Genomic DNA, 288,358 nt, shown 5'->3' with positions numbered 1-288,358 from the left:
TTCTAATGTAGCCCCGACGTGGTGGCTCATGCCTATAATCCAAGCACTTTGGGAGGCTGAAGTGAGAGGATCGTTTGAGGCCAACAGTTTGAGACCAGCTTGGGCAACATAGAAAAACCCTATCTCTGCAAAAATTTAAAAATTAGCTGGGCATGGTGGTGCATGCCTATAGTCCCAGCTACTAGGGAGGCTGAGGCGGGGGAATCCCTTGAGCCCAGGAGTTCAAGGCTGCAGTGAGCTATGATCATGCCATTGCACTCCAGTCTGGGCAACAGAGTGAGACCCTGTCTCTATTTAAACAAAAAAAAATTTTTTTTTCTAATTTGTGCAGAGAAGTAGCACAACTAAACAGGGGTCAAGGCAGAAAAAAATGACAAAACTTCAAGAAACATTTTCATATCCCAGGACTCAGAGACGTAACTAATTTTCATGCTACTGACAACTTCAAGAGCTGTGACTTCCCTAAGCTCCCTCTCTGCTCTGTGGGCTTCCTGTTCATCTTGTGTCAACTAGAGTCTTTTGCATAATGTTAGCTCTAATTTCCATGAGTTTTCCTATTCACTGTCCCTGTGTAAAACCTTTCTTTGTTTTTGCATAGCTAAAGGTTATAGCAGCAGGGAAAGTTTTAGGATGGGAAAAACATTCTGCCACCCACTTCTTGTCTCTGTGGAGAGCGGTCTCCTCACTTCTCTTCAGAGTTTCACCAGTGTTTTTAAACGGCTAGATGCTAGACTTACAAATCTAGGAGCGTTAGGGCCTCCAAATGCTCGCTCATTGGTTCACATATGAGGCCCAACAGCCCTCTCTGACTAGAAGTTTTTAAAAGGGAGAGTTGTAGATGATCCTTATTGGTACATATATTAATATAATTATAAATATATATTATGTTTGTTATATACAAATATATTTTATTATTTAGTTAATTATGATACGTAATGTATATAATATGCGTATTTCAGTGTCCAGTGGATAAGTAAATATTTAGTCAGTGTTTTGAGAAGCTGAAGAAGTGACATTTACTATTAATGTTCTGTTTCTAGAAGTAGAGATTTTCATCTCTGCTTTGGGGAAAATTTGCCAGATAAAACCTGCAAAATACAAACAACAAGCAGGAATCCATCAATTGTTCTTGGAGACAACTGTGAAGACAACTGCAGGCAGTTGTAAAGCATCCGAAGGTTTCAAATGTTAAGCCTTCGATTCAAGGATATAAATTAGGCGTATCATTAGCAGGACTATGAGCTTTTAGAATAAGAGAGATTATTTAAATTTTTTTGCTTTTCTAATTGTCTGTGTAGGCTGGAGTGTACTCTGAAAGTGATGGCTCTTAGAAGATAAAAGCATATTTTGTTAAAGCATTTGTTCATGGGAGATTGTAAGACTAGACCGCAGGCAGGATTATGTGCAGGTCTGGACTACTCTTCCATGCTAGAAGAAAAGCTGTGAAAAGGACATAAACTGATTTGGCCTCGCGCTGCCTGGAGTACACTGCAGGGTGGGGTGGGGGTGTCTCACACGTGGCATTATTCGAGACTGAGTAATCGGCTTTGGAAATATCATCCTGGCCACATGGAACTAGATCATGTTTTAGAGTATCCTAAATATATAAAGAACCCTCAAATCCCAATAATAAGAAAACACAACCCAAATTTTCTAAAAATGGGCAAAAGATTTGAAAAAACATTTCATAAAAAAGATGTAGAGATGGCAAATAAACACGTGAAAAGATACTTTACATCATTAGCCATTAGGGAAATGTAAATCAAAATTACAAGAAGATTCTACTACATTTATTAGAATGGCTAAAATAAAAAACTGATCATACTAAGTATTGACAAGGATGTGGATCAACTGGTACTTTTATACATTGCTAGTGGGAATGTAAAATGATACAACCACTTTGGAAAACTGGGCAGTTTTGTAAAAATTAAATATACATCTACCATATGACCTAGCCATCCTACTTCAAGGTGTTTACCCAAGAGAAATGAAAGCACACAACCATTTGAATAAAGAGGTATACATGAATGTTCATAGCACTTTTGTTTGTAATAGCTCTAAACTGGAAACAATCCAAATGTCTCTCAACAGTTGAATGGATAAGCAAATCATGGCATATCCATAAAGTGGAATACTATTATATATTGCAATGAAAAAGAATAAATTATTGATAGACACAGCAACATGAATGAATCTCAATACAACTAAGTTGAATGAAAAAAGCTGACAAAAAGGAATACATACTATGAGATTCCATTTACAAAAAATTATGGAAAACACTAATCTATATTGACAGAGAGCAGATCAGTGGTTGCCTGGGGGATGGGGGTGAGGGCAGGAGGGAGGAAGAATTACAAAGACATATCAGGAAACTTTTTTTTTGTTTTTTTTTGAGACAGAGTCTTGCTCTGTCACTCGGCTAGAGTGCAGTGCATCATAGCTCACTGCAACTTCAAACTCCTGGGCTCACGATACCCTCCTGCCCAGGCCTCCCAAGTAACTGTGACTACAGGTGTACTGCACCATGCCCCCCTAATTTTTCTGTTTTTTGTAGAGACAGGGGGGTCTCACTTTTGCTCAGGCAGGTCTTGAACTCCTGACCTCAAGTGATTCTCCTGCTTCAGCCTCCCAGAGTGCTAAGATTACAGGAGTGAACCACCGCACCTGGCCAATGAGGAAACTTCTGAAGGTGATGAATGTGTTTATTATCTTGATTTGGTGATGGTTTCTCAGACTACACATAAGTCAAAACATACCAAATTGTACACTTTAAATATGTTATTATATATCACTCATATGTGAGTAAAACTATTAAAAATAGCATATTTCCAATTTAACTTCCTTGTTAAATTTTTTTTTTTTGAGATCTAACATATATAGTTTTCACTTTCCTCTCAACCAGATGCTATAAAAAGGCTCACAGTCACTCTAATACCAGCCTAGACGGGGAGAGTGAAAACAGTGGAAGTAGTTGAAGTCTTAACTGACTGGGACTAAAATATTTACAAATTTTACCAACACACATGCTCATTTGAATACACAGCTGGGGCTTCTCCCAGGGCCTTGGAGGAGGCCTGTGCACGTGAGGGACTGATGGGGATGACAAGCAACTCCTAAGCATTCCTTGGGTTTGGAGGGCGTGGGGAGGAGGGTGTGGACCCAGCAGCAGAATGGACTTCCTGCCTCTGGGGGCCCAGAGCTGTCGTTTGGACATTAAGCTGTGTGGCCTTGTTCTGAGGTCACAAGCTAGTAAGGCCTGAGGCCGTATCAATTACACAGGGAATGGGGAAAGTTTTGAAAGGTCAGCGTCACCATCCTCTGCAGTTTATGCACGATCACCAACACAGACCTGCCTGATGGCTCAGGAGATGGACTTGTGTGCTTAGGCCAGGGCGTAAGACAAGATGCACGGATTCTATTACTGTGCTGCTGCTACTATTTGCTGATTTGTGACTTGAGGCAGATCATGTAATCTCTGGGTGTTGGTTTCAACACTAGTAAAATGGTAACAAGAATTACCTATTTGTGGGTAACTATTTCCCATGGAAATAATTTTACTTCTTGTTCTGAAATCTGGGTGATCTCTTCCATTATCTAAAGTTCCTTTTGCAATTGAAAGAAGGAGAAATAGTGAAGCGAGAGAGAATTAGATAGTATAGGTAGGTGACCCCAGGTGGGGAAGCAGCTGATGTCTTCTTGTCACGCCTGAGAACTCACTGAGCCTTGGAAGGGGCCTGTGCCCGCGAGGGGTCCTGAAGCTTATGCCTCATTGGCTTCAAGTTAATCTGCCTCTTTCTACTATAATTCCTTCCAGTTTTTTTAAATTACAATTTATTAGGTACTTGCTTTGTGCCAGTCACATATATATTTGTCAGTTTTTCTCAACCTTGTCAATACAATAGAATCACTTGGGAAGCTTTTAAAATACACCAACCTGAGCCCAAGTGAAACCAATCTCTAGGGTTAGGGCTTGAGTATCTGTAGTTTTTAAGAGCCCCCCAGAAGATTCAAATGTGCAACCAGAGTTGAAACTCTTAGCACACTATGCTACTTTACATATGATAACATCTTAAGTCCTTATACAAACCTGAAAAGTAGGCCTTATTATCTATATACAGTATATGGGTAAACTGAGGTTCATAGAGGTTAAATGTTTTACTCAAAATCAAATCACAAAGTAATCATTCAAACCCACGTTGGTCTGACTTCACAGGCCACTTTGTTATACCAGTTCCAGTCTTTATGTGCCTCCATAAAAAAGAACAACCTTTTAATTCAAATTTTTTTGTAACTGGCAAAATGCAGTGATGAGCAAAATATCATGTAGTTATTTTGTAGGAAACTTGACCTCCTTAATTTTAATCCTGTAAGAAACAATACAATAAAGCCGTATTCCAGAGTTTAGTTCTGTGTTGGAAGAGTCCTTTGTAGCCAACAAAACTTCTGATTATCTTTATTGAAGAGAAGCTTGTTGGTGATGAAAATCCTAAGTACCACCTGGGATTGAAAGGGATCCTGTCTGATATGGCCTTGGAGGTCCTGGATGCCAGGTGATTAGAAGTACCCCAGAATACAGGACCACAAGCCTATCTCATTTCCCACATTAGTTCCTAAATCCCATGTCTTCCTTTTTCTTGGATCCATTGTTTGCATTGCTAGAGTTCGTCCTCAAATAATTATTTCAATAAAGATCTGTGGATGGTAAAATTTCTAAATCTTTGAATATACAAAAATAACTGTATTTTGCACTCCCACTTGAAAGCTAGTTTTTCTGAGTTTCATTCTCCCTCTGATTACTCTCCTCCAGCAATGTTGTTGGTGGGAAATCTGATGCCCCACTGATTCTCACTTCTTTGAGCTTAACCTGTTTATCTCTTTGGAAGCTTTTATGATTTTATCTTTATCCCTAGTGTTCTAAAATTTCACTGTGACATGTCTAGTTGTTTGTTCTGTTTGAGTCATCTTGGTTAACATTTACAATTTGCAGACTTGTATCTTTCTTAAACTCAGAGAAATTTACTTCTATCATTGCTCCAATCATTTTCTCCTCACATTTTTTCCTTTCTCTCTTTCCAATGCTTCTATTACATGGAGATGGAAACTTCTGGATGATCTTCTGTTCTTCTTAACTTTTCTTTGTCTTTTGAAATGCATCAGGGGAGAATTATTCAGCCTTTACCTTCCACTCACTAATTTATTCTTTAGCTATCTCTCTTCTACTAACATACCATCTATTGATTTTTTTATTTCAAAAATCAAAATTTTAATTTTCAAAATCTCAAGTTAACTCTTTAAAGTGGTTGCAGTATCCTTTCCCATCACACTGAAAACATCAATTTTGCTTATTCCAGAGTGTCCTTCTTTTTGCTATATTAACTCTCTTGAGTATTTAGTTCTCTTTGTTGAGTTCAGTGCTTTCCTTACATGGGCTGGTTTTTCACAAAACTTTGATGATCCTTTGTATCTGCTAATCCTTAGTTGCCTGCTCAATAAACTCCATATGTGTTACTATAGCATTTCACTAGAGGGAAGTGAAATGGTACTGGGAAGAGTGTGTTAGTGACTTTTTTCTGAAGTAGGATTTCCTATCCCTCCTAGTGTTCAGTAGCTAGCTGGGCTAGCATGCCCTCTCTCTGGCTTCAGTGCCCATATTTCCTTCTTTAGTCTATGCACAAGCATTACTGTGGATTGCTGTTTAGTGGAGAAGTGAGAGGCAGGTCAGTGGTCAACCAGTCTATTCGCTTCTTCTGTAGCCCCTCAATGAAGCACCATGTTGAATGTCCAGTGCTTGTGCCTCTTGCTGGTTTTACCCATTGATTCTGGAGTTGGGATGACTCTGAGCTCCTACCTTTCTTGCCCTCTTCTGCAAGTGTTTTGAACTGTGGTTTCTTTCACTTCTGTTCCTATATATCTCTGATCCTGTTAGATATCTATCTCTCAGGAACTTCTCAACATTTCTGATAATGCTCTTTCTTGTTTTTTAAGCTGTTATAAATTGGGGTGTGTGTGTGTGTAGCATGTAGAAATGTCAAAGTCCTGGGATGTCATAGGTATTCAATAAATACTGTATATTTTGAATTCATAAAGAATGAATGTGTATGTGTGTTGTGTGTGTTCCCATTGTTCTTGTCTGCACATCATTCCTACCTTCTTTGAAGAATGTGTCCTGCTTCCCTGCAACCTGTACTTCTGGTGAGGTTATCAAATAAAACCAAGCCCCAAGACCACATACATGGACAGGTGCCCCAAGCCCAACCAAACAAGACTATCTTATTATCTTGAACACATTTATTGATCCAAAACAGGTAAGCCAGCATGGTCCATTAGGTATCTTTTTCTAGGAATGAATGAATGAGGTCTAACACACAGAGATAAGCCAAGCCAAGAGTTGTAGAGGGTGAGGGACATCGGTTAAACAAAGAAAAATCTGGAGGATGATTTCATTTGAGTCACTAGATATGGGAAGTCAAGTCTACCTTTTAACTTTCCAGGGACATGGGTCAAACATTTCCCTTTCATGCTCAAGCTTATTTGAGTTGGGACTCTAGCACTTACAACCAGAAGAGTCCTGACCCATACAATGTCTAAAGAAAGAGTATTTCAACCTTGAGGAGGATTGGTCAGCATGTCAGCTTAGAAAAGAGAGTCTGAAAAGTAGTGTGCCTTCAGTATTGTCCAGGGAAATGGTTGTCACAGATACAACCCGATAGTGGAAATAGAATCCTTAACATCAGCCAGCTAATTTCCCTTGATCTAATCCCCAGTGCAAAAGAAGCCTCTGATTATAAACTGCCTTCCCAGGTAGAATTGCCTAGAAACAGACTAGCCATCCCCTAGTATCCATAGGCTGAAAAAAACCAGAGTAAACAATGAACAAGAATATCTAGTCATTCAGTAGCTGTATTATTCATTGTTAAGCAATAAGTTGTCAATGCCCTAGAATCAGATTATTTTGGTGGATGCCAACATTGAATTTTCCGAGCCTAGGAAGGCTTAGAAGCAACATAATCTAGTGATTGAAATATAGATTCTAGAGCCAAACTGCTTGGATTGGATTGGAGTCCCAGCTCTGTTACTTACCAGCTGTGTGATTTTGGGCAGGCTATTTAATCTATTGTACCTTATTTTCTCATCTGTAAAATGAGGATATAATAATAACTACTTCATAGGGTTGTTAAATGAGAATTATATGAGCTAATACTTACAAGCAAACTAAAACATAATAAGTATTATATAAGTATTTGAAAAAATAAAATAAACATACTAAACTGAAGAAGAGATATGGAATGTGGTGTCCACCTCAAGCAGCAGCTACTCCAGGGAGACTGACTACCTCTCCAGTACACAAAGAAGTTTAGAACTTACTGCAATTATCTGCTTACATTTGTAACTGATTGGATGGATTTTAAACTTCTAGAGGGCATCCGGGGGTGGGGAACCTGCAACCTTCAGGAAACTCATAGCCTTCCTGGTCCTTAAGTGAGCTTTTTGACTGAATCTAAATTTCACATAACAGATCCTTTCATTAAAAAGGGTGCAGCAGAGAAAGATGAAACTTTTCTTGCCTCCTTTGGTGCTTAAAAAGAATGATCTAGAAATCAGAAGGTCGCAGGTAGGCCCAAAGAGACAGAAAGAAGAACGTTGTTCATGGGATCCAAAGACTTAGGTTTGCATTTTCAATCCACTACCTACTATTTTTCCTGGTGCCATTTACTTATTAATAACTTCCTACAGCAGCAGTAAAATGAGAATAATAATACCTCTCTCAATTACTGTGAGGATTAAAAAAGATAGTGATTTAAGGAAGTGTCTGGAAGGTAGTAAATATGTAGTCAACATAGATTTCCTCCCAATGCTAAAGTTTATAGTTATAGAAATATTTTTCAATATTATTTAAATAAAGGAGGATACATTTATTTAAGTGCTCTATAACAATGTAGTTTTGCAGAGCTTATAAGATCAGCTGTTAGTATATGTGACAGAAATTCTTTAAGAAAATAAAGAGAAGATAAATTTGAGTATTTTAAAGGAAATTATTTGCTAGATCCTTGGCCAGGACTTTTAACCTTAAATGAGACAGAATCAGATAGGATACTGGCTGATACAACAGTCATTATAAATCTCCCATGTGGGACCTATGGAAATAAATTCAAATTTATTAATTTCTTTATACATTCAAAACTATTTTGATGAGCATCTATTATGAGCTAGACACTTTGCTAGAGATTACTCATTTTCTATGTTGAATCTGCAATAAATATATTTAATAATTTACACTTTATTTTCTTTTTTTGAGACAGAGTCTCTCTCTGTCTCCTGGGCTAGAATACCGTGGTGTCAGCCTAGCTCACAACAACCAAATGGAAATGTCAGATAGCCTGTTGAATATATGAACATGTGTAGAGTTTGGGTGAGTTAGGCTAGAGCTATGGTTAGAATATATGTTTCCCTCCAAAATTCATATGTTAGAACTTAAACCCCAAGTTTAAGCATCTAAACAAGCTGAAAACTAAACTCACCTGCCCCATATGGCTCTTCCATCATCTCTCTGGTTCATAAATGTAGTCACTCCATTCGCCCACGTGCTCAGGCTCAAACCTTGGCATCACTCCTGACTCTTACTCCCTCTCTCACATCCTACATGTAATCCATCAGAACATCCAGTTAGCTGTATCTACAAAACTTTCTCATTGGCTCCTCCTCTGCCACCTTAGTCCATACCACCGTCATCACTTGCTGAAATTATTGCAATAGCCTCATAATTGGCCACTCCACTTCTACCCATGCCCCCTCACTTGAATTTTTACCCACTGAAGTGATACTTTTAAAATGTAAGTAAAATCATGTCAGCTGTTCGCTTAAAACTCTCCTATGGTTTCCCCTTTTGCCCAGAATGAAATAAAAAGTGCTTCAGTATGACCGATAAGCCCCTCTACGATGTGTCTGTACCACCACCACCTGTACCAGCACTGATGTCATTTCCTACTGCCCTCCCCATTGCTCAGCCTACTTTATGCACAATGATGGCCTTGCCATTCCTCAGGCACACCAAGCACACCCCATCTCAGGGTCTTGGTGCTTCTAATATTCTCCAGATGTTCACAGGTAATGACCAAACTTTCCTAACTACTCCATATAAAACAAATCCCCTCATCTCTCTCTGTCCCCTTATCCTGATTTATTATTCTTCATAGCAGTATTTAAAAACTTTTTATTTTGAAATAATTGTAGATTCACATGTAGTTATAAGAAATAATACAGAGTGATCCTATGTACTCTTTACTCAGTTTCCCTAATGGTCACATTTACAAAACTATAGTAAACTATCACCAACTAGGATACTGACATTGACACAGTTAAGATACAGAACATTTCCACAGTTCCATCACCACAGGATCTTTCATGTTGCTTTTATAGCCATGCCTACTTCCCTCCAACACTCACCCCATCCTCAACCCCTGGCAACCACTAATCTGTTCTCCATTTCTCTAGTTTTGTTATTTTAAGAGTATTATACAAATGGAATCACATAGAATTAACCTTTTGGTGTTGTCTTTTTTTCCCCCACTCAGCACAATTCCCTTTTGTTGTTATCCAAGTTGTTGCATCATCATTTTTTGCCATCTTGCATATATGTTCATTTTCTTATTAGGCTAAGTTCCATGAGAGCAGGGAATCTATTTTTGTACATTGTACTTATAATGTGAACATGCAATGAATATTTGTTGAATGAATGAAGTCCAAACTCTTTAACATGACCAATAGGACCCTAAATGAAGCATGTTTACCTTTCCAAACTCATATTTCAATTTCATGGCACCCCATTCCATACTCCCATTCCTGTACTCTGCCATTCAGATACAATAAACATCTTATTTTTGGAAAGACTACCTACTCTCCGATTTTTACACATCTGCTGTTCAGAGCCATAGTTCTCAAAGTTTAGTATGCATCAGAATCACCTGGATGGTTGGGCTTATTAAAATACAGATTGCTGGGCTCCACCCCTAGAGTTTTTGATTGAGTAGTTCTGGCGTAGGGTCCAAGAATCTTTATTTCTAATTCCCTGGTGATGTTGATGCTGCTAGTCCTTGGGTCACACTTTGATAATCACTCTGTCTTAGAACAATTTCTAATTTCCTTCCCCCCTTGACCTGCCTGATTTCTTACTTAGCCTTCAGTCCTTCTCTCACCCTAGTACACGTTCCAAGGCTCACTGTACTTACTTATCACATCACCTTCACACTGTATTGTAATGTCTTATCTGTAACTGTTTCTGCTCACCAGACTGTATCCTCAACACCTAGCACAGAGTCTGACACAGAGTAGGCAGTCAATTTATATGATGACTGAATAAGCTCCTTAACTTTGACACTTGAATAGACTCAGCTGAAACACTGTATAGTCATGGGATATTTAGAAGGAAGTACTTTTATGTGCCAGAAATAACGAAAATATCAAGGCAAAGATCTCTTCATTGACAGATTTAAGGAAAAATATAGCCAAGTTTTTTTATGTTAAGATTTACTAGGAAGTTTTAGTGTTTATTGCAATTCTTTTCAACCAAAACATCACACTGAAATAATGGCTGAGGACAAAGGTCAAGAATGAAAATTAATAAGAAACTTTACCAGTTACTTTTTCAATAGTTACTTTAAAGTCTGTATTTTGTTCCTCTAAAAGTGTACTCTTTGCGTTCAGACTAAACACCCCAGACCACAGGACCATCTAACACAGCTAGTACTTCAAAAAACTCTCTAATTGACCCCCAGAGCTGACCAGATGTTGAAATCTGAGCATATTTGCTTGCACAGGTCTACAAACCATTATCTAAAATTCAAAAACCAAGAAAAGTTCTAGAAATCTAAAGTTTTTCGTAAGTTTGTGGCAAACACATTTGGCAGCAAAATCTGACCTAAACAGATGTGTGACTATTTCTAGCCTTTATTTATCCTAGTTAGGTTAAGACTAATGCATTTTTACATGAATATGAATACGTTTGACTACAAGATGCTGCTCCAGACCCACTGAGAATACATGGTATATGCATTATATTCCTGTCTAAAATCCTGACAATTCTGAGTTTTGAAACACATCTGGTGAGAAAGAATTTGGATAAAAGATTATATGCCTATGCTAAGTATGAGCTATCAGTTTCTCTTAATCTGTTTTTTCATCTACTATATTCCAAATATTTATCTAAATTATGCCCTCTATTGTTTTATTATTTTATACCTGAAAATTGATCTTATTAAAAGTCATTTTCTTCATTTTATCTGTATTAATATTAGTTAAATGTGGTGGAAATGTAATGTTACTATTCATATATGAGACTTTCTTTTTAGATCAGTTTATAGGAAATTCCATACTTCTTTGGGATCCTCATGGCTCATTTCCATCAGATGAATCATCGTCATCCTCACATGAATCATCACCAGGACAATTCAAAGTACAGAAGTAAAAAATAAATCTAGTGGATAACATTATTTTGGAATGTGTTTGAAATACTAATGCCACATTTATAAGCCGTTGACATTTGGCAGTCTCAACTGATGAAAGTAGAATTTTGGTAGATTAAGATGGGAAGCGGACAAAGATAAACAGATATTATCATTTTAAAGAGCAAAATAACACCTAAAATATATTTAAGAATGAACTGAACAAGAAATGTATAGGTATAGGATCTATGTGAAGAAAATGATACTGGGAAACTTTAAAAGAAAACGAGTAAATAGAGGGCCACATGGCATATTAGGTTTCAAATCAGAAAGAAAGTCATTCAGGTGAGCTTAAACTGAGAGAGTGGTCTATTTGAAGAAAGAGAGGTACCTTGTGGAGATCCCCAAGAGCAGATAGGGCAGTAGAGCCCTAGTAGGGGCAAGCCAGAACCTGGAAGCCCCAGAACCCCTAGCACCTAACCCAGCATCTCCCTCTGGAGCCACTCTGCTTCTCTCTGTGCATCTGCTTCCTCTGCAGGTTTGCTTTCTCTGTATTACCTGAATGTGCATTAAACATCTCTTCCTGCTTTGCCCTTGTATCATCACTTTCTAGGTCAAGAGACCTGCTAAGATTACATAATTGCAAATATCTCAGAGAGAATCTGATTGGAACAGCCTGAATCCGTTTTCTACCTACCCCTAGTCTAATCAGCTATAGCAGGTGGGCAGAGGGTCAAGTGGGTATCTATCTGCTCACTAACAAAGGATGCCAACTGGGACATGGGGGAGTGGTGTAGGCAAACTGACTGGCATGTCCATTATAGATGAGCAGATTCCATATTGTGTGGAGGCAATACAACAACACTACAGGGTCTGGTGCCAGGGTTTGACTTTTGACTTTGCCACTTACTAGCTTTAGACAAATTATTTAATTTTTTTATGCTTCAGTTTTCTCATCTGTAAAATGAGGGTGATAATAGAGTTGTTGTGTGGATTAAATGAATTAACACAAATAAAGCACTTTGTAAAAACTACGTATTTATTACTTCTATAAAGATGTCTGTTTCCCTAATCTATAAAAGTACTGCAATTCCAATCAAAATTACAACTCTTTTTTAATTTTAAAAGTTTAACGTTACTGTGGAGGAAATAATACATCTCTGGGGAGGACAACAGGGATATAATGGGCAGTGGCTCACGCCTGTAATCCTAGAACTCTGGGAGGCCGAGGCAGGCGGATTGTTTGAGCTCAGGAGTTCGAGACCAGCCTGAGCAAGAGCGAGACCTCATCTCTACTAAAAATAGAAAGAAATTATATGGACAACTAAAAATATATATACACAAAAAATTAGCCGGGCATGGTGGCAAATGCCTGTAGTCCCAGCTACTCGGGAGGCTGAGGCAGGAGGATTGCTTGAGCCCAGGAGTTTGAGGTTGCTATGAGCTAGGCTGATGCCATGGCACTCTAGCCTGGGCAACAGACAGAGTGAGACTCTGTCTCAGGAAAAAAAACAAAACAAAACACTGGGATATAATGGAAAGAGCACATAGATTGATGCAAGTTATTGGTGGGGGTTGGTTTCATATTATGCTTTTAAATTCACATATATTATAGCATTGTCTTTTATATGTATCAAATATATTTTAAAAAGACAATTCTTAAAGACTATTAAACAGGGATTTACCCCACCACAAATTTAAAAACAATTTAAAGGCATATTAAAACTATATTATTGCCCAGTAACAGGTAAGTCAATGGAACAGTAAAGAAAATATCTATGGAAATTCAGTACAGTCATCTCTCAATATCCATGCAATATTGGTTCCAGGACTCCCAGTGGATACTAAAATCTGAGGATGGTTAAATCTCTTATATAAAATGGCATAGCATTTGCATATGGCCTACACACATCCTCCTGCATACTTTAAATCATCTCTAGATTATTTATAATATCTAATACAATGTAAATGCGATGTAATAGTTGTGATACTGTATCATTTAAGCAATAATGACAAAAAAAGGTCTGTATACGTACAATACAGAGGCAATCATCGTTTTTTTTTCCTGAATATTTTCAATCCGAGGTTTATTGAATCCACGGATATGGGCCCCACAGATAGGGAGAACCAACTGCATTTTATAAAGGCACCATTTTAAATCAGTAGGGAAAACTTAGTATTCAATAAATGGTATGGGGCAACCAGCAAGTCATTTAGAAAAAAAAAATTTAAGCTAGATTCTTCCCTTGCTCCTTATAAATAAATTTCAGATGGAGTAAATATTGAAGTTAAAAAAAAAACCTAAAAATACTAGAAACAAATACATACAGGTAAGCATGACATCAAAGCTGGAAAAGACTGATTAGATAGGCCTACATAAAAATTTAAAATTTCCTTCAGTAAATAAAAACCATAGGCCATATTAAAAGATGAACTTAAAAAAACAAGTATTTGTAAATATCAGACAAATGTTAATATTTATGATATATAACAAGCACCTGTAATTTTAAAAATGTGAATATTTCAGTTTTAAAATAGGCAGTAGTCATGAAGCAGCAATTCACAAAAATAGAGCCAATAAATACATGAAAGATGTACAGTTTTACACTTAGGTAATGAAACACAAATTAAAAAAAGAGTCTTTTAAAAAGAGATAATTAAGATCATGAAGAGTGACGATACTCAAGATTAGCAAGGAAATGCAAACATTCTCATACTTTGGTGGAAAAGCAGTAAATAAATACGTTTCTATGGGAGAGTCTGGTAACATCATTAAGAATCTTAGAAACATTGTACTCTCTTTGAGCCAATAATTTTATTTCTATTAATTTACTGTAATGACATAATCAGGAACATGTATACATTTATGTATAAGAATATTCATCTAGTATTGCTTGTAGACGTGAAAAGCTAGAAAAACCTGAAAAGTCCAACAATTTAGGGACTGGTTGAACAAATTATGATACCCATGCAGCCATTAAAAATAATTATGTAAACTGGATTGGAAGAATCAACATTGTTAAAATGTCTATACTACCCAAAGTGATCTACAGATTCAACGCAATCCATATTAAATTATCAACATCATTTTTCACAGATATAGAAAAAAAAAATTTTACGCTTTGTATGGAACCCGAGAAGGCCCTGTTTAGCAAAAGCAATTTTAAGCAATAAAAACAAAATGGGAAGTATTAATTTACCAGACTTGGAACTATACTACAAGGCTGTGGTTATTAAAACAGCTTGGTATTGGCACAAGAACAGGGACACAGACCAGTGGAACAGAATCAAGAATCCAGATATAAAACCATCCTCATGTAGCCATCTAATCTTTGACAAAGCAGACAAAAACAGACTCTGGGGAAAAGATTCCTTATTCAATAAATGGTGCTGGGAAAATTGGATAGCCACATGTAGAAGACTGAAACAGGACCCATACCTTTCACCTCTCACAAAAATCAAGTCACAGTGGATAACAGACTTAAACCTTAGGAGTGAAACTATTAGAATTCTAGAAGAAAATGTGGGAAAGACTCTTACAGACATTGGCCTACGCAAAGAATTTATGAAGAAGACCCCAAAGGCAATCACAGCAGCAACAAAAATAAATAAATGGGACCTGAATAAATTAAAAGGTTTCTGCACAGCCAAAGAAACTGTCACGAGAGTAAACAGACAACCTACAGAATGAGAAAAAATTTTTGCATGCTACACATCCGATAAAGGACTGATAACTAGAATCTATTTAGAACTCAGGAAAATCAGCAAGAAAAAAATCAAACAACCCTATCAAAAAGTGGGCAAAGGACATGAACAGAAAATTTTCAAAAGAAGACAGAAGAATGGCCAACAAACATATGAAAAAATGCTCAACACCTCCAATCATCAGGGAAATGCAAATCAAAACCACAGTGAGATATCACTTAACTCCAGTGAGAATGGCCTTTATCAAAAAGTCCCAAAACAATAAACGTTGGCGTGGATGCGGAGAGACAGGAATACTCATACACTGCTGGTGGGACTGAAAACTAGTGCAACCTCTGTGTAAAGCAACATGGAGATACCTCAAACAGATACAAGTAGACCTACCATTTGATCCAGCAATCCCATTATTGGGCATCTACCCAAAAGAACAAAAGACATTCTATGACAAAGATATCTGCACCCGAATGTTTATAGCAGCACAATTCACAACTGCAAAGATGTGGAAACAACCCAAGTGCCCATCAACACATGACTGGATTAATTAAATGTGGTATATGTATACCACAGCTATAAGAAACAATGGTGATATAGCACCTCTTGTATTTTCCTGGATAGAGCTGGAACCCATTCTAAGTGAAGTATCCCAAGAATGGAAAAATAAGCACCACATGTACTCACCATCAAATTGGTTTCACTGATCATCACCTAAGAGCACATTCAGGAATAACATTGATCGGGTATGGGGCAGATGTGGGTGGGGGAGGGGATAGGTGTATATATACATAATGAGTGCGATGTGCACTGTCTAGGGGATGGACACGTTTGAAACTCTCACTGGGTGGGGGGGGCAAGGGCACTATACGTAACCTAAACTTTTGTACCCCCACAATATGCTGAAATAAGAATAAAAAAAAAGAAAAAAATAATAAGATAAAATATAGCCAAAAAATATATAATAATAATTATGTAACCTATTTCAACTTTCCTGGAAAGATATCAGACGTGGGGAGATCATCACACACTCACAATTTTCCATTAAAAACAAAAGCTTTTAAAAGTATACATAAAAATCCTAAATTTAACAAAATGGGCCAGGCGCCGTGGCTCACGCCTGTAATTCTAGCACTCTGGGAGGCCTAGGCAGGAGGATTGCTCAAGGTCAGGAGTTCAAGACCAGCCTGAGCAAGAGCGAGACTTCACCTCTACTAAAAATAGAAAGAAATGATTTGGACAGCTAAAAATATATATAGAAAAAAATTAGCCAGGCATGGTGGCGCATGCCTATAGTCCCAGCTACTCGCGAGGCTGAGGCAGGAGGATTGCTTGAGCCCAGGAGTTTGAGGTTGCTGTGAGCGAGGATGATGCCACAGCACTCTAGCCAGGGCAAAAGAGCGAGACTCTGTCTCAAAACAAAAAACAAAAAACACAAAAAAACACAAAATGTTAGTAGTGTTATCCCTGGGTGGGAAGATTGTGGGTGAGTTTAAGTTTCTTTTATGTACGTTTACGTACTGTTGAAGTACTGCTCCTATTACAGGGAGCAGACATTTTTTTAAAACAGAATTCTTAGAATCGGAAAACACAAGGGCACTATTAACTCGTGGAGAGAAAATGACCCCGAGTGAAGACTCCATCGGGCGGTGGCAAGGTTAAGGGGTCGTTGACGCCCCCGGAGAGCCACCGGAAGCACCACACGCCCACCCGGGGATTCTGGGCAACGGACAGACGCCTCGTGACCTCACAAGGAGGAAAAGTGTCACCTCTCACAAGAACGAATTTCTCTCCTTTAACAGAGCGCCTCCGATTAATCTGAGCGCGGTCTAGAGGCGTTTCTATCCTAAAGTGGGGGGAAGGGCGGGGAGGTCGGAGATGGGGATGAAGGTTTTCTGTTGAAAACGAAAAACCACCTTTCCCGCTCCTCCTCGCTTCCCGCCCACACAGGCGGGGCTTGGAGGCCGCCTCCGGGAAAACCGTTTCTATGGGTGACGATTCGTGGGAACGCGGCTAAGGCAACGTCGTCTAGAGGACTATTGTGTTCCGAACGCCGCCCTGAATGGAGGCCGGAAACGCGGCGGAGCCGGGAGCGCAAAGGTGAGGCACTCTCTGATTGGCCCCAGCTCCTCAGTCCGCGCGACTGCGGGGCGGGGCTGGCGCGCGTGCGTAGAGGCGTCCCCGCGCGCCGGCGCGTCCCCCACACGCCCTTGCGGGTGCGCGGGTTTCCAAACTGGGCGGAGCAAGGGAAGTGATGTATGGCCTTCGGAAGGGAGCGCGCAGGTCTTTCTCGCACTCATAAGTAACAGGCCGCAGGTGTCAAGCGAGGGTTTGTTTCGAGGCTCAGGTAGAACGTCCAGGTCAGCTGCCGGCCGCTCTCGGCGTAGCGAAGGGCGGGGAGGGATGGACTGTCCCGAATTTAGCGGTAGAGACCTCGCAGAACACCGAAACCGCTAAAAGACTGTTAGGAGGTGGAGAGGACTTGGAGAGGAACAGACCCACACCTTCCCTTTTTTTGAGAGTCACCGTCCTGGTTAATTGGAAACCGGATAGACCTGACAGTTGTGTTTGGAGTGGAGGTTGATAACCAGTTTTTGAATGATTATCATGTAGAATGAATGATTGCTGGGCTTGCAGTATCAATAGAACATTTGCAGAGAATTTCTGTTTGTGTTTGTTTTGAGAGATGGTCTCATTCTTGTTGCCCACGCTGGAGTGCCGTGATGTCTTCGTCGTCATAATAGTTCACTGCAGCCTGGAAATCCCGAACTCAAGCAATCCTCCTGCCTCAGCCTCCCAGAGTGCTAGGATTACAGGCGTGAGCCAGCGCACCTGGTCCATTTGTGTAGAAGTATTGCTGTAAGATCTTTTAAGGCAGTCTTTGTGAATTACCTGTTGAAAATGGATCCTTGATTTGTCACTTTAGGATATTAAAAACAATTGGTAAACATGGTACAATTCTGTACCCTTTTGCTAGTTATCTAACTTTATGGTGATTAATTAGTAACTTTGCTGTAAAAGTCTAACATATTAAGTCCCAGAAAGTGGACAAGAATCACAAAGTTTTGGGAGAGTAACACCTTTACTGAAGGTCTGGAAACCACATAAGATTTCCAGGTCGAAGATTTCCAGACCACCTGGTGAATGATGTTCAAAGGAAAAATTAAGTGTATGTGCATCTGTGGAATTCTTCAGGCTTATGTACCTGTTTAGCTTAATACATAACTAAGTGATGGAAACGTTATGATAGGCTGTATTGACCCATTGGACACTATTTATTATAGTTTAAAAATTTTCTTAATTGTAGATATCAGAGAGCCTTTTACTACTTTATTCTTAGAGGGAATTTTGTTTTAAATGAAATGAAAAATTGCAAAAGAAGCCAACTTTGAATCATTACATACTGTATTTTAAAGAAGAGACACTTAAATTTAAAATGTACAAGATTTTTTAAAACAAAAAATCTTCAAAAAATAATTAGATGTTAATTATTTAGGCACATTAGAAAATACAGATAAACAAAAAGAAGGGGAAAAAAACCTTCACTAATCACATAATCCAGAGAGAATGAACTGCTGTTAACATTTTAGTGTTATCTGTTGTTTTTCTTATCATGTATCTTATAAATATAAAATCACTAAACAGTATATTTGATAGAGGAACACAAACCAACCTGTGGCTTTATCTGGGGGGTAGGACTATGAGAGACTTAACTTCATTAGATACTTCTGTATCATTTGGATTATTATGGAATGAACATACATTATTTTTCTAATCATAGAAACCAAAGGTATTGAAAAGAATATATCATGAATTTTATGTCACTTAAGTATTTTATAACAGCATTATTGACTTTAAAATAATTCATAATTTTGGAAATGAATATTCTACAAAGTAGCTTTTGATTTAACATGAGAAATTAAACTTGTTTATCTTGTTTCCCTGTGAAAGCCCAGAGAAACAAGGAAATGTAAAAACCCACAAGGACTAAGACAGTGAGAAAGACAATAGTAAATGGGAGATATTGGCATGTTCTTATTGGAAGACAAAAGGGGATCTGAGAAAGCTGAATGCAGAGGGGAATGTCACTTAGAAGTAAAGCAATTTATACTTCAGATCCTCAGAAAAGCTCATAAATTGGAGGTACCACATTAGTGGAAGAGTGCGGAAGGGAAGACCAGGGGATTGATTATCTGTATGAAGCAGTGTGACATCCAGGTCCAAGTCACTATCCCTGGGTCAAGTAGGTGGGTGACTAGCTAACCCCCAATTTTGTGAGATAGAAGGTTTAATTGACGGGGAATTTGAGGCAGAGGGGCCCCATATTCAGGGATACCAGGCCAAGCAAAAAATAGATTAAATAAAAGGTCTGTATATTAAATAGTAAAACTAACCCCTGCCCTCTTCCACTGTTTGCTCTCAGAACACTGATAGTCATGTGTTTATACTCCAGGCAGAGATTCTTCTCTAGATAAAATGCCCCAGATTATACACCTCAAGGTGACATTTTGGAGTTCCCCAAACAAAACCCTGTACCCCTGCCCTGTTTTACAGTAAAATCTTTTGTCAGTAAACTCCGTCCACATCATCTATGCTCTGCCACCTCCATAGCACTCTGTGAGAACTCAATCTCTGAAACTCAGGAGGAGGCAACCTTGCCTCTTGGCCTGTGGAGGGACTGATAGCTGAGTAGCCTTTAGGGTCAGTCTTCCCTTTTCTTGAAGGATAAAGCATGTTCACACCAAATAGCTCTATCAGTGCAATCTAAGAAGTCTGACAGCCTTCCTCCATCTCTTAAAGTTTACTCGCCTTAGTTCAAACTGTCAGTGTCTCTGCTCATATAATCCCATCTCTATTCCTGCCTTCTGCTGTTGTGGCTGATTAAATTCCTGGTTCACACCCACAATAATCTCATTATTAAGTGATTGCTAAGACACACTCTTGATCTTCTCTTCAGAACAAGCTTTCTTACTTTTTGCAGTATGGATAGGCTGAGAATTTTCTAAATCTTTAAGTTTTGTTCCTTTTTGCTTAATAACTTTTTCTTCAATTCATCTCTCTCCTCTTGGATTTTACTATAAGCAGTCAGAAGGCCCCAGGCTGCACTTTCAGCATTTTGCTTGGAAATCTTAGCTAAATATCCAATTTCATCATTCACGTGTTCTGTCTTCCACACCATACTAGAGCACAGTTCAGCCAAATTCTTTGCCACTTTGTAACAGTGATCACTTTTTTCTCCATTTTCCAATAACTTATTCCTCATTTCTGTCCAAGTCCTCACCAGAATGGCCTTTAATGTCCATATTTCTACCAACATTCTGTTCATGATTATGTATTCTCTAAGAAAAAGTATACACTCTCTCTAGCTCTCCTTTTTTCTTTTTAAGTTCTCACCAGAGCTGCCTTTGATGTCCATATTTCTACCAATAGCCCCTTCATGGCAGTCTAGGCTTTTTCTAGCATGTACCTCAAAACTCTTTTAGCCTCTACCCAGTTCCAAAGCCACTTCCACATTTTTAGGTATTTGTTACAGCAGCACCCCACTTCTTGGTACCAACATCTTTATTAATCTGTTCAGGCTGTCATAACACAATACTACAGAATGGGTGGCTTTAACAGCAGATGTTTATTTTCTCACGGTTCTGGAGGCTGAAAGTTCAAATCAGAGTGCCAGCATGGTCAATTTTTTGGTGAGGGCTCTTTTCATGCCGGGCAAACCACTGCCTTCTCTTTGTTTTCTCACAGGGCAGAGAGAGAGATTGAGCTTTCTATTGTCTCTTTTAATAAAGGCAGTAATCCTATTGGATCATGACACTACCCTTATGACCTCATTTATCCTTACTTACCTCTATAAGGGCTATATCTTCAAATATAGTCACATTGAGGGTTGAAGATTCAACATATGAATTTTGGTGGGGATGGAGGGGACACAAACATTCAGTTCACAGCAGTTATTTTTGGTGATTCACTTTCATTTTTGTTTTCAGAGAAACAATTCTTTTTCACTTATGTTTAGTTATGTTTCTGATATGAATAAAATTGCATATTTATAATAACAAGTATGAATGACATACACAGATTTAGGAACAAACACAAACTTTCCTGCAAGGTCATATGGAATAGAACTTGGGTACTGAAGGAATAGCCTACCCACTTTCCTTGGCTGGAAGGTGGCCAGAGCAGTTGTGGGTACGGCAGGCATCCCCAGATTTCCTGACTAGTACTTGAAAGAGAAAAATACAGCTTGAGGGTTGAGGAATGACTGTCTTTGTGCCAGTTATACTAATGATTCAGTCATTTAACATAGTGATTTCCAAAATACCTACTGAATCAGAATCTCTAGGAATTTTTACTTTAATTAAACTAACAAAATGATGGACTTACTTTCTGTGTGAGCTTGGAAGAGAATTGAAGTTGGGTTTTTTTGTTGACATTATTTTTCTTCAAGTGAGCAGAGTGTTAAACATTTTTAAATCCTTCATTTCAAATTTTATATTAGTATCATTGTTATAGAGAATGGGATATAATTGCTGGAGTTCTATAAATTTTAATTGTTTTAAATTTATAGATTTATTTTTTAAATTAAATTTATATGAAGTGTCTGCTATTAAGTCAATAATTAAAAGCTAGTTAAGTGTAAGCATTGGTTTAATGCTCAGGTTTCTGGTTTTCTATCTAGGAGGTAGTGTGCTCTAGATTCTTTTAGAGGGTATCTGGCCTTTGTAGGACAGCAAGAAAATCCTTCAAGGCTCCAGCTAGTTAACTGTTTCTCTGCTCTTCATTGACTCAAATTCTCAAGGGCAGGATTGTGATGAAATATAAAGGTGCAGGAAGGGAGAATCTAGGCACAAAAAAAGGGAAGCAGGTGAAGAGGCTAGAAAGGAATGTGTGGAGGAAACAAAACATATGCAGGAAATATCAGGGTGGCTAATTATTTTGTAGTAAGAAATGCCCCCAGAATTGCAGGGACTTAAAACAACAGAGATTTCTTTCTCACTCATGCTACATTGGAACCAACCGGTAATCATGGCGGAGGGAAAAGATAACATAATGACCTTTTAGCTCTCAAAACTTCTGCCAGGAAGTAGACACATGTCCTGTTCACTCACATATCACTGGTCAAAGCAAATCACATGACGGTCTGATTTTAGCAGGATGGGGATATATAATCCTCATGTAGGAGAGGCCTCATAGAAAGGGTACTAAATATGAGTCCATAGTGAACAGTGTACCACCTACATAAAGACCACAGTCTTAGATCGGATTCTTTTCAATTACGTTTAACCATGTTTCAGCACAGCTACTTTGACCAAATTATTTGCTGTCCCCAGCTTCAGCATATGACTAAAGAAAATAAAGTATCAAGTGCTACTACTGCCATTGTTCTGTGAATACAAGAGTATAGTTTTGTGCCAACCTATCCTTGAGATATCCGGTCATATCTCATTTGCTCAAATTGGGGCCTATTCTCCTTTTGCAAGGGAAATACCAGGTGCTGATTTGCTTAGACAAATCAGTGAAAATATCTATTATCTCAACAATCATATCTATTGACATACTTTTCTATAGCTAGAGCACTTTCCCTTAATAGAACATCTATATTTTACTTTTGGGATACAAAGCCATCTGGTTTCATCTGAGTTTTCAGCTTTATAAATGCTGTGTCTCTTGTGTTATGTAAGTTGGATCTTGTTGTGGACATTGTGGGTGTGTCTCCCAGCTGTGTAGCAGCCATGTGATTATGGGTAGGGGATACTGAGTTCTATTTATTTTCAAAGACTAGCTCTGATTTGCTTGCCCAGTCAGGCAATTCTATCCTTTTTGTCACAATAATTGCCAGGTTTAAGCAAATCAGTGTCTAGTATTCTCCTGGCTAAAGGGGACTATGCCCCAGTTTGAGTCAATGACCTATGAGAGATTAGCTGGGAAACTCTGACAAAGGTCCTGAATCCTTCTGAGAGAGCTACCAGGTGGCTGACCACCCATCTTGGTTTGCCTGGGGCTGTGGGATTTCCCTGGACTTAGAAATTCCAGTGCTAAACCCAGGACAGCCCTGGGCAAACTGTGTTAGCTAGTCACCAGAACCACCAGAAGTCAATCCTTTCTTTCCTTCCGAGCAGTGTGATGTGAGGATGTGAAGCTTGTGCCTTCTGAAGACATTTTATTATAAAGAAGGAAGCTAGCCTTACAATGAAGTTGACAGAGCAGCTGGCTACCAGGAAAATGGGAAGAAATTAGGTCCGTCATGACATTAAAAGTGTCCGGAGTCAAACTAAAGCTCCCTCTACCTCTGGTTTTTCCAACTACATAAGCCAGTATATTTCTCTTATCATTTGTGCTAATTTGAATTTAGTTTCTGTTGCTTACAGGATAAAGATTTCTTAAAGATACAGTCTTGTGGAAGAGAATACTAGTTGACCCTCAATAATCATTCTTCTCCTTTCAGTTGTAACAGAATCCTAAATTTTTAGGTGGGTATAACTGCCCAAGCTATAATGACATTTCCCAACCTTTCTTGTGCAAGGTTTGCCCTTATGACTATGTTATGGCCAAAAAGATGTAAGCAGAAGTGCTATGTGCAACTTTCAGGAAGTGGCCTTAAAAGAGAGGAACTGTGTGCCCTCTCCTTCATCCTGTGATGGCTGGAGCTATTGCAACCATTCTGGATCATGAGATAATCATGAGGGAATCAAGGTCATGCATGGCAAAGCATCAAGAAAGAAGGAACCTGGGTTCTTGAGACAATGGAGTACCAAATCAACGTTGGATCTTTTACTTCCTGCTTTATGTGTGAGAAAAATAGATATATATTAGATAAGCTACTGTTGTGTGCAGTTTTTCTTTCTTTCATTTTTTTTTTTTTTGGTCATTCATAGCTGAAGCAAATCCTAACACTAAACTTTATGTATGTTTCACAGTGTACTTCCTTATGAATCAATCTCTACCATATGGCCAGGTACGGTGGCTCATGCCTGTAATCCTAGCACTTTGGAAGGCTGAGGCAGGAGGATAGCTTGAGCTCAGGAGTTTGAGACCAGCCTGAGCAAGAGTGAGACCCTGTCTCTACTAAAAATAGAAAAATTAGCCGGGCATTGTGACATGCACCTATAATTCCAGCTGCTCCGGAGGCTGAGGCAGGAGGATCGCTTGAGCCCAGGAATTTGAAGTTGCTGTGAACTAGACTGATGCCACAGCACTCTACTCAGGGCAATAGAGTGATACTCTGTCTGAAAAAAAAAAAAATCTCTACCATGTAACTCATAAATCATAAATTAATCCCACTCCGAAGTTCTGAATTATTTGAATTTTTATGTGACATTTTGAAGGGGGTAAATGAATGTTAATAGCAAATGCGAAAATAACTAAAAGAATGAAATTGGAATGTTCGTAACACAAAGAAATGATAAATACCTGAAATGATAGATCCCCAATTACCTTGATTTGATTAATTAACATTGTATGCCTGTATCAAAACATGTGTACCCTATAAAGATATACAACTATTATGTGCCCATAATAATTAAAAAAAGCAAATGTGTTACATTATAGCCAAGAAATACAAAAAGTGGAGGGATAAGCATGAATATATTTTTCTTTTAATACATTGAATATTGGAGTCTTAAGCCCTCCAATTATTATAAGAATCAATTATGGAGCCAGTTGTTCAAATGATAATGTTAATATTTGTGCCTGGAAATATCTTTTAAAAATTATTTATATTCAGTCAGCTTTAAAACATTGTAAAACCAAAAAATTATAATTCAAATTATCTTCTCATACATCACTACTTTAGGAAGTTTCCAGTTCCAAATAAGATAGAGGAAGCACATCCCATCCTGTTTCTCCCACTGCACATATAAACCTGGAAAGAATGCATGGCTCAGTTATTTGAGGATTCTGAAAGTAAATAAAAGTAGGAAGGTTGGGGAAGAAGACATGAATTTGAGGTACCACTGAGGCTGCAGAGAGCTTACCATTTTTTTCCCTCTGATATCCTTAGTCTGAAGTCAATGCAGCCCCAAAACCTCTCACTATTGCAGACAGAGAAAGCATTATACCTCCAGGACTGCCTTGGGGGTGGGGAATGGGGGGATTGGGAAGGTTTTAGTTGTAAAATATGCTATGAACAAAGAAATGCCTCCATAATATGAATGTTATTGTATAGCCAAATTGTAATGTAGAATATCATGTTTCTGAGAGTCCTTGTGGAAAATCAATACCATCTGTATCTGTCAGGATCCAAGAAACAGATGGCACCTTCAAACTGGGTGAGGAGAGTTTAATAAAGGGGCTATCTATAAAGGCAAGTTTTAGACAAAATAAAGAGGGATGCTGTAGTACCCCAGAGCTAGTAGCAGCAGGGAGCTATCCCCACCCTTAAGCTTGAAGGGGTAGGGGTAAGGGGTGGTTTCTAAACCCTTGAGAGAGAACTGTGTTGTGAGGGCCACCTGACAGGAGCCGTAACTTTTGGCAGAGGGAAACGGTCGTGTGGCAGGGAGGGAGCCAGGGGAGTAAACTCCGCTTGCTCACTCTCTCGCCAATTTCCTACCCGTACCAGCGCCACGCCACATTTGCTGAACCCAGTTAGAAGCCAGAAGGCAAGGGAGCCCCATGATGCAGTGTACATGGGTCAGCTTCTCAGGGCACAGAGTAGGGTAAAGAAGGCTGGAAAATGGGCCGGGTGTGGTGGCTCACGCCTTTAACCCCAGCACTTTTGGAGGCCAAGGTGGTAGGATTGCTTGAGGCCAGGAGTTCAAGACCAACCTGAGCAAGAGCAAGACCCCATCTCCACAAAAAATGGAAAAATTAGCCTAGCTGGGCGTGATGACGCACACCTGTAGTCCCAGCTACTTGGAAGGCTAAGGCAGGAGGAGCACTTGAGCCCAGGATTTTGAGGTTGCAGTGAGCCATGTTGATGTCACTGCACTCTACCTGGGGCAACAAAGCAAGACCCTATCTCAAAAAAAAAAAAAAAAAGTTCTGGAGAGTGAATCTGAAGGGAGAAATGGAAGAGTATGTATGGTGTGTAGATTCTTATTAACTTCAATCAAAGCGGGTGTCCAGGCCTGAGTGTTTTGGCTTGGCTTTTTCATCTGTTTTTGCCTTTCTCATCACATCTTGGATTTTAGACTTATCTGCCTGTCTTTTGAGCCTATGGCCCTCTGTCCACTAAATTCACACACCCCTTGAGAAGGTCAAAGCTTAATCATCTCTGAGCCTTTGAGTTGCTGTTTATTCCAATCACAGCCAGAAAAGGACAGGAAAAAAAGCTGGAACAAGAAAGAATAACTGTGACAAAGCCCCTAACTGGAGCTCTTATTCCTGTAAGTACAGCTGCCAGTTACTCAGTTGAAAGTGTAGGCGGCCTACCATGTGCTATAAGGAAACAATCGCACCCTCCCCAATGGAGAGAGTGGCCAAGCTCCAGGCAAACCTACCTGAGGGGATTACTATCACTCGGCCTTCCTCTGCCCAACTAAATAAAGGCTTCGTTCCCATTTCCACTGGAGCATAACTACTAGAAAAGTAATTAAAATGGGCCAAATGAAAGGAATACTACATTGGCAGATTTCTGCTGCTTGTCTGACTTTAGCCTTTTTGCTTTTTAACAGTTTTAGCCACTGGCAGAATAAGAGATGTGCTTTTTTGCAAGATAAATTTTGGTGTAGAGAGTTGGTCTATAAAGGAACAAGCTAAGTATGTTACACTTAAATTGCCTTCAACCAATGCATTCTTTCTTTAACATTAAAAACCAACAGGCCAGGTACAGTGGTTCATGCCTGTAATCCCAGTACTTCAGGAGGCTGAGGCAGAAGAATTGCTTAAGCTGAGGAGTTGGACACCAGCCTGGGCAACATAGCAAGATCCCATCTCTAAAAGAAAAAAAAAAAATTGCCAGGCATGATGGTGCACACCTGTAGTCCCAGGTACTCGGGAGGCTGAGGCAGGAGGATAGCCCAGGAGTTTGAGGTTACAGTGAGCTATGATCATGCCACTGCACTCCAGCCTGGGTGACAGAGCTAGACCTTGCTTGTCTCTGAAAAGAAATATATTTAATTAAATTAATTTATTTAATAAATAAAAGCCAACAATTATTTCCACAAGAAGGGTGGGAAGGCAAAAGAAGAAAAATAATTAAAAAAACAGCAACAACAACAAAAAACAAAATAATGATTGTGGAACAAGCAACACAAATGAGATATAACATCTTTATAATAATAGCTTGCATGCACAGTTTTAATGAAAAGTATGTATGACTTTTGTAATTATTTTCCTTTTTTCTATGTTATGTTTATTCTAATTATATTTATTGAAATATAAATATAAAAAATAAAAATATATAAATAAATATAAAAATAAAATGTATAAAAATAGTCAACAGTTGATGCAATACATGAGAATGTAAAGAAAATCCAGTGGTGTTTCTAATGCCTCTTGAACATTTTGAGCTGTTTGAATAGAAGTCTGTGAAGTTTGATTTACAAAGATAGATTCATATTCTAAAGACAGATTAGAGAAAGATAATTTTCAAGATACAGTATTTCTAGTGATTTTAAGTTCCTGGGTAAGTTTTTATAGTGCTTAAGAAAAGAATACATTACTCATATTATAAAGGTTTACAGCACTATTTAGTGAGTAAAAAACATTTTCATCTTATAGCTTCTGTATATGTATTTTAAACAAACTGTCCTTATTTGATTAGTCATATTTGGAACCAAAATTTAGATAGCTCATTGCTAGACAACGAATGTAGACTAAAGGCTTTTTTTGTACAAACAGTTGAATGACATCCAGAACAAATTATTTTATCTATGGAACAAAAACAGCAACACCACCCTTTCCAGGCTGAGTTTTTAATTTCTCTCCCTTTTCTGCACAAGCAATAAGGTAAAAAGGGCATGTTATTTGCTGATATTAGAGTATGAGTCAGGAAATATTCAGACGTCTTTTCATATTGTCTCTACATATTAATAAGAATCTTTAAAATTAATAGCAGATATTTCCACTTTTAAAAGCATTAAATATTATGTCTTAAGTGATTTTAAATTATCGTTTCCCTGAATACTCAAATATTTAGCACAAAAAGCTCCATTGAGATGACAAAATGTGGCTCAAACACAATTCAATTCCTTTATTCTCCAGTGTGTGTGATCTATTTCCATGGAAATTTCATGTTGACCAGGAATTGTAAAAATGCTATATGGAAACATATCTCAGAAGCAAACTTTTTGGAGAATAATCGTGATTTAATTTGAGTCACTCCATTAAAATTGTTTAAATAATAGAAAAGAAAACTGTATTCTTTAGCAGAGACCATTCTGCAATTTCCCTTCGCTCAGTATATTAATCTAATAGAGTCAGAGATTATAGGGACCTTAACTTTCCTTTTGATGAGAGTAAAATTAAATCTTAATGATTTAAATAAATTTATTCATTCAAAAAAGATTAAAGACTTAGTCTGAGCAAGGTAGAAGGTATTGTCTGTGTGCTGGAAGAACACAAAACTGTATACCAATACTATAATGGTGTAAAATGGGGTGACTGCAGTAAAGCTGACAGTCAATGTGCTCTGTGAGTGTGGAGCAGGGAAGGGTGATCAAGGAAATCTAGGAGGACATGGCACTTGAACTGGGTCTTGAAAATGAGAACGTGAAGAGCAGGCTTTTCCTGGTGAAAGACAATGTCTGAGCAAAGGCACAGAGGTGGGAAAGCCAAGGGCATGTTTAAGGAATAGCGAGAAGTCCAATTAATTGGCTCATGTGTAAAGGAAACTGAGAGATAAGATGGAAAGGTAGGCTGTGGCTAGGTTTTGCAGGGTCTTGAATCATACCAATTTGGATATTATACTCAATAGCAGTAGTGTTCAGTTAGAGGCTAATAATCTGGACTGTCAACAGTTGAATGTTGAGTGATGAGAAGGTAAGAAGACAAGGAAATAGATCACTATTTTGACATGAATAGCCCTGAAAGAAGGAAGAAAGCAGAGAAGTAGCTTGCAGTACTAGCAGCTTTGAAAAACGGTTTGAGAGATATGGTGGTCTTAAAATACCTCCACAAATTTTTTGAAATTCCTTTCTTAAGAGATGGAGACAAATTCTGTTCCTTTGAGTGTGGGCTAGATGTAGCCACTCACTTCTAGTAAATAGAATAAGGCTGAAGTGACAGTGTGCCACTTCTGAGATTAGGTCACAAAAGGCACTGGGGCTTCCTTCTTGCTTGCTTGCTTTCTCAGATCACTTGCTGTGGGGGAAGCCAGCTGCCGTTGGTTGTGAGGACACTCAGCCTGGAGTGGATTCTCCAGCCCCATTCAGGCCTTCTGATGACTACAGCCCTGGCTGACATCTTGACTGCTCCCCATCCCCCCACCCATGAGAGACCCAGAGCCGTCTGCTAAGCTGATTATATATTCCTGACCTACAGAAACTGTGCAATGGTGTTTATTGTTAGATCTACTAAATGTTGTGGTAATTTGTTATGCAGTTACAGATAACTAATGCATGAAGTTTGGACTAGGAGAGTCTTAAACATGTTTGTGTGTTGAGAAGGAGCCAATGGAGACAGAGAGTGAAAATCCTATAAGGACAGGGGAAATCACAGTTAAGTCCAATTCTGGAGGAAGTTTCTAGAGGATACGATCATCAGGAAAGGGTGGAGAGGTTATTTTTGGAAAAGAAGAGTGAGGATCAGAAAAGTTTTCAGATTGGCATCAGAGAAATGCAAATCAAAACCACAATGAGATACCACCTTATCCCTGTCAGAATGGCCGTTATTGAAAAATCAAAAAACAATAGATGTTGGCATGGATGTGATGAAAAGGGAACACTCTTATCCACTGTTGGTGGGAATGTAAATAAGTACAACCTCTATGGAAAACAGTACGGAGATTCCTAATGGAAATAAGTAGACCTACCACCCGATCCAGCAATCCCACTACTGAGTATCTACCCAAAGGAAAAGAAGTCATTTTATCAAAAAGACACCTGCACTTGAATGTTCATTGCAGCACAGTTTACAATTGAAAAAATATGGAATCAACCTCAGTGCCCATCAACTGATAAGTGGATAAAGAAAATGTGAGATATATACCATGCAGTACTACTCAGCCATAAAAAGGAATGAAATGATGTCTTTTGCAACAACTTGGATGGAACTGGAGACCAGTATCCTAAGTGAAGTATCTCGGGAATGGAAAAACAGATACCACATGTTCTCACTTATAAGTGGGAGCTAAATGAGAGGTATATACTGTTCTAAAGTGGTGTAATGCACATTGAAAACTAAGAAGGCAGGAGGGCTGGAGGGCAATGAGGGATAAAAATCTACCCATCAGGTACAATGTACGCTATTCTGGTAATGAGTGCACTAAAAGCCCTGACTTCAGCATTATATTAATGCATAATAATTCATCCATGTAACAAAAAACATTGGTACCCCCTAAATCTATTGAAATAAAAAAATTTTCAGTTTGGAAGAATTAAAGGTGAAATCAAGCCAAATGTTCTCAATTCCTTCAGCAAAGGAGATCAAGTCATCTGCTCAGATGAAGGAGCCTCTGGGATCAGGAGCTCTGAGAGAGCAGGAAAAATTGAAGGAGCTACTGTGAGATATCTCATAAAGAATCGGATAAAGCAAAGAAAATAATTCTCTCCAGCTGTGCTTTGCACTATGGGAGAGTAAGCTGAGAAAGCAGACAGTGGAGTTTACTCAGGATTGGGGATTGATAAGGCAGATATGACAGATCAAGTGGGCAGAGGATTCTGAGATGCTGATGTAATTAGAGCGGTTGGGCATGAAGTCTAGGCTGAGTACAAGGGGACATGAAACTATAAGGTGGGTAATGAACTGAGAATATGAAAGAGTGGAACTTCTATAGCTACTATAATCTGTATAATACATCTCACATTTATTCATAAGATGCCTCATAGTATCATGTCATTTTTTGGTGTGTATGCCTAGTTGTTCCAGTTAGATCATAAATTCAGGGTAGTAACCATGGTTTATACATTTTATACCCCCTTAGCAGCTATCACATTGCTTCATAGGGACTCATATATTTGTTGAATCAATGAATAAAACCATTCTAACATTTTGTGTGTGTTCTCCTACTGTGTTTTTCTTCTTCCTTCACAATAAGCATCTGATTAAGGCTAAAGATCTGCTCCTTTTAGACGGCCAAATGTGTTCAACCCTTGTCTCTAAGAGCCAGGGTTTCTGTATGCTTTTAAGAAGCATTAAACAATTATTTAAAAAGGGACAATACCTGATTGGCTAAAAATAATAAGTCTAATTATGCCTATGTGAAGCAACCTTGAAATAAACCTTGGGTGATTTCAATCTGATAAAGACCAGAATAAAAGTGAAAAGGTTTAGACAAAAAAATGGACTAGAATTCTCCTGGAGAATCAAGAAAGTGGAGGCCTTTATTTAGAGGACTCTCACAGAAGCTTAGATCTGGAGTGAGGGTTTCTAAGAGGGCCACCCAGTTTTTGAAGATTACTAGTACAAATGGCTCCCTAGCCTAAGTGGACATTTATGCATTCTTTACCTGGCACACTCTTCTTTCTCTGCTTTCCTGGAACAAACAGACCTATTAAGGTCTGATAAAACTATTAGGAAAAAATTGAAAATAGACTTTTAAACCATTAGAGTCACTGACTGCAATGATACATAGATGGTCCTTCAAATTTTTACCACCTGCTCTTCTATGTAGTATACATTCACACTCCAACCACCTTTCATTCAATTCAGGCTTTTATATATCAGTTAATGAATTGATATTTTGAACTATGGTAGGGTGGGTGATACAGCCAACAGTTTCAGTTCAGTTTTGGCAGTTGTTATGTTTGTTGATGAGCTTGTTTGTACAATTACTTGAATATTCTGTTGCATTTTCCCACTATTTTATTAAAATGACGGGAAGCAAAAATGAAAGTGCTGATACCAGTGATAGCAAGTTTAGGTCTCATACTCTTAGTACAATTAAGATAAAGATGGAGATCATTTGACTACCTAAAAGGAACAGAATTCAGCCACAATTTATGGTGGATCTTTACAGTGGATCAGCCTTTGGGGAGTACTATTTGGCAATATCTGTAAAAATCTAAACATTCATACTGTTTTACTCACCAATTTTACCCCTAGCAATTGATCCCATATAAATAAACATTCAAGGGCACAAAGATATATGTACAGAATATTTATTGCAGCATTGGTCATAGTGGCAACATATTGAAACAATGCAAATATCCATAAATATGGACTTGGTTAGCATAATGATATTCATGTATTGGGATAGTACACTGTATTTAAAAAGAATGGGATGGAAAGATGTCCAAGCTAGATAGTTAAGTGGAAAAGCAGGTTACAAAACAGTATGATTCCATTTCTAAGTCAAATAATAAATTAATAAATAAAAGTAAATATATGCAAGTAGCTAAATGTTACTTCTTAAAATTATTACTAAAATTCATAGGTTTAGTTGTTTTATTTATATATTAGATGACATGATTTTTTAAAATAAAATATTATATTTATCTTTTTTTAAGTATAAGATTATCTTTAGAAATAATATAGGGCTTTCCATAATTGCTCTGTCTGAAAGTCTAATTTCTTATCCTGAAAAAGTGATTAATTAAACTTATATTAATAGTATGATGGGTTTTAGGAAGTGAAAAAAATAACACATAAAGATTTTGTGTAATTTTACATTTTAGGATAAATCAGTGGCAACTTATAAAATTCAGTCATACATGTGTGACTAAGAAATAAGTTGAGCCATCAAGTTTACTCAGAAATACAATATTTTAATCATATTCCAGAGAATAATCATTTTTGCATGTCGGTATAATAAAGTTTCCATAATTTAAAGAGCTGTTCTCTCTTCATTTTTCAGTCATTAGTTGAGTAGCCCAAAGACAAAAGATTTTGCTTATACAAACATATTACCAGGAGTTGTGAAATCACAATGATTTGTTGTTACTGTTGTATGATTGATAAGGTCTTTACTCCTTTATTTTGAAACACAGAAGACTTTAAGTGGATGTCACAATGGAGGACTTTCTTCATGGCCTCCATCAAATCCATAGAAAAGAAGGGTGCTCAGCAAACCTGATGTTTCCATAGACACAGATGGGAGTAGAAATTGTCAGGGTAAATTTTACATGTCAACTAAACTGACAGTGAGAAAATTAAGAAGAGAGAAATGAAAATTATAGATTTCTCATTTCTCATACCAGATCTAAATGATGCTTTTTAAGTGCTTTAAAGCCATTCCACTGGAAAACAGGTCACGGTATTATTTGCCATCTTCCAATTAGAAAGATTGCTGTCTCCTTCTATATATTGCTGATTCCCAGAGACATTACAGTGGTGAGCCCATGGAAGGCAATAAGGAATACTGATCAGCCGGAAAACAACTCAAAGCACACTTGCTGTGCAGCAGGGCTCAGGCAAATCCACAACATCGTAGATAAAGGAGCAGGCTTTACTGGGAAACTTGCAAGCCAAGGAGCTGCAAGAGAAAGCACAGACAGGTGCTGGGACCAGGGTGCTCTGTTGGACATAAGTGAGCATTCCAGTGAAAGCCCATCTACTTCCCTTTTGTTCTTCTTCAAGAGGAAAGCTTGAGTGTCCTTGTCAGTGGGGGCCATGCAGAATACTTGGTATCAGGTTGTCTGAGTTGAGATGCCAACTGTCAGCAGTTATCTGAGAAAGCCAGCCGCCTGGTATCTGAACTCCTTGGATGTCCAAGGGAAATTGCAGCCCCTCCTGCTGGGAGGGGGGAAATCCTGGAAAGCTGAATTTGGGAGAAATAGGAAGGTCCTTGGTTACAGCTGGTTTATTGTCCTGGAAGCCAGAGTTATCTCCTGGGGTCATCTGCAGATTATCCTGTCTGTTTTATCACTGGCACTGGTCAGTGGCATCATCCTTTAACATAAAATATTTTAAAAAGCCATAAAATTTAGGATTCTATTTTTATGAAAATTTTAAGATGTGTGCTTCTGCCATAATTGTTTGCAGTTCCTGGGACCTTTTGTAGGTCTTCCACTTTTTGCCAGTTTAAACAAAATTTAAATATTTTAAGTCGGGCGGTGCAAAGGCAATTTATGTAACCAAAGCGTTTGTATCCCCCTAATACTCCGAAATAAAAATAGATAAATATTTTAAAAGTTGGCATTTAATTAAGAATTTTAAATATTCGTGACCTTCTGGCCTTGGCTATGAATAGTTCTCTTTGAAGTTTTGTCACTTACTCATTGCCACCTGCTGGAGAAGAAAAAAAGCGCAGCTGAACACCCACCGGCCGCTTGCGAAACCGGTTCCGCCTTCTCCGCGGCCATCGAATCCTCCCGGGTCTCCGAGGCGTCGCCGCTTATTGCCCCAGGTGGAGACACAGGAATGAATGGTGTGTGGTGTGGCCTCGGGAAAAGGAGTTTCTCCGACCCTTCCCTTCCTGTGGTGTGTCGTGCGACCGGCATCCATGCCTTTACGCCGGGGGATGGGAGGTGTGGGGCGGCGGGCTGGTGAACTGGAACAACAGCAGGCGAAGTCACCTGCTGGGGAGAGGTGCCAGGGCTGGGAATAGTGGCGGCTTCCATACCTGCTGCTACAGGGTCGGAGCAGCTTGGACGTGTTTCTATACTGTGTGGACAGGTTAGGTTGGCTGATGTAGGCTAATGTCCTATGGCCTTAGGAATAAAAATTAGAGAAAGCCATTTTCAAGCCTATTCTTGTAGGTATAAAATTAGGCTTATAAGCAGGCGATTTGAAAACTTGTTCAACACAGACCACTAATATTTTTCGTGGCTCCAAGAAAGTATTGAACTGTATTGTTTGTTTCAAGAATATTACTGGGAGAAATTATTTTTCAAATCTGTCTACTTCTTTTCTTCCCGGCTGAGATCTAGTTCAGGTAACCACACTCTCACCCCATCCTGGCCAGTTTTTGCCTCCCGTCTTGCCAACCTCTGATCTATTCTCATCCTGCAACTAGAACGATTATAAAATGCAGATCTGAGCATGACATTGCCCAGCTTGAAAATCCTTCAATGGTTTTTGGAGACCAAACTCTTTTTTTTTTTTTTTTTTTTTTTTTTTTTGAGACTGAGTCTCACTCTGTTGCCCGGGCTAGAGTGAGTGCCGTGGCGTCAGCCTAGCTCACAGCAACCTCAAACTCCTGAGCTCAAGCGATCCTCCTGTCTCAGCCTCCCGAGTAGCTGGGACTACAGGCATGCGCCACCATGCCCGGCTAATTTTTTCTATATATATTTTTAGTTGTCCAGATAATTTCTTTCTATTTTTTAGTAGAGACGGGGTCTCGCTCTTGCTCAGGCTGGTCCCGAACTCCTGACCTTGAGCGATCCTCCCTCCTCGGCCTCCCAGAGTGCTAGGATTACAGGCGTGAGCCACCTCGCCCGGCCAAAACTAGTTTTTTTGATAAAGGAGAAATTTACAATTTACTGTCACAATTTGATTTTTAAAAAAATACTAATGTGGGAATTTTTTTAAAAAGTTCCCCCAAATCTGTTATAATTGACATAAGCCTCATGAGAATCTTTCAACTCTTTCTTTTCTTAGACCTGACTTTCTCAATAGACTATGTATGACTTAAGAATGAGATTTTTTACAAGACTAAAGTACTGATCTGAAAAATTACACTGATCACATTTGGTCATATTTAAATAATCCATAATATTCTTTCCCACTAAAGAAGTTGTGAAAATACTTTATTTGAATAAAGTTGTAGAATACTTTTTTCTTTTTAAGAAGGCTAAATAAAAAGCAAGGCAAGTTTAAATTCTGAGGCTCCAAACCAGATTCCAGAAAGGGTTAGTAATGCCAAAATGAGCTTATTGTTAATGAGGCTTATTTGTCCCTTCATTCTAGGGGCTCTCAAACACACAGAAGGCTGCTGGTGCTCCAGCTCTCCCCGTGAAGCTAGACACCACTGTGGGCATGGGCATTTGGCACGGGCCCTGCGGTCACAGCCTGGTTTTGTGATATGGTGATAATGACTCTAAGTAGTGAAGGCTAATGATTTTATATTCTTTCTGCAAATCATGATGGGATCTAATGGAACAAGATGTAAGAGTTCTCAAGTATTACTTTGCCACCTCCACTGCTAATTAACTTAACTTGGTAGGAGTTTCTTGATGGAAGACAATCAAACATTTTTATGAATGAGTCACAAATACTATTACACTGATTCTTTGGAAAATATAATTCTTATTGTCATATAAGAAAATGAAGAGTCATCACCTGCAATAGACCGGATGTTTGTGTCGCCACCCACCCACCCTAATTTATATGTTCAAATCCTAACCCCAGTGTGATGGAATTAGGAGGTGGGACCTTTGGGAGGAAATTAGGTCGTGAGGGTGGAGCTCTCATGCCTGGGATTAGTGTCCTTATAAAAGGGGTCCCAGAGAGCTCTCTGCCCTCTTTCCCCTATGTGAAAACACAGCAAGAAGATGGTTGTGTATGAACCAGGAGGTGGGCCCTCAGACAATGAATTTGTCTTTGTCATTTCTGCCTTGATCTTGGAATTCCCAGCCTCCAGAACTGTGAGAAGTAAATGTGTTGTTTAAGCCACCTAGTCTATGGTATTTTTGTTATATCAGTCTGAGCGAACTAAGACATCACCTTTCTTAGTTTTCCAGAAATAAACATATTTTCCAAGGACAAGAAAGGACAAACTCAGAAAGCAAAAGATACTTCCTGGTGTTCTCCTGGTAGGAACTGTCCTCCAGCTACAAGAACATTAGTGATGGTCCCCAAAGACATCAGGTCCTAATCCCTGGAAGCTGTAACTGTTAGCTTATTTGGGAAAAGGCTCCTTGAAAATGCGATTTTTTTCAGATTTCCTTTTAGATAGGGAGATTATCCTGGATTATCGACGTAAGCCCTAAATGCCATCACATACATCCTTATAAGAGAGAGGCAGAGGGAGACTTGACACAGACATATAAGAGAAGGTGATATGAAAACAGAGGCAAAAACTGGAATGATGTTGCCACAAGCCAAGGAATGCTGGCAGCCATTAGAAGCTGGAAGAGGCAAGGAATGAATTCTCCCCTAGAGCCTCCAGAGGAAGTATAGCCCTGCGAACACCTTAATTTTGCCTAATGATTCTGAATTTGTACTTCTGGCCTCCAGAACTGTGAGGGAATAAACCTCTGTTGTTTTAAGCCACATAGTTTGTGGTTTTGTTACACAGCCACAGGAAACTAATATTTAGGTTGGCACAGAAGTAATTGTGGTTTTAGCATTGTTGAAAGTTGCTGCTTGATATTCGAATACATTCTTAAATAAATGTGTTTATATTACACATCATATTTTAATGCACATTTCTCGCTTTATTTTTTTTTTTTGCTAATGATTTTATTACTTGCTGTTCATTTTATATTTATTTTAGACTATGGAAATGTTGTTAGACAAAAAGCAAATTCAAGTGACTTTCTTGTAAGAGTTCAAAATGGGTCCTAGGAGACAGCTCACAACATCAACACTGCATTGGACCCAGGAACTGCTAACGAATGTACAGTGCAGTGGTGGTTCAAGAAGTTTTGCAAAGGAGATGAGAGCCTTGAAGATGAGGAACGCAGTGGCCGGCCATCGGAAGTTGACAATGACAAATTGAGAGCAATCATCAAAGCTGATCCTCTTACAACTATACGAGAAGTTGCCTAAGAACTCAACATTGGCTGTTCTACAGTCATTCAGCTTTGAAGCAAATTGGAAAGGTGTAAAAGCTTGATAAGTGGGTGCCTCACGAGCTGACCGAAATAAAAAAAATCATCGTTTTAAAGTGTCGTCTTCTCTTCTCGTACACAACAAACCATTGGATTGTGACGTGCGATAAAAAGGGGATTTTATACAACAACCAGTGATGACCAGCTCAGTGGTTGGACCGAGAAGAAGCTCCAAAGCACTTTCCAAAGCCAAACTTGCCCCCCAAAAAGATCACGGTCACTGTTTGGTGGTCTGCTGCTGGTCTGATCCACTATAGCTTTCTGAATCCCAGTGAAACCATTACACCTGAGAAGTCTGCCCAGCAAATCGAAGAGATGCACCGAAAACTGCAATGCCTGCAGCTGACATTGGTCAACAGAAAGTGCCCAGTTCTTCTCTATGACAACGCCCGACTGCACGTCGCACAACCAATGCTTCAAAAGTTGAACAAATTGGGCTATGAAGTTTTGCCTCATCTGCCATGTTCACCTGATCTCTCACCAACCGACTACCAGTTCGTCAAGCATCTAGACAACTTTTTGCAGGGAAAACGTTTTCACAGCCAGCAGGATGCAGAAAATGCTTTCCAAGAGTTTGTTGAATCCTAAAGCACAGATTTTTACACTACAGTAATAAACAAACTTATTTCTCATTGGCAAAAATGTGTTGATTGTGATGGTTCATATTTTGATTAATAAAAATGTGTTTGAGCTTAGTTACAATGATTTAAAGTTCATGGTCTAAAACCACAATTACTTTTGCACCAACCTAAAATAGACCTAGGATTACATTAACGCCCACTATAATATGCTTCTGGGGCAAAATGTTTTAGTGGATTTTAGTTATAATGCTGAGAATTCATTCAAAAAATATTTTTCAAACACCAACTATGTGCCATTAGAATATAAGCCCTGTTGGGCAGAGATTTTTCTGTTCTATTGCCTACTAAATACTCACACCTAGAACAATGCCTGGCATATAGCAGATGCTCAGTATGTATTTTCGAATGTGTGCTAGCCATTGTTCTAGGCCCTAGGACACAGCAGTGAACAAAATAGATGAAGTCTCTGTACTTATGGAGCTTACATTCTAGTCCAGGAGAGACAATAAATAAGTAAATAAATATATTTTATAATATCTAATAATGATAAATACTACTTAGGAAAAGCAGAGTAAGTGGTGGAGAGACTAGGAATGCAGGTTGGTGCCATTTTAGATATGGAAGTTAGGAAAAGCATCTCCATGGAGGTAAAATTTAAATGGAGATTGAAATGAGGTGAGAGAGTGAGTCTGGTGACTATCTGGGAAAGAGTGTTCTCAGAAAAGGAAAAGGCATGTGCAAAGGCCCTGAGGTGGAGAAGTGCTTAGTGTATTGGAGGAACAAGAGGAACAGCAAAAACGCCAGTGTGCTTGGGAGTGGAATATGTGGTGGTGGAACTATGGGAAATTAGATCAGAGAGGTGGGCAGAGCAGGGCTAGATCATAGGGACCTTTCCGGTTAGGGTTTGGCCAAAATAGAAGGGGGAAAATTACATATAGTTTCTCTACAAAGAATTTATAAGTGATCACAAATTTTCCGAACTCTGTCTAGTCAAATGAAAAAGGAAGTTTTCATATATCTACCTTTCTCTTCATACTCTTCTTCTTCCAGACTCTAATTTTTTTAGTGTTATTTGGTTTTATGGATAAACAGTGAATTTAGGTTGTCTTTTTTGTGGGAGTGGAGATTGGATTTATAAAGCTTATTAGTGGTATTGCCTTTAAAGAAGCAGTATTGTTGTTGATGATGACACATTTTTTTTTCTCATTTTTTATGCATTACCAATCCCATTCAGGTTTCACGATCAACTTATTTATTTGATTATGTTATTTATAATTTTAAAATGTTTCCTATACTTTTTTTTTTTTTTTTGTTGAGACAGAGTCTCACTTTGTTGCCCAGGCTAGAGTGAGTGCCGTGGCGTCAGCTTAGCTCACAGCAACCTCAGACTCCTCGGCTTAAGCGATCCTACTGCCTCAGCCTCCCGAGTAGCTGGGACTACAGGCATGCGCCACTATGCCCGGCTAATTTTTTCTATATAGATTTTTTTAGTTGTCCATATAATGTCTTTCTATTTTTAGTAGAGACGGGGTCTCGCTCAGGCTGGTCTCGAACTCCTGACCTTGAGCAATCCACCCGCCTCGGCCTCCCAGAGTGCTAGGATTACAGGCGTGAGCCACCGCGCCCGGCCGATGATGACACATTAAAGGTGCATGACTCTTCTCAGCCCATGGTGTGGTCACTTGCTTAGAGACTGTTATGTAGATAGCAACTAGAAAATACTTGCTCTGTGGGATAATGTTTCCAAAATTCACTGTAAATAAAACATACGGTTACTTGAGAAAGTATAAAAGTGATTTTCTTTATATAAAGAACACTAATATGCACAAGATTTTTCTCTGTGGATAGGCTATTCATGTCATAATATTATTTTCATTAACTTGGTGTGTTTTTTAAAAGTTCCAATTAGATGATTTTTTGATCTGCCTGAGCTATTAATGGCAGTCCTGGCAAGGGTTAATATCTGTTTCTAAGAATCAGGCATTTCTGCTTCGATGGATATATGCATACCATTTTTAAAAAATTGAATTTTGTAAAATCATGCTCTAAAATCAACTGGACTTTGGAGCAAACTGCTCAAATTCTATGCAATGTTGTAACCAGAGCACTAACAAAAACAATAATGATTCTGATAAAAATATTCAATCTGCACTTGCATCTGCACCCACCCTCATAGTCAGACAGTCTCTGCAGCGTCAAATCCCAGGGCTCACACTGCCTCCTCTGAGATGTGTAATAGATACGTGAGGGAATTAGTAATCATCTTTACTGGGAGAAAAAAGTCTTTTGGAGTTAAATGAATCATAGGTACACTCAGCTTCTTCAGCTGCACTGCAGTAGCCTTTGCCAGATAGCTTAACATTGGGGAAAAACTGGTGGTTCTTGAAGACACTAAATTGCCACTACTTGTACTAATGGAAGGCATTTATGCAGGATTCTGTTTTTTTTCCCTTAAGATCTTCATACCTTGATTCAAAATATTAATGTGCTATGAACAATAGCATAGAAACCACTACAGTTTCCATGTTATGCTGTCCTCATTCCCCTGTTTACCAACTGCGTGTGAGATGACTATTGTTACGGAAACACATGTCATAGAAGAAAGAACTGTGTTCAGTAAGTCAGTCAGGGCAGGATTCTGTGTAGCACTAGTTCTGTTACTTGCTCTTCCTATTGGAGCTTTAAGGAATGCACACAAATGGAAATACTGAATGTATCAGTCAGCATTGTGTCTGGATGCATGTAAACTACAACATCTTTACAAAATAAGGCTTTTTTTTCACATGGTAAGAGTTCAAAGGTGGGCAGGCCAGGCTGCTGCAACTGTTCACTGGACCCAGGTTCTTCCCAGCTCCCTCCACCAGCCTTAGGTTGTTGCTTTCATCTTCATGGTGACAAGATGGCTCCTCCATAGTCAAGCATAGTGTCCATGTGTCAGGCAGGAGGAAGAGGGGAAGGACAATGGGCACGTTCCCAGAAGCCCCTCCAAACCACTGTTGCTAGAGTTGAGAGTTGGCCAGAACTGTGTTATATGATACCCTTGACCATGAGAGAGGCTGGGAGTTCAAAAGCAACTCTGTGAGCAAAGACAATGGGGAGAATTGCTATTGGGCAGGTGACCCGCAATGTTTGCCACACTGGCACAATGTGTTTCTACAGCATGCTAATTATAAAGCCAGTATTTATTGACCTTGGGAATTTCTTAGGAGGATGTAGGGCAGAAGCTCATGGGAAACAATTTGCCCCTGTAGGGAAACAATTTGCCTCTGTAGGGAAATCTTAAAGACCACTTCAAAAATCACTGGGATACATCTGCAGAATAATGTTCTATGTTTCTTGAATAATGTTAAAAAGGGACTTTTTTTTTTTTTTTTTTGAGACAGAGTCTCACTCTGTTGCCCAGGCTAGAGTGAGTGCCGTGGCGTCAGCCTAGCTCACAGCAACCTCAAACTCCTGGGCTCAAGCGATCCTCCTGTCTCAGCCTCCCGAGTAGCTGGGACTACAGGCATGCACCACCATGCCCGGCTAATTTTTTCTATATATATTTTTAGCTGTCCATATAATTTCTTTCTATTTTTAGAGGTGGGGTCTCGCTCTTGCTCAGGCTGGTCTCGAACTCCTGAGCTCAAACGATCCGCCCACCTCGGCCTCCCAGAGAGCTAGGATTACAGGCGTGAGCCACCGCGCCCGGCCCCAAAAGGGACTTTTAATACTGCTACCAGAAGGACTCTAGGAATTCAGTATAACTTCAAATTAAAAAACAAAACAAACACAAACTTCTATAATTTGCATTCTTCCACAATTTTTCATTTTTTTCACAATTTTTCATTTGTGAAATGTATTACACTGGATCGAAAAACATAAGACACATAAATTAACTCTCAGCCAGAATAAAACTGCTGATCTATTGTCTTAGTAAAATTTATTAATCTCTAAAAACTTTAAAATAAACTGTTTGTTACAGCATATTCCCTTACAACAGAAGCACTACATTTGATTTCAGGAGAGCTAGGTTTGAGTGCCAGTTCTTCCAGTTATTATTAATACCTGACGACTGTAGGGGACACAATACCTGCCCAGGGCCAGGTGCAGTGGCTCACGCCTGTAATCCTAGCACTTTGGGAGGCCGAGGTGGGAGGATCACTTGAGGCCAGGAGTTTGACACCAGTCTGAGCAACATAATGAGGCCCTGTCTCTACAAAAAAATATAAAAACTAGCTGGCAGTAGTGCACACCTGTAGTCCCAGCAGGTACATGGGAGGCTGAGGCAGGAGGATTGCTTGAGCCCAGGAGTTAGTTTGAGGTTTGAGTGAGCAATGATCATTCCAGAGCCTGGGTGACAGGGCAAGACCCTGTCTCTAAAAATAAAAACAAAAACAAAAACAAACAAACAAAAAAACAGCTACCCAGGATCCACTCCCACCTTCCTCCTTTTCAGTAGCACCCAACCTTGCTCGGGTATCCACCCTGCCCCATACCTTGGGAGAAGCTGACTCCATCCCCATCACCATAGGTGATCCTCCCCTTTCCCAGTGATTTGGAAATGGGAGGAATGGGCATTAGTCAATAATAACACTAATGTTAAAAAAATTACTTAACTGTCCCACACACCAGTGTTCTAATCTATAAAATGAGGGTGATACTGTCTGTACTTTCTATCCAACATAATCACTGTAAAGTCCTTTTTTATTTTGCAAAATGGGATATATTCAGAAGACGGTATTATATCAAAAGAAATACAAGTAAATTGACTAGCTTGGGGCATTTCCTATAAACTATTAGACTATTGTTGTATTTGCAAATTGTGGAAACTATTATCTTTTAAAAAGTATTTCAAATGAATGCGTGTCAGGTACTTTGCATTAGTCATATTGTGAATTTATGCATATATTCCTTCAGTCATCCCACTATACAGCAGGCACTATAGTAGGTGCGGGGTAAGGGGTCCAGTAATTGGCGAGGTGGTCACAGGCCCTGCCCTCGTGGAGCCGCAGCTGCCAGTGGTCTGCTGCAGTGCCCACGTTCTGCACTTACGGACTCATCTGAGAGGCAGTTTCTGAGCAATGCAAGAACCAGTCTCATTCTTTCACTGCTAGGCTTTTTTGCTACACCAATACCACTAGTTTGATTATATATCTTATTCACTAGACTTCTTATCAAATTACTTTTGTCACTTTTTAAAAGTTAACCCGTTCTCAGAAAAAGAGCATTTGGCACTATTGAGATGCTCAAAAGGATACACCCCAGGCTCAGAAATCAATTTCAATCCAGAAGAATGGTTAGAATCATTCTTTTGAAGGAGCCATTGCTACTTAAATAAATGCTTGTTGAATTTCTGTTTAAAAATCTACATTATTTTTTGGTCCCAGGTGAAGAGGCTAGCATTATTTTACAATGAGCAGCCTTCAGATGTGGCAGTGATTGGAGTTGCCCCCTATTATTCTGTCACTGTCATTGGGAGATATTCGTTTCAAACGTCTAGGGAAGGGGAAAATGAACCATGCTTTAAAATCAAATAAAGAATTAATGGTTTTGAAATTTTAATACTAATTCTCAGTTTTTAGTTTCCACATAGATTAACCTTTTTTATTTAGAAGTAAATCTAGGGACAGAAGATGTTATGAGTAATCGATATTAAAATGTTGAAATTGTGCGTATGCTCTCATTTTTTCACGTGAAAGCCATTTTGCTTTCCACGTCTTTTTATTTGAAAGAATTGAAGCTCACATTTGTCAGATGAAATTGCTGCCTAAATTATCTGAGATGATTTTCACATTCTTTTGTGGAAATCCAATTTTTTCAGGTTGTAGAATTAATTTAGAAGTGACAATCCTGTGTTCTTTCTTCCAGGAGAGCTTGCTAATTGAAGTTGAAGCATTAAGGTACTCCTGAAAGCACTCAAGCTAATGAGGTAACAAAAACCCAGCGGACAAAAATTAAGCAAAGCAAGTTAGTTCTTGAAATGAAACTCTTGAAATCCCAACTTGAGAAAAGAAAGAGGCAGGAAAAAAAAAAGAAAACCTTGAGAAAGAAAATAATTACAAAATAAAAGGTATTCATGAAAGGAAGCGTTCTTTTTGTTTGATTATATATTTAGTTTTTTCAATTATGTGCATTGTACAGATTGTGCTATGGTTTTGAAGTTGTAAAATATGTCTGTTCGTTGTGTCTCTTCTCTTACTACATGAAAACATAAAAAAAGAAACGAGAACTCCCTTGCTTATGTCTCAAATTCAGATGCCTACCAGGCCGATCCCAGGGAACGCTGTGCCCAGTGCAGGGACTGGCTGTGACAGGGTCACCTGCCTCCGGACTCCAGCCATTTTTTGCCACGCAAAGTGCAGGCCCAGTGCAGCTAGACATGTAGGTATTCCGAAGAACACTGTCTTGGTTTGGGCTCCCGAAAAGCTGACCCTGAGACCAGGATCTGGGTGCCAGTGTTTATTTGGGAGGTGATCGCAGGGAGCGTGGTGAAGGAGCGGAGCAGTGACATGACATGACCACCTGCCATCTGCCAACCACTGAGTGGCGGAGAGAGGAAATTGTCTTATCTCAAAAAAAAAAAAATATTGTGAGGTTTCAGTTATTAACAGGAAACATATTTAAAGCTTCTTAGTAACTGTTAATAGACAATGGGAAATTTTTTCTAATTATGAGCAGAACCCAGGTTTTTAAGGTTGGCTCTTTTTCTTTCTTTTAGGCATGGAATGTACTATTCGGGAGATTATAGTATTTCTATGTTCTGGAATGCAGGACAAATTCCGGATGTCGTGGAGGGGAAAGTTAAACTGTTACTATAGCAGGAAGGGAGAGGACCAAACCATCCTAGGTAAAATAAAACGAGGCGCAAATAGAACAGCAGAATACGCTTTGGGTTGGGGTGGGCAGTGGGTCATACCTGATCACGAGCTAATTGTAAACAAGCACTATAATGTTGACTTTCCTTGAAATATGAATTTTGAAATGCCTTAATCCTCCTAGTTCATTTGTACGGTCCATGGTAACTCCTGTATTCAGCTCTAAACCGCATGAAACTCATCGAAAGCTTCACAGGGCCACAGAGATGAATTAAAATTGTTGCTGTGCTGGATCTTAGGGCTGTTGCCTTTCCTTGGCTTCCTTGTCAACTCCTTCAATGTTTATAGATCTGCTTAGAGGTAGATGTTTTACTTACCTCTGCCTTCAAGTTATAAAATAATGCTTATAAGTGAATTAATGAGAAAATAATAGAGATGAATATAAAATGCTGACACATATGAAACAATGACTCTAAGTCACTTCACACAGAGAGTATATGGAGCACTCTTCCCTGTCACAGTTCATTGCTCTTCTTTTTTTTTTAACTTAATTTTTTTTTCCCAGAGACAGGGTCTTGCTCTGTTGCCCAGACTGGAGTGCAGTGGCTTGATCATAGCTCACTGCAGCCTCCAACTCCTGAGCTCAAGCAATCTCCTGTGTCAGCCTCCCAAGTAGCTGGGACTACAGATGCACGTCCCTGCACCCAGCTAATTCTTTTGAAGGGATCTTGCAATGTTGCCCAGGCTGGTCTGGAACCCCTGGGCTCAAGTGATCCTCCCGCCTCAGCTTCCCAAATAGCTGGGATTACAGGTGTGAGCTACCATGCCCAGCCACTGCTCTTCTTGAGACACTCATTCCTTGGCCTCCAGGACAGTACTATCACCCAGGACCTTACTGGCTGCTCCTTCTCAGCGTCGTTTGTGGACTCATCTTGCTCTCCACGACCTCTCAAATCTGAAGTGGCCCAGGGCTCAGTCTTCTGACCTCTTCTCTCTATACACATTCCGTATATGCTTTTATCCAGATCATGACTTTAAATACTTATGTGTATTTTACTGACTCCCAATTTGAGTATTTCTAGCCCAGATCTCTGTTCTGTATTCCAGACTTGTGTATCCAACTTTCAATTCAAAACCTCCATTTGGATTTCTCCAATAAGCATCTCACTTAGCATGTCCATATGGGAGCCTCGGTTCCCACCCACTCCAGCTTAGTTTGAATTTCCCCAAAAGCAGACTCTGAGACAAGAGCAGTAGATAATCTGGGGCATGGGGGAGACAGGTAGATTGTTTGCAAAGATGGTCTCAACATTCTTCCCTTCCTGTATGGCTGTTCCTTGCAGTGTGACTTGACATCCCTCCCACCAAGACATAGAATTTATCTCCTCACCCTTTGAATCTGGTTTGGTGCCTGTGACTTGCTTTGACCAAAAGAATGCAATAGAAGTGGTTCTGTGGGACACCTGGTGATGCCAGGCTTCATGAATCTTTGCAGCTTCCACTTTCGTCCCTTTGGAATACTGCCCTGAGACTGCCATGTGAAGAATCCCAGTCTAGCCCGGTGGAGGAGATGGCAGGGGGAGAGTGAGGAGCCATCCCATCTGAGACGTCTTAAATCAACCAGTGCCCAGCTAGCCTCTACCATCTGTCACCAGAGGTCATCTTAAACCATCCAGCCCCAATCAAGCTGCTAGATTATTGTAGCCACTGAATGAACCCAGGCAAGACCAGCAGAAGAGTCACCCAGTTGTGTCCAGCCCAAGTTGCTGACCCACGGAATCATAAGCAAAAATAGTGGGTGTTTTAAGCCACTAAATTTTGGGGTGGTTTCTTATATAGCAAAAGCTAACTTATACAGGAGGTTATCCCAGGAAACACAAGTGAGGAAATAACAGAAGTAAGAAAGAGAAGGGAGAAGTTAATAAAAGGTGTTTTAAGGAGCAGGTTACCACCATGGCAATTGAAGCTAAATCTTGCTGGATGCCCTCTGAGGAATCTTGTAGAAAGCATCTCAGAATTGTTCCACTGAGGCAAGAGAAGCTGGGGTACATAGCCAATAATTTCCTGTTCCATCCCTCCCTTGTAGAGGGTTCCCTGGGGGATTTAGGTCCCCAACACTTCTGATCTGCTCCGCAGCAAGCTAAACAAGTTCCCTTGGCAATGGAGGAATCCCCCAGGAAGGGATTAGAGGGCAAGCCTGAGGTGGTGTCATCAATGTGTATGGGAACTGTCCACTCTAGCTGTAAGTGAACTCAGAGGAGGGCCAAATGGATGTAGGCCAGGGCATTGATAGCATCTGATAACTTCCCAAACACATTTCTTCCAGAATCTTCCCCAATTCAGTAAGTGGCAACTCCATCCTCTGGTTGCTCACAATAGAAACTTCATCCTTGAAGGCTGGGCACAGTAGCTCATGCCTGTAATCCCAGCATTTTGGGAGGCCGAGGTGAGAGGATTGCTTGAGGCCAGGAGTTCCATACCAGCCTGGGCAACGTAGTGAGGCCCTATTTCTACAAAAAATTAAAAAATTATCCAGGCATGGTGGTGCACACCTGTAGTCCCAGCTACTTGGGAAACTGAGGCAGGAGGATCACGAGCCCAGGAAGGAGTTCAAGGTTATAGTGAGCTATGATCAGACCACTGTACTCCAGGCTAGGCAACAGAACGAGACCCTGTTTCTTAAAAAACAAAAAATAAAACAAAACCAAACCCACAGATTATGCCCTTTTTGTATGCTGGGCTCTGGGCCAGCCCTGGGGATAAAAAGTTGAAAGATAATGTTCTGCCATCAAGGATACAACATCACAAGCGACTAAGATAGAACACTGGGAGGTCCGAGCTAGCAGTGTGTGTGACGTGCCTGAGAGTCAGGGCTGCCACTTGTCAGAGTAGGGTTAAAGATGCCAGAAAGATTCCTGGAGGGAAAGACAGGAAGGAAAATGCACAGACCTCTTCTGAGTCAGTCAGGATGAGAAAGGGGAGCTCGACAGAGACAAGAGGAACAAAGTTTGTGGATGGCTGGAGTGTCACCTACCAGAGAGAAAATTATTGCTTCAGAAATGTATTGGGATATGAACTACTAAATTGGAACTGTTGGTTTTAAGTCTAAACAAACAAGTTCCATTATAGGAGACGTAATGAAGTAGCACAACTATCTGGGAAACTTTCTGGTCTGTTTTAGCGATGTAACTGAATTGTGGTCCCCAGTGATTTTTTAAACTGGAAATCACATAGCGTTCATCCAGAATTTATCTACATTTTCTCTGAGTTCCTAGGTTACTGACAGTTGGCACTCTGAACTCTTTTGCCCACTGTAAGTTTTGTTAGATTTTTTTTGACTGCTTTTTGTTTGCTCCTAAACTACCCAACGGCTTGATCAAAGGCACTTTTGTGTGAATGAGATGCTTGCTGTCACATGAGTTGAAATGTAGCAGTTGTAATATTGTAATACTGTTGCACTCAGACGAGTGTTAACACGATTATATTCAATATCTCTGCTTCTCTCCCCTTCCTCTGTGTCCCACTTAGAATCAAAAAGCTTAAGAGAAATCTTGGCCATCATCTCAAGCCCCCATGTTAGTCTGCAGGTCCCTCCCTCTTCTGAACTTGAGAGTTTGTCCCCGGCCACTCTGAAGAGTGAGTGATCATCTTCCTGTTTGTCCAAATCAGTCACCATCTGTGGGTATATGGCTATTCCCTGATGCCCAGGTGTCCACAAAAAGGAAGCTGTGTCCCGTAAGATGACCCAGGGCAGGGAGAGACAACCCTGGGCCAATTCTCCTGTGTAGGCCTGAAGTCCCTACACCTTCCATACAATCAAGATTTTTCCGCCTCTAGGAATATAAATGGGACTAACAAATGACAGCTGTAAATTGTTGTTCTCTGCAAGTCACACTAGGATGGGGAGTTCCTTTTTCAGAGAGATGCCATATAGTAATTACACAGTTAGGTGGAAAAACTTTGTCCAAAAGCCATGCCAGCATGCTGTGCCTGGAGAGCGAAAGGAACCTGCCCATTGAATCAGCCTCAAGGGAGAGGATGAGTTGTGACTAATGTCCTCGTGGCCAGTTGTTCCGCCCCAGGAAAGCACATACAAAATTCCAGAAGCCTTTCCTCCCTAGCAAAGCGTTTGCTGCTGTTTACAGGCAGGATCCTCTATGCCCCCCATGGGGTTGTACTATACATTTAAAGACGAAAAAGACCCTACAGCAGAGGGTAGAAGCCAGGTGGTAATATCTGAGCATTATGTAATATATTTTGTGTAGAGAAAATACAGCAATAACCTTTTGGTTGATCTCCAGGTGTCATGCTGTCCTTTAAATTCCGCCACATTACTTTCTTTCTTTTTCTTTAAGAAAGAGAACTGAATTAGGCTCACTCACTGAGCAATTTTGGTAAATGCCTACAGATTGGTTGCCTGCTTACTGGGAACAAAACATACAGAGAGCCCTGGGGAGGTTTTAAAAGTTATTTTCCCAGCAGAGCAGAGCAGGGAGTGAAAGTCAGGCCCTGGGCCCTGCTGTCTTGGATGCCCAAAGGCAAGATGGGGAGGCTGGCCCTCCTTCAACTTCTCCTCATATTTCCCAAAGTCCCCTCTTCAACCTCTCCCTATTTTCTGTCCCTCCTTCCCCCATACTTCCTTTTACCCAGAGAAAACCAATCCTCCCAACAAAAATAATTGAAAGCTTATCCCCTTCTTTCTTACGTCTTATAAATTTTGCATCCTCGGGCTTCTACTGAAAATCAATGTCTTTTCTTGAGCCCTTAACCCCATTACTGCTGGCTCTGCAGAGAGGCGTGGTAAGCCCAGGGGTCTTGCTTGCTTCCCCACCTGCTGAGGAGGGGAAGCTCTGGATCCATGGAGGGCAGCGAGACTTCCATTCCATGATGGCTTCCTCCCAGAGCATAAAATCCAACACACCTCCACACCTAAAGATGCATGTTCTTCTGAAACCCCACATCTGATCTACACAAAGAAGTCTTATTCCTATTAACATATTTTCTCACCTTATTACCCTACATCCACCCTCCCCGCTGCCTGGACCACATTACAAAGCCCTGTGACCTCAACTGCCCAAATCCACAAGTGTCATCAGGACACTGGGGACGGTGGTGGATGGGGGAGCTCTGGTTTGTTCTGCCTCTACCCTGTCCTACCGTAAACTGAGATTATCAGCAAGTTTGATGATATGTGTGTACTTCTTGACTTGGAACAAGTACCCTTTCATTCCCTGCTCTACTTGCCTGGGCAACCACATGCCTACAGTCGCTGCTCACTCTAGCCATCTGGCTGCCTGGGCCAGAGAGGAACAGGGAGGCCATCAGGAGTCAGCTGCAGGGGCCCACACCTGTCATTTTCAAACTGAGATACACACATCGGGGGTGGGATGGGAGAAAATGCCCCATTTGGTGCAGAAAGAACCACCTGCAATTAGAAATTTTCTGCTAATTTTATCTTAAAGAGAAAGAAAGCTTTACCAAAATGTAATATGTGGATTGTCACCAGCTGCTCACATGGGCCAATCTGCAGACAGCTGTGTGCCACTGGGACAGGGCCCTTCACTTTCATTCACACGCAGCTTGGCCATGTGCCTCAAGTTGTGTGTGTCCTGTTAGGTAGATTCACAGACTGTGTTAGCAGCTTTCCAAAACCAATCTTCACAAAATGGACACACGGCTTTAAAAGAGAAGAAAATCTTGCAAAGAAACCTCAGACTGAGGATAATACTATTAACACAGCACAGGTGAAAAAGAAAATGTGAGAGCACTTCTGTACCCAGTACAAGCTCTTCATCAGCCACGATGGTGATCTAATCAATTCTTACTTAGGACAAAGCCAAAAATTTGAAATTATCAAGACTATTGAAATAAGGATTTACATCCACTGTAATTAATAACAAACCTCAGCATGTATGAATAGTGGATCCTGAGCATTGAGCCTTGTGGGGTATCTTTCTCAGCAGGAGAGACGTTTACAAACCCAACACTGAGATGCGCTCAACTTAGAACTAATCCTTCAAATTGCTTCATCACAAAGTGTTAAACCAACATTTTCAAAAATAAAGAAGCATATTAATTATATTAATATAATTCCCAGACCTAGAAACGACGACAGCTAGTAGCAATGAGCAGACCCAACAGTCAGAGCCTAGTTTCTGAACACCAATTTCCATTGAAAAAAGGCTTCAGGCTCCTCAAAGAAATGGCTGATGCCAGGACTGGGGCAGAGGAAGTACGAGGTGATCCTTGGACTCCTTGTTGTGGCAGAAAGTAAGAAGATGCACAAAGACTGAGAGAGAGATGTAACTAAAACATACAAACCAGCGTGTAGGGGCTCCCACTGGCCCAATTTAGGACAATTTTAACATAATTTTAAATATGCAATGATGATAATACCTTGTAACACATTGAATAAATAAAAACTTTGTGAGTCATAGTGCTACTTCAAATAAAGAGGAGTGGGAAGCTCTTCTTTACAGAGACTATCAGCTATTACAGAATAAATAGAAGAATTAGAAAGTGGCTATTTTGTATTTTAATAACTCCTAGTGTAATAGGTGAGGATCATCAAGGAATACTAAAACTATTGTGTGAAAATTTACTGGGGCACACGATATTCCCCCAGTGTCAAAGGATCACCCTTGGTCCTACCAGATTACTTCAGCATAAGGGGATATAGGTGCCTTTGTAATGGAGATATTTGTTGGATACCCCTTTAACCAGGTGATTAAGTCTAGTATCAACAATACTGCAATGAAATGGCATTCCGTGCCTCCTCATGTAATGCCACACACAATACACAGATTAGCTCTATAGTATTCTTGCCCATGATGTTTAACCTGACTCAAATTAAAGGAAACAATTACAGAAATCTAAATTGTGTGTCAAGCTACAAGATGACTGGCCTGGACTCTTACAAAATAACAGTGGAATGAAAGACGAGGCAGAGGGCTGTTTTGCTAAAAGGAGACTAAAGAGATATCACAAATGCAATACTTGACATATGACTGGACCCAGGATTGGGGGGAAGATTCAACGATAAAAGACATTATTTGGAACAACTGGACAAATCTGAATAAGGACTGTATGTTATATAATATTATTGTATCAACATTAGATTTCTTAGGCGCGATAACGGCACTGTGGTTATGTAGAAAGTCCTAGTTTTTAGGAGGTAACTACTAAAATATTTACAGGTAAAATGTCATGATGTATATGACTCACTTTCAAATGATCCAGGGAACAAAAGTGTGTGTAAAGACGGTGCAAAGCTGGCAAAATGTTAATAATTAGTGAATCTAGATGAATGGCACATAAAGGTGCTCTTTAAAATTTTGAGTAGATTTGAAATTTTTCCAAATCAAGAGTAAAAAAGAAAGTTATTAGCAATTCATGTAATTTATAGAATGATTCAACTGCTATATTGTCATATTGAGATTTATGTATTATTTTCTGGAACATGACACATATTTTTGGACTTCACAGAAACCAGATAAATTGAAGCTGTGCAACACTGTGCGTAGTGCATTTCCAGGTTGTTTGCTAATGCATAGTAAGATAACTAGTAGACAGTGTTTACTGTTTGATTCAAGGGTATAAACCTTTGGAATTCTTTTTGATCCAGAGTACTTCTACTAACGATTATAAATAAACTTTCACATTCTGACAGTGTAGAGAAGGGGCCTCTAGTCCCCTTTCCTTAAAAAGTGTACTTCCCAGGCTGAGCATGGTGGCTCATGCCTGTAATCCTAGCACTTTGGGAGGCCAAGGCAGGAGGATTACTTGAGGTCAGGAGTTCAAGATCAGCCTGGGCAACATAGTGAGACCTCATCTTTACGAAAAATAAAAAAAATTAACCAGGCATGGTGGTACACGCCTGTAGCCTACTCAGGAGGCTGAGGCAAGAGGATTGCTTGAGCCCAGGAGTCCAAGGGTGCAGTGGGCTATGATTGTGCCACTGCATTCCAGCCTGGATGACAGAGTGAGACCCCATATTCAAAAAATAGAAAAGTGTACTTTCCCAGTGGCTCCAGAAGAAGTAATGATAGGGCCCAGAGCACATTTCTGAGCTAGTTCAGCTCACCCAGTTGGTCTGAGATCAGAAACTGGAGAGGCTGGACAGAAGTAGAACTAAGCACACACAGGGATATTGTTTTAGAGTCTCCTTGTGAGAGAAAGAAAAGCTGAGGCAAAATACAATTTCTCTCCACTCCCCTGAGAGTAGAAAAAGTTTACAAAATCTCATTAAACTATGGGAGAAAGAGAAGTCCTGAAAATTTCTTGATGAGTAAGGAATAGCAAAGAAAATTAATTGTGTGGTATTCATTATTATGTACATATGTGTCCATAATGTCGTTAGTATTATCTTTACTCAGTGGACTGTTTTATATCAGTGAAAATTTTTAAAAATGTATTGATTTTGTTGGGTTTCTTCCTGCCCTATTTTGGTCCTTCTGTTTCCCATGAAGTGTTTCAGTTCCTTAGCTACACATTCTCTTGGCACAGTTTTCAGGAACATAACTTTCAGGGTTGGCAAAAGGATACTGTAGTTTTTTCATTCCATCTGAGCATTATTATGGTGTAAGAAGATAGCTGATTTTCATAATAAAATATACCATGTTTCTTTTTATTAATCATCCAAGATAAACAGAAATATTATTTCTTTGAAAAAGGCTCCTTTGTTATTTTTCTCTACAATATTAATGCCCTATTTTGCATTTCTTTCCTTATAAACGCAGAGAATATTTTTCTTCCTGGAAAAAGTGAGTATTCTTCCAAGAGAAGTAAATTATTGACCTCACAGAACACATTTAACATCACAGACACATGTAGCATGTAGAAATTCAGAGATGGTACTTCATACAGTATGTTTAATCGTGGCTGGGTATATCTCTTGAATTAGGAATTGTGTTCTGCTGCATTTAATAGAAAACCTAAATGACTTAAGTTTCAACAAGGTAACAGCCTGGAGGTTGGCAGTTGCCAACATTGATTCTGTGGCTCAAAGGTGTGAGGGCCAAAGTTTCTCGGATTTCCCTTGATCTTTTCCTCATGATTACAAGATTGCCGCTCTGGCTCTCATCATCACATTCAGGTTCCAGGAAGGAGGAAGGAGGAAAAGAGAAAAGGCAAAGGCTAAAGGGTCAACCTGGCCAAGTCCTTCTCTTCTAAAAGGCTTTCCTGAAAACCCCACTTATTTCTCTTTGGCCAGTGTGGTATCACATGGCCACCCAGCTGCACAGAAGGTTGGGAAATAGAGTTTTCTCCAGCTGGGTAGGGTGCCATATCCAGCAAAAGTAGGAGACTAATCAGTAAGGAAGAAAGGAAAAATAATTACTGACCAAACAATGGGAAGTCTCTACCACATTCTTTTTTGGAAAAGTATCACTTTATTTCAAGATCGTGTCTGCAACTCAATGGTTATTTTCTAATGATAAGACCAAAAAAGAAGAATCTTCACAAAATGGCCCCCCTGCATAATGAAATGAGTGTGGAGAAGATTTAATTCAAAGAAAAAAAAATCTTTAGCTGTAAGGGGTGGTTTGAATTTTTCTATGCTAATACTAAAGCAGGTCAAAGTTTTCCCTTTTGCGGGGAGTAGCTTACAATGGAAAAATAAAATAATTTCAAATATTATGTATGCAAAATTGTAGTGGTTTAGAGGTTTTAGAGAATTTTTATTTTTCTTTTAAAAGATGTTCAAGGCTTATATGTAATATAGTAGCTGGGGGGTGGCTGGCAGGGAATAACCATTAATAACCAGTAGACAGATGGTCCCTCTTCTGACTACTTTAATACATGAGATATAGTGGAAGGAGAACTGGCTTTGAAATTGGACACACCTGGATTTGCAGTGTGGGTATGTAAAAAGCCTCTGATGTGACCTTCCTGCTTTTGTCCTTGCCACTTACCGATCATTCTCACCCAGCACCAGAAAGACCCTAAATGTTATCAGATCATGTCACCCTACTCAAAAACCCGCAGTGGCTCCCATCCTACTCCAAGATGAAACCGAACTCCTCACAGTGGCTCCCAAGATCCCCTCCTGCTCCACCCCCGCCCCGTCCCCCGCCCCCCGACTGTTGTGTCTTCCTGACACATCTGCTGTCTCTGCCTCTTCTTCTCTCTGCTCCAGCCACACCGGCCTCCTCGCTGCTCCTCAAACATTGCCAGCCCTGCGCTGGATTTCTGCTTGCAACGCTTTCCCCTTTGATATCCATGGGGCCCGCTCCTCATCCCTTCAGGTCTTTGTTCCAAGTCACCCTCTCTAACAACTTCATTTAAACTTCAACATGAGCTCCCCTTTAATCTCCCTTCTTTGCTTAATTTTTTTCTATAGCACTTGCATTTATCATCATCTTTTACTTTCATTTCATTTCATTTAAGTGGTAGACTGGGACGAAAACTTTTACTCCCAGTCCAATATCTTCTTTTAATGAGTTTTTCTAAGTAATATAGTAAAAACAATATTCAAACAGTCCAAAAAGTACACAGGAAAACTAAGTCTTGAGAATATGCTGGGAAGATGGTAGTGATAGCAGTCTAGTATTTGAATCTTCCTGAATTCTTCCAGATAAAAAGCCAAGAATGGCTGGGCGTGGTGGCTCATGCCTGTAATCCTAGCACTTTGGGAGGCAGAGGCGGGAGGATTGCTTGAGGTCAGGACCAGCCTGAGCAACATAGCAGGACACTGTCTCTACAAAAAAATAGAAAAATTAGCTGGGTGTGGTGTGGCACACACCTGTAGTCCCAGCTACTCAGGAGGCTGAGGCAGGAGGATCACTACAGCCCAGGAGTTTGAGGTTGCAGTGAGCTATGATCATGCCACTGCCCTCATATCTGGGCAAACAAAGCAAGGCCCTGTCTTCAAAATAATAATAATAATAATAACAAAACAAAATAAAAAAAGAATAACAAAACCAAAAACCTTTTACCAACATCTTCAATAAACTTAAGTGATGAAACCTGAGCAAGAGCAAGACCCCATCTCTACCAAAAAAATATTAATAGAAAAATTAGCTGCATGGTGGCACAAGCCTGTAGTCCCAGCTACTTGGGAGGCTGAGGCAGGAGGATCACTTGAGCCCCATAGTTGAAGGTTGTAGTGAGTTATACTGACACTACTGCACTCCAGCCTGGGCAACAGAGCAAGACCTGTCTCAGAAAATAAAAATAAAAAAAAAAAAAAAGAAAAGAAAAAAATTAGGTGATGAGATATAGAGCCCCAGATTCCAAAAGGGAAAAACAAAACGCTTGTAGCGTCACAAAGAATGTGGAAGGCAGTGAAGAAGTCAAAGGCACTTTTGAAGACCTTCTGAGAACCCTATAATTGCCATCAAGTTGTCACCTGACAATTTAGCAGGCTATTCTGAGAACAGTAGCAGAAATCAGGACAGACTCTGCAGGCTCCAATATGCAGTGAGTAGGAAGAGACCACAGGGGAGTGTCATAATGCTCGAGTGGTCTGAGGGCCCCAAACAAACAAAACACCCTCCAAGGAACAGTTCAACATGGAGGAGAAAATTCTATGAGGAGGAACAAAGGAGACAAAGAAAATAAAAGATCCAGATAAAAGGCTTGGGTGAGCAGAGTAGAAAAGCTCAGAAAGTTCAAGCCCATGTATGTATTTTGTATCACATTATAGAAACAATGAAAGAGTTTAAAGCTGTTGAGGGAGCCAATCACTGCCACAGAAAAAAATAACAAAAAAATTATTAGTAGAAAAACTAGCTGGGCGTGGTGGCATGAGCCTGTAGTCCCAGCTATGGGAGACTGAGGCAGGAAGGTCACTTGAGTCTAGAGTTTGAGGTTGCTGTGCGCCATGATGACACCACTGCACTCTAGTCCAGGCAACAGGGTGAGATGCTGTCTCCAGGGGGGGAAGCAAAAAAAAGAATTGGAAAAAAAAATTATAAAAGAAGTCAAGAAGAAATGAAATCTATAGAAGGTAGGCAAAGAAGATTTGACAAAGATTTAACATATATAAACAGGTTGTTAATGTTTTTTTGTGCCAAGGGCCCCTGTGGCAGTCTGTGAAACTGATGCCTAAAATAAAATATGTAGGATTTCAAAGGAAACCAATTACATTAAAATATGGTTACCAAAATTCATATTTTTAGAAATGATGATATAGTAATATATGTGCTTTTCATTAATACATTAATAATAATCTTTCCATGAGCTCTTCCTAAGGAATCTACTAGAGGAGAGCTTCAGACAACCCAAAGGGTGGACACATGGGCATAGGAAGCTACAGCAGTGCTCATCAATGGTGGATAGCATCACAAAAGGCAAGGTCATGAGATGTCAGGTCCTTTCCCATGGAAATACACATCATCAACTGCAAAGGATTCTTGCCAAAAACATCAGATATAAATCTAATCAAGCCTAGCTCTAAACACTAATTTAGGTGAAATGCAAAGGACAGAGGAACACATTAAAGGACAAAATCAGATGGTGATAGTCTACGGGTCAAAGGACCTGGTTTCTTCAACAACAAAATTGCAAGAAAGGAGATACATGCAAAAGAGACTTAAAAGATGTATTAACCATCTGTAATGTTTGGATTCTGATTCAAACAAACTGTATAAAAATGTGTCGGATAATAGTATAAATGTCAACACTGCTAGATAACTGGTATTAAGGAATTCTTCTTTTTTATGGGTGTGATGATGGTGATGGAGTTGGGTAACAAGAGGAAGTTTTTGGGGCTGGGCGCGGTGGCTCACGCCTGTAATCCTAGCACTCTGGGAGGCTGAGGCGGGTGGATCGTTTGAGGTCAGGAGTTCAAGACCAGCCTGAGCAAGAGCGAGACTCTGTCTCTACTAAAAATAGAAAGAAATTATCTGGCCAACTAAAAATATATATAGAAAAAATGAGCCGGGCATGGTGGTACATGCCTGTAGTCCCAGCTACTCGGGAGGCTGAGGCAGGAGGATCGCTTGAGCCCAGGAGTTTGAGGTTGCTGTGAGCAAGGCTGATGCCATGGCACTCACTCTAGCCCGGGCACCAGAGTGAGACTCTGTCTCAAAAAAAAAAAAAAAAAAAAAGAAGAAGTTTTTGTCATTTAAAGATGTATACCAAAATATCCATGAAATATATCTGATTTGCTTCAAAACGGGGTAGCGGGTGGGAATACAGAGGAAATGAGCTCAACTGTCAGTCGATAATTGTTGACATTGCATGATGGGTACGGTTAGAAGAGATGACTGGGAAATAGCTTCCTACAAGGCCAAAGCTTCCTTTATATTTTTCTTTAACATATATGTGTTGAAAAATGAAAAAAATAAAATAAAAAACTAAATCTCTTTTCCACCGCCTACTCCCAGGCTCCCAGGCTCTTTTCCCAGACGCAAATTCTCTTAGCATTTTTTTGTTTATCTTTTCAGAGTTAGACATTCCTTGACTTTTGACAGTTATATACCAAATTTTTTCCATCTCAATTTTTTATCTCCTTCTCCTATTCAGATTTAGAACTTGCCAAAAACCACAAAGTATTAGTTCTTACAAAAAGGAAAAAATAACTACAGTAGATATTCTAAATATATCTGCTTTCATAACTAGGAAATCTTACAAACCATGGTTTTGTTTTTCATGTATTCAATCTTAATTGTTCAATGGATTCCTAATATTGGGATTTTTTTAAAGTAGAATTTTAAAAACCATCTATATACTGTGACCCTCATTATTTTTTCCTCTGTAAAAACAAACCAAAAAATTCCTGTAAAAGTTATTCCTATACATTTTCTTTTCTTTTCCTTTTTTCTTTTGAGACAGAATTGTGCTCTGTTGCCCAGGCTAGAGTGCAGTGCAGGCATCGTCATAGCTCACTGCAACCTCAGACTCCTGGGTTTGAGTGATCCTCCTGCTTCGGCCTCCAGAGTAGCTCGGACTACAGGCGCGTGCCGCGATGTCTGGCTAATTTTTCTGTTTGAAGTAGAGACGGGTGTCACTCTTGCTCACACGGGTCCAGAACTCCTGAGCTCACACAATCCTCCTGCCTCGGCCTCCCAGAGTGCTAGGATTATAGGCATGAGCCACCATGGCTGGCTAATTTTTTTATTTTTTGTAGAGACAGGGTCTCACTATTGCCCAGGCTGGTCTTTTCTAAAGAACAATACAGATAAGTTAGCTAATCACAGGCCGTATCGGGACAACATATAAGTGACAAGAAATGAGAAAGCATAGAGCATTTAGAACAAAGTAATAAGTTTTAGACAGTACTATAGTCTAATTCCTGTCAAATAATTTGACAAAAACTTCATTTCACAAGAATTTGTTTCCCTCTAAAACAACTACTAAACACACATATAGACGTAGCATATGATGGTTGAGAGGGCATAAACTTTTTTGAAGCAGTAAGGCCATTTTTATGAAGTTAATGATTTTTATTGCCTTGGTCCAAATCTTTGCTACTCTCAAATTATTAAAATTAACTTGAGAAATATTGTCCAAGAGAAAAATGTCTGATATCTTTAAAGGCATGTTAATTTTATTGTGTAGACTAAATGGAGGAAAAGAGTAATTTCTAAAATTTTCTATTATATTAATATGTAGATACATATGGGTGTGTGCATAAAATAACTTAATCCTCCAATAAATACCCACACCATTTCTTGTACAGAAATAGGTAATTATGAAGTCACTAGGGAACCAGTAATGTTACGTAAGGAAAAAAGAGCATAACCTTTTTCTTGATGTTAGGTCAATCACATATAATGGAAATCCCATAAGTAAAAAGAATTGTGGAGCAAATTCAGATGATAAAAATGTACAAAATTTTCAGTTGCCTACCACCTGAAAAGCATATTTGATTTAATCTTCTAATTGACTTTCGGCCATCACTATAAGGCCACCTGCTAAAATAATCTTTCAGCTGTCAATTTGATAGCTTTCTTTAAAAATAAAAATAGTAATATTGCATAGAATGATCTGAAACTGCCAGTGTCTTTTTTTTTTTTCTTCTTCTTAAGTTTGGCTCTGTTTTTACCAGATCACTCTGTCTTTAAAAAAGTGGTTCAAAAATTATTTCTAACAAAATAATATTTAAATCACTTTGTATCTCATTTAAAGTATATTAAAGTTCCCTTAGGAATATTCTGTCCTCTGACACAATCATTTGAATATCCTAGTTTGTGAAGAGTTTTTCCACACATGATTTCATCCAATCTTTCCTACAGTCACCCAAGATAGGTACTATGCCCATTTTTTAAAGATAAGAATACTGAAGATTGGTCCTGAAGCCAAGTCTTTCATGACCAAAACCCACACTTTCCCCATGAATTGAGAACGGACAGAATGTGGAGTGAATCCTTCGGGGCAAATACTATTACAGTTTGTGGATTGTGTTTCACAGGTTCTCAGTAAATTGGAAGGGAAATGTTTCTAATCCCATGTGCACTCATTTTGAAGTAATTTTAAGTATAATTAAAAACCATATTCATCTACTCACTCATTCAAACCTTTATTAAGTACCTACCCATATATACAATCCTGTGCTAAATATGAAGGGAATACAAAGATGAATTTTAAAATGGTGCCAACTCTCAAGGAGTTTACAATCAAATGACAGTGACAAGCAGTTTAATACAAATTGTAGGAAAGAAATTACAAGTAAATATCTGACCCTGGTTGAGAAAAATCACCTAATTTCTTAATTTAAAGCATAAATTGCCAGCTAGGAAACACTGCTACTATACACACCTTTATTAGTTCATCTTTTTAAAGAATGCTGATTGTTTCTATGAAAGAAAATGTCTTATCTTTAACATGTTTATGATTTTAATTTTTAAAACAAAAATTTGCTTAAAGAAGAAAAATGATAGATTCAAAAAATCAAATTAACATCATGTACAGGGACAAAGTGTGTTTGCAATAATATGGAAAAAGTTGAGGACGACTGTGCCTAGCATTAGAGTTAAATCTGAATCACTTTGGAGATCTGCCTTAGACAAGTTATTAGGCACAATTTCATCATATATAAAAGGGATGACATTTACTTCTAATTAAGATTATAACTCACAGATGCTATAATTATTTCCATCTGTAATAATACATAGGGTTAAAAAAAACTAGACTAGTCCAGGTGCAGTTGCTCATGCCTGTAATCCCAGCACTTTGGTAGGCTGAAGCAGGAGGATCACTTGAGGCCAGGAGTTGGACACCAGCCTGGGCAACTTAGTGAGACCCAGTCTCTACAAAAAATTAAAATATTAGCCAGGCATGGTGGTGTGCACTCAGCTACTTGGGAGGCTGAGGCAAGAGGATCAACTGAGCCCAGGCGTTCAAGGTTGCAGTGAACTATGATCACACCACTGCACTCCAGCCTGGGTGAAAGAGTGAGACCCTGTTGCTTAAAAAAAAAAAAATTGGACTAAAACTAGGGATAAAAAGAAAAAGTGATAAAAGGTAAATAAATTAACAGTAAACTCTCACTGCAGAAATGAATGTAAATTTGCAAGTTATCTATTTTTCTCTATTACTTTTTAAAATGGCTCAGATAAGAAACTTAAATCACTTAACAAAACAAGTTTGAAGATTCATTTTGTGAAATGTATTGCAGAGAAAAAGAATGGACAAATAACGTATTTAAAAATATTTATTGATTCATGCTTTGCAGAGAATTCTTAAAAAAGAAATCACCAAAGGCCAATACTTCTCTCTGCTCTCAATACTAAGCCATTTTTCCCCCCAAAATAATGATGTATATTTTTATAACCAATCCATTTGTGACAGCTATGATTCTCAAACACTTTTTAAAAATACCAGGAAGATCATAGTTGTAAACAGACCACATGTAGTGATCACCATAACTGAACAGGCAAAGCCTTACTTACTCTGACCAAATGACCAATCAGCTTTCAGGCTACAAATGGCTTTGCTCAATCAACTGCCCTGCATATTGTGGAGGTGTCCCCTAGATGTTCTTAACCTCATAAATGTGGCTGCTGACTCTCCGATACTACAAACAGCAGCAAGGGCATAGAGAGGAGACCTTGCTGATTCAGTTTTATTCTTCAACAGATTTCTCTTCTCCACTTTCTTCATCAGCTTCATCTTTTTCCTTGCAAGAATCCTGGCTGTTGGTATCAACAAGATAATGTTCTTCCTCATTCTCTCTTTCTTCTATTTTGTCTTCTTCATTAAAGCTAGAGGAAAAAATTTATCAATCTTTCAAAGGGAAAATGAGTTGGTTTAAAGGTAAACAAACCCTTTGCGACACATGCCATTGCGTAGCCGTCTTCACGTGCATGAGGTCCAATTTGTTATCAAGAAAACTCTACAAAAGTGCCAATTGGGAAATTCAATATTCCTGAGAACTAATCTACTTCAAAACTTGAGTGATTGACTCTTTAAACTTTATTTGAAAGCAAGCTAATGTTTTCGTTATTTATGTCAGTCAGAAATCTAAGTTATTTTGCTTTAAAAACAAAATACTTCATCCCTGTGTAATATTTTGAATGTGCCAAACATGTTGAAATACCAATATGTTTTATAACAGTTCCCATGTATTCCATTAGATAAAAGACCTTTTTAAAACAACATAGAATAGTATGCTTTCCTACAGGTACGAATTTTTTCAAAGGTAAACCATTCAGCTCTTATATATGTTACCTTTCTTTATCTTCAGTGAAACTTTTCGTCTCTTGATTGCTGAGGTACTCAAATACTTTTCCACTTTGGCCTTTCTTTGAAACAAACTCATCAGATATTCCTAGTGCTTTAAGGGTGTTAGAATAATGCTTTTCTGCTGCCATTCTTGCATTTTTCTATAGGAAAGACAAACCTTTTTAGATGAGAACAAAAGACTTTAAATTTCCTTTAAAAATGCATGGGTTAAAAGTGCCAGTGAAAATGAAGTTCAACAATCACACTTGGTTGAAAATATGCATACCCTATGATCAACCATTATAATCCCAGGAATATACCCAGAGAAACTCCTACATATGTGACCCAGGAGACATGTACAAGAATGTTCAGGATAGTACTGTTTGTAATAACCCCAACCTGGAAACTACCCAAATATCTATCAATAATAGGATGGACAAATAAATTGTGATCTAGTCACACAACAGAGTAAAATAAAGCAAAGAAAATGAATGAACTATAGCTATATACCACAGCATGCATGGCTCTCACAAATATAATACTGAGAAAAAGAAGCAAAGCACGAATAAGTACATATAGTATGATCTATTTATATAAAGTTCAGAAATAGGCAAAACTAAACTACATTGTTTGAGGATAGGTACCTAAGTGGTAAACAAAAAAGTGCTTATCTCAAAAGCTAGAACGGTGGTTACCTCTTAGGGAGAGGTAGAAAGTTGTGATCTGAGGCGCACACTGGAGATTTCTCGGGTGCTGGCAATGCTAGTCTAACAATAGAATGTTAGCTTGGGTGGTAGCCACATGAGTATTGATCTATAATTATTATTTTCACTGTACCTAGGTTTTATATACTTTTAGGACTATAGAAAGGTGTCTATCTAGAAAAATAAGAAAATAAGTTCATGTGAGAGCTAGTTGACAGCAGGTTTTTTATGTGCTTACTGTAATTTTTACTCTTTATAAGCCAAATTCCCAACTTATCAAAGATGATAAAATCATCAGTGTTGCTATCTTTACTCTGTGGAAGAACCAAGGGATATAGCAAAAAGACTATGGATTTAGAACTGGGTTCCAATCTCCAGAATGTTAGTTTCTGGCTTTGGGATGTGTTGGAGTTGTGCTGACCCTCTCATACTTGGAGCAAGTCAGAAGCCATCACAGCTCCTGAGACCACAGGTTTTATGGAGCCACAAGGTGACGGGGTTCACACTCGTGCCTTCATTTCACTTTCTTTTCTTTTCTTTTTTTTGGAAGGGAAGATCAACTTTACTTTTAAGTTCTGTGAATGGATCTGGACCAGTATAGGGCCAAGAATTGCCCTTTAGATCTTCAACTAAAGCAAGGTGATTGATTAGGAATGGCCCAGTTCCAATGCACCAGTAGGCATCCTATACTGGAAAGGGCATAGATGAGCACCCAGTCTAACCTCCACATTTAATAAATTAGGAAACCAAGACCACCACCCCCTCTGGGTTAAATGGTTTGCTTAAAGTCATAAGGCTAGTGAGTGATAGAATCAAGTCTCTTAACCCTTTTCCTAGGTCCTTTCCACTCTATCATGCTGCTCTAAATGTTAGTGGTCATCCTAGAGTTTGAAGGTGGCCTAAAGCCTGACTTCAGCATGCAACTGTCAGATATTTGCCTAACCTGGGGACTCCTGCATAACAAGGGACAACGGAGTCCAGTGTTCCACAGGAGAAACCAAAATAGCAAAGAATGACTACAATGGATAAAACTATCATAGTGCATTTCCTGATACTCTGGAAAACTGAAAAAGGAAGCACTCAAATTGCTGCTAAATTGTACCCACATGAATAACAACAATTTTTAGAAAAGTAAGTAAAAACGCATCCAGAGGCTGTGAATACCAACAGACAAGCCTTGGAAAACTGAAAGGCAGGGCAAAGTGAGAAATGAGAAGTATGATCAAAGATTGCAGAAAAGATTAAAGAAACCCCAAACCTAACTCTGAATGCATTAAGAATAGTATATTCTGATTTAAGGAAATTAAATATAAAGAGATTCAAATGACACTAATAAAGTTAATGCTAGTAAGTCTCCATCTGAATTTGGTTTAAAATTCAATTTAATATCTACTCAGTTAATAAACCCTGTGATTTCCAAAAAAGAAGACCACATGGTTTGTTCTATAATTGATCACAGACATACTCTGCCAGGGGATCGATCACTCGATAGCAGTGAGACTGCAATTAACTGCTATAAATGGGCAATGTATAAAGTTGCAAGTAAATTTATTACATAACAGCTGTTAATTAGCAGGAATAGTCACAGCAAAATAGACTGCAAGAAAAAATGTACTAATTGACGTTAACAAAACCAAAGCAATAGTGATTCACTGCCATAGTCACTCTGTATGTAGAATTAATAATCTTTTAATATTTTACATCAAGGTGAATAATGTATTATTGTTCCTAATTGGAGCCAATATCACCCCCCTGCATGTTACCTAATGCAAAAGACCTGTAAAGACTACAAAATAAAAGGAACAGTTAAAATAACTGTATGGTTATTTTATTTTACTATCAAAGACTCTCCAAAAAAGATTTGCTTTTTTTCTTCCAGAAACTAAAATAACACAAGACGACGAAAATTTGTCTATAATCAGTACCTAGTTTGAAGAGAAAAAACTTTTTTTTTTTTAATAACCAGAAGTTTAGTTTCTAGTTAATTCTTTCATTTATTTAATAATTACTGAACACTTACTTTGTAACAAGCCCTCATGGGAGGTAGGGGGTACATAGGGAAAGAAAAGTTATGGGCAAAGGGAACAGCATATGTGAGGGCCAAAAGTGGGAGAAATATCAACTATAAAACTAACATATGTTTTCAACAGTTAAAATTTCTTTATGGGTTTAATTTCATACACACCATTTATTTTGCCACATTTTCTGTGGTGCTTTGAAATGGTGGGAATTCACGGTATGAGAAAACCACTTATTAATGCAGAGAGTCATAGTAGTGCTCGCAGCCTGGGCTAACCCCAGAAAGAAAATGTAAGGTCATTAACTGGCTAATTTGATCATGATCATTCAGTTTTGTTTAAACAAATATTTATTAACATCTCCACTGTGCTAGACATTGTCTTAGGTGCTAGGTGCTGGAAATTCAAAGACTGGACAACAACCCTTAAAATTAATTAGCTAGAAGGGAAGAGAGTCTATTCCATAGATAATTTCTACATAGTGCGGTAGGAGCAAAGACAGACTGTGCGCACGGGCTACTAAAAGAACACAGAGGAAAAGGGCACCCAACCCAACCTGGAGAAACAATGCAAGAAGTGATTGTACACTAAGGCTTGAAAGAGCAAGAGTTAGGTAAAGATAGGAAGAAGCTCTAAGGATGTTTAAAGAATGGCAAGAATAAAGACTTCAAGTCTGAAACTAGTTGTCTAGTAGTCTGGAAAGTCCTGAAAGTAAAGGGTATACATGGGGGGAGGAGGTGGGGTGGGAAGAGTGCAGTGGTAGGTAGACTAAAGAGGCTAACAGGGATCACAGAGGATTCTCTATACCATGCCAAGAATTGTAGCTTTATATTCTGGGAGGAAGCAGGACAGCTTAGGGTTGAGTGTTTGGAAGCAGATCAATCTGGGATTCAATCCTAGTTCTACCATTTACTAATCATAAACCTTATTAAGTGACTTAAACTTCAGTTTCTTTACCTGTAATATAGGGAGACCTACCTTATGGTGTTGTTTGGGGAAATTAATGACAAGACTCCTTGATACTATTCATTGAAAATCAGAATGAATGAAATCAATGAGAAAGGATGATTGCCTCTGTTATCAAGGGTTATTAACTGCCTACCCAGGGTTAACATTTTGGCAGGGGAATGGGAATGATAAGATGAAGATATAATGAATGTCTTTGCAAAGAGCAAGGTGGAAAGACCAGTCAAACTATCCTAATAATTCAGATAGAAAATGATAGAGGTTTCATCTGGCATTTCACCATCAGGGATGGTAGAAGAGCAGATCCAAAAATTACTCAGGAAGAAAACTTGACAAGTTTCTCAATGACCAGTTGGGGAGGTCATGGGCAGGGAAAGTGGCTCCCAGTCATCTAAATTATGTCCCCAACCAAAGTAGGAAATCAAGAGATGGATCTAGTTGGGGGCAAAACGAATGTAAGATGCCTGTGGGAAATCTAGGTAGAGATCACTAGAGAAGCAGACAAAAAAACTTGCAGTTCAGAGCCGGAGATAACATCTTTGAGCCAAATGTCAATTACTTTATGATGTATAATATAGAACAGCTTAAAATGATTTTTTTCTCTACAGTTGAAACTGAGATGTTAAAAGAAATCCATCCTTTAAAATGAGAGACATTATATAAAATTATATTCAAATCAGTAAGTAAATGAATTACATAACTTTGAGAGACTATAATGTGCATATTCACCCACAACACATGTCCATTGTCCTCAATAGTAACTGACAAGTACAGTCCTGTAACTATGCTCATCTGCCACAGGTAAGTGCTCCTGCTCCAACTGTCTACTGTCCAATTGTAACAGCTAGAAATTGACAACGTAGCATCTGTAACCTCCAGTGATTTTGTCTGTTGTTAAGCCTGTCACCCATACAAACCCCTCCCTTATGAGGACAAAGAATATGGCTTGAAATTGACAAATCTCCAGTTTTACTCAGTTGTAAAATTGAGTGTAAATTTAGTAAAATCAGAGTCCACCGTCCATAAGACCAGTTTGTTTTTCCTATAGAAAATTAGTCCTTTTAACAACTACAGAGAAGATTGAATTATAGACTCACTTTAAAAAAAAAAAAACATAAATCTGATTCAATAGCCATTTTGTTCCATTTTTTTAATTCTTCAAAGACCTCCAAATGATATTATGAAGGCTCACCTTAATATTTCACCACATTGGTACTGAAAAAAGACTAGCCATTAAAAATAGGTTGTGAAACTAATATTTTGAGAATGACTAGATAGGCAGCGTGTTCTTTATCAAGCCTCATCAACAAGATTCAATGCTCAGATTTTAAGCAAAATTACTTACTTGGCTGATTTGATGAAGCTGTCACAGACAACAATAATATATCTCAATAATTATACAACACATAAGAAAAATGGACTGTAAATTTAGGAGCTGAAGATGTGGGGGAAAAAGCTGATAATAGCTCTAAATTCCAACAAACACAACCTGAGCGACTCTTTCAAATAGTAGTGGCCTGTTTTTTAATTTTTCTTCTCTTTCTTCTAGTTCTCGTTGATATTCTCTCATCCTTTCCTTTTCACTCTTTCTAAAATTAAATAAAAGAAATGGAATTTTAAAAGGTCATCTAAGAAATAAGAACTTGCACATATAACATTTAGCTTAGATGACAAATCAGAAATTACGAGCGCAGTTTACAGTTTACTTTAATTCCTTTTCTAGACTGGTAGATACTTATTGAATGCAGAATAAAAATCCTAGGTTTTGACAACACACATTTTATGCTCTGGGAACAGTTTGAATACTTTGACTTCTGAAATTCTCAAGGCATAATGTATTCAGGGGCTTCAAACTGGCCACAAGAGAAGAATGAACGCTCTTTTATCTCATTTATATCTGCATAAAACCAAGAAAATTTTGGTCCAAACTACGCATCTTCTCTTTAAGGAATTTCTTCTGAAAACGAGACAACCTTGTTCTTATTTTTTTCCCCAAAATGACATCTCTTAAAGGTTAGTGGCAAAATTATTAATAATTCAACAGGAACATATCAAGGGAGAAAGGAGGAACAGGAACCAAAAGACGTTAATTTACCATAAGTATACTTACTCTTTGGACAAGATCCTATAATGAATTAAATTATGCTGTTTTTTCCAAACCAGATATACTAAAGCTACTGAGATAGTAAGATCTTATGGATTAGAGAAAATATACTTTAAAATGATAATTACACTTAATTATACACAAGTTGGTGTTATGAAAAATCTAGTTTACTTCCTAAGGGTAAATAGTATATTTCTAAGGAATGTTTTGCTCACCAAATAAAGCTCCATCAATGAATTAATGCTACATTATGTAGGAATATTCATTGCAATGAAAAGCAAATACATATATTTTTCAGTTCTTACAAAGCAGATTAAAAATTAATAAATCATATTACTTACCTGACTTTGGGGAACATATTTGCCTACTTAAACATAAACATTTTTATGTGTAACATCTAGAACACTGGTTTTCAAACTTTGTACTGCAGAATTCTAGTGTTCTGTGAAGGGGTTCTAGGGATTCTACAAATATTTTTATTTTTTATATTGAAACTATAACAAAAATACAACACATACTGCTAAACAGTAACATGTATGTTAATCAACACATCACATAATTGATGTTAATTAACCTCAATGTGTTAATTTGTGCTATCAGATTTCATGCATACCTTAGAACAAAGCTCTTTGACATACCTGTTTATTATTGAAAAATATTCTGAAATTACACAGCAAGCTGTTAAAAAAAGAGCTTTATTTATGTGAATCAAGATTTTTCTCTGCACTGGTCCTGTGCCTAACTAAAAAAATAATAAATAAAAAGATTTTTTCCAATACTGTATTTATTGTGCAATAAAAAATAATGTAAAGAAAAAGATTAGATGCTGATAATCAGATTACAGCTATTAACTATGGCCATAATAGAAAATAGAAAATGTTTCTGTTCAACACGGCTTCATGGTTCTCACCATGAGGTGAGTGTGTGTATATGTGTGCCGAGTATAAGTAACTTATAATAACTGGAATCCAAAAACTAAAATACTAATACCATTCTCTATCTGTTCATATTTTGGTATCTACTGATTTAAAAAAAAAAAAAAGAAAGTAAGTTTGAAAACCAGTGGTCTGGAGATTCAGGGTTCTTTCATGATACCTGAGATATTTTACTCTGGATTTAGACATTTGAGCTAAACTTTGATGTGAGTCATAAGCCTTAGCCCGGGTTGTCAGGAGTTTCTGCAATTCTTTCATTCTTTGCTTCTGCTTAGTTAGGATCCGATTTCTCTCTTCTTCCAACATTTTCTTTTCCTCAAGTGATCTCCTGAGGGCAACAAACTAAGGCTTAATTCACTTTAAGCCAATGAGAACATTGTTTAGCAAAGATTTAACAGGGGATAAATTCAAAGGTTGAAAAAGGCAACCTTTTGAGAAGGATCTGATTTGTGAAATTAGAAATCGTATCAAGGTTGACTGTAACCTTTTCTATACCCAAAGATTTATGAAATGGAAAATACATTAATTTCTTAGAATACTACCATCTGGCAAAATTTTATATATTATAGGAAAATATCTTACAGATACAATAATAATTTCTTAATATTTTCAAATTTACCAACCTAAAATCAACAGAGCTGCAAACACTAGTTTAGCAACCATGAGTCTGTCAGTACTGAATCCTAGTTATTTACCTTATGGCTTGTTCTCGTCCTCTGGAAGATTCTGTGGGCACTGGAGGGTTGCAGTTACAAGGCAAAGGCTTTGCACTTGCACTTCTCGCCGGTGACTTACGCCTTGGAGACAAATAAGGCCAACGTGTTTCTTTTAAATTTTCTTCATCTGCTTCAATGTCTGCCAAAATTTTCTCTCTTTTAGTAGATGCACGTGAAGATGCATGAAGATCAAATGGTTTACAGACTGTTAAGAGTTTTGGGCACTTGTGTTCTGGGAGGCGTTTCTGATACCTCTCAGGAAGGTCTTCAATATCAGAAGCCCGGCACTTAACGTTGTGTTTACACTTCAATTTTACAGCCTGTTCCGGGCACTTGCGGTTCCTGAGTCGGCAAGCTGGCCTAGAAGGCAGAGGGCATGAATTCTGTGAAAGCTCTTGGGCTCTCAGCTGTGCCCTGGCATTTCCACAGAGCTCTTCTTCTTTTAACTTGTCATCGGTAGTTGAACTGTAAATAGATCGAGGTAAGGGTCTGGCTTTAAATCGATTTGTTTTCTTTTTAGACTTAAAAAAGTCTCGCAGCTGCTTTTCCTGGGCTGCTTGCTTCTGTTCCTCCCTTGCAATAAATTTAAATGGCTTTTGTGAGGCTAAAAGAGCTGCTTTGCTTTTCTCTTTCTGAGACCTTCTCCGCTCCTCCTTTTGCTTGACTAAATCATGATAAAGGGGGAGAAAGACAAATGCAGGAACTGGATTGGCTCGGAATTTCTTCTTACACTCTGAATCTTCCTTCTGTTTTTTGAGCAGTTTATGTGCCATTTCAATGTCTGATTTAGATTTCATGGCTTCTTGTTTTTTCTTCTGTTCTCTAATCATCATTTGAAAAGGCTCTGGTACTGTAATTGTGGGCACCCATTCTTTTGGTTTCTTCTTTGTTTTTGCAACTGCTTGGAAGTCAGTATTTTTACTCTGAATGTAATCTTCAACACAAAAGTTGGTCCACATGTTGTTGATGAGCTCCTTAGCAAAGGTAATCACTCTATTTTTCCCAGGATACTCTTTTTCTAGGTTGGGCAATTCCTCTTCAGAGGAAGACATATACAAGGAGGAAGACTGGCCTAAATCAGGCTCAGAAAGTGATGCCGTTAAGGAGACAGGGTGATAGGAGTTCTTTTCTGATACAGATCTGAGTAAGAAAAATAAATAAGTTATACTTTCAATTGTATGTGACAAAATATAAAAATTAAGATAGAGTTAAATATTTTCTAAGGTCAAGGTATAACAAGTTAGAGGGAGAATCTGGATAGGATTTTTAGAAATTACCACTTTTATTTAGAATAGAGCTGGGAGATGTCTATATATTATCTAGTTTGATTCCTTCATTGTATAGGGGAGGAACGTGAGATGGCAGAGCCTCCTTGTGTCTAACCTCTACTCCACTCTTTCCAGAGTCATCATCCTAAAACATATATCTGGGCTGGGCACAGTGGCTCATGCCTAGAATCCTAGTGCTCTGGGAGGCCGAGGCAAGAGATCACTTGAGGTCAGGAGTTCTAGACCAGCCTAGGCAAAAGCGAGACCCCCATCTCTACTAAAAATAGAAAAAATTAGCCAGGTGTGGTGGCGCACGCCTGTAGTCCCAGCTACTTGGGAGCCTGAGGCAGGAGGTCACTTGAACGTAGGAGTGTGAGGTTGCTGTGAGCGAGGCTGACACCAAGGCACTCTAGCCCAGGCAACAGAGTAACTGTCTCAAAAAACAGAAAACAAAAAAACATATATCTAATCATGTCACTCTCCTGCTTGAAACTTTTCAGTGATTCCTCATTGCTACAAAGTCAAGTCTAGATTGTAAAGCCCTTCAAGACTAGCTCCTGCCTACCTTTCCAGTCTTACCTCTGACCTCTCCTTACTTTTAATTACCATTCTTTTTATTTTTTAGAGACAGGGTCTTGCTCTGTCATCTAGGCTGGAGTGCAGTGGTGCAATCAAAGCTCACTGCAGCCTCCAACGCCTGGGCTCAAGCAATCCTCTCACCTCAGCCTCCCTAGTAGCTGGGACAACAGGTGTGACCCACCACGCCTGACCTTTCGTAAGTCATAACCAACTCTGTGAGGTTCCTCACACACACCAGGATTTCTCATGTCACCTTGCCTTTGCATATATGGTTTCTGCTGCCTAGAAGGCCACCCTTTGCTTCCTGCATCTGCAGCACTTCTTACTCCTCCTTCGAGACTGAACTTGGATGTGACACTTTTGTGGAAAAGTCTTGCCTGCATCCCTCCACCAACACCTTGGCATGATCAACTGCTTCTTCCTCTGTTTCTATAACACCTTGGTACATGATACTGTAATGCTATTTTTGGCTCTTGGCTAATCTCTGAGCTCCTTAAGAGCATCGTGTTTTTGATGCTTTTGGGTACTGGGGACAGTGCCCAGGCATGGTGTGGCACACAGGAGACACACAATCAGTGTTGACTGACTGGACAAATTGCCTCAAGTTTTAAAGTAAGTGAGTTCACAGCAGAAATGGGTCTCGAAATTGCAGACTATTCTGAAAACATAAACCAGATTCATGTCTCCTAGTGCTAAACTCTTTGTACTAGGTCTTTAATGAACTCATGTTTATCCATATATTATAAAGAGCTTTTAAAATTAAACTTTAATATCTATCATTTAAAATGGCCCAGACTAAGTATTTTGATACATTTCTATAGTTCTATAACTGGTAGGTCAGAGAGAAAAGACCAAAATGGCCACCAAATGACTCTCAAAACAAGAGGTCACCTAGTAAACTGACAAATCATTAAACATTTTGAATAAAATCCCACCTCTGTGGGATGCACCTAAGAGTACAAAGGAATATTTAAGAGAAAATATTCTGAAATAACTTTGTTCTGTACTTTCAAGTATACATTTTTACAGTCCACAAATGACATTGAGTACAAACTTACCCAGAAGAGTCACTAAGAGCATCTTCCTTGATGATTGCTGGCTGAACTCCCTTTATATTTAATTTATCCTGGTACATTTTCTCTAATTTTGCCATAGTTTCTATGTGGGCAGCCTTCAATTCTTCTAGTTTCCTGAAATACTCTTCATTAGATTGGGAAATATCAGAAAAGTTCACAAAGTCCTTATAGTTTATTGGTGTATGTTCATTCACCCCAGAAAAGTTGGTGTAAAAAGCAGCCTGGTGGGGGGGAAAAATCTGTTATGTGGTGTTTGGAATTGAAAAACAAATTAAGTTGACACTGATCCAAATGCTGCTTCTTAAAGAGTCCACCTAGTTAGGTTGTAAGTTACTTGTGGGCTATGCACATTTTCCCCCGATGATATTTTAAGAACAAGAGAGAGCAAAACAAACTGCCAGAAAATAAATGCCATGCAATTCACTTGATAAAGGATGGCTAGATTCCCAGATTAACCAACAAAAGGTATTTAACCCATTATCATCATACTATAATAGGACAGAACCAAACCACCCTTTACAAATGGTTTCTATAAGGAGCCTCCTTCTGAGTTGTAAGTTTTAACTGCGACGCAGAGGAACACAGTTCCTCCTACAAAACAAGCAACCACAGCCCAAGCCCTCCCTTCAGCTGGGCTCCTGAAGATGGTCCAAGGATGTGCCAGTGGAGAGACAGTGGGGAAGAGGAGGGCACAGCGGTAGGGATAAGGTTCTCAGTGGCTTATCAAGGAGCCCAAGAGAAGCCCTCCCACCATGGGGTGGGACCACAGGAAGGAGTAAGAGGGCATGGGAGACGGTGGGAAGGACTTTCAGAACAGCTGCTCCTGTGGCACAAAAGCAGTAGCTCCCAGGGGTGACAGGGACTTTGGGAGTGACAACAGAACAAAAAGGTAGTAGTTATTCTATATACAGGTCACGCCTGGAAGGATCTGACTGGACTTTTTCTCTCACTCCTTTTACATACATAACTGAAGCAACTAAAGAGATAAAACCCCTTTTTCTCTATGAATGTAAAAATTTTAATATGTTCTCAGTTGAGAAACAGTTGATATTATTTATGATACTATGCATAAAAGGCTGCCAACCATGGTTTTACATTGAGCCTACTGCCTGGAACAGACATAAAATTAAAAAAAAAATTTGCTATAGAAAATTATAGCTCCAATATGATAAGACTCTAGAAAATAAATGTTTAGTTTCTCCCAACAGAAAAACTCAGAAGAGTCGATTATAAATACGGTATTTTTTTAAATGGGCTAAAATCAGTGTACAAGAGGCCAATGTTATACTACTTGGGGTAACTGAGAGAAAACAAATGAAAGAAAATAAGTCTTTAATAGAACTGATGTGCAGATTTGCTACCAACAAATCTATGAATCAGAGAACTGCTTTATGTATGTCAAACAACTCAATTAATAGAATTCTTTGGTATCTTCTGGTGTTTCTGTATGTGTTCCTCACCATTACTTCCTTATCTGGGGGATGAGTACTTTGTTAATTTCCTTATTCATCAAATATTTGGGGGACATCCAGCATTTAGCTTGCTGCTAAAAGATACAAATCAGATTAAAAACTTCACCTTTGAGAAGCTTCCAGCTAGTTTAGGAGAGGACATGTACATAAATAATTGACAGCTGACTTAGAACCAAACAGAACTCCTGATTCCAGCCCATGGGCTGCTTCCAGCTGCGCAGGGAGACAGACCCGTGACCTTATAGGTCACAATATCAGACTATGAGACAAAGAGGCAGAGCCAGACTGGAGACATAAGGATGGACGAGGACAAAGTTTGTCAGATCAGGGGAGCAGTGAAAAAGGAACAAAGAAATCTGAGGCACAGTTCTAGAACATTCATCATGTTATTTCATGACAACTCAAAAGGCAGGTACTTTGTTCTCAATGAGGAAACTGAGGCTCAGAAGAGTTAGGTGACCTGCCTGCAGTCACACAGCTAGTGTGCAGCAGAGCTGGGATTCAATCCCAAGTCTGTTAGGCTCCAAAGACATACTTTGGTCCTTCCAAGGGTAGGGAGGGCTTTTTAGCTACAAGAGGCAGGAACTAGCATGTGTGCTTAGGAGAGCAATAAACAGTTCTGAATGGGAGTGGGGAACAGGGCATATGTACACGGCAGGGTGGGAAACAGATGAAAAAGGCAAGTCAAGAGCCCCAGCCAAGAGCCTGGGTGGCCAGGCTACAAGCAACAGGAGCCTTGAAGGATGTGAGGCAGGGGAGTGACATGTCAGTAATGGTCAGAAGGATTCCTCTGGTAGCAAGTAGGGTAGAGTAAAGGAAGGCGGGGCTGGCAGCAGTGAGGGGGCTACTGTAAAGGTCTGGGTTAGAGGTATTAAGGGCAGAATTAAGGGAGTAGTACCAAGGACCTCTCAAGGAGGCTGCCTCGAAAGATGTGGAAAACAGAATCACCAGCTCAATAATGGCCTGGATTGAGGACAGGGAACTGAAAAGACTCATTTTCTGTTTGGAATGATGTTTAAGCAGACAACGGTACTGCCATTTATTAATATAGGAAACACAGACAGGAGAGGAGAGCATTTTAGGGAAAGGAAACTAAGCTGTCTTAGACATGTTGAGTTTGAGGGGGTAGTGGGGCAGAGGGAGAAGTCTAGGAAACAGGTGGGTGAACATGTCTGGAGACCTGGTATGAAGGCTGCCCACTTCTTGTCTGCTTGTAACAGCCCCGCAACGGTTCTTCTTCTGGGCAGCAGCAGTTTGTTTTTGTAACAGTGTCTGAATCCAGTTTGCAGTTTTTTCCAATACTGGAAGAATCAGCAGAATCAGCCTTTGCACTTGCTGTTCCCTCTCCCTTGGATGCTCTTCCTCCAGGCCTCCACAGGGCCCACTTGCTCACTGGTTCAGGTCTTTAATCAAATGTCATCTTCTCCACAAGGTCTTCACTAACTACCCAATTTGAAATTACAACTCCTCCCTCCACTCACTGTCAGCCCCCCTTTTCTGCTTTATTTTTCCCAGACGTACTCATCACCAACTGACCTTCTACGTATCTTTACTTATTTGTGTATCTTATGTCTGCCCTACCAAAAAGTAAGCAATACAAGAGCAAGGATTTGTCTGTTTTGTTCAATACTGTGTCCTCAGTGTCTAGAAGAGTACCTGGCCAATGACAGATGTTAAATAAACATTTGCTGAACAAACGAATGGTTAAAAAAATGCAAATTTTCACCAAGGGAAGAGAATAGTTATTCCTTCACAAAGGACCAAATTATGCAAAAAAAAAAAAAAAAAAATATATATATATATATATATATATATATAGGCTGCTCTAAAGAGCTGTATTCTACTGAGTATTAAGAAAAAGGCCTATGTTCCAAAAACTATAATTAAAACAGAGAAGGTATTCCAAAGAATTGTTTTTAGGCAAAAGCATCTATGTGCTCCCATTCATTCTTTTAGACTATCTCTTAAAAGGTCTTATAGAAATCATTTACACAAAAAGGATCAAATTTATTTGGAACAGGAAGAATTGTTTGAAAAAGATATAGAAGGATGAGTAGCTTCTGAAGAGATGTGGCAGGTCTGATAAATTACACTCATGCACTGATCTTGCACAGCATCCATTCCATTTGCAGCTTAATACTGATCTCACAGTGTTTGACCTAAAACTGATGAATAGCTAATAAGTGGCTTCCAATTCTAATTTCATCTTTAATTGTATACCTTCAGAAAACATTTCCTATATCAAATAACCTAAGCCATAGACATTATTTTTCCAAGAGCCTGAAACAGTACCCTCTCTCTTCAGTTGTTCAGCTTTTTGTGGAATGTTGTAAATGCAGCTACTAGATAAGAGGATAATCTTCCCTAGCCTGGCTTGACCCATTTAGATGATGAATCCTTCCAGCACCTGTTGCTTCATTAGTACTCAGCACCCATGAAGAATTGTTTGCATTGTAGTCCATATAGTTTCATTTACGATTCTGGAATTTTTATTTAAAAAAAAATGCTTTTCTTTGGAAAGATTTGTAAGGAATGAGGCAGATCTATATATACCAACATGGGTAGACCGCCAATAAATGATAAAAGCAAGTTGCAGAACTATATATCTATATTTATAGTGTACTGCCATATATTTAAATATTATATATGTAGGAGATAGAAAAAAGCCCAGAAGAATAGAATACATATCAATTGCAAAACAGTGGCTACCAATACCAATGGGGAAAGAGTGGGTACTCAGATTTTCTTTTTTTAGGGGAGAGGTGTTAAAAGGGCCTATGCCTCATATATAACATTTGATATTTTAAAAGGAAAATGTGTTCATGTATTGTTGTCATAATTGAAATGTAACTTTTAAAAAAAAGAAAAGAATGTTTTGTGAATATTAATACTAAATGAAACACTGAACAATGTGTAACAGGCACTTGACCTGCCGGGCCCCTCCGTGTTCCTGCTGGGGGAGGGCTCTCCCACTCCCCCGGCTCTGCTGCTACCTTTCCCTCCCTCCGGTAACAGCTCCCACCTGCACCCTCCCAACCACCCACTGGGAACTCTTATTTCTTTGAGAAAACAGAAGCCATCAGAGGGAAGTTCCCTCATCTTCCCATAGATGTAACTATTCCTTTTGCCCCTTTCCTCTCTTCCTCCCGTTTTAGGGATGAAATGTCCCCTCTTTCCTTCATCATTAAAAACAATCAATGTGAGACCTCCACATTCTTGTGATTTTCCTCCTACCACAGTAGTTGCTTGTTCATCTCTTTGTCCCCTTTTTTCCCCGATATAGAACCTGACTGCTGAATGCTGAGGTTCTTAGGAGCTCTGTACTAGGCCCCTTCTCCTTTCTGTGCACTCGCTCCCTAGGAGAGCTCATCCATTCCTGGTGTTTTAGAAATGCTCCAGCCCTGACCCCAGAGGACTCCAGTTTCATAGGCGCAACGTCTTCCTAGACATTTCCACTTGGGAGTTTCACAGGCATCTTAAATTTACCATGTTCAAACTGAAATCTTAATTCCTGCCCACCCCTCAAACCTATTCCTCCCCTAGTTGTCCCCAATTCAGTAAATGGCATTACCTTCCATGTAGCTGTTCCACCTGGAAACCTGGGAACAAGCATCGTTGATTTCTTCCTCTTCTTCCTTGGCCCTCACATCCAATCCAACAGTAAGTCCTTTCCATTCTAGAGAAATGTCTGCTTCTTGCCATCACCCTGGACTCTTAAATCCATTGCCTCTGAACCAGAATTACTGTAACAGCCTCCTAACCAGTCTCCTAACTTCTGCTTTGTTAAACCTTCCAATCATTCTGCACAAACCCATCACAGTGATCTTTTTAAAAATGCATACAGGAACATATCTTATCTCTTAAAAATCTTCAAGGACCTTACACTATACAGGCAATAAAACCTAAATTCCTTACCTTGGTCTGCAAGGCCCTGAATGGTCAGGCCCTGCTCACCTCCCTAATCTCGTCTCCTCCCACTCTCCCTCTCTCCCTCTCTCCTTTCCAGTTCTGCTGGCTTTCCTTCAGATCTTTAATCACAGGAAGCTCTTTCTCTTCGTGCCTTAGGGCCTCTGCATATGTTGTTTCCTCTGCCTGGAATGCTCTTTCCATTCCCACTTTTCAAATGGCTCTTTCTCATCCATCAGGCATGGACCTAAATGTTAACAACTCATTTAAGTAGGTTCCCTCCCATTCTTTTTTTAATCATAGCAGCCTGTTCGTTTCTTTCCCAACATTTCTTATCTTACAGTCATTTGATTGTTTAGTTTTTGTCTGCCTCCCCTCACCAGCCTGGAAGCTCTGTGAGGGTGTGAGCTATGTCTGTTTCATTCACCACTGAATAGTCAGTGACCAGCACTTAATAAATGCTCAGTATTTGTTGAAAAAGAGAAGGTTGCCCCATTAGAATATTCAGTGAAAATTGTAAACTGTGAATTATAGAATATTGTTTTACCCATGTCATCATCTGCCACATAACAAAGGAACATGCATCCGTGCTCAGTATGGGCAGAGAATCCTGCAAGGGGTGTGTGTGTGTGCTAGAGGGCAGGGAAGGTGTGTGGGGGATGGTGCAGACATGGGGTGGGATGGGTGGTCTGGTTTTGCCAAAACTAAGGACTGAAAGAGGCCTATTGTGATAGTTAGGTTCTCTAATCAGTCTTGTGTGTTGGGTACAGTATTGGCGTTTACTACATTGTACAGATGATAAAGCTGAGACAAAATAACCTTTAAAAATCAAGTTGGAGACCCAAGCCAACCTGTGAAGAAAGCAAAGTCTGGCGCCTGCATACTCTTTCCTGCCTTTTCAGTGCTTCTTCCCTAGACCCAGTGCCCTCCTGCTATCAGGCCTATCTATCGTGGCAGCTTACTCAGGTTCCTTTTGGATTCTTCATGTGTGTTGATCTCAGAACAGTCTCAAACTCATAACACTTAGCTTCCTTGGGTTTTTTGTAGAATCTCGTCCTTTTGAAATTAGCTCATTGTATAAACTGATCTTCCTGATGATAATAACAGTTTCTAATACAAATTTGCAATTTAACAGGCACTCTGGAAATATTAATATAACTCCAATTATAGAAATGAATGACTCCTCTACCAAAGCAAGCCAAAGGGGAATTTAATCTTTGGGGAAGTAGCTCAAATGACAGTCCCACTAGCAGCTGGTCTAATTATTGCTAATTTATATAAATTGCTCTTTATGAGACACACATTTTCTCATTTGGTTCTCATAACAGCCAGGTAAGATGGGAAAAAAAGAAAATTATTATAGTTCCTTTACAAGTAAGGAAACTGAGATATAAGGAAGTTACATCCTAACATCACCTAGCAAGTGGCAGAGAATGGATCCAATACAAGACTCCAAAATTTTTTCCTCCATTCAAATCTTTTTGCTCCATCACTTTGCATCTTTTGTTGCCTACTTAAAATTGTGTTGAGCAGTAGCTTTATCATGAACAAAACTGGCCCTAGGACTCCAACTCCGCTTAATGTTCAGGGTCTCCATCTGCCTTACTCTCGATAACCTTAAGTCATTTGTCTGTTGGTGAAATATTGGCCATAAAAGGTGCTGCTACAAATTTTCTCACTAATGATTTTAGTGTAGACTAAAGAGATTAGAATTCCAAAATGTCCAGTGATTTCAATTAGCCCTAAACCATAATGTTTTGTATCTGAAAAGCTTTGGACATATGGTATTAAAAAAGTTTAACTGGAGATAAGGAAGTTTATGTCTGCAGATTGCTAGCTTCAAATCAAAGTTTTCACCTTTTAAGTAAATAGAGCAGATGGCAGACTCTGCCTTCCACCTGGTGGACAGGTGTCCACAACACATTTGACACTGAAAATTGATCAGTGAAAAGGCTGTCTCACTCCATTCTGAAGAGCTGTTTGAAAAGCATTGAAACTTCAGTAATTTGTTTCTCTGTATGCTTATCTATATACTTCTGTGTCTGATCTATCCACTGAACTCTTGATGGTTTTAAACACTCACCTGTAAGGTATTGTGTTGAGATCTGGTTATAACCAAGACCTTAAGGTGATAACAAATCTGACAGCACAGCTGATTCACCTGAGTTTTTATGGGTTATCCACTGTGGAGTAGATCAATTTTTCTCAAGTAAAAAAAAAAAAAAAAGAAATAAATAAAAGGAAATATCCATTCCTAACAGATGCTGGAGAGTAGGAAGCAAAATTCTTTACTTTGCCCTCTCTAGAAATAAAGTAATATAAACGCTGTGCAAGAAATTTTTACAAAAATCTCTTTGATGGAAATTAAAATACTTTTCAACGCCTTGAGTGTTTCCCGTCGGGGCAGAGAGAAGGTGGGAGGCCAGGATCACCCAGTAGGGAGTATCTGCACAGGGCACCACGTTCCCCAGCCTGCTCTCAGCCCGCACCAGGTCCCAGCCCACTTCCCGCCCCGGCATTACCGACGTCCTCGCGGGTTGCACCCTATTCTCCTCCTCATCCTCGTCCAAGATCGCCGCCGCCGTCGCCAGGGCCTGTAAGGGGTCTTTGCGTTCGTCCTGGGCGACCCGCGCTCCAGTGTTGGGATTGACCAGGGTTTGGAAACTGGAGGCCGCGAGCCTCGCCGTTGAGCGCGAAGCGGCCATTACCCCGCCTCCGAGGCCTGAGCGCCCGCGCTGGCCCGGGGCGGGTAAGCTGGCCCGGCCTCTGGCGACCTGGCGGCTCCTTGCTTGGGGTGGGTGGTTACTAGGGGCGCGGTAACTAGGGACGCTACAGTGGCCGCGAGGGACCAAAAGTCACACAAAATCCTCGCACGCTGCCAGAGACCCGAGTCAGGCGTACTAGATAGTGGGAGCCGGTATTCAGTGTTCGCTGGTTTAGAAGGTTGGCAGGCTGAACGGGGCACCTATTCTTTGCGTTTAACGGCCTAAACGCAGACTTCTTACGTTATATTAATGAGACAACTCGTTTTGTGAAGAGCACATTTTTATTAACTTAAGTAATATGTTAGGAGGAGACGGTGAAAAGCAGGGAGTGCAGTGTGGTAGTCTCAGAATTGTGTACGGTTTTCCTCCGGCTACCTAACATGGCTCCCCGGGGAGCCCGGGCATAGGAAGGAGGGTGGTACATTCTACTGATTGACTTCAGAGCTAGCAGGGACCGACCAATCAGGAGGCTGCTAGTTGTCCCTCTCGCGGTTTTCTTGACCTGACCAATTAAAAGCCCAGAGTTGTGTGGCGCCTGGCCCTCCCACTAGTGAGTGACAACTTAGGTAGTGGGAGCCCGGCGTTTGCTTTGGGTTCATCAGCGTGGCAGTACACCAAAGTGACCACAGACACAGCCATCTTCACCTCACCCCCATCATCTCTTCTCTTCCTACCTGGGATTTGGGTGCTTCAAATGGCTCCTGCCTTTTGCACCACGTGGCCCGTAGGTAGGAGGCCGAGCCGCAAAATAGCGGGCGTGGTGCAGTCTCAGGCATCCGCTACCTAAGCCCCTACTTCCTGAGGCCGAGGCTGACGCTCCCTTTTGGCCTCCTCCCGGCCAGGGCCCTACAACCGGCCATCACTGCCGTAAAGTTACAGTATTTTCCTCGTATGTGGAGCGCGTCGTCTAGACTCGACTCTTAGCTTAGAGCTAAGAGCTTAGATTTGAGCCTTTCTTACTAAACCTTCCTTCTTCGCCTGTCTGGAGCGTGAGCACCTGCAAAATCCTCCACTCCCCACCTGCTTCAGGCTGCTCTTTGTTTTGTCTGAGGATTTGCTTCACACGCTGAAACAGCTGCTTGCCTGGGTTCTGAGCCAGAGCTGCCTCACTTGGGATTTGGTATAAACGTGACCCCAAACAGCAAGACAGGTCCACATGCTAAAGCACTGCAAATGAAGATTAAAATAAAATAATAAAATAGAATGCGTGTGGAGGACATGTGTGTTTATGTAGAAGAGCAGAAAAGTTTCAGTTCAGCCATACTCCAAATTTGCAGCCATCTATTAACATAGTCTCAAAGTATATAGAGCAGAAATAGATCTACAAGAAAGTGACATCTTACGTGATAGGAAGAATTGTTTTTGCACTTTTGTATTACAATGTATCATATATACAATGAAATATGTTAAATGTATAGATGAATTCTGACAAATGTTAACACCCATAAAATCATACCCCTATTAGATACAAAACATTTCCATCATCCCACAAAGATCCCTTGTGGCCTTCCCAGTCCATTCTCCGTTCTACCTCCTAGACTGTTCTAGAACTTCATATAAATGGAATACTACAATGTGTGCTCTTTTTGCTCTCTGCTTCTTTTGCTCAGCATACTGGATTTTTTTTTTTTAGATTCATCCATGTTGTTGCATATTAGTGATCTCCTCTTTTTAATTCCTGAATAGTATTCTCTGCAGAAACATACTAGTTTCCTAATATTCTAAGAATTTTCCTCAATTTCGTGTGCTACTTATGATGTAATGGTTACAGACAAGCTGCACTAAATTTAATCTGTAAATCTGCACTATTATCTCCATCACTTCCTTAAATGTATTCATTCATCTGTTGATGGACATTTGGATCTGGGTGGTTTTTTTTTTTTTTTTTTTTTTTTGGCTGTCAGTTTGGGTCCTCCAGGAAGCTAACACCAAGAAGCAGTTAAAAGTGCAAGAGATTTACCATGGGAAATTCTGGTGAAAGACAGAGAGAGCAGGAAAGGCCTCAGGCCAAGATACAGTTGGACACCTTAGAAAAGAGGGAAAGAATTGGGTAGAGGAGGTTCAAACTACAATGCAGCTCTGAAAAAGTCTCAGCCAGCTCAAGAGAACTCCAGCACAAAGATTGTTCTAGATGAGTTCTACAATGAGCAGAAATGACCAGATCCTACTGGCCCTGCCATCTCAGTCCCTGGCTAGTGTTCCTGGGAAGAGCACGTTCTCAGATGGAAAACCGTGGAGGATCCTAAAGGTGCTGTGGCTGGAGGCTGTCAGCCAGTGGTGTGCTGGTAAACAGTCAACCACTGGCTCTCTGGGGTAGAGTGTGTGTGTGAGAGAGATTAAGCCTCTAAGATTTACAGATATAAAGGATTATAGCACATGACTTAAAAATAGTGGAATACACTCTTTCCTGTAAATTCCTCTTACAAGATTGATTCTCCCAGAATAACTTGCATTAGTTTTTGTTGCTGTATTTGTCGCCAACCTATGGTTGCAATTAAATAACAACCGTAGTTCCAACATGATTGTTGGTTGATATTTACGATTAAGATGCGAATGAAACATCCAAGATACATGTCAGAATTTCACTTGTCAATGTTGTGAGCAATTTCTTTGCTTAAATATTAATAGATATTTTTCTAATACTGGAAGAATTTTCCTTTTTTCTGCTATTCACAATGAAAAGGCTACAGACATTTTAAAGCTTACTCTGCATTATTAACATTTTCCCCATTAGTTTCGTAAGTTTAAATGTCCAACTTAACCGGATGCAGGAGTTCACAACTATAATCCCAGCACTTTGGGAGGCCAAGGTAGGAAGATTGCTTGAGCCTAGGAGTTTGAGATAAGTCTGGACAACATGGTGAGACCTGGTCTCTACAAAAAATAATTAGCTGCGCATGGTGGTGTGCACCTGTAGCCCCAGCTACTCGGGAAGCTGAGGCATGATGATCACTTGAGCCCAGGAGTTCCAGGTCTCAATGAGCTATGATCACATCACTGCACTCCAGCCTAGGCAACAGGGACCTTGTTTCAAAAAAAAAAAAAAAAAAAAAAAAATTGGTGGGGGAGGGAGCGTCTGAGGGTGTTTCTGGAAGAGCTTAACATTTGAATTGGTGGACTGAGTAATGCGAAGAGAATAGCACCCCCATCCATGTTGGTGGGCATCCTCCAATCTGTTAAGAGCCTTAAGAGAAGCAAGCAGGAGAAAGCTGAATTCATTCTCTGCTGAACCGGGACACAGACCTACCCTCTGAACTCCTAATTCTCAGGCCTTTAGACCTGACTAGAGTCTACACCATTGGCTCTCTGGCTTTCAGGCCTTTGAACTACACCAACTTTCCTAAGTCTCCAGTTTGCAGATGGCAGATTATGGGCCTTCTTGGTCTCTATAATTGTGTGAGCTGCAACTCAATAAATCTTTCCAGAGATATTTCGCTATATCCTGTTGCTTGTTTCTCTGGAGCACCTTTAAGGCAGGTATACTACAACACATACATCATCTCCTATGAAACATTCTTGCCAAAAGTTTATAACCTCTTTATAGCTAATTTTTGATTTTTATGGGAAACAGAGGAACAAGTTACATAAGATGTAATCCAGATGAGATAGACAAAAGGCTTGGATTCTCTTAAAAAAAAAAAAAAAAAGCTGAAGTTCGTGAGTGTAGATCAGAGACTGGTAAGACACAACAACTAAATGCAATGTGTAAATGCCAAATGGATCTTGGTTTAAAACACATGAAAGACATTCTAGGGACAATTAGAAAAATCTGAATACAGGGCCGGGCAAGGTGGCTCATCACTATAATCTTAACACTCTGGGAAGCCGAGGCGGGATGACCAGGAGGTCAAGACCAGCCTGAACAAGAGAGAGACCCTGTCTCTACAAAAAAAATAGAAAAATTAGCCGGGCATGGTGGTATGCATCTATATTCCCAGCTCCTTGGGAGGCTGAGGCAGCAGGATGGCTTAAGCCCAGGAGTTTGAGGTTGCAGCGAGCTATGATCATGACACTGCACTCCAGCCTGGGCAACAGAGCAAAACTCTTGTCTCCCGGAAAAAAAAAAAAGAAAGAAAGAAAAAGAAAAAAAAAAAAATTGGGTATTAGACATTACAAAACTGTTCTTATGTGAAAATGTCCTCATTTGGATACTTACAAGTTTAAGTCTACAACTTACTTTCAAATGATTCAAAAATGAATTAGTTAAGCTACAATACTTGTTTTGAAAACATGCATTTTTTCCAAAGCAGCTGTTATTAGTGAACTATTTGAGCAAAATGCTAATTTCACATTTGCTTATGTGATTTCCTCAGAATAAACAATGCACTCAGCTGAATCACACCAAGAAAACACAAAACACAACTCAAAACATGTAGATACATGATCCATCGTTATGAGCCACACCCATCCACATATGGTGTTACCTTGTCATGTTTCAGATAACCCTCCTACCACTTCATGGTAACATTAGGTGCAACCCTCTTTAACATTTCCACAAGCAAGCTTTACGGCTATTTTTTTCAAGGTAAGGTGCTGTATTTTACATAGTATTTAATTATTTAATGTGTAAAACTGTTACTGTTTTTATTAGGGTTTTTTTGTTGCTTAAGTTTTTGTGCTGTGCTCCTAACCATGTTCTCCCCCAAGTCCTGTGGTTTCTATTGTGCAATTTTGCAGAATGTGGTGGCTTCTGTGTTCTTATGTGACTTCCTCAGAGTCACACTAAGAACACGCAAAACACTTGTTACAGAACCAACTATATGGCAAAATGTCAATAATTAAATCTAGGTGGAAAGTATACAATGTTCACACTGTTCTTAAAACTTTCCTACATATTTGAAATTTTTCATAATAAAAAGTTGAATGTGAAGCATAAATAGCAACCCAGAAAAAAACCACCATGCAAAACCTCTGCCCCTTAGGGTACAGTCATATCCCTTTTTATTACTAATTAAAAGCATACCCTTTAAATGTTTAACAGGAATCCTTCAGTGCTTTAGAGTTATGTAACTGTATTAAATCTCTCCTTTGAGAGCTTTCTCATTTGCTCTTCCATTCCTTAAAATAGAACTGACTTTGATTATAACGTAAACTGTAAAACCCAAAACAACTACATGGTAAAAGTAATTTTTGGAGATACAGTCTTGCTCTGTCACCCAGGCTAAAGTGCAGTGGTGTCATCATAGCTCACTGCAACCTCAAATTCCTGTGCTCAAGCCATTCTCCTGCCTCAGACGCCTTACTAGCTGGGACTACAGGTGTGCCACCACACCTTGCTAATTTTTCTCTTTTTTTTGTAGGGATGGGGTCTCATTCTTGCTCAGGTTTGTCTCGAACTCCTGGCCTCAACCAATCCTCCTGCCTTGGCCTCCCAGGGTGGTAGGATATAGGTGTGATCCACAGCACCAGGCCAATTTAATTTATATCAAAGCAAACATAACAGAATGATTGAACAGGAAATATTTAGCTTAGAAGAGTTCTCTTTAAGAATTTTGTTACATAAACTATTTGTACATGTAGGTGTAGTATAAGACATAAAAACCTTGTGCTGCCAGCCAGGCTTAGTAGCATGTATCTGAGGTCCCAGATACTTGAGAGGCTGGGGCCAGAGGATCTCTTGAGCCTAGAAGTTTGAGGCTGTAGCACGCTATGATTGCAATGAATAGCCACTACACTTCAACCTGGGCAACAAAAACCCCTTCTCTTAAAAAACCAAAATCCACACACAGAAAAACCTACCTTGTGCTGAATAACTGACAAATGATTCAATATAAATAATATGGATGAGAGAAGTATTTGACTTCAAAGATTTTAGGATATACATGACAATTGTTTTATGACAGCTAGAATTAGCATATTGTACACAAGCTCTCAATAATCCATTAAAATGAGGAACAAACCTACTAAATTACAGACAATACAGAAATCCGTATCTAAAAATATTAGGCTTACATTACCAAATTAGTTAACTACTTGAGTTCTGTGATAGATTGAAAAGGAGATTCAGACTGGTTGGGTGAAATTCTTTCCCTGCAATTCTAAGGGGAGGCCCAATTGCTTTCATCACATTCCTTGTGAAATAATCAAGAGGAGAAATGATAGGTGGAGTACCAGATTGTGTAGACCAAACTTGTGGTCTACCTTAAAGGTCTAGCCTTTATCCAAAGGCATGAAAGCTTTTATAAAGGAAGCATTTAAGTTGTTTAAAAAGATCACTAGCTACAATGTGTGTAGAATAGATGTTTAAACCCACTGAAATGAGATGTATTAGTTAATCCCTTTTGTACAAGTAGGATTTGCTACATATTTATTTGTAGAAGGAATCTAACACAGCAGGGGTTATTAATGGCAAGAGGGATTAGCATAGTAAAATAACGGAGGCCTTCATGTTTCACTTTGTATCTTTGTGTACCACTAACTTTTTAAAACACCATATATCTTACACTTTGATAGTTATTATGACAATGGACTTTTATATTGGGCCACTTTTTCTTCTAAATACTTGTTTAAAAAAAAAAAAACCAGAAATCAAATGGATAAATGCCTATGTAGAGTAAAAAGTCAGGAAAATCCCCAGGATTAATTTATAAGAAAATCAACATGTAAAAATAAACTAATTTCTTCCCTGCTTCTAAGTTTTTCCAAAGTATCAGAAATAAAAGAATGTTGGGGGGGGATAAATTAATCTGCCTTTTTAAACCAGTTATTTAATATTTTCATTAAATTGTTTTAATACAATTTCAAACAAATGCCAACTGGAAGACCAAACTCAGGAATTCACAGAGAAAACAATCTTCCAAATAACAAGGACCACCAAGGCGATCATCTTCCACTCTAGCCGATGTACTGGTGGCCATTATGATGCCAGTCAACCAGTTATCCAGATTATCGAGTGTTTACCTGATAAGAAAAAAACTTAGGTTTCAAAACCTGTGATGACAGAATTTTAAGGTGGGAAGATGTTTTAAGGTAATTAATCAAATTCCTCCCATTTTTACAGACGAGATAAAACCATTAACTATGAACCTGATATCCAAACATTTATCAAAAACAAAAACCTTAAAAAAACAAAACAAAACAAAACAAAACACAAAAACCTTCAAAAATATATGCCTTTTTGATCTTATAGGGAAATTCACAATCTATATATACTTACCACATCATCAATTTTCAGAATGCTCCGAACAGTTTCAGTTGCTAGGGTCAAAGCACTCACTGAAACCAACAGAGGCTGGACAACCAGTTCCTCCAAAATGTTGGAAATGCCACCCTGCAAATCAGTACAAGTTGCTTTCAGTGTTTGTAATTATACATAACAACTACATTGTCACCAGTGTGCCTCTAGACTGTTTCAAACCTAGTTTTCCCTTGGTCTAGGCACATCAGAGTAAGATACTCTAATAAGCTCTCCTCTACATTGTAGTTTGTATTTCAATTAAAATTTGGAAAACCTGAATTAATGCTGGATTCCTGCAACTCTAAATCCAAAACAACTTCTATGTTATTTATTTACAATATACTGGCAAAACTAGGTAGATGATTATAATATAGTATTTAAAAGTTTAATGTTTAAATCATCTCTGAATTTTAATTCTGAATCAGACCAAGTCTGATCCAGTCTTCCTTTACATCTCTTATTTCCCACCTTAAATTCTTCATTGCACTATCCTAGTCCCGTTTATTTCAGGATTACTGCTGATGGCCGTAACAGGCACCCCTGCCTCCAGTCATCCCTCCTTAAAATAGTCATCATGTTAGCTTCTTGCTTAAAAAGACTTTTGTGAATAACTACAACTGGAAGAGAAAAAAAATGTCTGCCTCAGTAATCAAGAGTCGTATTCATTACAGCTTATCTGATCTTTCCAACTTTAAAGTCCACTACATCACCAACATACAACCCCTGTCCTACACACGTGAGTAATTTCCCGATCCTTCTCACCTTTAAACCATTGCTTCCCCATCTCAAATTTCTTCATCCTCTACCCAAAGTTACATCTTCATAAAGCTTTCCCTAACCAGGTAGTGCCTTCCTTTTGAGTTCTGTACCATTCAAAGAATGTTATCTTGGACTGTCAGTTTCCCATCGTGTATTTGTCTTTATAAAAAACATAAGGGAACACTATTTACAAAGTGGATCTAAGAGCTTTCTAATTAGTAATGCATTTAATCCTTGCCAACAGGCCTATAAGGGAACTATCGATTATACCTGTTTTTACAACTGAGGAAACTAAAGAACATACTAAGTAACTTGCTAAAATCCACACTCAACAAGTGCCAGATTTAATGAACAAATACTTACCAATAAGGCATTGTCTTCCTTGTTAACTTGACGGAATACATTAACTTGCAGGTCTCATATTTAAATATAAGATCAAGCTACTAGTAAAGTTTGTCATTCAAAAGATGATTATAATACTTTTAATTTTAAATTAACCAAAATTCTCTGCAACAACTGAAAATTACTACCTTTCGGACATTAATGCCTGTAGTTTTTTCTCCTTGGGCATGCCGGTTTCTTAGTTCTGTTACCGTAGAAATGGGATTCAGGCCAGCATTTTCAGCTAGTGTAGATGGAATGACCTCCATAGCATCTGCAAAAGCACGAACGCAGTAGGATTCCATACCACTCAATGTTCGTGAATATTCAGTTAATCGCAGGGCCAACTCTATTTCTGGAGCACCACCTCCTGCAATAAGAGCTCTGAAATTCACAAACACATTTTTAGCTTATTTTATCCAACAGAAATTTATTTTTGATAACTTACACTTTAAAAATAGTTAAAATATAGAACTTTTAATGTTCAAAATGTTGCTTAATAATGTAGCATTTACATTACCTTTTCTTCACTAAACAGCGAACAACACATAGGGCATCATGAATGGAGCGCTCAGCTTCCTCTATCACCAGTTTGTTAGAGCCACGAACAACAATTGTAACTGTTTTTCCAGGGCTGGCACAGCCTGTAATCTTTAATAAACAAATTCCAAATTAAGTATCTGAAGTAAGGGTTAAAAGAAAAAAATAAATAAAGTAATAGAAGCTTAATTACAATACCTTGAGCAGTTTGCCAGAACCATTTAAACTGACTTCTTCAGCTAACTCAGCAGAACCCAGCATGTCAGCAGTGAATTGATCAATATGAGCAACTGGTTTCGTGCCAATTGTCTGGGAATAGTCAAATACACAAATTAAGGCAACATTTATTTGATTATTGGCCATTTTCCCCAAATACAGATGTAAATATTTTACCTTACAAATGAATTCAATGTCTTCTCTTTCAATATCCTTAATCACCATAATCTTCATTTTGTTCAAAAAATGTAATGCAAGATCACTAAGGGCATCTCTAAAATACAAAATCAGTGATTATGTCAATGCTAGGCTAAAAAAAACCCACTTTGATGTTCAATTGCTTTTAAGGTTTTAATTATTTTACTGTTTTTTAAATGGTCAATTCAGATTTATGAAGGAAAATGCTTTAAATATATTAGTTTACTAAGTTTACAAACTCAAAATTCTTTTTTTTTTTCTTTTTGAGACAGAGACTTGCTCCGTGGCCTGGGCTAGAGTGCCGTGGCGTCAGCCTAGCTCACAGCCAAAATAACCCAGTTTATATCAAAATATAATGAGGTCTCTTGATAGCACAACAAAGTGACTACAGTGAACAATAAGTTACAGTATACTTTAAACACTAACACAAACAAAATGACATACGCATGAAGTGATAGATTACCCAATTACCCTGTTTTGGATTAATACACATCGTATGCTTGTATCAGAACACATGCACCCTATGAATATACACAATTATTACGTATCCAAAATAATAAAAAAACAGAAAACTAAAAAAGAAAATAAATGACGCCTCACAATGCAGACTCAGTCTAGATTTCTGGTGGTTTACCCACCTCAAATGTTTCTTAAAAAATTGCTAGTGGGGATCCAAAATTAATTACCATTAAGGGATGAACAAAATAAATAGCTCCACACCTTAGAATAGACTTCTGTATGAGAAGGACATTACATCCTGTTTTTTTAATTTGCTTCACTAAATTTAAAATATAGGCTCTCTCTTCTCGCAGCACTCGATCCATCTGGGCATAGTCAGAAACCACTATTTGATTATCCATCTGTTTAAAAAAAGAACACAATAGTTTGCATTGTGTGAGATTTTAATTTTAAAAGACTTTAAAGTAAAAATATTATGTACAGTATAAATACAACCAAAATCCTACCAGGCAATAAATTGACATGCATAGAAAAAGGTCTGGAAAAATATATACACCAAACTTGGATATTTTACTTTCAACTAGATCACTGCTGTCTTACTTAAATTTTTGGAAGTATACTTTTGATAATCAAAAAATGAAAGATGATTATCCTATTTCCTGAATGTCAATCTTTTTCATATAACAAATATATGTATTACAGAAATGATTTCAGTTGCGTGCTTTTTACTCTAAGGCTTTTTATACAAGTGGTATGCTGAGAAGACAAGGAAAATCTTGTTATAAAAGACATAAAACATTTTTTTTTTTTTTTGAAACAGGGTCTCACTCTGTCACCCAGGGCTACAGTGCAATAGCAATCATCATAGCTCACTGCAACCTCAAACTCCTGGACTCAAGCAATCCTCCTGCCTCCAGCCTCCCGAGTAGCTGGGACTATCAGCGCACACCACTACGTCTGGCTAATTTTTGTTTCTTGTAAGGATGGAGTCTCACCCTTGCTCAGGCTGGTCTCAAACTTCTGATTTTAAGTGATCCTTCCACCTCAGCCTCCCAAAGTGCTAAGATTATAGGCATGAGCCACTGTGCTCAGTCAACATTAATTTTTAGTGGGCCAAACATCTGAGAAACAAACTACTAAACAGGAAACTGGTACGCTAGCACAATGTAAAATGAGAGCAAATCTGAGTGAGGTAACAACCACCCCTTATAGAGACTGGCATTTAACATATAATAGATATGGGAATATCTTAAATAACAAACAATTTCTTTATAGATTTGTCACTGTGGCACTAATTTCTATTTTTGTTTCAATTTTACTAACACTTTTGAGATCTATGCTTTTAACCACTAGTATCAACATTTTCTATTTTTATTTTAATGAAGAAATATCTGAGCCAGGTGCCGTGTGGTTCACGCCTATAATCCCAGCAATTTGGGAGGCCAAGAGTTTGAGACCGGCCTGGGCAACATAGTGAGTACCCACTCTACAACAAATAGAAAAATTAGCCAGCTGTGGTGGCGTCCACCTGTAGTGCCAACTACTCAGGAGGCTGAGGTTGGAGGATTACTTAGGCCAGGAATATGGGGCTGCAGTGAGCTAAGATAGTGTCACTGTACTCCAGCCTGGGCAAGACTCTTATCTTTTTTTTTTTTTGGAGACAGAGTCTCACTCTGTCAACCCAGCTAGAGTGCAGTGGCGTCATCATAGCTCACTACAACCTAAAACTCCTGGACTCAAGTAATTCTCCTGCCTCAGCCTCCCGAGTATCTGGGACTGTAGGCATGCGCCACCATGCCTGGCTAATTTTTCTATTTTTGGTGGAGATGGGATTTAGTTGCTCAGGCTGGTCTCGAACTCCTGAGCTCAGGCAATGCTCCTGCCTTGGCCGCCCCGAGTGCTAGAATTACAGGGATAAGCCAGCGCGCCTGGCCAAAACCCCATCTTAAAAATAAATAAATAAATCTGAATTATTAGAAAGTTAAACGCACAAACAAGGAACCAATTTCATTTGGATTCTACTTACATCTGTTTTGGGGGCAGACAAGCAAAACTGAATAAGCCCAATCTTAGCCTTTTCAACTCTGGTTATGCCAGAATTTGCCACTTTTTGGGTGAGAACCAGCCCTTCTACCAATTCACAGTCATCAATTGTCCCACTAAGAAAAAAGAAAACAAAGAGCTCATAGTTAAGATGGAACGGAAATCTGTTATAGATCACTAACAGATTAAAATGCATCAGTCCAGTAACATGTGATTCAGCCTAACATTTATTATTGCCCCATTCCTGGACCTCTTTGATCCACTATTACCTTATAAACAAAATCTTGAGATTCCCATACTAATACAAGTTCTCATGAAAACAAAACCAAAAAGAGAGGACTTTCATCTAGGTGTTTTTCATTTAACCTATTTACTTCTGGCAATAGCTTATAACTGCTTTCAAATTTTTATCAAAGTTATAATTAGAAATGCTTACCCAAGCTTCTTAACTATTTTAATATCTCTAAGATCGACACTAGTGGCTGTGGCTGGGTCAATCACTTTCATCACTGCATTTACACTCATTGGAGAAAGTAGACTTGAATATTGAGAGACAACCTAGAATCATTAAAAAAAAAAAAAGGTTACCTTCACAGTAGGAAAAACATCTCAATTCTTACATGACAAAGATATTAAAAAGGGCTCTAATTACTTTATTTGAGCAGGGCAGGGGCAGAAAGACGGAAACACATGAGAAAATATTCTACACAAACTGCCTTTTCCACTCAGGTTGTCAGTCACCAGGGGCACAAAATAAAAATATGTATGCTTGCCTTTTGCTTTTATTAACATAAGTTGTTGAAACTGTCTAGATATGAATGTGTGATCAGGTATCAATATTGTATATGTGCACCCCTAATAATGAGGGGCTGATAAAAATAGCTAATTGCTACATTTATTATATGCCAGGCAATGGTCTTAGCACTTTTACATATATTAACTCTGATTTAATCTTCAGATGGAGAAATTGAAACTGAGAGGTTATCATTTGCCCAAAGTAACACAGCTTAATTAAGTGGTAAAGCCAGCACGGAACAAATACAAACAGTTTAGACTCTATGACTAATGTTTACAAACATTATGCTACACCATCTCTATTCTGAGGACATTCAACAATATAACTTAGTGTCTCTAATACTATCTAACTCTCCATTTACCATTCAAAGATAATTAGTATATGGATTTAATACTGATGAAAAGGAAAAAGGATGGGGGTGTATGACATGACAGAAAAGAGGTGACATATGAGTGCCCAAGAAACACACCTTAAACTAAGTTGACAACTATCTTTAGTGCTTGTCTCACCTTGGAGTTCAATGAAGTGGTTGCACTATTTAACAAAGTTTCTCTGTCACTTAGTTCCACAGGTCGAGACATGTCAGTCAAGATTTCAATACCCTTTTCCAAGGCCTTCTGGAATGACTCGGAAATGATGGTTGGATGAATCCCTGTCATTTGTGAAACTCTAGTTATTTTATTACAACAGATAAACTACATGTTTGACATGACTTAAAGCGTTTCTACTCATTAAAATATCAAAGCAGTCACAAATTTAGTTTATGCTTCAGTTGTACACACAGTAGCTTAAATAACCTTAACTGCTAATTCTGACTAATGATTTACTTCCATTTAATTTAAAATAGATCAATTACATATTCATGTGATGCTCAAGATTAAAACCAAATTTTATCCTCTTCAAAATATCACAAATCTACATAATAAGTAGAATAAGTGATTAGAGAGTCACTACAATTAAATACTGCTTACCAGAGCAAGAACACTAACACTTTCTCTGGGAAAGAGACTCATTAAGAGTCTAAGATTAGTAATACCACCACCATTCATGTTTGAACAGCAAAATTCTACTCAATTCCACTCAAAAAGAAACCTGGCAAAAATCAGAAGCAAAAAGGAATTTTTTTCTAATTTATAGCATAAATATACCCAAATCTAAACATTCCTGATAAAATGATTAGTTTTTCCAAATTAAATCTTAAGTCCCATATTACTTAAGAATAATTTGGCTTTTTCTATATTACTTAAGAATAATTTGGCTTTTCCTTAAGTTTTTTTTGTTACTTTTCTGTCTTTATTCAGCAATAAAGCATGTCCCACCTACCTTTCTGAAGAAGCTTGGTACAAGAATCTAAGAGAGAGCCAGCAATGATGACTACTGATGTGGTGCCATCTCCTGCTTCTATATCTTGAGCCTTAGACAGCTCCACCAGCTAAGTGAATATAACATGCTAATTGTTCAATGAGAAACAGGAGAATCCAGTAACACCTAATTCAAATTATCACAAACACAGATTTGAAGATTCAATATAATTCTTAACTTCTGATTTGTCACCCACCTTGGATTTCATTTAAAAATGAAGACTGATGTATTTGTGGTACAAATTCTACTTATAAACTTTCTTTATAAACAGGATTTCTCATTCAGATTGTGGGTTGTAAATACTCCCGCCACAAGCTACTTGAAAGAAAGCTATCAGAAAGCAAAAGCATTGTTTCATAGACTTGGAAGCTATGAAATGGGGCATTCCAGATCAGAGCAGAATATCAGTTTAAAGTCTTTTGCCAAGTTTATCTCAGTTGACCTCATGTGAGCATAAATCTGATTCATTTAAAAAGCCATCTTTGCATAATTCAAAGGGACTTTTTAATAGATAAAAATTTTTCTAAGACAATGCTTTTGCTGATATGGTGACTTGTCTTTTGACACTAAAATCATCTTTTTGATCCTTATTTGAATTGGTAATTATTTTTAATAAGTATCAGTATAATTTAGACAATTTATTTTGCACACGAAAGTATTTTGTTCTCTTCCTTCTAATACCTATTAAACTAATAATCTGTACTAAAAAAGTACCATTTATGTTTTTAGCTCCTCCTTCCTCAACTGTATGGAACACTTTTGTGGACAAGTACAAGGTATTCATGTTTTAGTATCACCTCGTACCAGAGAGCAAAATGCTAGGCACACAACGTATCCTAAAAATATGCCTATTTAGCATAAAGAGAAAAAAATTCACCATGCTTCTATGATATCATGTGATCAAATAAACAAATTTAACTGTTCACCAAATATCAAACAATACACTTAAACAAACAAACAAACAAACAAAACCCAAAACACCTCAGCTAAAATTGTACTTACCATTCTGGCTGCTGGATGTAATACCTGCATTTGTTTCAGAATGGTGGCACCATCATTGGTAATGGTCACATCACCTTTTCCATCTTGAATCTGGAAAATTTATTTATTTTTTTTAAAGTTACATTTCAATGTGACACCCTAATAGCTCTACTAAATTTTAATACTTCATAGTAAAGAAATTAATTTATGTTTGCTCAGTGCTTACTTTTAAATTTTCTTCCCTTACATTAGTACAGTAGTTTAAGAATATGCAGTAACAGCCCAACTTTACACAAGAAAAAATGGGCTTTGTTCTAGTATACTTTAAAAGTGAAGGAATTTAGACACCAAAAAGAGAAAGAAAGAAAGAAAGAGACCACAGAAGAGATACTATGAAGAATCACTATCATTCCTTGTTTCATATTAATCAGAAACATAATTTCTACCATGGATGTCCGAAAAGACATGCAATGTGGTGAACACAATTCTTACAGTCAATATAGTTTTCATAGTATTCTCTAAAAGAACAACAGCATTGTTAGGAAGGATACCTTTTAGAATATCCAGAGGAAATAATTATCCAGGCAATGCTCCATATTGTTTTATTTCGCACAGAACTATAATAGGATAGTTACATCCATAAGGAACACTGAACTCAAGCCCTAATGCCTGGATTTAATATACAACAAATAACTACTTTCGTGTATGCATTCTCATCGATTAAAAACCATTAAATGAAATATGAATTATAGTTAAGTCTTGTTTACTCGAAAGTAATCTCTCCCTCCTCTAAACATTCAAGGTACCTCTCTAACACTTCCTACTTTTTAAACAGCACTTCTTAAGCCTCCATCAAGATTTTGCAGTGCACAGTAAGAACTGAACGAACTGAATGATTCAGCTTTTACCATTTTATCCATTCCTTTTGGTCCAAGGCTTGTTCTAATAGCATCAGCAACCGCTGCAGACAGGAAAGGAAAAAAAAAGAATAAAGTTAAGACTCTTAAAGAAATGGGGTCTCACTAAGTTGCCGAAGCTGACCTCCAACTCCTGGGCTCAAGCAATCCTCCTGCCTCAGCCTCCTGATTAGCTGGGACTACAGAAAATCAAGACTCTTCAGCCGAGGTGGGCGGATCGTTTGAGCTCAGGAGTTCGAGACCAGCCTGAGCAAGAGCGAGACCCCATCTCTACTAAAAATAGAAAGAAATTATATGGACAGCTAAAAATACATATAGAAAAATTAGCTGGGCATGGTGGCGCATGCCTGTAGTCCCAGCTACTCGGGAGGCTGAGACAGGAGGATCCCTTGAGCTCAGGAGTTTGAGGTTGCTGTGAGCTAGGCTGACGCCACAGCACTCACTGTAGCCTGGGCAACAGAGTGAGACTCTGTCTCAAAAAAAAAAAAAAAAAAAACCTCTTCAAAGAGCAAAGTATTTCTCCTCTCGAATGATCACTGTATCTTTCTGAGGATATGGCGTATATATAACAGTTCACTGTGTCCACTAAAGAAAATTCAGTGTCCAATAATAATGTACTAGGTACGGTAATTATTTTACTTCTTTTAAATGATGCTCCACTTTTTTTGTTAAAGTTGCTTTATTTGTGCTCTGCCTATGGCAGAATATATCTTGAAAACATACCTAATTTTCCTTTAAACATTAAAATGGTACAATCTAGTTATGAGCTCTGATTGAGGACTGTATTGTTTCTTCCACTCCTTAAAACAAGACAAGCAGCAATAGGACAGGCTAGAACTCCTAACATATTGCAGATTGAGTATCCCTTCTCCAAAATGCTTATGAACGGAAGTGTTCTGAATATTTGCATTATACCAGCTGAGGATCCCTCACCCGAAAAAAGCTGAAATGTGAAATACTTCTATGAGCATTTCCCTTGAGCATCATGTCAGCGGTTGAAAAGTCTCAGATTTTGGAGCATTTTGGATTAGGAATGCTCAACTTCTTTGTGATTCACCTATTTGTTTACTCTGTCTAGTATGTTATCTCTGAGATTAAAGATTTTTGTTTTGTTCACTTATGTGAATGTGGTATATAGATGATCTGCAGTAAAAACTAACATTAACACTGCCAAAAGAGCAAAGCACAGTGGAAATGCTGTAGAGCAACACACCCTTCAATAAAACCAACCAAGAAAACAAGACCCTCAAATCATAGCTTTTGGTCATCAGTATGTTATAAAACATTTCTGGATATACAGTCTACCATTCCAAAGCTATGTTCTTATTAATTATTAAAGTTAATATTGTCCTAATATTAACTAAGCTAATTATTAAAGTCACATTTTTATTAATTATCCATGAGAATGTTTCTATTTTATTAATTCACTTATACTTTGTAAGAGAAATTGGAATTGATGAACAGTACTTGATTCCCTTTTCTTTGACAAGCCCAGGACAAAAGATTATCTTCCCCTTTCTCACATATCATGTCACCATATATACATAGGACTGCCCAACTCCACAACTAGCATAATGCTGCCCCCCCCCGTGTGTGAATAATACATAATCTTACAGTACTTAAGAGAAAATACCTTATATAATTTAAAAATTATATTTTATTTGATAAGTTTGGTCTGCTGTGCCTAATTATCCTGTCATTATTACAGTTTCAGGCAATTTTAGTGCACGTGCATAGCCATGACTCTACAAGAGGGACTCACTTAAAAAATGCGCTTATCTTTATTAATGTGAAGACTCTAGAAAGACACTATCCAAATAAACACTTAGACTTCTTACATCTCTTAAAGTGCCTGAAGTTTAACATATCATGTGGCACGAAGTACATACAAAGCAGTACCTGTTAAATGACTCATGCTGAATAGTATTCATACTACTACTGAGAGTATAAACAGCTTATTGGAAATTATAACTTCTACTACTTGTGTGTGTGTGATTTTTTCATCAACAAATGGTACTACTAGTCTCTTTTTGATAACAGCAAAATAAAAAACTGACCAGGCACAGTGACTCATGCCTGTAATCCTAGCACTTTGTGAGGCTGAGGCGCGAGGATCACTTAGAGTTTAACATCAGCAAGGGCAACACAGCGAGACCCTATCTCCAAATAAAAACAAAGTTAAAATTAAAAATCTGGCTCCCAAAATTAAACCAAAGATGCATCTGGCAGCAGCTTTTCTCAATCATTTTGTGGGGAAAAACTAGTTGTTTCCCTTTGCTCTCTGAGCTCTCGTCGCTGAAGTTACAAGAGGTCAGGTCCCTAGATAATTTAGGTGGCCTTTCCTTCCTACATGTATACCTCCTCTGCTGTTTCAGTTCTCTGTGCACTGTTGTTTCAAAGGTTACTAATGTCAATTTCCCATTTTGTATCTTGTTTGTTGAAAAGCCGTATTATTCTCTTGACCATCCAAATGGCCCCAGAATTTACCCTCTCACCTCATGAATTTAAGCTAATCTAATAAATTTAAGTTTCAGCTATGCTCCTAGACAACTGTCTACTCTATCCTAAACCTACCAATCTGGTCATTGTGATCTCTACAACGCATTAGGCCCAAACTAGAAACTATTACCTGTTCTTTGCCCATCCTCCCCCTCCAGCGTACCTATCTTAGCATCATCACATTCCCAGTCACGTGGGCTGATGACTGCAAATACTTGCAGAGAGTGTACTTTATATACATGTATCTTCATATACTTTCTCACTTAATCCTCACAGCAACCCTGTAAATTAGCTATTACCTCATTCTACTGAAAAATGGTCTGTGGCTGGGAGAGATTAAGCCAAATGCTTTCCAGGACACCAGGCCCTTGAAGATCTGGTCCCAACCTGGCCTAACCTCTTCTGCATACATCTTATTCTCCAACCGTAACGAAATATGAATTATACTCAATACACAACTGGGGGCAAGATTTTTTTAAGCCTTTGTTCTCACTTCTCCTTCCAGATTTTTCTATCTCAATTCCACTTAATCTTCACAACTCTAAAAAGCAAACATTTTCCTGAAGGTAAAGAATCCTTGGCTCAGAGGTTAAAAGTCACAAAGCCACCAAGTAACAGAAACAGATAAAATTCAGGTTGTCCTGATTTCCATCATGTGCCATTCTGTTTTACAAAAACCAATAAATTATCTGTTTCTTGGTTTGCTTGTGTTTGTACGTGCAGAGACGACATAAATGCACAATGTAGCTTTCCATAATTACTCCCAAACAAGACGGGTAAATCGGTCCCCCACATCCCAATACAATGGGCCCCACCCCAATTACACGCGGAGAGTTTACTCAATTCGTCTCAATAGTTGAGCCTAAGGGAATTTGTTTAAGGACCACTTCTGTAAAAATAAGACAGCTGAAAAATACTGTGCTAACATTCCACCACGTCCAATAAGCAGATAAGCGACAGCCCTAAAGCGTTAGATCCCAAGGGACCGCTGCTTGCGATCCTCGGCATTTTAAACTGAACTGCTTTCGGTTCCAATGTAATGAATAACACACAACCCAGAATGAAAACTAGAAGAGACTAGCATCCAGAATGACGCAGGTCCAAAGACTTCCATACTCCGGGTTGGCAATCATCGGTAGAAAACCAAAAGAATCCCTCCACAGAGCTGCTTCTGCTGGGAGGACTACAAGGGGTCGCCTGAAGAACAGGAAATGAGCCATACCCACTCAAGACCGGGATGAGAGTGCAGAGCACGACCCCGCAGTGCCGCGGGCCAGGCCCTGGGAGCGATACCTTTGGCCGCAGAAATGTTGCTGAAGCGGATCTGGGCTGGCTTGTCGCGGTCCTGATAGGCGCTTTTTCCGCGGCCGCCGGCAGCTCCGGCTGGCGCCCCGCTCCGGGGTGCCACGTTCTCGGGCATGGCAAACTTGGCTGGGTCTACGCGGGCTCGGGAGGGACGGATGGACCCGGATTCAGGCCGGCCACAAACTAACGGTAAGCGTCCACCACCTCCAAGAACCTTCCAGAAAGAGGCGCCGGCGCCAGGAGAAGGCGGAGTTGGAGAAGGGGGCCTTCCTAGCGGTGCGGCGCTAGCGTGACGTAGAGGCTGCCCGCCGCGCGCCGGGTGAGGTGGTTGAGCGCAGGGAACTCCGAGCTCGCAGAGTTGTCGGCCTGGGCCGCTGGGGATGAGGGGCGCGTTCACGTGACGCAACAATGACAACGCGCGACTTTAAAGGCGGATGCTGGGGACACCCATATCTTCTCGCTCCACCCTCTACGGCTGTAGGGGCCTGTCTTTTAAGGCAGGCTGGACCCTTTCGCGGGGTGGTGCGGGCACCGGAACTACTGGCGAGCGGGAGTGGCTGAGCCAGTATTCACCTGGCCGCGCAGACCTGAACTTTTTTCAGTTTTATTCATTTTGAAAAGGAGTCGGAAAAGAGAGATTTTGGATGAGTGGATGCTTTCCTTTGCTGTAAGTGTTGAGGCTCGTTGTCTCGTATTGATATTGGGTGGTAGAGATTTAAAAATACCCTAGATAAAAGCCAGAGAATCCCCAAATTTTGAAGCTGTGACTGTCCGCCTGGCATTAAACAATACATAAATGCTAAAAATTTGCTTGCGTTAGTGTTGTTGCACATTAATTCTTCATTAGAATGGTATTTCAACAAATACTGAATCATAAAAACTTTTGTAGAGTACTTTATATAAACAAAGCACTCTTGCTAATGAAGTATAGAGATATTTTTAAAATTCTATCAGATCCAAGCAGACATGAGGCATATGTGGTAATGTTGACAATAATAAGAGCCTTATATAATTTCCTGATGATTTGTGAAATAGGTTTTACAAAACAATAATACTCGGCCAAGCATCCCAATGAAGGTTCCCTCTAGAATGGATGGCCCACCATGCCCTAGACCCCCAGTAACAGGATTGAACGATGCACTGGTTAGGGTTAGAAAAGGAGAGAGAGATGTGTATGTTTTATCTCTCTTAGGTTTTACTCCACTTCAAAGACAATTTTTATTGTTATGTTATCTTCTCTGCGTCAGTTTATGTTATTGAGACCTCCATGAAGCCCTGTTTTCCTAAACCATACTGTTTGCATCATTCCTGTTTAAGATTAGCTTGTGTGAGACAAAGTAGCCAACAAGAGAAGCCATGTTTACTTATTCTTTTTGCCAGCAGAATTTCACAAAGCCCCTGACTCAGTGACTGAGTGCAGCCCTCTGGAAGAATGCCCTGAAGATGGTAAGCAGGATAGAGCACAGGTTCCCGTCTCTTGTCTGAATCATTGCATTTTTAGAAAAGAAAAATTAAATCATCGTAGCCCTTCCCTCTTCCTGTACAGAAGATAACGTCCTACAGGATTAATGATTATGCCTCTGTAATCTATAACCAGGTATACTTTTGCACTCAAATTTTGATGATATTTTGCTCTAATGTAACTTCTGAGCACATGCAGAAACGCCACTACTGGTATATAAACTGGGCTGAAACACCACCTTGGAGTGGTTTAATAGAAACTCTCTGAAAGACTCTCCCAAGTTGCAGTCCTCGGTAAGACTTCTGAATAAAACTAACTTTAATTCTTTAAAAGCCTGGTTTTTTTTCTTTAGTTGACACTTGAAATATTAACATGAAACGGAGGCTTGTTTTCATTAAATATATTTGATTTTCCTAATTTTTTTTGAAAGGTGTCTAATTAGATTTATATCTCTTTCTCACTCTTGGTTGAAATATTTCTATCTTAAAATGAGAAGAGGAAAAGCCAGAGGAGGGTGCTGGGAAACTTGGAAGGTTTATGATATATGATTAGTAAAGAATGAGATTTTTTTTTTAACATATTAACGGCCATGTGAATTGTATTTAACTCAACACTAGTTTTGAGCCTGGGGTCTCCTGAAGCACATGTAACTCACATGTCTGTTCACTTTGGGAGCCAAGAGAACTATTTTTCAAGTTGCATGTAACTCCTGCACAGGAAACAATAAAAAGTAACAAATTTTTCATTAAATTAGAACATTTGTTTGTGAAGTTTTTATTCTATTTTTGTAATAAAACACCATGCCCCCAAGGAAAAAAAATTTTTAGTGTGACAATGTGTTAAAATCTAAAAATAATGAACTAATCTTTATTATAGTGTAGCTGAGAGCTAGAAAAATCGCAAATTTGTGGAGAAATAAATGATTGTTGTTTTGGGGTTTCAGGATGTAGTGGAGCCCAACACAAAAGTGTGGCAAGCTGGGTATGGTGGTGCATGCCTGTAGTCCTCAACTACTTGGGAGGCTGAGGCTGGAGGATCACTTGAGCCTAAGAGTTTGAAGCTGCAGTGTGATAGGATCTCACATCTCACCAGTGAATAGCCATTGTACTCCAGCCTGGGCAACATGAGGAGACCTTGTCTTTTAAAAAAAGAAAAAAATTAGGCCGGGCGCGGTGGCTCACACCTGTAATCCTAGCACTCTGGGAGGCCAAGGCGGGTGGATTGCTCAAGGTCAGGAGTTCGAGACCAGCCTGAGCGAGACCCCGTCTCTACTAAAAATAGAAAGACATTATATGGACAACTAAAAATCTATATAGAAAAAATTAGCCGGGCATAGTGGCGCATGCCTGTAGTCCCAGCTACTCGGGAGGCTGAGGCAGTAGGATCGCTTAAGCCGAGGAGTCTGAGGTTGCTGTGAGCTAAGCTGACGCCACGGCACTCACTCTAGCTTGGGCAACAAAGTGAGACTCTGTCTCAACAAAAAAAAAAAAAAAAAAAAAATAATGCAAGCAGAAACCTTATGTATATACATTCTGAAGGAAGAAAAAAAAAAATATTGAACCTTAATCTAATCAAGTTCCTAGATCCAGCTACCAATTTATGGGCTCACAGGAAGTATATGGATAGAAGAATATATTTTTTAAAATGATTCCATGAGGATGCAATCAATATAACACAGAATATGGGAAACTCTTTAGGACAAATGACCTACAAATAAATTGCAAGAAAATTAAAACAACAGTAACAATGAAGATGGAAGAGGAACCTACAGAATAAAAGTGACTTAAGAGACATTAACTAGGAGAGTGACATCAGCATAATGGCAGACTAGGAGCTTGTATCCCTCCACAGGTAGAATAATTTTGCAGCCATGTGCAGACAAAAGTACCTCTTTGGGAGCTTTGGGATCCAGAGAAGAGGTTGCGAAACCCTGATGAGGCCTGAGATCCTGGAAGGCTGTTTTGAGAGGGCAGAACCACATCCAGGTGGCATACTCACCAACTGAGGCCCCAGCTCCAGACCCAGAAATGGCCTCATTACCCCTGTGGACTCAGCTACAGCTCTGGTTTAGGAAATTATTTTCATATAGGTAACAAGCATTAATATTTCTAATGTATAAAGAGCTGTTAGAAATCACTGAGGTGACGGAAACTGTTACAGGAAATGGGAAAAAATACAAGCAGCTGGCCGGGCACAGTGGCTCATGCCTGTAATCCTAACACTTTAGGAGGCCGAGGCAAGATTGCTTGAGGTCAGGAGTTTGAGACCAGCTTGAGCAAGAGCAAGTCCCCATCTCTACTAAACATAGAAAAATTAGCCGAGTGTGGTGGCGCATGCGTGTAGTCCCAGCTATTCGGGAGGTTGAGGCAGGAGGATTGCTTGAGCCAGGAGTTTTAGGTTGCTGTGAGCTAGGCTGATGTAACAGCATTCTAGCCTGGGTGACAGAGCAAGGCTCTGACTCAAAAAAAAAAAAAAAAAAAGAAAGAAAGAAAAAAAGGAATACAAGCAGCCAATAAATATATATTAAAAGAGTATTCACTCTCAAAATTTAAGAAATGCAAACTAAAACAATAAGACAGTTTTTTCATGTATCAAATGGCAAAGATTAGGCCAGGCTCAGTGGCTTACGTTTGTAATCCCAGAACTTTGGGAGGCCAAGGCAGTAGGATCACTTAAGGATAGGAGTTCAAGACCAGCCTGAGCAACATAGCAAGATCCCCTTCTCTGCAAAACAAACAAATAAACAAAAAAATTAGCCAGTCATTATGGCAAGGCCTATAGTCCCTGCTGTTTGGGAAGCTGAGGCAAGAGGATCCCTTGAGGCCAGGAGTTCAAAGATACAGCGGGCTATCATGGCATCAGTACACTCTAACCTGGTGAGCAGAGCAGAGACTCTGTCTCTAAAAACAACAACAACAAAATGGCAAAGATTATAAAAATAAAGAATAAAAGGTTTCATAGAAATAAGTAGGTACAGCCTAATAATGCTGTTTCTACTTATCATCCTTTTATTATTTTTCCCCTTCTGTCAGCCATTCTTTGCAACTTTGTAGGCACACTTAACATAATGTATAGTTTGTCTCTAGGTTTGGTTTTCTTGGAGCCACGAAAGCATCTCTGAATTTACCTTTTAGAAAGTTAATTCTTGGCCGGGCGCGGTGGCTCACGCCTGTAATCCTAGCACTCTGGGAGGCCGAGGCGGGTGGATCGCTCGAGGTCAGGAGTTCAAGACCAGCCTGAGCAAGAGTGAGACCCCGTCTCTACTAAAAATAGAAAGAAATTATATGGACAACTAAAATATATATATACAAAAAATTAGCCGGGCATGGTGGCACATGCCTGTAGTCCCAGCTACTCGGGAGGCTGAGGCAGTAGGATCGCTTAAGCCCAGGAGTTTGAGGTTGCTGTGAGCTAGACTGACGCCACGGCACTCACTCTAGCCAGGGCAACAGAGTGAGACTCTGTCTCAAAAAAAAAAAAAAAGAAAGTTAATTCTTTAAGGAAAAGAAATCTTATACATTTTCTGTTATAAGGAATACCTCTTGTCTTCAGGCAAACACTGGATAAACAATAATTAAAGCAGCCTAGATTAGTGATTCTCAACTGTCTGGCACTGCCTTGAAAGGGGCAGGCATTTCAGTTGTCACATTAAAGGAGGTATAGGAATGGCATAGGTTAGACAGAGGCCAGGGATATAAGATATCCTGCCATGCAGGTACATTCATAGGTGAAAAACCTACCTCTTTGTTATTGTCTGAGCCTCAAATCTAACTCCATTTTACACAATATATTTTCATCTTAGCATTAATATATATAGAACATTCTAGGATTGCCATTACTGTGTAGAGTGAGAGAAGAATGTTTTTTGTTGTAAACTTTACCAACCTTTGTTCACATTTCAGAACATCATACAGCAACTGCTCTCTTTCTGGAGTCACCAATACCACATACGTGTATCAATTTTCATTTGTAGACGTCATGGGTAGTTTTGTATAAAGATGCAGGAATATGGCTACTTCATATGTCTTGTAGTCACCTAGTGTATTGTGCCAAAACACACATGGAAACTCATAAATTACTTTCCTTTTGTTTTTATGCTAAATTACAATTAGTTCATTATGTTGAATTTTAAGTTGAGCTATAACTCACACTGTGAAATTCATCTTTTAAATTGAATAATTCAGTGGGTTTTAGTATGTTCACAAAATTGTGCAATCATCACCACTACTTCCAGAAGATTATTGTTTGTTTTTTTTTTTTTGTTTTTTTTTTTTTGAGACAGGGTCTCATTCTGTGGCCTGAATTAGAGTGCAGTGGTATCATGATAGCTCACTGCAACCTCAAACTCCTGGGCTCAAGCGATCCTCCTGTCTGAGCATCCTAGACAGCTGGGACTACAGGCGGGAGCCACCACGCCCTGCTGATTTTTCTATTTTTTGTAGAGACGGGGCCTTGCTCTTGCTCAGGCTGATCCAGAACTCCTGGCCTCAAGCCATCCTCCCATCTTGGTCTCCCAAAGTGCTAGGATTACAGGTGTGAGCCACCACAACTGGCCAACTTCCAGAACATTTTTATCACCCCAGAAGAAACCCTGTACCCATTAACAATCACTTCCCATTCCCCACTCCTCCAGCCCCTAGCAATTAATTAACTTTCAGTCTATGGATTTGCCTATCCTGGACATTTCATATAAATGGATTTGTGCAATATTTGGCCTTTTGCATTTGGCTTCTTTCACTTAGCATGTTTTAAAGGTTCATCCATGTAGCATGTATCACTACTTGTTTTTTATGGGTGAATAATATATTGATTTCTTGAAATTGTATGGGCAGGAAGTTATATTATCTATGCATTTCATCTCAGGATAGTAAAGAAGGTGTTAACAAAATATTTGTTATAGAAAAGAACATTGGATAAGAGCCCCTGATCTGGCTGGAAAGACGAGTGTATATATTAATAAAAAGGCAATTAACAAACCAAGCAAACACATCATGTTATCAGGAGATAGTTAAATTTTCTTGGATAAAGGGTGACAGGTAAGGATTATGCAGAGATTAGATCTGAGTGATAGATCCTATTCAGTTAGTGAGTTGTCAATGCCTGGAATGAGATACAGCCATCCAAAAGTTAAACTGCCCAACTTAGAGGATGCTACCCTATCTCAAGTGATCACCAAACGATCTTTCTCTTGAGTAGGCTCTGAAGTGATGAAGGAAATCAGCGGAAGCAAAGTGATCCTATTAGAAGCAAAGGGATATTTTCGTGTTGGCATCCTAAGGGGATGGGTTTTGCAAAGCAAACCTGGAAGCTGCCAATTCCGACCTTTGGGGGAACATCTCTTCTACGTTCCCGGGTGTGCCTTTGCCCGGACTACTTAGGCCCATCTCGGCCTCCGTGGCAGGGCAGCGCTCTCCTGTTAAGGGGCGGGGCCTTCGCAGACAATGGCGGGCGAGCTTGAGGGCTGCAAGCCTCTGGGCGGGCTGCTGAGCGGCCTGGCTCAGGAGGCTTTCCACGGGCACCCGGGCATCACAGAGGAGCTGCTGCGGAGCCAACTCTATCCAGAGGTGCCACCCGAGGAGTTCCGCCCCTTTCTAGCGAAGATGAGGGGGATTCTTAAGGTACTTCTCTTCCCTGTAGTCGCCGCCGCGGATCCCAGCCCCTTCCCTGCTGCCTTGGGACTCGTCCTCCATCCTCCCTTGTCCCCCAAAGCTGAAAAGGCTTTCCTCCTCAGACCTCTACTGCGTGGGCTCCACACTGCACTCCTTCCTATCTAGGGAGCTTGCTCCGTCGTCGCCCCTTCTCACTTTCCTAAGGGTGACCTTTTTTTTTGCTTAAGCTCCCAGTTCCCGGGTAGGGCTGACTGATACCTAAAGGTGAGGACTCTGGGTCTTTTCCTCGAGACATCTCTTCTCTGTTGGTAACAATCAGGTTTACTCGGCAGATCTGTGGGTTCCAGAGTTCTTAAAATTAAAAGCGATAAGGCACCATCTTTCCTGGGAAGTTGGGAGCGTTAAAGTTAGCCAGTGATGCCTTTGTTTGACTTAAGGACTCAGGATGACGTCTAGTTCCAATCTTCCTTTACCTTATAAGCAACACTGAGGGTTAAACGTCTCTCTAATTCTTATTGAAACATGACAGTTGAACATGATTTTTAAACAAAAAGGCTTTGAGCAGAGAGAGAATGTCCATCTGCAATAAGAGGGAACATACACAAACATCATGCAAAGATGCTATAGTATTTGTAAATATAATTGTGAGTAAGCAACTGTAGACAGAAAAGAGGTATTAGTTCTTCCTGTCAGGCTTCTTAGAGATGCTGTTTTTGCTGCTCTTGAAGAAAATGTAGAATATTTTAGACTGTGATGAGAGACAGCCATATAGAGCTGCGGTCCCCAACTCCCCCGGTCCACAGAGCTCCGCGCCCCCCCCCCATGGAAGAATTGTCTTCCATGAACGGGGGCAGGGGGTGCACAGCAGGAGGTAAGGGGCAGGCCAGGGAAGCTTAATCTGTATGAAGCTTCATCTGTATTTACAGCTGCTCCCTATCACTGGAATCACTGCCTGAGCTTTCGCCTCCCACCCCCCACCTCCTCCCCTCCATCTGTGGAAGAATTGTCTTAAATGAAATCAGTCCCTGGTGCCAAAAAGTTTGGGACCCGCTGAAGGGGCATTCTAGATTAAGAAAATAGCAGGGGTGGGGTAGGAAAATATAGAGCAGGTTCAGGACATGGTGAATAGTTCAATTTGATAATAATATAGGACTACCCAATATGAAGTATTACAACCTTTTTTCCCATTAATTGTGCTAACCTTTTACTCTTCTTCTTAAGCAGGATATACATTTTTACATATAGATGACAGCAAAGTTAATGCCTTTCAGTCGGCTATAGGAAATCGTGATGTGTGAAGAAAGTGAAAATGAAGAGGGACAACAGGGGTAGGAGGAAAGGAAGGAAGGGATGTGTAACTCCCAGCAGGGAATACTTTGCGCACACATGTTAACAGCCTCCTTATTGCCAGCTGCCTGGCAATATGTTTCATAGACTGTGATTCAGGTTCAGGTGCTCACTCAGCTGCATCCTTTTCCTCTTTTATGTTGTGTGCCTATGTGTTACATACTGATTCCTGGTGTTTGTAGGATCCCTATTTTCTGCTTAGAATGGAGCCCTCTTACTCTACTTGGCTGGGACATTGACCCTCTCTAGCTTTGCCTGTTAATCACAAAAGATCAGACCTTTCATTTGCTTGTAGATAAGTGAAGCTGGCCATTCATTTGCCCTAGTTTTTATTTTTGGATAGCCCCCAAGGAGCAGTGAGATCAATGAATTGGGAATGATGTGTTTATTTGGGGAAATAAATACTGTGCTTGCTAAACACTGCCATTTTTATTTAATTTTTTTTTGCTCACAATACAATTTAACTTCTTGTAGGTATGAGTTTGTATACTCTTTATTATTTGATGTTGTTGTTAACCTTGTGGATATGCTCTTTAATTCTAGTTTGCTAGAATTAAAGATGTTAACTCTGAAGATCTATCACATTTTGTGGTTATGTTCTGTATTCACTACTGCCCTCTGTTGGTGATAATTTTGTATTTCCTCACTGGAATTTCATATTAAAAAATATTAATGAAACTCTTGTTGTTTTATTTTGTCTATTAATTCACATAATCCTGTACTAATATTAATGAAAAGTTAATTTATCTGTCTCACTTTTCCTCTATGATTTGAATTTAGAAATATGTTTAGATTCTATTTTAGAAGTCTAGAAATATGTTCCACTCCTGCCCCCTACAGTCTATTGTCCACACAACTACCAGTGATCCTTTTAATACCGTCTTACTCCCCTGCTCTCAACTATTTCGTATTCCTGACTTCACATCAAACTTAGAATAAAATTCAATCCTTTTACCATAGCTGACAAGTCTTTACATGATCTCACCCTTACCTGTTTTTCTAATCTCTTTTTCTCATTTATAACACACGAGTCTTGTCTTTATTTAAACATGTTAAGTGCTTTCTGTACCTCTTTAGAGAGTTTTTGTAGTTGCTCTTTCATATGCCTGCATTGTTCTTCCTTTAGATATTCATATGGATTGTTCATTTGCTTCATTCTCTACCTAAAAGTCATTTCCTGTGAGTTCTTCTCTGACCTGTATAAAGAGCCTTACCCTTCTTTCCCCATTCTTTTTTTCACCCTGCTTTACTTTCTCTTTATACTTAGTATTACCTGAAATTATATTATGTGCTTATTAGCTTGTTTGTTTATTGACTTCCCCACTGGAATGTAAGCATTAAGAAGGCAGGACTTTATTATTATTATTATTTTCTTTTATCAGTCATGGATTATTGTATTATTTTTCTCTTCTTTATTCCTTATGCCTAATACTGTTTTTGGCATGTGGTAGGCACGTAGTAAAAATTTGTAGAATAAGTGAATGAATAGATACTGCTTAAACATGAAGATTGTCATTAAAAAGACAATTATAGAGAGAAAACCTATACTACTTCTGTGTGGGGAGAGCTGGAAAATGTGATACTCTAAACGAGGGGTCAGCAAAGTATGGCTGGTGGGACTAATCTGGCTTGGTGCCTGTTTTTATAAATAAAATTTTACTGTAACATGGCCACACATTCATTCATGTACATCTTTTCTGTAGCAACTTTAGCCATTATCATAACAGAGTTGAGTGGTTGTGACAGAGATTGTATGGCCTTCAAAGACTAAAATATTTGCCATCCGAATGTTTATAGAAAAAAATTGCTGGCTGGGCATGATGGTGTGCACCTGTAGTCCTGGCTACTTGGGAGGCTGAGGAGAGGAGAGAGGATCACTTAAGCCCGGGAGTTGGAGGCTGCAGTGCGCTATGATTGTACCTGTGAGTAGCACTGCACTCCAGCCTGGACAACACAGGGAAGCCCTATCTCTAAAAGATTTTAAAAAACAAAACAAAAAGAAAAAGTTTGCTGACCCCTGCCCAAAACATCTGTTATTAAACTCATAATATTTAATATTTGGAAACAATATAATATGTAAATTATGTTTAAAGGTTAGTTACTTGATAAATCTCTAAAAACTGGAAATAGGGACTATTTGCTCTTCAGTCTTACTGAGGAATTTCACTAACTTGTTCTTTAGACTCATCTGTGGTAAATAAAAAATGACCTTTAATGTTTCTGTAGTACTAAGTATATATTCTTAGTAAGACATAGATAGAATTTGAATTGGAAAATTTTGTTCATACTCAAAATACGTAAAATTTTTCGTATGTTAATGTAGTATACAATAACATAAAATATGTTGTGAACCTGAAAATCAAGTGGAAACTATCAACATGTGAAAGTTAGTTTGAACTTTACAGAAAATAACTTACTGGTAACATGATAATAAGAATTGTAATAGTAAAAGACTTTAAGAAATATTTGAACACCTGCTTCAGTCTCTCCTATTGTAGCCATGAAATTTTGTAATTTGAGAATTAGATTGACTGTAAAGGAAAGATAAGCATCTTAACTAAATGCCATGCATTGTGCTTGGGATATAGCAGTAAACATCACAGCTATAGTCCTTGCCCTTGTGGATCATATAGTTTCCTGGAAAATATAGACATTAAGAAAACACTGAGGCTGGGCACAGTGGCTTACACCTGTACTCCTAGCACTTTGGGAGCAAAAGGAGGATCCCTTGAGGCCAGAAGTTCAAGACCAGCCTGAGCAAAAAATACAGAATATACAAAAATTAGGGTGGTGCATGCCTGTAGTCCCCGCTGCTCGGGAGGCTGAGGCAGCAGGATCACTTGAGCCCAGGAGTTTGAGGTTGCGGTGAGCTATGATGATGCCACTGCACTCAAGCCTGGGCGACAGAGTGAGACCGTGTTTCAAAAAAAAAAAGTCAATAATTACTTGTAGAGTAGTTCCTAGCCCACTCTACAACATGAACAAAGAAAAAGAAAGGTCTACTTGTTGGACTAAAAGGAGAAGAGGAGATAGAAACTGCACAGAACTAATTTTCTTTGTCCTAGTTGTCTGCCCCTGGTCTCAAAGTAGGGGTTTCTCATGGATATGGCTGACTAGCGTCATGATGATGTCTTTCTTGGATGAGTATTTGGCTGCTCTGGAACCTCATTTTAAGTTTCTTTGGAACCTAATTGGGTCTCAGAACATCACCTGAACAGGCCAAGGTGTTCACTGCAGCAGCTCCATCTTCTCACTGTGGCTTGGCTTACTTACAGTACCTGTTTTCAGATCTTGAAGCATGTTCTTAAGTAGGTCCCTAAGAAAGGGCATATGGGATGTAATTTTTTCTTTTTAAGTATTAAAAAATGTCATCAGTCTCATACTTAATTGGCAGTTTGGCTGAAAATATATTTCTAGGTTGTGAAATAATTGACTCACAATTTTGAAGGCGTTGTTTCATTGACTAATATTTTTCTTTCTTGGAAGCTTTTAGGATTTTCTGTTTATTCTTTGTTTCCTTGAATGTCATTGATACGTGGCTTTTTTTTTTTTTTTGAGATATTCTCACTCTGTCACCTGGGCGAGTGCCGTGGCATCAGCCTAGCTCACAGCAACCTCAAACTCCTGGGCTCAAGCGATCCTCCTGCCTCAGCCTCCCGAATAGCTGGGACTATAGGCATGAGCCTCCATGCCTGGCTAATTTTTTCTATTTTTAGTAGAGACGAGGTCTCGCTCTTGGCTCAGGCTGGTCTCGAACTCCTGAGCTCAAGGGATCTTCCTGCCTCGGCCTCCCAGAGTGGTAGGATTACAGGCGTGAGCTACCTCGCCCCACCAAGACTTCCTTAACTTTGTCTTCTAGCCTTTTAATTGAATTTTTCATTTGGTCATGTTTTAAATTTCCAAGAGTTTTCTTTTCACATGAACAATAACTACTATGTTTAACCAACAATCTCTTTTCTTTTTTCAAACACAAGGGGGAGTATACTTTCTGCATTTTGCTTTTTTCAAATACAAGGGAGAATATAACTTTCTGCATATCGCTTTTTAAAAATTTATCTGTCTTTACTCTGATTTTTAATATACTATTCTTCATATTAAGAATTTAATCTATTTGTACCTTAGCACTACTAAAAGCCCTTTTTAAAGACTTGACGAACATTATGTTAAGATATTTTTGGTTATGATGTAAATAGAAGAGGTTAAATGCCTATGGAGGAAGACCCTACGTAATCTTTTTAATATTCCAGTAATTTAATGTTTTGCATACTGCAGTGTGTTATTTTCAAAGCACACTTTGATCATAGTTTGTAAATATTAATACCTGAAAAATTTTGTGGGAAGTATTTGCAGTGAAAGCAGAAGCTTAAAAGTACATTTGGTGTCAAGTTTACAAAATGGCTTGAGTTGACTGCCCATTAGTGATAATTTTTTTTTTAATCAATGAATGAAGGCTGGGCATGGTTTTTTACACCTATAATCCCAACACTTTGGGAGGCCAGGAGTTTGAGACCAGCCTGGGTAAGAAAGTGAGACCCTGTCTCTACCAAAAAAAAAAATTTAGGCACACTGTGGTCCCCTGTAGTCCCAGCTACTTGGGAGGCTGAGGCAAGAGGATTGCTTGAGCCCAGGTGTTCAAGGCTGCAGTGAGCTATGATTGTGCCAGTGCACTCCATCCTGGGTGATAGGGTGAGACTCTGTTTAAAAAAAAAAAAAAAAAAAAGCATTATCAAAGAGATTTATATTGTGGAATGTATCGAGTACCTCATTCTTGTGAAAAAGCCAGAGCGGTTTTTAATGTTGTGCAATTTTTGTCTTTGCAAGAAGTTTTGCATTTATTGTATAATGTAGAAAGATTTTACTGCATAAGATACTTTTTAATCTATTACTGGAATCTCTTAACAAATGAAAAATGTGTAAATGCAGTATCTTTTTGATACTTTAAAGTCAATTTTGGAATGAATGTCACATGTATTTTGGACATGATATATTTTAAAGAAATTAACGAGTATAAAATAATGGATGCAAAACACACGGTCTTAAAATGTTTATATTAGGAAATGTAAATAGAAGAGACTGATAACTTTGGACTTATTCTTAGGTCACGCTTGCAGGTTTCTTTTGCATTCTGTCTACATGATTGTTTTAACTAAAAGCAGGAATTATATTTTTCTACTGTAGGTGGCAATAAACTATGGACTTGCTAATGTGCTGATAAATTATGCCAGAAGCAACATAATGTTGAAATGTTCTTTCTCTGGAATGTTCTAATTCAGAAAATGCTCAGAAGTTGGCTACTCAACAATAAGAATTTCTTGTCCAAAAAGATGTCTAAATATTTGGCTTGGTATTTTGAATTTAGAAATACCATTTTCTGGAAAATTTAAAGCTCTGTAAACATTGCTTTTGCCTTAGTTGTCTACTTTTTGTGCAACTAAGTTTTGCTAATTTCATTGAGCATTTTTGAGAATTTAGGTAATAATGCATGAGATGTATTTCTGATTCCCCGAAGGATTTGCAGGTGACTGATGTTACTTTTTTAGATCACTGGACATCACATGATAAAGCAGCAATTGCATATTATCCAACTAGGATTTGCAGAGTATTTTAGGAGACTCAAATGACCTGTAATAAGGCATTCTGTAAGGTGTTTTTCCTTTTTTTCTTACTTTAGGGCAAAACCTGTATTAATTAATCTATTTTCGGCTCTCCTTTTCTCACAGGAATATTCTGGGCCTTTAAGTTTGACTTGGGTTGAAGAAGTGGCTAGGTGAGGAGATTTTAAGGATGGTGTCTTTGATTTACCTATCAAATATTTACTAAGTCCCTAATATGCTGTACCTCTCTGTACACAAGGTAAATGTCACAATCTCTTAAAGAATCTTACATGGTAAATGCCATAATAAAGATATAAATAATGCAGTCTGGGGGAGTAGATCCTTATTTTAAACTGCAGAAATATGAAAAAATCAGTTTTTTGGGGGGTCTTAATAAAACACCCATATTTTTTACTTTGTCTTAATTTAGAATGTAGTTTTTATAAATTTGGACTTTCATTATGATTCATCTTGATAAAAATTTTTATTTCAACTAATTATTTTCTAAAAAGTAATTATAGAAATTTTGGTATGGCTTCTGTTATGTGTGCTTTGTATATAAGATTAACTTTTAATGTCTTTATATGCCAATATGGGATTATGGCTAAAAGATACTATTCTGGACATCATTCTCTGTCATGACATATGATAGTGGTACAGCTCTCTTCCCCAATTTTGTGCAGACCTATTTCTAAAAAAAGAAAACTGTCATTTATGAAATCCTTAGATTTCCATTATGTTTGTCCTGATCATATGTTACTTTGTTAAGAAATAATCAAATTATTTATAATTTGTTTAAAGTATATTTATTCAAATGAGCATTTATTATGTACCTACTATGTGCCAGGCTGGAAACATCAATAAACCAAAGAGACAACTTCCCTGCCTCCTGGACATGACATTCAAGGAGGGGGCATGAGGGTGGGAGTGGGTATATTGTGACAACAAACAAGAATATGTACATAAAGGAATGAAGGCAGAAAATGTATTCATTTTTTATATTCCTGTTCCTCTTCACCTCTAATAATCTTTTTTGATCCCTTAAAATCAGTAACAGACATTTACCTGGGATAATGAATCTTATATCATTAGTATCTTCAGCTTTCTTATGAGAAAACCAGTAGATTTTACAATCAAAGTGATAAATAGTAACATGAATTTTATATAAATTTGATGTTTGGTTAAGGATCTCCCAATCTAGTATATTTTGTCATCCAGATTTGCTTAGTAATATATAATAAATCTTATGATACAGAGATATAAAGTGATTTATTTTCTCTAGAGAATTCCATACTGTGTGTCCCACTCTAACACATATATATCTAATTTGCTTTTCCTTAGATTCTCTTTAATTATCTATCCCTAAAGTCAGTAGGTCTTTATGTCCTTTCTGGCTTTTTAGGTAGCTCTCTACCTGAATTTAATTTTTAAGAATACTTATTTGAGATAACATGCAAACTGAAAGGCACACATCTCATATGTGCACCTTTGTGACTCTTCACAAACTGAATGATGTACCCGTGTAACCACCTGGATGGAGAAATCAAACACTACCAGCACTCTAGAGCCCCCCTCATGCTCTCTTCCAGTCACTGCGGCCCCACCTCCCAGGGGAACCACTTTCTAACTTCTGATACCATAGTTGAGTTTTCCTATGTACAAGCTTTATATTAATGGAAACTTACAATACTCTTTTACGTCTGGCTTCTTTCACTCAACATTATGTTTATGAGATTCAGCATTATTGCACATAATTGTAGATCATTCTCATTGCTGTAGAACAGGGGTCAGCAAACATAACCCACAGGCTAAATCTGGCTCCCTGCCTGTTATTGTACAGCCAGTGAAATAAAAATGATTTTTATATTTTTATTTTTTATTTTTGAAAGACAGAGTCTTGTTCTGTTACCCAGGCTGGAGTGCAGTGGTGCCATCATAGCTCACTATAACCTTGAACTCCAGGGCTCAAGTGATCCTCCTGCCTCAGCCTCCTGAGTAGCTAGGGTTACAGGTGTGGGCCACCATGCCCAGCTAATTTTTTTGTAGAGATGGGATCTTAAGGAGTTGCCCAGGCTGTTTTTGAACTCCTAGCCTCAAGCAATCCTCCTGCCTTGGCCTCCCAAAGTGTTGGATTACAGACATGAGCCACCAGGCCTGGTATTTTTACAGTTTTAAATGGTTCAAACAAAAAACAAGAATGTTTGTGACAGATGAAATTTACATGAAATTCAAATTTCATTGTCCATAATATAGTCGCTTTTGCTCTACGAGAGCAGAGTTGAATAGTTGCAACAGAGTCTGTATGGCCAATAAAGTGTAAAATATTTACTGCCTGGCTCTTTACAGAAAAAATTTTGCCAGCCCCTGCTGGGTACACCAATATCTGAATATTTCACAATATGCTTATCCATTCTACTCTTGGTGGGCATTTGGGAAGTTTCCAGATTTTGCATGTTATCAATAGAGGACCCTACTTTTTTATTCTTAAAAAAGGATAGCTATTATTTTCTTGTTATGTCTGTTCTATTGAGCAGAGAACCATTTTTTATCTATTCACAGGTTGATTTTACAAGTTTTTATATAGTTTAATTTGGCTCTGTTTTGTCTTTATAAATAGATTGAAAGGTAGGAATCTGTGCTCTGAGTTCTATTTCTTTTTGAATGCCTTTATAACTGAGAACTATTTTTCTTTGAAGCAACATAGCAGATAATTAAATAAATTTGAGTTTTTTTCACCCCGAATTTTACACCTCTGCTATTCCTTGTCATACATTTTACAGCTTCTCCAATAGTTTTTTAAAGTTCTGATTAACTGGTACAGCTAGTGCAGTGTTTTTTTGGTCTTTTCTCATTTTCTTTATTATTAAGTCTTTTAAATTTCCACAGGCTCACGACTTATTCTCCTATTGTAGAACTGTGAACTTCAGCTGATAGTAGTGGGGCTGTGGTTATAAGAGATGACCTCTAATCAATTCTGATTCTCTTTTTTTTTTTTTCTTCAAGACAAAGGGTTTTGCTCTTTCACCCAGGCTGGAGTACAGTGGCACAATCATAGCTGTCTACAGTTGATGCAATCCTCCCATCTCAGCCTCCCAAGTAGCTAGAACTACAGGCATGAACCACCATGCTTGGCTCATTTTTAAATTTCTTGTAGAGATGAGGTCTTGCAGTGTTGCCCAGGCTGGTCTGGAACTCCAGGGCTCAAACAAACCTATTACCTCATCTTCCCAAAACACTGGGATTACGAGTATGAACCACCACACCCTGGCCTTTCGATTCTGATTCTTGAACAGTAAGTTGTTTTTTTTTTTTTTACCTGAATGTTAAGTTATGCACTTGATTTGGATACTACACTAATCAAGTACTCTCTCCCAAGAGAAGGCTTTATGGGCTGTAAACAGTACTTCAGAGATAGTTCTAAAAATGAAAGGGGAAGGAAAGAGCATGCTTTTTTTTTTATTTTTTCACTTTGTAATTACTTCTGGAGACTTTCCCACACTTATATTTCTGAGCTGGCCAAAAAGTGTTCTTCTAGAAAAGGCTAAATTCTTTCCTCATAAAGTTAAAGGCTAATGTGTTGCTTTGAGTGATTAATAGGCAGAAACATTCCTTGTGCTCCATTGTGGATTATTTTTTCCCTCTTGCTAATAAAGGAGTCCTACTCAAAAGTATAAGAACTTAGATGGCAAGTAAGTTACTGGGTAAAAGTAAACTAGCAGAATGAAAGCCAGTTAGTATCGGTGATCTTCTACTACTACAGAGTGTAATTTAGAATCACTTTGAAAATTTGGTGCTCTCCTTGTATTGTAAACAGTCACTTCACAGCAAATCCAAATCACTTTGGATTTTCCATCTAGTATAGAGGGAATCCTAACCGTAAAAGATTTTTACTAGAGAAAATCCTTTGTTTACTCATATTTTTTTTTTTTTTTTTTTTTTTTTTTTTGAGACAGAGTCTTGCTTTGTTGCCCGGGCTAGAGTGAGTGTCGTGGCGTCAGTCTAGCTCACAGCAACCTCAAACTCCTGGACTTAAGCGATCCTACTGCCTCAGCCTCCCGAGTAGCTGGGACTACAGGCATGCGCCACCATGCCCGGCTAATTTTTCATATATATATATATATATATATATATATATATATTAGTTGTCCATATAATTTCTTTCTATCTTTAGTAGAGACGAGGTCTCACTCTTGCTCAGGCTGGTCTCGAACTCCTGACCTCGAGCGATCCACCCGCCTCGGCCTCCCAGAGTGTTAGGATTACAGGTGTGAGCCACCACGCCCGGCCTACTCATATTTTTTATCTTCAATTATAATACCATGAAACTGAATGTTTATAATCATTTAAAATTTGTTGGTTAGGCATGGTGGCTAACGTCTGTAATCCTAGCACTCTGGGAGGCCGAGGCGGGAGGATTGCTTGAGCTCATGAGTTGGAGATCAGCCTGAGCAAGAGCGAGACCTCGTCTCTACTGAAAAAATAGAAATTAGCCATACAACTAAAAATATATAGAAAAATTAGCCGGGCATGGTGGCACATGCCTGTAGTCCCAGCGACTTGGGAGGCTGAGGAGGGAGCATTGCTGGAGCCGAGGAGTTTGAGGTTGCTGTGAGCTAGGCTGATGCCACGGCACTCTAGCCCAGGCAATAGAGTGAGTCTGTCTTAAAAAAATGAAAATTAAAAAAAATAAAATTTGTTAAATTCTTGAATTTAGTCATTTACAGAAATATTGAAGTATTATCTATGTCCTGTTGATCATTGTTTCTGAGATTTAGACCAACCAGCATTATTTTTTGGGAGGAGAGGTGATTGAAGAGTTTGCTTTTTACCTTTCCTTAGCTGCCTATTTGTTTGCATGATTTTTTTTTTTTATCTTGGTATCTGAGAAACAGTCATTGTGTTTCTTAGAGACCAAGTTTGGCAGTCTTGCTGCTGCTTTATTTCTTTAATTATTGATTTATAATGTTTTCTTAATTATATAGGTACAAACTAGAAAATTGGTTCTTAGAACCCTTATTTAATTTTACAATTATTTTTCTTTTGATGTGTTCTATAGAGTATTTTGGACTTGAATATTATATTTGTAACCAGTAGAGTAGCAGACTACACAAGAAATGTAGAAGATAATAATTAGTTTTATAGCCCTTTTAATATAGAAAATAACCAAGTCTTGGTTTTATAATGTTTTATGATATTAGAAAACTTGGTGATTTTTGATATTTAACTGTGATGTGGAATTATTTTTTGGAGAAACCTGGGCCAACACAGGAAGCATTCTAAAGATTTACCCTAAAGACAGAATCTTAAATTCTGAATCTGTTTCCATCTTATTTTTAGTTTATGACCATTTTATTATAAAAGTTTTCAAGATTTAGTTTTTTCCTCTTGTATAACTTTATGCAACTTGAAATTGCTTAAAATACACAAGGAGTAATTCAAGAGTTGCTATTAATTACAATTACTTTAAAAAACCCTATATAAGCTTCTGGCTAAAGATTGTATGTAGTATTTTACCTAGGTAGGAGAAGGAGAAAGATAAGCATCTGTTTAGAGGAAAATTATTAAATTGATTATTCATAGAGTCACCGTTGACTTTGCTTTGCATGATTTCTGGTTTGGTATGTAAATTTGTTCCAGAGTAACTAAAATTGTAGAACTTTTTATTGAATAACAGGGTAATTTAACATAATCCTAATGTAATGTTCTGTAATTAGACTTGGGTAATGTAGAAGGCAGCAAATTGCTTTCAAGATATCTGGCCTCAAGAGATTTTACTGAAGCAGATACTAAGCTGTTCTTTCAGGCATTCAGAACATTAAGATTTGGGAGCTGGCTTGATTAGTGAACTTGGAAACAGAAACCACCACTTTTTATAGAATACCTGTCAAGATTTTCTTATTATTGGGAGTCTCTCTGAACCTATTCTGGTTTGGGGGGCTACCTGTTTTAAACAGATTTTTAAAAAGATTTTCTGGTTATTAAATTGTAAGCCCTTTTAATACTTCATTAAATTAGTCATAGTCATTAATTTTCTTCTGTCTACGTAGATAAACTGAATGATGGATGATGCAGAATTGGAACATTCCTTTTAATCAAGTAGTAAAACAAGTATGGAGTTTTTCATTCATTCTTATATACATTAAACTATGTGCAAAGTATTGTGCTAAGTATTGGGAAAAATACAAAGATGAGTATGACTATTTTACAAGGGGCCTGTAATTTACTAGGGGAGATGAACATGTGGGTAAATGATGAGCATTGAAAACAAAATAAAATCTTAATGAATGAGTTGTAATTAATGAGTGGAATTAATTACAGGATATAACAACATTACTAGGATATAACAACATTTAACTTGGGTCTGGAAGATAAGATTTCCACAAGCAGAATAAGGGGTTCTCCACAGGGGAACAGAATTAAGGCATGTAAGTATGGAAATGTGTAGAGTTTAAAGATATCAAGGTCACTGTGAAATATGTGAGATGCAAGATGATTAAAGGGGACCTGATTGTCAAGGATGCTGTCCTATACATGTAGACTTTATTTTGGGGGAGTAAGGAGCCAGTGAAAAGTTTTCATTGGGGAAGTGACATAAACTCAGATTTATAGTTAGAAAGAATTTCTTGCATAATGTGAAGCATGAACTATATATTTCAACATAGCTGCCAAACCATGTAGCTCTGCAGAGTTTCAGGTAGGTTTACTCATTGGTGAGGAGACGTCATGAACCCATCCACCCTGATGCATTGTAAGGTTAGATTAAATTCCTGATTTACATAGCCAACTATATAAAATCTCTCTCTGAGGGGAAAACGGCCAGAGAAAATTCAGACATATTTCAGCTTGGATTCTTTTGGCCCCCACTGTTACTCTGCCTGTAAAACTTAATTTTTGCTACACAGCTACCATTTTATACTGACTCATATCATCATTCTAGATTAAGAGTATTTAAAGGCCGGGCGCGGTGGCTCACGCCTGTAATCCTAGCACTCTGGGAGGCCGAGGCGGGTGGATCGATCAAGGTCAGGAGTTCGAGACCAGCCTGAGCAAGAGTGAGACCCTGTCTCTACTAAAAATAGAAAGAAATTATCTGGCCAACTAAAATATATATATAGAAAAAATTAGCCGGGCATGGTGGCACATGCCTATAGTCCCAGCTACTCGGGAGGCTGAGGCAGAAGGATCGCTTAAGCCCAGGAGTTTGAGGTTGCTGTGAGCTAGGCTGACGCCACGGCACTCACTCTAGCCCGGGCAACAAAGCAAGACTCTGTCTCAAACAAACAAACAAACAAACAAACAAACACAGAGTATTTAAAACACTTGACCTGCTAAACATGTGTCAGTAAGGCTTCATTTTTGTCAAGGGGAAGAAAGCAGATTCCACTATCCAGTTATATGCCTCAGCTTTCCAGTATTTTAGGAAACTCATTTTCCTGCACTATTTTTGTTGGTTTTTAAAGTCAGGGGTAATCTTGAAAATCATGATCTTAATTATGATTTCTGCTGATGCTATAATGATATTTTTTATTAAAGTTGCTTAGAAGGTTCAAAATTAATCAGTTTGAATTCACCACTTCCTGTTGCCACTTAGTTCAAAATTTCAGTAAAAAAGTCACACGAGTACGGTGGAAGGAAGCAAAGCAACAGATATAATCCACAAGATGGGAGATTTATCCAGAATTGTAAATTTGATTTTTCACAGTCAAAAATACTGAATTTTGTTATTATAGTATATTTCCTTTTGCTTTTATTTCCTATCCTATTGTGAATTTATATCCATTGATAGCAAATTCACTTGCAAAATTAATAGGTATAAAGCTGGAAGTCATGGGCCTGATGAGTCAGTCATTCTAATGAGTCAGTCATTAAAATTGTTTTCAGTTTCTACTGTGTCTTGCCTGCTTGGGCTGCCATAACAAATTACCATAAATTGGTTGGCTTGAACAATAGAAATTTATTTCTTACAGTTCTAGAGACTGGGAAATCTAAGATCAAGGTGCTGGCAAAATAGGTTTCATTCTGAGGCCTCTTCCTTTGGCTTGCTATGTGCTCACATGACCTCTTTGTGTGTGGGCACAGAGAGGGAGAGAAGATTTTCAGGTGTCTTTTCTTCAAAGGGCACTAACCCCATCATGAGGGCCCACCCTCATAATCTCACCTAACGCTAATTACCTCCCAAAGGCCCCATCTCCAAATATTATCCCATCGAGGGTTAGGCTTTTAACGTATGAATGGGAGACATACACACTTTTAGTTTATAACACAATGTAACCTTTTTGCCTAAATGATAATAAATTGTTTTAATACCACATGTCTCAAGAGAAAATTACCCTTTATGCTTACTATTTAGTTTATATATAAATTTTTTCTTGTGAGAAATTAAGAGCTATCAGAATCTTTTAGCTAATGAATTTGACATTTTTCAGATTCAGATAGAATGCATGGAATGATCTCATTCTAAAGTCTACCAAATCTGAATTGTTCTTTGTACAGAGAGAGCAAGTAGTAAACAGAAGAGGAACTGGACATGTATTTAAGCTTTGGTGCTGGGTTGTTCCTATCTTTTGGCTGTGGTAAAGAGGCAGCTGACAATATCAGATCCTAGGAAACAACTCTATCTCTTGCTGTCTTTGGAAAACATAACAAGACTGAAATTTTTCTTGTGCCCATGTATGTTACTTGATATGAAAACTGATGAATTTAATTTTCTTCATAGTAGCTGAGATCATTGAAACACATTGCTATTACTGTTTTAAAAAATGTAAATAGATTTTATTTTTTAGAGCAGTTTAGGTTCACACTAAAATTGACCAAAAAATGCAGAGTTTCCATATACTCTCTGCATCCCCCCAGCCTCCCCCACTATCAATATCCTGCACCAGAGTGGTACATTTATTACAAGTGAACCTATATTGACATGTCATTATATCCCAAAGTCTATAGTTTACATCAGTGTCCATTCTTTGTGTTGTACATTCCGTGGGTTTTGACAGATATGTGATACATATGTGCACCATTATATTTAACAGTATACAGAGTAGTTTCACTGCTGTAAAAATCCTCAGTGCTTCACCTGTTCATCCTTCCCTTCTTTTCCCCACTGACAACCACTGATCTTTATACTGCCTCCATAGTTGTGCCTTTTCCAGAATGTCATATAGTTGCAATTATACAGTATGTAGCCTTTTTAGATCATCTTCTTTCACTTAGTAATATGCATTTTAAGGTATGTCTGTGGCTTTTCATGGCTTGATAGCTCATTTGTTTTTAGCACTAGATAATCCATTGTCTGGATATATTACAGTTAATTTATCCATTCATCTACTGAAGGACATCTTGGTTGCTTCCAAGTTTTGGCAGTTAACAAATATAGCTGCTGTAAACATCTGAATGTATGGTACAAGTATGTTTACTTTTGTAAGAAACTACCAAACTGTCTTCCAACGTGATTGTACCATCTTTACATTCCCACCAGCAATGAATTTGAGTTACTGTTGCTCCACATCCTTGCCAGCATTTGGTGTAGCATCTAGATTTTGGCAATTCTAATAGGTGTATTGGTGTTATGTTTTGATTTGCTGACTTTTTTTTTTTTCCTTAGAGATAGGGTCTTACTTTTTTACTCAGGCTGGAGTGCAGTGGTGTGATCATAGCTCACTGTGGCCTTGCACTCCTGAGCTCAAGTGATCCTCCCAAGTAGCTGGTACTACATGTGCATGCCATCACACCCAGCTAATTTTTAAACATTTTTTTAGAGATAGGTTCCCCCTATGTTGCCCAGGCTGGTCTTAAACTCCTGGCCTCAAGTGATCCTCCTACCTCAGCCTCCCAAATAGGTAGGCTATAGCGTGAGCCACTGTACCTGACTGGTGACTTCTTAAAGTCCTAGAGACTACTTGATTGTGTGCAAGTATTATTTATTAATACTTTTCATGATATAGGTAACATATTTGCAAGTACCAAATAGTCTTGGGTTATTAAATGTCTGTTTATATAGCTTTAAAATATATCTGACTGGGTATGTGGCTCAGGCCTGTAATCCTAGCACTCTGGGAGGCCGAGGCGGGAGGATCACTTGAGCTCAGGAGTTCAAGACTAGCCTGAGCAAAAGCAAGACCCATCTCTACTAAAAATAGAAAAATTAGCTGGGCGCAGTGGCGTGTACTGGTAGTCCCAGCTACTTGGGAGGCTGAGGCAGGAGGATCACTTGAGCCCGGGAGTTTGAGGTTGCAGTGAGCTGTGATCACACCACTGCACTCTAGCTGGGGTGACAGAGTGAGACTCTGCCTCAAAAAACAAACAAACAAACAAACAAACAAAAACCAAAAAAACCCAATATATACACTATGATTACAACTATGATCACAGATTATTATATGCATACAGACAAGAGCTAGAAGGGAACCAAACTGATTTGTGGGTATACCTTTTGTTTTCATTAGAGTTGTAATATTTGTGATAAAGTAAAAGAAAACTTGCATAGTTTACTTCTGGGGATATGTTTTGTTTTATTTTATTTTGAGACAGAGTCTCACTCTTTTGCCCAGGCTAGAGTGCCGTGGTGTCAGCCAAGCTCACAGCAACCTCAAACTCCTGGGCTCAAGCAATCATCCTGCCTCAGCCTCCCAAGTAGCTGGGACTACAGACATGCGCCACCATGCCCGGCTAATTTTTTCTATATATATTTTTAGTTGTTCATATAATTTCTTTCTATTTTTTTAGTAGAGACTGGGTCTTGCTCTTGCTCAGGCTGGTCTCGAACTCGGCCTCCCAGAGTGCTAGGATTACAGGCGTGAGCCACTGCACCTGACCGGGGATATGTTTTAAATACTTAATATTTGAGTTTATTTTAATTATCCAGACCATTTGTGAAGTCTTTTTTTTTTTTTTTTGAGACAGAGTCTCGCTTTGTTGCCCGGGCTAGAGTGAGTGCCGTGGCGTCAGCCTAGCTCACAGCAACCTCAAACTCCTGGGCTTAAGCAATCCTTCTGCCTCAGCCTCCTGAGTAGCTGGGACTACAGGCATGCGCCACCACGCCCGGCTAATTTTTTCTATATATATTTTAGTTGGCCAGATAATTTCTTTCTATTTTTAGTAGAGACGGGGTCTCGCTCTTGCTCAGGCTGGTCTTGAACTCCTGACCTTGATCGATCCACCCGCCTCGGCCTCCCAGAGTGCTAGGATTACAGGCATGAGCCACCGCGCCCGGCCTTGTGAAGTCTTTTTGATGTTTGTTTTTGTTAGACACACATTTACAAAATCTTTTCTTAAGCCTGGTCATTTTTTACTATATGTTTGATTATATTCCAAATATATGGCAATTGGAGAAGAAATGGAATGTGGGCTACCTAAGGTTTTTAAATTTGTATATTTAAAGCATTAACAATGCCTAAAATACCATATCCATGGGTCTGTAAATCAGGTTGTTGTTAAATGACTTCTCACCTTAAAATTTTCTTTCTCTCTTTTTTTTTCTTTAGAGACATGGTCTGGGTCTTGCTGTATTGCCCAGGCTGGGGTACAGGTGCAATCATGGAATACTACAGCCTCAAACTCCTGGGCCTAAGTGATTCTTTTGCCTCAGTCTCCCAAGTAGTTTAAAGTTCTTAAATTCCAATCTTAGATGTATTCTTTTAGATTCCTTTGACATTTGGCAAAAGTTTTCTTGGGTTGTATTTTTCTTCAAATAAAACAAGAAATAAGACTTGAAAACAAATTTCTCATATTATGTCAGCAGTATACTAGGTCATGTTGCAAGAGAAAAGGACCGCTGATTCAGAATTCAAAAATAAGCTGGGTGTGCTGGTGTGTGTATGTAATCCCAGTGCTGGGGAAAAAACAATATCTTTTCTTTCCTTTTTTAAGTTGTTGGTTGAGACACTGTCCTGAAAACAAGAGTCAGATAAACAAAAGAAAAATTAGCAGTAATTTATTAATGCTTGCTGTTCCCATGATGTGGGAAATGCCTTAGTTCAAAAGTATTTCTCTCTTAAGGCAATGGCTTAGGGGCCTTGCTTAAATAGTATTTTTAAGAGCTATAAATCCTGTATGTTGATAAGACAAAGAAGAGAGTATCTTCATGCTTCCAAGAGGGGGGAAAATGTGGGAAGGTAAATTTATGGGTAAAATCTGCTCCTGGATCGTTTGGCGCCAATGTCTCTGAGCTCTGTTTCTGAGCTGATAAGCTGACTTGGACTCAATGTAATTGCTACTACCTTTTTCCTGAGGCCCCGCAAGCTGAAGCTGATACCTTGCGACATGTTAACTACAGGTGAGAACAACTTGTCAGATTGCTACTGCCTGCCTCCATTTTAACTTCATGTCTAGCATCTAGACACCTCAACAGACTGTCTTCCAGACTCTGAGGAAACTGGTGTGTAGGTTGTTCCAAACATTAACCTTTTTTCTTCTGTTTGAAAGCTCCTCTGCAATGCCATCTCCTGAAATGATACACAGTTGTTAAATGGGACTGGCCTATTCCCAGAAATGAGAGATTGGTTTAATGGGATCCTTTGCCACTCAGCTGTTAACTCGGTTTTTCTCTCCATAGCCATGAACTCGGCTTTTGGTGTGTTAAGCTTCTACGGAAATTTCATACAGGGGAATGAATGTTGGGGCTTTTTTTTTTTTTTTTTTTTCTTTTTTAATAGAAACAGGGTCTTGCTATGTTGCCCAGGCTGGTCTTGAACTCCTGGCCTCGAGCAGTCCTTCTGTGTCAGCTTCCTGAAGTGCTAGAATGAACAGTTGTGAGCTGCCACACTGGCCTTAATCCATAGTCTTAATTACTCAGAACAGATTTAAAGAAGAAACTGTGTAAAGAGGTGGAAACAATTGGTTTCCTCAGCTGAGTTCTAAAGGAGTTGGAGAAAAGGTGGGGGTTGTAGAGGATAGCACAGCCAGAGGAAGCAGCATGAGCCAATGCATTGAGATGTAAAAGATCATAGGATATTTGGGAAGTAATATGTAAAAAGAAATGTCAGAAGCTCCTATCTTCCCACTTACAAGACTACATTCTATTGGTGACTGAACATGGGGTTTGGAGGCCACCTAACCCCATTCTGATGAATTTGTGACTTTTAGGAGGAAGTTTGTTATTGTGGAAATAATAGATCTTAGGAGGCAAGAAGGAACTTAGTTAAAATGACCAGTATTACAGTTTACTAATTGGGTAAAGTTGGGTGAGTTCCTTAATCTTTCTGAGCCTCAGTTTCTTCCCATACAGAATAAGAAAAATAATTTCTAATTCCGCTAGAATTAGTAATATATCTAATTTATATGATAATATATATAAAACTCCTGTAAAGGAAAATGAGTATCTCAGGACCACTCCCCAACTCCTTATGCAAAAGGGAAGATCTATCCTGGAGACTGAGTTGTGCAACTCCCTTCCAAATGAATAGCTGTTTATTAACTATGCATTAGCCAGATCTCCATGGAAAGGTAAAAGGCCTCAGGCATCTATGAAAGGACTGCCCCCACAGATCATTCATAAGGAAATTCTTTGCTGGCATCGCATAAACAAGGACATGCCAATTGTAACTTTGGGTCTGCAGACTGTCTAGCTCCTAAAATTAAAGTTTTATTTTTATTTGAAACTGGGCCAGGTGTGGTGGCTCACGCCTGTAATCCTAGCACTCTGGGAGGCCAAGGCAGGAGGATCACTTGAGGTCAGGAGTTCAAGACCAGCCTGAGCAAGAGTGATACCCCCGTCTCTACAAAAATTAGAAAAATTAGCTGGGCATGGTGGCATGTGCCTAGAGTCCCAGCTACTCAGGAGGCTGAGGCAGGAGGATCGCTTGAGCCTAGGAGTTTGAAGTTGCAGTGAGCTATGATGATGCCACTGCACGCTAGCTGAGTCAACAGAGTGAGACTCTATCTCAAAGTAAACAAATAAAAAACAAAACTAGGCCGGGCGCGGTGGCTCACGCCTGTAATCCTAGCACTCCGGGAGGCCGAGGTGGGCGGATCGTTTGAGTTCAGGAGTTCGAGACCAGCCTGAGCAAGAGCGAGACCCCATCTCTACTAAAAATAGAAAGAAATTATATGGACAGCTAAAAATATATATAGAAAAAAAAATTAGCCGGGCATGGTGGTGCATGCCTGTAGTCCCAGCTACTCGGGAGGCTGAGGCAGTAGGATCACTTAAGCCCAGGAGTTTGAGGTTGCTGTGAGCTAGGCTGACACCACGGCACTCACTCTAGCCTGGGCAACAGAGTGATACTCTGTCTCAAAAAAAAAACAAAAAAACAAAACTAATGTCTGTTTGATTCCACGCTAATAAGGTTGATTCCAAACCTATCTTCTCAGGTGCAGAACAGAGACAAGATCAATCATTCCTCCATCCTCCCAGAGACATCTGCATAATTGATTATTCCTTTACTGATTTTTTTCTCTTCAAACATTCCCCTTATCTTAGGTAAAATGTAGATTTAAGAGGCCTCACAAGAATGTCACCATTTGACTCACTACACACCCCTCTCTTCCTTTTTCTTTCTGTATGCCCTCTCCCCTTTAAATACTGAGTTCTGAAATCCCCACTTCAGAAAAAACAGTCACAAAAAATAGTCACAGATGTGTCTGTGGCTTGTGTTTTTTCTGGGCTTGTCCTTACACTTTGGCTTAATAAACGTACGTTGATTGAGATCTTTGCCTCAGTCACTTATTTTGGGTTGTCACTCCTCAATAGAACTTCGCATATAATTTGTACTTAATAATCTATAGCTATTATTTTAATATCCTGCTATACGGTAAAATATTAGTTCTCACTATTCCCTCAGGAAACTTACTTCAGGAATCTGTAGTTAGATCCACTGTGTACAGAATATGTTACAAGGGTCCTGGACACCTTAAAGAAGAGTCAGTTGCAGAGTAAGTGTTTTTGAAAGTAAACATACACATTTGCACAATGTGTAAGTAAGACTGTCCCTTTTATAAGGTTAAGTTTCAGTTATTTGTCTTTGAGAGCAATGTCCAGCTATGGTGGAATATACTTTTAGACATACTGATTACAATCTGTCAAAAGACAAAATAACAGATGATTAATTAAAAAAAAAATCTCAATTGGCTTTAATTGCAGTTCTAGAATCAGGGAATACTTCATTCCATGAAATAGTATTCCAATGAGTTGACCAGAGGGAGTTGGTTTTATAGATAGGACTGGAGAAAGCAGAAATAAAAAACAAAATGTGTATTGGTATTTCAAAGTTAATTTCCATGTAGGGCAGGGAAGGGGAGACAGAACAATAGAAAAATAACTGATTAGTTAACTTCTAGTTAATTCAGGCTCCCTTTTATGTGTAAGGGTTAAAGCTGAGAGAACGTCATTATCATGCTGATTAAAGATTGAAACTGGCCTCTTTGGGTAATTGGCTGTTAAGGCAGATAACAACTTAGTTGGGGTGATGTAACAGAGTAGTTGTTCCTCCTCCCATAGATACGGAAGTGTAAAATTGAGAGTGGGGAATATGTAACAGAGGGAATGGGGGTGGGGTGAATGGCAAAAAGATGTTTTCTGTCTCTTTAAAACTTCTCCCACTCTTTTTGGGAACTGAAGACTGCAGGTCGGGAGGAGCCTGGGGAATGTCTTTTGTTCTTTGTGTTACAGGATATAGCTCAACCAGTCCAGGGCCCTGCCACTGACCTCCCAGGTGGGCAGATGTCACAGGCCTTGTCTTTGGTAGAGATGGGATGATTAGAATCATTAACAACAGTAGCCTACAACTGAGGGCCCTCCCCTTTAAAAGCTCTGTATTTCTGTTTACATGGAGAAAATTTTGGATTTTTGAGATGAGAAAGTCTACCATTTTCATCCTTTGTTGGCAAAGTGATACACTTTTCTTTCCTTCTCCTCAAACCACTTGTTCTTGTTCTTCTGATGCAGCCTCAAGGATGAGTCCTGGGGAGCTTTCAGTAACAGAAACAGAGTTCATTGATTCCAGAGGTTCAAAGCTAGAGTTGTCAGTTCACTGGTGGAGATTCGGTTACTGGGCAAGTGTTCTCAAAACATCTCATCTGAATTACATGTCTGAGATAAGAACTGTTTCCAGTTCAGTAATTATCTGCATTACTGCAGTCCTAATGAATGTCTAGTGATAAACCTTATCAAAGCAGATTTGTGAAGGAGAGAAGAGTTTTTAGAAAGTACTTGGAAACACTTTTTATCTCAGACATGGAAGCATGAACCTCCTCTCCTTATGGCCTTCCCAACCCTGTTTTGTCTGCGTCTGACAAAAGCATTAGGTCATTAACGTGAAATGTCCAATTTCTAATCAAAAGTGTAGTTTATTGTTTCCCAAAAAAGAAGCAGTACAATTAATCAAGGTATGTGCCTAAACTATTGACACAGTTTTGCCATCTTAATGGTAGCAGCAAAGGAGCCTGCTGAGCAAGTGGCAATGAAATCGCAAAAGGCATTTTACACAGCTTGTTGAGAATTGAATATTTTTCCTTGTAAGAAGTGGTCCAAAGCCTGCAAGAAGTGGTAGTCCATTGGTGTAAGGTCTGGTGAATACGGTGGATGACAGAGAGTTTCCAAGTCCAGGTTCTGTAGTTTGTGCCACATGTGATCCAGTGTTGTCTCGCAAGAGGATTGGCCTGTCTCTATTGACCAATCTTGGCTGCTTAACAGCAAGCATCCTCATCATTTCGTCCAACTGGTTGCAGTTGTAGTTGACGGACCAGGTTTCATGAAGCTGTAGTGGATAATACCAGTGCTGGACTACCAAACAGACACCATTAGCTTTTTTTTGACGAACATTCAGTTTTGGTACTGTGTTTTGATACTTCATCTTAATGCAGCTATTGTGCCAAACACTTGCAATTGTCAAAAAGAATCCATTTTTCGTTACATGTAACAATACAGTGTAGAAATGGTTTGCCTTTATGTCTTGACAGCAAAGAAAGGCAAGCTTCGAGATGATTTCTCTTCTGCCACTCATTTAATTCATGTGGTTCCCATCTATCCAGCTTCTTTACCTTGCTGATTTGTTTTAAATGGTCCAATGTTGTTGGAATAGTAACGTCAAACCTTGCTGCTAATTCACATGTAGGTTCAGATGGATTTGCCTCCACTACAGCTTTCAGCTCATCATTATCTACCTTGGTCTCAGATCACCCACTTGGCTCATTTTGAAGATTAAAATCACCAGAACAGAACTTCTCAAACCATGGATGTACTGTGCATTCATTAGCCACATCCTTCCCAAATACTTCATTGATATTTTGAGCTGCATTGGTTCCATGATGGGACTCATATTCAAATATAACACAAATTTTTGACTTACCCATGGTTTCACAAAAATCGCTCTAAAAAAAATGAAAAATGAAAGATAATTACAAGCCAAAACATGCATTTGCAAGACTGAGGATGTACTTCACAATAAAAATAAAACAGAAAGTGTCAAAGTGAAATGTCAGAGATATCAACTGTCAAAGTTAGTACTTAAGGAAATCAGATATTTCATACTTGATAACCTAATAATTTCATCCCGGTAACTGCAACTTTCACCAAGGGGTGCCCTTACTTATTCCTGGTGGAAAGGAACATCCCTAATTCTGAAGACACGTAGATACCAAGAAGAATCTGAACAAATAGGCCTTGGTAAGTTTCCCTTAGTTTATTACCATTAGATTATACTCTTTTTCTCCTATCATATTCCTTGATGACTCTCCTCTCTTCATCAAACCTAGCATAAAAATATTCAGGTTTAGAAACAGTATTTTTTCCTTTCTACAACCTTTTCTATGTAATCATGACCACATATTAAAAGTCCAGGTGAGTGCTATTGAAATTCAAGAAAAATAGGAGTTCTCTCATAGGGGGAAGCTAGCTGACTTCCAGGACAGTCATCTTTGCATGGCAAAACGCATAGAGTGACCAGGATTGTGTGTTGATGCTTTATAAACATACCTTGCTCTGGCATTCAGAACTAATTAATCTCTCAGAGAATGATCCAAGTAGACTTCTAAGAGCTTCTCTATCCATTCACTACAATATTTATATCCATGATTCAAGATACCTCTTTCTAACATCAAGTTACCTGGAAGGCTAAGATAATAATTGGAAGGTTTGATAGGCGAGCAATTGGAGCAAAGGCAGTTAAGATAGTGTATGTCTTTGGGATTCTTGGGGGAAGAATTAAGTTTCAGATATGATAAGGATCTAGGAGACTTGGTTGACAATGGGTAAAATTCCAGAAGGCTTAGTGAAAAATGTTAGCTTCAGTTAGGAAAGGTAGCCTTGAGGAATTAGAATTTTGCGAAGATATGTCAAAAGAACTTGGCATTTGGGGACATAGCTGAGCATTGAAGGATTTCTATCCCAATTGTGTGTCTCTGAGATCCTTGAAAGACTCCATGGTCTTTATCATCGAGCTGAATGTCTTCAACAATAATGAATACTCAAGTATTTGCTAAATGAATAACTAAACGTTTTAATTTGTGATATAGATAGTGAAATATAGCTTTGGGTTCTTTTTGTCTGAACCCAGCTTCCATTGTTTCTACTCTGTGTCAATATCTGGGGCTCTCCTAGTGTAATTCCGGGGGTAGGTTATGTGTTTCTGGACCTCCAAAATCAGCCTCTCCATTTTCCTGGAATAAAGCCCAGATCTCACGGTGTGCAATCATGTTTCATTGTGTTATTTTCAAGTTAAAGTTTGGTAAATTACAAATAAAATGTCTCTTTAACATAAAGCATTCTCTTTTCTCATTTGTTTTTCCTTATTTTATCTATCATATATGTAGAAATCCCAGGCAACATTGCAGAAACTAAACTGTGTCTTTCTCTTACCGCTTAACTTTGACTAGGACCTTGACATTGATGGGAATGAAAACCACCTTCTCAGCAAACCCTGCCAACTGAAGAGGTCTTGTCTCCTTTTCCAAATTGGCTGTAAATCTTTTCTCCCTTCTCTGTCTACATTCTTAATTCTTCTCTGACAGTAATGGCTAAATATGCAAAGTTCTTTGTATAAAATGTATATGAAAGCTACAAGTGGATTTATATAAAACACTACTCTCATTCAGGGTATTTCCTTGCTGTTATTTCAGTTGTCTGAATTGCCAAGAGATTCAAATACTATTTATATTTTACAGGCCCCTCAATAGTAAAATAGGCAGCTGTATTCTGTGCATGGAACTCAAGTGAGACAGGTGAATAAAAGAACCATTGCCTTTATGATCTGTGCTCCTTTTTTTCAGTTCTTGGTCCACCATAGATAAAGCAGAGGTTGGCACTAAGTCTAAGGAGCAAAGCAGAACAAGTGAACAAATGCTATGTTTGAATGTGTCCCCCAAACTTCATGTGTTGGAAACTTAGTCCCCAAATGTATATATTGATTGGAGGTGGGGCCTTTGGGAGGTAATTAGGATTAGTAAAGGTCAACAGGATGGGGCCCCCGTGATGGAACCAGTGGCTTTATAATAAAAGGAAGAGAGACTTGACCTGCCATGCTTTTGTCCTCTCTCCATGTGATTGATGCCTTCTGCCATGATATGAAGCAGTAAGAAGGCCTCCACTAGATGTGGCCCCTTGACCTTGGACTTCCCAGCCTGCAAAACCGTGAGCCAAATAAACTTCTGTTCTTTATAAATTACTCAGTCTCAGGTATTCAGTTATAGCCAAAAACCAAACCAAAACAAAACAAAACAAAAAAATGAACAAAAATAAGCACTAACTTCTGTTTTTCTTTTTTAGTATCATCCAAAATACCTCAGTCCAGGTTAAGCATCAGCAACTATACATGTTTAAATACAAAATGAATTTGAGGTAGATGTGGGGGGGGGGGAGGGCATGTGGGAGGTAGAAGAGAATGAAAAGTTTTAGTTATTAGTATCTTTTGGGTGGGGCTGTCGGTAGTTGGGACAGCTGCCCTGGAGGGGCCATGGGGGTGGTTCTTTATAAAGAGAGAAGCAGAAGATGTCCACCCCCCACACACTAAATGAGTTTTGCCTCAGGCTTATGCCCTTCGAAGGTATCAAAATGAAGGAAGAAACTTGAAAATAAAACTTATTTTTCTCTTTTAAAAGGCTTAAGAAGTTCAAGTTATGGAGAAGGCCAGAAAAGTGAAATTGAGAAGTGAACAAAAGGAAAAAGGTTTAGGTAGTGCAGCATTCACTGGTTTGTCAGTGTAGGGGAGGGAAAATAATTTTTTCCTCAATTCTCATAAATTCTTAGTTGGAATGGACTCCTGTAACAAAAGACAGATTAACAAGAGAAAAACAAAGTTGTTTCCTGGAGCATAGCATGGGAGATGTGATGAACTTCCTCAGTGGCTCAGACTGTTGTAATAATAAGTCCTTTAAGTTTCTATCAAGTTGTCTAGCTTCAGCTTGGAGAGCTTTGGGACAAGACAAGCTAGAGTCTCAATAAGGATCTGAGAAGTCAAGTTTTAGTTCTCAGTGACTTCAAGTCAGGAGGAAGGGAGAATAATTGGAAATTTTAATTACTGACAAAATGTGCAAGACAGCAGGATCCAGTTTACTAAGTGGTGAAAAATAGCTCAAAGACGACTAACAGAACTAGACTCTGATAACTCACTAGGTAGGCTATAGTTTTCTATTGAAACATAAAATTTCTCTTTATAATCACCCTCAATTTGATCAAGGATAAAGTAAGATTACTCTTGTTTACAAAAGAAATCTAATCTCATTTAATTTGGCCTAATCATTTACATAAGCTCCGAAAGAATGGTAATTGACCATGTAGGCCTTTTAAAGTTTCCTTTCTTCTTGAGGCCCCCCAAATATCCTAAGCTTTCTAGGCCTGTGAGGAACTGACCTTCCTTATTCATCTGTAAGGCTGAGATTTCTGTAAGTCAGATTGGTTTTTCCAAGAGGTCTCTGTAAGCATTGGTTTCATAAAGTCAATCTTAGTTTCTTAAAACTGTCTATTCGTATCCGATTCTATGTACATAATTTTCAAATGTAACATTCCAGTCAAAATCTATACTGTCATGAAAATGAGAAATTCAGTAAAAGTTAGAATTCTAGAGGGTTCAGTTAGGGAGAAACAGATAAATGTTTGATTTTTGTTTGCAAAGATGTAATTTACTAAATTATGAATTGTAGATAGCTTTAGAGAAAAGAGAAAGGGGTTCTTTTTTTTTTTTTTTTTTTTTTTGAGACAGAGTCTCACTCTGTTGCCCAGGCTAGAGTGAGTGCCATGGCGTCAGCCTAGCTCACAGCAACCTCAAACTCCTGAGCTCAAGGGATCCTCCTGTCTCAGCCTCCCGAGTAGCTGGGACTACAGGCATGCACCACCATGCCCGGCTAATTTTTTTTTCTATATATATTTTTAGCTGTCCATATAATTTCTTTCTATTTTTTTTTTAGTAGAGATGGGGTCTCCCTCTTGCTCAGGCTGGTCTCAAACTCCTGAGCTCAAACGATCCGCCCACCTCGGCCTCCCAGAGTGCTAGGATTACAGGCGTGAGCCACCGCGCCTGGCCAGAAAGGGGTTCTTTATGTACATAAAATGGAATATTTAAAGAGCTAGCAATGTTTCAAACAAAGCCATAAAAGTTGTAATTATTCTTTATCAGTTCATTCAGTCCCACTTAATTAGTTGTTCTGCTCAATGTTAGGTTACCAGTTTTATGCACCTATCAGCTTCTCCACTTTAGAAATCATTACTCAGCCCTGTGGTATGATCTCAAAGATATTTAAGCAATGCCGTGAGAACCTGTACCCCAGAGTACCTGTCATAGTTTTTCCATGGGTTTCTGAGACTATCCCTTATGTTGAAGTATTTGAGCTTGTAGCTGATTGCAAGAGCTTTTAGGGAAGCATCAGAATAAAACAGTAACTATATGGGAATGATAAAGACTTAAAATGGCCATGGTTAAAGATTTCATGAGAGTTCATTATAAAAATAATGCATTTTATGAGGAAATGTGGTTGTTTCTCTGACATACAACATTTTAAGAAAATAATCAGAACTATGACTGATAAGATTATATCAGAACATATTATAGACAGGACATTGATAAATTTCTAGGAACTTCATATAATTTATGAAGTACTTATATTAATAACATACATACAGATCTAACCTAGAGGAGGTTAAACATCACTTCTACAATATTTCCCATGCAATTTAACATACCAAATAAATCGAATTATTTTCAACATCTGTCTTTTTAAAAGGTGAAAGAACAAAAACCTTTGAGATTTTCTAGGGGCCCTGGGAAATCTCAAAGTCAATTTGAGATCAAGATTTTATTAGGATTTGATTTTGAGAAGGCAAAATGTCAAAAGGTTTGAACAATTGATTAAATAGGATCCCAGGTTACTTTTTTTTTTTTTTACTGTTTCTTTTGTTTTTGTTTTTTTCCTGCTGAATGTTCCAGGGGGACCTAGGTCACTTTTTAAAGGAAGATTTGGTTTTCTTCAATAATCAAAGATATGATAAAGCACCAAATTATTCTAATAAGATACAGAATCTTTCTTTTCTAGGCAGATTAGTTAAAAAGTGAAGCAAAACTTTTCAAACAATCTCTCATAAAGAGCAAACCAATAGTCCAAGAAAGTTTTTCCTTTAAGAGAGAGAAAACCAAACTCTAGTTTTGCATGAGTGCACCATTGATACGCTTATTTTAAAACCTTATAATAAGCCCATTCAATCTTAGCCAGCTTGATCACATGAATTTCAGTTCTCTTTCCTTTTTTTCCCCCCTCCATATATCCTTTACAACTTTCTGTATCCTTTAAGGTTTTTGTCTTTAACTTTTCCTTCCTCTTTCTCATTCTGGAACAATCTTTAAATAACTACTTTAGGACAAAATTACTCATTTTTCTTTTAACAAAAACATATTTTATATTTTTTGAATACTTTCCATACAAAGTTGTTTCCCTTCATTCTTACTGTTTTTAGTAGTTCTATTTATATGTATTGATTATCATTTTTAACCATTAGTGACCTTTATTTTACAAGGAAAACTAGAAGATAGACAATTGTAAATTGCCTACCGTATTCTGACATTTTGTAGATTAGCAAATTTTATGAATATAGCATCTCACATATTCTAGAGGTATAAGCTTCTTCATTACAATTTCTCAATGTGGCAAAAAGAATATATGTTTATTTATAGACCCAAATATCTTCAATCTCCCTGTAAAAGTAAAAAGCTAAAAGTATATAAATTTAAACTTATATTCAGTAATTGTTTCAGTATTTTATTTTACTTAGAAATAATTTATTCAATGAATATCGCTAGTATAACTTAAGGTTTCAAATTATACAGATTTTAGAAACTACTTTTAAGATGTATTGTAAAACATCTTAATATTGTTGAAATAAAGTTTGTCAGAATAATGACTCAATTTGAAAGTTTTCTAATCTTAAATATCTAATGAATATAATCTTATTTGACTAGTAAATCCAAATAGAATAAAATATATGTCTTTTTGTACTTAATGCTGCAAACTCTGAAGACATTGAAAGACAGGTATTCTTTATTAAATTAATATGACAAATTTTATTTATCAAATGTTTGTCTAAGTCACATGAACTTGAAAAAATTTGGGTTAGTTTTCTATATCTTTCAGAGTTTTAGGAATATTTAATATGTGAGGGTGCTTGTTTTTCTCTAAGCCAACTAGAATAGAGCTTTTATTAACTTGGTAATACCATCTGGGGGTGGGAAAATATCACGTATGGAAGTGGAGATCTTTATGGCTTTCATTCTAAAAATTGAGCCCTGAGTCAGGTATAAATACAGTGATACAGAATTCACTAGTTTATCCATAAGAGTTGGTTCTCATCTTTGCTTCACTTTCTTTTTTTATTCAAATGATGTTTCTGGCAGATGGAACAAGTTGTTTGCTCAATATGAAGGCAAAAGCTTTTTACCAGTATTTGTGGAGCAGAGGTTTAAGATTTTCTTTTGTTCTGACATATTTATGGAGGCTGTGGACTAAATTCTGTTTCCAGTTAGGCTTTTTAGCCCCAGGTGGTTGCTTCCTAGGTCTCTGATTCCCCCTTGAGCTCCCCCAAAGGAGGGAGCAGGTGGCCTAAAGTTCTAGTGATTATAGGGAATTGAGAAGCTGGAGTGGGAAGGGATAAGTCTCAGAGAAGCCAGCTTGGGAGATCTTAAGTTTTCTCAAAGAAGTTCTAAATTATCCTCAGTAAAGTTCTACCAACAAGAAAGGAAGAGAAAGAGAGTTAGTGTTGCAGTGGCAGAGCATATAGTCAGGAGTTTGACAAGGGGGGTTTCAGCTGACTGAGATGTTTCCATGAGAGGAGCAGGATCAACTACAGAGAACAGAGAGGCCTTGACATAAAGAGCCAAGGAGAGGTAGCCCAAGGGGAGAACAGAGAGGCCTTGAAACCAGAACTAGGAAGAACTTCTAGTCCAACAGGTATCTTCCAAACAAAGAAGCCTGGATTCTAACCCAGCTTCAGAAAGGATACTTATTCAAAATGTGATTCAAATCATAAGCCTTTTTATGGCTTAACCATGGATGCAAGAAGTGTCCCCAGAAAGGGTGCAGAAGTTGCAGGCTCTGTGATCCTAAGTTACTCTCAAAGATATTCAAAGAGAGAAAAAGCAAACAAAGAGCCTTGTTGCCACAGCCAATAAGAATAGTGTTTGTGAAAACTCCCGTCTCTCATCTCCCGCAAAAGTGAGATACCTTCCATCCTGGACCCACTAATCTGTGACACTGTGTAGGTGATACTGAAATGGGACTTCTTTGCTCCAGCAAGGCAACAAGGAAAGAGACAACACAGGCCCTTATGGACCAAGATCTTTTATTTAGAGATAAATGCCCCTGGAGCTGTTATGGTTTGTAGGAAAGTATCTCAGGCCTTCAGCCTCTGACTGGTTGGTTGCCTGCAGACAAATCCAATAATCTGTGCCCTCTGGTAGGTGGAAAACTAGTGAGAAAATGCTGTTGCTGGACCCAGGCCAAGGTCTCAGGACACAAAATGAGACAAGCAAGACATGATGGCTATCCCTGGGAGGGAATGGATCTATAATAAGAGTACTCATACCAAGAGTCACAATACTCAAAGAACTAGTTCCTATAAGTGTTTTCTCCTATAAATCTAAATTTTGGAAAATCCCTTTTAGAAAGGACAAGCAGAGGCTCTTACCATCCTTGCTTAGCTCGACCCTGAGACCTAGGTCTGACTGGTAAAACGTTTATTTTTGCTGGCTTTGTCAGAGGTCCTAGGATCTCAGCTGCAGTTTCCAGAGCAAGCAGGGAGTCCCAGCCATCCTATCCTCATTGCCAAAACTGTTGGAAAGAAAACTTTCCCTCTTCCAACTTGTTTCTAATGATTAGAGACCTGCACATTATCTGATAAGGAGAAAAGACAAGGTTTATTTATGCTTATCATGGGAGTGCTCAGTGATGAGTAACTCACTAGCCAGAGATAAAAGGTTTATGCAGTACTTCCTATTATCTGCAGGGGATATGTTCCAAGACCGCCCCAGCCCCAGTGGATGCCAAACCATGAATAGTGCTGTACCCCAGCCAAGGAATGTCAAGGTCACCTTTTAACGGAAGCACTTTATGGCTTTGGCATATCTGAATTGCCAGCCTTACAATTCTTCTACTTTGGGGCTATTATTAAGTAAAATAAAGGTTACTTTAACATAAGTACTTGGAGACTGAGACTCTGAGACAGTCAATCTGATAACCAAGGGGGCTGCTAAGTGACCTTGGGTAATGTATACAGCGTGGATATGCAGACAAAGGGATGATTCACTTTCAGGGCAGGAAGGAGCGGGACAGCATGAGATTTCATCATGCTACTGAGAACTGTGTACAATTTAAAACTTTTTTTCCCCTGAGAGGTGGGGTCTCACTATGTTGCCCAGGCTGGAGCGTAGTGGCTATTCACAGGTGTGATCATGGCATACTTCGGCTTCCAATTCCTGGGCTCAAGCAATCCACTTAACCTCAGCCTTCCAAGTAGCTGGGACTACAATTGCATACTTCAGTGCCCCACTAAAACTTATGAATTGTTTATTTCTGGAGTTTTCCATTTAATACTTTAGAACCTCCATTGACCATGGGAAACTGAAACTACACATAAAGAGGGAACTAATGCTTATCAAACTTAATGTGGGGGAGGTGGTTTAGGGCTTCAATGGAAAGGTATGGAATGTTCTGTTGACCTATTTGAGGCCAATGGAAATGGGCAGTCTGTCTCCATAGCAGCTGAATTCATAGGAAGCTCCCTTGGAGCAGGGTTAATGGCAACTGTATTTTCTGGAGGGAAGCTCAGATAAGATTTCTGTGTACACCTTTAACTCAAATTGCCTTCACTTTAAAATAATCTTTATACCATTTCTGTGGGTCCAAGTGGGTCCCCAATGTTGAAATCTTTCAAAAATATATTAAAATTCTTACCTGGGACCATAATTATTTTAACAGCTTTATTGCAGTACTATAGACATAAAGTTAAGTGTACATATTTATTTATTTATTTTATTTTATTTATTTTTTTTGAGACAGAGTCTCGCTCTGTTGCCCAGGCTAGAGTGAGTGCCATGGCATCAGCCTAGCTCACAGCAACCTCAAACTCCTGGGCTTAAGCAATCCTACTGCCTCAGCCTCCCAGGTAGCTGGGACTACAGGCATGCGCCACCATGCCCGGCTAATTTTTTTCTATATATATTTTAGTTGGCCAGATAATTTCTTTCTATTTTTAGTAGAGACGGGTCTCGCTCTTGCTCAGGCTGGTCTTGAACTCCTGACCTCGAGCGATCCACCCGCCTCGGCCTCCCAGAGTGCTAGGATTACAGGCGTGAGCCACCTTGCCTGGTCTTAAGTGTACATATTTAAAGCATACAATTTGATAAAGTGACATATGAATGTACTCTTTGATAGTGAACATGTCTGACACCCCAAGAAGTTTCTTCAGAGTCCCTTTTTTTTTTTTTTTTTGAGACAGAGTCTCACTCTGTTGCCCAGGCTAGAGTGAGTGCCGTGGCGTCAGCCTAGCTCACAGCAACCTCAAACTCCTGAGCTCAAGCGATCCTCCTGTCTCAGCCTCCCGAGTAGCTGGGACTACAGGCATGCGCCACCATGCCCGGCTAATTTTTTCTATATATATTTTTAGCTGTCCATATAATTTCTTTTCTATTTTTAGTAGAGGTGGGGTCTCGCTCTTGCTCAGGCTGGTCTCGAACTCCTGAGCTCAAACGATCCGCCCACCTCGGCCTCCCAGAGTGCTAGGATTACAGGCGTGAGCCACCGCGCCCGGCCCAGAGTCCCTTTTTAAATTTCTCCTTCCTAGATAGCAGAGTAGCGTAGCAGAAGCGTGTGGGCCCATAAATTTCTCCTTCCTGCCCTTCCCTAGAACTTCTTCCCCAGGAAACCACTGGTCTTTTGTCACTATAGATTAGTTTATGTTTTTTAGAGTTTTATATAAATGGAATCATACAGTATATACTTTTTTGGTCTAGTTACCTTCGCTCAGCATAATTAATCTGAGATTCATTCATGTTGCTTATAGCAGTAGTTCATTCCTTTTTATTGCTGAGCTATAGTCCATTGTATGATACACTGTAATAAGGCTGCTATGACTATTTTTGTAGGACATATGCTTTCATTCCAAATTCCTAGGAGTAACATGGCTGGATCATATGGAAAGTGTATGTTTAACTTTTTAAGAAACTGACAGGCCGGGCGCGGTGGCTCACGCCTGTAATCCTAGCACTCTGGGAGGCCGAGGCGGGTGGATTGCTCAAGGTCAGGAGTTCGAGACCAGCCTGAGCGAGACCCCGTCTCTACTAAAAATAGAAAGACATTATATGGACACCTAAAAATCTATATAGAAAAAATTAGCCGGGCATAGTGGCGCATGCCTGTAGTCCCAGCTACTCGGGAGGCTGAGGCAGTAGGATCGCTTAAGCCCAGGAGTTTGAGGTTGCTGTGAGCTAAGCTGACGCCACGGCACTCACTCTAGCCTGGGCAACAAAGTGAGACTCTGTCTCAACAAAAAAAAAAAAAGAAACTGACAAATCATTTTATAAAATGGTCATACCATTTTACTTTCCTACCAGTGGTTTATGACAGTTTCAGTTCTTTGATATCCTTGCCAATACTTGAAAAATATTTGAGTTTTCTATGTTTTTGAGAGTTTTAGGAATATTTAATTTATCTAAGCCTTATTATTCTCTAAGCCAATTAGAATAGAGCTCTTGTATTAGTTGGGTAGTACCATCTGGAAGGAAAATAACATTTACACATACTATATCGTGGTGTTGTGATGTATATTGATTTTCGTTCATAGTTCCTAGCTCATAACTTCCATAGTCTCAAAGAGTTCTCTGCTGTTTTTTTCTAGAAGTTTTATATTTTTAGGTTTTACATTTTTGTCTTCGATCCATTTTCAGTTTATTTGTGTACATGTATGAGTTAATATTTTTGTGCATTCTCAACAGGGGCAAGAATTGGTTCTTGGGGAATGAAAATATATTACTGTTTTTATACATAAAGCACAGATATATCTAGTATACAAATACACAGTTTATCTGTGGTACTAAAATTTCATGGTGGGAAGGCACAGTTAGGTTAAAAATGTCTAAAAAGCTCCTTAGGGGTGTGACAATGAAAAGTTGAGACACGGTCTAAATTAAACTTTTTGCATGTGGGTATACAATTGTCCCAGCCCCATTTGTTTCCCCCACTGAATTGCCTTATCACCTTTGTTGAAAATCAACTGGTCACAAATATAAGGGTTTACTTTTAGACTCTCAATTCTGTTCCACAGATATATATCAGGTAACTTGGTTATAAGATCACATATAGTAGATAATTTTTAAGATGCTTTAAAAATTAGCACCTCAAAATTATTTCCATATAATTTTTATTTGAAGGACGGTGCTAAGTTTTAGTTGAAGGAAGATGGATGTTTATATTTTTTCAAATATACCAATTTGCATCTGAAATTATTATTTTATGGGGAGTTGAATCTTCATTCTGAGGGTATATACATTAAATAAGTTTGTATCTTTTTCCTCCTATTAATCAATCTGCCTTATGTCAGTCATATTTTAGTAAACCTTTTTGGGGACTGGGGCCTTTATTCCCTACATCTTGGTAAAACTTTGGGGAACCAAGGGCCTTTGATCCCTAGATTTTGGCATAGTTGGCATGTTGACCAAAGCTGCTCTGTTCTTCTGGAAAACTGCAATGAAAAGAAACCAGGACCTGACAGAGCTGACAAAAAGGTTAAGAATTTCTTACCAGCCAGGCTTCTGACCTTTCTCTTTGTCCGTTCTGGTTGAGCAGATGGTAAAGATCACTGTCTGTGTGTTTTGATTAATGGGGGGAAAAAAGATTTGTGTAACTAGTCTTGGTACAGCAACTCTGGTGTACTTTTGGTACTTTGTGATATGAATTCATATTGTTTGATCCTTCCCTCCCAGAAATAGCCATCTCCTTTGTCTTTATCTTTCTGTGTTGTTCATGAAGAGGGATGATACCAGATAAAGTTTCCTCTTATCTTGTTTTATATCTCTGAGAACTTATCAGTTGGTCTCTACCATCCATGGGACACAGTTGTTGGGTTGCATTCAGTGGTCAGAATAAAAATGGTGGGAACCCAAGATTTTTTTTGTTCTGAACATGGCAAGCTCTCAAGAGTGTTTGTCATAACAATCTCATTCATAAGAGGCTTTTGTCCTCTCAACCTTTGCCTATTTCCAGAAGGATGAGGAGATCATTGGGATTGCTTCTTCTCTGAAAAATCTATTGGATTAAGTCACTTTAGAATAAGTATATCATTAAAGTTTAGTGGTCAAAAAATGGATCCTTTAAATTAGAAAGACTCCTAAATTTTTAAAAATAACTTTTAGAGATCCCTTATTCTAAAAAATTGCCTTATTTGTATTAATAGAAGAATTGGATTAAAGGAAGGGGACATAGTAGCCTTAAAAATTTCTCTTGATAAAGAGTAAAGTCTGATTAAAAGATAAAAATCCTTTGTATGCTGTCCCTGTGAAAATAGTTGCCTGTGCAAGAATGACAAAGCCAGTTCACCTTGTGGTCTATTGGTTAAAATTCTGTTTTTTTTTTTGTTTTTTTTTTTGAGACAGAGTCTCACTCGGTTGCCTGGGCTAGAGTGCCGTGGTGTCAGCCTGGCTCACAGCAACCTCAAACTCCTGGGCTCAAGTGATCCTCCTACTTCAGCCTCCCAAGTAGCTGGGACTACAGGCATGCGCCACCATGCCCGGCTAATTTTTTCTATATATATTTTTAGCTGTCCATATCATTTCTTTCTCTTTTTAGTAGAGACGGGGTCTCGCTCTTGCTGAGGCTGGTCTTGAACTCCTGAGCTCAAACGATCCACCTGCCTCGGCCTCTCAGAGTGCTAGGATTACAGGTGTGAGCCACCGTGCCCGGCAAAATTCTGTTCTTTCACCCCAGCAGCCTGGGTTTGATTCCTGGTCAGGGAGCAAGTCTCTCTTGGTTTGAAATTTAATGTAAGTTTTGACTTTTGAGGTATAGTCATTTATTATTTATCCCTTTCCCTTCTTTGGACAACTTTTGATTTCCCGTTTTCTCCTGTTGTGGGGGCACATGAGGCCCTTTGGGCTTTTCTGTATAAACAGCTGAGAAGTTGAGATCTTAGAGAATATGACCAGAAAGAAATGTATGTTGTACGCCATTTGGTCTTAACAAAACTCTTTGAGCTGTCTTTGGGGCAGTTCTAGATCTTGTAAGAACTGTTTTCCACCTCTTTTGATACACCTCTTTCTTCCTTGAGTTATAGCCTTAGTTAAGACTTGTTGGTTTCACTTAGAAGGGTACCTTTAATTAAAAAGTTCAAAAACAAAATATATCAGCTGTTTGTCCTGACTAAAGTCTGCTCCATTTGCTTTTACTCCTCCCTACTCCTTCTCTTTGCCATCTTTGGTACCACATGGAAAAACCTAGAAGTGACCTCTAATGACATAAACTCTAAGGCACTCAGAAAAAAGACACCACTCCCTTTTTTGGGGGTCTTCTGTTTTCTCTATGGAGTCTAAAGAGTCATGAACAGATTCCTCTCAGACATAAAACTCTACTCTCTTTTGTATCATGTTACCTGATAGCTTTGTTTTTTGGCGATACCAAAAATTACTTTGTATTACTAAAAAAACATTGGCATTGATGTGTATAATGGCTAGACAAGAATGACAATGTTAGTGGCAGCTGGATACAAAGGAGGCTTCTCCTTTCTTTGGGCCTTACATAAGAAAAGGTATAGTTTAAACACGTGGAAAAATGTTTTTGTAAAAACATATATTAAAAAAAAACAAAAAAACCCCATGTATTGTAAAAACATTGCGTGGTGTAGTCCCATGGCATCTCTCTCTTGTGGGAGCCTGAGGTTGAATGCTACCTGTCTAAATGAAGTTGGTTTCTTTATAAGGTCCTGTGATAAATTCCTGTGATTTTATGTGGCCTTGGCATCCATTTTGGTCTTCCTCTAGCACACCCAACGTCCATACAGGGGCTTAGATTTTCTCTCTCTGTGCTTTAAGATGTCAGTTAATACCCTGTTTCCTCTGAGACGTAGTGAGGGCTTGGGCCGCGTGTGAGACAAGTGAAATTTTGTTTTGTTCTCAGTGATACGATTTGAATCCACCTATCCTTTTAGACTGGTGAGTTTTACTAGTCTCATAGCTAGAGTTTTGAAATCAAGGCTGTAGGGTCCATGTATAAGTGTGTATGTCTTTATGTATGCATATGTATATGTCTTTGTCTATTGTCTGTGGTCCCAAATTGGCTTATAAGTGAGTACTCATAAATTAAAAAACTAGTCCAAATGTTTTTCAAGTTCATGTAACTTTAGTAATCTTTGGTAAAGATAATTTAAAAAATATTGGTAAAATTAAATAAAAATATCTTCAAAATTTAGTTTAGACATTCTTTTTCTAAACGTGCTGGTCAGACAGGTTTATACTCTCTTAGCTAAACGGTTTAAGGTCATAAAACTGTTGCATGTATAGGCTTATAACTTTGAATCTATAAGCTGTGGTAAAGCCTAAAAAAACCCCATACCAGCCTGTCTTTCCTGGCCCAGCTGTGCTAATAAAGTTTAGATACTCCAGACATTGTCTTTTGTCCTGAGCCTTATATCTGATACATAATTAAAATTGCTTACTTTCTAGGTTTTTCACTAAAAACGAGTTACTAAAAATTAACATTATAATTAACATATGTGATTAAAACCTACTACATATAAAAAAAACCAATTCTATATACAAGGTATATTTAAAAAGGGTGTGATTTTATTTGTTTGTTTGTTTATTTATTTATTTTTTGAGACAGAGTCTTGCTGTGTTGCCCTGTGTAGAGTACAATGGCATCATCATAGCTCACTGTAACCTCAAACTCCTGGGCGTAAGCAATCCTCCTGCCTCAGCCTCCTGAGTAGCTGGGACTACAGGCGTGTGCCACAACTCCCGGATAATTTTTCTATTTTTTGTAGAGATGGGGCCTCACTCTTGCTCAGGCTGGTCTGGAATTCCTGAGCTCAAGCAGTCCTCCCACCTCGGCCTCCCAGAGTGTTAGAATTACAGGTGTGAGCTGTTGTGCCAGGCCAAAAGGATGATATTTTAAATAAAAAATGATAAAAATTATAAAAGATTGTAAAAGGTTTATAAAAATCTTATGGTCAAATTGATCAAAACTAGATTTGTTTAAAAGGTTTTATTTTTATTTATTTATTTATTTATTTATTTGTTTTTTTGAGACAGAGTCTTGTTCTGTTGCTCAGGCTAGAGTGCCATGGTGTCAGCTTAGCTGACAGCAACCTCAAATTCCTAGGCTCAAGTGATACTCCAGCCTCAGCCTCCTGAGTAGCTGGGATTACAGGCGCCACCACGCCTGGCTAATTTTTCTATTTTTAGTAGAGATGGGGTCTTGCTCTTGCTCAGGCTGGTCTTGAACTCCTGAGCTCAAGTGATCCTGCTGCCTTGGCCTCCCAGAGTGTATAAGGTTTTATTAAATAACTTTAGCATTAATAATATGCTAATACAAGGTATAATTTAATTTTCTCTTTTGGATAAATTTTCATATAATATTAATAAAAATAAAAAATTTGTGGTTCACCTTTTAAATAAACTACAAAGCAAAAAAAGAGAGAGGAACAAAAACAGATTCAGTGTCAGGTCCAGCCTCTTGGCAGACTGTTGTCCTGGTTCTCTGGCTCCTTGCTTGGAACATTCACAAGCAGGGCCAGTGTGATGGAGTGACCACAGACAAAAAGCAATTCAACACAAACAGTTTTTATTGCAGAAAAAAGGGAGCTACACAAAGCGAGAGTACATTCCAGAGAGGAATGGGTCAGTCTCTACAAATGGAGAAAGATGTTGAGGACTCCTAGGTGATTTTTATTGGCCTGGTCTGGGGAAGGGATTGTGGGAGGTATGGGATGTTACCAGATGATTGATATACAAGTATTCCTACAACAAAGGTGTGTATGCCTCAAAACCTCAAGTTCCTGCTCTTCGCAGTTGTTAGCTGCATTTTCCTGCAGTTCCCCCTCCCCCGCTTCTCCACTCCTAGGAACCGCCCACCTGGCCTGTATCTGCCACCTGCAGATTTGCTCCCTGCCTAATTCAGTTTACCTCTTTATTAACTTGTCTTTCGTATTTCTTTATTAGGTCTTATGAAAGATTGTTTGGGAAACTGAGCTTCCTCTCTATTAAAGAATAAAGTTTTTGCTTTGTAAAATCTTTAAATTATCACTTTGGCTAAATAAATGACATAATTTATAATAACCTGTGACCCTTTTTTGTGACTACTGTTTTAGTCTTTGAATATTTGACAAACTTTCCAAAATCAAAATTCTATATTCAGTCTTTTTGACCTCAAACAAGCTTTCAAAAAAATATTAGAGCTACTAAAAGTCTAAGAGAGATGTGTTAGGCTTATCTGACATGTTGTAACCATACAAAGAACTTTGTCAAATACAAAATGGTATTTAACTTTCTTTGGGTTATATTTATATAAATGTGTTATTAATATGTGTTCCAAAATTATATGAGATTCCTAAAATTCTAGTGTATCTTGGTGTATTTTATCAGTAATAATTATGGTTACTATGTGAAATTATTATGTGATAAGAAAAAAACCAAATTTCTTTGTCAATTGTCTGTGTAACTATAACTACTTCTAAGATTTTTTGTCATCCACAGACAATTATTATTTTACTTTGATTCTTCTCAAAAAGTGATTTTTAACTGGCTACATTACAAAATATGCTTCTTCAGAAAAAATTATAAAAAAGACCAAGTACTCTTAAATACAGGTTTCTAAAAACTTTAGAGATCATACCATTTAGATAGAAAAACTTACAAAACTTTAATTAAAAAACCAGTGCATTCAGGAAGATTACTAACTCAACCTCAAACAGAACCATCAACTATAGTCAAACAAAAATAACCTAAAGCTGAAACCCTCCCTTTAAAAGCTCTGTATTTCTACTTATAGTTAGAAAAATGGTACTTTAAGATGAGAGTCTGCCTTTTCCTCATTTGCCGACAAATTAATAAACTTCCTTTTCTTCTGCGCAAACCACTTGTCCTTGTTCTTCTGTTATTGGCCTCAGGGACAAGTGCAGAGCTTTTGGAACAGGATTGTTTTTTAATGCTGAGCTAGTTTTTTGTTGGTGTGTGGTTTGCAAATGTTTTCTCCCAATCTGTGTAGCTTATCTTTTCATCCTTTTCACAGGGGTCTTTGCACAGGACAAAAGTTAATTTTGTTGAAGTTGAACTTAAAAGTTTTTTCTTTTATGGATCATGCTTTTTGGTATCAAGTTTAAGAACTCTTTGCCTAGTCCTAGATCCCAGAGGTTTTTTTCTATTGTTTAAAAAAAGATTTACAGTTTTACATTAATCTGTAAGTCTGTGATGTACGTTAATTTTTATCTAAGTTGTGAGACTTAGCTTGAGGTGTTTTTTTTTTTTTTTTTTTTTTTTTTTTTTTTTTGCTTGTTTTTAACCTACAGATATCTATTTGCTCCAGCAGCTTTTGTGGATAGGCTGTCTTTCCTCCATTAAATTGCTTTTGCAATTTTGTCAAAAATAAGTTATGCATATGTTCATGTGGAATTTCAGTTTCAGACTGATAAGTGTTAATACTAAATGCTTAAAAAATTGTTATTGGATCATTATATTTCAATCAAGTATATCTTTAGCATATTGCTGATCTGTATTGACTAGGAGACTAGCTGTTTCTCCAAGCTTCCCACCATCAGCCATACCATGTGGGGTCACCCTATGGTTATATTCTAGCAGCAACAACTTCGTTAATAATATTAATATGATGAATTAAATTTTCATTTTTCATTTAAATTTTTCCTTTCCTCTAATTTCCTAGCCTAAATTTCCTTTGGCTCTCAGTCCCTTGCTAATGTGCAAGGCTAGAATAGCCAAACAGAAATCTGTACCCTGAATTATTATCTACCCTTATCTTAAAGGAGTTTGTGGTTTGTGAATATACATGGGAGGGTTTTGTAAAGCAAGAAGAAGTTGGTAGCTTTAAATACTTCTGGACTTAATGTTGATCTACAACACTTAGTATTTTTGGTTTAAAAAGTTGTTGAAGTGTTTGTGAGTGTTTGTTAGAACACAAATTCTACTTCAAGGGGTTCTGTTAGATGCTGTGTGTTAGATGCTGTGTTTGCAGAGATACATAGACCCTGCCCTCAAAGATTAGAATCTGCTAGGTGAAACAGAAATGTAAATAGATAATTTCATTTCATTGGTAAATGCAGTTATAGAGATCTTAGGGCATTTTGAGAATAGAAAGGGGGCACTTACCTTACTAGGGAAGGAGGAATATTGGAGAAGCCATGCTTAAACTGAGACTTGAATGGTAAATAGAAGTTAATCTGGTGAAAGTGGTGGTAGAAGGACATTCCAGGCAGTTAAAGAAGAAGTAGATTGGGATTGCTAGTAGGGGAATTACAAAGAGGTGAGTGCTGTTTGAGTGTCAAGTATGGGAGGCAGGAAGTTATAAAATAGGCACTAAAAGATAAGTCAGGCCTTGTTTTGTTGAGCTTGGACTTGATCCTCAGTGGTTCTCAAACCTTTTTATAGTAAATATTTTCAAATGCCCCTTTATGAAATCCTTGAATGGAATGCTTATGTAATTATAATTCATATAAATAAAATTATATAATTTCTAATATGACAAATGTAATATAAAGGAAAAGTAAATGGAATCTAAAATATATAAAGATGTATTGGTAGCTCAGAGATTTTAAATGGTATTGCCACTAGTAATGAGATTTTTTTCTAAATACTCAACATTTTATTTGTAAAGTCCTGACCAAACCAAAGTACGAGTCATATTAATAGCATTCCTGAAAATTTTGATGTTTATTAAACCTGTGGAAAAAATATTTTGTATGTTGTAAAAAAGTTAATTTCTAGGCTCAAGTAATTATAAACAGGTTTTTCCACATAATGTGAAATGATGGGATGTTGCAAAGTCATGTAGGACACAGGTCAGTTTATTATGTGGGATGTTCTGGATCAGGATTGACAAACTGCAGCCCGCAGGTTTTTGTATAGCCTATGAGCTAAGAATGGTTTTTACATTTTTAAAGAGTTGTACAAAAAGGGAAGAATATACAACAGAGATAGTAACACTTTAACAGAAAGTTTGCCAACCTATTTTCTCAAGCATTGTAGGATGACTAGCAAGCATCCCTAGCTCCTGCTCACTCAATGTCAACAACACTCCCTTCAATCAGTGAGAAAGCAAACATAGCCTCTAGCATTTCTCAGGTGCCTCTGGTGGGGCAATACTACCTTGTTGAGCCACACTAGCCTAGCTCATCAGGTTTCAATTTTTTATTCTTTGTGACGCACTTAATGGATAGTAATACATGCATGATATAGTTCCATGCTGAGTTCCTGCGCTTGTCATTTTCTTTTTTTCTTCCATTGAAGGAAATAGTTAAAATGAGGGAGGAAATTGTTAATATAAGGATACCTTGAAAACCTAATTTATACTTATAAAAATAAACTTTTGCAAATGTCAGTACTTATACTACTGCTAATAACATGTTACTTGCAACTTATCTCATTCCTCATAGTAGAGTGTTTCACAACATCCTGACGGATAACCACTGAAGCAAGTAATCTCCAGCCATGTTATAGCTATAAACCAGGAAGTGACAGGATCCTATATTGACATTTTAGATAGATAACTTTGATGGTGATATAGAAGATAAACTTGAGGAGGTCCAAGCTTAGTTCAGATCACAGAGCAAAGGGGACATATTATTAGAGAATCATTTCAAATATAAAAATCAGTAGAACTTGATAATTGAAAGATTATAGGCATTAGTTTTTAACCTTTGCTGCCTGTTAGAATCACTTTGGAAGTTTTTAAACAATACCAGTGCCTGGGCCTCAGTCTAGAATTTCTAGAAATCAGAATTTCTGGGATGACATCTGGGCACTGACATTTTAAAATTGTACCTCAGGATTCTAGTGTGCAACCAGCGTTGAGAACTACTAATTCAAGTTGCAGAGGAGAGAAAATAATCAAGGATAAGTACCACGCTGCCAACTTGGGCTACCAGTAGGTGGAGGTGGTGTGCTTTGAACCATGGTAGCTATTCAAATATTTCTTGAATTAAATGAAAATTGACCTTGAACTCAAACCAAAATCAATTCCTCATTTTACTTTTGATTGTTCTAAATTTGGACAAATTGGCCCCAGTTCAAGATATTATTGATGAGAACCAAAATAACTTCTATCACAGGTGAAGTTATATCAGAATGGATATCTCTTGATACGATTTGAGGAAAAGAGTGATAGAAATCACCTGGGTTTGCCGTGACATTGTGAAGCAAGGTGCCAGTGGCAATAATTTGACTTAATTATAGTGTATTATACAAATTAATAGTATTTCTATTGATTGGCATAGCCAGAGGTTTTGGGTCCTAATATCTGGTACATAGATAGGCATTCAGTAAATGTTTATTGAATTATAATGTGAAATATCTTAAATCTACCAGAAAGGTGTAATATTTACCATATAATTTTCTTGTATTAATGGAGAAATGAAAGGTAGTTTGTTTCTCTTTCAGTTTGTCCCCAGTCCTACTGCCTCTACCTATACTCGCACATTTTCTACCCTTTACCATTCCTCTCTTCCCACTGCTGCCACCTATTTTAGTCAGGACTCTTGGTTCCAAACGTTAGGAATACAGCTTAAACTATCTTGAACAGTAGATGGAATTTTTGAATGCCTACAGATGGGAAGGATGCTGACAGCATGCAGAATAGCAGGAAGGCCTGTAAGAACCAGGACCTTGGGAACTATAGAACAGGGGTATAACCCCATTAGAACCCATCTCATCTCTGCTTGGCTTTATTCTTTTTTGTTGCAATAAGGCTTTTGGCAAAGGGTTCAAGAAAATGGCTATCTATAACCCCAGGCTCACGTGCTCTGGTACCATGACCCCAAAAAATACCATTTCTCCTTCTGCTCTAAATTGGGAAATTGATTTGGATGAATCAGTGTGCTCAGGAAAAGGATACTATGATTTGTCTGATTTGGAGCTTATGTCGGCTCCCATGGCCAGGAGAGAATAGGCATATACCAAAGAATAGGCAAGGGAAAGCCTGCCCTAGGACTAAATCATTAACTGTCGCTGTCCTCTAACAGCGGTACCCAACCTTTTTGGCACCAGGGACTGATTTCATGGAAGACAATTTTCCCACAGACAGGGGTGGGGGGCAGGAGGGGTTGGGTGGAGGCGGAGCTCAGACTGTGAGAAGCTGTGTTGTGAGGCACTGCTGCTCACCTCCAGCTGTGTGCGACCCGCCCTTCCTAATCCTAAATTTCATGGAAGACAATTTTTCCACCAGGCGGGGGGAGGGAGAAAGGTGGCAGAGCTCTGTGGCCTGGTCCCTAACAGGCTACAGACTGATACTGATCCTGCAGCTGGCCCAGGGGTTGGGGACCACAGCTCTACAAAGCTCGATTGCTCCAGCTGTCTGATGATTTCCCCACTTCAATCCACCTACTTACTGTTCTCCTATTCAGCTTTCTAAACCACAGCTTGCGTTATGATTACCCAGTTACCTAGCCTGTAGTGGCTCCCCCTTGCCTATACATAATAATATCTAAGCTTCTGGGTTTTGGTATACTCTAATCTGACTCTAAACCACCTTCTCAATCTGATCTCTGTTTTCCTGTTCACTGTTAAACTGAACTAGTTGGCCCTCTAGGTTCTAATAACATTTATATATTCCTCGCTGAATCAGCCAAACCTTAAGTAAAAAGTTTGTGGTGATACTCTTCATATCGTTTGCTGTCTCAGAGTCTCTGAAGGCTAACTACTGAAGCATTGTAGCTGCTCCTTAGGTACTGGCATCTCTGTATCATTCTTGGCAGAAAGTATCACTTTAGATTTTTCTCATTAATATAGTGATACAGAGTCTACTTCTCTATATAGTCACTTATGACAACTAATCAGAGGGAAACATGGCTTAACAGTTAAGAAGCTTTGGCTTTGCACTTATCTCACTGAGCTTTCAGGAAAATCAGTTGGCTTCTCTATGCTTCAGTTTCCTTTTCTATAAATTGAGAGTAAAGAGAACTGTAATACTTCTGACCACCTCATTGCCTTTGAAAATGGATTATGAGGTTCAAGTGAAGTAATACAGGCATATCTTGGAAATAGGGTTTGGTTCCAGACCATCACAATAAAGTGAATAACTCAATAAAGCAATTAACATGAATTTTTTGGTTTCTTTCTTTCTTTCTTTTTTCTTCTGATACAGAGTCTTGCTCTATTGCCTAGGCTAGAGTGCAATGGCATCATCATAGCTCACTGCAACCTCAGCTCCTGGGCTAAAGCGATCCTGCTTCAGTCTCCTGAGTAGCTGGAACTACAATTGCACTAATTTTTTAAAAAGTTTTTTTTTGTAGAGGTGGGGTCGTACTATGTTGCCTAGGATGGACTCAAACACCTGAACTCAAGTGATCCTCCTGTCTTGGCCTCCCAAAGTGATTACAGGTGTGAGCCACCCTGCTTGCCCAAATTTTTTGGTTTCCTTGTGCATATAAAAGTTATGTTTACATTATACTATAGTTTACTAAATGTATGATAGCATTATGTCTAAAAAATATACATACCTTAATTAAAAATACCTTATTACTAAAAACTGCTAACAGCCATTTGAGCCTTCAGTGAGTTATAATCTTTTTTGTTGGTTGTGGGTCTTGCCTTGATGTTGATAAATGTTTTTGGATCAGGGTGGTGATTGTTGAAGGTTGGAGTGACTGTGGCAATTTCTTAAAATAAGATGACAATGAAGTTTGTCACATCAATTGACTCTTCCTTTCATGAACGATTTCTCTGTAGACCAAGATGCTGTTTGATAGCATTTTACCCATAATAGAATGTCTTTCAAAATTGGAGTCAATCCTCTCTAATCCTGCTGCTGCTTTATTAAGTTTATATGATATTCTAAATCCTTTGTTGTCATTTCAATAATGTTCACAGCATCTTCACTAGGAGTAGATTCTATCTCAAGAGACCACTTTCACTGGGAGCTGTGGCTTGCACCTATAATCCCAGCAATTTGGGAGCTGAGGTGGGAGGACTGCTTGAAGCCAGAAGTTTGAGGCTGCAGTGAGCTATGATTGTGCCACTGCACTCCAGCCTGGGTAACAGAACAAGACCCTGTCTCTTAAAAAAAAGAAAGAAAAAAATAAAAAATAAAAGAAACCATTTTCTTTGCTCATCCATAAGGAGCAACTCCTTATCTGTTTAAGTTTGATTATGAGATTACAGCAATACAATCACATCTTCAGGCTCCACTTCTGATTCTAGTTCTCTTGCTGTTTCCACCACATCTACAGTTAACTTCCTTCACTGAAGCCTTGAACCCCTCAAAGTCCTCCATGAGGGTTGCAATCACCTTCTTCCAAACTTCTGTTAATGTTGATATATTGACCTTCTCCCATGAATCACTAGTGTTCTTAGTGGCATCTAGAATCGTGAATCTTTTCCAGAAGATTTTCAATTTAGTTTTCCCAGATCAATCAGAGGAATTGCTATTTCTGGTAGCTATAGCCTTCTGAAATGTATTTCTTAAAAAAAAATATAAGACTTGAAAGTCGAAATTACTCTTTGATCCATGGGGTACAGAAGGGGTATTGTGTTGCAGGAAAAGATTAATCTTCTTGTATTTCTCCATTAGAGCTCTTGGGTGACCAGGTGCATTGTCAATGAGCAGTAATATTTTGAAAGAAATCTTTTTCTGAGCAGTAGATCTCAACAGTAGGCTTAAAATGTTCAGTAAAGCATGCTATAAACAGATGTGCTGTCTTCCAGACTTTGTTGTTACAGTTATGGAGCACTGGAAGAGATTTAGCATAACTTTTTTTTTTTTTTTTTTTGAGACAGAGTCTCAGTCTGTTGACTGGGCTAGAGTGCTGTGGCATCACCTAGTTCACAGCAACCTCAAACTCCTGGGCTCAAGCAATCCTCCTGCCTCAGCCTCCCAAGTAGCTGGGACTACAGGCATGCACCACCGTGCCCGGCTAAGTTTTTCTACATATTTTTAGTTGTCTAATTAATTTCTTTTTATTTTTTAGTAGAGACTGGGTCTTGCTCTTGCTTAGGCTGGTCTCGAACTCCTGACTTGGAGCGATCCTCCCACCTCCGTCTCCCAGAGTGCTAGGGACAGCTTCTTTTTTTAAACTTCATGAACCACCCTCTGTTGGCATCAAAGTTTTCTTCTGCAGCTTCCTCACCTCTCTCACCTTTCATAAAATTGAAGAGAACTAGGGCCTTTGGATTAGGGAATGTTGTGGCTGGTTTAATCTATCTAGGCTGCTAAAACTTTCTTCATAGCAGCAACAAGGCTGTTTTGCTTTCTTATCATTCTTGTGTTCACTGGAGTAGCACTTTCAATTTTCTTCAAGAACTTTTCCTTTGCATTCACAACTTGGCTAACTATTTGGCACAAGAGGCCTAGCTTTTGACCTATCTTGCCTTCCTCATTAAGTGTAATCATTTCTAGCTTTTGATTTAAAGTGAGAGATGTGCAACTCTTCCTTTCTCTTGAATACTTAGAGGCCATTGTAGGGTTATTAATGACCTAATTTCAATTTTGTTATGTCTCAGGCAATAGCGAGGCCTGAGAAGGGGGGGTGAGGTTGATCAATAAATCAACATTTATTGATGAAGTGTTCTGTCTGCTATGGGTGCAGTTCATGATTCCCCCTTACAATAGTAACATCAAAGATCACTGACCATAGAACACCATGACAAGTATGATATAATAATAATGAAAAAGTTTGAAATATTGTGAGAATTCCAAAAATGTTGCAGAAAAACACAAAGTGAGTGCATGCTGTTGGAAAAATGGCACTGATAGGCTTGCTTGATGCGGGATTGCCACAAAACTTAAATTTGTACAAAAATGTAATATCTGCCAAGTGCAATAAAATGAGATGTGTCTGTAGATGTGAAAATGCTTTGAAATGTTAAAAAGTACTGTGTAAATTTAAGGCATTTTATTGTACATGAGCTGATATTTAGCTACTGTGTTTTCTTGGATGCTAGAATGGAGAACCCAGATTCAATGGCAATTAAGTTTTGAAAATTTATGGAAAAGTACAAAGTAGTATATAATTTCAGAGTGATATTGTTGTGAACGGGCTATTTGGCTGAAGATGAGCTTCAAAACTAAAATAATGCATTCATTTAACACAATTTATTTTGTGCTTCTTATGGACACGGCTTTGTACCGTTGTATATTGAACCAAGCCTGGCTATAAGGCACTATGAAATTATGTAAGATTTCATCAGAGAACCAATTAATTTAATTCTTTTGTTTAGTTATTATTATTATTTTAATTTTAGGGATAGGGTCTTACTATGCTAACCAGGCTGTACTCAAACTCCTGAGCTCAAGTGATCCTCTAACCTCAGCCTCCTGAGTAGGTGGGACTGCAGCCGCGTGCCAGTGCACCCAGCTTGTTTTATTATATAAAAAAATTTTTCATTCTTTTTCCCTTCATGGAACTGGATATTTAAAAATTAGATTCTAGTTACTGATATAGTTTTAGAGTGACATGGAATTTTTAATAGTAGGTTTTCTGATATTTGATGTTTGCAAAGGGAGTATTTTTGTACTTTTACTGTTACATGATGGCCTATCCTTATTATCATTATTTTGGAGACAGAGTCTCACTCTGTTGCCTGGGCTAGAGTGGCGTCATCATAGCTTGCTGAAACCTCAAACTCCCAGGCTCAAGTGATCCTCCTGCCTCAGCCTCCCAAGTAGCTGGGACTACAGGTGCACTAATTTTAAAAAAAATTTTTTTGTAGAGTCGAGGTCTCTTATGTTGCCCAGATTGGTCTCAAACTCCTGACCTCCAGTGATCCTCCCACCTTGGCCTCCCAAAGTGCTAGGATCACAGGCTCGAACCACTGCACTCGGCCTGATGACCTTTTTGAAAGCTTATTTCACTGATTTAGGAATTATTCAAAATATGATTTGTAATTAAGATATCTTTTTGTAGTTATCCACTAAATTCAAATTCATTGCTTTCTGTCATCTTTTTAGTCTATTGCATCTGCTGACATGGATTTCAACCAGCTGGAGGCGTTCTTGACTGCTCAAACCAAAAAGCAAGGTGGGATCACATCTGACCAAGCTGCTGTCATTTCCAAATTCTGGAAGAGCCACAAGACAAAAATCCGAGAGAGCCTCATGAACCAGAGCCGCTGGGACACTGGGCTTCGGGGCCTGAGCTGGAGAGTTGATGGCAAGTCTCAGTCAAGGCACTCAGCTCAGATACACACCCCTGTTGCCATAATCGAGCTGGAATTAGGGAAAATTGGACAGGTGAGTTCAACTTTAATCAATTTCCCTTTGTAAACTGTATTTTTCAGTAAATATTAGCCCACACATTCAGATTGATTTTTTTTTTTTTTGAGACAGAGTCTCACTTTGTTGCCTGGGCTAGAGTGCTATGGCGTCAGCCTAGCTCACAGCAACCTCAAACTCCTGGGCTCAAGCAATCCTTCTGCCTCAGCCTCCCGAGTAGCTGGGACTACAGGCATGCGCCACCATCCCCGGCTAATTTTTTCTATATATATTTTAGTTGTCCATATAATTTCTTTCTATTTTTATTAGAGATGGGGTCTCGCTCTTGCTCAGGCTGGTCTCGAACTCCTGAGCTCAAACAATCCTCCCGCCTCGGCCTCCCAGAGTGCTAGGATTACAGGCGTGAGCCACTGCGCCCGACCTCAGATTGATTTTTATATAACAATCTTCTTTGCACTGATAATAGTAATAGGAAAAAGCACTGTTTCCTAGACTCTCTTTTCAGAGTAGAATCATCTGAAAATTTAGATACTCCCAATTGTGGACAGAGTCTGGAAACCAGCCTCAGGGTCCTGGCAGCTGTCTCAGAAGACCAGAATGAGTCAATAAGGTGATTGCACAGAGTTGGTCACTGTAGCATTTTGGTTATATCTCAGAATCTTTGGAATTTGGTTAGAATTTCCAAAGTAATAATAGAGATACTAAACAAAGGCCAAGAATTGAGATTAAACAACACAGAACAAAACTATCTCAGTCATCTTTATAGTCATTCAGGTATAGGAGGCAATGTATCTTAATTACATTAATGTATTAACAATTAATTAAAGACTATTTCCTTGAGCTCACAAATAATGCTCAATTTGATCTTGATTATTTACAGAATAGTGCTGCTTTTCCTTGCAGTTTCCACAGTCATTTTAGCAGATGATTTTGGCATCTGCATGATTTTTCTTGAAATCATTCAGTTTGTGTTCCAGATGACTGCCGGATCAGATTTTTAATGTCCTGGCTATGTCTTTCGGGGGAAAAAAAAAGAAAGAAACTGGTAATTAGGAAGAGAAAACTCAGAACACTGAATTAGCTGGTAAGATTTATTTTCAGACAAATAATGAAATAAGTGCTTTTATTATGTCCTGTAATAGAAATTTATTTCTTTTTAATGATGAGAGTATTTTTTAGCTGGAAAGTTTCCTCACTTATTTCCTTCTTTAGTTTCTTTGGGATTTTCAATGTTCGCAGTTCCATACAGAGTTTAATTTTAATTTAAAAGATAATTCATTAAAAAAACCTTTTTAAAAGTAAATTTGGAATATCTTTTATTCAGTTATTGTAAAATAGTGCTACTTGTACTTATTGACTGATTTGTCTTATTCTAAATTTTATTTTCTTAACCATTATGTTATATGGCACATATATATACCAAAAATCTGACATTAAAAAGCTGCAAAAGGTACACTTGGATATCTAAGCTTCACGATTGTTTGTGTAGGCTATTCATTTTTTATTCTGGCAATAGTGATTATTTCATTTTGTCTTTAAGTATTTAACATTTGAGCAGGAATATTAAAACATACATATCTATTTCAAGACTCCTAGAAAGCTATTACAGTATTTCTTTAACCTGACTTTTACCTATTATTTCTTGAACTGGGGTTTATAATGTGCATTTTGATTTTCCTTGTTGTGTTATAATTAATATGTATAGGTAATAGAGGGTTGTGATTAATATGTTAAGAGATTAATATGTTAAAAGTTTACCAACCTCTCATTGTGTTTGGTAAACTTTTTTTAAAAGGGCAGATATTTCAGGCTTGCTAGCCATATAGTTTCTGTCACAAGTACTCAACTTTCTTGTTGAAGCTCAAAAGTAGCCAGAGACAATATGTAAACAAATAGGCATAACTGTGAGCCTAGAAGATTTACCTATCTCAATTGAATCAATAGGTCTTACTAGAGTGTCCTTAAGCAATCATCTGATTTATGTAGGTGAATTACATAGGTGAGATGGTACATCCTTATTTTCTAGAGATGGTATCAGAGACAGATAAATGACTTGCTTTAGACAGAACTAATAAATGGTGAAGTTAGAACTAAATTGGGGATTGCTAGACTGACTTTTTTCCAAAAATCATTGGCACCAATAATTAAGAACTTTTGATAGCTTCTAACAATATTCTGTGCCAAGAAAACATGGTAGTTATACAATATGATAATCAAAAGCATTGATAGGAATACCACTCAGCAATAAAAAGGAAAGAATTTTTGACAGAAACTGTTTGGATCTCGAAATTATTTGCTGAGTTAAATAAGTCAGACAAAAAGAGTACATAATGTATGATTTTATTCATATAAAATTCTAGAAAATGCAATATAATCTATAGTGACAGAAAACATATCAGTGTTTACCTGAGAATAAGCGTGGGGGGAAGGATGGATTTGATTACAGAGTGATGCATGGAAACTTTTAAGGGTGATAAAAATGTTTATATTAATTATTGCCATGGTTTCACCGGTGTATACATATGCAAAACTTATAAAATTGTACATTTTAATATATACAATTTTTTATAAATCACTTACACTTCAAAGTAGTAAAAAAGTGGTTATTATGAAAATGATTGAAATTGCACTTTAACCCACAAAATCCTTTGTAATACAAATATATTCTTAAGTCCAGAAAAGTTGTAAAGAAAAAAGTAAACATAATAGAACCTAGACTAGCGGTAAAATGTACAGCCCAAATCCTACAGGAAATGTTTTTTTGAGAGCTGGATCCTTGGTTAGTACTTCTAGCTTCTAGGTGAGCATTATTTATGAAATATTACACTAAATTAAGTTTCCAATTTTTAGAACATCTGTAGACATCCAAATCAAAGTTCTTTTCACACTGCTGACATTGGATAAGCTTGTGAGAGAATTAATGATCCTAGGATTATCAGGAGGTTACTTCCAAGAAGGCTAACCAGGTTTTGTTGAACTCTGGTGTGTGTATGTCTATTTACATACCCCAAAGCAACTAAATTACTATCTTCAATTTATATCATTTTATTTTTTTATTTTTATTTTTTTTGCCCCCAATTTATATCATTTTAAAGCTGTGATTCTTAACTATGGTTGTGCAAAGCATCATCTTTGGAGTTTTAAAAATTTTGATGCTTAGGCCATACCCTAGACCAATTAGATAAGAATCTGTGGGGATGGGGCCTAGGCATCACCATTCTTTTTTTATTTATTTATTTTTTTGATACAGGGTCTCACTCTGTTGCCCAGGCTGGAGTGCAGGGGTGCGATCATAGCTCACTACAGCATCTAACTCCTGGGCTCAAGTAATCCTCCTGCCTCAGCCTTCTGAGTAGCTAGGCCCATAGGCACGTGCCACCATGCCCAGCTACTTTTTGTAGAGATGGGTTCTCGCTATGTTGCCCTGGCTGCATCTCAAACTCCTGGCCTCAAGCAATCCTCTGGCCTAGGGCTTCCAAAGTGCTGGGATTATAAGCATGAGATATCACACCTGGCCAGCATCGCTAGTCTTTAAAGCTCCCCAGATGATTTCAATATTCATCCAGGGTTGAGAACCGCCATGTGGTTTTAGTTGTTGTTGTTTTGTTTTTTGAGACAGTGTCTTGCTTTGTTGCCCTGGGTAGAGCGCAATGGCATCATCATAGCTCATTGCAGCCTCCAACTCCTGGCCTCAAGCCATCCTCCTGCTTCAGCCTCTCTAGTAGCCGGGATTACAGGCGCAGACCACCATGCCTGGATAATTTTTCTGTTTTTGGTAGAGATAAGAGTCTTGCTCTTGCTCAGGCTAGAGAACCACCATGTTAAAGGTAGCCAAAGTCATCAGATTTGATGTGTTGTTAATACAGCTTGGTACTGGATTTTTACAGTGAGAATTCAATATATGTTGTCATATTACTTCTACTTACCATAATTTGTGACATGCTTGGGGAACATTTATTTGGGAACTAATGGTGGTAAGTTTCTTTTGTTTTTCCTCCTCCCTATTTAAATTTCTCTCTTCTGCTCAGTTTGTCTATGTTACTTCTTTCTTTGGCCTAAAAAGTGCAATTGAAAATCAGCAGCCAAGTGCATACATTAACTATTTTTCTATAACATAATATATATTCCAATATCCTTTGGGATATGAAGAAGCCAAAATAATAGAGAAGTAACTATACCTTTATGGAAATCTGCATAGCTAGAGAAAATGAGCAGGCACTACTGACCCAAATACTTTGCTTGTAGTGTTTTTCTTCAATAAAGGTAACAATTTTACAAGAGTAAAATATGATTCAATTGTAAAAGTATGCAGAAAGCTTTGACGTGAATATTTCTTGTTCAGAGGGTGAACATCAGGTGCTTTACTTGTGTGATTGAGATCCTCACATTTGGCTATAAATCATTGTGAGACCCAAGCCATGAGGACTGTTGGAATCTGGCATGTGTCTTTAGGGAAATTTTATTTTTTGTTTACTTAACACAATTGTTGTGTTTTCATTTCCTGGAACTTTAGTAGAGATTGTAATAAGAGTGTTTTCCACACACATAAAGAGATGGCCTTTAGAAACCAATAAGTCGGGGGAGGATGGGAGGGGGTTTAGGATAAAAACTTACCTATTGGGTACAATGAACGCTATTCTAGTGACAGGCACACCAAAAGCTCTGACTTAAGCATTATACAAGGTATCTATGTAACAAAAATATTTGTACCCCCTTAATATTTTAAAATAAAAAAAAATTAGAGTATTTTCTTTTTTTAAGCATTACCTTGGGGAGAATAATTTATATCTTTTTTTTTTTTTTTTTTTTTTTTTACAGCCCAGTAAATCTTCACGTAATTTATATCTTTAGTGGAGTCTTATTTATGGTTATTTCTTTTTTAAGGCTGAATTTTGGAATTTTATAAAAATGTGTTGGTTTTTCTTTTACGTCTTTTTATTCTTCAAGACCAAAATGACATTTTGTGAGGAAACATTTAGCCTCAGCCTCAGTGCTGAACCATTTAGTAATGTTGTTCCTCCTTTCTTCCACCAAACTGTTCTTGCAGATACATTTTGAGATACTCTGCATGTAGAGACCTTAAAATATAAAGCTCTTTCCTTTATTGCCTTTTTAAAAAGTTTTATTTATTTTTATTTCAAATATTATGGGGTACAAAAATGGCTAACGTAACGGCCTTTTCTGGACTAAGTTTTAGGTTAAGCACTCCTCTAGTTTTGGATTGGGTTTTCAGCAGACCTAGAAAGAAAGATAGATTTTAACTTTTCTGATGTAATTTTTTTCTGATCAACTTATCACATGCCCACCTCTATCATTTATAAACAATTAAATGAGGGAGATATGCACTGATCATGCTCACTGTGCTTTACAGAATCCTAACAGGTTGGGCTCTGACTTAAAAGTCCAGCATTTTGTCTGAAGCATAGGTAAACATCTAATCTCAGAGGAAGGTAGTCATTTAATTTCCAAAATTCCTTTGAAAGAAACTAAATACAATCATGCGTGGCATAATGACATTTTGGTGAACAATGGATCACATATATGACAGTGGTCCCATTAAGACTAGAAATGCACTTTTACTTTACGTTTCTATGTTTAGATATATTTAAAGTTACTGTTGTGTTATGATTGCCTACCATATTCAGTACAGTAACATGCTGTACAGGTCTGTAGCCTAGGAGCAATAGGCTATGCCATATAGCTTAGGTGTACAGTAGGTTACACGATCTAGGTTTGTGTAAGCACACTCTGTGATGTTTGCACAATAATGAAGTCACCTAACAATGTGTTTCTCAGCATTTCTCAGAACATTACCCCCATTGTTAAGTGATGCATGACTATACACGGATTTCCTTTTGTGATTCTGGCTAGTACGTAAGGAGTAAGAACCTGCTAAAACTTATGATTAACAGTCAGTTTATGCTGAGTTCAGTCATGCACCATTGTAGCTTCACAAGCCTGAGCAATACCACCACAACTCCCTGCTTTGTGTTATAGGAGAAGAAGCAAAGTTAAAAACAAACATGTACACACTTACAAACATACACATTTATACCTGTGTGTGTGTGCAAATATATAGAGGAAGCCTGAGTAACATAGTAAGACCCTGGTCTTACTAAAAACAGAAAAATTAGTGGGGCATAGTGGCATGCACCTGTAGCCCCAGCTACTCCAAAGGCTGAGGCAGGCGTATTGCTTGAGCCCTGGAGTTTGAGGTTGCGTTGAGCTATGATGACACCACTGTTCTCCAGCCTGGGCAACAGAGCAAGACCCTGTCTCAAAATAAATGAATGAATGAATCAATAGAGAAATTTGTAAAGGTAGGATATAGAGAGTAAATAAAATGCCATTTATTTTATCAACACTCAGTCACCATTTTGAGATCATGTTGCCTTACTCCAGATAGCTACTGAGGGAAGCTTAGATATCTTATTTGGTTATAAAAGCTGTAATGCCAGCAATATAAGTTTGTTCCTAATCTTACATTTAAGGTTTTAACTTTTAAAAATGTAATAAAGGAAAACCTCCAAAGAAATTAGTGGAACTAATCTTGTAATAGACATTCAACTACCCTTTGTCAGTAAGGATTGATGAAATTTAACAGCTTGAGGATACTTGAATCAGTTTAGAATACATTTAAAAAAATAGATAAAGGGATTTTCCATTTTGTATTTTATGTCAGGTTTAGAACATGAAATTTATTTAAACTTTAATTCTGCATGGGTCAACCCTTTTTGTAGTTCTAAGAGACGTTCCATAATTGTTTGTATTCTAAAGTTATGATCCTAAACTTACAGTTTAATTTAAAGGTGTAATTTATAGAAGACAATGCCTAAGTCTATGATGATAACACAGAAAAGAGAAAGAATAAGAAATTTTGTTGCCCTAGAAAGCCATTATAATTTTTGCTTTCAAATTTATTTTTAAAAAATGGAAATCCAAAACTTGTTATTTAAATTCTAACTTTGAATTAGCTATTACAAAAATAACTAGTACAGAAGGAAATGACTTACCAAAAAATGCTAAATGAAAAAAACTTTCATTAACATTACTAATTATGAGTAGTTACATGGTATCTAGTTAAAGAAAAATGTAAGTTTAATGCTTTCTAGTTTTAAAAGCATTAAATTCAGAATTATTCAGTTGTTGATAATTTGCCAGTTGAAAAATAGACATTTTTGGCTATGTTTTATGTAAGGATTATGTAATAATAAGTGGTATTTAATATTTTTTATGTTGGAAGATTAGACTGCTTAACACAGTACTTGTTTTTCTCAGCCAAGTCTTTGTTTAAAAATTTTTGAGATTTCAGTTACTTGATCCATGAGTAGCATTTGACATACTTGAATTCTTATCTTTGAAATACTTGTCTTCCAGGACTACTACCTTTGCCTGATTTCCCTCCTAGCTTTCCAGCCCATCCTTTTTTTTTCCTCTTTAAATCTCTTTGGCTGGTTCCTTCTCATCTCCGCAACCTCTAAATGTTGGAGTGCCCCTGGGCTCAGTCCTTGGTCCTCTTTTTTTCCTTCTCTACAACTCAGTTTCTAGGTGATCTCATTTAGTTCTATGGATTTAAATATTAAATACCATCTATATGATAATGACTCCCAAATTTATATCTCCAAAGTGGATTTCTCCCCTAAATTCCAGATATATATTTATGACATACTTGAGATCTCCACTTACATGTGTAAAAGGTATCAAAAATTGAATATGCCTAAAACTAAGTTCCTCATATTACCACCCAGACCTATTTCTCTTGCATTTTTTCTCATCTCAGTTAGTGGCACCTCCATTTTTCAAGTTTATATCCTTTCTTTTTCTTACACCCATATCCAGCATCCAGTCCATCATCAAATCTTGATGGGTCTATTTTATTTTATTTATTTATTTTTTTAGAGACAGGGTCACACTCTGTCGCCCAGGCAAGAGTACAGTGGTACTATCATAGCTCACTACAGCCTTGAACTCCTGGACTCAAGTTATCCTCGTTGCTTAGCCTCCTGAGTAGCTGGGACTACAGGCACATACCACCATGCCTGACTATTTTTTAAATTTTTTGTAGACATGGAGTCTCACTGTGTTGCCCAGGCTGGTCTTGAACTCATGGCCTCAAGAGATCCTCCCTCCTTGGCCTCTCAAAGTGCTGGGATTACAGGTGTAAGCCACAGTGACCACTCCTTTATTTTAAAATATATCTAAAATTTGAACTTCTCACCACCCTCCACTACATTGTTCTGATCACCATTACCTCTCTCCTAGATTATAACATCCTCCTAATTGATAACTGCTTCTGCTCTTTAGCCTATTTTCAGCACATAGCATCCAGACTGACTCTGTTAAAGCATAAGTCAGTTTATATTCATGGCTTCCCATCTCACCTCAGTGGCTTCCTATCTCAGTCAGATTTATAGCTCTCTCTCTTACTCCGTGTACTCTAGCTAGACCCACTGGCCTCCTTGCTGATTTCTGGAACATGACAAACATCTTCAGACCTATATATTTGTTCTCTCTCTCTGGATTTGTCTTCCCTCAGTTATATGAATAGCTAGCCTCTTCACTTCCTTGAGGTCTTTTCTTAATAATCATCTCAGTGAGGCTTTCATTGGCCGCCTCTCTAAAAGTTCAGTTCTCTACTTTCTGCTTTATTTTTGTTAACCTCTATATAATAAACTATTCATTTTGAAGTGTACAATTTGACTACGTTTGGCTGCTGTATATACCTGTGAAAACACTACTAGAGTCAAGAACCCAAACACGTTCTTCAACACCTAAAAGTCTCTTTGTTTCCCTTTACAGTCACCCTCTTTACTCCAATTCCTAGGCAAAACTACTGGTCTGCGTTTTGTTACCATAGATTAGTTTCTCTATTTTTTTCTTCTTGTCACTTATTACTACCTAGCATGCTATGTAATTTATTTTACTTATAATCCTGTCTGTGCTCCACATTAGCATGTAAGAGATAGCCAGTATTTTTGCTATTTTTTTCATTGCTGTGTCCTCAAGGTCTAGGATGCTGTCAAATATTTATGGTGTTCAGTAAATATTTGTTGAATGAATAAGTCAATCACATAATTCACTATTTACTTAGCATCTACTATGTGTTAGGCACTATGTAGGAGTTGAAGATATATCAGTGAATAAAACAGACAAATTTCCTTATGGAGTGAAAGAAAGTTGGTAATAATTAGTGTAAGAAATTACATCAGAGACTGAAGAGTGTTACCAAGACTCAAAAGATGGAAATTAGGCCATGCGCAGTGGCTCATGGCTATAATCCCAGCACTTTGGGAGGCTGAGGCGGGAGGATTACTTAAGGCCAGGAGTTTGAGACCAGCCTGGGCAACATAGTGAGATCTCCATCTCTATAAAAAAACTTAAAAAATCAGCCGGGCATGGTGGCATGTACCTGTATTTCTAGATACTAGGGAGGCTGAGCCAGGAGGATCACTTGGGCCCAGGAGTCCATGGCTGCAATGAGCTATGATCATGCTGCTGCACTCTAGTCCAGGCAACAGAGTGAGATTCTGTCTTTAAAAAAAATAAAAGTAAAAAAAAAAAAAAAAAAGATGAATGACTATCTTTACCCAGGAAGTTGAGGAAGCCAGTTCTGAGGAGGTAACATTTGCACTTGATTTTTCTGACAACTTCAACTTTCTGATCCAGAGTTGGGAGTCATGAAATAAGAACAGCTAAAAAATTGGTACAGTGAACATACCCTTGCCTTTAACACTTAGATGTAACTTTTGGCAGTGATTTAGTATGGGTTCCTGACGATTGCCATTTCTTTCTCACCACTTCCTACATGTTCGTTTTCCATTTTCTCAAATCACAGGCAGTAAGAAGTACCAAGAAGTAAATTGGCAGAAAAACCATTGGAAGCAAAAGCAAGACTCATGTAACGCAGTGGTTCACAGTATCACTATATATCAGACTCACTTGAGGAGCTTAAAAAGCATTACAGATCCCCAGACCCCACCTCAAAATGAGGGGCTTCTGCTTTAGCTTGAGTGAGGGAAGGCTTCTCTGAGTGGGTGAGCTGAGCTTTGAATGACAAGAAGGATATAGCCTCAGGAAGATCTAGGGGCACAAAATACAGGCAGAGGGAACAGCCAAGGCAAGAATTTAGCCTTGGTAAGAAATTTAAATTTTATTCTAAGTGTAATGGGAAAACATTAGAGGGTTTCAAACAATGGAATGATGTGATGTGATATATTTTCTATTAGGATCACTTTGATTTACCTGTGGAGAATGGATTATATATTAAGAATGAAGCCAGGATACCAAGATCCCAGAAAAAAAATCACTATGGTTGGAATTTTTTTGTATATTAAAAATAACTCTCTTTTGTTTCCAAATATGTATGTGATGGTAATTAGGTAAAATGGGGTCTCAAGGTAAACAAGGGGAAAAAATTTTAAAAATAGCTTCATCCTGCATGCTGTTAACAAGATTAGGTATTCAGAAATGAATGGAGCCAATATTAATATTCCACTTCAAAAAATAGTAGAATTGAGTTTATATGAAGTTCTGACAATCTCTATTCCACATTTCCATTTTTGTTCCTCATTTATGACAGTTCCCTTTTCTTTCAAAAAAATTTTATTGTAACATGTTCCCAAATTTGTCTGCCAAACCCAGGAATAACTAATAAAAATCAGTATTGTTGAGGGTAGTGAAATGAAGAGACCACTTCAGGAGCTGGTACTGTGGTCCAGGTGAGATACTATTAGCAAGGAAGATGGAGATAATTTTAACTGTCAAAGTGAAGGGAAGTGAGCAGATAGAAGATATGTTTTGAATATAGATTAGTTGCTTTGAGATGACTTGGAAGGGGTGTAGGGAATGAGAGAAAGTGAGGAATTGGGAATAACTCCTTGTTGTTTCTTGCACAAATATGTTAGTATAAATTGGTAATCCTATAAACTGAGTTGTGCCAAAAAAAAAAAAAATTGATAATCCTAGTGACCTAGTCATTGTTAAACAGTCTTATTGCTAAGTTGACCATATAATATACAACTTGAGTTTTTTGATAGCTATAATTAGCCCTTCTACTTGGGGAAAAAAATAAATGGAAAGAAATTATTTAACATTTGGCAGTTAAGAAAATGCTGTTTGTGCTGAAGTAATTTTATTTTTAAACTCCAAATTTATAAAGAGATGCATTTGAAATTACTGAACTTAACTTTTTCCTTAAAGGCTTAAAAAATCATTGTTTCTTATGATGTACCCTTTCTATGTGTATATTACACTTTAATAAAAAGATTTAAAGAGAGAGAGAGAGAAATAAATGTTGTTGCAAACTCATTGACCCTTTGAGAACAGGGCTTTGGCACTGCTGAAGTCCTCAGCCTCTGACTAGTGCCAACATGCAGCCCCTGGTGTCAGACTTCTTTCAGCCATTCAGGCTGTCTGTTTTATTCTTGTGGACAGATGGGGTGCTTGAGAGGAAGCCAGGAAACCAAGCCTTAAGAGGAATTGGAAGCAATTTTTGGATGTAAGTTCTTTGTCCTAAACTCAGGGTAACAGTGTATCCTGCCCAGCAATGTTGAACTGCTTGTGTTTGTCTGGTATGTGTGTACTAGCTGGTTGGCAATGGGCTTCATTCCATGTAGGCCACTGCTCCACTGCCAAGATAAATGTAGAAGGCCTCTGGCCCAAGCCCATTCTTAGTACTTTAAAAAAAAAATTGTGGTAAAATATACATAATATAAAATTTACCATTTAACCGTTTTTTTTGTGTACACTCCAGTGGTATTAAGTAATACCTCTATCTATTTCTAAAACTTCGGCACCCATTAAACAATAACGCCTCTTTGCCACCTCTCTCCAGCCCCTGGTAACCTCTGTTTTACATTCTGTCTCTATGCATTTGCCTATTCTAGGTACCTCATATAAATAGAAGCATATGACATTTATCCTTTTGTGTCTGGTTTATTATTTAGTGTAGTGTCTTCAAGGTTCATTCTTGTAGCATGTATCAGAATTTCACTCCTTCTTATGGCTGAATAATATTCCATTGTATGTATATACCACATTTTGTTTATTCATCTGTTGATGGATAAGTTGAATTGTTTCCACCTTTGCCTATTGTGAATGATCCTGCTATGAACATGGGTGTACAAATATCTATTTGAGTCTCTACTTTTAATTCTTTTGGGTGTATATCTATGAGTGGACTTGCTAGGTCATATGGTTATTCTATGTTTAACTTTTTAAGGAGCTGCCAAACTGTTTTCCACAGTGTTTGCACCATTTTATGTTCTCTCCAGCAATGCATGAAGCTTCTAATATCTGCACATCCTCCCCTACACTTGTTATTTTCTTTTTTTTTTTTGATAATTGCCATCTTAATGGATATAAAATAGTATCTGATTGTAGTTTTGAGTTGAATCCCTTAATGATTAGTGATGTCGAGCATGTATTTATGTGCTTATTGGCCATTTTTAGATCTTGTTTAGAGAAATGTCTATTCAAATCTTTTGCCTATTCTTTATTCAGGTTTTTGTTGTTGTTGTTGACTTGTAGTTCTTTATATTATATATTCTGGATATCAATCACATATCAGATATGTGATTTGCAGGTATTTTCTCCATTTTGTGAGTTGTCTTTTACTCTTAAGATAGTGTTCTTTGATGCACAAAAGTTTTTAATTTTGATATTGTCCACTTTATTTTTCCTTTTGTTGTCTGTGCTTTTGGTATCATATCCAAGGAATCATTGCCAAATCCAATGTCATGAAAATTTTCCCTTATGTTTTCTCTAAGTGTTTTATAGTTTCAGAGCTTCTGTTTAGGTCTTTGATCCATTTTGTTTTTTTTTTTTGTTTTGTTTTGTTTTTTTTTTGAGACAGAGTCTCACTCTGTTGCCCAGGCTAGAGTGAGTGCCGTGGCGTCAGCCTAGCTCACAGCAACCTCAAACTCCTGGGCTCAAGCGATCCTCCTGCCTCAGCCTCCCGAGTAGCTGGGACTACAGGTATGCGCCACCATGCCCGGCTAATTTTTTCTATATATATTTTTAGCTGTCCATATAATTTCTTTCTATTTTTAGTAGAGGTGGGGTCTCGCTAATTGCTCAGGCTGGTCTCGAACTCCTGCGCTCAAACTATCTGCCCACCTCGGCTTCCCAGAGTGCTAGGATTACAGGCGTGAGCCACCGCGCCCGGCCTTTGATCCATTTTGAGTTAATATTTCTATATGCTGTAAGGCCATTGTTAACATTTTGTATGGATTTTTAAAAAGTGGTTTATGATATTTGGGAAACCGAAAATGGGACTTTTAAACTTGAAAGCTGATAAGTTTCAAGTTTATCAAGTTTTGGAACTTTCTAGGTAACTCTGTGTGTAATTAATTAAACAGAGCTCAGTGGTATCACCCAAGGTACAGGTGGCAATATGAATGGTAGTCACTAGGAACCAGCTCAGATTAACTGCTACATAAGCTAAAATTATTCTTCCCTCCCCCTCCCCTAAAATTCTTCTTTATTGCCAGGGTTGTTAACCTAAGTAGATTAGAAGTCAATAACAGAGGAATTATATCTCATTTTTAATAAGTCATTTAATAGTCTTGTGGATACACTAGAAAAGCCTGACAAGAATTATGATAATAAAGTTAGTGAGTGCATAGTTAGTTGAGTGATGACATCCAAACGGATTGATCACAAAATGAATTTGATCTTTCATCCTGTGACACCTGTCCCCCGCTCCCTCCCCTGTCTTCCTTCGTCTAGGAAAAATAGCCTAGTCTTCTAGGAATTTCATTTAAGACTTCCATGATCTATAATCTGTTTCTATTGTACTGTCCAACCAAGTTCGACTGCATTTTCCATACATGCCATATTCTTTTCCTATTGCTACTTGGATTGTTCTTTATCCATCCCCATTTTCACTTGATGAAATCCTTTCACTTCTTCAAAGCCCATATTACTGAATACCTCTGCCATGAATTCCTGGGATATTTTGAATATCCCAGGTTCTTTCTTTAGGTTTTAATACAATTAGATTTAAAAAACAAAAACAAAACACCCATATTAGTGTCAAACTAATTTAATTAAATGAAAAAGGAGATTAATGGGTTATATATTTAGGAAGCCCAAATGTGATTCCTGGCTTCAGATATCTCTTAACTGTGTCTGGCTCTGTTTATATTATTCTTTAAACAAGCTGACTTCATATGGAGGTATTATGATGTCTGGTAGGTCGAGACTCATCTCTATAGGTGTTTCTGTCTTCCCAACATTTGTATATTGATTAAAGGTGGATTCTTATTTTCCCTGCTTGGGTCACATGGTTACCCATGGAGAAGTAATTGTTTACTAGAATTAGGGTAGTTTAAGTTTACTGGAATTAGGGTAGTATTTGCCCAGCCCTTTGACAAAGGGTAAGGGAAGGTATAGATTGACAGCTAATACCACTGGGAATAAGTGAGGAGCAGTTCCCCAGAGGAATTAGGCATGCTGGATGAACAAAAATCAGTATGGCATAAATTGTACATTTGTCAAAATAAGAAACTAACATTGGTACTCTGTTACTAACTAAACTCCATATTTTATTTGTATTTCACCAGTTTTTCTATTCATATTTCCTTTCTGGTCCAAGATCCAATCTAAATTACCACTAAATTGCTAACTAAACTAACTAAACGGCATTTACTAGTAATGTCTCACCAATCTCCTTGGATCTGTTTCTTTGTTTTTCATGAGCATGAGAGTTGTTTGTTTACTTATTTTTCAGCTTTATTGAAATATAATTGACAAATAAAACTTTTGTAGATTTAAGGTGTAAAATGTGATGTTTTGATATTTGTATACGTTGTGAAACGACCTTGACAGTCTTGAAGAATACTAGCCAGATATCTTGTAGCATATTCCCTAATCTGGCCCAGACTGTTTTTTTCCTCATGGGTAGACTGGTTTATGGGTGTCTTAGTCCTTTTTGTGCTGCTATAACAGCATACCCGAGACTGGATAATTTATAAAGATCAGAAATTTATTTTCTCATAGTTCTGGAGGCTGGAAGTCTAAGATCAAGGCACCGGTAGGTCTGGTGTTTGGTGAAGGCCCAGTCTTTGCTTTCAAGATGGCACCTTGAACACTGCATCCTCTGGAGAAGAGCAGTGCCGTGCTCTCACATGGCAGAAGAGCAGAAGAGAGCAAACCCTTTCCTGCAAGCCCTTTGTATAATTGCACTAATCCATTCATGAGAGTGGAGCCCTCATGACCTAAATCCTCCCAAAGGGCCTCATCTCCCAACACTGCTGCACTGGGGTTCAAGTTTCCAACACATGAATTTCAGGGGACACATTCAGACCATAGTAATGGGTTTTAGGAAAGAATACAACAGAGGTGAAGTACACTTCTTGTCACACCATTTTAAGGTGTAGATGCAATCCACATGTCATCATTGTTGATGTTAACCCTCATCACTTGTTAAAGTAGCATTTACCAGTAAAGTTACTATCTTTCCCTTTCTCTACTCTATTCTTTAAAAGTTGCTTTTTTATTATTGTAGAAATAAGTCACTAAGCCCAGCTCACACTCAAGAGGAGGAGAAATTGGCTCAATCTTTTAAAAGAAGTATCAGAGAATTTGTGAACATATTTTAAAAATAATTTTTTTTTTAAGGGATGAGGTCTTGTTCTGTCACTCAGGTGAGAGTGCAATGGTGCAATCATAGCTCACTGCAACCTCAAACCCCTGGTCTCAGATAATCCTCTTGCCTCAGTCTGCTGAGTAGCTGGGAATACAGGTGTGTACCACCATGCCCAGCTATTTTAAAATTTTTTCGTAGAGATGGGGTCTCACTATGTTGCCCAAGCTGGTCTCAAACTCTGGGCTTCACACGATCCTCCTACCCTCACACGATCCTCCTACCTTGGCTTCCCAAAGTGCTGGAATTACAGGTGTGAGCCACCACACCTGATCTTGAACATGTTTTAAATCTCTACAGTACATTCTGTGGCCACAAATTATTTACATGCATCCCACATACAAAATATACTCACCCCCTCCCAGTATCCTGCAGAAGTCTCTCCTTTACAGCATTAGTTTATAATCCAGGATGTTCTCATTTAAATTAGGTCAGTTTTAGATGAGGCTTCTCAGATGTAGTTCCTTAATTTTAGCTCCTTGAGCTGAAGACCTGTGAAACTAAAGAGGCAAATTGTCTGCCCGCAACACACCCAAGGTGCAATGGTTGGGCATGCATATGATAATCACTGTAGACATTATTGTTTAAAAGGGAAAATGTTGGCACAAAAGTATCATTACTTCATACTAGTTCTAAAATTCAGCTGTGCACAGGTTGGTAATTCCTTGATTAAAATTCAGGTCTGGGAATAATTCTTCAGAGCTCTTAACTTTGCCTTCTGGGCTTTTGGTTCCCCACTCTGAGTTATCCTTCTTTTTCTGTGAAAAGTAGCAAAGTAGGCTGTGTTTACACCTGTATAGATTTCTCTGCCCACTTGTTGCCTGTAGAAGTTTGAGAGTCCAAGGCTCTCTTTTCATTTTGTACTGTTTCTGTCTCTTTCAGTCCAAAGGGGCAGTGTTTCTGCCAATATAATTCTCTTCAAAACATTGTAAGTCTCCTATAAACATTATTGGGCTTACTTCATTAGACAAAAGCCACACCTAAAAATCTCTTTGAGATAATCCTTCTTGAGATTCTGGTGAGGGGCTATGGCTTTTAGTTTCTTAGAAACTCTACTCTTTGATTAAAATAATCTGTAAATCACACCTTTAGAATCTTTAAATGGCCTTTTGTCTAGCTGAATAGTACTCCGAGGCACCATCTTTCTGAGGTTGAAACAAAGAATTTTGTAGCTATATTATCCTCAGCCTTATCTTTTTTTTTTTTTTTAAAGACGTTTATGCTAAGCCAAATGCATGTGACCGGCTCCCACATGTTCTCAAGAGGGCCTAAAAAAACGTGCCTCTCAGCCTCATCTTTTAGATCATGTTTTCTTGGCAGTGCCTAGGATTTGAACTTTGCTTAGAAGCCATTTCTTTTATTTTCTTTTTCTTTTTCTTAATTTTCAAGACAGGATCTCGCTCTGTCACCCAGGCTGGAGAGCAGTGGCACAATTGTAGCTCACTTCAGTCTTGAACTGTGCTTCAAGCAATCCTCCTGCCTCAGCCTCCCAAATAGCTGGGACTACAAGCATGTGCCACTGTGCTTGGCTAATTTTTTAAATTTTTGTAGAGGTGAGGTTTTCGCTATGTTGCCCAAGCTGGTATTGAACTCCTGTCCTCAAACCATTCTCCCTCCTTGGCCTCCCAAAATGTGGTATTACAGGTGCTAGCCACTGTGCCCAGCCCCATTTCTTATTTCGATATTGTTTGCATTTGGAGAGATTGGAAATATTCAAAACTAGCAAGTTCTGACTCTTTTTTGTTGAACTATTCTTGAGATATTTATTAGGAATTTGGAAATTTGGGTTTGTGTTTCAGTGCTATAGGCTTGGCAAAAAGAGAGGTCTGGGAGTCATGAGCATTTATTCAGTGGAAGTTGAAGTGAAGAGATTATCGAGGAGCAGAAGGAAAGCTAAGAGTAGAACTTGGAGAAATGTGTACCTTTAATGAGCAAGCAAAAAAGGCTCTGAGAAAGAGGCAAGGATGGAGGGGGTCAAAGACAGCTTGGAGAAATGGAAAGTACAGGATCAGAGAAGTATTAACAATGGCACTTGCCTCACTTACTTAACGTGGTGGATTTAGTGGAAAGTTTTCCAGTTTCTTTTCATATAAACTCTTTGAGTCAAGCAGAGTAATATCTTTTATGTCATAATATTTATGATATTAGCTTTTGTATTAAGCTGAAGGATAAAAACACCACCATAGAAGCAAAGTAAGGACATGCCTATATAACGTTGCCCTCTATAGCTATAAAGAATGCCACAGAAAAGAGTGCTGTGTGCTTAAAGTCATGCATACTTTTGAAAATTGGGTTGTTGGTCTTTTTGCTGTTAAGTTTTCAGAGTTTTTAAAAATATATATTCTAGATGTTAAAATCTTATCAGATTTTTGGTTTGTGTTGTCTTCTGTAGGATGTCTTTTCATTTCCTTGATAATGCCTTTTGATGAACAGAGGTTTTAAATTTTTATGAAGTCCAGTTTTTTTTTTGGTTGCTTGTGCTTTTAGTGTCAAATCTAAGAATCCATTGCCAAACCTGAGTTACGAAGATTTACCCCTATGTAGTTCTTATATTTAAGTCATTGATCCATTTTTGAATTAATTTTTGTATTAGTATACGGAGTAAGGTAGGAGTTGATTAAATTTTCTTGTCGACATATATTTTAGAGTGAAGGAATCCCAATCTGTGACTATATGGCTGTTATTAGTCACTGAGGACAGGTAGTGTCTAATTCAGCTTGTAGGTTACTTTATTTTTCTATAATGTAGTTTTTAATTCCTTTATCAAATCCCAAGAAAATTGCTTAAACCTGAGTTCCTAGAATTTGTTTTTGCTTTTTTTCTTTTGAATTTTGATTATGAAGGAGAGTAGTTTGAGAAATTAGTTTCTTGTCAACATACATTTAGATATTCTAGGATGAGTCTTCTAATATTATTTCCTAGTGCTTCCTTTCCTTTTACATGAAGTTGGGACCAATGTATGTTGAGGCACTTGGTGAACAAATCATAAGGATATTTTTAACAGTCTGTTTAGATGTGGTCTTTGGAATGTGTTTTAATTCTGGTTTCACTTTTTTTTTTTTTTAAACAATTCATTTGGGGGTACTTCTGAATAAAATGGTTCTTGTAGATTCATACTTTATAACCCCTCTACTCTAGTGGAAATGATATATAAAATAAAAAGTAGGAAAATTAGCAAAGCATGGTGGCACATACCTATAGTCCCAGCTACTCAGGAAGCTCGGGCAGGAGTAGTGCTTGAGCCTAGGAGTTGGAGGGTGCAGTGAGCTGTGATTGCACCACTACACTCCAGCCTGGGCGACAGAGCAAAACCCTGTCTCAAAAAAAAAAAAAATAGAAGTAGAAACTCAAAAATTTTAGCCACATTAAGGAAAGATAAACATGTCTGTGAACCTGATACAGAATCAAAGTGTGCAGTGATGAGTCTTTTTAGACTCCAAAGTAATTGCTGGTAGCTGAGAGTTTGGTTCCTGAGTAGTAAAGGGAAGTAAATGCACTCATTTCACAGACACCATTTAAATGAAGTTTTCAAGAATATCCAGATCATTTTTAAAAATATGCCTAAGAATGTAAACATAAAATTCAGAATAGTAGTTACTTCTGAGGGGTGAAGAGAGGACAATGGAATAAAGGAAGAAGTGGCCTTTAATAGTGCATGTAAACTTTTATTATTAATACTTAGAAAAAATTTAAAACAAGCTGAAAAATTGAGTGTGTATGTTGTGGGGGAGAAGAGGTACTCGTAGGAATTTAGGTTAAGGAAACAATCTGAGATTATGTAAATATCTATTTATGTAAATATTTATTGTAGGATTTGTGGTGGTAGAAAATTAGACACAACTGAATGTCAATAATAGGGGAATTAATGGGGAGGGGAAGAATGGGAAAATACTATATAAATGGTTATATCTACTCTATGGAATATTCTATGGTCATTTAAAAAATCAATGTTTTTATAGACTAATATTGGAAAATGTTCATGAAATAATGTTTAGTGGAAGAAAAAGCAAGATATAGAATTGTATGTGTAGTATAATCTAAACTTAAAAACCTCTTATTGTGGTAAAGTGCACATAACTTAAAATCAATAATGACATTTTAGTACATTTACAATGTTGTTCAACCATCGTAATCCAGATTTTATAAACATATATGTACTTGTGTAGGAAAAATACCAAAAGAAAATACATGAAAGGTGTTCACAGTGATTATTTCTGGGTTATGGAGATATCTGCAGTTTTTATTCTTTATACTTCTTAGTAGTTTCCAAATTTTCTGCAGTGAAAATGCCTTGTTTTTCTTTTCCTGAAAAATCATTCTAAGCTTCAGAGTAGTAATCACTGTTTCTTTGTTTCTTTCAGTTTTAATCATTTTTTAATGTTGATTTTCTTTTTGTGCTTATTTTGAAATATCATACAAAAGGCTAAAGTGCTTAAATAATTTATTTTTGGCATGTGTCCAAGAAAATATTCTACTGCATTAGATTAATAATAGGAACAAGATGAAGAAATTGAATGAAGTTTGAAATTAAACTTGTTGGTAATGTTTTCAGATTCTTTCTTGGTTAGTTGCTGGACCACATTCTATAAAGTAAAGATTACCATTTCATTGAGATATTCAAATTTATGAATAAATATTTGTGTTACTATTTTCTGACCATAAAATGCTCTCCATGTTCGTTTTATCCTATAATGTAATTAACAGTATTTAGGTAATGAAATTGTGGAAGAAATCTTCAAACTGTGTTTGGACTTAAATCTACTGGAGGCACTATTTCACAGTAGTGTCCTCTTATCTGATGGGGGATTCATTGCAAGACCCCCAGTGGATGTCTGAAACCACCAATTGTACTGAACCCTACATGTACTATTGGTTTTTCCTATACATACATACCTATGATAAAGTTTAAGTTACAAATTAGGCACAGTAAGAGATTAACAACAATAACTAATAATAAAATAGAGCAATTAGAACAATATACTGTAATAAAAGTTATGTGACTGTGATCTCTTTGTCTCTCAAAATATCTTATTGTACTGGACTCACCTATTTTCAGACTGTGGTTGACTATGGGTAACTGTTAACTGTGGAAAACAAAACCGAGGATAAGGGGGGACTACTGTATTTTGTTTATACTCTGCAAAAAGTAAAAGTAGGCCTGGGATCTTTTTCAACTAAAGGAAATGCCTGCAAGATTGTTAAAAGTGTTAACTACTGGCCTAGTGAATTCCTTTAGAAGGTATGTGATTGTACTCTATAAATAAGTATACTATGTATGCATACTTTGCTGATGATAGTTACATTCCAGGGAAGTTAAACTGGATTTTTTTTATCCAGTCTGTCAGGAAGAACTTTGAAGTTATTTATGAATATCTCTGAGGCTCTTCCTTTTTCAGGGCCTGTATAAATTAAAAGTTAAACAAGACCTTTCCCTGCCTATCTAGTCTCTTAAGAGTGTTCTTTGTTTATAGACTCCTATAAATATGTAATGTAATGTTACCATATGTAATTAATATAAATTAGCTTATCAGCACAGCATTTTGAAAATTCAGAATATTTGCCATATAAGATTCTTTTCTATCCAAATTTATCTAATACCGTTCAGACCTATAACTTATTTTTCTCTCAACCCAGGTTTAAAAATTCAAAATAATTGGCACATATATGCAGTTAACAAGAAGCAGTCATTTGTATTATTATAAGTTCTGTTAGTTCTGTCCTTCTGTCTGAGCAAACTAGAATTTTCCTGTTGCCTGTGCAATTTTGAGCTTTTTAAAAAACTCAACCCCAAGGGCAGAAAGTATAGAAGGGGTGCTAAGTCAATAATAATTAAAAATATTAATATCATTTGCTTTCTGTCAGGCAAGTAAAAGACTAGTGGGGATATACTATTCTTATGCTTACTTTGCACTTAGGAAAACAGGGGCATGGAGGGATGAAGTAAATTGCCACACAGCTAGTAGATGGTAGAGCCAGAATTGAGACGCAGGTCTGACTCCAATCAGACTTTATATCATAACTCAGCAACCCATCCAGCTACCTGTTGCTGTGTGATCCGTAATCTCTCTTACTTCTAGCCATCCAAAGCTGTCCTCTCTGTCACAAAAGGTATATGGTGCCAGGCACGGTCGCTCATGTCTGTAATCTTAGCACTCTGGGAGGCAGAGGCAGTAGGATCACTTGAGGTCAGGAGTTCAAGACCAACCTGAGCAAGAGTGAGACACTATTTCTACTAAAAATAGACAGATTAGCTGGGTGTGGTAGCACATGTTATAGTACCAGCTACTCAGGAGGCTGAGGCAGGAGGATCCCTTGAGCCCAGGAGTTTGAGGTTGCTGTGAGCTATGATGATGCCACTGCACTGTAGCCAGGGTGACAGAGCAAGACTCCATCTCAAAAAAAAAGTATAGGGCAAAGACAGTAGATTCTGGATCCTGACATTACTAGACTTAAATCCTGCCTCTGATACTAATTGGCCAGGTCACTACACCATCATGATCCTCAGATTTCTTATTCATAAAATGGGTATAATAACATAGACTTTTAAGAATTGTTCTTAAGATCAAAGATAATATATATTATGTATATAAATGTCCATACAATTGCAGTCCCCAAACCCTGGGCCGCGGACCAGTACTGATCTGTCGTCTATTAGGAACCAGGACACACAGTAGGTGAGCAGCATGTGAGCGAGCAAAGCTTCATCTGTATTTACAGCCACTCCCCATCACTTGCATCACTGTGCCAGCATTACATTCTCATAGGAGCACAACCCTACTGTAAATTGTGCATGTGAAGGATCTAGGTTCCACGCTCTTTATGAGAATCTAATGCCTGATGATCTGGGGTGGAGCTGAGGCAGTGATGCTAGCACTGGGGAGTGGCTGCAGATACAGATTATTGTTAGCAGAGAGATTTGACTGCACAATAAATGTAATGCACTTGAATCATCCCAAAAGACTCCTCTACCCCTCATCCATGGAAAAATTGTCTTCCATGAAACTGGTCCCTGGTGCCAAAAAGATTGGGGACCACTACTATAGAAGATATGTATATAAATAGATGGCAACTAAATGATTAAAAAAGATTCATTCTTTCCAAAGCTTATCTAATATCATTGTAACCTATGATTCCTTTTAATTTTAATTAAGATTCTTTTGGGAGGTTTCTAATTTCTTATTTTCTCTTTTACTACTTATTTTAGTACCACCTGATTTTGTGTATACTCTATAATCCTTTTTGTATTTCTTTAATGATAAATCATTATCTTAGGCCTTTTAAGATACCATGTACAATTTTCATTCACTTTTCTCAAAAAGTCACTAGCTTAAAACCATAAATCCCAATCATTGTTATTCATTGGTATAGTATAGTCTGGCATTTCTTTCTTTTTTTAAAAAAAATTATTATGGATACATAATAGTTCTATATCTTTATAGGGTACATGTGATATTTTGATACAGACATACAATATGAATTAATCAAATCAGGGTAATTGGGGTATGCATCACCTCAAGCATTTAACATTTCTTTGTGTTAGGAACGTTCCAATTCCACTCTTTTAGTTATTTTAAAGTATACTTTAAAATATACTTTATTGTTATTTATAGTCACTTTGTTGTGCTTGGCAGTTTCTTAATATTACTCATTATATCATGGCTAAATTCTGAATTATGTAGACTATAGGTGTAGCAGTCTACATTTTGAGCTCATGTTTCTCTTCTAGCTAGCACAAAAATCAAGAGCTATTAGATTTTATAAAACTATAGTTACTAACATTTATCATCTGTATAGTAAGTTGATCTAGTGAGTTGACTGTGTTATTACTAGTGTTTACAAGAGCATATGTACATATTTCACTAAGAATGAGTGTTTTATTTTTAGTAACATACCCTACTTAGGGCTTTTTCACTCATGATTTTTTGTCACACATGTCATGTCAGGTAAAAGTTACTGGCTATACTGGAACACTTCCTTTAGAACCATATTGAATATGGTCTCCCATCCAATTACTAACCAGGCCCGACCCTGCTTATCTTCCGAGATCAGACGAGATCAGGCGTGTTCAGGGTGATTGTGGGCATTGCTCTGCATATTTTGGAGACATTCATATGTTTAGCATAATTTTGTGACAGAAAAAGGCAGAATGTCTTGAAGTCCCTATGCCTTACTTTAAAATTGGGTAGTAATAGCAACTAAGTTTAGTTCCTAATTTTGATACTTCATGTTAACCTGTTTGGAGCATTAAAGAAAACAGTGGAGTAGAAAATCCTCTTCACTTTAGAATTGAGACTCAATGACCCCTCCAGAGAAATTCAGAAAAAACAGAATAGGAACTAACTGCCACCATGGAGAGTTCTGCTGCCCAGATGACTGACTGGAGTCATTGTGGTTTTGTGTAAGAATCTTTGCAGAGGATGTCTTTAAGCTTCTGTGTAGTAAGGTCTTATTTTTCTAGTGTAAAATGAAAGTAAGTCACTTTCTGTGAGAAGAGAGATAACAGCTATCTCTGAATTTTTCCAGGGTTGGGGTAAGGGGAGGGGCTTAGTTTACAGTCTTAATGCACTTTAATATTTGTAATAATTTAGCAAAACATTACTTTTTTAAAAAATTAGTTTTTGTGCTTTACCTAAACTATAACTGTATGTCTTTTGTAATTTAAAAGCAATACTCTTATCCTTTTAACTGAAGATTTTTAATGAAAACTAAATAGCTTTATCAGCCAGTTTGAAAAATCTATCAGAATAATTGTGCTAATAAAACTATTGAATGGATTGTAAGATTTAATATCATAGTTGTCTTTGGTAACTATTCTTTGAATATATTCCATTAATGAGATATAGTCAAATGTTTTATTCTTTAGGCACTGGTAATAGTTCCTGATTCTGTTCTAAGTATGTGAACACTTGCTTGATGAATACTTTGTTTCAGTTATTTAAGTTCATTTTTATTTTGAGGGTACCGGTGTACTAATAAGTGCCAGTTTTTGCCTCTGGGCTGCTTTTATCTAATTGGTCTTTCTTACTAGTAGCATTCCGGTTACCAGAAGATACAGTAAATTGATTTCACTATCCAGTTTACAAGATAGGTAGGAAAATATGATATATTCCCCAAAGGCATGTACTAGAATTCTACTTAGCTACAATATGATCACTCTGTAATGATTATAAATGGTTATAGATGCAAGATTCATATATATGAAGTACTTCTGGACATCCACTATACCTAAGAATAGAAATGCTAATAAGATTATGGAATATACATATTATTTTTTAAATTAGGTACCCAAATATGATGGTTATACACTTTGGGCACAGCTGCCAATTGGTATCAAGGTTATGAGCCAAAGAGAGTACAACAGGATATGTGTATTCATAAAGTTCACAGATTTAGATAAATCTAATTCAACTCTACTAAATCCTTTCTAATTTTGTCTTGATATATGGAAGCTTTTCTTTTACCCTCCTCTCTTTAAATTTTTTTATTATGGAAATTTCAAATATATATTAAAGTAGAAAAAAGAATATAATGTATCCATTATGTGGGTATAAAGAAAAAATGTAATATACTTATTACCCAACTTCAACAGTTATTAACCCATAGCCTTCTTGTTTTTATCTGTATCTCCCTGCTCACTACATTATTTTGAAGCAAATTCCAAAAATCTATAAATCTGTAAAAACATATCTCTTTACATATATAACCAGAATACCATTATCACATCGGAAAAAAAATTAACAATAGTATCTTAATATTGCCAATTATCTGGTCATTGTTAAAATTTTCCCAGTTGTATAACTATCTTTTAAAGTTGTTTTGTTCTAAAGTCCACACATTGCCTTTGTTTGGTATGATTCCCCTGTCATGCTTTTCTCCCTTGCAATTTATTAGTTGAAGAAATTGGATTATTTATTTATCCATAGAGTTTCCTATGATCTGGCTTTGTCTGATTGCACCCCATGAAGTTCTTTAGCATGTTTCTCTGACCCCTTTATTTCATATTAGATCTAGAAAAGGGTCTCCAACTTCTCACTATTCATATTTTGTGCTGGATAATTTTTGTTGTGGAGGACTGCTCTGTGCATTAAAGGATGTTTAACAGCATTGCTGATTTCTAGCCACTAGATATCAACAGTATCTGCCCGCCCTGCCCCACAAACCAGTTGTGTGGAATAAAAATGTCCCGGGGACAAAAAGTGCCACTGTTGAGAGCTACAAATCTGGAGGCTTGATCAGATTCAGGTTTAGTTTTATGGCAAAAATCCTTCATATGTAGTCATGGTGTTTTCTCCCTTTTCTGAGTATCACTTTTTATCTCCTTTGTCATATACAGTCTCTTAACAGACTATATACTTAAAATATTTCCTGAAGCTTTAGAAGTCTTAGTTTTAACATTTGAGTCTATTATATGGTAATATCCAAAAATACATTAGTTATTTTGAGTTTTAGAAAGAACCAATATATTTTGATAAAAATACATAGTTACATTGTACTCGGTAGCTACATAACCTCTTAAAATTTTTAAATTTCCAGCCCCCAGGTTTTGGGTTTAGGTTTATAGATGCAGATGATTCTCCTTGTTTTAGTATTAGCTTGATAAAGTACCAAATATTTTAAAAGAGATGATACTCAGTATCATTAAATAGAATTCCAAATGATTAATAAAAAGGGAGAATGCAGACTAAGTATACTTTGAGGCTTTATGAAACATTCTCTCAATTCTCCATCTTCTGGCTGTATTGATCATTGTCTCACTACTCTTTTACCTCTCTTGGCAATTGACGTTGGTCTCCATACCTCTTAACTGACTATTCCTTTTCATGTTTTATAGCACAAGAACTTCCTGTTCCAGTAAGAAATCATTACATTCCCCTTGCTACTTGTATCTGTCTCCTTTTGCCTTTATTTTCCTTAGGAACTTTGCACAGTCTGATCCCACACCTGCCAACTCTGGCTCATGTTGAGTTGCCTTCGTTTATAGGCTTCTTTCTTTACTGCCTTCTGTAAATCCTCACAATAGTTAGACACAGTCAGTCCTGATTCTAGTGAACCAGGCCTTTATATATGACAGAAGAAAAATATAATTTAATCCTAAATAAATGCTATTATGTTTATTGAGTACTTTTTCTTTTTTAATTAAGTTTATTTGGAGACTCAAATGCGTTCAGTAGATACTGTTTCATGTTTGATCCTTTAAGTACCCAACTCTGTTACTAAAGATCATAGATGGCCAGGGGCGGTGGCTCACGCCTATAATTCTAGCACTCTGGGAGGCCGAGGCGGGCAGATCATTTGAGCTCAGGAGTTCGAGACCAGCCTGAGCAAGAGCAAGACCCCGTCTCTACTGAAAAAATAGAAAGAAATTAGCTGGACAACTAAAAATATATAGAAAAATTAGCTGGGCATGGTGGCGCATGCCTGTAGTCCCAGCTACCCAGGAGGCTGAGGCAGTAGGATTGCTTGAGCCCAGGAGTTTGAGGTTGCCGTGAGCTAGGCTGATGCCACGGCACTGTAGCCCAGGCAACAGAGTGAGACTCTGTCTCAAAAAAAAAAAAAAAAAAAGAAAAAGAAAAGAAATGATCATATGATTTTTGACCTTTGTTCTGTTGATATGATGTATCACATTGATTGGTTTGCATATGTTGATCCTTGCATCCCTGGAATGAATCCCTGTTGATCATGATGAATAATCTTTTTAATGTGTTGTTGAATTTGGCTTGCTAATATATTATTAAGGATTTTTACATCTACGTTCATCAGAGATATTGGCCTATAGTTTTGTTTTGTTTTGTTTTCTTTTCTTTTCTTTTCTTTTCTTTTCTTTTCTTTCTTTCTTTCTTTCTTTCTTTTTTGTTATGTCTTTGTCTGGTTTTGGTATCAGGGCGATACAGGCTTCATAGAATGAGTTTGGGAGTGTTCCTTTCTCCTCCAATTTTTTGGAATAGTTCAAGTGGGATTGGTATTAGTTCTTGTTTGAATGTTAGCTAGAATTTAGCAGTGAAGATGGGTCCTGGGCTTTTCTTTGACTTTTTGTTACTGCTTCTATCTCTTTACTTGTTAATGGTCTATTTAGGTTATGGATTTCTATCTGATTCAATCTTGGTAGGTTGTATGTGTCTAGGAATTTATCCATTTCTTCTAGATTTTCCAATTTATTGGCATATAGTTGCTCGTAGTAGTCTCTAATGATCCTTTGAATTTCCACAGTTTCAGTTATAATGTCTGCTTTCTCATCTTTGATTTTATTTATTTGGGTCTTCTCTCTTTTTTTCTTAGTCTGGCTAAAGGTTTGGCAATTTTATCTTTTCCAAAAACCAGCTTTCCTTTTGTTGACCTTTTGTATTTTTTTTTTGTTTGTTTCAATTTCATTTATTTCTGCTCTGATCTTTATTATTTCTTCTACTCATGTTGGGTTTGGTTTCCTCTTGTTTTTCTAGTTCTTTAAGATTCATCATTAGATTGTTTATTTGAAGTTGTTCTGCTTTTTTGATGTAGGCACTTAATGCTATAAATTTTTTTCTTAGTACTGTTTTTTCTGTGTCCCATAGGTTTTGATATGTTATGTTTTCATTTTCATTTGTTTTGAGAAATATTTTAAATTTCCTCCTTAATCTCTTCGTTGACGCACTAGTCATTCAGGAGCATATTGTTTAATTTCCATGTGTTTGCATAGTTTCTAATGTTCCTCTTGTTGATTTCTAGGTTTAGTCCCTTGTGGTCAGAAAAAATACTTGATATGATTTAAATTAAAAAAAAATTTTTAAGACTTGTTTTGTGGCCTAACGTGGTTTATTCTTGAGAATGATTTATGAGCTAAGGAGAAGAACATGTATTCTGCAGCCGTTACATAAAGCATTCTGTAAATATCTATTAGGTCCATTTGGTCTATGGTACAGATAAAGTTCAATGTTTCTTTGTTGATTTTCTGGTCTGGATGATCTGTCCAATGCTGAAAGTATAATGTTGAGGTCTCCAACTATTATTGTATTGGGGATCTATCTCTCTCTTTATCTCTACTAATATTTGCTTTATATATCTGGGTGCTCCAGTTCTGGGTGCATATATATTTAGAATTGTTATATCTTCTTGCTGAATTGACCCCTCTATCATTATATAATGGTCTTCTTTGTCTCTTTTTACAGTTTGTCTTTAATCTATTTTATATGATAGCAGTATAGCTACTCCTGCTTTTTTTTGGTTTCCATTTACATGGAATATCTGTTTTCCATCCCTTTATTTTCAGTCTATATGTGTCTTCATAGGTAAAGTGGGTTTCTTGTAGACAACATATAGTTGGGTCTTGTTCTTGTTTTTTTAATCCATTCAGCCATTCTATGTCATTTGATTAGAGAGTTTAGTCCCTTTACATTCAATGTTGTTGTTGATAGGTAAGGACTTACTACTGCCATGTTGTTATTTGATTTCTGGTTGTTTTGTGGTCCCTCTTTCTTCCTTCCTTCCTGTCTTCTGTTGTAGGTTTTTTGATTTGTGGTTACCGTAAGGCTTGCAAATAACATTTTATAACCAGTTATTTTAAACAGATGATAACTCTTCTTACAAAAAACAAAGAAGTAAAGAGAAATCTAAAAGAACTATACACTTTAACTCTATCACACACACATCACACCCCCCAAGTTTTTTTTGACTTTTTTTTTTTTTTTTTTTTTGACAGAGTGTTACTCTGTTGCCCGGGCTAGAGGTTTTTGGCTTTTTGTTGTTTCCATTTATATCTTTTATACTATCTATCTCTTAAAAAGTTGCTGTAGTTATTATTTTTGACAAGTTTGTCTTTTAGTCTTCCTATTCAAGATATAAGTGGTTTACACACCACAGTTAAAGCATTCTGTGTTTGTGTACTTACTGTTACCAGTGAGTTTTATACCTTCAGATGAATTCTTATTATTCACTAACTCCTTTTCTTTCAGACTGAAGAACTCCTTATAGCATTTCTTGTAGGACAGGTCTGGTATTGACAAATAGAATCCCTTTTAAGCAAGCTAAAAGGTGGAGAAAAATTAATTGCTTTATAGCTCACATGAGTAATTTGTAGCACAGGCAAGAAGAAAACAAACTTAAATTTCAGTTTGCCATCCTTTTCTGAAAACCAGATAGCCTTTAAATTATTGTTGATTATAACTTCAAGGTATACTTTTAGATACAACAGCTAATTTATTGGATGGAATGTGTTTGGTAGTAAGAAAGAAGTGGAGCTGATAATGGCTTCTTTGAAGCTGATGTAAGGGGTTTTGTTTTTTTTTCTTTTTTGTTGTTGTTTCCTGACCTTATATGATTTAAACTTTGACATTAGTTCTAATTTTCCTGATGCTTTTTATAGATGTAGTCTCTCATTGTTTGGTGTTTTGTTTTTGTTTTTAAGAGACAGAGTCTTGCTTTGTTGCCCAGGCTGGAGTGCAGTGGCACAAGCATTGCTCACTGTAACCTCAAATTCCTGAGCTCAAGCAATCCTCTTGTCTTAGCCTCCTGAGTAGCAAGTGTGTGCCACTGTGCCCCACTAATTTTTTTTTTTTTTTTTTTTTTTTTTTTGAGAGACAGGGTCTAACTATGTTTCCCAGGCTAGTCTGGAACTCCTGGCCTCAAGAAATCCTCCTGCTTCAGCTTCCCAAATCGCTGGGATTACAGGTGTGAGCCACTGTGCCTCACCTATTTGGTGGTTTTGTACATAGACTATCAATCATCTCCACCTTGGTTCTCTTCTGAATTTAAGGTTATTTTCAAAGGTAAATCAAGTTTGAGATTTGCTTTCTATTTAGTGCTTGGGATAAATAAACCTGACTTACTTGTTTTTAACTGTGCAAATTCTTGAAAGTTTGTGGTAGGATTTTTTTTATATTTTTAGAGACAGGGTCTTGCTCTGTTGCCCAGGCTAGAGTGCAGTGGCATCATCACATCTTCCTGCAACCTCAAACTCCTGGCCCCAAGTGATCCTCCTGCCTCAGCCTCCGGAGGAGTTAGGACTACAGGCATGCACCCCCATGCCCGGCTGATTTTTCTATTTTTTGTCAAGACAGGGGTCTTACTGTATTGCTCAGGCTGGTCTCAAACTCCTGGCCTCAAGCGATTCTCCTGCCTTGGCCTCTCAAAGTGCTAAGATTATAGGCATGAGCCACTGTACCTGGCTGGATTTTTTAAAATAATACTTTTTTTTTTATGAGCATTGTGTAGAATAGTGATATATAATGGTTTATTCTGGTAGGTGTAGACAGGGAGTTTATGCTGTACTTTCCATTCAGGTACATTTACTTATGCCTATGAATCAGGTATTGTTGTCTCTCCTTCACAGATGTCAGTCCATCAATAGTATGTGCTGTTCATGATTTGAGTTTTAAGAACTGCTTGGAAACCTGGAAATAATCCTTTGCTTTTGCCAGCTGTGCCTCTATTTGAGTTTTCTAATAGCCTCAGGCTGCTTTGGAGAGGCTGCTAGTTTCCCCTACCCCCTTCTTCATTTAACTAGATTAGTTAATAAGATTTTATTTGAAGAAAAGTGTCTATATTTAACTTTGGAAACAAGTGGCTTAGCTAGAATTGTAAATGAGATGTTAGTATTGCTGAAGAAATGGAATATACCCTGTCCCACCCCTTTTCCATTGTATCACACAGTGCATAGGAGCAATTTGATAATTAGTAAACTCTATGTGGTCATGAACTTTGGAATGGTACATGTGGGATATAACGTTATTTCCATCAATATATATTTATGACTATGAAAGTCTTAGATACGGTAGCTGGAAGAGGTGTCATTTTATTGATTATTAGTCTTATTCATATTTGGGCTGTAACTTTGTAGATTTCCCTTGGGAAATGAGTCAGGGGATAACCTTTGATGGTGGTATTTTACACCTTGTTCCTTGGAGTCATGATGTTTCCCAGAAGAGTCTCAGAGTCCATCATGGGGGAGGAGGAGGAGGAAGGGCCAGTTTGGATATACATGGCTCTGGCCCCAATAGCTACTTTAGTTTGGGAGCAGCTCCAATTGTATCTGTTAAATTAGTGGAGTTCCACAAAAGATTTAGTTTGAAAGAGGATTCAGGGGCTAAAATAAAATTTGAAACCACCAGATTAGTAGAAAGGCCTTGCAGTTAGAAAACCTATGTTCTAGTTTTGGCTATCCCATTAACTAGTTTTGTGGACAAGTCACTTAACATATATTTCTCATTTTTTTGTATATGAAAGAGAAGTAATTCTGTCTACCTTATAGAGTTGTTTTTAGATAGTGGTTTTAAAAACTCATGAATCAAAATGTATAAAGTAATAAAGGTATTGTTAATAACAATAATACCCAATAACTGAGATTTCCAAAATGGAATTGAATTTTGTTATAGAATTTATCATAATAACTAATGGCTTTTTCCAGTTTTCTGCGATCTAGGGCATTATTGTTTCCTCCTTTTTTAAAAATAAGATTTGTTAGCCACCTTCCGTAACATTTCATTTCCAATGGAAGACGGTGGCACTATATATAGTCACACATATATACACACATACAGTGTATATATTTATATGGGTATATTTTTAAAACATATTGATTTTCTTTCACAGTTTCTTTCTGTATATCTATATGTACATTGTATATCTATATGTTGTACATCCATACATTGTATATCTATACATACATATTTATAAGTAGATAAATGAAACTTAATTTAGAGAAAACTTTTACTTTCCCTGCCATTCCCAAGAGAAGTTAAGTCCAGGATGTTTGCTTTTATTTCCAGCCTTTGAATGCCAGAAAATTGTGCCTGAAAATTGGATTAGTACCTTCTGAATCTGACTGTTGTTAAGTTACTCTGCTTAGTTGGGTGGTATGCATTTCCTTTCTCCTTCCCTTTAATCAGAGAATATGTGCTTCACATTTTCTTTAGGAAATCATCCCTAGCCTGTATATTTACTTAAATCTACATCTTGTGAAATCATAGGGACAATACGTCTTATTCAGAAAAGTCTCAGTAACTATCCCAGCCTTTTTTTTCTTATTTCTTATTTATTTATTTATTGTAGTGATGGGGTCTCACTGTGTTGCCCAGTCTGGTCTCAAACTCCTGGCCTCAAGCGATCCTCCTGCCTTGGCCTCCGGAAGTGCTGGGATTACGGGTGTAATCCTGAGCCACTGTGCCTGGCTCATCCCAGCCTTAGAGAGAAGAGGCCTCTGCTATTCCCTTTTAACCAGTGGAGTATCAGAACGGCCTCTCTTTGAGAAGTTAATTAGCAAACTTGATTCAAGGAGAGAAAGTGAGAATAACACCGTGTGGTTAAATGGTGCTGGCTGATTTTCTAGCTCTTGCAGAGTATATGCCTTTTAAATATGAGGGGAAGTAAACTGTTCTTGCATCATACTACCAGGGTTGGATAGCTCAAGTTATTAATAAAATTTTGAGCATGGCTGGCCAGTTTCTGGTAGGTAATTATGGAAATATAGGAAAGTACAGTTCTGTCTGATCAAGTAATATATCTGCCTATGGAGTATTAAATATGAAATATACCAGGTAGTATTTTCTATCTTCTATAAGTTAACAAATTAAATATCTGAAAAGTAAATATCTGAAAAGAAGTATTCATGTTCCTTATTTCAAGCTCTTTCTACTAAACACAAATATCCTCAGAACCAGGAATTCCATAGGAATTATAAAACTTAACTGGTGAGGTATTTTCTGGCACATTAACATATAGTTTTATTGCCCAAAAGCCTTCCTGTGAAAAATTTATGTAGCTAGCAATATCATAATTATTATAACAATAGCCATTTGTTGAGAGTACCTCTTATGTGCCAGTTCTTAAAATAATATTTTAAGGTAAATAAATGAAGACAAAGGTTCAGAAGTGTTAAGCAGTGTACCCAAGGTCAATCAAGTCGGTAGCAGAGCTATGGGTTTGAACACAATTCTCCCTGTTGTAAAACCCATTTTCTCTCCCTACCCATGCTCTCTCTTGGTGAAGAATCATTTATGAAGTATATCTCTTACTTTTGAGAGTAAGAGTATAGCTTCCCTTTAAAACATTTATGTCAAGTGAATCCTACTTTTATTTTCCATGGTGAAATTAAACATAATGTCCCTGAAAATTAAAATTCAAAAGATAAAGTTAAAATATTTCAAGAAGAAGATTAAGTTTAGGATTCTTGGAATTATGTATTACCAAGATCAATTTGTCTTGCTAGAGAGTTTTAGTACATTCCTGTCAGCTTACTTTTTGTTTGTGTTATGTTCTTTAGTACAGGAATTTTCCTTGTCCACTGGTCACCATTCACCATTTTCTTCTTCTTCTTCTTTTTTTCTTTTTTTTTTTTTTTTGAGACAGAGTCTCACTCTGTTGCCTGGGCTACAGTGCCGTGGCATCAGCCTGCCTACCTCACAGCAACCTCAAACTCCTGGGGCTCAAGCAATCCTGCTGCCTCAGCCTCCTGAGTATCTGGGACTATAGGCATGCGCCACCATGCCCAGCTAATTTTTTCTATATATTTTTAGTTGTCCAGCTAATTTCTTTCCATTTTTTTCAGTAGAGATGGGATCTCACTCTTGCTCAGGCTGGTCTCGAACTCCTGAGCTCAAACAATCCACCTGCCTCGGCCTCCCAGAGTGCTAGGATTACAGGCGTGAGCCACCATGCCCGGCCCACCATTTTCTTCTGCACACTGCTGTACTCCCTACTCTAAGAGATTATGGAGATCTTTTTTTTTTTTTTTTTTTCTGAGACAGGGTCTCACTCTGTTGCCTGGGCTAGAGTATAGTGTTGTCATCATAGCTCACTGCAACCTCAAACTCCTGGGCTCAAGTGGTCCTCTCGCCTTGGCCTCCCAAAGTGCTAGGATTATAGGTATGAGCCACCGTGCCTGGCCTATGGGGATCTTATTGGTTCAGAAACTTGGCTCTTCCTCCAGATATCCATGACTATTATAGGGATGCAATATTACAATTAGTCAGTAGGTGCCTTCATCTCACATGTGATATGCTTCAGCCTGCATCTTCTTTCATGGCTTTAGTTTATTTTAAATGAATCAGTTTCTACTCTCTGGGTTAAAATTTTGAGATCTCTGATTGTTTATAATGAAAAATACTTCTAGTTTTCTTTGCTTGATAATTACATTTGTAAAGTTAATTTGTGTTTTCTTTTACCAGTATTAGTAATAAAAGAGGTTGGGTAATTACTGAGCTGTTTGTACAGATTTTTAATGCTGGCACTGGGACAATGGTACCACTGGTAAAAACAAGCCTTTGACGCAGATGAGATAACAGGCCAGTTAAAGCCTTTGCCTCCAAAGGTATTTATAAGAAATTGAAATAACCCTTTTTATTTTTAAGGCCAAACAATATCCCAAACCTATTTTTCTGTGAAGATTTAGACACTTGAGAAGATTGTCTAGTATCCTTTGAATTTGGACTAAGGAACACTGAGTCTACAGTCTCTCACCCACTAAACACTCACTGTTTTATTCAAAGATGCCAAGCCCTTTCATCATCTTGAGATTCCTCTATGAGTCAGAGTCTTTGGAAATACCAGCTAAGCCGGTGATACTGGATATAGCTTCGGGCAAAGGGAATAGTTTCTATCTTGGCCAGTTGGAGATTAGACAATAATAGCAGTTACTATTCACTGAAGATACCTCTACTTACTAATGGCTAGGTAGTCTAGGAGTGTTTCTTTATAATATCAGACTTGATTAAAGTGTTATCTTTGGGATGTTAAAAATATATATATATATCAGACTCAAGTTCACTGCCTTATTTCATATTTCTTGTTAACTGTCCTCCATTCAGTTCTTTATATTTTTATTTTTTTAGGACCGAATCTGTTAGGAATCATTTTTAAATCTCATGAGGAAGAAGGAAAGGTTTTTTAATTTTTCTGTTGTTATTTAGTAGTATCTCATGTGCAGAAAGTTATATCTTTATTTTCTTTGTCCTAACTTCTAATTGAATTAACTTGAACTTTACTTGTGGAAGTTAGCTCTAACTAAATCTGTGAACCTAATGTTTGGAAACAGTGGCAGTGTGTAGAATCTTCCATAGAGTCTTTTCTCCTGCCTGCTCATACACAAGCTGTTAAATTCAGCATGTCTTAAGGTTTGAAAGACACTGAACTTGAAACAAAGATTGCAAACTGGAATAAGAGAGAAGGTGAAGGAGTACTATTATTCTTCATATGAATAGCAAAAGGAGGAAGTTAAATGCTTATCCCAGGAACAACCTAACCAACTCCTTTTCACCCATCATGTCTCAAATATCCCTGATTATGGAGATTTTTTTTTTCTTGACTTTCCTGTCTGGGTTAGTTCCCTGTATTACACTATCTTTGATAGCTCCTCCCTTTCGCTTTTTATAATGCCTATCACATTTGTAGTTGCTTGTTTAGTATCTGTTTCACCAGACTTCTAAGGGCCCCAAAAGTAGGAATTATGCTATTCTTATTCCTTTTTGAATCACATGTGCTTATGACAGTATCAGGCATAGTGGTGCCAAATATAAACTTATTGCATTAACGGGCAGACTAACGGTCAGATGTCATAAGATGCTAGTAATTCTGAGGGAGGACTTGCCTAAGTCATTCGCTCCACAAGTTTAGTTCCCTAAACTAACAACTCCCCTCTAAAATCTTGCCAACTACTTTGACTAAGTAGAGATTGAAAGAGGAATATTAATCATGAATATGAAGAAAGTTAGCTGTTTTGAGGGAGGGTCCTATATAAACTTACCAGATGGGTGGTAATTTGCTTTTTGATAACCATGGGAGCATGAAGCCATTTGCTTCTAAATTTATTATCCTGATATATTTCATTTTTCTACTTCTTTCTGGTCAGACTCTATATCCATTTTTTCTTGATGTTCATGTTAGTTTATGATTTTTATCTGAGCATTAATTAGTTTGATTTATAAAAGGGATTACAGATATATAGGTTTTCACCATAGTAACTAGCAAGCAGAGTATGTATACATTTGTGGGTAAAGCATGAGAGATGGGAAAGAATATAATAATTATATGAATGACCCTTTAAGCCATGCCTTATAATAAGATATCTGTTATTGCTCATAATAGTCCCATATCACCCACTGTGGCATTGAGGAATATTTATTATATCATTTGTAGTATTTTTTTGTTTCTTAGTAGGGGGGAGGGGTACAGGAGAATCCAAACATTTTCCACAGAAAAATCATGATCCTCGTGTAGTAAAGTTTTGTTCTTTACTGTTTTTGTGGCCTTCCTCCTGCTAATCTCCAAGTGTTATTTTTACCTTTTGGTTTCCCTCTTGTTTATGTTAAATATATCAATAATTAAATTCCAAAACCCTTGCATATTTTGGCAACAAATTTGTAACCCACTTGTTCATTCTCTTTCTTCATTATAATTATCCAAGACTGTTTATTTTTTAATTTCTTTATTTTTAGAGACAAGAGTGTTGCTCTGTACCCCAGGCTGGAGTGCAGTGGTGAAATCATAGCTCACTGCAGTCTTGAACTCCTGGACTCAAGTGATCCTCCTGACTCAGCCTCCTGAGTACCTGGGATTATAGATACATACCACCATGCCTGGCTAATTTTTTTTTTTTTTTTTTTTTTTGCAGTTTTTTATAGAGACAGGGTCTCACTATGTTGCCCAGGCTGGTCTGGAACTCCTGGCATCCTGTCTCACCTCCCAAAGTGCTGGGATTCCAGGCCTGAGCCACCATGCCCTGTCCAAAACTAGAGTTTAATTTGGAGATTTACTTGAATTTGCAGCTTGTTTAACAACCTTTCATTCTGTTCAATTAGTCAGGATAGATGTCATTTTCAAGGAGATTTCTTTATGTTATGTCTGATAATCTTGTAATCTACCTCCTGGTTAATCTCTTGCTTTTGCTTTTTGTTGATTTCAGTTTTCTACTTTGATTATTTTGCTGATTTCTATGTTAGTCTCTGTTTTTTCAACTACCAATTTAAAAATTGGGCATAGAATTTAGAAATGTGAAAGGGGTTCTTTAATGTATTTTGTCTGTGTAATGCCTTTCCTCCTAAGTGCTTCCTGGTGTCTTATTTGTATTCCTGGCATCTTTGCAAAATAGATGTAAGTACTGGGATTATTCTTTTTTTGAGATGCGGTCTTGCTCTGTCGCCCGTGCTAGAGTGCAGTGGTGTCCTCATAGCTCACTGTGACCTTAAACTCCTGAGTTCAAGTGGTTCTCCTGCCTCAGCCTCCCAGGTAGCTGGGGCTACAGGCGCGTGCCACCACGCCTGGCTAATTTTTGTATTTTTTGTAGAGACAGGGGTCTCACTCTTGCTCAGGCTGGTGTTTAACTCCTGACCTCAAGCGATCCTCCTGCCTTGGCCTCCCAAAGCACTGGGATTACAGGCATGAGCCACCGTGCCCTGCTAGGCAAGTGAAGTTCTTATGAAGCAAATGAAATGTTTAATCTCTCTCTGTTATCTTTGGATACAGAATACAGGTGGTTTACTACCATCACCACCCCTAACTGCAGAAACAAGCCAGAGTTTCTTGCTTGAGATAGACATTAAGAAACATTCATTCAGTTCTGCTGAATACCAAATGTATTCAGGAGAGTTATAATATATAGTCCCTACTTCCAAATTCCTTGTAATCTGGTTGGGGAGATAGAACTGAAGAACATTAAGTCTACGTATTGCTAGTGCTTTACAGTTTATAAGCACTTTTCTCATAGGCAGTCATGCACTGCAGAACACTTCAGTCAGTTTGGACCATATATATGATAGTTGTCCCATGAGATTATAGTGGAGCTAAAAAATTCTTATCACCTAGTGACGTAATTTTGTAGCACAATTCTTAATTTGAAAATAAATTTAGTGCTTCCTAAGTGTACAGTATTTTTTGTTTGTTTTTGTTTTTTGAGACAGTCTCGCTTTGTTGCCCAGGCTAGAGTACAATGGCATCATCATAGTTCACTGCAACCTCAAACTTATGGGCTCAAGTGATCCTCTCCGCTCAGCCTCCCAAGTAACTGGGACTACAGGTACATGCACCATGCCTGGGTAATTTCTTTATTTTTTGTAGAGATAGAGTCTCACTATGTTGCCCAGGCTGTTGAACTACTGGCCTCAAGTGATCCCCCCACCTCGGCCTCCCACAGTGCTAGGATTACAGGTGTGAGTCATTGCACCTGGCCTTGTACAGTGTTTATAAATTCTAAGGTAGGTACAGTAATGTCCTAGGCCTTTATATTTACTCACCACTCACTCACTGACTCACCCAGAGCAACTTCTAGTCATGTAAGCTCCACTCCTGGTCAATGTCTTATACCGGTGTACCATTTTTTATCTTTTACACTGTATTTTTACTGTACCTTTAAATATGCTTAGATGCACAGATACTTATCATTGTGTTATACAGTTGCCTAAGTATTCAGTACAGTAACATGCTGACAGGTTTGTAGCCTAGGAGCAATAAGCTGTACCATATAACCTAGGTATGGAGTAGGCTGTACCATCTAGGTTTGTATAAGTATACTCTGATGTTTACACAGTGGCACAATCACCTTATGACACATTTCTCAGACATAACCCTGCCAGTAAGTGATACATGACTATACTCTATTTCAAAAGATTCTCAGAATCACCATATAAGCTGCCCAGTTGACAGACAAAAGCCACACAATTTTTAAGTTGATGTGAATGAGAAACTAAATTTCAACATTTACTTGAATTGATAGATTTTATGGTATAGACAGTAAAATATTAATGGTTATGCAAGAATGAGAGAGACCGTTGTCTACTGATAGATTTTAGGGGGTTCACAAATTCCCTGAAATTAAATGGTGAGGTTTATATGCAAGTGTATTTTTCTAGGGAGAAAGTTTACAGTTTTCATCAGATTTTTTTTCCTATTTAAAAAAACATTGATGTATAATTGCCATTCGTCTCATTAGATTTTGAATATAAGTGTGGCTGAAAAAAAAAAAGGTTTAAAAACTACTTGTCTAGAGTATTTGGAGAACATTTCTTAAAGCATGAGGCCTTGAGATGAGTAGTGAGCAATAAGCCATGCAAAGAGAGAGCATTCTGGACAGAGGTGACAGCACCTCTAATTTCCATGGCAATGTCACTTTTTTCCTTTACTATAACCCCATGTTCCAAGAGTCATGATGGGTTTGGATATAGTGTTTACTGGTCACATCATAATAATTTTTAGATATGATTTAACTAGTAGAATATTTTTCTAGTTAAAGTGGGTAAGAGAAGTACGTTTAAGAAATGATAACACATGTAATAGAAATCATGCTAGTTTAACTAGAAAATTGAATGGTAGTTAACTGTCCAGTACTAAGGGTATGGTATGTATGTGTTTTAACCCAAACACAGGCCAGAAATTTCTGAGAATACAATTACCAGAAAAATCAAACCTAGCCCTTGCGCTCATGGAGCTTTCAAAAAAAATCTCACAAATACGTGTATAATTTTAAAAGCTCAGTTGTACTCTTAGATGTGTCTTTTTAGGAAAATCCCAAATAAGATTTTGACCTGTATTGGCAGGCTTCCTTTCTGATGATTGTTCTTTTCCTTGATCAGTGGGTTCTGATGGAGGATGGGGGGAAATGGTCCCCTGCCAGGAGACATTTGGCAATGTCTGGAAACACCTTTGGTTGTTTCAGCTGGGGGCATGCTAATGGCATCTGTTGGATAGAGGCCAGAGATGCTGCTAAACCTCCCACAATGCATAGGACAACCCCACAACAAAGAATTATCCAGCTCAAAATATCAATAGTGCCAAGGTTGAAAAACCCTGCCCTAGGCAGGCATTTCAAAGTAACTGAAAAATCAAAATTGTTGCATAGGCCTTATTAGTAAGGTAGAGGCAGGGCTTACCCAGATATTGCAGTACTGCAGTATCATGCCACCCTATGGTTCTAGTGTTTCCTCATTAGTGGGTTTCGGACTTTATCAAAAGTCCTTCTGGCATACTCAATTTATATTTTGCTTTTGGTCCATTGCGATGGATATGATTAATGTAATAGAGTATGGTAGCTAGAGTTTAAAGTTTGGAACTCTGCTTTCTTTTAAAAACATTGCCCAAAATTTAATGGTATGATTAATATTTTCTTATCGTCATTATTTCTTATTGTCAGTGTTTACTGAAATTGCATGAATATCTCTAGGTAAATCAAAAACATGATTAGTGTGGACCAACATACAGGAAGGACATCGAAAAGAATCAAGATAGGTGTTTATTTCTAGATGAATACTTTAGAACAGTGCTTCACTGCTTAATGTAAACATAAAACACCTCGGAATTCTATTAAAATGTAAATCTGAGATGAGGCCTGAGATTCTGCATTTCCATTAAGCTTCTGGGCAGCAATTTGAGATTAAAGCATTATATCATTGCACAAAATAAGTATCCTTTAAGTTTCACTATTCTCTGACCAGAAAGAAGACAACTCATTTTTAAAAGACTATCCTGCTTTTAATTGTAATTATAATATCATTTTTTTAAGTAGAAAAGTGACAAAACTAATGCTGGAGAAAATTTGAAAAACAAAATAGATGAAAAATCTCTAGTATGAATGTCTACCACCCAAGGAAGTTACTAGTATTTTGTATATCTTCTCTCAGTTATTTTATCCTAAGAGCTTTAAAAAATATTCTTAAACATAGTGTGTACATTATATACAGTTTTGTATTTGTTTTTGATGGGAAAAAGAAGAAAAAAATTCAACTTCTTTATTTTTTTCTCACTTGTCTTCTCTACTACTATGTTTTGTTGTTCAGCTTTGAATAATTCATTTCAGGAAAGAATTTTTCACTTAGGAAAAGGTCTGCTCAGAGGGATGAGGAGCACATGCCTTGCTGTAGAGACTTCATTATGTAAGCTGACATGTCATGTGGTAGATAAAAATGTATTTCTCATCATTGGGAAAAACTAAAATGAGAAAGGTCTCTCTCTTTAAATTTGATTTTGTTTCTCCTTGGAGATACATGACTAATGTTCTAGAACTTGACCTAGTCAAGGAACATGCCATTGCTATTTGAAATTGAACTCTTTTTTTTTCTTAAAGAAATACCTTTTCTTCCTTGAAATTGAAAGCTTGGTGACAAATGTGGGATTAAAGTACAAGTGTACCTTGTTATCTGCAGTAACTCAAAATCTGTGAGTTAAATATTTGTTATCATGAATTTTATTTTCCATTTACTTATTAGTTCAGAAATGCTCTCTAATGAGATTATAAAGAAATTTCTAGATTGTTAGAGACAATTACCCTTTGCTCTGTACTTTTGATGCAACTTATTTATCTTATTACTTGCTCACGTTAGATAGGCTCAGTATATCTCATGATAGGCTTCTAGATTGACAAGCAATGTTATACTCTGGAGATTTTTTTAATTGTTTTAGAAGTCCATTTAACTTCTGAGCCATCTCAGATCGCTAAGGTTTCAGTAAACCATATACACTTCTATAATCTCAACTCATAATTTATAGAACACATCTCTTTTTTAAAAATTGTAGTAATTTATAGAGTTGTGAGAAATTTTATTGCTGTGCTGAAAACTTTAATTTTTTTTTCATATGTGCATCTTGATTGTCAATCTAAGAAGTCAGTGACTTATAACAAACTTTTTTCTATTCCTCTTTGGTCTTTGTCTTCTATGAAACTTTAATCTTTCAAGCCTCTTGATGGTGTCTTTAAACTGACAGGTTTCTGAGAGTGATTATATAATGTATCCCATTGGTTGATTAGCCCTGTTACACTGTTGAGTGATTGTTTTATGGACTTACTTAGGTCTGATTCTTTTAGGAGTGGATTTTTAAGTTTCCTATACTTACATCATAATTGATTTGGCCTCCTGGATTTGATTGAAAACAACAGTGTAAATAGTCCAAAGGTTTTGAAGGCCATGTGATTAGTAAAGTATGTTAATGGTTAATAAGCTCATGTACTCTTGTCAAGTTATCAATTCGATTAAACTTCATAGCAACTATTAGCATTCAGGGAATATGCCAAAAACTTAGCTCATTTGCCAAGCTAAATTCACTCTCTATATAAACAACCCTTTGGATCTGCTGCAATATATTGGAAGAATAGTGATAAAAAATTCCTCATCTCCTTTCTCAGAAGAAGACTCAGTCTTCTTCAGTGGGATGACTCTGCAGCTTACTCAAAAGGAATCTCTTAAACCTCCTGTTTTTCCTTACCTATTTGATCAGTTGGGATTAAGTTCAGCTACCAGTAATAGATAACCAAATTAACAAAGGCTTTAAAAGAAGTTTATTTCTTTTTACGTAAAAGTCTAGAAATAGGTTGTGTTCCACACATCTACAGAGACCCAGCCTTTTCCATCAGATTACTCCATTGTCCCTTGAGTGCTATCCTTGTCCTCATGGTCTAAGAAACCTTTATATCCACATCTCAGGTAACAGAATACAGGAAGGGTCAAAGAAGAAAGGGGCAAAAAGTACATATCTCTTGTCCTTTAAGGAAGATTACTTGAAACTACCACAACAATTTTTCCACTTATAACCCATTGATTAGAACTTAGTCACATGGCCATATCTAGCTGCAGGGGAGGGAGATGTTTTTATTTTGGATAGCTACAAGTCCAATTTTTACTATGGGAGAAGGGAAGTGGATATTGAGTAACTAATGGCATATTCACCATATTTACTGTTTATCCACTGTCATTGAGGAGAATAAATTTTAATACAATTTTATGTCAATTTTTGCATGGGGTCCTTAGGATATTAAGAACTTTGGTGAGGACAGGCTAAGATTAGGGGAAAAAATAGAACTGACATGAGCTATGTGTCAGCATATTCACATAATCTCTCTTCTCTTTTTGAATTTCCATATTTCACTACAGGGGTTATTTTCTCTCTAATCACTACAGATTCTTTATCATTTGGGCCAAAGGGACAGCTGACTAGCAGTCATGTTTATGGAAGATTCTTACAGTCTTCAAGGAATCCTGGGCATAAAACCTAGGCCAATTAGAAAGTATCATTCTCAATACTTTTTATAATTCTGATGCTTGTCTCACCTCCTTAGAAAGGTGAGGATGCCTACCTCACTTCCCGAATGCATCAGAGTGTTAAAATATGAGTCACAAAATAATGAGAGGAAGATGAGTGTGGGAGCAGTTACACAGAAAAAAAAATGACAGAAATAGGGTGTTAATAAAAAAGTTTCCCTAATAATGCAGGGCATTTAAGGCAGGATACTATGCATAGAAACAGAACTTGGAACTTTAAGAAGTTGAGATCCCTGGAAAAGAAATGAAGACCAAGACCAGCTAATGGGAAATAATTTGCCCCCATATTTTTGGAGGTACTTATCTTGATTTATTTATTTTCTTTTTAGTGTCAAATTTATATTAATAGGGTTTTGTGCAATGAAAAACAAAATAGGGTGATACTTCTACCTTGCTTTCCCAGTAGATGAGAGAAATAATATTCTCAACTTTTAATGGGCTGCATGCGTTTTTGAAGCTAATAAGCTGAATCTAAGGTTCGGACTGTGAGACAAAAGAATAGAGAGGGCCGATTCCTTCTTCTGAGGTATCCAAATGAGCTCAGCGAGTTCCTGTAGGATTGACTGGCCTCAGCAATGGGATTTCAGGGATGTCTGAAATGGTTAGGTTGGCTGTAATACGGTTCAGCTGGGCATCTGGAAGGATCATTGGACATGTCCATGGATATCATATTGATGTCAGACCTGTTATCCCAGAGAAGAGGGCTTTTTGTGCATAAGGTATTACAGTTGGCATAGTTTTTATGTACATAGGGTATTTACATATGGATGAATGTTTCATTCTTATTTTTTATTCTTCATTTTTATTTTTGTCAATTTAAAATGATTAATTAAAATGCCTTGATTTTTTTAAAAAGTAATTTCCCCACTATATTTTATTAGGAAAATTTTCAAACATACAGAAAAATTGAAAGAATTACACTACAATGCTTATATACCCAACGTGTATATGCTACAATTATTAACATTTTGCTGTGTTTGCTTTACCACTACCTCTTCATCCATCCAACCGCCCATCAACTCATCTCATTTTTTGGGTATATTTCAAAAGTAAGTTGGAGGCATCAGTATATTTCTCCCCTAAACTCTTCCACTTGCATTTCATTTACTAGATACTTTATTTTTAAGGTAAATTTTGCCTACACTAACATGCTTAAATCTTAAGTGACTCATTTCATGAGTTTTGAAAAATACATACACTTGCATAACCAAATCCCATGTTAAGATATAGAATATTTCCATCACCCCAATAGTTCTGTCATGCCTCTTCCCAGTTAATCCCAGCTCCCAAAAGCAAACACTGTTGTGATTTTTAAAAAATCATAGATTAGCTTGCCTAGTGTAGAACTTCACTTAAATAAAATCACAGTATGTATTTTTTTGTGAAAGGCTGCTCTCAGCATGTTTTTGAAATTCATCTGTATCACTGCATATATCAGTAGTTCATTCCTTTTTCTTGCTGGATAATATTCCCATTTGTGAATGCACCATAGCTTATTAATCCGTTCTCCTATTGATGGTCACCTGGACTATATATATATAATATCATAGCCAAAAACTATACTGTACTTATATATGTTCTATATATATGTGTATGTGTGTGCTCTTACGATGTTAAACTACCTCACCTACTGGATAGCTCAGGGTTTATAATCCCATTATCTCAAGGTTTATAATCTTCTTAATATATTGCTGAATTTGATTTACTAATGTTCTATTAAGGTTTTTGTGTTTATGTTTATGAAGAATTTTGTTTACAGCTTTCAATTTTTCTTTGAGCAGTGCATTAAAATTTAACACAAATTTTCATATGTTTCACTTTATTCAGTTCAGAATGTTTCATAATTAGCTTTATGATTTCTTCTTGACCTATGGTTTATTTAAAAATATTATGTTTTATTTCCAAATACTTGAGGTGTTTCTAGGTATCTTAGTGACACTTTCTGATTTAATTTCATTGTGTCCAGAGAACATACTCTATATAAGTTTTCAATATACTGAAATTTATTGAGACTTTCCTGATTTAGCATTTGATCTGTATTGGTGAATAGACTATGCATACTTGACAAGAATATATTTTTTGAGTTGCTGGGTGCAGCAGTTTACAAATGTTAATTAGATTAAGTTGGTCAATAGTGTTATTCACATGGTCTGTGTCCATGCTGATTTTTTTGGGGGTGGGGAGGAGTCTATTCATTACTTCAATTACTATGAGAAAGGGTATCAAGTCCACAATCATAGTTGGAGATTTAAAAAAAAAATTTTTTTCTTAAAAATTTTCCTCCCCCTGTCAATGTCAAAAAATAGTTGGAGATTTTTAAAAACCAATTTCTCACTTTAATTCTTTCATATTTTCTTGTATGTCAAAGTGCTATATCAGGCACATATTATACATTTATGATACCTTTATGAGGAATTGTCTATTTTATCATTATGAAATGTCACTCTATTTCTGATGATACTCTATCTTAGAGTCTATTTTATCTGATAATAATACAACCACTCCATCCTTTTTTTTTTTTTTTCTTTTAAGAGATGGGATCTCACTAGTTTCCCTGGCTGGAGTACAGTGGCTATTCACAGGCTCAATCATAGCACACTACAGCCTCTAACTCCTAGGCTCAAGTAATCCTCCTGCCTCAGCCTCCTGAGTAGCTGGGACTACAGGCACATAAAACTGCCCCTGGCAGCCCTTTTGTACTTATTGTTTACATCAAATATCTTTTCCTAAGCATTGCTTCCAACCTTTTTCATATTTGAAGTACATCCCTTATAGATGTATAGTTCAGTGTTGCTTTTGAAGTGCTTAGTTCACTTATGTTTAGTGTATTTATTTGGTTGGATTTAGGTCTACTATTTTGCTTTTTTTTTTTTTTTATTCCTGTTTATTCTTTCTGACCTCTTTTAATGAATTTTTTTGAGAATCTATTTTAATTTCTCTCTTGGCTTTTTAGCTACATCTTTTTGTTAGGATTGTACTAGAGATTGCAATATACATTCTTAACTTTTCATAGTATACTTAGAATTAAAACAATACCATTTTATGTAAAATATCAGAATTCTGTTTGTCTTATTTTTTATGCAATAGTTTTCATAGTTTTTTATCTTAATGTAATAAACCCTGTATTTTAATATCATAATGTTTGTGTTAAGTAGTCATATATATTATATATTACCAATAAATTAGGAGAGTGTAAAACATAATCTTTTTTTTTTTTTGGAGACAGAGTCTCACTCTGTTGCCCAGGCTAGAGTGAGTGCCGTGGCGTCAGCCTAGCTCACAGCAACCTCAAACTCCTGAGCTCAAGCGATCCTCCTGTCTCAGCGTCCCAAGTAGCTGGGACTACAGGCATGCACCACCATGCCCGGCTAATTTTTTCTATATATATATTTTTAGCTGTCCATATAATATCTTTCTATTTTTAGTAGAGATGGGGTCTCGCTCTTGCTCAGGCTGGTCTCGAACTCGTGAGCTCAAACGATCCGCCCACCTCGGCCTCCCAGAGTGCTAGGATTACAGGCGTGAGCCACCGCGCCCGGCCTAAAACATAATCTTATATATTTAACCATATACTTACCACTTCTACTGATGTTCATTTCTTTCTGAAGACCTGTTTCTCCATCTAGTTTTGTTTCCCATCAGTTTGAAGAATTTCATTTGGCAGGTTGTTGTTAGCACTTGTCCTTTAGTATTTGTGCAGGTATGTTGGCAGGGAGTTTCCTTGGTTTTTGTTTATCTGCAAATATCTTTATTTCATCTTTATTCTTGATGGATATTTTTGCTGCATATGGAATTCTGTGTTGACAGTTATTCTTTCAGAAATTTAAATATGTTGTTCCACTGTCTTCTGGTCTCCATAGTTTCCATTGTAAAATCTATTGTCATGTGTATTGTTCTGTGTATAATGTGCCATTTTCCTATGGCTGCTTTCAATATTTTTGTTTTATGTTTGCCTTTAAGCAGTTTGAATATGATGTGCCTTGGTGTGAGTTTCTTTGTATTTATCCTGATTAGGATTGACTGTACTTCTTGAATTTGTACATATATATCTTCTGCCAAATTTGGCCATTATTTCTTCAAATACTTTTTCTACCTTGTTTTTCTCCCTCATTGTTCTTATGAGGGTCCAATTATACATATGTTAAATCTTTTAATATTTTCCCACAGGTTTCTCAGGCTTTCTTTTTTTCTAATCTCTTTTCTCTCTTTTCAAACTGGATAATTTCTTTTGATTTATCTTTGAGTTCACTGACTATTCTATTGCCTCTGATCTGCTGTTTTGCCCATTTAGGGAATTTTTTTTCTTTAAATATATTTTTAAGTTTTATAACATTGGTTTGATTATTTTCTAGTTTTTATTCCTCTGCTGAGATTTCCCATGTGTATTCATTTCAAACACCTTTTTCTTTACATCTTTATCCATAATTATTGTTGTAGTTTTATTTGCTAATTCCAACACCTTGGTAATTTCAAGTTTGGTCTCCAACCATTGTCTTTTCTTTTTGAATGTGTGTCACATTTTCCTGTTTCTTCATATGTCTAATCATTGTATATTGGATATTTTGAATGATGCATTGTAGATATTATGAATTCTGTTATGATCCTCAGAGGAATATTGATTTGTTTGTTTGTGTTTGCAGCAATTGACTTGGCTAAATCTAATACCAAACTCTCTCTCGTCTGCAGTGGATACTTGCTGAAACTTCTGTTCAGAGATATTAGCCTTATCTGGGCTTCTTAGAATCTGTTGCATGTATGCAGAGTTTACTTGTGGGCCAAAAACTTCAGTAGAATTTATGTGCATAATGTAGATTTCTTCTCTGTGGCAGTCATTTTTAAAAGTGCTTTTCCTTAGTTTCTGGCTGGTAAAGTACCTTAAATGCAGTCCTCTTGGTTCCTCAACTCAGGAAGACTTCAGATTACTACCTGACTTTTAGCTGCCAACTGAGCACTCACTGAAGCCTGCCCTTGGCAAAAAAGCTGTTTAAAATTTTTAAAAGGTGGGGCAATAAACTCTCCTAGCCAGTGCCATTTCTAGCTGTCAACTCTCCAGCAATTTCAGTCTGCTATTATTTTTCAGTGCCTTCAGGTAGTTTTTGTTCCTGTTGTTTTGTTTTGTCTAGTTTTTATAATTGTCATTTGTAGGATGGTAGGTTAAATACAAGCTACTCCACCTTTACGTGAAAGTAGAACATTTTCTTTTGCCTTAAATAAAAGCCACCTATAACTGATCAACACTTAAGTATACATATAGTAATAACACTCATGAGGTGTCAGGCAGATGGGAGGAGGGAGGAGGGCATGGGTATATACACACCTAACGGGTACGGTGCACACTGTCTGGGGGATGGACATGCTTAAAGCTCTGATTCAGGTGGGGCAAGAGCATACATGTAACCTAAACATTTGTACCCCTGTAATATGCTGAAATAAAAAAAGCCACCTAAAGCTTTCTTTGGAGAGGAGAATAGAGACAGAGAACTTAAAGCAGGTCCTTAGAGTTCCTTTGCTTGGCTATTCTAGATACCAGGAACATAGATATTATTGATATTTTATATCCATTATTAAAGTTGGATATAAGGCTGGGCACAGTGGCTCATGCCTGTAATCCCAGCACTTTGGGAGGCCAAAACGAGAGGATTGCTTGAGGCCAGGAGTTTGAGAACAGGCTGAGCAACAATTCAAGACCCTACCTCTAGAAAAAAAAAAAAAAAAAAAAAAAAAAAAGCCAGGTGTGGTGGCGTGCACCTGTAGTCCCAGCTACTTGGGAGGCTGACTGAGGCAGGAGGATTGCTTGAGCCCAGGAGTTCCAGGCTGCAGTGAGCTATGATCACACCACTATACTCCAGCCTGGGTGACAGAACAAGACCTTGTCTCTAAAAAAAAAATAAAAAAATTTTGAAATCTGAAAGCAACACAATCTGGGGGAAAACCTGAGTGTGAGTTTAAGAGACGTAAGCTGTAGTCCCAGCTCTTGCATTTACCAAATTTTTTTTCAGTGATTTCCAGGTTAATTTAACTTTTTATTTCCCTTAAAAACTTTAGAAGCCAGATAGGGTAGTTCACACCTGTAATCCCAGCACTTTGGGAGGCCAAGGTGAGAGAATTGCTTTAGGCCAAGAGTTCAAGACCAGCCTGGACAACATAGTGAGACACCCTGTCTCAAAAAAACAAAACAACAACAACAAAAAAATCTTTTAGAAACAAATGTCCCTGTTCATTTATATTTTAATTTTTATCAGTATCTCCATATGGCTTTGCCTAGATGGTCTAGTGTTATGGGAAGTGTTTTTTTTTAAATGATAGATGCAACTTATGTTAGTATTTGAAACATCCTTTTGAATCTATAGAATTTGAATTATGAGAAGAGGAAAAAAACTAAGCTCAATGAAAAATAAAAAGCATTTCTTAGTTAGAAATAGAGACTACTTCTTGAAGGAGGAAGGTAGGAAAGGGTGCTAAGTGCTTATAGTCTCACTTTTCCAAAATGTATATATACACACACATTTGGACACTCTCTTAATATCAGTAAAATTTATCTCTTTATAATTAGTTCAGTTTTTAAGACCTAAATTACTTGATTCTCTTCAAAGGTGAGCAGAAAATATATTGCAGTTCATTTTTAGATTTTTTCTTTGTGATCCTTTGGAGCCTATGAATTTATGAGATTTGTTCTGGTTTTCAAACATTGCTTTGGTGGGGTTCTGTTTATAAAACATCTGCTACTTGTACTATCATGTCATCATCATTATTAGTAGTGAAATAATGCATTGCCCACCAACTGTACTTAATTTACAAGACACAGTAACAAGCCGTAAAGACACACCTGTTTAACCAGCTATTGTTGAGTAACGATGAAACTATTAAACACATCACATCTGGACCATCCCTGGGTAATAAACTTACTCTAATTGAGATCAGCACTTTGAGTTGTTTTTGCATGTGCTTATATAGATCTCCTCTAGATCTTTTTGTGTGTTGTGCCATGTGTTTATGAGGAAAATCATAAATCTCCAGATACTAGAATGTTTTAGAACCTGACAAATTTCATTTACATGGTGCTTTTCATTTTGCTGTTTTTTTTCTATTCTTACAACTCACATTCTATAGACTCAGAAAGATGTTTCAAATACTAACATAATGCCGGGTACTGTGGCTTACACCTGCAATCCCAGCACTTTGGGAGGCTGAGGTAGGAGGATCACTTGAGCCCAGGAGTCTGAGAACAGCCTTGGCAACATAGCAAGACCCCACCTCTACAAAAATTGAAAAAATTAGCTGGTGTGGTGGCATGTGCCTGTAGTCCCAGCTATTTCGAAGGTTGAGTGGGGAGGATCACTTGAGCCCAGGAGTTCAAGGCTTCAAGTGAGCTATGATCACACCACTGAACTCCAGCCTGGACGACAGAGACCCCATCTCTTAAAAAAAAAAAAAAAAAAGTAAACAGACCTGACCTCTATGAGGGATGATACTTTCTGTATCTTTCAAGGCTGTTCACTCTACTAACATTCTTGAAAAGATAGTTTGGAAGAAAGGCAGTCAGTGCTTCTGCTCACAAAGTTTGTAGAAATGTGAGAGACCTATGGAGAATTGTCTCAAAGCTGTCCCTTAAGATTTTCTTTTAAAATATATTACAGAGATCAGCAGGTACAGGACAAGTGAGATGAATGTATTTTTTCCTTTCCTTTTAAAAACATTATTTGGCCAATACCTATATTGCACATTAAAGTCCATTCGCTTCTGTTTTTGAGTTATCCTCATAATCTCTCTATGAAGTAAATAGAGAAAACAATGTCAGCATTTAACAAATGAGAATTGAGACACAGTTTCTTAGCTGCATAAATATTCTGATTGCCAGTTAAACATTTTTTCTAAACCTAGTAATCAAAGTCTCCACAATTTTGGCAAATTTCCCAGTCATTTAATCTATTTGAAGCTTGACATGAAAATTAATTTCTTCTTTACAACCATAAACTCAGTTTCACCTCTCAATTTAGTACTGACAGATGATAAATCTTTCTTGATTTTATTGAAATCTGCCTAGCATATAGGAAATACTCAATAAATATTTCTTAAATGAGTGAAAGAGAAAACAAGACAGATTTTCTTATAGTATAGTCAAATTATCAAGTTCCAGACCACCGGACTATATTCCTTAAAGCAATGTTGCTATATTTGTGATGCTGATAACTTTTGGGTAAAAGATTTGACCTGCATGTTTGCTAAAATTTTCCATCCACAAATTAACCTAAGAATCTCTTTTGTATAAACTCTAACATCAGTGTGGGCATTTTTAGCATTTTTCTTTATGATCAGAGGCTTAAATTTAGTGATCATATTTTTATTTCTAGAAATTCTAGTTGGCTCTTTTCAAATTTGCCTGATCATTTAAAATAATAATATTGTTCTTCATTCTGTGTCTGATGATTCCATTCTGTGAAGTTCTAAAAGGTCTAAATTTTGTTATTTGTTTCTGTTTATTTTCACTCATGGTAGCTATTTTTCTTCCTGTGTTTTATAATTTTGGATTGAAAGCTCATGTGATCTCTTTGTTATCCTTTTTTATGGTAAGTAGGTTTTTGACTCGTTCACCCTTTTGGTGAGGAGGAAGCTCTCTGAAGGTTTCAGCTTCACACAGGAGTCCCACTTTCCTCTCTGGCCTGAATGGGCCTTAGGCATTATCTTCCGTCTTACAAGATCAGTAAAATCCACTCACTTTTAACTCCCTCTTTGTTTTTGGCCCCCTTGCTTTTTATCAGCTTAGCAATTTATTTAAAAAGATGTGTGTGGCTGGGCGCGGTGGCTCACGCCTGTAATCCTAGCATTCTGGGAGGCCGAGGCGGGTAGATCGCTCGAGGTCAGGAGTTCGAGACCAGCCTGAGCAAGAGTGAGACCTTGTCTCTACTAAAAATAGAAAGAAATTATCTGGCCAACTAAAAACATATATAGAAAAAATTAGCCTGGCATGGTGGCGCATGTCTGTTGTCCCAGCTACTTGGGAAGCTGAGGCAGTAGGATCGCTTAAGCCCAGGAGTTTGAGGTTGCTGTGAGCTAGGCTGACGCCACGGCACTCACTCTAGCCCGGGCAACAGAGCGAGACTCTGTCTCAAAAAAAAAAAATAGTTTTAAAAAAAAAAAGAGATGTGTGTGTTTATTCAACATTTTTAAATGTCTTTTTTAAGAGATATATTTAAGGTATTTTGTCTATGTTCTCAGAAACTAAAGTCTCCATCTACTTGAACTCAGATAGTATTATTATTCTGCATGAATGGATGCAGATATATAATTTAAAGGAACACAGCCTTTTTGTATCAGTATTTATCCTTATAAAAATATAAGCTGTTTTTACCTGCCAACTGGGTGATGAAGCTTGAAATTCTATCAGTAGCATGTAAAGATTCAAAATATACGAATCAAAAGTAATTATAACTCCAGGCCACCATGACCTAGAAAATTATGGTATTGACATTTTGTATGTACTTACTTTAAAGGGAACCTGGAATTTAATTGTTACTTTCATTTCAAATGCTTTTTCAGGAATATCATTTAAATGATGAGGGTATGATGTTTACTATAATTGGTAATTTGTTTTTAATAAAAGTCTTCTAGGTGAAATTTTTGATAGATTATACCTCAAGGCAAAAAAATTAACCTAGATGTTTCTCTATAATTTAGAAGTGGAGGAACCATTTAACTGGAAAGCTCTTTGTGATGATTTGAATTCTGTTATGCAGTTTAATTTTTAAATTAGAACTTAAAAAGCTAGGAAAGTGAAACTTACAAAGAAAGACTTTTAAAAAAAAAGCTATGAAAGAAAATAAGAGTAAAGGAGAGAAAGAAGCTACTAGGAAGTAGCTAGTCACAATGGAAGGAGTGAGTATGTGACAGACCCAGGTGTGATAATTGAAGTACCCTAGAAGTACATCCAAATTTCCCACTCAGTTTGACTGATTATAGGCATCACTCAGGTTTAATTTGAATTGACTAAGGGTACTTCTCATTTCTTTTGAAAGATAAAATTGGAGTGAGGACTACTTGATTCTTGAATTATTTATCATCTCTAATCTCACAGCTATTTCCAGAAATGACCTATAGAAACTCCATACCTATACCTTTTTTCTACTACTGTGCTCTAGCTCTTAAGATGATCTTTGTTCAGCATTTAAATATCTATGCCATAGATTGAGGGAGGAAAAAAGGGCAAAATAATCTGCATGAAAGTGATTAAGAAAATGCCTAAACTTTCAGGAAACAATCAGGGGAAATGTTGACTACAGCTGCCTCAATTCCATAACGACTGATCAGGGGTATAAATCAAGATCACATCTATACAGATTTGATAGGCTATTTGTTATCGTTAAAGTCCTAGGTTCAAGTTTCAATATCAGATATAGAAAAAAGGATGAAACCTGGTCTTTATGAGTACTTAAAATTAGTCTCCTAAATGAAAAATCAGAATAAATCTTCTATTTGTGTAGCTTATTCAAGACATTTCCTATCTGTTTTCTCACTTGACCTTCTACGTTCTTTTTTTTTTAGACAGGGTCTCACTCTTTGTCACCCAGTGTGGTATGCAGTGGTGTGATCATAGCTCACTGTAACCTCAAACTCCTGGGCTCAAGTGATCTTCCTGTCTCAGCCTCCCGACTAGCTAGGACTATAGGTGCGCACTACCATGCCCAGCTAATTTGTTTCTTTTTTTTTCTTTTTTTTTTTTTTTTTTGAGACAGAGTCTCACTCTGTTGCCCTGGCTAGAGTGAGTGCCGTGGCGTCAGTCTAGCTCACAGCAACCTCAAACTCCTGGGCTTAAGCGATCCTACTGCCTCAGCCTCCCGAGTAGCTGGGACTACAGGCATGTGCCACCATGCCCGGCTAATTTTTTGTATATATATATTTTAGTTGTCCATATAATTTCTTTCTATTTTTTTTAGTAGAGACGGGGTCTCACTCTTGCTCAGGCTGGTCTTGAACTCCTGACCTCGAGCGATCCACCCGCCTCGGCCTCCCAGAGTGCTAGGATTACAGGCGTGAGCCACCGCGCCCGGCCTAATTTGTTTCTTTTTTGTGGAGACAGGGTCTTGCTTATTGCCCAGGCTGGTCTGAAACTCCTAGGCTCAAGCTATCCTCCTGCCTCTACCTCCCAAAGCACTGGGATTACAGGAATGAGCTACAATGCCTGGCCTGACCTTCAATAAGTTTTTGTTGTTAGTAGGTATCATTTTCCCCAAGACCTGTGGAGTGACTTCAGGTGGTAGGGGAGAAAATGTAATATTTTTTTCTCACCCATTGCCAGGTTCATGGCCGACATTCCCTAACAAGACAGATTTATAATAAGAGAAAAGCATAATATAAGTTTTACTTGACATGGAAGCCTTCAGAAATGAAGACTCAAAGACCCAGGGAAACCTGTATTTTTTTACACTTGGGTTTGATGAAGAATGGACAGTTGTATAGAATGATTGGACAAAAAGGGGGTAGGATCCATGCTAATATACTGGAAGGAACTTGGCAAGGCTTGTTTGTTAAGATTCTTCTTGGCCTCTCTGTGTAACATTCCTTCCCTCTGAGTATAGGGCCAGACACCTGTCACTTGAGGGTCTTTAAGAGAAGTCAGAGAGACCTTTCTGCTTCTAAGCCTTTCTCAGTTTCCTTCAGCTTACAATATTCAGTATGCCAAGGTGTCATACTTTGAGATATTGTGTTCTGAGCCCTGGAAAGGTCATTGATGATAGGACTTTTATTTGAATTGATTTCTATTAACTCTTAGTCCCATTTTCTATTTATAGGATGCTGATTACCCAATTACATTCCAGTTAATAAAGAAACACACTGACCACAATGTAGCTACCAAATCAAAGCCATTCAGTTTGTGGTCCCAGTTAATTGAAAAATGTTAAACACATAGGTCTATATAATGGACTATAGAGTCCAGAATTGGACCCACAGATCAATTCTGTGGGTCTAATCAATTCTGTGGTCAACTGATTTTCAACAAAGATGATTCAATGGAGAAAGAGTAGTTTTTTCAAGAAATTAGGCTGGGGGCCGGGCGCGGTGGCTCACGCCTGTAATCCTAGCACTCTGGGAGGCCGTGGCGGGTGGATCGCTCGAGGTCAGGAGTTCGAGACCAACCTGAGCAAGAGCGAGACCCCGTCTCTACTAAAAATAGAAAGAAATTATCTGGCCAACTAAAATATATATAGAAAAAATTAGCCGGGCATGGTGGCGCATGCCTGTAGTCCCAGCTACTCGGGAGGCTGAGACAGGAGGATCGCTTAAGCCCAGGAGTTTGAGGTTGCTGTGAGCTAGGCTGACGCCACGGCACTCACTCTAGCCCGGGCAACAGAGCGAGACTCTGTCTCAAAAAAAAAAAAAAAGAAATTAGGCTGGGATAATTAGACATCAGGTCTGTGTGGGGAGAAATAAAGAACTTTGAGCTACACTTTGAATCACATAAAAAAATTGATTCAAAATGCATCATAAAACTTTAAAACCTCTTCCAAATATTTCCTCCCAGTTTTCAACTTGTCTTTTCATTCTCTTAACAGTGTCTTTTGCTCTGCAAAAGAAGAAAACTTAGGAGAAAATTTTTGCGATCTTGAGTTAGGCAAAGAATTCTTAGATATAACATCAAAAAACATGATCCATAAAAGAAAAAAATTAGTAAATAAGACTTCATCAGAATTAGAAACTCCTGGGCTGGGCACAGTGGCTCACACCTATAATCCCAGCAACTCTGGAGACTGAGGCGGCAGAATTGCTTGAGCCCAGGAGCTCGAGACCAGTCTGGGCAAAATAATGAGACCCTGTCTCTAAAAGCATAAGGAACAAACTAGCCAGGTGTGGTGGTATGCACCTGTAGTACCAGCTACTTGGGAGGCTGAGGCAGGAAGATCGCTTGAGCCCGGGTATTTGAGGCTGCAGTGAGTTATGATCATACTGCCACACTCTAGCCTAGGTGATAGAGGGAGACCCTGTCTCTACCAAAAAAATTAAAAAATATAAAAACTCCTACTAGAATTAAAAGTGACTGCTGGAAGTTACTGCAAGGATAGTGGTTACCTTTAAGGGTAAGTAAGATGGGAGAATGCACTTGGGAAAAGGGATGCAGGGGCTTCAAAGACAATGGTATTGTATGAATTCTTAGGCTAGGTGAAAAGATAATAAAGACCTTTTTGGAGAATGGGAATACTACCATCAATCAGTCCAACTTTATTAAATAGTTTTGTCCAGAGCCATAATATTTGGGATTTAGGAAAACTTGGTTTAGCATAACAAAATGCAGATATTTTATATTCTGGCTCTATTTTTACTTTTTCTGATGTTGACATCAAATTTTAACATGACATTAACTCTATGTGTTTTAGGACTCTGTAGAACAAGGACAGGAGATTTGGGAGATTTGAAGGTTTTTAGTGAGATAACCAAAATGAGTTAACAATCTCATAGGAAATGATATGATGGCAGAAGAGGCTCTCATTGATTAAGGCCAGGTACTTAATTTTACTTGAGAAAAAATAACTATAGAACTCAGATAGTATTAGGTGGGAGGTCAATTGAAGGGTAAGGAGTTGATGGGGGTGGTGGGGAGGGCAAGGATCTAAAGTTGAATACTTCTAGGACCTGAAGGATAAATCCTCACTGGTTGTTTTTCTTGGCTGGCAGGCTTGTAACAAGAAGTTTTCAAGAGAGAATGAATGTTAGTTTTCTATTTTGCTTTAAGAAAGAGATAATTTCCAAATTGACTTTGTCTTCTCAATGTAACATTTGATACTTGCTTTGCTAACATTATCATTTGTGGCTTAGATACAGGTTGTTGAATTTATTTATTTATTTAGTTTGTTTGTTTTTTGAGACAGGGTCTTGCTCTGTTGCCTAGGCTAGAGTGCAGTGGCATCATCATAGCTCTCTACAACCTCAAACTCCTGGACTCAAGCAATCCTCCTGCCTTGATTTCCTGAATAGCTGGGATTACAGGTGTGTACCACTACACCAGCTAATTTTTTAACTTTTTGTAGAGATGGGGGGTCTCTCTATGTTGCCCAGGCTGGTCTAGAACTCTTGGCCTCAAGTGATTCTCCCATCTTGGCCTCCCAAAGCAATAGGATTACAAGTGTGAGCCACTGTTCCCAGCTCTTGAATTTAGACTAATAAGCTAAATTGTTGCCTCCTGATTACTCCTAAGATTAAAGTTCTTTCTGGCATCAATGATTTAGAGCTATCAAAATGTGTTAATAGTGGTAAATCTAGATTTAGAGGGTATGCTCTTGCAATACTACAACATTTCAATTCTTATGCTCATCACTCAGAGTTAGCACAGACCCCACATGTTAAAGGCACAGTTCCCAATGAGATTACCCTCACTTCAGATGGTTGTTGCAAGTTCCAGGGTCCTAGGCCATCTGCACTTCTGACCAACTTGCTACAAATCTAGAGGATTCCCACAACTTCCCTCATGTTTGATAATTAGCTAGAACAACTCACAGAACTCAGGAAAGCACTATACGGTTGACCTTTGAACAACACAGGTTTGAAATGTGTGGGGTCCATTTACATACAGATTTTTTTTCAACCAAAAGTGAGTCAAAAATACAATATTCATGGGATATAAAACCCAAGTATATGGAGGGCTGACTATATTTATGATTACAGTTTAATTATAAATTATACATGTCAGGACCAGCCAAATAAATACATAGGATGAAGTCTTGAAGGGTTCCAAACACAGAGCTTCCATGCACTCTCCCCTTGGAATTAGGGCATGGCACTCTCCCATTACATCGATGTGTTCATCAACCAGGAAGCTCCACTGAGGCTCTGCGTCCAGAGTTTTTATTGGGATTTCTTTACATAGGCACAATTGATTGAATTACTAGCCGCATGACTGAACTCAATCTTCAGCCCTTCTTCTGTCCCTGTTAGCCATTAAGGTATAGATTGCAAACTGGTGGCTTACACATTTTAGTGGGCACATGTTTTATTTAGTGTACATATACCTTTTTTTATTTGAATTACATGTCAGTGTCTTTAAAAACAAGAGAGTTCACATTAATGTGAACTTGCTGACTTCTCTTTTAAAAAAATGAAAAATAAGGCCAGGAGCAGTGGTTCATGCCTGTAATCCCAGCGCTTTAGGGGGCTGAGGCAGGAGGATCGCTGGAGCCCAGGAGTTCAAGACCAGCCTGGGCAACATAGTGAGACTCTCGTCTCTCAAAAAGAGAGTTCAAGGTTGCAGTGACCTGTGATCATGCCACTACACTCCAGCCTGAGCAACAGGGTGAGACCCCATCTCTTAAAAAACAAAAAACAAAAAACCTGGGCCTGTGTTCCTGTGTAGCTATAATTGGCTAAAATGAAATAGTGAAGTCTCTCCTGTTTATCACAGTCCTTACCCCCACTTCCTTGCTCCTATCCTGCAACTTGATCTTTAAGGAATCTCTGAGTTTAAAAAAAAAAAGCCTGTCTATAATGTATCACCCTCAGGCTAGAGTCCTTTATTTATGCTATCTCAATTAACTCTGGATGTGATCATATGAGGTAAACATTGTAATTCCCATTTTGTAGTTAAGCAGAATGAATCTGGATAAATGAGTTTCCCAAGGTTTCATAATTCATGGAAGAACTAGAATTCAAGTCTCATTACTGGTCATAGTTCTGCTTACTTAGCCCCAGACATCTGGCTCCCAGTTCATTCTGAGAGTTGCAGCTAACAATTTAGATACTAACAACACATGTTGAAGTGTATAGCACAACTTCTTGCTCAGTGTCCGCAGCTCAATAAATGCTAATTGAAATAAAAATTAAGAAAATTTATTGACATCTGATTTGTATGAACAATGTTGACACATGGCAATATAATGATTTGGAAGTCCTAGGGAAAGTTATTTTCCAGCTGAGTTGCTGGAATATCCCAGAGTCTGAGACCACTCTGGGTGTAAGTTCCTTAGACGTTTTTCTTTGAATTCTTTTTTTTTTTTTTTTTTGCCCACCTAGTCTGCAAAGACTTTTTCTTTGAATTCTGTAGGGGGAGAATATGATAAAGGGAAGGGAAAAGATCCTGCTGTTGTAAATATCCCCTTCCCACTGTCTTAGCCACTCCGGCTGCATTTGGGAGCTGTGCAATGGAATTGCCTTCTCCCTTTCTCTCTGACTCTAACTGTGGTCCAAACTCTCATCCTTTCCTCAACTGGTCAGTAATTTGCTGAACACTTACACTATGTTCAAAACACAGTGTAAATGCAATAATGAATCAGACACCTCTGGAGAAAAAGAGCTGTGATGTACGTAACTGTAGTCTTTGTGAAGAAAGGATGATTGCCAGGAAAGTGGACAGATAAAGTTCTGAGAGGGACCAAGATGAGGCAAGGTGGGGGGGGGTGGCATCTGAGAGGGATGCATAAAAGAGGACGTCTTTGGCCAAACATTGAAGAATGGGTAGATTTGAGACAACAGAGATGGCAGAGAGGTCATTTCAAGGTGAAAGAGTAGTGACAACAAAGGAAAGAAAACAGACAGTAAGGGCACATACCAAGAAAGGCAAGTGGGTTGTTGACTATATCAAGAGTATTTGAAGGGAATAAGATTGAGGTAACTTGGCAGAGTCAGATGGAAGGGCTAGGTATTTTAAGTTGGACTGGTTGGAGCTGATCTGAAAAGCCATGTAGAAGAGTAAGTGAAGAAGTGAAATAATTGTAGATATCTTTTAGAGAGCTAATCTGTTTATAGTAAGTAATTTGTAAGTATTGGAGTGGAAAGAACTAACAGTGGGAGCCTCTGTAGGAGATTAATGCAGTAGTCCAAGTGGTAGAGGTGAAGACCTAAAGTTAGATAGTGGTTGTGACAGTGGAGAGAAAAAAATAAGATTGTAATAATTTAAGTGTTTGGGGATAATACCCAGTGACTTTCTTGAGCATGGACTGTACGTCTTACTCCTGTGTCTATCCCTATATACTTGAGCATAGTGCTTATGAACAGAGTGGGTGTTCCATAAATGTTTGTTGGATTCAGTTGGATTTATCTGGGCAGGAATGAAAGATTTGACAAATAACTGAATGTAACCACAAGGAAGAGGAAGATGTCAAAGAGAACTATGGGATTGAGGTTGGTGACTAGGATATTGATGCTCTTTGGGGAAATAGGAAACACAAGAGTAAAGAGCAAGTTTGCAAGTGAAGATGGCTAATATATTTTATTTTATTTTGTTTTGTTTTGCTTTGTTTTTGGCTAATATATTTTGAACTTTTTCTGTGTTCTAGGTACTGTGCTCAGGTTACATACATTACCTCATTTAGATGTCACAATAAGCCTTTGCTGAAGGAACTACTCTTATTTGCATTTTACAAAGAAGAAAACAGGTTGAGAGAATTTAAGTAATTTACCCATCATCTCACAGCTAATACAGTGGTAGAACTAGGATTGCAACCCAGAACTATTAATGCCAAAGCTCCTTTTTTCAGATACGTTAGGTTTAAGACACTAGAAGGATGGCTTTGTGGCCAAATCTAGTATACAGTTGGAAATGAACTGTGATCAGGAGATAAGTTAGGGTCTAAATTATTAATCTAAGAGTAATCTGCTGAGAGAGTTGATTGGCGTAGTGATCTGTTAGTTTGCATTTGCCCCGGGAGGGCATAAGGAAGATAAGATCCAAAGCCAGAAAATTGAGGAACATCTATTTACTGAATGAGAGGAAGAAGTAAAGGTCCTTTTTACCTTTGGAGCATAAAAATAATTTTGCATTTATTATTTGTTAAGAGTAATTGTTATTAGGCAAGTTGAGTATCATGTTTAAATGCTAGCTCATGATACATATTTAATTTGGTTTAAGGTAGGAAAAACATTACTCATTGTTTATAATAAAAATACAAATTAATTTTATTTTGTTAAGTATACTTGTTAGAGTTAATATTATAAAAGGGGAGAACAGTGAGTTTTAAATACAGAGACAACTTCAGGGTTAACCAAATCAATTCCCCCTTTCTATTTTGAGAAGTGACTGATGGAAGGTAAAACCTCAGTTGAAGGTATTTTTATCTCTCAAATGGGGATTTTCTAGTGTCTGCCTACCAAGCAGAGTTGACATTGTTATACACGTCACAGGCAACTTGCATAGCCTCCCACACATACCTCTGTCATACTTTACTTCATTTATGGACAGCATCTATTTATATTTCTCTATCCTCTAGGAAATCGCAAATTCCAGAACAGGGACCTAGTCTCATTTCTTTTGTGTTTTTAGTGGGTAGCACAGTGAGTGGACATGGTAGGTGCTCAGAAACAAACCACTTTTCCTTCAGATTGCATTCCTGGAGACATCACTTAAAAAGAGATCTTTCCTACACACTGATAATCAGTATAAAAAAATAAATATGTCTACAGAAAACCTGCAAATACAGAATAAATAAATAAATTAAATTAAATTAAATTAAAAGAGAAATCTTTCCAAGCAAAGGCAAAATTCTCTCTGCTAATGCCTTTGTCAGACATCAATAGAAAAAAATTGAGTGAACTGGAAATTCACTGAGAAATCATACATCGGGCTTTTATGCCGCATTTAAGTAAATAGGATGTGGTAGAATGTGAAGCATTGAAAAGTAATATCTTTGAGTATAATCCTTCTGGAAGTTCTAAAGTAAACACTCCAAAGAGTTCTATTTCCTGGGAAGTGTCAATAGTTGTGCACCTCAGATTTCCTTCTGTAGGAGTAGCTGGCATTCAGTGTGATTTCCTCTAGTACCTACCTATGGTATAAATCATATAAAGAATATGCTTCCAAAGAATGACCACAAAAAATGTCAAGATGAAGATGAAGACTGGCCCTGTGTTACTCACTGCACTATCCCTAGTACCCAGTAGAGTTGACTAAAAGTAAGTATGCTTTGAGTGAGTGGTTAACCTATACATTTGGTGTTTGTTAATTGGTGCCTGAGATGTAAATTTGGGTCATGTTGGGATCAGAGGAGAAGAGCTAGTGAGAAATACAATAATATGCAAAACTTTATTATCTTTTTTAAGATATCCCCCAGTTCTACCAATGGTAGTATTCTTTCACATCATTTTTCTTGCAAATACAAACATAATTATACTTATGGGGGTTTTGAGGAATGGTTGGATGTTTTTACCAAAATTGAATTATATTTTACATATTACTCAATTAAATCGCTTTACCACTAAATAGCTCATGGACAATTCTCCAACTTAGTAGATACAGATATAATGCATTCTTTGTTTAACAGCTACATAATATTTATTCTACATCTTAGTTAACTATTCTCTTAATGACATTCAAGATGTTTCTAACTTGCTGTTTTTATTGGTGTTTTTTGCACTACAAACAATCCAGCAAAAAAAAATTATTGAATATGTATATATGTGTGAGTATGTATACACACATATCTGCATATAACTTTTTTTTTTTTTTTTTTGAGACAGTCTTGCTCTGTCACCCAGGGTAGAGTGCAATGGCATCATCATAACTCAGTGCAATCTCAAATTTTTGGGCTCACACAATCCTCCTTCCCCAGCCTCCTGAGTAGCTGGGACTACAGGCCCACGCTACCATGCTCAGCGAATTTTTCCATTTTTTGTAGAGACAGGGTCTCGTTATTGCCCAGGCAGGTCTCAAACTCCTGGGCTCAAGCATTCCTCCTGCCTTGGCCTCCCAAAGTGCTAGGATTACAGGCATGAGCCACCACACCCAGTCTGTATATAACTTTTGACTCCCCTAAAACTTAACAATTAATAGCCTACTACCGACTGGAAGAAGTCTTACCAATAACATAAACAGTTGGTACATATTTTATATGTTATATGTATTATATGCTATGTTCTTACAATAAAGTGAGCTAGAGAAAAGAAAACATTATTAAGAAAATCATGAAGAAGAGAACATATATTTACTATTCATTAAATGGAGGTCGATCATTGTAAAGTTCTTCATCCTTGTCATATTCTCGTTGAGTAGGCTGAGGAGGAGGAAGAGGAAGAGGAGGATTAGTCTTGCTGTTTCAGAGGTGGCACAGGCAGAAGAAAATCCACATATGAGTGGACCCACACAGTTCAAACCCATGTTCTTCAAGGGTTGGCTATATTTGGTTTTATGACATCTCAAAAAGGCTCATTTGATCTTTTTTGCAATTAAGTAAAAATATGCCACCATCAGTAGTTTTCTGTTCTCTGCATGGGAACCATTGTTTTTATAATGTGTTGTCTTACTAGTATTCTTGTAAATGCTCTATATAGGCTTCATAATTGTTATAACCGGCCTTCATCTAGATTAGACAAGTCAAGACTTATATTTAAAGGGTCTTTTTTTTTTGTAGCCTTTTCCAAGCACAGACTTTAAGGAAACCCGAGTAGGAAAAATGACATCAGAATAATTCCACTGATCATTGATAATTAGGGCCTTTCATCTGTGCAGTTAAAAGAGCTATAAGAACATTATCTCATAATTCTCAAATGGCCCTCTGAAGTGGGCAGGCAGATACTATTACCCTAATTTACAGAAGTTTGTGGTCTGTAAAAGCTTAGAAATTCCCTTCACATAGAGTTAAAAGCAAAAGTAGGGATGAATTTTAAAAACTGTTTCTTAATCTTTCTAGACTACTCTAAGTCACAATTGGTATTTTTAGAATGATAAAGATTATTATAATATAGTTTTGAATTTTTTCTAATCGAAAAATAAAAACATGAAATGAAAATTTCCCTTCGGTTCTGGTTAGTGCATTTCATGCTCAACTAAACATTTCTAGTGGGTGCTTAATAAATATTTAATGATGATGGTCCCTCTTATCAAAAATATTTAAGACTTTACAAAGAAAAATGGACACACTGTCATTTATTATTTATCACTTAAATGTCCTCGATGTGAATAGCACTTTGTTCGTAAATATTCCCCAGAGCTAGACAATGTACCTAGCATACAAAACCTATTTTGCGTGTAGATTATTTTATTCTTAACTTTTAGATGAAGAGGCATTTTCTGCAGTACAACAGCAATCTAATATTGGAACAATTTCTGAATAATGTTCTACAAATAGCAAAATATATTTTTTAAGTTGCAACAAAATTATCAAAATTTGGTACTAGTTGTCAGTCTTTCTAGGATTCTTCATAATTTTTGTTTAAGTATGCTAAAGTTTTAATGAGTTGGAGGTAGATCCATCAGGACCATGGCTGCTTCAGGAGCCATTAAAGAAAGGGCTGAATGCAAATACAGGGTAGATAACAAAGCCTCATACTGGTAAACCTGTACTTGGCCTTGGCATACTTGTAGAAAAACAGGACCCAATATTATTTTCAAACACCATTCTTAGATAAGGATATTTTCTTTACTACCTCATCCTGCTGATTATAAATTTATTAAAAACCTTGATAAATTTCATAAAAATGCCTATATTCTTAGTAGGAGTTAATATCTATGTTTTATAACGAGAAATTGGAGACCCTTTTGTCCTACTCTCAAAATTTATTAAAAAGTAGTCTATACTCACTGTCTCTACTTTTTTACTTCCTGCATACGCCTGAGTCTTACTGGTAACCATCTTTTTCCTCCCACTGTTTTTCTTAATCTGTTCTGGCAAAAGTCACCAGTAACTTTTTAACTACCAGATTCAGCATCATCATCTTATTTCTTATTCCAGTTCACTTGTCATATTTGATACTTTGACCTGTCCCTGTCCTCTTTAGTTTTTCATTACTGCTCTCTCCTGTTTTGCTTTCTTTGTTTTCTGTCTCCTTTGTTGTTGTCTTCCTCGGTACTTCACTACTTGTCCTATAAATACCCCAGCTTTCTCTTTTCTCTGTGCTTTCACTTGAAAGTCACATCCACCCTCCACCCCCTACTATCTTCACTCTCAGTTCATTGTGAGCTGCTTGCAAATCTGTCTTTAGCTCTCCCTTTTGCTCAAAAACTCAGATCCACTTTTCTTAACTGCTTGGTAAGCACTGCCGTGTAAATATACTATAGGTACTTCAACTCAATATGTCTTACTGTTACTTCAAATATGTTTCTTCCCCTTGTTTCCTGTTTTAGTTAATGGCATTGCAATCATGCTCACAACCCAGGCTGAAAATATAAGTGATCTTTATTACTTTTTTTCTCCCTCATCTCCAGTCCATTTGGTTACCTACTCCTGTATGTCTACAATATTTTGTATACCCATCCATTCATCTACTTCCATGGCCACTGCACCAGATCAGGTCACCTTCTCCTGATTTCTAACTTTTTACCTCTAGTCCTTCACATTGCTTCCTGAAATATACACCTGATCATTTGATTCCCCTTGAATGGCTTCTCTGGGCTGTTCTTATTCACAACATCCCTGACACCAAATGTGTGGGTTCCCCCACCCCAACACACAAACCAATTCTCTTAACTTTCTGGACACCAGCTGGGTGTTCTACAATTAAATTCTGACACTACTCAGCATTAGTGCAGACCCCACAAGTCTCACTTGTGAGCTCAGTCCCACAACATTGCCCCCACTTCAAACACTAGGCGAAAGTATTGGGACCCAAGGTTACCCAAACTATGTCTGGCTACAAATTGGGTATTCTTATGACCCTCTCTCCAAGTTCAATTACTTGCTAGAATGGCTCATGGGACTCAGGAAAGTGCTTTACTTACTATTACTGATTTATTATAAAGGATACACCTCAGGAACAACTAAATGGAAGAGATGCGTAGAGCAAGATGTGGGGTGAGGAATGCAAAGCTTTTATGCCCTTTCCGGGCACACCACCCTTCCAGCAGGTCTATGTGTTCATCAGCTTGGAAGCTTTCTGAACCCTGTGGTTAATGGTTTTTATGGAGACTCTATTATGCAGGCATGGTTGATTAAATCATTGGCCACTGGTAAGTAGATCAATCTCCAGCTCCTCTCCTCTCCTCAGAGGTCAGCAGTAGGACTGAAATTTCCAAACCTCTAACCCTGCCTTGGCCTTTCCCATGACCAGCCCCATTTTGAAGCTATTTAGGGGGCTCCAGCCACTACTCATCTCATTAGCATACAAAATGACACTCTTATCACTAGAGATTCCAAGGATTTTTAAGAGCTATGTGCCAGGAACCATGAACAAAGACCAAATATTAATATATATTTCCTATTAAATCGTGGCTTCCTATCCCCTGAAGTATGAAGTTCTAATGCCTCATGACATCTCACCTTGACTGTATCCCACCTTGACTCTCTTTCCATGAGACCAAATTTTTAAAATTTATACACTGTCTGCATTATTTTTATATTTTTGCTGTTCTCTCTATTCCAAGGTATTCCTTCTTCTATGTCTTCCTATAAAAATCCTAGTACAGATACTGTTTTCTTCATGAAACTCTAATTCCTCCAGAGTTAATATTCCCCTGATACATGCACTCAAAATACCTGGACTAAACATTTTCTATTACATCTTTGACCTTTTACTTCAAATTATAGTTCATTGTGTATATATCTCTCTCTTCTACACTATTATGAGTTTATTTTGGGTATAAACTATATATAGAACACAGCCATACTTTTATAACTAAGCATGTAGTACTCTTTGCTTTCAACTTTTAGTTAAATTCTATAATTCATTGAGCAGAACAACTGAGCAATTTCAAGAATTGGTTCGTCTTCATATTATCCCTAAAAAAATGACTAGAAAGAATAATTTTGGGCCGGGCGCGGTGGCTCACGCCTGTAATCCTAGCTCTCTGGGAGGCCGAGGTGGGCGGATCGTTTGAGCTCAGGAGTTCGAGACCAGCCTGAGCAAGAGCGAGACCCCATCTCTACTAAAAATAGAAAGAAATTATATGGACAGCTAAAAATATATAGAGAAAAAAAAAAAATTAGCCGGGCATGGTGGTGCATGCCTGTAGTCCCAGCTACTCGGGAGGCTGAGACAGGAGGATCCCTTGAGCCCAGGAGTTTGAGGTTGCTGTGAGCTAGGCTGACGCCACGGCACTCACTCTAGCCCGGGCAACAAAGTGAGACTCTGTCTCAAAAAAAAAAAAAAAAAAAAAAAAAAGAATAATTTTGCTTCACAGATGGTAAAAGCACAGGAAAAAGTTACTGCTTTGTACATGTTCTTGCAATCAGCAGTGTAAACAGAAATGGAATCTTCTATCATCTATAGTAAACTATTCTCAATAATTAAAATTTTAATGTTGTATGTGTTCCATCTGTATTCTTTCTGATGAAGGTTGTTGTAGGACGGTAATATGGGCTGGCAGGATTCAAAACATGCCATACTTTATTCCATTCTTATATCCTCACTAGCCATTCAATTATCATTTAGACGTGCCTGCTGTGTGCCACACACAATTCTAGGTGCTAGAATACAACTGTAAATAAAATACAGTCTGTCTTCTAGGTTCAGAAAACAGTCATATAAAGAAAGCAAATGTATATAACATACTAGTAGATTGAGTTGTAAAAACTGCTAAGAAATACAGAGAAAATCTGTATATGATTATCAGAATCTGGGCTAAATTGTTTGCCATCAGCATTAAATTTCTGTTGAAATCCTTGTTTGTCTATCTCCTTCCTTGCCTATGCTAATTTTATTTTGAGTTTCAGATTACATAGTGATATATAAATATTAAACCGAAATAGAATTTATTAAACTTAAATATGATTTATTGAAATGAATGTGTTATTCATGCTAATAAATAATAAAGTTCTTAGAAAAATTATATGAACATCAAATCTCTGAAATTTTAATTTTTCAGCTTTAGGGGATTATATTTAAAAGAGCTATGAAAATCATTTAGAAAATGAACAATCATTTTTTATTTGAGTGAAACTAAGTCTTTATATATGGTAGTTTGCTTGGATCAAGAGGTGCATATACACCATTTTTAGTCAGATGATCAATTTGTTTCTATCAGTACCAGTTAATCTTATACATTTGTTAATCTTAAATGGCCATCACTTCTACTTGGCTTTAAATATTCTCTGTGCTCTACCTAGGGTTACTTTATTTTCTGCTCTTCCTGAGCTATAGCAAAAAATATCTATCATTGCCTGGCCTACTCTGGTAACTGACCTAAGAGAAGCTACTTTTCTACATCCTTGCTGTGTGACTAGTAGACCATGCCAACTTTTCATGCCAACTTGGCCCCTACCCACTGGCCAAGCTAATTAGATCAGACAAAACCCTGAATAATGGTGGCCCATGCATAGGCTAAACAGGTGTTTTATGGTCTGGTGTGATGGGCTTTGCTAAGGCAGAGATAATAGGGGTTTTTTTTGTTGGTTTTTGTTTATTTGTAAAGACAAAAGTCTTGCTCTGTTGCCCAAGCTAGAGTGCAGTGCATTGGTAGGGGTTGGGGGGAGGGGCACGTCATCATAACTCACCACAACCTCAAACTCCTGGGCTCAGGTGATCCTCCTGCCTCAGCCTCACAAGCAGCTAAGACTACAGGGATGCCACCACATCTGACTAATCTTTTTATTTTTTGTAGAGGTGGCCTCTTGCTCAGGCTGGTCTTGAATTCCTGGGCTCAAGGGATCCTCCTGCCTCAACCTCCCAAAGTACTAGGAGGCAGGCTTACAGGCGTGAGCCACTGCACCTGGCCAGAGATAATAGTTTTTGAGTGACATAGATTCTTCTCAGGATTTTCTACTTACCGATGTAGAGAAGTTGCTGGATGGTAATGAGCACTGTAACTAAGAGATCACATAGATCTTGGGTTAGGATAGTAATTATTGGCCATCTGTAAGCTGAGGAGTTTTCTGAAAGGGAGAAAAGAAAAGAATTGGTAAGCAGAAGCAGAGACTGTGTGTGGGAAGTGTACATGCATGGATGTGAGAGTTTGTATGTGGGAGGAAGACACCTGCCTGCGAGAGACTAGCAACAGTTCCTCATGATTTCCTAGGCCCCATGAAGCCTAGACTGGCCTCCTCACTAACCTGCAGACCTACCATGCTCATTCCCAACTCTACATTTGCTTAAGTTGGTCTCCCTACTTCTGATCTTTCTCACACTTCAAGCTATCCTGAATATTACCACCAGGTTTGTGTTCTTTAAAATTCTTAAAATTTTAGGATCATGTTATTTACCTGGCCAAAATTCACTAATAGTTCCCTCATTGCCTTATAATAAAGTTTAAGTTCTTTAGCAGTGTCTATATGGCCTTTTTCAACTCTGTCCTCTAGGATGTTTTCTCTAAAAGAGGAAAGTTCATTGAATTTGGTATTTTAGTGTCACAGGTCATGGTGAAAGTCAGTACCCCTATTCTCCTGGCTGTTTGTCTCCTGGAATTTTACTGAGACTATCAACTGGACTGGTTGCCCCAGAATCATTTGTTGTAGAAGAAAACAGAAATGGCAGCTGGGTGCAGTGGCTCACGCCTGTAATCCTAGCACTCTGGGAGGCCAAGGTGGAAAGATTGCTTAAGCTCGAGTTTGAGACCAGCCTGAGCAAGAAGGAGACCCCCCTCTACAAAAAATAGAAAAATTAGCTAGGTGTGGTGTGCACCTGTAGTCCCAGCTTCTCAGGAGGCTGAGGCAGGAAGATTGCTTGAGCCCAGGAGTTTGAGGTTGCAGTGAGCTATGATGACGCCACTGCACTCTATGTGAGATGACAGAGCAAGACTCTGTCTCTCAAAAAACAAAACAAAACAAAACCAACAAAACAAAACAAAAATGAAAGAAAGAAAGAAGAAAAGAAAGAAAGAAAACAAAAATGGCTCTGAGGCTGAAACATGAGCTGCTGGAGGCATGTTTCCATGTGGTGAATATGGACGGTGGTGCATTCTGGGGCTTTTGTACCTAAAGACTTTTATGAGGCCAGCCTTCCTCACTCAACTTATTGCCAACTGACAGGCAGTCTGATGAGATCTCTGCCTGAACCTGACAATGTGCCAAACTGTCCAGTGGCCTTTTCTTTGGGTTTTAAATTCTCAATGTTTTTATTGATCAGAATGAAATAGCCCTTTAGAGATCATTTAATTTTTGCTTTGAAAGCCTTGACCACCAGATTGCCAACAGGGTTGACTTACAGTATGGTTAGTTAAACTGGCATTCATTTGGGAATTTTTCAGAACTCTAAGCTTAATGTGTCAGCATTCAGCCTTATCTTCTATTTTGAAAAATAGTTACACATAATCCTTGACAAGGTATGAAATACAATGATCCTCTTCCTCAGAATGGCTCCCCATTATCTATAGACTATTCTTTTAAAGGTTACCTGTACAAATCTTAACTCTATGATTCAATGTCTTTCACAATTTTTTCCCTATTTTTGCCCTACTGCTTCTCTAAAAGAATCTTGTCTTTCAGCAAAATGAGTCTATTCATTCCTCTTCCTCCCCACAACATGCCAGGCATATTTCTATCTCAGTAGCTTTGTGCATCATGTCTGCCCAGTCTGAAATGTCCTCTCTGCCATCACTGGCTTGTAAGGCCCAGCTTAGTATTTACTTCCCCATATCAAAATAATGATAAATTATATATCAGCATCAATAAATACTTTTTAAATAAATAACTTATCCATATACAGAAGAAATCTGTACTATGTATTTTGCAGGGGAGGGAAAAACTCCTCTACCCTCCTAGTCTCAGTGGCTGGGCCCTGCAAATTAAACTAACAGAAGACAGATTAACAGGATAAACAATTTGTTACGTATGCGTATGGAAACCTTTATAGAAAAGAAATGAAGACCCAAAGAAGTAGTTAGGTCTGAGATCTTAACATACCATTTTTAATAAAGAGTGATAAATTGTAGAAATGTGACAAGACAAAGAAAGAGGGGTTTGAGGCCAGGTGCAGTGGCTCCCTCCTGTAATTGTACCACTTTGGAAGGCTGAGGTGGGAGGAGTTTGAAATTAGCCTGAGCAACATAGTGAGACCCAGTCCCTATAAAAAAAAAAAAAAAAAAAAATTGAAAAATCAGTTGGGTGTGGTGGCATGTGCCTGTACTCCTAGCTATACTCTTAGGCAGGTGGACAGTGGATAGTTTGAGCCCAGGGGTTTGAGGTTACAGTGAGCTATGATGACGCCACTGCACTCTAGCCCGGGCAACAGAGACCCTGTCTCAAAAAAAAAAAAATAAAATAAAAGAGGGTTTGCACTTTCTAGGGGTGGTATATTGTGGGAAGGTAAACATATGGGGGAAACTAATAGAAGATAAGGATTGTTTTAGTAAGGTTTATTATGCCTGTTTCTCTCATGCCATCTCTGGGCTAAAGAATCCAGAGTCATCTCAGGTGATTAGGAGTCATTTTGCCCTTCTTGTATAAAATGGGGGGACACTTTCACAAAGGGAGATTTATACTCTGCTTTTAGGCAAATGGGGGAGGGTAGACAGTTTTTCTGTGCTGTTTCTCAGGTACCTTCCATTCAAAATAATCTTTATGCAAGGTGGCATATTTTGAGGTGTCATGCTCTGATCTCTTTCAATTTATGGTAGACCCAGATGACTATGAGTATTTTGCAAATAAAATTTTGAGGGTATTACAAAAATGTAGTTCCTAGAATCTTCTGAAATAAAGATCTGGCAACACTGGGTCCACTTTTCTACAAATAGCAAGTTAGAGCTGAGAAAGACTATCCCGTTAGATCAGTGAGCTGTCCCCAACCGTTTTGGCATCAGGGATCAGTTTCATGGAAGATAATTTTTCCATGGATGGGGCAGGGGAGGATGGTTTGGGGATTATTCAAACACATTACATTTATTGTGCAGTCAAACCTCTCTGCTAATGATAATCTGTATTTGCAGCCACTCCCCAGCGCTAGCATCACTGCCTCAGCTCCACCTCAGATCATCAGGCACTAGGTTCTCATAAAGAGCGCACAACCTAAATCCCTCATATGCACCATTTACAGTAGGGTTTGCGATCCTATGAGAATCTAATGCCTCTGCTGATGTGACAGGAGATGGAGCTCAGGCCATGATGTGAGTGATGGGGAGCAGCTGTAAATGCAGATGAAGCTTGGCTTGCTCATTTGCTGCTCACCTCCTGCTGTGTGGCCTGGTTCCCAACTGAGCCCGGGGGTTGAGGACTGCAGCTTTAGATGATACCTAAACTCACCATTTCAGTCCCAGCACTCCTCACTCTCTCCCCATATTGCCCAGATGGCTTTAACTTTCTACTTGGCCCTCCTGCCACACAAACCATTGAATTTAAGATGGTGGTGATAGGGATACCCAGGAAAACAAAAGGACAGTATTCTAAGAAGAAGAGAGATTGTAAGGTGCTCGATAGGTAATGTCTTAATAGCTAAGAGCGATGACTTCATACTTACTTTCTACCTCCTAATTGAAGATATTCAGCAAGAATAACTCATAAAGTAAGGACATTTAATCATGGGGCAGTAGACCAAGAAATGAAATACCTTTCAGAAAATAATTTTCTAATGTGGCTCGGTGAGGTTGAGGGTAATCACTAAACAGCACTCTGTAAGGTCTGACATCACTTTTGGGATCCATTTCCTCCAAAGGGTGAGCACTTTGGGACAAAAAAATGGAAGTGAAGGTTTCAAAACAACTAATATACAGGAGCAGTGACTCATTTTGGTCTTAAATGTAGTTACTCCAGTCTCTTCTCATTTAAGTCTTCCTATAAACATTTTGATTAGGCAGTTATAGTTAGCATTTGTCCAATGTTTCAAACATTTTCAAATTCTTTTATTATATTGCCTCATTAAAACTTCCTAAAAACCCTATGAAGAAACTCAGGCTCCAAGATGAAGAATAGATGAAGAAACTCAGGCTCCAAGAGTTTTAAGTGAATTACCTAAGTTCCTGTGAATATTAAGTGATAGAACTGGAAATAGATCCTAGATCTGATTTCTGGTTTTGTGCTCTGTAATTTTATACTGTCTGGGTCTTCATTATCTCCCTATAAATGGTGTCTCCTGTTTTTGTGTGTTGCCAAAGGACAGAGGCAATGACGCTAACCCTAGCAACTAGACAGAAATGTGAGAATTGTTTCCGAATTGGGTCAGTCTCTACAATTCATTCAGCCTTCTTTACCCCCTGGAATAAACCACCTGGGAGGTGGTTAGCAGTTTTCTCATGACATCAGAAGTATTGAACTACATGATGTATTGAAACTGCCTTTTAAGTTATTTTATTGTATCTTTTTTTCCCCATTAAAATGGGAGCTCCTCAAGGGCACTCTTGTTTAAAGCTGAATCCCCATTATCTACAACTATACCTGGCAAGTATAAGACACTCAATTAATATTTTATGCCTAATTCACTGATTTAGGATTTTGTGATACTTGCATTGAGTACTGGCTGTGCCAAGTCAAAGGCTGATTACTTTTCTGAAGTTCACGTTCTCCTTTAGGTCTGACAGGAATGAGGAATGATCAGTCCTATGAGGGAGTGTGGACATTGACCTGAGCTACTTGGAATTGAAACAATTATGTTTACATCGTTAAAGTTTCTGTGATAGGTGGCAAAATAGGTTTGTTCTATGTTAGGTAGCAAATAGGTTTGTTTATTTTTATATACCTTTTCTCTCAGTACTGCTTGTACTTTAACCTTTTGTAGCATAGGGAAGGAAAAATAATTTTCTCATCCACCCTTCATGAGTTCTTATGTGGGATACCCTGTAAAAAAAGACAGATTAACAAAAGAAAAACAAACAGAAGTTTACTAGCATGTATATTTCATATATATGTAACATACATATATATTAATATATATATGAGATAAACCAGAAAGATGAGTAAATCTCTAAAGTAGAACTCAAAGGGGTAGTTTAAATCTCAAACTTAAATACCATCATTCTCTAAAACAAAGGAAGAAGGGTATGGGGAAGGGCCCAGCTAAGATGGCCAGGAAAAGCATTATTAAACTGAAAAAATAAAAGAACTTTTATCTGAGGAAGGTGAGTCCTTTTAAATTATCAGGCTGAGTGGAGACATCAAAATGAGACAGCAATCACATCTTATTCCCACCTTTGAGCTATGTATTCATCTCTTGAAACTGCTTGCTATTGCCACAAGCAGCTATAAATTAACCCAATAGTGCTGCATTCATTGGACACTATAACCCGTACCCTATAGCTTAACAATGTATAACCATCATACTGAAGCATTTGGCTTAAACAAACAAAAAGTATAACCAATCACTAATCAACATTACTTCTGTAAACCAAGAATTCCTGACAGACAGCTTTGTATCAGCTCACTCTGTGACCTCCTATTTTTGCCTTTAAAACCTGCCTGTAACAAAGGCTAAATGGAGCTCATATTCAAGGTTACTTGGGTTTGAGTCTTCCAGGCAGCTGTCCTCACTTTGGCTCAAGTATATGCTTTAACTTATATTTTGTGCCTCAGCCTCTTGCCTTTAGATTGACAGAACAAAGGTAAGGTTTGTTAATGCAGATTTAAGTCTATGCCTTCTCTGTTGATTAAGAGTCTCTAGTGATTTAGTCATCTTTATCTTTCTGCTGCAGAGAGGTAGATACCCTTATAAGTGGAGATTTCCTTTATAGATATAAATTTCTCTTACAAAAGGGTAACTTTTCAGGGCTTCCTATGTGTCTACAGTTTCTCAAAATAATCCTTTTTCCAAACAGGCATATTTTGGGGTGGCAAGTCCTGAGCTCTGCAGGGGTGGAAAAGATGCAGTATCTTTCCTCGCCCATCATAAGGGTCGCAGCCAGCTCTTCAATAATAAAGACAAGTCAGTGAGAGAAAAGCGTTAACAAATTTATTTCATCAAAATTTTATGTGACACAGGAGCCCTGAGAATGAATATTCTAAGACCTAGGGAAAACTGTTTTTATGCTTAGGTTCTGACAACCCAAAATAAGTGACTGAGGCAAAGATCTCAATCAATGGAAGTTTATTAAGCCTAAGTTTGGGGATACGTGCAGGAAAAGCACAAACCACAAAAGCATCTGTGACCTGTGCCCTCCTAAGAGGGATCTGGGAACTCAATATTAAAGCGAGAGGGCATACAGAAAGAAAAAGGAGGAAGCAGTGGGCAGTGAGGGAATGGTTACGTTTTTATGAGGTTCTAATTAGTGCTCAGTAAATCTACATTTTACATAAGATAATGTTTGAAGAGAAAAAGGGAGTAAAGGAAGAATCAATTATGCAGATATCCCTGGGTAGGTGAAAGAATGATCCATTTCATCCTGTCTCTGTTCTGCACCTGGGAAGATAAGCGTGGAATCAACCTCATCAATGTGGAATCAGATAGACTTTAGTTTTAGGAGCTAGGCTTAGATTACAGACCTAAAGCTACAATTGACGTGTCCTTATTTATGGCAGGCCAGCAAAGAATTTATTTATGAATGATCTGTGAGGGCAGTCTTTTTACCTTTCCTTGGGGATCTGGCCAAGGCATAATGTTAGTAACAGCTATGCATTTGGAAAGGGGTGTTGCATGACTCAGCATCCAGGCTTGGCCATCCCTATTTGCATACGGAGTTGGGAGGGTGATCTTGTGATTTTTTTATATTCCTTTATAGTTCAATGAAGAATGGACGACTGTGTAAAATGTAATTGGACATAGGATGTGATCTGATGGTAATAGACGGAGGGGGGAAACCGAGCAAGGCCTGTCTATTCAGATTCTTCTTGGCTTCTCTGTGAAGCATTCCTTCTTCCTAGGTGTGGGGCAGGACCCCTCAAGAATAAGGATCAAAGGAGAAGGAAGAGGGTGATTTTTCTAGGTTTTGTGGCTTGCTTTGGGGGAGAGAGGTTCTAGTTTCTAACACCTGCCTTGGGGAAGAGGAATTCAGGCAGGCATGAGGTCAGAGAGAAACTTTGCTTCTCAGGCCTTCCTGTCTCGTTTTGTTCAAAGTACTCAGCATGCCAAAGCACCATAGTTTGGGATATCCTGTTCTGAGCCCCAGCAACCCCATCATAGTCATCAATACTTTCAAGTCCCTTTAGTTCAGAGCTTTCTAAGAGGTGCCATGTGTCAAAGTCTGACTAAACCAGGAAGTGGGAGAGGTTGGGAAGTACTGCTTTATTAAATTGTAGTCATAGTCTGAGATTCAGAATTTAGTAAGAAGTCTTCTACATGGGGAGTTCTTTGATAATGTAGGTGAGGGAAATACACAGACATGTTTGAACCAGTGGATCAGCAAATCTACAATTTCCAAGAACAGAAATCCAGATTTTAAAAGGTCAAGAAGGGCTTATTGTGTAGTCCTGACACTTTACCAGTTTGTATATGGTTGAACCTGGCCTTTTCTGATTCCTAACATTTGAATGCAGTGGGTGGTCTTGTTGGATAAAGACCTATTAAGAAAGGAAAAGAGGGCAAACAGTGTGTCTGATGCTTGCCGCTTGCCGGAAGAGCAGCAAAGCTCTCAGGATAAACATTGTAACATTGTAAAAAACATGCAGGAAGAGATTTACCTTTTAGGGCTTGGCATAGCCTGAAGCAGTTGGTGCTGTTCCCCAATGTGAGAACTCTCTGGGACAACATCAGGCCTCAGGAGTCTTTCTCGTGACTATTTGTCACTATTAAGAGTCAAGTGCCTATTTTGAAGAAAACAGAGCTGGTAGTTAAAATGTTTAGCAGAACTCCTTATAAAGTGTCAGGGAACAGGATATGTGTAACAGAGTAAAAAGACTAACATATATTGAGAGCCTGTTTCATATCAGACGCAGTGCTGGGTGCTTGTACATGTGCTATTTAGTCTTTATAATAGTTAAGATAGGTATTAGTTTCCCATTTTTTAGATTTGGAAACCCAGATTCAAGAAAATTAATTTTTTTCCCCCAAGGTCAACACACCTAGTAATAGTTGGAGCCATATCTAAATTTGAATAAACTCTCAAATAAATGATTTTTCCCCCATAATATTGTTTTGAGCTCCATGGGTAATGGTGGTGAGGACTCACTTCCTGATTTTCCTATAAAGGGAGAGGGAAACTGAATATAAAATAGCAGAATTTGTCTGCAAAGATTCCTTTCTAACCCTAACTTTCAAATTGCTTTATATATACTGAAGTTTTACATGTAATATCAAGATCTTATGAGTGATACAGTGGAGTGAGCTGAAAAGAGTTTTTCTCACTGAATAAAAATGTCTACAAAAATATATATGATTTTCTCAAAATTTCTAATAGAGCCATTTATCCTAAGGAACAGATAGATGCTAACATACCTTCAGGGTATAATATCTTCATTGTTGTTCTCTCTTTAGATTTAACCTTCAATTGAGAATTCAGATTTCTAAAACTGTTTATTTTAATGTATTTCTCAGAGGCAGACTCAGACATAGGGCCTCTGCCCTTTAAGTGACAGAATTACTGGAAGTTCCATTTTAGTGTTTATGTTACAGTATTTTTACTCTTCATTGGTGAAGAGAAAATAAAAGCTTTGCATTAGATTTTTCTTTTCTCTTTTCATGTTGCAAATGTAAACCCTCATTATAGCCCTGTTATGAGGATATAATTTTCCAGTAGTTTTGCTCTAGCGCCCCCTCTCAGTTTGAAATGAGGGATACAGGGATTTTCTTGTTTTTGTATCCTTGGGTAGCACTAGTCTTTCACTTAAAATTGTAATTGACAGAAGGAAAAACAGAAAAGTAATAGAATATTTGAGTTAATAACATAGGAAAAGCCAAATTAAGTTTGATTCCAAATCTCTAAAGTTGGTTTGTACTTCCATATGTTGAAGAATTGATGCGGCTGCTGTAATTTTTGTTTTGTTTTGCTTTAATCTCTGACATAGAGGATTGATTTAACATAAATAGAATAATTTTATTGGTACTTTCTCAGAGGTAGAAAGGATGAGATGATCTTATTAAAACAATATATTGGAAATGCTGTGCATACCGGCTCCCCTGCCCTCTTGATAAGGGTAAGAGAATTGTGGAAGTGAAGTATGAATGGCATCTTAACTGTGGACTTCCTGATTTTTCAGTGTTATTGTTGAATATTAAAATTATCTCTCAGTTTGCTTATAAGAAAATTGCTTGATTTGGGTATTCTCTTCTTTCTTAGGATTGACAGTGGTGGCTAGACAGGAAGGGCAGAGTTTGCACCTGAGCTCCTGACCCTGCTCTTAGTCAGAGTGCTCATTAGCAGTCCCCTGAGAAGGTTCATGTTCTTGGCATCTCTAGCTTGAAGGCTTGTTTGCACCTGGTGCCCTGTCATACTCTTCTACTTGGCTGTGCTGGCCAGTGTCACGGCCAGAGCTCAGAGGGAAGGAATGCACTTGACCATGGTGCCTCTGGTATTCTTCCACTAGCTGATGACCTTGTACTTCTTGGGCAGCAGCAAAGTATCAGAAGGAGCCATTAGGAGCATCCAGGAAGCAGGATGCTGCTGCAGATTTCAGGCTGCCAGTGGAGTTTCTTGGTCAGACTAGATTGCTAGATGCGCAGTGTGTTAGTGTTAGAGTGAAATATGTATTTTTTCCCTTTGGGAAAGTAAACAGAGATACTGACCAATATTATTTTACTGTTGGATATGAGAGACTGTGGTAAAATCAGAGAGGGGTAAGACACAGTTCTGTTAGAAATGACCCACGGTGTCATTAAGAAAGTAGTCAGACACTGCAAATTGTCTCAACAAGGCAAAACCTTTACTTCTGATCAGAAGGGCGCCCAGCGCGTGCTGCAGGGGGGTTTCTCATATTTTATCCCTAACGTAGACCTATGGCTGTGTCTCATCCCATTGGCCAGGATTTCGACCGACCACCCAATCTTTTTCTTACACGACCGGCTAAGGTGTGTTGTTAAGACACAAAGGAAGAGGAGGTAGGGGGCTCTTAGGGTAGTAAATGTTTAAAGTTGGTGGGCTAGTCAGGCACAGTAAGGTATGTGGAAGTGTGTTACTTCCTGACACTTTGGCAGAAAAGATGAAGCCAAGGTTATTTCCCCCTACAGTCCTACCCCCCAAAAACTGTTACGTTGCTTTAAATATATTATCATTAAATCCTCATAGCAACTTAATTTGTTAAATCTGTTTAAACCACCATTTTACAGATTCGAAAAGTAAAACCTAGCCAACAACACAACTAGGAAGTGGTGGTGTCTTGATTTAGAGTTGAATTTAGGTCTGTATGACTTCAAAGCTCATGTTCACTAATCACTGGGGATAGGAACTAGTAAACAGGCATGCGCACACACAGAATCAGGTGCTATGAGATGGTGTGCAATAATTGTCACATTTATAAGATTATTACATTTAACTCACAAATGCAGAGGAGGGAGAGAAAGGCCTGTTTGGCTAGAATATCAGGAAAGTCCTCATTAAGGAAATGGGATTTAATTTAGGCCTTAAAAAATATGTAAGATTCAGAAATAGTGAGGACTTTCCATATGGGAATAATAGTGTAAGTAAAAGATAAAAGAGTAATGATATCTAAAGGCAGTGTGTGATCATGGATTTTGATTCTGGACCAGGAAAAAAATTTACATAGGATTTTTGGGGGCATCTGTTAAAATCTGAATATAGACTGGATTAGATAGTATTTATCAATATTATATAACTGTGGCTATATAAAAGAATGTCCTTGTCTTTAGGAAACATACACTAAAGTATTTAGGGGTAAAAGTGTATGATATACTTACTCTCAAGTGGTTGTATGAGGAAGAGATTACAAAGCAAATATAGTAAAATGTAAATAATTTAACAATTGGTGAATCTGGGTAAAGAGTATAGGAGAGTCATTTTTGTACATTTTTCATATGCTTGAAATTATATGGCAAAAATATTTCCAGTGTCTATCCTTTTTATAAATGTGGCTAAAATTCTTTAGAAACCAGCAAAACCCAACTGAGGCATCTCATCCAGGAGTTAAGGACTATATTCTGTTCATGCTTCCTACATTAGCAAAGAGCTTGCCAAGCCAAATTGAGAAGATAAATGGACTATAATTTTATAGAGAAAATACATAAGTCATACTGTCAAGATGTTTTTCTTATACCTCCGTTGAGAACATACCTCACTTTTCTTTGAAGTAATTAGTTGTTTGGGCTAATATTTTGTCCCATTTTTTTTACTCCTCTTAGGTAGTTCATGTTTCTTGTTTACTGACATAATCTTGGGTAATGTGGTAAATGTGTTCTTTTTAATGAAAGGATAGACTACAAAGTGGAGTAAGAATTCTTTATTTTTTACTAATTATTTATATTTGTTTATTTATAACACTGTGTATGCTGCCTGTACTCCTTTTATATTTTAAATGCTTATCAGTCAAGCCTGGATTATATCTGAGTGAACTGTGCTGTTTGGAGCATTACTAAGGGCTCTCTTTCCCTTCAATCCACCCAGTCCTACTTACCTTTGGCCTGAATGGGGAATAGTCATACCCCAAAATGAAGGATGTTAAAAGCTTAAACTCCCAATTTAATATATTTATCTTTTTTTCATTCCGAAAGTGCCTATAAATGCTGATGTAATTTTTTTCAAGATGAGTAATTTGACGTTCTTGGATCAGACAACAAGGAAGAATTGGGAATTCCTCCTAATTATAGTTGGGAAGAGCCCCAGGTTGGTTCTACTGATTCTGATTTGGGATGATGGGAGAAGGAATCACATTCAAGGAGCTCCACGTATTAGTCCATAGAACCGCAAAAGTCAACCTTGCCTCCAGTTCTCCTGCTGACAGTAATAAGTAGCTATATACTGAATCCTCCCTGCCTCTTCCCCACATATCCACAGAAAGAGAGAGGGAATAAAAGGCCATCTTCCCTCATAATAAGAACCTAGTCTCTTTGTAATATTCTTCTCTCAGCCAGGCGTGGTGGCATATAGCTGTAATCCTAGCACTTTGGGAGGCCAAGGCAGGAGGATTGCTTGAGGTTAGGAGTTCGAGACTATCCTGGGCAATAGTGAGAACCTGTCTCTACAAAAAATAAAAAAAAATTAGCTGGGTGCAGTGGCGTGAGCCTGTAGTCCCAGCTACTTGGGAGGCTGAGGCAGAAGGATTCCTTGAGCCCAGGAGTTTGAGGTTACAGTGAGCTATGATGACACCACTGCACTCCAGCCTGGGTGACAGAGCGAGACTTCGTCTTTTTAAAAAGAATATATATGTATATATAATTATAAAATATGCTTCTCTGCCTGGGTCATATGTATATATTAACTCAGCTGGCTGCTGTCCCATCATACTACTACATTCATTCTAGAAATCTTCCAAATGTAGCCAGGATATACTTATTGCCTATCCATAAAGTGGTTTATGTTGGCTACTTAAGATTGACTTTCAGTGTCATACTGGCAACACCCAGCTTTCCTTTGAGTCTTTCTTAAAGTTAACTGAACCATAGTCACACGTGAGTACTTAATGACTGTTAACGATGGTGTTTATACTATACATGAATGTGAGTCAGGATTGTGCAATGGTTAAGTGCTTAGGTACTAAAGCCAGATAGACCTGGGTTTAAAACTGGCTCTGCCACTTACTGCTTGTGTGGCTTTGAGTAAGTTACTTATCTTTTCTCACTTTCCTCACCTGTAAAATGGGGTAATATTATCCTCACCAACATGAAATGATGCATGTACAGCACTTAGCAGAATGCTTGACATTTTTTATGTGTTCAATAAATGTTAGCCATTATTAGTTATCATTGCTTATTAATATTATCATTATCATTAATTTTTGTTATTTTGTGTAATTTCTGTCTCCCCCAAATTTGCTAATGTCTTCAGATTTCTCAGACTTTTCCCACAATTGCTCCTACTTCTATTTTCCATGCTGATTTTTCTTTAATTGTGGCATTTCATTTTTTTAGGCAGTTTATTTTTCCTGAGGGTTCAGAAATGATCCCTGCATCTGCCTCGAACTTTTCTATTCCCTCCACTGTTTTCAAAGTATACTGAATGAATGGTGACCAAGTAAGAAAGTCTATTTTTTCACTAGTTAGGACCTGACCATCTGCTCTTATCTTTAGCAAAGGACTGAACTTTTAAGCTGTAGTTTATAGAATTGTGCACAATATTTAAGTAAATGAGGCCTTACTTTCTTTTTCTCCATAGATTGGATCAGAAGTATATCAAAGCCCTTAAAATCCATTGCATTATCTGATGAAGTCTTTCTGCTGGATGTGCAACTGAAAAGATCTGGTTTGGGTTAGATGAGTGAATTCTGTCACTTTTACAGTTGTTCAAAGTACCTTACCTTCTAGCTTGATCTCTTCCTAGTTAACAAGACTGTTCTAAGGATCAAATGAGATCATGCATGTGAAATGGCTTTCTGAACTGTAAAGCATGGTGTTAGTGTGAGAGGTGATTATTGCATTTGAACAAAGGCCCCAGCCACACAAGTGATGTCAGAATTCAACCCTAGATAATTAAAGATGCAGCCTCCTCTTTTCCTACCTCTCTACATACCGCCTCCAGAAGTTTGCAGTAAGATATTTGAGCTAGAGAAGCTAATGACTAACTTCATGCGGTATCTATAAATCCTTTCCCCTTCCTTCATCCCTATATTATTCTCTCACAGACTGCTGTGCCAGATCCTGAGTTAGTCCTCAGGGCTACACCTGGGACACAAGCATGGCAGGCAAGGCACTTAATAGGATCTAGAAGTGGGGATTAGGAGAGATTTCTTTTGTGCCATTTTCTAATCCCCTTCCTGGCAGCCCCCATAGATTAAACGACATTTCAAAATCAAATGCAATGAGGGTGAGCCCAGATATGGCTTCTGCCAAACTGGGCTGGCAGACCTGGGCAGATAGCTTTGATGTATGTGTGTTTCTCTTATTTCTGGACTAACTACTAGAAATTCTTACTTGTACATTATGAGCAGCAAGCCACAAATTAAGTGTGAGGTCATCATCATCAAACACAAACAACTTACCAGATGTTTGATAAGCACTCAACCCTCAAAGCAGTGGGGAATGTTATGTTGTATCCTCCCAAAATTCATATATTGAAGTTCCAACCCCCAATACCTCAGAATGTAACTATATTTTGGAGATAAGGTCTTCAAAGAGGTGATTAAGTTAAAATGAGGCTGTTAGGGTTGGGCTCAAATCCAAAATGACTGGTGTTTTTATGGTAAGAGAGAGAGATACCAGAGGTGCTTGTGTACAGAGAAAGGCCATTCAGGAAGATGGCTATCTGCAAGCCAGTAAGAGAGGCTTTAGGAGAAACTACACCTGCTGACACCATGATCTTGGACTTCTAGCTCCCAGAAATACGAGAAATAACTTCCTGCTGTGTAAGCCACCCAGTCTGTGGTATTTTGTTGTGGAAACCTTAGCAAACTGATACAGGAATACAAACACATAGGAAGAGCTTTTGTAGTTGAAAACCCAATAAAATTAGCCCCCACAACCCACGTAATCCCACAACTCCAGCAAAAAAAAAAAAAAAAAAAATTAAAATCACCTGAAACTTTTTCTTCCCAAATCAGCATTTTCTGAATTTGAAAGTCCTCCAATCCTTAGTATTTTCAACCTTTGCCCTCCTTACATAGCTCTATTTACTTCCTCTAGAGAAGAGCCAAGGGAAATGCTGCTTTTTAACTATGCCTATTTCTGCCTAATGGTACTGTCATGGATAACCTAAAGAAACCACGTTGAGACTGGGCGTGGTGGCTCATGCCTGTAATCCTAAGACTTTGGGAGGCCAAGGTAGGAGAATGGCTTCAGGTCAGGAGTTTGAGACCAGCCTAAGCCATAGTGAGACCCCATCTCTACAAAAAATAGAAAAATTAGTTGGACATGGTGGCACATGCTGGAAGTTCCTGCTACTTGGCAGGCTGAGGCAGGAGGATCGCTTGAGCCCAGGAGTTTGAGGTCACAATGAGCTACAGTGATGCCACTGCACTCTACCCAGGGTGACAGAACAAGACCTTAAAAAAAAAAAAAAGAAAAGAAAAAGGGAAAAAAAACAGTAAGAAACAAAACAAGAAACCACATTGAGAAAGCTGGGATTAGGTAGATAGAGTGCTGTTGGCAGAGCAAGTTGATGATCTGTGTAGTTGGAGAATATCTGCAATCCCAGAATTGGTTTGATTAGTACCGCTTCTGCCTTCTTCCCCTACCAAGGGGTTTGTCATTCATTGCTGTTGCTGTGCTCCTGTTTTTGTGTTATGTATTAGGATATTTCCCCATCTTAATCTGTAGATTATCAAGAACCCCTTAGAAAGCAAGTGCCATTGCATAGTTTGCTCTGCCACACTAGTGATGTTCAAGCAACTCTGGATGATTGTGTGTGTGTGTGTGTGTGTGTGTAAATATTCTGTATTTCTTTCATGTAAATATATTGTAGTTTGTTTGTCAAAATTGTTTGCAAATGAGTTTGCCCTGGAATGTACCTCATCAGGAATGATGACAGGCCCCAGTCTGAACTGCAAACTAAAATCAGCAACACTCTTTTTCTTACTGTGCTAAGAGTTTTGTTATTTGGTTTCTTTAAGATTTAAGTGAAATGTCTTCCTCCTTCAGTATGATTTGCCTTTCAGCAGTTGTTTCTCCTGTACTCTGTCCATTGTCATATGGGAACTAGTTCTACTTAGCCAAAAATTAGAATGATTTCTTGTAGATCAAACCAGAGCACCTAAAAATAGTTCTTTACCCAGATATTTTTCAGCCAAAGTTTTTCAAAATGCAGAAAATCTTAATAGCTAAACATTAAATCCTGCTGAAAATGAGAAGTTATAAAATGAACTGGGACATGATGTTTTAAAAAAACATAGAAATTAGCCATGATTTAATTGTATTCAGCTTTTAATATTTGTATAACTTGGCTTCATTTTATTTTCTTTTGTTGGCTATTTCTAAAAATCTCTTTGTAAATGCTTAAGTCCTGGTGCTTATGTAAATCAGTACAAAATCAGGTATTTCTAATTAGTTCCCATTCTACCCTTTTAAATGTACACTATGTTAACTAACAAAAATTTAATAATGAGGGTTATACTTTGGAAAAAGAAGAGCGTTATTTCTCATAATGGGTAGCAACCTGCTTGGAGGCCATCCCAACAGGTTGGGAAGCCACCCCTGGCCCCGGGCAGAAGCCAGACACATGTGCTTCAAAGGGAAGACAGAAGGAATAAGATTTTATTATACATTGAGGTGGTCAAATATACATATTCAACAAGCTATAGGAGGAGTCATGAATATCTATGAAGGGAAATCATGCATTTGTAATTGTGCTTTAGATACCTACCATCCTGTCATGGCTGGGAACTCAGTTTTAAGGCATTTCTGGGACCCCCTGTCCGAAGAGGAGTCCATTCAGTTAGGAGGGGGCTTTAGGATTTTATTTTTAGTTCACAACTTAGTTGGGTTTGAAACTGCCCAAACTCAAAAGTCACATGTGGGTGTTGGGGGGTATAGGTTGAATCAAAGAGCTGGGAATTCTGGGCTTCACGTAATTGGGGCAAGTCTCTAGGTTTCTTTTGTTTTTTCTAGTAGTGAAATGAAGATCGATGGTACCTTTACCTTTCATTATCCATTGATCTGTAATGGGGAGCAGAATGTATGTCAGGCTGCTTTGAAATCTCTGGGGGAAAAAGAATAGTGATAATCTTGGTTTAGTAGTACGTAATTCAGCCAATGAAAGAACGACTCATTCTTGCAAGATCAAAACTATTTTCTCCCTTTCAGAAACAAGTCAGTGTTGCCTGGGCCAAAATACATGTTCCTTTTGACCATACATTGGCAGGACAGGCACATCTAATTTTCTTCTAAATTATGGCTCTAGCTTTTTCCCAGCCAAAGAATCTTAAACCAAAAGAAGAATCTCAGGGTCCTGTTCTTGGCATATTCCCACCTTCTCTCCTCTTAGAAATTAAAACAATTTTGAGTGGACAGTGTTCTTGGAATCTCATTGCCTTGTTAGCTCACAGGCCCTGAGCCTGCAGGTAAAAATTAAAGCACAGCAGCAGGAGGGGTGCACGTGTGTGTGTGTGTCTGTGTGTGTGTGTGTGTGTGTGTGTGTAAATTCGGCCTTTGGTTTTTATTGAGATTATCTTGTTAGTGCCCCTTTTGTGAGGTTCTTTAGGTTTTCCTGATGACTAGCAGCTTTGGGATTGAGTGATTAGAAGGGCATGGCAGCTGGGCACAGTAGCTCATGCCTATAATCTGAGCTGCTCAGGAGGCTGAGGCAGGAGGATGGCTTAAGCCAGGGAGTTTGAGACCAGCCTAAGCAACATAGGGAGCCCTCATCTAAAAAAAAAATGAAGAAAGAAAGACATGGAGGGTATAAGTCATGGGATCTGATTAACTGAAAATATTTCACCTATGGATCTATGTCTGTGTCTCATAGGGGTTATGAAGTAAGGAGAGGGATTTGCCTTTGGTGCTTTTATGTCTTGTGCGCTAGGTAGTTCCTACACCCCCACACCCCCAGTCCATCTTAATGCTTTAATGCAGGCTACTCAGTTCATTCTTCATGGGAGAAAATAAATCTGATTTTTCAATAATAGAAAGGTGTTAATAACTTTTTATATTACCTCTTCTGGGGGTATTTATGTTTTAAAGACACAATCTCGCCTGAGGGCAATAGTCCTGGTCACCGAACATAGGAAATATGGGAAATATTTGGGAATAAGATGTTTCTGGCTTAAATTGCACCTTTGGGAAGGATTTTCAAAAGTAGTTGTGCAAAGTCACAGTTAAAGTTCCTCTCTCTCAACAGCTCTAATCTCCTTTTCGGTAAACCTTTTGCAGAGCACCAGAGCTGCTGTGATACGGTCAGATTAACCAGTTTAAATTCACCTCCTTTTTCCATTTTGTGGAAATATCTAAAGGATGGGCCAATAAAGGAAGGCAAAGAGAAGCAGCAGAGACCCAGATATTAGGTCTCTGAATAATTAAGATCTTGTTTTATTTTACAATGTTGCCATTTTATATTTAACTTATGTGTGTTACTTGAAATTGAATTTAGGTGGCTTAGATTTGTTTAGCAGTAACTTATATCAGTGGTAGATCTGAAATTTCTTAGATACCCAATGTGTCTTTCTCTCTTGAGTTTCCAGAAAACTGCTTAAAAATTCATGTTTCCTATAAAGTTTATTTTTAAATATAAGAATTTACAGGAGTGGGGCCTTTTTAATTTTTTAAGCATTCTAACTCCTTTTATCAGGTTGTCCTCACAAAAGTCCTTTGAATGCCTAAATGACATCTCCAGAAAAATCAGTAATTGTCCAGTGATGATTAATGCTTTTAACTACACTGGTAATACTCAGCTCTGTTCTTGGAGATTGTGAGAATATGGATAAACATTTACTCTAGAAGCTTCTCTGGCTGTGAAAGCACCTAGTATGTGCTGATGAGACTGCTATGTTCATGTATTAGAGTGAATTCTGTTTGGAGATCCTGTCTTAGTCCCACATAGCTCTTAGGACGATGTGGATACCTATTGAGGTTTTTTTTTTTTTTTTTTTTTTTTGAGACAGAGTCTCACTCTGTTGCCCAGGCTATAGTGAGTGCCGTGGCATCAGCCTAGCTCACAGCAACCTCAAACTCCTGGGCTTAAGCCATCCTCCTGCTTCAGCCTCCCGAGTAGCTGGGACTACAGGCATGCGCCACCATGCCCGGCTAATTTTTTCTATATATATTTTTAGTTGGCCAGATAATTTCTTTCTATTTTTAGTAGAGACGGGGTCTCACTCTTGCTCAGGTTGGTCTCGAACTCCTGACCTTGAGCGATCCACCCGCCTCGGCCTCCCAGAGTACTAGGATTACAGGCGTGAGCCACCGCGCCCGGCCTGAGTTTTTTTTTTTTTTTAATTTAAGTTTTAATTTAATTGCTCAGTCACTAAGCTGCAGTCTTAGACTCCAAAAGAGTCTGATATCAGTTCTTTTTTAGCCTCAGTGGGATGACCTGCTTTGTGATGTACAGTGATTTTTTGTGTGTGATTCCCTACACCCCTTTTGGAAAATTGGGTTAGCATGCTCTTTACATAGTAGGTTTTGGACTTGTTGGCAGTTGTATTTGAAATGAGATGGGTAAGCGTACTCATGGAGCTAAAAAGAAGAGAGAGAGAGAGAAATGAAATGAGGATGCTGGGGATAAAAATGGCCTCAGTAAGGACCATTGGTAGTGATATTTATTGCTTAAAAACTTTGTTGAAGGATAAAGAAAAAAGATTATAAATCACAAGTTTTCTTTTTGTAAAGTATTGTTTTAAGATACAGCATAAGCTATCCATTGCTTTAGATAGAGGGTATTAAGAACAGGTTATAAAGATGAAGACATGTTTCTGTTATTAAGGACCTTTGGTGCAAATTCTTTGTGAAATCTCATCTTCATCGTCATCGTTGATGTTCTTCCTCCTTCGCCTGCCTGCCTCTCTCCCTTCCTTCCTTCATTCATTCCTTCCTACATCCTTCTAATATCAAAGCTATCATATAAGATTTCAATATCAAATGATAATAGGAAAAATCAAATATTGGTTCTGGCTCATCCTGTTAACTTATTACTTGGAAGGCAGCCTTCCTACCAACTTAGGCATGATGAAAATCCTTGCTCTGCTTATCTTTGGAGTTTGTATTTGATGATTCTGTACTTTGGCAGTCTTAAGAGACTCAGCTTTTTAAGTGTACGTTGGTTATGTGAACCAGAAGAAGTAGTGATTGAGACCAGTAAATAAAGTAGGAAATGAAGAAATGGTACCCCTACATAGAAAATATTGGAAATATCAGAGGAGGTGTTAGAGGTTGGGGAATAATATCATAACCTCTCTCTCTTCTTGCCTAAACACAACTGTAAGCTAGAGAATGAGGGAGGGACACAGCCTTTAGAGAACAGCCTCTTTGGAACAAGGCAGAGAAGGGTAGAGAATGGATATAAAAGAGCAAATGGAGAATAATCAGCACCATTTTCAGAGAACTATAAAATTTTAATTTTGGATAAATGGTTCCTTGGGAAAGAACTTGGATGATCTTTTGCTACAAAGAAGCTATGTCTGGGATTCAAGGTCTCCTGAAGTAGTTAAGGAACAGTAGCAATGATAATTGTGAGAAAGACACAGGAAGCCAGGGAATGAGTGGTGAACACACGTTTATAATACTCATCAAGATGTTTTGAACTTCTCTGGGGAGTCATGTTTGGAGGTACTGGGTACCTTATTTATTATATAATTGCTCTTAAAGAAGCTATTGCCAGTTCTGACCTCTGCCATATAGTATCTCTCTCTCATCTTTAAACACATAAGGCACAGAGTGGGAGAGCTGCAGGTCGGAGGGTTATTTTAAATTTATGAAAGGACAGCCCAAACAAAAGATAGGCATTATGGCCAAAGTTTGTGCTCAGTAAAGAGTCCCTTTGTGTCCACAAATGAAATGAAAAGAAAAATTTTGGGAATAAGCCTTATGAAATGTGGCCAGCTTTATGTGGCTTTTTTGAATCAGTAGTGGTTAGTGGGATCCTAAGGCACCCTTTCCCACTCTCACCCTCCATCTGCCAGCTGTATCATTTTTAAAAGAAACCACAACACATGAGAGCCAATAATGCCAATGTTGTATTTAATGCTAAAGTTAGATCAATATAAATTCGGGGATAAATTTATTATGATAATTTTGCATGGGGAATAATAATAGTATAGAAAATAGATGATAGGATTTTTTATTTTGTATTGAATTTATTCTAAATAGTTCCACTTAAGTATTTAATAAATCATAAGTCTTTTTTTATTTTCTATTTTTAGTATTTTGTCACTGTAGCATTACAGAAGAATTGCTCAGGACATGCTTATAGGCCTAGATAAGGAGTCACGTGAATGGACATTATGCACAAAGAGGTTATTTAATGTGTAGATGGATAAAACCAAACATTTCTTCATTATTTTATAGATTAATAATCAGTTATACTCTCTGACCCTGATAAGAAATGAGTTTAAGCTAAAGCATTAAGGATTTAGGCTTGACAAATAAGAGTTTCCTGAGGATTATACAGTGGTTACCTGGGAAAGGAGTTCCTTACGAATATGTGAGATGGCCTTCTCTAGAAGTTGTTAACTCTGGCTTGGTTTTTTTTGTTGTGGCCTCTCAAGAGTCTCTTCATAGGATTTTATGACTTTTTAGCTTTTGCACTTGGAGACACAAAAATGTGAATATTTTGCCTTTGCTTTCTATTGTATAACAAATTGGAACAGTTATTTAAAATCTTGAGTTTAATGCACTGATGTATTCCCATGATCACAAAAACATGTTCTTGATAGTGATGTGCATACATATTTATCTGCTAGCCACTTTATGATTTTACCCCAGGTTGCATCCTTTACTGAAAAGAGGCAAGTTCTAACTCTTGACTCAGATACTTAAATACAGGAATTTTAGTGTTGTCATCTTTTATTATTAATACCAGTTAAAGAAAGGCCTAGATAAGGAAAGACGACTTTGAAAAAAATATCATGTGTTTCAGAGTGCTCTTGTACTTTCTGCCTCTGCCTTGATAAGCATTACCTGCATTTCTAAATATATTTTCAAGTGCATTAGATGTACTTGCCGTAGGGTACCCCAGCCAAATGAAAAATTTGAAGAAAGCCCTCTATGTTAATCCCCAGTTTAAGGGCTTTTGAATTACTTATAAAATATTTTGATAACATCACTGCATGAAACTAGGCCTTGATAATACAGCTTCAGGTAAACGATTTCTTCAAGAGTCATATGTGATTATATTAATATGTGTCCTTCATAGGTTGTTAGTGTGCATTGTTTTGAGAGGAGAAAGGTGAAGGTTAGGAGTGGAGGGAAAATACATCTTTAACTTTGGACTCTCTTTATCTGGCCTGCTATTTCTCACTAGTTATTTAGCTTTCCTTAAAAATAAACTGAGCTTCATTCATACTTATAGGTCCAACCAAATATTGAATACTGAAACCTACAACAAACTATTGATCCCTTAGTCAAAGATCCTGACTATTTATTAATATGCTGTCCTCAATTCCTATATCTATGAATATTGTCCTTGGTAATCTCCTCACATATAAATAGAAAACCAGGTGATTTATGACCATAACTGACTATCACTGAGGTGAAACATGGGTTACCTCATCTTTTTTGCCATTTTCCTGAATATATATGTTATATACTGGCAATTACTACTTTCTAGACCATTGTTTCCAAGGCAGATTGTTAAAAAGTGTTTTAAAGTCAAGGTAAAGGTCTCAGTAAGACCAAGTGGAGAACAGGAGCTTTCAAATCTGAGGTCTGTTTTTAATTTTGCCAACTTCCTAATGTGCCATAAATTTGCTTTTCTTTCCAAAAGGAGATAACCCTTCCTTCAGTTTGAACACAGGGAGCTTCCATTATTAATATTCTTTCTTTGTTTAAACTTGATTTTTGTTTTGGACTCAATGGAAACTTGGCAGAGTTTCCAAGTTCATATGTGAGACTACACGCCTCTCTATCCAAATACATGTTTAAGGACAGGGTTCCTGCAGGCAGGAAAAACTGCCTTCCCTCTCTTTGGAAGCTTTTCATCCCCTTCTTTTCCTCTGCACTTATTTCTCCAGGGGTAGGGGAGGATATTCAGTGCCATTAGTATAGAATTAGCTCAGTAGCTTAGCAGCAGGAAAGACACTTTTTCAAAATCAACTCCTGAATGTTCTAGGTGATAGCAGAATGACTCCTTCCCCCTGAAGAGGTTTGTTGGTCTTCTTTTACCTGCCACTTTGAAAATGGGGTAGAAAATACCATAGTATTGTAGGGGAGGAAAAACTTTTCCTAAGTCTCTTAGGTTTGTGTATGAGGCCTGCACATTAAACTGAGAAAAGATTCACAGGAGAAAAAATTTACAAATTTTATCGATGTTAATATTTTTAATTTTGCATACACAAGGGCTTCACAGAAAAAAAGTGAAAATCCAAAGAGGCAGTTAGACTTGAAAGTTTGTATACCATTTTATCAAAGGGAGATAAATTGTGGTGAAGCGACTAGACACAAGACAAAGGGTTAGGGCTCCTGGGATGGTAAATTATGGGAAGGTAAATATATGGGGAAACTAATGGTAGATAATCGGGGTTATTTTAGGAAGGTTTGTTTGTGCAGACTCATCTTGGTGCCAACTTTCCATCATCTTCATGGCCATAAAACTCTCCCAGAAGGGGGATTTATGGCAATTCTCATTTTTCAGAAGTTTCTGCTTTTAGTCAGATATGGGAAGCTCCAAGAAGACTTCTTTCTCCGTCTGTTGCTTCTCAGTTGCCTTCAGGTCAAAATAATCTATATGCCAAAGCAGCATATTTTGGTGTGCCCTGTTTTGATCTCTTTCAGTATTTAGAGAGGAAACTGTACAGAAAAGTTTTTGACCTAGTGACTCTGCCATCAACAAACTCAGGGACATTAAACATATCATTTAACCATGCCTGAGTTTTCAATTTCATTATCTAGAAGACAAGGCAATTGGATTATATGATCTCTAAAGATTCATGTTGCTCTAAAATTACTTACTGTTCTTACTCTTGCATACATACAATTTGCCCTTGTCTCTCAAGACAATGTAGACCTAAGGTTTATCCAGTGTACGTGAAATTTCTGCCACCACACTTCAAAGACCTTATTCTTTGATATCTACTTAACCTAGGAACAGTGATTGAAGGGAATATATTTGAAGGAGATCTTGGGAGGGTTGGCTTGCAGCAAGTGGAAGGACCTTAGAAATGTTTATTGCTATTTTAAGATCTGGTTATCTTTCAGTTGTCTAGCTGATATTTCCTAAGCAACTTGCCAAAAGTTCTTCTCTGCCACTAAATCTGAGTTTGCCAATTCCCAGGCTAACTCAGAGCCAATCAAAATCCTCCTTTCATTGTTATACTCCAGGGTGCTATGGAGACAGCATGGACTTTGGAGTCAACCAGAGCTGGGAGTTCATAATCTTACTCTGATTTTTTTTTTTTTTTTTTTGAGACAGTCTTGCTCTGTTGCCCAGGCTGGAGTACAGTGTTTCGATCATAGCTCACAGCAACGTTGAACTCCTGGGCTCAAGGGATTGTCCCACCTCATCCTCCCTAGTAGCTAGGACTATAGGAGCACACCACCATGTCCAGCTAATTTTTTTTTTTTTTTCTATTTTTTTACAGAGATGAGCTCTTGCTATGTTGCCTAGGCTGGTCTCGAACTGTTGGCCTCAAGTGATCCTCCCACTTTGGTCTCCCAAAGTGCTAGGATTACAGGTGTGAGCTACCAGGCCCAGGCTTCTGATTTTTTTTTTAAATACCAATTAAGTTCTCTGTGCCTCAGGGTACTTATCTATAAAACAGTAATACTTAAGTACTTACCTTAAAAATTATTTTAAGATCAAATGAGATAACAGACGGGAAGAACTTTTCACATGCCTCATAATGAGAACACCCAACATTTGTATATTTCTTTATCATTTATGAAACACTAGCGTAGAAGCAGTTTCATTTAGGGCATTGTGTGATTTGCTTTGCTGGGTAAAATATCACTTAGATACTAAGCTCTCAGCCAGGCTTTCTGGGCTGGGACCCTGGGCCTTTTGATCTTGGTCACGGTAGTTGGAGAACCTTGGCTACCTTGGAGTCCCCTTAAAACATCTTTTTATCTTTTCTAGGAATCTGAATTCCTGTGTTTGGAATTTGATGAGGTCAAGGTCAACCAAATTCTGAAGAAGCTGTCAGAGGTAGAAGAAAGTATCAGCACACTGATGCAGCCAGCCTAACTGAAGATGATGAAGGAAGGAGTTGGAGTTGGAGGAACAAAGTGTTGATCCCTCCCCGCTGACCTTTTTAAAAAATATTTTTCCCCCATTGGTATTAAATCCTCAAAATCAATCTTGTCTGCCTCTGCTTACTGAGATTTCTTTCTCTCTCCATTTCATTTACTCTTAACAGTTGTTCTAGTGTAGAGGTTCTCAGACTTCAGCATGCATAAAGGTTATAAAAAAGGCAGGCTTCTAGGGCCCTATCCCCAGAGACTTGGTTTCAGTAGGACTGGGGTAAGTGGGGTTAACTCTGGAAACCCTTGCCATGCTGGTTTGTTCTGGGTGTGATCTTAAGGGATTTGTACAAGATAAATCATACAATTAGAAAAGGAGGAAAAAAAACATTTTGGTCGTGCAGATACAGGGCTGACCAAGTGCCATGTGTCCTGAGCTGAGGCACGGAGAAGCCTATCTAACCTAGAAAGGATGTCCCTGACCCTAGTAAAATTTGAGATGCTTCTAGAACTGATTCAAACATTTGGATTAGTTCTGCCTAAATCTGGGGAGTCTGGTTTGATTTGAACTACTGAGGGACTCAGGCTTTTCTGGAGCCCAGAACTAAACTGGCCTTGTATTAATAACAAAGGGACTCCTTTCGCTTGCCTCAAATCAGAATTGTGGAGAGAGGAAAATGTCTACTGAGGTGATTTCTTTTACCTCAGAAAATTTTATGTGAGTCATCAAATAAAACTTCTTCCAGAAAATTTCTTTAAGAAGAGCTAGTATGATAAAAACTAGGTCCTAGTAGAGAAGTTACCAAACACCCGAGAATATTCCAAAAGGAGAAGGCTGTCAACCAGTATATTGAGGCTATGGTCCTTGTTGAACAGGTTTTATCATCTGATACTGATAATATTTAGAAACTGCAGTTGCCTTTAGGGTATAATATGTCTTAAAAATGTGGTTCTCTTGGTCTGTGGTTACAGCATATGTCAGTTCTAATGAGTTTATTTCAGGGCAGGAATAGTCCTCTTCTGTTAAGCAGTTTCTCCTAAATCAACTCAGAGACATTTCAGGAGCTCTTCCAACACTCAAGCTGAAATTATTGGCTTCTTCCCTGATTAAAACCATCCTGGCAGTTAGCAAACAATGACCAGAAGGTTTTAAATGTAGCCCCTGTGGACCCTTCAGAAAACATCTTGAAACAGTACTGTAAATAGATTCAGGAAAGGCATGTGGTTTGGACCGAAAACTTAAAACTTGCTTTCTGTTCCCAAGGCTACTGCCATGTAATCTAGAATTTAGATAACGTCTCCTGCAATAAAATGGAGGAAAAGAATATCTCATCAGATAATGGGATTCCAGATGTCCTTGGAAAGAACTATAGCTGCCACACTAGTATTGATTCACATATCCCATGGAAGTCTATGGAAGCTTGAAGGAACAGACCATGGGCTAGAGGAAGAGGAAATCATTGTTGTAGTTTGAAGCTCTGTTTGGGTCATTCCATGAAAGTAATAGCCACAAAAGTGGTCATGACCTTTTTTTATTAGATCCCTAAACCCTAGGTCATTGGAAAAACTGCTGTTAATGTATACTGAATTTTCCAGAATTAAAAAAGAAAACAAAAAATGAGTTGCTGAAGCTGGTCCCCACATTTAACACTAAACACTTTTGAATGCAAGTTGTTTTGGACAGGGTATGTTTTATATTTACTGAAGGTTTTTTTATTTCTGATTATCAAAGGAGTATATATTATTTACTATGATCTATTAAGAAAGTACATAAACAGGCTAGGCACAGTGGCTCATGCCTATAATCCTAGTACTCTGGGAGGCTGAGGTGGGAGGATCACTTGAGGTCAGGAGTTCAAGACCGGCCTGAGCAAGAGTGAGACCCCATCTCTTCTAAAAATAGAAAAAATTAGCTGGGGATGGTAGGTCCTACCTGTAGTCCCAGCTACTTAGGAGGCTGAGGCAGGAGGATCATTTGAGCCCAGAAGTTTGAGGTTGCTATGAGCTAGGCTGACGCCACGGCACTCTAGCCCAGTGAGACTCTGTCCCCGCCCCCCCCCAAAAAGCAAATTTTAAAAAAGCAAATTAAAAACAAAATAAAGTACAGAAACATACTAAGAAGAACTGTTAATGACTCATCAACCTAATATACAGAGATAACAGAAAGAAAACTAGAACTAGAAGAAGAGTTGACTTTCCTTCAATAAATTCCTGGCAGTAAAGTACATGGTTTTTAAGACTTTGATAAACATTGCCAAATTGTTCTCCAGAAAGGATATATCAGTTTGTATTCCCTCTAAGACAGTATAAGAGTAAATCACTCTCCTTGCCTAATTGGTATTTTCTGGGACTAAGTTGTTTTTGTAAATTTTTGTAAGGGACACTTACATTAAACCAAGACATCTCCCTGGTAACAATGGAAACATGGAGTAAGGATCAGGAAAGGAAAAAACTGGCATAAGGGTCCCTGAGACCCTACTAGGTTTTCTACTTCTGTGATCCTAGGTTAAAACCACTTTGCTTTGATTTTAGGAAATTTGGGACAAAATAAAAATTTATTCTCAGCCTGAATTGGGCCCTGCTTGAGCAATAAGCAATCTAACTTCAGTCTGTTTAGAAACAGTCCAGCTAAGACAAAAGTTAGCTTTCAGAACCAAGTCAGAAACTATCTCCAGACTTCAGTAGTTTCATATTGATAAGGAGTAAAGGATTTGGCCTTATTTTCAGGTCTGGCTTTTCTTGGAAGCTCTGGTTCTTAATCACTTTTATCAGCGAAGGCCTAAATTCCACCATCATAGCCTCTTTTCTCCTTTATATAACCTCTCTTCTCCCAGTGTTATTTCAATGATTCAAAATAATTATAGCATTTTAAAAATTTAGTTTAACTATTCTCCTCCAAATGCAAGAAGGCAGTGAAAAGCAAAGGATGACATTGAGTATCTGAAATCTTAAATAGCTGACATTGTGTCAAGCTATTAATTATTGAACTTCCTTTTTTAGACCTGAGTGAAAATTTGGAAAACAGAATATAAATAGAAATTAAAGGAAAATAAATGCTAAACAGATGTCAGAAAATATTGTTTTCTGAAGTGCACAGTAAATATCTAGACAAGTGAAAGGGTCAGATTATAGAAGGAATCCTTCTAGGATCAGCTGAGAAATGATTGGATACTTTTATAAAAGAACAAGATGCCGGAAAGGAACAAGCCTTTATAAGATGGGCTGTCTTCTAATTCTTTTTTTTTTTTTTTTGAGACAGAGTCTCACTCTGTTGCCCGGGCTAGAGTGAGTGCCGTGGCGTCAGCCTAGCTCACAGCAACCTCAAACTCCTGGGCTCAAGCAATCCTCCTGCCTCAGCCTCCCAAGTGGCTGGGACTACAGACATGTGCCACCATGCCCGGCTAATTTTTTGTATATATATATTTTAGTTGTCCATATAATTTCTTTCTATTTTTAGTAGAGACGGGGTCTCACTCTTGCTCAGGCTGGTCTCGAACTCCTGACCTCGAGCGATCCACCCGCCTCGGCCTCCCAGAGTGCTAGGATTACAGGCGTGAGCCACTGCGCCCGGCCCTGTCTTCTAATTCTTAACTCTCCAATTTTACAGCCAAAGTTTTCAGATATTTTAAATGGTGATTTAGCCAGCAAAAGGGAAAACTCAAATAAAACATAGTTAGCTTAACTCTAGTTGTAGAATACACAGTTTTTTACCTCAAATACTGAGAAATAGCAAATTTATCTAAGTGTGGTCAAGTTTTCCTTATATGAGGATGGTCATAATTGTCTCTCCTAGCAATGCAGCTATATGAAACACTGAACTATCCTTTATTGCAAAGGAACCTGCCTGAGCCTGCTTCCTTCAGATAAATGGTGCCAACTGACATAGCTTACAAGTTAGGTACATAAATTATCAGAATAAAATACTAAAGCTATACATGAGCAGAGAGTAAAATATAGGTATTTACATCATTTATTCACCAAGGACTGTAATTAGACCTTTTGTTTCTCTTTTACCTGCTCTTAGCTAGTTTCTGTTTCCTGCTGGTGTTAGGGTTTTACGTTTTGTTGATTCACAGGATGCAGGTGGGGGAGAGATGGAAAGGGGGAAAATAAGGATTTGATTGTTCAAGTGGAATAAAACGAAACTGTTAGTTTAAAAGAATTCCAGGCTGAAAGATGAAAATAGTTAAGTGCTTTCCTTTAATGCTAATTATACTGTTTTTACATTAAAGAAATAAGAATAAACTTGGGGATTTTATATGATTTACATTCCAGCTATTTTTAGAAGCATGGGTAAGAATTGGCATGGATTTCAGAATGACTGATTTGGAGGCTTTTAGCATTTTGTCAAAAATGAGGAAACATCTGGACACACAGCAGAGGACTTACACAGGCCATGGTCAGGAAGAAATTTCGGAGCTACTATATTCCATCTCTATGTTCTACCTTCTAGGCCCTTCAAAAGAATAATATGTGCTTATAAAAAATATCCATGTCCTTGCTCATTGTGTTTAGATGATGACAGTTCCTACAGTGAGGATTTTGGTATACATTATACATGTGTGACCTTGGGGTAGGCCTAATGTCACTTGCACCCTGCCTCCATGTTAGACCTGTTTCTGTACTAGGGGCTGCTCTCACCCTTGGTGGAGCCTGATGCTATTTGTGATGGCCTTAGCCTCCCTTTCCACTCAGTGCCACCCGTCTCTGGGTGCAATGTGCAAGATGAGTGAGTTTGCTGCCACCTGGGGCTTCCTGGCTGTCCATGGTACCCAGGTAGCCGGCAGACTACCCTCATCCTGGCTGGATACCATCGACCCAAGCTTGCTAAATTCGGTATAACTCTTGCCTATTAATTAGTCATAATAGGTTTTGTAGTGAATTCTATAGCAGCTACACTCCTCACTATTAACGGTTTTCTCAACATAGTCTCATGGCATAGTAGAACAGAGATCAAATTTTTAATTATAAAAGTAATACATGCTCACTTAAAAAATATTAATATTTAGGCCGGGTGCGGTGGCTCACGCCTGTAATCCTAGCACTCTGGGAGGCCGAGGTGGGCGGATCGTTTGAGCTCAGGAGTTCGAGACCAGCCTGAGCAAGAGCGAGACCCCATCTCTACTAAAAATAGAAAGAAATTATATGGACAGCTAAAAATATATATAGAAAAAATTAGCCGGGCATAGTGGCGCATGCCTGTAGTCCCAGCTACTCGGGAGGCTGAGACAGGAGGATCCCTTGAGCTCAGGAGTTTGAGGTTGCTGTGAGCTAGGCTGATGCCACGGCACTCACTCTAGCCTGGGCAACAGAGAGAGACTCTGTCTCAAAAAAAAAAAAAAAAAAAAAAAAAAAAAAAAAAAAAAAAATATTAATATTTAATTTTTAAATCAGCACAGAATTATATTGAGCAATCACTTATTGGAGGGTTGCTGGAAAAAAAGGGAAAAAGAAATAATGAGTGAGTTTTTTAAAAAGAAAATGGACTAAAAAAAAATTTTAAGAGGAAAAAAACAGAATTGTATGGAGCAAAAAGTGAGATTCCCTTGCCTTCCACTTTAAGAAAAAAAATCACCTTCCCAGAAGTACTTGTGTTAACAATTTGGTGTGTTTCCTTCTAGGCGCTTTCTATGTATACAAAAATGTGTATGTGCACATGTGTATATATTTGTGTATTTATATTTGTTGTAAGATTATATTTATATATAGTTATATGTGCAGGTATGCAGTTATTGGTTCTTAACTTTTGGATGACATTTTATATTTTCAAGAGTCCAGTGAAAGCTATGGATTCTCTTTCCCTCCGCGCCCCCTGCAAAAAACGCACATATTCACATACAAAATTTTTCAGTGTCAGCAGTTTCACAGATTCCCAGAAGGCAGTCTGTGACCACTCCCACCCCATTCTCCAAGGTTTCATAGCAACCTAGAAAACAGCAACAATTCATAATGGATTTGGAGAGGATTATTATTTATAGCAGAAACCTAATGAACCAGAATACTCAGGGTGCTCTTAGTTTAATTTTCTGGTTGAGTTTATTACAGTTCTAGATTAAAAACTTAACAAATTATGAATTCTGAGTCCAATTCCTTTAGGTGACAGTCCCAGAAGCCCTAAGCACTCCAATCTCCAATCTCTCTTTATGCCTGGTGAACTTGCACAACTGCCATCACAGCGTCTACATTTAGTATACTGCCTTGTCTGCACATCTGTCTGTCTGCCCTGGGGCTGTCAACCCCTTAAGGGCAGGGACCTTATCTCACACATCTTTTGTGTCCCCACCCCTCCAGGAGCTGGGCCTCCAAAAGTCTCTCTAAAAGTGTGCATGAGATGAATGAGCATCAGAGATGTGATGTTTGAGCTGCATATTAGTCAAATCTATAGTTTCCATTTAGTGGGGGAAAAGAAAGCATTGGAGTCAGACCTAAATTTGCATCACAGCTCTGCACAAGATGCTTAACCTCAGGCAAGTTTAGTTTTCTCATCTGAAAATAGGGATGATAAATCTAATTCACAGGGTTATGTACTGTGGAGTAAACAGGATTTAGGAGATGTCTAAAAGACATCTTTTGGGGGACCTAAGGGCCAAATAGCTGGGTCAAATTCTGGCTCTTTTACTTACTAGTTGTGTAACTTTGGGCAACTTAACATCTCTGTGCCTTTTCTTCATTTGTAAAAAAAAAAAAAAAGGAAAAAAAGGGGGTGGTAATAGTACCTACCTCAGTGGGCATATTGAAGGAATAGAATGAATTAATGTTTCCACACCTGAAGCAGTATCTGTCACACAGTCAGTAAATACAAATGTTTACTGCTGCTGTCATTATTATCATTATTACTATTGTTAGGAACTGTCTGCTTAAGAAGCTAAAACAAGTAACCATGAAGCAATTTGCATGTAATATAAGTTGGTAGCCAAGTAAGTGCTAAATTGAGTTGAGTGGTGCAAACTATAATTATTGCAAGAGTTTAGCAAAGAGAAAGGTCAGAGGGGCCTGAAGACATCAGGAACGGTTTTAAGCCAATGTTTTTAAAATTGGGCAAATTTGTAAAGGATAGAGATGGATATTCTAGGCTGGGTGGAAAAGCCAAATAAATAAAGGTAAAAACAATGTCTCTGGATCTGCACTTTAACCTCTGGCCCAGGAGACTGACCCAAAGTGAAAGAGATTGCCTGGACAGGCCTGCAGCATCCCTGGATTTCAGAGTTCTGGAACTTTGTTCAAAAAAAAAAAAATCTATATTCAATCTAAGGCAATGTGGTGGCTGAAGCCTCAAGTGATGTACCATTAGCTTAATTTTAAAGTCACCAGTCCCTTCTTGCAGTCAGCTTCATACCAACTTTAAAGTCAATGTGGTAGAAATCAAAATCAGTAAATATGAATTCTGGAGAAAGAAAAGGCAATATCTTTGGATCTGGAGGTGAGAAAGGAACACATGTCCAGGAATGGGTGACTTTACACCTCTTCGTGGAAGGGGCCTTTCTTTTCTCTTGATGGATGTTTACAAACCTGGATCGTATCTGGCTCAGCATGTGGGGCTCAGGTTCTTGGTGACAAGTTGTTACAAATGGAGAACTAAGAAAAGGAAGACTAATGCTTGTGTTCCCATGGAAGACAATCAAACAATGCTAAACATAGCCAGAGTAAGAGAACCTATGGCTGCTAACAGGCATGGAACTGTACAACTGAACAAACCCCAAGGCTCCCCGGCTCCCTGGGGAGCTGAGGCCAAAAGCAGTTTCTGCAGCATCTCCGGCAGAGCTGTGGGGCCTTTCTGGCTTGACTAGGAAGGAAGGTGACGGCTGTGGTTCTTTACGGGAGTGTCGGAGGAGATTTCTTTCCTGTCTCCTGAAGACGATCGCCAGGGCCCAGATTCTGGAAAAGGAAGGGAAAGTAGGGAGAACATAAAAAAGGAGGCTTTGTCTTGTTCACTCCTGAGATTTATGTCCATGTCCCCCAAGCAGATTGCTGGAGGGAATGAGTGTTCTTTAAAAAAAAAAAAAAAAAAAAATCCCTCCCTTAAAGCTGAATTCAGTTATGGAAGATTTAGAGGGGGAGAAGATTGTTACTCTGTGCAAAACTGAACTTTGCCCAACAGATTTATATTTGCTGTCAACCAACATCAGCCTAAGAATAGCACAAGGAGGCAAGTGGGCCACATAACATTTCATTCCTCCCGGAGCCCCAGGGTGACCTGGATTGGCTGGCCAGGGTGGGGCTAGAGGTGAGACTCCAAATCATCTGAGTGCAGATGGACCACATAGGCCAAGAAGGTACCTTTACCCAGATCTCCTTTGAGCTGGAAGAAAATAAGTCACTTCATAAGTTACTGTATGGTCCATTTAAACCATGGGTACAGCCATTTGCTGGTTAGTGTACCACCACTTCAAGTACGATCTGTAGGGAATTTAGAGAAAAATCTTTTCCCCCAGTGTTAGGAAGTTAAAAAATAAATAACCAGATAATCTGGGGATGGGCGTATCTAGTGGGAGAGTTATCAGGCCCACCAGGTTTCCTTGCTAAGACAGGTGGAAAAAGCTGACCTTTCTCTTCGTCAGTGCTTATGGATGTCATTTCAATAAATGGGGAAGGATAATGTGAAAGTTTTAACAGTCTTTTTCTCTCTCCCTGTACACATGGGGAACAGCTGAACAAAATGCTGAGGGAATTTGGTTCTGAAGATCCCTGAAACGCTAGAGAAAATCTCACCAGGGATTCAAACCTGGGAAAAGCAGCTTGCAGCCCCTTTGGGCAACCAGCCGGGGAATCATTACTGGAGGGGCAAGACCCAGCAAGTCCCTATTGCCTTGAGTGAGCCCTGGGAGAAAGAGGGTAACTACAGTAATCACAGCCTGTGCCATTCTTTGCAGCTCAAACACCACACCTAGTTTTGCACCTGGAAGTTTAGCCAATTAACCATGTGCACGGTTGTTAAGGTGCTGGTTTGAGGAGGCCAGGAGTGATTAAACACTTGTTCTTTCCTTCTATTCTTTTATCCTTCTCTTTGGGGAATGACTGAAAATTGCTGGTTCCATTTCTCAACCTTATAGCTCCAGGTGCTAAATTACCCAGTAAATCAGAATTAAGCATGTGCCTCCAGCGAAGCCAAAAATTTTTGAGCAACTTACAGATTTTTTCAAATATCAGAAGATCACAATAGTCATTATGGGGAGAATCAGAACTTTGTAGGATTTCTTTACTTTCATAGTACTTTTATACTTTGCAGGGGCTTTTAATGGTCTTAATCTGGTCTGATATCCCAGGAAGCCTCCAGGGTAGGGCTGCCCATGAGGCCCAGACCACTGGCGAAGGAGGGATTGTATTCCAGGAATAAGAAGGTGCCTCCCAGGGAGCTCCAAACCTGGATTGTTTTCTTGGCCTTTGGATGGAAGCTTTTGGACAGTCTGTCTTCAAGGAGTTATTTTGCTTTGATTTTAACTTTACACAAATAATACATGTAAATGTTGTCCTTGAGAAGCATTATAAACATTATAATTAAAGATAAAGTCCCGTATGACCAATACCATCAGTCCTGGGTTCCTCCTCCACTTCCCCAGCAGTAACCTCTGTTGTCACTTTGAGTGTGTCTCTTTCTACGTTTTTTTGTGTGTGATTTTTACCTACTTGCGTATATGTCCATTTTTACAGTATTGTTTTCTGTATTTCTGTAACATAGGTGCAATCATTATTGTCCCGCAAATTGCTTTTCCCTCAATATGTCTCAAGACTTTTCTGTGTTAGTACTGAAGAGACCAACACCCCACCACACTGGTATGGAGAGTACTTCCAAGTGGAAACATCTGAGCTACAGAAGCTACAGAAAGAAATCTTACCTGAACGTCCCTCACCTGAGCAAAGCAGAGCTTTACTAGAGTCAGCTGCCTCAATTGCTCCCCTCCCCAGGAGGTTTCCAGCCAGGAGGCACTGACTTTGGGAACTGGGTGGCATATTCCAAAAAGAAAAAAAAAGTATGTAAATAAGCTTCAACAGAACTTTCCATCATTTGAAACCCTGAATTCCCCCACCCTTATTAAATCTAATATGTTTTTATATCTCTTGCTGTTCCGGGAGCTACTCTCTTTAGCATACATAATATATTTTTCTTCTGTTAATGTCACTTTTTCTTGTTGTTAATGTCTATTGTCAGTTAATTTGCAGGTCACTGACCAACTGGACCTAAATTGGTAGAGAAGTTTTTCCTCCCAACAGTTTCTATAAACTTACCCCAATAATTTCAGCTGTTACGTAGTATTCCATAGACATAATAGGTTAGGAGTTTTTGTTTGGAGTTTCCTATCAATGGGTATTTAGGTTGTCTCCATTTCTCCCCATTGTTAACAATGCTGCTGTGAACATCCTTGTGCATCCCTTCCTGTGTACATGTGCAAGTATATCTTAGAAAACAGGAATTGCTGTCTCATGGGTTATGTGCCTTTAAGATTGTAGACACTATCAGCTAGACCGTGGAATGCTGATAAATGTTTAACAACCAGTCTTCCAAAAAAAGGGGACGGGGGCTGATTTGTAGCATTTGCTTATTTCTATGGTGTGAATTCTACCACCAAGGCTGATTTCAATCTACTAACATGACATTAAGGCACAATCTGCTCTTCTGAGCTGGTGTGAAATGGCTCCAACCCAGTTCCCAGACTCCCTCAAACTCAGGATGCATATAGATGTTGGCAAGTAGCTTCCTAAAGTAGCCCAACAAATTTATCCTTTCACAAGGACTGTATGAGAGTATCTACAGTCATGAGCCGTTTGAGAACCTTTCCGTCAACAGCGGACTAAATATGTGACAGTGGTCCCATAAGATTCTAATGAAGCCGAAAAATTCTTGTTCCCTAGTGACAGCTGACATCATAGCTCTCAACACATCACTCACTTGTTTGTGGTGATGCTGTTTTGAACAAACCTACGCTGCCAGTCGTATACAAGTATAACATATACAATTACATACAGTACATAATTCTTGGTAATGATAATAAATGACTGTTATTGGCTTGTGTATTTATTATAATTACATTTTTATCATTATTTTATCATTATTTTAGAGCAGTGGTCCCCAACCTTTATGGCACCAGGGACAGGTTTCATGGAAGACAATTTTTCCATGGACTAGGGGCAAAGAGGGGTGATGGTTTTGAGATGATTCAAGCATGTTACATTTATTCTGCAGTCAAACCTCTCTGCTAATGATAATCTGTGTTTGCCACCGCTCCCCAGCACCAGCATCACTGCCTCAGCTCCACCTCAGATCATCCGGCATTAGATTCTCATAAGGAACATGCAACCTAGATTCCGCACATGCACGGTTTACAGCAGGGTTTGCGCTCCTATGAGAATCTAATGCCTCTGCTGATCTGACAGGAGGCGAGACTTACGTGGTGATGCAAACATGGGGAGCAGCTGTAAATACAGATGAAGTTTCGCTTGCTCCCTCCTGCTGTGTGGCCTGGTTCCTAACAAGCCACAGACGGTGGGTGTGGGGGCATTGGCAACTGCAGTTTTAGAGTATACTTCCACTTACAAAAAAAAAAAAAAAAAAAAGTTAATTGTAAAACAGCCTCAGGCAGGTCCTTGAGGAGGTATTTCAAAAAAAGGCGTTGTTCTCGTAGGCTCCATGTTATTGCCTCTGAAGACCGTCCAGTGAGACAAGATGTGGAGGTGGAAGACAGTGATTTTGATGATTTTGACCTTGTGTAGGCCTAGGATAATGTGTGTGTTTGTGTGTTCTTTCTTTCTTTATTTTTATTTTTTTAAATCAACATTATTAGTGAGGAATATGTGTTAGTTCTTAACAAAAAAGTTTAAAAAGTAAAGTAAATAGATACATTTTTAATAGGAAAAAAGATTATAGATTAAGGGTATAAAGAAAATATTTTTCCCAGCTGTATAATGTGTTTGTGTTTTGGGCTAAGTGTTATTACAAAAGAGTTGTAATAATGTCCATCAGGAAGTTTTTCAATCTATTCTAGAAAATGAAATTGGAGGGACAGTCCTAAATTTTAGAAGCACCTGCTATATGGACATAGCGGTCAAGGACTGAGACTGAGAGAAAAAGGTACATATTGTGTCATCAAACCCTATGTGTACTGGTTTAACATTATGGTAGGATCAGTTGAATACACTTGCATACCAGTGACACTAATAAAAACTAATTACTAGGGGTAGTGAAGAAAATAAATACATTGTATTTTGGTTCAGTCAGTGTATTTGTCACTTTCTTCACAAGAATCCTATTGCTCCTCATTTCTGTTGCAGTCACTTAGTCACGGGACTTTTCTTCCTGAGGGAATACATCGGCGTTTCCTAATCTCACTGAGGTCTCTGCTGAGTCTTCCTGTGGGGCTTCACCACTCCTCTCCCTGCCTTTCGCCGTCGGCCCTGATCTGATGGGTGCTGCGGTTTTTCTCCCCAGGCTGTTTCTTCCTGAAAACGACCGGCTGCCCCACCAGCTGGCCATCCTTTGGGATGAGTTAAGGATGCAGTTTTTCTGCTGTGCAGACCGTTCCCAGAATCCCTCACATGCACTAAGTTTGGGCTTATGCTGGAGGCGGCCAGTTCTTACAAAGGCAGGGCCGTGTAGGAGGAAACATAATATAGGTGTCATTTTCGATGGCAGTTTTGACTGCTTCTAATTTGCTTCTCAGAGAAATTCCATCCTTGAACCAGACATTGAATTTTTTAAGTTGAAAAGATACTGAAATAGCACCAGGTGGTAATGCACATGTCAGGGAGGACAACTCTGGAATCCCTCGGTTCCCTGGCATTTTTGCCCCCCCCACCACCCCTCATCCAAGACTGGTTTTAGTGACTTCTGGACGAGGACCTCGATTCTCTGAATTTGTACCAATATGGAAACATGTTGGTAACATGTTAGAGCTCTGAGTGGTTCTTAAACAGGGGTGGATATCAATCAGAATCCCTTAGGGAACGTATACTAAACATACCAAGCCTGTTGAATCAGAGTCTGAGGTGGAGGGCAGGCACATATATTCAGGAAAAGCTCTAGAAATAATTCAGTCGTGCCCTCCTAAGAACCACTACTCATTCTATTGCCATTCCATGACAAAACTGGTACACACATTCAGAGTGTTTAGAACAATTTCAGAGTATGTCTCTTGAGTGTAATAGTAAGTTTGGGCTTATGTTTTGCATGTCTTTTATTTCACTTTGTGTTTTACAGAATTATCAGTCTGTGATGGATTGGGCATGTTAAAAATTGGACCTTTGTCACAGTTTGAGAAGCACTGTTCTTTCTTGGCTTATTTAGCTGTATCCAAGTCAGTCGGGCACAGCTAAAAATTCTTTGGTATTAAAAGTAATTAATTGAGAGGCCATCAGACTGAGACTTCTCCAGTGCCTTAGGTTCCTTTGTAAGCAAATCAAACCCAACTCAAAATGAATGGGCAGGCCGGGCGCGGTGGCTCACGCCTGTAATCCTAGCACTCTGGGAGGCCGAGGCGGGTGGATCGCTCAAGGTCAGGAGTTCGAGACCAACCTGAGCAAGAGCGAGACCCCGTCTCTACTAAAAATAGAAAGAAATTATATGGACAACTAAAAATATATATATAGAAAAATTAGCCGGGCATAGTGGCGCATGCCTGTAGTCCCAGCTACTCGGGAGGCTGAGGCAGGAGGATCGCTTGAGCCCAGGAGTTTGAGGTTGCTGTGAGCTAGGCTGACGCCACGGCACTCACTCTAGCCTGGGCAACAAAGTGAGACTCTGTCTCCAAAAAAAAAAAAAAAATGAATGGGCATAGCATAAAAAAACAATTTAAGCATAACCAATTAGAAACTGCCAACTAACCTCTAGGGGCTTGCCACCCCAAATATTTTCTTTGTCTTAGTTCTGTGAATACCTTATAAAAGTTTTTCTGGGCTGGGCATGGTGGCTTACAAGTGTAATCCTAGCACTTTGTGAGGCTGAGGCAGGAGGATCACCTCAGCTTAGGAATTCGAGACCAGCCTGAGGAAGGGTGAGACCCCGGCTCTACAAAAAATACAAAAACTATCGGGGCACGGTGGTGTGTGCCTGTAGTCCCAGCTACTTGGGAGGCTGAAGCAGGAGCATTGTTTGAGCCTAGGAGTGTGAGATTGCAATGAGCTATGATGATGCCACTGCACTTTATCCCAGGCAACAGAGCAAGCCCCTGTCTCAAAAAATAAAAACAAAAACAAAAAATGTTTTCCTGCTTGTGGTTTGGCAATGCCCAATTCACGAATCACTGTCTGCCCAAATAAACTCTTTAACATTGTAACGTGCCTAAGTTTATCTTTTAACATTGGATTGGTAGCTTTGTGATCTTAGATGAGTACTAAGTTTCAAAGATTTCTACTGGTGGGTTGCTGAGAGGATTAGAAATAATGAATGTATCTAAAGCACCTAGCACCGTGCCTGACATTCATAGGAGTTATTGGAAGCCCATCATACAATAGTTCCCAACAAAACTATCTTCCGGTGGGCTGCTGAAGAACACACAGAATCCTGGAGGGGAGTGAGTGAATCTTTCATTCAGTCTCATGCATCATACCCTAACCAACCCAGAGTGCGAGGGACGACAAGAGATTTGTGCAGCCTCTCTAAACTGTTTAACTTGGACTTCAGCCATGGGCAGGGGGGCAAAGTGGCCGTGGCACTACAGGACAAACCTCCCCCCAACCTCTCCTTCCTGCCTCCTCCCTCGTATTCCCCTTCCCCACAGTCCTTTTCTCATTTGTACACCACTGTGCCTTACCCCAAAGGCCCCAACTGTTTTTATTTATTACCTCTAGCACAATCATTTTCTGTTCCAGATGGAGGGCAAGAAGGGTTTGGGATAAAACGTTCTGGCCTCTGTGGTCTGGCCTCCTGTCCAGGCTTTTATAAATAAGCAGACCATTCATACTGGGCCAGCTGAACTCCTGCTGGCATCACTCCTGTGCCCTTGTTGTACTAAAAGAGTATCCGTCCCTTCCTTTGACTTCGATTACAGAGAGCCTTTCTCTTACCTTTGCCTTGTGTACGTGTAGCATTGTCACCACCGGGAGCAGTGTTGTGTGATAAACACAGGCACGGTGGAGCCAGCAGCTTTGGGGTCGATTCTGACTCTGCCACTTAGTTGTGTGGCTTATGGGGAAAAAATTTTAAATTATAATAATTACTATCAGAAGTAACCCTAGCAGGGCTATATTCTAGTGGAGAACAGGTCTGAGCCCCTTGGTCTAGCCTGAATATTCAGGAAAGTAGGGTGGTGTAAAGGGTTTAACAGACCGTCTTTTCTTTAGGATGCTCAGGTCTCTGAAATGAACACTGACCACTGGTTTGGTCTGACTGTAAGGCTGAACAAGAAGTTCTCTGGTGTAATTCACGTCAATGTGATTTAAAATTCCTCTCTCCCCAGTATTTCCCATAAACCAGAACTTAGGTCTAGAATCTTTATTAGTTCAGATTAAGATTTTTGACAAGAATACCTCATAGTTTTCCTGAACCTAAATTCCTATGCAGATTAACTCTGGCAGCTAACACGACGTAGCTGTGTGCTCGCCTCTGCTCAGCGCCACAGACCCGGGACTCTTCAGGCCTCACCTTGGGCATCACTTCCTCAGGGAAGCTGCCTCTCACCCTGCAAGTTTAGCATTTAGGTTTGCTCCTTTCAGGGTGAGGAAAAAAAAAAGTTTTATCTGAGGAATGTGAGCCCCTTTGGATTATCAGATCCTGGAAGGCCTTTAAAATGTAACACAGTCTTGTTTCACTCCCCTTGGAGCCAGACAAGAGGTAATCACCTCTCCAAGCCACTAGCTATGTGGGCTTTAAACTAACTGAGGGCCACGAGCCATAAAATGCCATATCCTGGACACCATCACTCTTACTCTGTAGTTCAACAATGGGTAGCCAATCACTAACCACTGTTATTTCTGTAAACCAACGAGAATTTCTGACTTTTGTAATTGCACCCTCCCCTTTTTTCTTTAAAAACTTGAGCCTCTCCTTTGTTCTCTGGGGCACTCCCCAAGGCAACCTGGAGATGCGTCCTGGGCTGCAGTCCTCAACCTCGGCCCAGATAAACTGTTTTAGTTTTGCCTCAGCTTCTTCCTTTTAGCTCAACGATGGCTTCACCACAAGGGATTGTAATTGCCTGTTTTTGCCAGTCAGTGAACTTCTTGTAGCCCACCTCCCCCTGCCTTGTCTCCCACTAATCTTTCCATCTTTCCCTCCCGCCACACGCTGTCTTTTTCTTTTTTCTTTTTTTTGAAACAGCGTCTCCCTCTGTTGCCCAGGCTAGAGTGAGTGCCGTGGCGTCAGCCTAGCTCACAGCAACCTCAAACTCCTGGGCTCAAGCGATCCTCTTGCCTCAGCCTCCCGAGTAGCTGGGACTACAGGCATGCGACACCATGCCCAGCTAATTTTTTCTCTCTATATATTTTTTAACTGTCCAAATCATTTCTTTCTATTTTTACATTCTTTTTTTTTTTTTTGAGACAGAGTCTCGCTTTGTTGCCCGGGCTAGAGTGAGTGCCGTGGCGTCAGCCTAGCTCACAGCAACCTCAAATTCCTGGGCTTAAGCGATCCTACCGCCTCAGCCTCCCGGGTAGCTGGGACTACAGGCATGCGCCACCATGCCCGGCTAATTTTTTCTATATATATTTTAGTTGTCCATATAATTTCTTTCTATTTTTTTTAGTAGAGACGGGGTCTCGCTCTTGCTCAGGCTGGTCTCGAACTCCTGACCTTGAACGATCCACCCGCCTCGGCCTCCCAGAGTGCTAGGATTACAGGCGTGAGCCACCGCCCGGCCTCTTTCTATTTTTAGTAGAGGCGGAGTCTCGCTCTTGCTCAGGCTGGTGTCGAACTTCTGACCTCGAGTGATCCTCCCGCCTCGGCCTCCCAGAGTGCTAGGATTACAGGCGTGAGCCACCGCGCCCAGCCCACACGCTGTCTTGTCTTGCCTTTTACCTACTTGATACCTGCCATCCTTCAGTCCTCACCTCCAATGGTGCACCTCTAGGTCAGGTTTCCCATTACATGGAGCCATACTCCCTGTGCTGTTTCCCCCCTACACACCCATGGCATTTATCACAAGTTATTTCTGGATTTTCTTTTTTATGAATGAATGTCTGCCTCACACATTAGACTGTAAACTTGTTGGAGGCAGGGGCCATGTTTGTATTTGCTAATGCTGTATTCCCTAACCCCTAGCAAGGTGCCTGGCCCCTTGTGGCAGTTACTAAATATTTACTGGATGATGAAGGGTGGTATTTCATTCATTCATCTCCTTTAGGACAGGAACTATCTCATTGATGTTTGCGGCCCTGGTAACTGACTGGTACACCAGGCCTAACGCAAGATTGAGTTGCACAGGTACACAAGGCTTTCATGGTATGAAAGAGAAAGGCAGGAAAATAGTTCTGTAAGGAGGCCAACAAGATGGAAAAATAAGTCTCTATCACCTATGCACTATTCTTGCCAAAAGTGTTTAACCTGAACCTAATCAAGCCTTTAAGTCCTAACTTCTAGTTTACAGGAAATATGGCGATAGAGAACCATATGTGATAACACCGTGAGGAAGAAATCAGACAAATCCGGAATATCAGACATTCTACAGAACAACTGGCTTGGACAAAAGGTCATGAAAAGAAAAAGATGCAAAGATTATTCTAGATTAAGAGATTGAAGAGACATAACGTCCAAATATATTATATGATCCTTGATTTGATCTGGTTAGAAAAAGGCACTTACAAAAGACATTTTGAGTATAACTGGCGAAGTTGAAATATGGACTGTAAATTAGATGATACTTGGAGTTATTGTTACTTTTCTTAGATATGTAGAATATTGTCCTTATTCTTAGAAGATGTATGATGAAATATTTAGGGAGAAAGTGTCCTATGTCTGCAACTTATTTTCAAATGATTCAGCAAAAATTATATATGTATACAGAGAGAGAGAGAGAATGAAAGCAAATGGTCAAATATTTGATATTTGAAGCAGCTGTTGAATCTAAATGGAAGGTACACAAGGTTTTTTGGAATTTTTTTGTGGTCAGATTTATTGAGGTATAATTTACATAGAGTAAAATTCACCCATTTAAATGTAAAGTTTTATGAATTTTGACAAACACATGCAACTGTATAACTACCACCACAATTAGGATATAGAACAGTTCTATCACCCCCAAAATTCTCCCTTGCCCTTTTGTAGTCATCCCTCACCCCAGCCCCTGGAACCACTGCTCTACTCTCCATCCCTGTAGTATTGCCTTTTCCAGAATGTCATAGAAACGGAAGCATGCGGTGTGCTGCCTTTTGAGTCTGGCTTCTTTCACTTAGTGTATTAGTTTGCTAAGGCTGTTGTAACAAAGTACCACAAACTAGATGACTTAAAAACACAGAAATTTATCATCTCAGTTCTGCATGCTAGAAGTCCAAAATCAAGTTGTCAGAAGGGTCATGCTCTCTTGGAGGATCTTGTGGGCAATTGTTCTGTTCCTTTCTCTTAGCTTTAGCTTGTGGTGTCATCAGCAATCCTTACCATTCTTTATCTTGTAGCGGCATAACTCCAACCTCTGCCTCTGTTATTATGTGTCATTCTTCCTGTGTGTCTCTTTATAAAGACACCAGTCATACGGGATTAAGGGCCCACCCTATTCCAGTATGACTTCATCTTAACTCATTACATCTGCAACAACCCTATTTCCAAATAAGATCCCATTCTGAGGTGTTAGGGGGTAAGGACTTCATATTTTTCAACCTGTGACACTTACTGTAATGCATTTGAGATTAATCCATGTTTTTGCACATGTCAGCAGTTTATTCATTTTTCTTGTTGTATAGCCTTGAGTTGTTTGGAATATACTGCTCTTTGTTTATCCATTTATCAGCTGAAAGACATGTAGGTGCTGTTTCCAGTGTTAGGCAATTATATATAAAGCCACTATAAACATTTGCATGTGGATTTTTGTGTGAACACATATTTTCACTTGGGTAAATATCAAAAATAGCAAAGAGTGGAATTATGTTTAACTCTATAAGAAGCTGCCAGTTTTCTAAAGCATTTTACATTCCCACCAGCAATATCTGAGAGTTCTAGCTCTCCATGGTTTCACCAACACTTGGTATAGTCAGTTTTTCTTTTTTCCTTTCTTTTTTTTTTTTTGAGATAGGGTCTTGCTTTGTTTCCCAGGCATAAGGACAGTGGCGTCATCATAGCTCATTACAACCTCCTCCTGCCTCGGCCTCCCACAGTGCTGGGACTACAGGTGTGAGCCACCTGGAGAGCCAGCTTTTTTTTTTTTTTTACACAATTACTAAAAGGCAAACAATAACAAAAAGATAATGTCCCTTTTTTTCCCACTCTCCAATCCTGCTCCTTTTCACAATTTAGTCCTCCACAGAGAAAAATCTCTTTTAAACCCTTTAAGTGTTTCTTCTTCAACTCTTATTTAATCATTCTCTAATGGGGGATGGGGAGAGACACTTCCAGGGCATACCAGCGTTCATGACAGGGAGCTTTGGATCTGCCCTGCAAGTGCGCTGAGCCTATAGTGGCAGTGACCCAGACTTCTGATTTTTGCTGTGAAATGAACACCCAACTCTTGTTAAGAGCAAGCTCTGAGATGCAGAGAGTTGACCCTGCTGGTCCTTGGGATCTGGCTTGGTGCTCCCTCCGCCATCAACCATACTCCTAACCCCAGACAGTTGCCAGGCCTCTCTGCCTCCGCTGGACCTGAGTGGGAGGTGTGCTGAAGCCATAGAATCTGTGGCCTGAGAGCAGCCCTCCGCACAGCAGGTAACTATTTCATCTTGTTGCATGTTAAAGTCCTCCAAAAACAGATTAGCAATGGGAATTTCAGCCTCTGAACTGGCGTCCTCTCCACCTGCTCCCCAGCTGTCCTGCTGTACACGCCTCTCTCATCTCTCCTGGGCAAGGATTTTCCAATCACGCCCTATCCAGAGACTATTGGTATCTCCTTCACTCTAGCACCTCTCCCATCCCTTGAAGTTATTTTAAAGAGACAATGAGGCCATGTGCGGTGGCTCACGCCTGTAATCCTAGCACTCTGGGAGGCCGAGGTGGGTGGATCGTTGAGCTCAAGAGTTCGAGACCAGCCTGAGCAAGAGCGAGACCCGTCTCTACTAAAAATAGAAAGAAATTAGCTGGACAACTAAACATATATAGAAAAAATTAGCTGGGCATGGTGGCGCATGCCTGTAGTCCCAGCTACTCGGGAGGCTGAGGCAGGAGGATGGCTTGAGCCCAGGAGTTTGAGGTTGCTGTGAGCTGGGCTGACGTCGTGGCACTCTAGCCCGGGCAACAGAGTGAGACTCTGTCTCGGAAAAAAAAAAAAGAGAGACAATGAGAGCCTAGGACAGGCTCCCTGCAGGACATGTGCAAGATGGTAGCCTGGGTAGAGGAAGACTTAAGACATTTTTTGGACTCCTTGCCCATGCCCCTCTGGTTTCTCTTACTTTCCCTGCTGCTGCTCTCATTCTGCCAAAAATGAAAAAGTTGGAAACAGATGGGTGCTTAACTCAATTTGGGTAGTTTCCTGGCCTAAGCCTGTGTCCGACCTCCTGGGTTGGGCCTGTCCTAAATTGAGTTCTGGATGGTCTTTGGAAGACCTTAACCCGTTGAAGTGTATTTTAGGTTAAAGCCAACATTATCGCTGGTCCAAAAGTAGACCTCTTCCTGGGAGAAGGTGCCTCTCTTTATCAGGGCCATAGCTAGCCTTGACCCTGCTGGATTTTTTCAGTACATGGGCGACAGACTGATGGAAAGGTTCTTCAACCACCTCTAGGGTATTTTTTGTGCATCACTGGCTTCCCAAAGTTCTTTCCTTGCAAACCATTCAGACCCTATTTTAACAATACTGGCGTTTCCCTGGGGCCCGTGTTCTCTGTCCCTCGATTATCTTCAGGCACCACCCCAGCACCAATTCCTGACCCCAGAGACGCTACTGAACACAGCCAGTCTCCCCCTCACTGTTGGTAGGTGGCGGCTGCTTGCATGGGAACAGCACCTAGCATTGGCATAGTATTTTCTGTTTAGAAAGCACCATTAAATACAGTCTCAATGCTCACCCTAACTTGGTGAAGTAAGTACTATTACTCCCACTTTTCAGATGAAGAATCCGAGGTACAAAGAGGTTAAGTTGCTTGCCCATGGTTACCCAGCTGGTAAGGAACAAAACGGGGATTCAACTCAGGCTTTCTGAGGAAAATAAGACTCGTGTGTTTTATGTAGAATATCCCTGGAAGGATGTATAAGAAACTAACTTCGTGGCTGGCCTATCTGTAGAGGGGAACTGGGCGGCAGGGGACAGAGTGGCTGGAAGGCTTCCTATTAAGTAGTATTCTGTGAACTATGTTACTGTGTTATCTAACAAAAACAACCAAGAGAACCTGCCCCTGCCTTCCTTCTTGAGCCTGATCTACTGACTCCTCCGCTGTGAGCACTTGATAAGCCACTCGGCTGCCTGCTCCAGGACACCCTGCCTCTGAAACTGGCAGTATTTTGGGTATAAAGTACTCGCTTCAGTCTTCCAGCACGAATCCCTTTTACATTATCTCACACAGCCAATCTCCTTTAGGGAAAAAAGAAAGAAAGCTCTGCTGGTGTATTCGAGGTGGGCGAGCTGCCTGGGCACCGCACCCCAGCCCACCTGGGGGGGCTGCAGCTGCGGGAGGCGGCAGCACTTCCACTCTTGCAGGCTGCCGACGGCCGGGAGGATCTGCCATTAGAGGAAGTTAGAATTTGGGGGCAGGATGGGGAATTTTTTCTTCTGTCAGATTCTTGGTCATATCAAGAATCGATCTGGAGTGGTTGGGACTTCTAGAATGGCAGAGGAAAGAGCTCGGCAGACCCTTTCCCCAGCAAACAACAATTTGGTGGAAATTATTTACACTAGTTTAAAATCTCTGGGAATTGTCCGAAGGGCATACAACAAATGAAGAAACATTCATTCAAGAAAATCCACTAACTTGGGAGGTTGAGGCAGGAGGATCGCTTGAGTCCAGAAGTTTGAGGTTGCTGTGAGCTAGGAAGACAGCGTGGCACTCTAGCCTGGGTGACAGAGCGAGACTCTGTCTCAAAAAAAAAAAAAAAGAACAGAACAGAAAAGAAAATCCACTAAATCTCAGTAAGAACAGGGAACAGCCTATGGCATTTGAGACATAAACAAGCTCCTTTACCCTTTCCGCCAGCTTCATGTTCTGGATGTTCTACTTCAGGCATTATAGTCCATACAAGCACAGCCAAGAAGACAGGGGCTCCCTCTCCCAGAGTTCCCAGTCTGTGGCCACAGTTTAACCCCAGGAGAGGAGGCTGTCTGTGTTTCTCACCCTTTCCCCTGGTCCCTTGGTGCAGAGGCTCTAGGACAGTCAAGTGCACGAGAGGACCAGGTGTCCCTTCCCCGGCTCAGACTTCACTCCTGGGGCAGAAGCCCTACTCTTGTGCAGCACAGAAACCAGATCACTCATACATTGCTGGACAGAATGTGAAATGGCACAGCCATGCTGGAAAGCAGTTTGGCAATTTCCTTAAAAACTAAATATGCAACTACTATACAACTCAGCCGTTTCAATCCCAGGCATTTATCCCAGAGAAATGAAGACATATGTCCAAACCAAAACCTGTACACATATGTTTACAGCAGACTCACTTGTGAAACACCCCAATGTTCTTCAAGAGGTGAATGGTTAAACAAACTTCTACATCCCAAGGATGGACTACTACTCAGCAATAGAAAGAAACAAACTATCATGTAACATCATCCTAGATGAATTTCCAGAGAATTACATTGACTGGAAAAAAACCAAAAACAACCAAAAACACAAACCCAAAACACCAATTCCAGAAGGTTAAATAATGTACTATTTCATTTATGTAACATTCTTGAAATGACAAAATTATAGAAATGAAGAGCAGATTAGTGGCTGCCAGGGGTAAGGAGGGGTGGGGGCAGGAGGGAAGTGGGTGCGGTTATAAAATGGAAACAGGAGGGATGCTTGTGGTGATGGCAATGTTCTGTATCTTGACTGCATCGATGTCAATATCTTGGTTGTCATATTGTTCTATAGTTTTGCAAGATGTTACCATGGGGAAGACAGGGTAAAAGATACACAGGATCTCTGTTTTATTTCTTAGAACTGCCAGTGAATCTATAATTACCTCAAAATGAAAAGCTTATTTTTTAAAAAATAGGAAAGCAGTTAAATAGACATTTGTCCAAAGAAGATATGCAGATGGCCCATAAGTACATGAAAAGATGTTCAAGATCATTACTCATTAGGAAATTGTCAAAGCCAGACAATGACAAGTCTTGGGGAAGACACAGAGAAATTAGAACCCTTATACACTGCTGATGGGATAATAAAATGGTGCAGCCATTTTGAAAACAGTTTGGCAGGTCCTCAAAATCATAGAGTTACCATACTACCCCCTATTTCTACTCCTACATATACACCCAAGAGAAGGGAAAACATACATTCACCAAAAACTATTTTTCAGCAATAAAAAGGAATGCAGTACGTGCCACAGCATGGACGAACCTTGAAAACATTATTCTAAGGGAAAGAAGCTAGTCACAAAAGACTGTATTGTATAATTATATTTACAGGAAATGTCCAGAATAGGCAAATCTGTAGAGACAAAGTAGGTTAGTGGTTGCCTAGGGTAAATCTGTGTAACAGCTATGGCAGGTATGGGATTTCTTTTAGGGGGAATGGATGTCTAAAATTAGATTGTGGTGATGGTTGTGCAAGTCTGTGAACTTACTGAAAAAACAATGACTTTAAATGGAATGTTAAAATGGACTTTAAATAAGAACATTGACTTTAAATTCACCCCTTAAATGGGTGAATAATTTGGTTTGGTGTGTGTTGCAGAAAGTTGCAAGTTTCACCAATTACTGACGTTTTGCCTCTTTTTAAGGAAAAATTCCATCAGCTTTGGGTGTTGTTTATTCTACCCTAGTGGTTCTCAAACAGGACATCTGGCAATGTTGGGCGACATTTTTGGTTGGGGGTGGCAGCCACTGGCATCTAGTGAGAAAAGGCTGGGGATGCTGCTAAGCATCCTACACAGGACAGCACTCCCCACAAAAAATTATCCCAACCAAAATGCTAATAGCACTAAAGTTGAGAAACTGCTCTACTCACTGTGTTTGTCAAAAAGAGAAGTATTTCCAGGTGCAGTGGCACATGCCTGTAGTCCTAGCTACTTGGGAGCTGAGGATCACTTGAGCCCAGGAGTTCGAGGCCAGCCTGGGCAACATAGCAAGACCCTGTCTCTAAGAAGTCAAAAATAAATAAAGTAAAAAAGGGAAGTATTATGGTGTGATTAAACAGATTGGGGATTTTACTCTCAGATTAGGTTTTTGGAGCATGGGGAATGTATATCTCATTTGGCTTATTTATTAACTGGTCTTTCAATGAGTTCTCCTGACTGGAATATCTGCCTTTGCCTAAGAGGGCAGGGGCCAGACTTAAAGTGCTACGGCAGCTGGGCACCACCCTAAACTAATGGGCACTTAAGTATTAGGAAAAGATGATAGGTCAGCAGCTGGGAAGTCAGGTGGCTGCGTTAACAGGGCCGAGGGGGTTGGTAAGGCCTGTGACTTGGGAGACCTGGTCCGCGTTTGAGGCAGTCCTACCATGGCACTGACATCAACCACAATCATAGAACTTACAGGTACTCAAAGGGACATTTCACGCAAGACTTCTTGCTACAGTGTTTCTCTCAAAAATGGTGGTGCTGTGGCCATTTCCAGAGTCCGAGTGCCCAAAGGGTGACTACATGCAACTAGCCAAGGCTTTTCAGAGCTGCATCCCCACCATACCCAGTGACTATGCCCCTCCTCCCAGCTCCACACAATGGGCCTGTGCAGGGTTCCTGTGGCCTCCAAGGAAGATGGGAACCACAAAGGGAATCCTGGTTCTTCCAAAAGGCCTTTGCATAGCAAGTCAAAGCTTTCACCCACCATCAGATGTATGTGTCACTACTGGCCTTGGGTGGGAGTTTGGGGGTGCCGATTCATGAATTCCTGAAACCTTTATTTCTGCATATTTCCAGAAAGTCTAAGGACAGTATCCTGCTCAGAGAAGGCACTAAGCAACTTTCAGTAAATATTTGAGTCTCTACTGTGTCCCAGGAACTGTATGAGGACACAGTAGTAGACAAGAGAGACAAGGTCCTTACCCTCAAATAGCACATATTAAGAGGAGTACTTCAATATATATTTGTTCATCAGTTGATTTGTCTGTCTTAGGTTGGGCTGCTATAACAAAATACCATAGAGTGGTTGACTTAAACAACAGACACCTATTTCTCACAATTTGGAGTCTGGGAAGCCCAAGATCAAGATGCTGGGTGATTTGGTTCCTGGCAAAGGCTCTCTTGCTGGCTTGCAGATAGCTGCCTCTCGCTGTGTCCACACATGGCAGAGAGAGCGAGAAAGAACAAGAGCCAGAGACGGCAAGGGGGTAGGGAGACAGTGTGAGCATGCACTCTGATCTCTCTTCTTATCATTATTGTCCCCTAATGAGGGCCTCACTCTCATGACCTCATTTAAACCTAATTACTTCCCAAAGGTCCCACCTCCAAATACCATCACTTTGGGAGTTAGGGCTTCCACAGCACTGGCTTTATCACATTTTGCAAGTAATCATCAGAAAGCTTTTGAGATGAATAATGTTTGTCCACAGAAGTAACAGAAGGATCATCATATTATTTTCTAGAAGGGGTAATACCCATCAGTCTATTTCCATTAGACTACTGGAAAATCCTCCTTGAGATGTTTATTTAAGTGGATAAGCCACTAACATCTTGGTAATTAAGAAACAAAATAGCGATATGGAAAATATGGGAGTATAAATTGAATTTTGAAGACATCATATGGGAAAAGTCATTTGAGTATTAGAACCCAAAAGTATTCTTTAAAGTATGATCATTGCGGATGATAAATGCTAATTTGGCCACATCTATTTTTCTGCTGCTTTGAACTAGTTTTGGTTCTTTTTCCTTTTTGTTGTCCTGTTTTACAGAGGAAAATATTTCAATTTTTAAATTTCTTCAAAGCTTTTTTGGAGTAGGGTGGGGTATAAATAAATACTTTTTAAAAATCAGACTACCGTGTGAACAATAGATGTTCCCTGGGGTGGAGAGCAGGAAGGGCAGGGGTGGAGAAAGGCATGTAGGAAGGACAGAAAGTCCCAAGATAGCATTTTTCTTCTCTGAGGTCCTGAGCAGAGTGTTCTGTGTCATTCTAGACAAAACTGATCTTTGTCTAAAGAATTGTTTTTTAAAAGTCAAATATTTTTGATACATCAAGGCCCTCTGCTCATTAGATAACTGACATCCATAAATTGTACAGTAACATGGTTTTTATCCACATTCACAAATGGAATTTAGTGCCATAGGCTTGATACACTAGAGAGAAGTTAAAGAAAATGAGAGAGTTAGACTTGGACAATAACCTAGGCATCTTCTTTACCAGAATCCACTGGAAGCATTAGGGTTCTCTGTCAGGTTCAAAGTCAATCCCATCTTGCCACAAGTGGGCAGGAACCTTTGTTAGCTTTTTCCTGTTCCTTTGCAAAACACAGGCAGAATCTGAACCTCTTTTGGAGATCCAGAGAATAAATGCCCTTCCTTTCACCTGAAGCTTCAAACAGCTGACTCTGAGCCTCTGCTCGATCCAGACAGTGATTCCCTTCTTTTTTTTTTTTTTTTCTTTTTTTTTTTTTTTTTGAGACAGAGTGTCGCTTTGTTGCCCAGGCTAGAGTGAGTGCCGTTGCGTCAGCCTAGCTCACAGCAACCTCAAACGCCTGGGCTTAAGCAATCCTACTGCCTCAGCCTCCCGAGTAGCTGGGACTACAGGCATGCGCCACCATGCCCGGCTAATTTTTTTTTTTTATATATATATTTTAGTTGGCCAGATAATTTCTTTCTATTTTTAGTAGAGACGAGGTCTCGCTCATTGCTCAGGCTGGTCTCGAACTCCTGACCTTGAGCGATCCACCCGCCTCGGCCTCCCAGAGTGCTAGGATTACAGGCGTGAGCCACCGCGCCCGGCCGATTCCCTTCTTTAATCCTGCCACAGAGTTGGTTTTTTCCCTCTGAGGTAGATGATCCTTGGAGAAGCTTTTCCTGGGTTCCTGCTGGGGCCCAGGGCTCACCATCCCTCACACATCATTACTGGTGAGCCTGCAGGGACCTCAGGGCTGACTCCGGAGGAACCGGCTGCCTCTCTCACTTGAGTCTTGTCTCTCCAGTCCCTCCTATGCAGGAGCTGGGTCCCCTCCACACTCAAAAAGCCTAACTTGGAGCCAGGCATACAGGAAATGTGAGCTGGTGTGTATTGGCTTTATGATGTGCACAGCTTTCCAAAAGAAAAATGGCAGAAACAAAATTAGTGGTAATACCAAATGCTAGCAAGGATGCAGAAAAACCGAATCACTCACATGTTGCTGGTGAGAATGTACAATGGCACAGGCATTCTGGAAAATAATTTGGCAGTTTCTTACAAATCTAAACATACACTTACCATATGACTCAGCAGTTGCACTCCTGAGAAATAACAACCTAGGCTCACACAAAAATACGTACATGAATGTTTATATTAGCTTTATTATAAGAGCCAAAAAGTAGAAACAACCCAGATGTGCTTCAATAGGTGAATGATTAAACAAACTTTGGTACTTCTGTACCACAGAATATTACACAGCAATAAAAAAGAATGAACTATTGGTACATGGAACAACTTGGATGGAGCCCAAGGAAATTATTCTGAGTCAAAAAAAGAGAAAAGCCCAGCCCAAAAGACTTATACTGTATGATTCAATTTATATGACCTTTTTGAAATAAAATTTTAGAAATGGAGAACACATTAGTGGTTGCCAGGGATTAGGGATGCAAGGAGGAGGAGCAGATGGATGTGGGAATTGTTATAAAAGGAAATGAGAGGGACCCCTGTGGTTACGCAACTGTTCTGTATCTTGACTGTGGTGACGGATCTACAAACTGGTATATCCACACAATGGAATATTATACAGCAATAAACAGAAATGAGCTGTTTAAGACATGGATGAGTCTTAAAGGCATCTAGCTAAGTGAAAGAAGCCAGTCTGGAAAAAGCAACATGCTGTATGAGTCCAATCGTATGACATTCTGGGAAAGGCAAAACTAGAGAGATGATAAACAGATCAGTGGTTGCCAGGGATTCAGGCTGGGGTAGACTTGAATAGATGAAGCACAAGGTATTTTTTTAGGGCAGTGAAACTGTTCTGTATGATTAATGGTAAATACAAGACACTAAGCATTTTTCAAAACCCATAGAGCTTTACATCATAAAGAGTAAATTTTAATGTATGAAAAATTTAAAAAAATCATTTATGAGGTCAATAAATCCTAGAATGAAATGCAGAATGTGGCCAAAGAATATAAATGTATTCCAAATGTAAGAAACAACCTCCCTGAAAGGGCTGGACACAGAAAGGGATGACCTAAGTAACTTTGGAAGTGAAAGGAGTCTGTAAGACTGAGAGCAAAAGGAACTGTATATAAATGCCATATCCTAGCTGATAAAGTTATTTCCCATAGGGGTGTGGGTTCAGGATGAGCAATTCTGAAGCCACTATGCATGTATACTGGAATTGGACACTTAAGTAAATGCAGGATGGATGACCACGGCCACTGTTGGAGTGGAAGGTTACAGACAAGCAAGGGGAAGAAGCTAGAATAACCCACGTGGTAATGGATTGGAGTTGGAGATATGAGTTTGAACTCATGTTTAGCTTAATATAGGTACAGGTGGTTACATCTAGAATGTACATATATTTATAGACATGTGCGTGTGTGTGTGTGTGTGTATATACATATGGGTTAGTACACACAACTGTATTTCTTTGCTCTGTCAGCTGAGAGGGCCTCAAGGAAATGACAGCATAGCAGAAATGAACACACCTACAGCCCAGACCTTGGTTTCTAATACCATTCTCTAATGAAAGGAACCAAGACTCCTTGGGAAAAAGACTGATTCTAGGAATAGGCAGGAAATATACAATTTGAGCTGAGAGCATCTTATAGTGCCAGGGGTAAAGAAGTGCTCAAAAAAGAAAACACAAAACCCCACAATAATGGTCATGTCAAAGGGATACAGGAGCCAACTCAAAGAGCTCCTACTGGCCAAAGCTGGAACAATTTGGGTAACAAAATGAATATAGTATTAGATTATAACCCTAAGTGTAAAATAAATATTCATGAATCCATACTGATATAAATAAATGATTGAATAAAAAAATAAATTGGGGAGATTAGACATAACTCCCGTGTAGAAGCATTCCAAATAATTGATGTTGATATTCTGCCCTTTAAGAAGGTAAAACATAATTCCCCACTCCTTAAGTGTGGGCTGTACATAATGAATTTCTTCCAAAGAGTACAGTATGGGGGAAAAAAAGTAACTTTACAGCGGATAAAACTGACAAACACTCTCTCAAGACAGTTGGTGAAGGTCAACAGTGACGCTGACATGATGAGAATGGCATTTTATCTCGCTGGTCTTCCTCCCTAAAACATATCACCCCAATCTAATCATAAGGAAAGCATTAGACAAATCACAATTGAAGGGTATTCTACAAAATACCTGATCCATATTCCTCAGAACTCTCAAGGTCAACAAGAACAAGGAAAGTCAGAGAAAGTGTCACAGCCAAGAGGAGCCTTAGGAGATAGAACTGCTAAACATAATATGTATCCTGATACAGAAAAAGGACATTAGGGGAAAACTGAGGAAATCTCAAGTATGGACTTTAGTTAATAGTAACATATCCAGATTGGTCTACTAATTGTGATAAATGTACCCCACTAACGTCAGATGTTCATAACAGGGGAAACTGGATGTGGAGCATATGAGAACTGTCTACTATCTTAACAGTCTCTCTACTCTCTTCACAGTAGTTCTGTAAATCTAAACTGTTCTGAAATAAAAATTTATTTTAAAATAAAAGGAATGGACAGGGGTCATGGTGTGCCTGGGCCAGGGTGGGGACGATGCCCTTGCACTTTTGCTCTCCCTTCACTCCCTACCCCCAAACCCTCTGCTGAGGTTGTCTAAAGCCACAAGGAAATTTGATTATGGATAGGTCGTCATTGCTTTCCAGAAAGAGTGATTTATGGCTCTGTTCTTTTCTTAAGCTTCCAATTTGGCTTCTTGGGGGCTTTCATGTGGGCTTTTATACCTGAATCTTAACTAAACTCCTTAGACTTAACCAATTGGCCTAAAATATACTGAGCAGTTGCAGTACCTGTCTACCTTCTTATTACCGTAGTGATCGGTTATGCACTCTTATTTGAAATTACCGTGATGAATAGCTCTCCACTTGATCCATCAATACTATCACAGATAACTGCTGAAAATCAACAGCACAAAAATTACCATGAGGCCCCATCTCAACATGAAGAGATTCCTGTTAATGAAGTAAACCAATTTTTTTCTTGCACCCAAAGAACATTACACCAAAATCTGAATTTTATGTAGACATATTAATACCAAGCATTTATTTATAAATTTTGGGCATAATTTTGACCATAATTATTTTGACTATCTCTCTTACTAATACTTAGTGTTGAGATGTTTAAAAAAATTAAGTTGAACTTCTCTTAGATTAAGTTCCATTAATATTGTAAATGCTCTTACATAGTAGTTATTAATGGATAGAATAAGTAAAATTATGCATTACCAAAAAATAAAAATTAAAGGGAACCAACTAGTGATATAACAACTTGGATGGATCTCAAAAAAGATGCTGAGTGAAAAAAAAGCCAAACTTAAAAGGTTACATTTATATAACATATAACAATTTATATTAAAATTTTGAAATAAAATTACAGAGATAGAGAACAGATTAGGGTTGCCAGGGGTTGGGGATATGAGAAAGAAAGGGTGTGAGTATAAACAAGAACCACAAAGGATCTTTATCATAATGGAACAGTTATGTATCTTGATTGTGGTTGTTGTTAATCTGCACACATGCGGTAAAACTTTATGGAACTACATGCACACACACACATAAGCATGGAAAAATGGTGAATAAGCTTTGTGGATCATACCAATGTCATTTTCCTAGTTGTGCTATGGTACTACAGTTATGCAAGATGTTACCACTGGGGTAATCTGTGTAAATGATAAATGGAATCTCTCATTACACTTCTAAAGGCATTAGATGTTGTTTTTATTCTTTTTTTATTGACATATAATTCATATACCATAAAATTTGCCCTTTTAAAGTGTACAATTCAGTAGTTTTTAGTACATTCCCAGTTGTGCAACCATCACAACTATTTAATTCCAGCACAGTGTCATCATCCCCAAAAGAAACCCCATACCCATAAGTTGTCATTCACCATTCTCCTGTCCCCTCATTCTCTAGAAACTACTAATAAACTTTCTGTCTCTGTGGATTTGATTATTCTTGATATTTCATGTAAGTAGAATCATACAATATGTGTTCTTTTGTGTCCGGTTTCTTTTGCACAATGTTTTCAAGATTCATCCATACTGTAGCATGTATCCGTACTTCATTTCTTTCTGTGGTTGAATAATATTCTATTATATAGATATGCCATATTTGGTTTACTCATTCATTAATTTATGGACATCTAAGTTGTTTCTGCTTTTTGACTATTATAAATAATGTCACTATGGGCAAGCAGAGTGGCTCATGCCTGCAATCCCACACTTTGGGAGGCCAAGGCAGGAGGACTGCTTGAGGCCAGGAGTTGGAGACTAGACTGGGCAACATACTGAGACCTTATCTCTACAAAATAAAAATATTAGCCAGGTGTGGTGGTGCATGTCTGTAGTCCTCGATACTTGGGAGGCTGAGGTGGGAGGATTGCTTGAGCCCAGGAGTTTGAGGTTACAGCAGTGAGTTATGATTGTGCCACTGCACTCCAGCCTGGGCAACACAGTGAGACTCCTGTCTCAAAAAAAGAAAAGAAAAAGACAAATAATGTCACTATGAACATTTATGTACCAATTTTTGTGAACATATATTTTCAATTCTCTTGAGTGTATACCTGTGAGTGGAATTTTGGGGTCATATGGCAACTCTATGTTTAATTTTTTGAAAGACACAATTTTCTAAGATACTGTACCATCTTACATTACAATCAGCAATGTATGAACGTTCTAATTTCTCCACATCCTCAAAAATACTTGTTATTACATGTCTTTTTGATTATAGCCATCTAAGTGGGTGTGAAGTAGTATCTCATTGTGGGTTTGGGTTTGATTTTCTATTTCTTCTTGACTCAGTATCAGTATCTTTTGTCCTTCTAGGAATTTGTCTATTTCAGTTAGGTTATCTACTTTGTTGTTATACACTCAATCCTTTATAATCCTTTCCATTTCTATAAGATTGGTAGTAATGTGCCCTCATTTGTGATTCTAGTAATGTGAATCTTCTTTTTCCTTCATCAGTCTAACCAAAGGTTTGTAAATTTTGTTGATCTTTTCAAAGAACAAACTTTCGGTTTTACTGATTTTCTCTATTGTTTTTCTATTCTCTATTTCATTTATTTCCTTTCTAATCTTTTCTCCCCTTCCTTGCTTTGAATTTAGTTTGTTCTTTTTTTTTCCAGTTTCTTTAGGTGAAAAATTAGGCTAATGATTTAAGATTTTTTTTCTTTTTTAAAAAATTACAGGCATTTACAGCTTCAGTATGTTTTTTTTTTTTTTTACAACTTCATGTGAATCTACAATTATTTCAAAATAACAACTTAAGAAAAAAATATGTACCAGGGGAGCCAGATATGGTGATGTCTCAGCCATTGTAGCTACCCTTTCCAGGAAACCTAATTTTGTGGAGAAAGATATAAACAGAGTGATACAGAAGATGAGAGGAGGAGGTGGCTGTCGCAGAGACAAGAGGAGACAGGGAAAGATGGCCAGGAAGGGAAGGAAGGCACAATCAAGGGTTTATTTGAATTGAAGAGTGATGCTTTTATCGTGGGAGTTCCATACTCAGAGAGGCCAGCCATGAGGCTGTCACTTATTTCTCCTCAGCTCTTTAAAAACCACAGCTGAAGCCATTTAGGACACAGCTGGAACCACACTCTGATTAAGGCTAATGTTTCTAGTGGAGGGCTTTTCTCCGTAGCTCAAAATGTTCAAAGAACCTTGTACGAAGTCACTCTAGTCTTCAAAATGTACAGATTGACTTCCTTTACAAAAGATAGCAAGAGTATCTTTAAACAGCAGAAGAAAACGGTAGCAAATTTGTTTGTGTTCCTAATACTGAAAACATTTCTTTTAACTTTTAATCTTGAAATAATTCCAGAAACACCAAAAAAGTTGCAAAAATAGTACAAAGAACTCCCACATACCCTTCAGGCAACTTTTCCAACTCTCCCTTTTAAAGTTAACGACTTGCACTGGGTTGCTAACACTTTTTTGGTACTTATTTTTTAATTTGTTATTTTTTTTTGCACTATGCTTTTACTTTTGGTCTATAAAGCAAAACAATGTAAAGAGATACACAGGTGAAAAATCTTATTCTCACCCCTACCCTTTACACCCCTCACTCTCACCCCTCACACACACTCACAGGTGACCATCTGTATCTTTCTTTTTTTTTTTCTTTGAGACAGGGTCTTCCCCTGTCACCTGGGCTGGAGTGCAGTGTCATCATAGCTCACTGCAACCTCAAACTCCTGGGCTCAAGTGATCCCTGTGCCCCAGCCGCCTGTGTAGCTGGGACAACAGGATAATACCACCATGCCTGGCTAATTTTTCTAGTTTTTGTAGACACAGGGTCTCACTCTTGCTCAGGCTGGTCTCAAATTTCTGGCCTCAAGCGATCCATGCTCCTCAGCCTCCCAAAGTGCTAGGATTATAGGTGTGAGCCACTGTGCCCAGCCTTGTATTTTTCTTTATGCAAACATAAACATAATATTTTCTTAACTCGCCCTCTCTCTGCACACATACGAAAGCTAGCATCCTATGCATACTATTCTGGACCTTGCATTTGTTATTTAACAAAATAGCTTAGAAATACTTCCAAATCAGAAGGTAGTAATACTTTCTTCTTTTTAAGTACTTTCATATTTACCCCAACTCAACTCCACTGCCCTCCAGTATCACCTCAGACATTGTTCATGCTCCCTCTTTCCTGTCTAATCTGGACTATTCAAATCCCAAATCCTCCAGGCATACTCCATTCTCTGTGCTGACAAACCCAGGGCTTATACAGACCCCAGCCAGTATGACTGGAGCAAAGTCACCAACCCCTTGTGCCATCACAATCACAAGGGCACATTCAGAAGCAACAGCAACGGGGTGATGATTGCTTTAGCATGAGCAATACTCCACAGAGATCACTCTGGACCAAGGAGAAGAGATGGTCTGCAATAAGGCCTTGTTGCCAAGCAACCCCGGAGGGGATGAAATTAACGCAGTCTGTTTTTCATGTAACTGCATCTCAAATGAAAGCGGAGGCCAGAGTTGATCCCATGCAAAATTAATAATTACCATATGATTCTTTCTTTTAAATGGCTGTTGCCAAAAGACTGAGGACTAAAGAAACCAGTATATCCTTTATTTAATAGGGCAGAGGGAGGGGAAAAAAAAGAACAAGTAAATTCAGATCATGTGTTTTTACATTTGCGTCGTAGGTAGGAAATCAGACATTTCTGTCTCAGACTGCTGTTCAATCTGCCTGGTGGGAAATGTGCTTTAAAAGCAGATCCCAAGCAGACAAGATAATATTCACTAAAAGAACTGAGAAAAGAAATGTTTTTAGGGGCAAGAAAAAGCTTAGGATCATTTGAGACCCTTTTAGTGTCCTTTTTAGAAGATCTAAAATGTACTTTTCCCCATTAGTACATTCAGAGAGGGCAAATTGTCATAAAAATAAAAATAACCTTACTGCTTCCACTCACTCTCCCTAACCTCATACCAAAGGCTGAAAGAGCACAGCTTTAGGTGTTCGCTAACCCTTATTTATTTGAGAGCTTATCAATATTAAAAATGGGGAGGGGACAGAAGATTCTACCCCCACCTGCTTCTGTCGCCTTAATTTGGATAAATTAACTGCATGGTTAGAACAGAGCAATGGCCCTTCTCACCAAGAGAAACTTTTTGATTTTTATTTTGTGGTTGTGCAACAAAATATAATTCAAAACAAAGCTTTTGTTCTAGGTTTTTTTTTTGTTTGTTTTTGTTTTTTTTTTTTTTTTGAGACAGGGTCTTGCTTGTTGCCCATGCTAGGGTGCAATGGCATAATCATAGCTCACTGCTGTAACCTCAAACTCCTGGGCTCAAGCAATCCTCCCACGTCAGCCTCCCGAGTAGCTAGGACTACAGACATGTACCACTAAGCCTGGCTAATTTTTAAATTTTTTTG

The 288,358-nt window shown here is 38.4% G+C and overlaps 3 protein-coding genes across 4 annotated transcripts; 1 reads left to right on the top strand and 2 right to left on the bottom strand.

The window, feature by feature from the left end:
• Positions 1-61,874: 61,874 nt before the first annotated feature.
• Positions 61,875-81,319, bottom strand: FAM161A (FAM161 centrosomal protein A). Its single transcript, XM_069494474.1, has 6 exons — positions 81,137-81,319; positions 73,219-73,457; positions 70,293-71,453; positions 68,048-68,147; positions 62,877-63,031; positions 61,875-62,410 (listed from the first exon to the last, which is right to left on the bottom strand). Exons 1-6 carry the CDS (start codon positions 81,317-81,319, stop codon positions 62,272-62,274), a joined length of 1,977 nt encoding a protein of 658 aa, XP_069350575.1. The 3' UTR covers positions 61,875-62,271.
• Positions 81,320-87,210: 5,891 nt separating this feature from the next.
• Positions 87,211-101,273, bottom strand: CCT4 (chaperonin containing TCP1 subunit 4). Its single transcript, XM_069494260.1, has 14 exons — positions 101,001-101,273; positions 97,200-97,252; positions 96,313-96,402; positions 95,272-95,380; positions 94,458-94,600; positions 93,589-93,710; positions 93,136-93,268; positions 91,371-91,510; positions 90,630-90,726; positions 90,435-90,545; positions 90,217-90,347; positions 89,846-90,080; positions 88,536-88,649; positions 87,211-88,279 (listed from the first exon to the last, which is right to left on the bottom strand). The coding sequence occupies exons 1-14, from the start codon at positions 101,125-101,127 to the stop codon at positions 88,265-88,267; spliced, it is 1,620 nt and encodes a 539-aa protein (XP_069350361.1). The 5' UTR covers positions 101,128-101,273; the 3' UTR covers positions 87,211-88,264.
• COMMD1 (copper metabolism domain containing 1) lies at positions 101,012-253,088 on the top strand. Of its 2 annotated transcripts, none has more exons than XM_069494262.1 (3): positions 101,012-101,201; positions 158,588-158,869; positions 252,867-253,088. In XM_069494262.1, the coding sequence occupies exons 2-3, from the start codon at positions 158,606-158,608 to the stop codon at positions 252,972-252,974; spliced, it is 372 nt and encodes a 123-aa protein (XP_069350363.1). In that variant the 5' UTR covers positions 101,012-101,201; positions 158,588-158,605; the 3' UTR covers positions 252,975-253,088. The 2 variants fall into 2 exon arrangements, with proteins under 2 accessions (XP_069350363.1, XP_069350362.1); XM_069494261.1 differs by lacking the exon at positions 101,012-101,201 and adding an exon at positions 107,898-108,092.
• Positions 253,089-288,358: the final 35,270 nt, after the last annotated feature.

Source organism: Eulemur rufifrons, chromosome 19 (assembly GCF_041146395.1).
Source record: "Eulemur rufifrons isolate Redbay chromosome 19, OSU_ERuf_1, whole genome shotgun sequence".
NCBI classification, from domain to species: domain Eukaryota; kingdom Metazoa; phylum Chordata; class Mammalia; order Primates; family Lemuridae; genus Eulemur; species Eulemur rufifrons.
This window is presented reverse-complemented; position numbering and strand designations above follow the sequence as displayed.

Excerpts from the sequence above, each read along its gene's own strand:
- FAM161A (XM_069494474.1), bottom strand. The coding sequence starts at position 81,319 with ATGGCCGCTTCGCGCTCAACGGCGAGGCTCGCGGCCTCCAGTTTCCAA. Across the intron at positions 71,454-73,218 it reads GCTCTTAGTGACTCTTCTGG|ATCTGTATCAGAAAAGAACT; the intron begins GTAAGTTTGTAC and ends TTTCTTACTCAG. Across the intron at positions 63,032-68,047 it reads TATTTGAAAGAGTCGCTCAG|AAAAATGCAAGAATGGCAGC; the intron begins GTTGTGTTTGTT and ends TCTTTCCTATAG.
- CCT4 (XM_069494260.1), bottom strand. The coding sequence starts at position 101,127 with ATGCCCGAGAACGTGGCACCCCGGAGCGGGGCGCCAGCCGGAGCTGCC. Across the intron at positions 96,403-97,199 it reads CAAAAGGAATGGATAAAATG|ATTCAAGATGGAAAAGGTGA; the intron begins GTAAAAGCTGAA and ends TAAATTTTCCAG. Across the intron at positions 93,711-94,457 it reads CCACTTCATTGAACTCCAAG|GTTGTCTCTCAATATTCAAG; the intron begins GTGAGACAAGCA and ends TAATGATTCTAG.
- COMMD1 (XM_069494261.1), top strand. The coding sequence starts at position 107,916 with ATGGCGGGCGAGCTTGAGGGCTGCAAGCCTCTGGGCGGGCTGCTGAGC. Across the intron at positions 108,093-158,587 it reads AGATGAGGGGGATTCTTAAG|TCTATTGCATCTGCTGACAT; the intron begins GTACTTCTCTTC and ends TCATCTTTTTAG. Across the intron at positions 158,870-252,866 it reads AATTAGGGAAAATTGGACAG|GAATCTGAATTCCTGTGTTT; the intron begins GTGAGTTCAACT and ends TATCTTTTCTAG.